This window comes from Gobius niger (assembly GCF_951799975.1).
Source record: "Gobius niger genome assembly, chromosome: 23".
Taxonomy (NCBI): Eukaryota; Metazoa; Chordata; class Actinopteri; order Gobiiformes; family Gobiidae; genus Gobius; species Gobius niger.
Window position 1 is genome coordinate 5,930,363 of NC_136874.1, and position 288,358 is coordinate 6,218,720.

The 288,358-nt window shown below is 41.4% G+C and overlaps 14 protein-coding genes across 24 annotated transcripts in view; 5 read left to right on the forward strand and 9 right to left on the reverse strand.

Annotated features, from left to right (window-relative positions):
• The window catches only part of LOC306982161 (FERM and PDZ domain-containing protein 4-like), an 88,984-nt gene extending 66,883 nt beyond the window's left edge, over positions 1-22,101 (reverse strand). For both annotated transcript variants that reach the window (XM_079581972.1, XM_079581969.1), the window contains exon 1: positions 21,807-22,101. In XM_079581972.1, coding sequence (XP_079438098.1) covers positions 21,807-21,967 — 161 coding nt within the window. In that variant the 5' untranslated portion in view covers positions 21,968-22,101. The remainder of the gene's footprint in view (positions 1-21,806) is intronic.
• A 3,178-nt stretch (positions 22,102-25,279) lies between these two features.
• LOC306982189 (MSL complex subunit 3-like) lies at positions 25,280-36,623 on the reverse strand. Of its 4 annotated transcripts, none has more exons than XM_079582035.1 (15): positions 36,133-36,623; positions 34,541-34,623; positions 34,356-34,451; positions 34,129-34,223; positions 33,908-34,005; positions 33,710-33,838; positions 33,467-33,624; positions 33,144-33,302; positions 32,814-33,052; positions 32,639-32,683; positions 32,087-32,176; positions 31,732-31,841; positions 31,220-31,319; positions 31,053-31,137; positions 25,280-26,130 (listed from the first exon to the last, which is right to left on the reverse strand). In XM_079582035.1, exons 1-15 carry the CDS (start codon positions 36,229-36,231, stop codon positions 26,031-26,033), a joined length of 1,686 nt encoding a protein of 561 aa, XP_079438161.1. In that variant the 5' UTR covers positions 36,232-36,623; the 3' UTR covers positions 25,280-26,030. The 4 variants fall into 4 exon arrangements, with proteins under 4 accessions (XP_079438161.1, XP_079438160.1, XP_079438163.1 ...); XM_079582034.1 differs by having other exon boundaries at positions 25,281-26,130; positions 34,114-34,223; XM_079582037.1 differs by lacking the exon at positions 32,639-32,683 and having other exon boundaries at positions 25,282-26,130; positions 36,133-36,622.
• Positions 36,403-43,673, forward strand: trim25l (tripartite motif containing 25, like). Its single transcript, XM_079582014.1, has 17 exons — positions 36,403-36,497; positions 37,758-37,808; positions 37,952-38,569; positions 39,916-40,011; positions 40,134-40,367; positions 40,430-40,589; positions 40,661-40,690; positions 40,761-40,796; positions 40,883-40,981; positions 41,111-41,158; positions 41,239-41,292; positions 41,383-41,571; positions 41,711-41,794; positions 41,917-41,958; positions 42,042-42,113; positions 42,196-42,261; positions 43,098-43,673. Exons 3-17 carry the CDS (start codon positions 37,958-37,960, stop codon positions 43,667-43,669), a joined length of 2,394 nt encoding a protein of 797 aa, XP_079438140.1. The 5' UTR covers positions 36,403-36,497; positions 37,758-37,808; positions 37,952-37,957; the 3' UTR covers positions 43,670-43,673.
• Positions 43,674-47,019: 3,346 nt separating this feature from the next.
• On the reverse strand, positions 47,020-61,137 carry trak2 (trafficking protein, kinesin binding 2). Of its 4 annotated transcripts, XM_079581990.1 has the most exons (17): positions 60,988-61,136; positions 58,482-58,659; positions 57,687-57,872; positions 54,647-54,694; positions 54,157-54,233; positions 53,325-53,441; positions 52,824-53,045; positions 52,631-52,709; positions 52,413-52,543; positions 52,244-52,318; positions 52,035-52,172; positions 51,873-51,952; positions 51,174-51,317; positions 50,806-51,101; positions 49,304-49,780; positions 49,126-49,225; positions 47,020-48,080 (listed from the first exon to the last, which is right to left on the reverse strand). In XM_079581990.1, the coding sequence occupies exons 2-17, from the start codon at positions 58,534-58,536 to the stop codon at positions 47,333-47,335; spliced, it is 2,973 nt and encodes a 990-aa protein (XP_079438116.1). In that variant the 5' UTR covers positions 58,537-58,659; positions 60,988-61,136; the 3' UTR covers positions 47,020-47,332. The 4 variants fall into 4 exon arrangements, with proteins under 4 accessions (XP_079438116.1, XP_079438113.1, XP_079438114.1 ...); XM_079581987.1 differs by having other exon boundaries at positions 50,806-51,317; positions 60,988-61,137; XM_079581988.1 differs by having other exon boundaries at positions 50,806-51,317; positions 60,983-61,109.
• A 68-nt stretch (positions 61,138-61,205) lies between these two features.
• stradb (STE20 related adaptor beta) lies at positions 61,206-69,968 on the forward strand. 4 transcript variants are annotated; one of them, XM_079582053.1, is made up of 12 exons: positions 61,207-61,352; positions 61,949-62,018; positions 65,607-65,687; positions 66,318-66,420; positions 66,507-66,628; positions 67,055-67,163; positions 67,257-67,380; positions 67,476-67,647; positions 67,724-67,828; positions 68,163-68,419; positions 69,299-69,341; positions 69,420-69,968. In XM_079582053.1, the coding sequence occupies exons 2-12, from the start codon at positions 62,007-62,009 to the stop codon at positions 69,576-69,578; spliced, it is 1,287 nt and encodes a 428-aa protein (XP_079438179.1). In that variant the 5' UTR covers positions 61,207-61,352; positions 61,949-62,006; the 3' UTR covers positions 69,579-69,968. The 4 variants fall into 4 exon arrangements, with proteins under 4 accessions (XP_079438181.1, XP_079438179.1, XP_079438178.1 ...); XM_079582052.1 differs by lacking the exon at positions 61,207-61,352 and adding an exon at positions 61,717-61,775; XM_079582055.1 differs by lacking the exon at positions 65,607-65,687 and having other exon boundaries at positions 61,206-61,352.
• A 1,974-nt stretch (positions 69,969-71,942) lies between these two features.
• On the forward strand, positions 71,943-119,742 carry nbeal1 (neurobeachin-like 1). The gene is made up of 55 exons (XM_079582090.1): positions 71,943-72,131; positions 72,424-72,790; positions 83,174-83,265; positions 84,521-84,682; positions 84,751-84,832; positions 84,908-85,035; positions 85,166-85,248; positions 85,782-85,867; positions 87,623-87,998; positions 88,084-88,190; positions 88,859-88,945; positions 92,601-92,684; positions 92,774-92,872; positions 94,392-94,963; positions 95,830-95,962; positions 96,044-96,163; positions 96,244-96,553; positions 97,263-97,348; positions 97,482-97,571; positions 97,719-97,896; positions 98,871-99,004; positions 99,660-99,819; positions 100,580-100,682; positions 100,777-100,936; positions 101,704-101,862; positions 101,974-102,133; positions 102,981-103,069; positions 103,553-104,146; positions 104,237-104,412; positions 104,480-104,768; positions 104,838-105,146; positions 106,523-106,672; positions 106,749-106,906; positions 106,984-107,108; positions 107,325-107,451; positions 107,715-107,863; positions 108,597-108,730; positions 108,825-108,926; positions 109,016-109,111; positions 109,190-109,314; positions 110,856-110,996; positions 111,079-111,209; positions 111,290-111,399; positions 111,476-111,593; positions 112,421-112,518; positions 112,605-112,721; positions 113,353-113,442; positions 113,527-113,636; positions 113,847-114,019; positions 115,101-115,195; positions 115,319-115,435; positions 115,520-115,681; positions 115,754-115,902; positions 117,166-117,301; positions 119,077-119,742. Exons 2-55 carry the CDS (start codon positions 72,740-72,742, stop codon positions 119,158-119,160), a joined length of 8,256 nt encoding a protein of 2,751 aa, XP_079438216.1. The 5' UTR covers positions 71,943-72,131; positions 72,424-72,739; the 3' UTR covers positions 119,161-119,742.
• Positions 119,743-128,270: 8,528 nt separating this feature from the next.
• Positions 128,271-135,915, forward strand: LOC306982149 (adrenodoxin-like). Its single transcript, XM_079581955.1, has 4 exons — positions 128,271-128,734; positions 133,944-134,068; positions 135,373-135,502; positions 135,588-135,915. Exons 1-4 carry the CDS (start codon positions 128,610-128,612, stop codon positions 135,694-135,696), a joined length of 489 nt encoding a protein of 162 aa, XP_079438081.1. The 5' UTR covers positions 128,271-128,609; the 3' UTR covers positions 135,697-135,915.
• A 12,030-nt stretch (positions 135,916-147,945) lies between these two features.
• On the reverse strand, positions 147,946-167,355 carry LOC306982056 (rho GTPase-activating protein 20-like). The gene is made up of 17 exons (XM_079581828.1): positions 167,073-167,355; positions 164,712-164,797; positions 161,169-161,342; positions 160,358-160,507; positions 159,575-159,616; positions 159,397-159,481; positions 159,172-159,249; positions 158,167-158,233; positions 157,509-157,670; positions 155,992-156,161; positions 155,698-155,862; positions 154,338-154,450; positions 153,024-153,216; positions 152,571-152,679; positions 150,504-151,291; positions 149,147-149,291; positions 147,946-148,308 (listed from the first exon to the last, which is right to left on the reverse strand). Exons 1-17 carry the CDS (start codon positions 167,142-167,144, stop codon positions 147,962-147,964), a joined length of 2,946 nt encoding a protein of 981 aa, XP_079437954.1. The 5' UTR covers positions 167,145-167,355; the 3' UTR covers positions 147,946-147,961.
• Positions 167,356-169,468: 2,113 nt separating this feature from the next.
• pspc1 (paraspeckle component 1) lies at positions 169,469-174,199 on the reverse strand. The gene is made up of 10 exons (XM_079581584.1): positions 173,748-174,199; positions 173,295-173,444; positions 172,989-173,140; positions 171,828-171,923; positions 171,542-171,738; positions 171,340-171,424; positions 171,155-171,263; positions 170,986-171,043; positions 169,942-170,066; positions 169,469-169,850 (listed from the first exon to the last, which is right to left on the reverse strand). The coding sequence occupies exons 1-10, from the start codon at positions 174,135-174,137 to the stop codon at positions 169,674-169,676; spliced, it is 1,539 nt and encodes a 512-aa protein (XP_079437710.1). The 5' UTR covers positions 174,138-174,199; the 3' UTR covers positions 169,469-169,673.
• A 1,616-nt stretch (positions 174,200-175,815) lies between these two features.
• LOC306982069 (uncharacterized protein) lies at positions 175,816-180,224 on the reverse strand. Its single transcript, XM_079581849.1, has 3 exons — positions 180,043-180,224; positions 177,685-178,212; positions 175,816-176,479 (listed from the first exon to the last, which is right to left on the reverse strand). Exons 2-3 carry the CDS (start codon positions 178,186-178,188, stop codon positions 176,012-176,014), a joined length of 972 nt encoding a protein of 323 aa, XP_079437975.1. The 5' UTR covers positions 178,189-178,212; positions 180,043-180,224; the 3' UTR covers positions 175,816-176,011.
• A 1,420-nt stretch (positions 180,225-181,644) lies between these two features.
• LOC306982071 (uncharacterized protein) lies at positions 181,645-182,851 on the reverse strand. Its single transcript, XM_079581851.1, has one exon. The coding sequence runs from the start codon at positions 182,817-182,819 to the stop codon at positions 182,022-182,024; it is 798 nt and encodes a 265-aa protein (XP_079437977.1). The 5' UTR covers positions 182,820-182,851; the 3' UTR covers positions 181,645-182,021.
• Positions 182,852-184,741: 1,890 nt separating this feature from the next.
• On the forward strand, positions 184,742-187,017 carry LOC306982036 (uncharacterized protein). Its single transcript, XM_079581798.1, has 2 exons — positions 184,742-184,837; positions 185,948-187,017. The coding sequence occupies exon 2, from the start codon at positions 186,043-186,045 to the stop codon at positions 186,982-186,984; it is 942 nt and encodes a 313-aa protein (XP_079437924.1). The 5' UTR covers positions 184,742-184,837; positions 185,948-186,042; the 3' UTR covers positions 186,985-187,017.
• A 16,557-nt stretch (positions 187,018-203,574) lies between these two features.
• LOC306981975 (uncharacterized protein) lies at positions 203,575-211,972 on the reverse strand (the record flags this gene model as incomplete). The annotated part of the gene is made up of 3 exons (XM_079581716.1): positions 211,738-211,972; positions 208,269-209,534; positions 203,575-204,668 (listed from the first exon to the last, which is right to left on the reverse strand). The coding sequence occupies exons 2-3, from the start codon at positions 209,473-209,475 to the stop codon at positions 203,575-203,577; spliced, it is 2,301 nt and encodes a 766-aa protein (XP_079437842.1). The 5' UTR covers positions 209,476-209,534; positions 211,738-211,972.
• A 1,555-nt stretch (positions 211,973-213,527) lies between these two features.
• mmadhca (metabolism of cobalamin associated Da) lies at positions 213,528-218,974 on the reverse strand. Its single transcript, XM_079581639.1, has 8 exons — positions 218,875-218,974; positions 218,376-218,421; positions 217,142-217,283; positions 216,810-217,030; positions 215,863-215,968; positions 215,500-215,615; positions 215,110-215,196; positions 213,528-213,887 (listed from the first exon to the last, which is right to left on the reverse strand). Exons 2-8 carry the CDS (start codon positions 218,385-218,387, stop codon positions 213,669-213,671), a joined length of 903 nt encoding a protein of 300 aa, XP_079437765.1. The 5' UTR covers positions 218,388-218,421; positions 218,875-218,974; the 3' UTR covers positions 213,528-213,668.
• Between the last annotated feature and the right edge of the window lie 69,384 nt (positions 218,975-288,358).

Sequence of the window (288,358 nt, forward strand, 5' to 3'; positions counted from 1 at the left end):
ATTAAGTGTTACCAAAATATGAGGGTTTAAAGATAAAAACTACTACTTTCTGAAATTCAAACATAATAAATGATTTAATTGATCCACATCTTCTGTGCCTATACAGCTACGTTATAAGAAAACCTATATAAATACATAGATTAACTGGTCTTGATATTCACAGCATACCCTTAAATCCAAACTCTTCTACTTTGCCTTTTTCCTCAGTGCAGCGCTCAGTTTAAATTGACCAAACCTTTGACTTTGCTACGTACTTAACAAGTCGGCATGTTTTTTTCATTCAAGCGCACAGATGGAGCATGCTGCTCTCTCGATCTGCCCCGATGCCACCGGGGCCAAGGATAAACCCTCTTTGACCCTGACCATTCAACAAACTGCATTAATTGGAAACAAAATGGCGGACCGCTATTCTAAAACTTGTGCAAATTAGTCGACTGAGACGGACATAGCTGTATAATTGGGAATTTAATTATATGAAGTGTACACAACAGTTGGTTGATCGCTGAAATAATGGCATGACTTGGCGTTTTCGAGCCAAGAAAGACAACAATCAACACAAGAGGATGTAAATCTACTGTTTGAGTCAATTCCAAGCCTGGATAAATGACCAAATGTGCTCCAACATACAAAAAAAGACTCGAGTATCCAAGGCAATGATATGGCTGTCTCTGCTGTTAATGAAAAATGATAAAAGGAGCCCCATTCTTCTCTGGCCGGTGCACTTTCCCGATGGAACAAAAAGTCTAATAATATTTCTGGTTTGCATCGACTGGCTCTGCTGTCACGGCGGGGCAGGGGAGCAGCAGCGCTAACCCAAATGTGAAATGAGGGAGATGGACTCGAACGCTACAATATTGAAGATTTCATACGGAGTTATTCTGACGGCTCGGGACGGGCCGATCACTGTTTGAGAGCGCGCGAGTGTCTCCTCGGAGCGGGGTCGTAATGCATATTTGATTACCCTGAAAGTTTGGGGAGAAGTTTTAAGAGCAGCCTGTTTTACATTGAAGGAAAGCTTTTACTGATGTATTACACGCACTTGGGGAAAATGTAGGCAGTGCACTTATTATTAGAGTAGTATATCGATAGGAAACAAAAATGCATGGTGATTATGCAAATAACCTAATAAAGAGAGAACTGAATGGATCGAGTATTATGTAATGTTTTAATGGACAAAGTAATTAAAGGAACAGGCCACTGTTTTTGCATACTGAGATGTTCTTACCTGAGCTTAGACGAGTTGATGAGTATCTGTCTGGTTCTTGTGCGTGCGCTCAGTCACGCTAATTTCGTTTGCATTTAGCCTCTCCTCCTCTCCTCTATGGGGGTGGAGTTAGAAGTGACCAAGCTCTTCCACGTTTCCCCTATTCAACCTTTTAACCCTCACCTTAACCAAGCACATTTCTCCAGTTTTTGATCTAAAAGGTTCTTGGCTGGAGACTTTACAGCCTATAGGCCAGTGTAACGCTTCAATTGAAAGCTAAGATCGGCAAAACTCATCTAAGCTTTACCCTTGTTTTTGTAGTCAAGTTTTAGGTGTGTTTTTTTTTTTTATTACGTTTTCATTGCACCTGTGTCTCATTTTCATTGCTTTTTTGCTGCATTTTTGTCACATCATTGTCTTTTTTTGTCGGTTTTAGCTTTCAAACGTGGCTTTACTCTGGCCTAAAGGCTGTAACCCCAGTCGAGAAGCTTTTACATTTGGGTAAAGCTGAACTGGAGAAAATGCACTTGGTTAAGGCGGGGGTTAAATACGTTTACCTGAGGGGTACTATATTGTAAGGCATAATAATACCTTAGGAGCACTTCGACGTCTGCGCAGTAAAGTCATTATTACGCCTTACAGTATAGTACGTGGAAGAGCTTGGTCACTTCTAACTTCACAGCTTGGGAGAGGCTAAATGCTAACAACATCTTTGGTCTTTTTGCATGACTGAGTGCACGCATAAACACCAGACAGGTACGCATCAACTCGTCTAAGCTCAGGTAAGAACATATCTCAGTATGAAAAACGGTGGCCTGCTCCTTTAAGACTTATTTTGGCATCAAGACAAGCTAAATTAGTATAGATTGGCTTTATTTTGTCCATTGTCTCTGTAAGCCGGCAGAGGAAAGAAAAACAAACATTTGACAATAAATTATAGTTGGCTGGAGTTAATAGAATGGCCTCATGCTTCTTGTTGCTATATTTTTAATGCTTAAACACTGCCTGACCAAACAAAAAGTCGCGCCTTTAGCTCGGATTACAGCTGCATCCTCTGCACCAAGATCCTGTACTGATGGTGGGAGAGTGTGACCACAGCGCAAAGCCTTCTACAGCACATCCCAAAGATTCTCAATGGGGGTAAGATCTGGACTCTGGTGAACAACTCTTTCACAATGTAAGACCCAAGAATCCCGGCCTGTTGTCTTGGAATACACCCGTGCCAACAGGGAAGAAGAAATCCAGTGATGGAATAACCTGGATGTTCAGATCGTCAGCTGATCACCCCAGGGCCTAGATCATAACAGTTCAAGCCTGGTGAGGTTTTTGTTGTTTTGTTTTGATCAGGTAGTGTAGATGTACTGTAATATCTATATGTATATCTGTAGACAAAAAGGCAACATATTCATTTATATTCCTTGTTGTGTTTTACATGGCCATTTCAAAAGATAATATCTGTTGCTAACTGCTACATTAGGATTATTTAGAGGAAATCCCAGGCTCTTCCCAATCTACGCAAAGTCTCCCACTCTAAAACAAAGCACGACGCTCTCCTTTGTCCCATTTCATAAGCCGCACACCCATTAATGTTCAGATGCTACAAAGCCCGGCGTGTTTGTGAGCGAACGATAAATAAGAATTCCCACGTTGCGGCGGCGGTCTCCTTCTCCGGTCTCCGTGCAGCGGCGGTTTCATCAGGCAGGGTTTGATGCAAGAAGCTGCTTTGATGACCCTAGTCCTCCCCAAGGCTGAGAGCGGCAGACGCTTCAAAGCACCGTAGTGCGGGTGACTCTTAATTTTGGGTCCACAAATGACGCTTTATCTTTTACTGTATCCAATTTCCCGTCAGGAGGCCACACAAGGCACGAATTGAACTATATTGGTTAAAAACATCAGATCATTTTACTTTGGGTGGCTGGTTTTGCTTGATTTACTACAGGAGTCTATGTTTAAGCTCAACATTATCTATTTTCTTTAACCACATTGGATCAATCTGACGACAAAGTAAGCAATTTTGTATATATATTTTTAAATATGCATGCGTGACCCATAATCTCGAGAGTTTGACTTCTTGACCTCTAACTTTTTGCGCCCAGAGGCCAGCGCAGCCCTGAAATATTTAATCGCCTGAAAGTGATGAAACCATTAAAAAAGCTTCCTCTCTGAAAACGACGCTGAAAAATGTACAAGGTATGTTTTAGGGAGCGCATGCCGTGATCAGCGATGTCATCAGCAAAGCAGCTGCCCGGTGACTTGGCAGTTTTTAAACAAGATTCCCTTCAAGCCTGTCTCAGATATTTAAGATTATAAGTAAGTGAGACACTGTGGGCCGACCTGACCAGCAGGTTTTTGGAGGTCGGGGAAACCGTAGCACCCGAAGGTCGCCTCAGTCTCCTCTGAAACAGTTCAGCACATCCTGGGTTTGTCCCTGTTTCAGAGCGTGGTGTCCTGCACTGGTCAGCTCCACCTCCTCCTTCCTCTTCCTCCTGCGCAGCTCGATCTGCCCACAACAGTCTTTCACCATCTTCTAGCAGTTAATCTGGTTTAGTCTCCAGTAAACGGCCAGTTGCCAGAACAAGAGAAGGCATGTGTGGCTGTGAGTCTCGCCAGAACACCTCCTCGTATGTCCCTTTTTTGTTTCCTGTAGCTCCTCTTGTGACGCCTCCACTGTGCTGCAGCTGTGAGGGGCTCTTGGCGCCTCTTCAGCGTCTCAGAAGACAAAATTTGTAGGCCTCAAATGTGTTAAACTGATAAGCTAGCTTTGTTTACTTTTAAAAAGTCTCTTTAGGAACATAATGGACTCTTCGCAGCAAAAAAAATCCACCAAACCCCACAAAAACACGGCAAAGATGTAAAAAGTATCCAGTAAAACAATGTGGAGCACAGAAACAACTAATGTTGTTCACAGAAAAAGGCAAAAATGCATCTGTACCAAGAGAGAGGGAGGTTGCTGCCTGTTGTTATGATCTATTAATTCAAAACATCAGCTTAAAAATGCAGTTTTAATCTTTACTCTCCTCAAATAAAGTGACAGTGAAGTTAGACTTAATAAGAGTTGCCAGACTGCCCCGAAACTTTATCTCTCCTTCAATAAATTCCCAAGTCTTAGATAAGGCAATAATTAAGCCAGGGGTCCCCATTAGGCCCTTTCGCAGTAAATCAAGCATTAGCCGATTGAAGGTTGACGATACTGTGTCTTCTCTGTCCCTGTCCCGTGTCTCCCTGTTGAACAGCTGCCGGACAGGGGGGACATTGAGACCTTACTTTTATCTCTCGCCGTCTGATTTTTGTCTCGGAAAAACCTCCACTGCACGTTACAGTGGGGACAGGAGGCGGCAGTCCTTGTCCCGTAGAGATAAGAGGAGGGGAGAGGGCCTAATGAATAACAATACAGCCCCAAGGTTACCCCATTCCAACAATAGAGCGCATTGGTATTCCAGGAGTCTAGGCCTTTCCAATATGGCCGACAAATACTAGACTTTATCATCGTTGTGCGTCTGTATCAAGTTATTACCTGTCTAAATTTAATAAGCAGCGGATAACATCGTAGTCGAGGCTGCAAAGGGGATTCAGCAGCAAGTCCCAACAGTGGGCAGCTCGAGGGAGAGGCAATCCAAGTCTATTTTAGTCAATTGATGGATGGGTTCACACTTTACTCAATTCTGTGTTGTGTTGTGTCTACAGGAAGGACGTTATTACTGGTGATTCAGTTTAATCCAGGCCGTAAATGGTTGAATTCTAAGCAGTCACACCTGCAGCACAGTGGAGGCGTCACAAGGGGCACTAGAGGGAACAAAAAAGGAGGTATCCAGGCAAGACTCGCAGCTAAGCCACACAAGCATGGTGGTGGTGGTGGGAAGGACTGCAGTCTTGGGAGTCCATTTTTTCACCATGTAACATCATGAAGGAGGTCGAGCTGTGAGATCTGATTGTCTGGAATGTGGAGCTTGTCAGTTTCCTCTGAGTGCTCTGGTTTCCTCTACCTACACAAAATGCTCAGCAGGTTGGCCCACAGTCGCAGCAGCTCAGGACTAACCCAATTCAGGATCTACGCGATCGTGTTGTACACTTGTATAATGACATTAAAGGTCCTATATCATGCAAAATCGACTTTTCCCCATGTTGTAATGCTATTTCCTTCAAAAACATCCCCAGAGTGATTTTTGGCTTCATTCACACAGTTCTAAGCAATCTTCCTGAATCTTGCAGCCCCTGCAGAGAAAACGAACGCACCCCCTGAGCGTCTGAACAGATGTCATGTTTGCACCGAAAGTTGTGAAGAAGGAGCTCTTTCAAACCTACTCTGTACCTGTTCTTTTTTTCTTACCTAATGATAATGTCACTGAGAAAAGCATGTTTGGCTGCGAGAGATACAGGGCTTTATTCAACCTTCCTAGAGAAGAGGCCACTCGCCAGAAGTTGGAATTTCTTTCCAGGATTCAGCAACTATCAGCCAAAATGGTGTCTCCAACGCGTGTCCCACAAAAAAAACATTGCAGTAACAGTAACTTCACTCATTGCTGTGATATTAATATTTGTTTTACTGCTATTGTTGCATGGGCGGATTAGCTTGGAGAGAGGGGGTGGAGGTAACAGAATCGAAGTGTCGTGTCTAGCGGGTTTGCAAAATACCCCCAGAACATTTCTCACAAAAAATATAACTCCATAGTGGTAGAGGTACAATATATCATACAAATGCCTTTGGTTTACTTTGGGATGGCCAATTAGCATGATACAGATCCTTATGAAGGATATAATATGAAGTGGAAGCGAGTTGGAACAACAATCAGCGGACTTCCAAACTTCATGTGGCCTTCAGATTAGCTGAAGAACAGTGTGTAGAGAGCTTCATGGAAGGGGTTATCATGGCTGTGCAGCTGCATCCAAGCCATACATTACCAAGAGCATGTAGAGCATGACGACACTGGACTCTAGAGCAATGGAGACCTCAAACACAAATATTACAGTGTGTGGTATTAGCTTGTAGCTGGTTCCAAACTGAAATAAAGGTGCAGTGAAAGATGAAAACATGTTTGGAGTCTCCTAGCCTATAGCTTTCGATCTGGGGAAGAGTTCCTCAATGGTGTTTTATTCCATAATCTTATACTACAATAATTCAACAATTAATATTTTAGTCTTCTGACCAAGCCTAGATGAAGATCTGGAGATGGGTCCCTACAGGCGCTGCTCTGCGGTCACTCACTGCTCCTGACAGGCAGCGCTATAGCATTGAAGGATGGGTCAGATGCACAGGACAGATTTCCCTGTGGGGACGATAAAGTATGCGATCTCTCCTGAAGCAGAAAATGCAGAAAATTACTTGAAAATGCAACTTCCCGTGATGCTTTGCCCCAGTACTAGCCGTTCTCGGTCATGGATCAAGCCGGACGCCACTCTTCCCATGCGCACACGGCGATTGGTCCAAAACAATGAGATCATAGAAATTCATTCCCTTTTAATCCAAGCACAATCTCGGTCTCTCTCTGTTCCTTATGACACAGGCCTAATCTGATTGGACGGGCGGGACTCGGGTGCGGGAGGGGGCAGTGAGAAAAAGCAGAATTAAACTAGATTTAGAAGGGCTGAATGAGAGGAAAGAGTGCGACAGGCGCGAACAGGCAAACAGACCATGGACATTTGAAACAGTTATAGAGAGGGCCATCTTTCTGTCAAGCATTTTATGTTTTAAAATCAAGATTCAGTTCACAGAGCACATCGTAAACACGTCCAGGAGCATTAACATTTGAGAGAAGGATTTTACGTGTTTATCAGATCCAATCAAACAAACGTGGATGAATTGATCAAATGCTATTAGCTATTCCCACAGTGTTTGACATTTAATTAGAAGTTCAGAGTTCTTTTTTCAATCCATATCTGTCTACGGAAAGTCAATGCAACCATGAGTGTGTTATGCATAAGCAACAAGTATATAAAGAGGATAAATTCATTTGCTGCAATCAAAACTGCCATTTTAATGGTCGCAATTAGCAAAACGCGGCACATATAGATAATACTTTTAAAAGTAAACAAACAGCTAGCTTATGAGCTAAACACATTTGAGGCCTACACATTTCTTCTTCTGAAACACTGAAGAGGCACCAAGAGCCCCCCGCACCTGCAGCACAGTGAAGGCGTCACAAGAGGAACTACAGGAAACAAAAAAGGGGTAAACGAGGAGGTATCCGGGCAAGACACGCAGTGAAGCCACAAAAGCATGGTGGTGGGAAGGACCGCAGTAGCTTCATTGGGAGTCCATTTTCACAAGAGGGGCGACAGAAAACAAAAAAGAGAAAAAGGAGAAGATGGTGAAAGACTGTTGCGCAGGAGGAAGAGGAAGGAGGAGGTGGTGGAGCTGATCAGTGCAGGACACCACGCTCTGAAACAGGGACAAACCCAAGAGGCAGTGCACCGTTCCAGAGGATCTGAGGAGACTGAAGGCAGTACTACAGTTTCCTGAGCTCTAAAAACATGCTGGTCAGGTTTGCCCACAGTGGCTCAGGACTGAACGCTTGTATAATGATAAAATAAAGCACTTACTTATTCTTGGCATTTTCTCTGTGAGCTTCATAAGGTCGTTCCTGAAATGGTTTAACAGTCTGTGAAGTGAAAACCATTTCTGGGACCACATTGTGAAACCAATTGAGAAAATGTCAAAAGTGCAAAGCAGTAATCAAAGCGGCTATTTTGAAGAATCTATTTCACCTTTTTTTTAATTTAAAACATAATTCCATATGTGTTCATTCATATTTACGCCTTCAGTGAGAATAGAATGTAAATAGTCTTGTAATAAAAGAAAAAACAATACAAAAAGGCGTTTCTGGCGATACTGTATGATGAATCTTATCTTATATAGGTCACGGCGTGTTGTCCAGGGATTATGAGGACCTGACACTATATCACCTTCACAAACAAATGAAATGCATGGGATTTTTTGTGCCTTCTCACAGAACTTCTGCTTTTAAAAAATAAATTCCAAAACCTATTCACCATTGCAATGCTCATCATTATAAGTTAACTTCCTATAACTAACTGTGCAGAATGGTGTGGAAAGCACTGAGGACTAATAATGTGCAATCTCCAAAGGGCTCCAGGGGCTGAAGTTGCTGGGCGCTGGTCCCAAACAATGAAAGTGAGAAGAGGAAATGTTTTGGGCAAAAGTAGAGGCAATAAATAACAAGACAGGCTGCACTGTACTTTGGGTCCGCAGTGCACTGAAAAACAATTCATCTTTTTTTATACAGTTTGGGAGTGTTGTTGTTATTGGTGGGAGCACATGGACTTCAATGATAATGTTCTATTCCAGCAGCCAGTGCACATCAGCATTGATATGTCGAATATGAGAACTGCTCAAGCTACCGTTTTTAGATAACCATACGCTAACGAATAAATGGCGCTGTGATAAACGGCGCAGAAAAGGTTGAGTAGATGGGCTTTGAAAAGGTGGAATCCAGGTAATACAGATCCAAGCACTTCAGCAGCAGAAGAAGAACAGACCATAGAAAACATGGTTACTCAAAGCTGCAGGTACCTTCAAATATGGTTAAAATGCTCAAGAAAACAGTTAATTTAGCATTATGTTTACCTTAATAAATCCTTTTCGTAGTCCCTCTGGGGGTAATACAAGTGTTAATGGGATGATTGGGGGGTCGGAGGCCCCAATACACACTAATAGAATCACAAAGAGGAGGAGGAGGACGGGCTGAGCTAACTGTTAACAGTGCTAACAGTATTTACAGCCAAGTTTGAGTGAAAAAAATATCTCCATTGTGTAATTGGATGTACAATATCCCTCTCTCCCTTTGTCTTTTCTGTCAGTGTAGTATTTACTCTCACGATTAGTGACAAAAAAAGGTAACATGCTACGACACCTGCAGTGGCGCTTATAGCCTCTAGGGGCATGAGTTACTTAGTTCTGCTTTAAGACAGCAATACAGATACAATAAAGATGGTCAAAAGACTATAAAAGACTATAAAATGTAAGACACATTTTTCTTAGGCTGTACAATAAAAAAAAAAAAGAAAGATCTGAGGGAATGAATCGGGGGTGGAAGTCAATACGTTTCTTGTTTTCCCACTCGAGCGTCAAGTAATTTTCTTTTTTTTTCTTTTTTACCACACCTGTTTCTGTTTTGTGCCATGAATGAACATAAGTTGAAGCTCGAAATATATACATAAATACAGGGTTTATACAGGCAGAAGCAAGTCAAAGTGAACGCTTTTTAATGCCCAAATACTACATTTAAATTCTACAAACACAGAAAGAATCGGCGCCTATGTCGCCTAAGATTTGCAAACATTTCCTCAAACAGAGGAAAGCGAAAGGGCAACTTTTGAGCAAAAAAATGTGGTAAATTTGAGCCAAAACTACAACTGAATATGTTTTAGACCAACATTTTTGTATCGAGACAAAACACAATTGAGCCAGCCTATTCCATTCATATATAAAACTATAATACCACAAACATTTCAAGCAATTATCCAACTCCTAAACAGTCAAACTCTACAGTCAATAAAAGCTTATGCGCCATGAGATTACTACAGCGATGGATATTAAGACGTGATCCTCTATGAAAATGTACTTAACTGGAAAAGCCACCGGCGCGCGCTGCTAGCATTTAGTCATTAGCGGCTTTAGCACATTAGCTCGTGGGACATTTATGAAAGTCTATTTGCGAAACAGACTAAGGATTTAGACCACAAATCCCCACTTAGCGCAACACGTTGGACTAATACAGTAACTTAGATGGCGGGCGAGTGGGATTAAAGCGCTTTCCCATTGATAAAAACGTAGAGTATGTTATGACTGCAGATAAGTGGGTGTAGTCGATGCTTTTCAGGGTTTCAGATGCGAGTTTGGCATTGGTGTTTTAGCCAAGCGAAGCTAATGAGAAGGTCCGGCGGAAAAGAAATAGCATTCAGGCTGTTACACAGAGATAGAAAGCAATCTGGTGGAGTCATTTTGACCAACCTACACCAAAGTGAAGTTTAAAGGCTCGAACTGGATACACTTATTATTAAACAGGTTTTAAAAATATGGCTGACTGTATTTAGATGGATAACAACAGTTGCAAGTAATCATTCTAATTTTGTTTCAGTAATGCAGCAATTTTAATGAAGAGATGTTGGGCAGAAAAGTTAATTTTATTTGAATTTTTAACAGGAAGTGACATAGATAGAGCCAAAGTTCCATAGCAGTTTCACTCATTCATTTCCCAATGTGACATCACATTCTGAGCCGGAGGGCAGATGAAAATGTTATGGCGATAACTATGGTAACTGTCGAAATTCAGATTTCTACTCTGACTTTATTGCTCATTTCTCTGCAATTGACTCTGTGCATAACTTCAAATCATAACGCCGCCAAAAGAAGTGACTTCCTGTTTCGATCCAGCACGCCAAAATAAAAGCACACAGCTCGTCTCATTGATTAGTTCAGCAGGTACTTGCAACACTACAAAAATTAAATACACATATTTTAAGTGCTTTGTCTGTTAATAGCTAGGCAGAAAGAAAGTTTAACTAATGAACAAGACAGTGCCTTTATTTTGGTGTGCTGGATTGAAACAGGAAGTCACTTCTTATGATTTGAAGTTATGCACAGAGTCAATTCTTGGGCCAATTCACATGAAATAGGATTCTACAAGATGAACGCAACCTATTGACAGGACATGGTTGGCACGGAAACAGTTTAAAATCGTTTGCTTCTATCTATGTCACTTCCTGTCAGTTTCCAATAAGGAAGGGAAACTATAAACATTGAAAAAAATGGTCAAACTTAAGAAAGCTGGGATTGTTTGTGTGCAAAATCTTAAATATAATTATGTTAACTATGTTTAAGCAAAAATTGTGTCTCATGTGTCGAATTCACTTTAATTCTACTAGAACACAAAAGTGGTTTAACCTGTTATCTGCCATGTTAGGGTTAGGTTAAAGGTTTGAGTTGGGGTTAGCGATTAAGCACATCCAAATCTCAAAGCGTATTGACAGCCAACAGCCTATATGCCAATGTGATACCTCATTTGAAAGCCAAGACCTTCTAGTTTCTAAAACTATGTGTAAAATCTGTGTGAGTGAAACACAACTTACATCACATTTGCCGTTCCTAACCCTAATCACAACCCTAACCCCTGACCTCGGATAGAAACTTGCATCTTACAGCAATGGACCCAAATAATTCTGATGTCTTGCAAGTCAATAAAAAAAATACCTTAATTGCAACAAAAGGGGACTTGGATATTTGCTCTTTTTTGTTCATCTTTTGGCATTTCCCAAAAAGCAATCTCAAGATGAAATTAGAAAGCGAGAAAAAGAGAGTGAAAGAGAGAGAGAAGAAAAAGCGCTCACAATCCCAATTAAAAGTAACAGCAAAAGTACTCTGAAGTTTGCCATACTCCACAATTGAAAAGCATCTATATTCATAAACTACCAAGTCTCTCAGTGCAAAACAAAGCGAGCAATACTAGAGAAACATCAAATCTCATCATCCCTGTGGATCGGCTGATTCAACCATGCAAATATTTGGACTTGGATCATTATTTGGCCAAAGCAGAAACAGCAGGTGCGGAGATTTGAACTAAAAATCACTAAAGAGAGTCCGGCTCGATTTTTCATTTCTGTTTCGGACCACGAGCTTCCCAGACACTGACCTCTTCATCTTGCGGCTTTTAAATCCTCCAACAGTGATGCAGCGATCTGGCACTCGGTCAACCCCTTTGGCCTGACCTGAAAGGCAGCAGGGGCGCTATAATGTAAAAATCTGTTTGAAGAAAATACTCGCTCTGTCTCGGAGTAATGAGCGAGATAGAACAGCTGATGTACAGTATGTTGTTGTGGATTTGAAGAGGAGCAGTGGAGCAAGATTCAGTCGCAATGTGAATCACATCAGTAGTATTTTTGCACCGAGGAGTGACATGAGACAGTGCTTTACATGGCAATAAAGCTAACTGACCTGAATAACAGTGAATTGCAAATGCTGCCATCCATCCATGTACTTCTGCTTTACATGGCTTTAGTTCATGGAGGCAGAAGTCTGAGCAAAGATGCCCAGACTTCCATATCCACACACAACTACACAAGCTTTTACAAGGGGATCCACTCACAAGCTGGTGTTTTGATCATAATATAGAAACTGCAGTTACACGGAAGACCTGAGGTGGCAACAGTGAGTATCTAGTCCCTTTAATGTTACCCCCACAGCCAGTAAAGGAAAAAAAAAGTATTTTCTAACCATTTGGGAGACAAACCTGATCTAAATCAGTCTAAAACTGGTCGAAACAAGTATAAACCAGTCTAAAAGTTGTCAAAAGAAGCATAAACCCGTCTAAACTTGATCTAAACCAGTCTAAACTTGATCTAAACCAGTCTAAACTTGATCTAACCCATTAAAACTTGATCTAAACCAGTCCAAACTTGATCTAAACCAGTCTAAACTTGATCTAAACCATTCAAACTTGATCAAAACTTGATCTAAACCAATTTAAACCTGATCTAAACCAGTATAAGTTAATCAAAACCAGTCCAAATTTGATCTAAACCAGTCTAAACTTTTAAACCAGTGTAAACGTGATCTAAACCAGTCCAAACCTGATCTAAACCAGTCTAAACTTGATCTAAACCTGTCTAAACTTGATCTAAACCAGTCCAAACCAGCATAATCCAGTTCAAACCAATCCAAGCCAGGTCGAAACCAATCCAAACCAGCATAAACCAGTACAAACTAGTCCAACCCTTATCTAAACTGGATATTTTGAGTAATACACACTTGGTAGGCCGAATTAGAAACAACACATGACTCAATAAAGTGTGCTCTACCAAACGGTTGATGATGGGAGAGTTCGATCACTGTGCAAAGCCTTCACCAGCACATCCCAAAGATTCTTAATGGGACTAAGATCTGGACTCTGTGGCAGCCGATCCAGGTGTTAAAATGATAATGTAGGCCCGATGAATCCTGGCATTGTCATCTTGGAATATGCCCGTTCTGCCAGAGAGGAAGAAATCCATTGATGGAATAACCTGGTAGTTCGGGATGTTCTGGTTCAGATTATCTCATTCTTTGTGCACTTCGTGTTGCTGAACCTAGACCCGACCAACTGCCAACCCCAGATCTTAACAGGTGTTCACTTTTTTGGTAAGATCTTCTGCAAAGAGGAAAGTATTTTTAGCAGCAGAGGAGAGAGCATCTACTCATACACTGGGCCTTCTTGCTGTGTGGCAGGAGTGCTTACGGTTCAGTGTTACTGATAGGGCTTTTCCACCAGGTGTTGGTTCTGGGCTGGTTCAGAGCTGGTTCTGGTGCTGGGTTGGTTCCATACCGACTTGGTTTTCCACCAAAATGAGAGCTGTGCCTATTGTCATAGCAACGCTTTGGGAAATCAACATCAAAAATGGATAGTAACATCTTACTACAGCCACTTCTGGTTATAAAATACAGAAAAATAAGTTTATGTTTCAGTCACAGCAGCCGTTAACATTTTGATTTCTTCTTTCTAACTCTTGTTTTATCTTAAGAGCATAAAGCAAAACAACAGTTTCCTCCACAGAGACTGTTTTGGCTTACTAATGGCAACTAATATTGATTGTTTGTTGGAGGAGAGAGCCACGCCCCCAGCCCCTGACATCACTGGTGCTCGTTTCTTGGTCCAGCTTTTAATTGGTTCCCAACCGGCACCAGATTTTGGAACAAAGAGCCAGCGTTTTTTCAGTGGAAAACGAAAGAACCGGTTCTGAAACTGGAACTGGCCCAGAACCAGCACCGGCACCAGCTTGGTGGAAAAGGGCTATGACTGACCTCACCCTGCGACATACCCCATGACCGCACCCAGACCTATATACTACTATCAAAACATAAGCATTTGCTATAAGTCCAACGGAAACAGCTAAAGCTCGCCAAGTGCATATTTAACGACTTGAACAACCCGCCATTTTGAAAGTCAATTGGCGTAAGCCTGGTCATGTACATGTACAGGAGCCCGCGTCACGGATTAGAAGCCCATATGATAATTATCCAGAGTATACAAACCATCTGTCTCAGCGGCTTATATTAAAACAATTACGAGGCTCAAATCCCCCTTTCTATATCGCCGTGTTTAGCGTGGCGGGGATACATTGTATGGACACACGTTTTCTAGCCGGCTTGTTGTTAAAATCTCCTCAATCCATGATGTAATCTCCAAGTGTGCAGTAATTACGAGGGTTTTTCCGATGCTTAGAGCCACCACCTCCTCTGCGGCGTCTTACATAATCGAAAGCTCACGTGCAGCCGCCTCAGATCAACAATATGGCCGGGCTAAAGTCGCAAGAAATCAGATGGAGGCTGAAGTCAAGCTAAAAATCAATAGAAGGAAAAATTGAACTAAACTGGAGGGAATCATGGCGAAAACTAACCATTGTTAAGTTACTATGGGTCTTTGTTCTAGGCTCCATTGTGCGATACATCATGGCTTTTTGCAATATACATCAATATTACATCACCTAATATTGCGAGAATGTTATGTGAGAATGTATATGTATGCTTCATAAGAACATACACAACTTGGAATAAGTCATTAATCACATTGGAAGGTCATTTTGCTAGAGTTAAGAAGAATATTGTCTGGCAAGTCAAACAGACTGAGCCTAATGATGTATAAATGAACCTTTTTGTGAATATTTATCAGCTTGAACAGCCACAAATAAGAATACCTGCTGTTAACTTTTGTTTTGTTGATTTTAAATATGCCCTGGGCTTTTGTAGAAGTGTGGGGGAGCGTGTCAAAGAATAATTTGTGTCACCTTCTGGGACAGACAAAGAGATAGATGAAGTTTATCCATCTCTGTCTCTTGAGGAAAAACTTTCTCACATTCGCAGGTAATGCATGAACAGAGTTTAAAGTGAATTCAATCAGCGTTCATGGGAAGAGAGCAGGAAGAGTTTCCGAGACTTACTAGAGTGAAGTCAGCATCCTTAGCTCATCCTCGTCTTCACATGGCTCCATTGTGAGAGACAGGAAACTACCTCCACAAAAAAAAAGCTAAAAAACAAACACCTGTCCGTCAAACTACAGAAAATCCACTTCCTCCCCAAATCTCTTAAAAAATATACAATTCTCTCTCCTTTTGTGTTGGTTTCTGCCTTTTTTCATTGGTCGCGTGGTGCCGAATGTGTTCCGGCTTATGGCGAGACTGGAGTGGCACCGCTGCACAGGGATTTAGCCGGGGCATCTGGTTTAGTGAGGATCAAATTCATTCACACACACGTTAGGTTTCGGCGCATGCACGGAAGACATTGTCATAAGAATAATACCCCAGTAAAGCTGACTTGCTGCATCCTTCCTCAATTGAAAGAATCCAATGTTGAGGTAATTTATTTTGTCCGCTGCCGTCTGATGGATGAGCAGACGCGGTGTATTTTTATGTAAATAGATGCATTGCTTGCTTTATTGTTTTTGTTAGGCTTTCTGAGTCAGCAAGGACAACTGCACTGTTCTGTTACGGCGTCCTTTTTGTGATTACACTTCGGCTAATCCTATTCTCTGTGCCATGCGCCCAGAGACACCCGCGACCTCTGCAGCACCGGCGTGGACAATCAGAGCGTTAACATGCCTCATTATTTTATCAGGAGGATTTCATTTATTCATGCGTTTTCATCATGGTCTTTCTAATGTTCACGAGGGCAACGGGGCCGGGAAATATTATTTACAGTAGAGTTAGCTGCTTCTACTAGAACCTATAATGTTGAATTACAAAAGGATGTACCAACAAAGCAGGGAAGCTCTCTGGGCCCACGGTCAGAAGTGCACCTCCTTTCTGAAGCCGCAAACCATACCTTCGATGGCAGTGAGGTTACATTTTTGCCAATGGGGAGATGGTTTGAGGTGTACCATTTTTGAGAGGAAATGAAAACCTTCACTGACTCATCATCGATTCTGTATATTCAACAGTAGCCTCCCTTTAGATTAAAGAATATTGGTGCCAGAACAAAGTAAACTCCCCCTCACTAGATTGATAAAAATCAGTCTTCAGCTAAAAGATTGTTAAAACACGGTTTCTACAGATGGCAGCAAATGCCTCAATACTATATTTTCAATGCCACAAACAATAGTAGCACACCGGTTAGCTCCTCTGCTTCACAGCTAGAAGGTCCCGGGTTTGATACCCACCAGGACAGGGCCTTTCTGTGTAGAGCTTGCATGTTCTCCCCGTGTCTGCGTAGGTTTCCTCCGGGTACTCCAGTTTCCCCTACCACTAAAAACATGTGCAATAGGTGAATCCTCCAGCCAAGTGATACTGACCATCAGCCTGGCTCTGCCGTCGACCACTGCTCCTTACGGGTTGTGGCATCGAAGGATGGGTTAAATGAGGACAGAGGACAAATTTCCCTATGGGGACAATAAAGTATATAAAGAAACATCACACAGAGGAATGAGGGGAAATTTTGATCTTCAGCTGAAATAGTTTTAGACCCTAGTTTTTGTGTTTTGTATAAAAAGTAGTTGAGCAATGTCAATGAAGGAAAACTTATATTACTAAGAAATTCCGATCTAATGCCAGTTTGTATTGAATAGATAGTGGGTCGTTGGTGTCGCGGTCTTCGGCCCTGGCCACTGAGGAACCCCGCATACAGGGACAGGACAACAAGAACTGAAGCTACAACAAGGACTGGACGTTCTGCGATCTTGGCAGAACGTCATTGTTTCATTGTTTTAATGTTTGTACAGTCCTGCCTATTGTTCTGTTTCATTACTTTAAAAGGTAAAGGTAACCCTCAACACAAAACAAGAACTTTTGTAATATTTTGATTTTTTGCTGTATTATTCGAGGCCTGTTTGTATTGCCCTAGTCTTGTGTTTTTATGTCGGTGAGCCAAAGATGAATTTCTAGCACATTAGACAATAAAATCTATTCTAACCCAGGACAGATGTTGGCTTGAGAACTTTGGTCTATGATGGAAAACCAAGTACGACTGAGAGCTTCCACAAACCTTCTTGCTCTTTGCCAACATCGAGAAATCCAATCTCAACAACACTTATTAACAAGAGGCGACTATATGCACGAATTGTATTGTCCACACACACCACACGAGTTTCAGATATTGCTGTGCCTTCATATCTATTCCACAATGTCACACATCCAGGAGCATCATCAATACTGGAACTATTGAGGGATGTGTGATTGTGCGCTATGAAAGGTAATTTTACTGAAAAAGACATATTTTAGCTGAAACCCGATGATCGACTATAATATTTCTGTAAGATCAAGCACCAGCGATCGACTAGACTGCGGTAACTTTCCAGCATCATGCAGAATGGCCCGTCAAACTGTGCTGTATTTATGATTGCAAGGTCTAATGCACTCCACAGTAAATCTCTTTTGGTGGCTATTGCGCTTTTGATGGCTATATCTGCCGGCTACGTTGTCAAATTCTGGGCAAAGCACCAAAAAGTAGGCTGCTGAAGGCTTTATTTGTGGCACGAGGACGTTCATCATTGTTGTTTCAGAATCATAAGGAGGGAGCTCACTTCACCGTCATTAAACAGATACAGCAGGGCGCCGTTTGTCAAACTGTAATACACGGGTTTAGTTTTCCTTTTTGGTAATACTTTAGATTACAGCCCGTGAGCCCATAGTTTTGTATTTTCAATGAACTTAAACATTGAAAAATGTTGAGTAACAGCATTTTCAGATAAATTTAGACTTAATGCCAGTTTGAATCCAATTTAATGCTTGATGACATGAATCTCTTACCTGAACCAAGCACATTTGCTCATTCAGCTTTACCCAAATCTAAAAGCTTCTCGACTGGAGAACAACAGGGTAATGCCTTGTTTAAAAGACTTACAAAAGTGATTGGAACCTTGTTGTCACTTTTTTGTCATGTTTTTGTCACTTTTTGAGGGGATTTTAGTTGCTATTTTGATGCTTTTTTTGTTTCTTTTCTAGCAATTAGATTTGGGTCAAGCCAAACTGGAGAAAATGTGCCTGCTCCAGGTGGGGGTTAAGCTGTTAAAGGCCTTGATTTTGGCCCAATTTAATGACTATTAAAGCAGAACTAAGTAACTCATGCCCCTAGTGGCCTTAAGAGCCACTGCAGGTGTCACAGCATGCTACGTTTTTTTACTCATTAATTATCCGTGAGAGTAAACACTACTCTGACAGAAAAGACAAAGGGAGAGAGGGATATTGTCCATCCAATTACACAATGGAGATCTTTTTTTTACTCAATCTTAGCTGTAAATACTGTTTAAGTGGCGCTAGCCCGCATTTAGCTTTGCCCGTTAGCCTGTTAGCTTCTATTTCGTGATTCCATTAGTGTGTATTGGTGACTCCAACCTGGAGGCAGGGAAGTTGCAATTGTGGTTATCTGGCCAGAGACACCAGGGGGAGATGAAAGACCCCCCAATCATCCCATTAACTCTTGAATTACCCCCAGAGGAACTATGGAAAGGATTCGTTTAATGCTTTAATGTTATGGTATGCACACCTTTATGACACCTTGTAGCCCTTTGTTACTCATACACCTACATGTTGTATCACTCTTTGAACACAGTTATGAAACCGTGCACTCAAATGTGTAATCACCTGTACTTACATGTGTAATAACTTTCCTGTTACCTGTACCTGCACATGGAACTTGCGGGCTGTAATCTAAAGTTTACCCAGATGACTCTCTTTGTTGCGGAGTTACAAATTAATTTCTAAACTCCGTCGCAAAACGTCGAGGGTTTTGTTTAGAATTAAAACGATGTCAAGTCCGTACCCTCCGGAGCGATGCCGCACACGGTTCATCCATTTTTGGGTGAACGCCGCCAAATTTTCCCGCCTCCACTGAGAAGCCACCTGCTTCCCGCATTTTAGCCAAGTCCCTATGTATAGCTCTGTCTACAGGCGGGGTAAACACAAGCAGCAAGGAACTATTTAATGCCAAATTGAAGCACTAGACTGTTAAGAGAAGAGGGAAAACTGCTTATTAACTATGAAAATATGATAATGAATAATACTGAAATAAGATTAATTCATAACAAGGTGAGGCAGTAGCGAGTGGAGGTTAATATAAGGTAGAATAGGTGAACACGAAGAATGCAGGATTACAGTCTAGAGGCAATAAGCTCTAAAATGCCCAGTGAATTCCAAAACAACAGCAGTAATAGTCTTATGGGGGTAGTCCTTGTTAAATGACTGGGGGCATGCTCCTGTCCATCTGGCTTTGTGGACTTTATGTAACAATCTGTTTACCAGGAAAATACAAACGGCAAGTAAAGTCCAAAATATGGGCCAGTTACCAAGCCATCGAGCCGTTCCCTTGAGGTATTTGTGATTTGTGAAGAGCTGAGGACAGACTGGTGGGGAGATCGCAGATTATTCTGCGATATATTGAAACTTGAAGAATGTTTAAAAAGAATACGAGATCACAACAGAAAGATCTATATTTGCTCATCTTTGGCTTGTTGTTATACTCTGCTCTTTGAACCTTTGAACCAACGTCGGCTCTGAAGTAGAATACGATATACTGCATACAAACAAGAATGATAAAGATATATATCTATAAACACTGTATGCCCAATATCTCCCACAATTATTAAAAAATATCAAGCTGTGACAGGCAAATTTCTATTTAAAATGATTGTGAGCTACAAAAATAGGTCACAAACTCTAACATTTATTTGATCGGGCCGCCCTTAGCTTTGAATACTAGAATAGATTCAATTCAGTGTTATTTTTCACCAAGATCTTGTACTGATGATGTCCCACAAATGTAAAACCAGGGAAAACTGAGTAAAAAAAGCCTCATCTTAAACCTAATTGTTGACTTTTTCCAAGGGCGAAGGGCTAATCTAACCTGCCATAAGCTCTTTAAGGCTTGAGAAAAGACAGTAACATTGCATTGCAAAGTGATTTCCCATTTACCGAATACCAAAATGCCTATCCTTCCTGTAAGAGCGACTAAAAAAAGACCACCATTATAAAGCATTTCAAACGGGGCTGAACAGAAGGCAGAAATTAAGTTACAACATTTAGAGGAATGAGACTGTCTCCACCCAACTGTGAAAAAGCCTTCTCCTTCGCCTGTATCTGCCACTTACGGTGGAAATATGAATTAAAAATGTATGCTTTCTGCTTGTTTCAAAGGCACTGGACCATAGAGTAGTATAATTCATCATTCCGCTTTTACAGATTCGGATATGCGCGGGTGTGGCCATGTTAGAGTGGTTCTCAAACTTCTTTAACTTTATGCCAATGCGTAACTAAACTGGTGATAACAACAGCTATAGAGGTGTTTCTCAGGTTATTTAATCCATCAAACTAAATCTTATCTCGATCCAAACTGTTTTCAGAAAATGGGCCGAGATTCCCGTCTTCACCAGCAGTGGACACATGTCAAAATAATAGACTTTCGCAGACATTAGCTCACAGTTTTTGGCAGGCTCAATGAAAATATATCGATTATCTGAAGAGAGTCATTACTTGAATTCTTCTTCTATAGGACATGACGGACAGGAAAAACCACAATTGATTTAAGCTTTCCAAAAAAGTGACAAATAAATACCAAACTGGACTCATATTGAGCATCCAGAGTTTTAGATTGTATTTAAAGCCACACTGTGTAACATTTTCCCCCAAAAAATACAAGCTTCAGGACTTTGTTTCTTCGAAAAACTAACCCCTCCGAATGTTTTGATTAGCGGAGTTAAATTTAAGTTTTGTTTAAAGCAGTACTAAGTAACTTGTTTACCTTAATAAATAATTTTCATAGTCCTTCTGTGTATGGGATGATTGGGGGGTCTTTCATCTCCCCCGGTGCCTTTGCTTTCCCTGCACCGACCCAGAGGCACAATACACACTAATGGAATCACAAAGAAGAAGCTAACAGGCTAACGGGCAAAACGAACAGCGGGCTAGCATCACTTAAACAGTATTTATAGCCAAGTTTGAGTGAAATAAATTACCTCCATTCTGTCATTGGATGTACAATATCCCTCTGTCCCTTTGTCTTTTCTGTCAGCGTAGTATTTACTCTCACGGACAATTAATGAGTACAAAAACGTAACTTGCTACGACAACTGCTGTGGTTACTTAGTTCTGCTTTAAGTTTTGTCCTTCCTCAGTATTGTAAACTCTGTATCAATTTAATGAACTTGCAGGCTATAGTTTGCTTGCATTTTTGTGACAGTGACCCTGAAAAGCGACACTGAAAACGGCTTTATAAAAGTACAATTCAACTTATTTGCTCCACTTTTCATTGTTTGTATACAAGAAAACAGACCTAGAGGATACTGTCATGATAAATGAGCCACAAAGACTATTGACACTGAAAATCACAACAAAGGTTAAGAGTAGTTTTGAGAAGCTTCTTGCATTAGAGGCGAGTACTGATGACGGACTGATGACAGATTGAGAACTTTGTCTATATATTAGCTACATATGCATTCAAGGTTTGTTAAACGAAGAGGAAAAAGCGAATACTCTTAAACAAAAAAAGGACTTTTGCATTTTCATTCAAGTAAAACCATACATTTCACAACATAGTACAACATTTGCTGAAATATTCACACACGTTTCTGCTTGTCGTTCTCACCCACTCCCTGAAAACCCCTCACCGAACTTACTGTCAGCGTAAACTTACTCATCAGGGCCGAGGAAAGACGTCTCCTTCCAAATCCTTTCCATTTTGTCCTCGCAGGCACCCATACCCCCCTTTTCCAGCGGCTGGTACAGGCATGGGGTAGTCAGCGGCGTCACAGCTTGGTCCGAATTCAAGGAGGTGACTTCGGAGCTCGGGAACATAGAAGACGTCCAGGAGGAATTGGAGGAACCGGAGGGGCTGGTGTCCAACTTCACATCTCGCAGCCCCTGGAAGTCCTGACCGTAGGATAGGTTCGACAGCCTGGGGTAAAAACAGGAGAAAAGAGACGCATGGCGGGCTAACACCGACAGGGATTTGGTGGAGGTTGACAAATCTGGAGAGGAGTAGGACAGAGAAGTCTTGATGGAGCCGAAATTGAACATCGGAAAAGATAGCCTGGACGCGCTTCCTGAGGAGAAAGAGGGGAACGCTTGAACGGGCAAAGTCTTTTTCTGTCTTAATAGCAAGTAAGTCAAGATATGGACTCCCCGACCAATCAAATTTAAGAGGTTGCGAGAAGCCCACGAGCCCGACCAATCAAATTTGAGGACGGTGTAAGTGCGCTCAAATAGACCGGGTAAAAGCTTTCATAAGGAAGATATGGAGGTGATAGCCCACATCGAATTATCGCCCACTTTTTCTGGCCACAATTGGATCACGCGGAAACAGGTAATCGATGCCAAGATGCATGAGGCTTTTGCGGTTATGTGAGACTGAGAAAGATCGTGTGAAGTATCGGGTTGCAAGTGATAACAGTGATAAGGGGTTCATTACGCAAATAGCGTTAGGGCTAACAGCTAAAACCACTCAGCGGCTGAAGATGCAAGCGATAGACGATGTTTCAAATGCTTGCTCCTTTTTTCTTCAGATTCCTTTCATGTCAAAACTTGCTACACATATTGTAACTGCGGAGGGAGAGGGTGTGTTAGCCCGGGCAGCCGCCTGACTTGCTCCATGTTTTCTGCTCAGAGGAGACGGTCTGGTACTTCCTCCACTGAATAATTTCAAGGTGGGACTAACAGAGACAGAGTAAAACAATCAGAGAAATTTTACACGTGACCTGTTCCTTTCTTTTCTGTTCAAGGGCGGCAATTAAAGTGACAGTCTGTAAGATTGTGAAGTGAGGAGAGAGTGAGAGTAAATAATTCCCCCCCCCCCCCGATTTGACCAAAAAGCCACAATAGTTTGCAAAATGAGGAGAGCGAGAACAAACTTTCAAAAGAATCTGATCAAGCTCCTCCACCTCCCTCCTGATTGGCTGGCATTTAAACTTACAGACTATCACTTCAACAGCAATTTTGCAAATCAAAATCTCTGGCGTTCATTCATTATGGGCTCATAACAGGCCCCCAGATAGGACCATTATGAGCCCGTCTCATAACAGGCTGTCGGGCTTTCCCTGCACTGGGCCTATAGGTTGAAACACTTTGCACTTGCCGTGAAGGAGGGCCTAATTTAAGGACGCGGGACGCCTGGGGCAACTGTCCATCTGCTGCTTCACTGTCGACCGTTCATTTGGACATTACATTTCACTGTTGGACACATGAGTCATTGCTGAGGATTTCCAAACAGTTCCTTTTTTAGTCAAATTAGCAATATCTGGAAAACTGCTGCTGTCTGACCTGCTATGTCACAGATGTGGTTTTTTGGGGCATTTCAACCTGGTCTTACAGCTCAGGAGAATCAGAAGTTCCTCATCCACCTCCCGCCGTCAGGAAGAGCAGCATTGATTTGAAGGTGTTCACCTGGGATCTGAGGCTTCCCCCGGACGCCGGGCATTTCCTGAGTGAAGAGGAGGAGGAGCGCAGCGCAGACTCGAGGTTAAACCCAACTCAATTAGACGCAGCCTAATAGCTATACAGTCTCTTAGCCGCTCGACCATTTGTGGCTTTAGCAGAGCCGACTCTAGACACTGTAAGAGAGAAATGTCAGCAACATATTCATTTATGTACATTCTTCTGTAATCGTTTTTCTAATCTGCATAGTGTATACCTTTTTTAAATCTTTGCTCCTCGGTGAATTTACCAAATAGGACACTTTCAGATTCTCTATTTAACACCAAGTGGAATTAATACACAATGAAATTGGGAAGGTAATACAGTAGGTCAAGTTCACAATATTCTAGAGGCCATGATTTCAGATGGAGGACCGGGATGTATGCAAGCATGAGGGATTCTCCATTTTTGATATAAAATTTAAACCAATTTTGTGTCTTAAAGAAACAGGCCATCGTCTTTCCATACTGAGACATGTTCTTACCTGACTTTAGACGAGTTGAAAAAGACCAAAGATGCATTTAGTCTCTCCTTCTCTCCTCTATGGGGCCAAACAGGGGTTAAGCTTGAAGCGACCAAGCTCTTCCACATTTTCACTATTTAAATACAGTTACGTGAGTAGTTACATGATCCAAGTACAGTCACACAAAATTAAACATGTCGATTTTCTAAGCGGATAAAAAGGGGAACTATATTGTAAGGCGTAATAACACCTTAGGAGCACTTTGACGTCAGTAATAACTTCACTCCAAGAGAATTCTCTGCACAGAAAATCTTTTGTGTAACTACTCACGTAACTGTATTTAAATAGGGAAAATGTAGAAGAGCTTGGTCACTTCTAACTTCACCTCCGTTTGGCCCCATAGAGGAGAGGAGAGGCTAAAACGGTGGCCAGTTCCTTTAAAGTCCTTTCAACTTGCATCAATCGCACCTGTGTGATTGGATGAGAATGTCACCACTATCGAACTAACACACATTTATTGCAGACACAGGCATAAGAAAACTTTGCTCCAGCGTTTGTTTAATGTGGATAGACCCAGTTATGGCAGATAAATTCATCATAAACTGGGGAGAGCCTTCAGCTACCAAGCTCAGGTTTTATGGAATCAACTGCCAGCTCCTAAATTTAAGACGAGGCTCAAAACATACCTCTTCGAATAAGCTTCAGGTGTGATAGCTCTAACCTACAGCCTCAACTGATACAACATTCTTTTATCTGTAGTCTGTTCATCACTATTCACATGGCGTCCCTCTGTCCCACCCCCCGCTGGGAGAGGCCTCGGTCTCAGATGACCGGACTGAAGTATTTCAGTCTTCAGTCTGCGGAGAAATCCCTACTCAACTGGGACTGGAAAACAAGATCTGAAGCTCCAACAAGGTTCGTCCATGGTCTTGGCCCCGTCTGCAAAGGGACTCTCATCGGCCCTGGGTACATCTAATTTATAGTCTGTCCACCCCTCCCTTAGGTTTCTCTTTTCTCCCACTGGGTTTGTGAGTTTTTACTTGCCGTGTAGGAGAGTCTATACAAAAAATAGATTGTCCTGCACCTCAATAATCAACTCTTCAATCTGTTATAAAGAACACAACCAATACAGTTATAGAAAATACTGCAATGTTAGAAAAAAATAACTTTTATTGACAAAAATACTGAACAAAATCTTCACACAACAAAAAGAGCATGTTTCTAATAGATAATGTCTATTCTCTGTTCAAGTAGATCGATGAGGTATTTACAACTTTACACAAGAAGCAAACGGATTTCTTTCATAAATGACCAATATGCAGTATTAGTTATTACACCTTATGTCAAACGAGGCCTGAATGAGGTTAAACATTTCAAATCAGAAAGATTTACTTACTGGGTTGTACGGAAAAATGTGGCTTTCAGAAGAGACGGAAGGCAAACTACAAACAAACTAGAATATTAAACTACGAGCTTAAACTAATCTGACAGCCGAGATAAGGCAAGTGTCTAGCAAAAGGAAGGTTAAGGAACTGGTAAAGCATGAAACGAAACTTGTAGTACAGATAAACAATGGCAGTTCGCAAGTGTTCAAGAATAAGCAACATACGAGTTCCCATTTGGCCTTAATGTCGAGCTAGCTCTTCTAGCTTTTGAGGTCCAAGCGGAGACTTAAACATCGTCGTCCTTCAGATTGTTTTTGTAGAATAAGAGGCAGTCGTAAAGAAGAATCTTCAGCAAGAGGGCAACAAGCGGAAAGCAAAAAAAATCCAACTTTCAGAAGCCTTTTGGTGTCTTGAGTTGTTTTTGGAAAGCAGTACATAGCTTTAACCGCACTAGGGTTTTCTACAAGCAGGCAACAAGCGGAAAGCCAAGGTTTGAAGCGCAAAAAAATCCAACTTTCGGCAGCCTTTTGTGGACTCCTGTCAAGCGCTAAAGTCAGGCGAGGTGAAGGGGTAGGTGGCATCTTAAATGAGGACAAATGCTTCAGTAAATTGGCCGCGGCTGCTTCATGCTGTAGTGGGCCTCCGATGCAGACACATACGCGGACTCAGGGAAAAAGTCTTCGTGGAACTCGGCCAAAAACCTACGGGAGAAGGACGGGGCGGGGAAGTGGAGACAGGTGGGAAGATTGGAGACATTTAGTTTGATAAGTAAAAAGCTCCTTGAAACGTCTAGTACGGGCATTTTTAAATAAAGATTTGTAAAAGAGGACGGACTTTAATTTGTGTTTATATTGTCAGTAGTTGATAGAAAACATCAATCAAGCTTTTGTCGCGTGGTATTTTTGCAGTGGGTTTTGAAAATGTATGAATGAAACAAAAAAGGTTTGTTCCTGAGATGCAAACGACCTTGTAAGACACTTAAAAGTCTGAGGTTTGTCTACGCTTTTTTACTAGAGGTCGACCGACAGGGCATAGGGATGATTTATTCAGGACATTCCTGTTTAGTAGGTACTTCGGAGGGGGCTGGTTTGAAAGACAAAAATCAGCAGATTCCAAAACAAAAAAAAACAGTAAGTCTCCATTTCTTATGCTACGATTATTCTTTATGTAAGCGAAGGTTTGTTTACCTGCTTTACTAGTTTTGATCCCTTCATGTGATCTCCCTCAGAGATCACATGAAGAGATCGAAACTAGTAAAACCTTCAGTCTTACTTAAAGAACAATCGTTAAAAGGAACAGTCCACTGTTTCCTCCATACTGAGATATGTTCTTACCTAAGCTTAAACAAGTTGATGCGTACCTGTCTTTTGTTCGTGCCCGTGAAAGAGTGTGGTAGCTTCCAACTTCACCCCCGTTTGGAGCTTTAGGAATATGCTGGGAGAGGCCAAATGCTAACATCATCTTTGATCGTTTTGCGTGACTGAGGGCACAAAGACCAGACAGTTTCAACTCGTCCAAGCTGAGGTAAGATCATATCTCAGTATGTAAAAATGGTGGCCTGTTCCTTTAATAGTTTATACTAAGAACACAGTATGAACCTTTTGCAAAATCTATCTCTTATGGTTCTTAAATTATGAGCATATCTAAAACATAAAATACGATTTGAGGTGCACAAACTATTGACCAATTTTCATCGTGAAGTTTCTCAACTCCCTTGAGGCCAAAGAAGGTACGACCACTGACTGAGCTCTTCACAATGCAAAAAAAAACACTTTATGTTCTGAAGAGGTAACACGGAAAATTAGCATATTGTTCAAAAGTGCACTTCAACTTAAAATGTGACACTAATATATTGGGAGTTTTACAAGCTGAGCCATAACAATCAAAATGATAACAAATAAAGGCAATACATATCTATCTCTATCATGTATCAGTTTCACAGTTCACCTGTACATCAACTAACCTCTATTTTTTACACCTGTACTAGAAACTAAGTTGCTCCCAAAAGAATTCACACACAGTAATATTTCATAGCCTTTAGCTCTGAAAACGGCACGCATTCGCTGCATTGTTTCCAATAAGCTTCTGCAATGTCACATGATTTATTTCCACCCGGCGTTGAATTCCTTTGAATTGAAAATGCACGGATGATGGGAGATTGTGACCACTGCACAAAGCCTTCTCAAGCAACTCTCAAAGATTCTCATTGGGGTTACGTTCTGGAACCTTGAAAATGATGTCTCATGCTTCAGAGGCAGTATTTCACAACCCGATGGAATAACCTTCGTATAAACCTGAATAACTGCAGCGCTGCCAGATCCAAGGCAGTGTTCAGAATCTTTACAGCAAAGGATTCATAGGGTTTATCAAGATAACTCTGTCCATTAACCTCCCCTTTCCCACCACTTACATCGTCCAACATAACATACGGCAAAATGCAACTACAAGACCAATCTCAAGAGTCACTTTCCTCGACATCCCCTTTGCTTCATCCCACTGTAATCCCAGCAGCCTTTGCCCTCCACCGGACGTATAGATGGTGTACATAAGGGATCTAACTTTCCTATAGCGTTACCAATCAGTTCGTCCGCCGTATTCATGTGGCAAAGTGAAAAATCCACCCCCGCTGCCCCTGCCCGCCCTCCACGCCGCCTATCCCGCTCTGTCCTATCTAATCAGTAGTGAGGAAAAACTAATCCGGGATCTTCTTAGTATCCGCTACTGGGCCAAATCCGCTAAATCTTGCCATCTCATCTTAGCTCCACCGGCCCTCCTAATCTCAATGCAAACAAATTATCCTCATCAGAGCAGAAGTGAAGGCGGCGACAATGCAGAGCGAGCTCATTGTTGACATACAAAACGTAAGGATGACTGGAACGTGAGAGTTTCATCACATTTTGGTTTCTTTTACTAGTTTGCTGAACAATTATGGGCAAAACTCTCCAACACATTCCTAAAGTCACAATTATTCAAAGACAGGATTCCAGGGAGCAACTACAAGCTCAGATTTATTTTTAGATGCACTGCACACAAAGATATTCTTCCACAAATGTCAGATTTTACCATATACAGGGCAAAACTAATTATATTCCATTATAATAAAAGAAGGGAAAGACGAGAGAAATTGTCTCTAAAGTCTCTAAATTACTGGCCTTGTAGGTTTTATATTGGATACTTAGTTTGCACAGGATTATGTTTCCTAAATAAATGACTCTATGTATAACTTTAAACTTCAAACAAGAAGTTACTTCCTGTTTCGATCCAGCCCGCCAAAATAAAAGCACACAGCTTGTCTCATTGATTAGTTCAGCAGGTACAACATTACAAGAATATAATTAAATACATGCATTTGAAGCGTTTTGTCTGTTTGGCAGAAAGAAAGTTGAACTAATGAATAAGATGGTGCATGCTGGATCAAAACAGGAAGTGACTTCTTGAAATTAAACAATCTTTGAGAGCTTTTCTTTCTAATTTGACCATACAGTGAATTGACTCTGTGCGTAACTTAAAATCATAACAACGCCGCCCAAGAAGTGACTTCCTGTTTCGATCCAGCACGTCAAAATAAAAGCACACAGCTTGTCTCATTGATTAGTTCAGCAGGAACTTGCAACATTACAAGTATAGAATTAAATTTTATGTCTGTTAATAGTTATGCAGGAAGAAAGTTGAACTAATGAATAAGATGGTGCTTTTGTTTTGGCGTGCTGGATCGAAACAGGTAGTCACTTCTTGGGTGGAGTTGTTATGATTTGAAGTTATGCAGAGTCAATTGCAGCCATTAAAATCTCAAAATTTACTTTATGTAATTTCTGATGTTTTACCAATTCATTATTATTATTTCAAGCAATGGCAGGTTTAATAACGGAATATGTCAGTCTTCTCTCACTGCAAATGCTACTTGTCGTTAAAACAGAACCTCAGTTTGGATTTACCAGACAAAAAAAGACAGAGGAAGTACACAAGCACACAAAAAAAACACCCGAGTCCGAAACCCCAGGATGCTTTGCACTTCCCTCACATCAATCAGTTTGGTGCAATCTGCCGCTGATTTCAAAATAGAAGTGCGAAGTCTTTCCCGGCGGACCCTACCGTTTTAGTCATCGCCCGGAATATAGTTTTTTAGGAAGAATCTCCAGTTCCACAAAGGGACATGAGAGCGAGTCCAGAATGAGGAGGAAATGGGATTAAACAAGCAGCTTTCTATAGGAGCCGCCATTACGCTGTATGGGAAGACTCTGATTTACTGTTGGGTGACACTGGGTTACATAAAAGGATGTCCTACACAGCAGAGTTTGGCGAAGTGCTAGCGGTGCAGAAATGTAACGGTTACCATACATACAAATGAGAAGGAGGAGTACGGGAAAGTTCGAGTAACAGCAGGTTCGATACGTTTTATCTGAAGTACTTAAAGACAGACTGCGGAACAAGAACATCAAGACACTAGACACTGTTTCTGAGGAGGGTTATCAAACAGTATATTGGTTATGAAAGTCAGGTCTAAGGAGCAAACTACTGCTTATACTTTATTCTTTATATATTTTTTTCTAGTTTCTGGGTGAAATGTCCTCTGTAAGGCACTTATTGTATCAAGCATTTTCAGATCCCGATTGTTTATGTTTCCCCGTGTGCCTGAGCTTGTCCTGCTCCACAGCGCTACCGAGTGGCCCGTCCCGGCGTGGCAGAAGTTTGATTAGAGGCTGCAGGACCTAAATCCCTGAGGTTTGGGGCCGGCTGAACCGAAGATCGCTGCGGAGGATTTAAAAGATTAGACGTGCGCTTGTGTAATGCTCGCTCATCACTGCGCGCAGACACATGCTCCTCTCTTTCTCTCCGCTCGGAAAAACCAGAGCCGCGCTGACTTCTGCTGCTTTGGCTTTTCGTTATGATATTCTGTGGGGCAGTTTGTGTCGATCTTTATTTACAGGAGACTAAAGGCTTCATTTTTTTTAAAATAAAAACATCTAGTAAAAAGACCTTTAATCCCAGTTTGCAGATGAACAAACACAGAAAACTATTCCTTACTCATCATCAATTGTTGTATGCATTTTGCCCAGTTTAGTTTGATTTTTGATCTTTGAAAGCTGAAATGCCCATTGCTTCATCTACTTAGCTTAGCCTCTTTACCTCCGCTTTAACCAAGTGCATTTTCTCCAGTTCAGCTTTACCCAAATCTAAAAGCTTCTCGACTGGAGCGACTCCACTTTGAAAGCTAAGACCTACAAAATGGAACTAAACTGATCTTTTTCCTCATTGTTGCAGATCACTTTTTTTTTCTATTTATTCACGTTTTGTCACTTTTTGTCAATTTTTTGTCACTGTTTTGCCTAATTTTTGTCACTTTTTTGTCACATTTTTGTCACTTTTTTGTTGCATTTTTGTCACTTTTTGTTGCATTTTTGTCACTTTTTTGCCAATTTTTTGTCACTTTTTTTCCACATTTTTGTCACTTTTTCGCCACATTCTTGTCCATTTTTTGTCGCTATATAGATGTTTGCTTTTCAAGAACTTTTAAATTTGGGTAAAGCCCAACTGGACACAATGTGCTCTGCTGGTGGGGGTTAAGAGGTTAAATACTTACCTTCAAAATCTGTCTATTTGACAAATTCTAAAAAGTGTTTACCTGAGAAATTGCTCCAAATGCTTGATCAGCGCCCTCAGGTTCCTCTCTGGGATCTGCATCTTTCCGAGGATGTCAGGAAGTTTGACTGAAAAAACAAAACAGTAAAACAGTGCAATAACCTTTAGAAACTGCGTAAAAAAAGATCAAAATGGCGTCGTAAAACTGACCAAAAAGCCTGAGGAGGTGCTGTGATCCATAGAGGTACGACGGCGGAGGCGGCTGGTCATTCATAGGGTAATTATCGGGAGTTAACTTCCAGCTCAAAACCTGGCAGCAGGGCAGAGAGTCGGCCATAAAAGTTAGCAAAGCGTTGTTTTTTATTGTGTACCCTGGAGAGTGTCAAATCAAATTGATAATAACAGTAACAGCAAGACATGATGGTATAAATACAAAAATCCCCAAACTTCACCAACAAACTACTGTGAAAACATCTTGCTTGGCCTGTACTAAGCAAAATCATCCTTTTTGAGCTTTTAACCAGATCCTCATGAAAAACATAACTACAGCACTTTGTTTAATGCATGCATATTCACCCCGTCCCGTGATTTACTGACCACCTTCTTACATTAGGGACCAATTTCGTATAGACTTTATCTTTCATTAGACCTGTGTCCTTGGGTGAAATACTGTACATTTCCCCCCCGGGCTAATTGGACTCCGGCGGTAACGGTTTGCTCACCTCATTGAGCTCGTTGTTCCGCCGGCTCTCCAGTCCATAGAAGGGCCCACTGCGCTCCTTGTTCGGCGTCAAGGGCAGAGGGGAGGACGAGCCGCTGTGGACCGGAGTCTCTGGAGGAAGAAGGGGTAGGGTCATTAATTTAGAGGAGTTTTGGCGACAAGAAAATGCAGGAGAAATGTGCAGTTTCTGCCTCAACAAGACAAGAAGAGCAACAGCACCATCTTCTGGTGAAAAGAGATTACTACAACACTGTGCTCTGGTCTCTGTTCAATATATTTCAATACAGCTGCTAAAACCACTCCATTGTATTACATAAAATGCAGCATTATGGCAAATCTGATGCATTTTGACTCACTCCTTTCAAGGTTGAGGAAAAACTTTGGCTGCGCCGGGCTGTCCACAATCCTGCGCTTCGTCTGAGGAGATGCTGTTGCGCTGCCACCACCTTCACATAAGATAAAAAACATATATAAAAAATGTGGAAAAACAATATCAACAGACTTTGCCAGTGATTTTGCTGTATTTAGGAGCACTTAACATGTGAAATAGATATTCATGTTTTGTAAAAGTGAGAATTTGTTTGTGCTTCACGATTAGGATTTATACTGGGAGATTTTAGTAAGAGAGTTAAAGTGTATATGACAGGTTTGAATGCTTTTGATGACTTATTTAGATGGATAACATCAGCTGTAAGTTCATCCGCTGCATAATTATCAGTTTATTTCAGTGAAGCAGCAATTTTTATGAGAAATGTTGAGCAGAAAAGTAATTTTTCTTTTCTTTTTTTAATTTTTAAGCTGCTGACAGGAAGTGACATAGAAGGTAACATTCCATATCAGTTTGACTCATTTCCAATAGACTTAACGTGGTCGGCATGGCAACAGTTATTATTATTACAATTATTTACCTTCTTCTATGTCACTTCCTGTCGGTGTCCAATGAGGAAGTGAACCTATAAACATGACAAAAACGGCCAAACTAAAGAACACTGGGTACATTCTTAAGCAAAATCTTGTTAACTGTGTTTTAGCAAAGATTGTGCCTAAAGTGTCATTATGCACTTTAACGTCAGAAAGTATTACCCCCGCTGCTGCCCTCTGCAGGCCGGTCTCCACCAGATGTGTTGCGGGTGGAGCGTCTCAGGGACTGGTTCTGAAAGTTGATGCAGTCCATGTCAGGATGCCTCCTGCGCTTGGGCGTGGGGTTCGTCACAGTGGTGGGCGTCGTCGTGGAGACGTCGCTGAGCGCCGGCTGGCTGTCGGTGGACTGAGGGGTGGCAGGGTTGTGCACCGGAGGACTGGGGCTCCTCTCTCTCTGAACACTGAAGAAGCATAAAATGGGGACGACATTAGTAAATTACACAATATTTGAGAGCTTTTGTTATTTTTATGAGAGAAAACAGGATGGCCTACCTGCTGGAGGAAGGAGAGTTTTCATTGATGGCCAGGAATAGCCGAGAGGAGGTGACTTTTTTGAACTGCGCTTGTTCACATGGATACAAGAGGATCATGGGTAACGTGAAGTCGAACGTGATCCTCAGGCCGTCCACCATCTCCTTACACAGGTCCTCACTGGAAACAAACAGTAAGTTACTAGTTAGCAAGCAAGGGGCAAAACAGCTATGGTATTCAGTGGCGGTTTGTCAACCTAAGGACTAAACCCACCCCAAAATAGAGCTGAATCAAGGTTAAGCTAGTCTAAAACCAGTATAAGCTGTAAACCAGGAGCCCCTTACCTCTTTTCAGGAGAGACAGGCTGCGGGACATTGTTCTGGTTCGTTGTCTGCTGCCGTCTGTATCTCTCATTGGCCATAAAGGCTTTGTTGATGGCAAAGTGTTTGACGTACGACTCCAAAATATGCACAACGTTTGTCTGACACGGCACCATCACCAGCTAAACACACAAGTCGAAGGTTTTAGTTAAAAACCAAATCGAAATGAAAGGTCCATCATGAATCATTTACTTTCTAATGTCATACCTTCTTTCTCTTGTTGATGTAAAAACAGTCATCCTCCAGCTTCTTCTTGAGGATGTCAGGGATGCTGATGTCGACATGTATAGCCTTCTCCTCGCACTCCCTCTTTACGTTAATGTCAGGTTCAACCCTCTGAAACAGGATGCATAGTTTACAAAATATGAAGAAAAAAAGCTTTCATAGTTAAGAAAAATGTCACACCATTTTGTTTATATCCTCAGAGAAAGCACTATCTTCACTGTTTGAGGAGTCAGGATCAGAGTCGTCTGCGTCTGTGCTGTCGGAGGAGGAAATCAAACCTACGAAGTTGCAAAAAGTGATTGAAATATTTCCACATGTTTACAACCATTTACAACTTGACAAAGGTGAAATATGACGTGTTATGTTCAATGCGAAATTTCACATACATATTGGTTTCTTACACGCATCATCGCTGTCCTCCTCTTTGGGCAGAGTCTTCAGAGACAGTTTAGAATCGGATTGACGACGGCGCCTCTTTGCCCATGCCTTTTTCTTCCTACAACACGAGGCACACACATTTATAGACATACATAGAGATAAGAACGTTGTGTGACAATTCACAAAACTACACATCATTACTCATACTACTCATCATTTTTTATTTTAGTTTAGTACAAAATCCCCTTACATGCGCCCTAAAGCTTTACGTGCCAATTTACGCTGCAATTTCCTGTTTTCTTCTGTGTCACTTAGGACATGATCCTCTGCAGCCCAGCGATCCCAACTACGACAAAAAAAAAAACAGAAAGTGGCAATTTTACACACGGGACATCCCAAAAACGTATTTTTGTTCAACACAATATTTTCACTTACCTCCTGTTCCAACCATTGAAATGAATCAGGTACTTGGGGACTCTCCTTCCATGGTCATCTGAGCCAATTAACGCATCCAGAACCTGCAAGAAATGACAATTAGATTGTTCATGGACAATTATTAAGTGCTAATTGTTTCCAAAGCATTCGGTCTGGCCTTTTTGTGCCAACACTAAACCAACTATAACCCCTTAAAATCCCTCTCAGGGCAAGAGTACACTTGCACCTAAACAATCAATTGCTGAACAACTAATCATAATAGGATGCAAGACAGTGGAGTTAAACTTAGTAACTTATGCATAGTTATTAGGTTTAAAAAGCTCTTTTTGTAGACAATTTAAGCCTATAGAGTTCGGGAATGTGATGTTATATCAATCAGCAATTATAAACTAATGGAGATTTTAAAAGTTAAAATAGTTATTGTTCACATTAAAACACTTGGACACCACAGTGTGTTAGATGTATTTACCAGCAGTAACTCAGCAGCTAACGGATGTTGTTCCACGGCTATTTTCTCCAGTTTTTATACTGTTTTCAGCTAATGTTCGTCAATGTAAATGTATGCTAACAGCTGCAAAGATGGCGGATCTTCATGCAAACTGTGGAATTTACCGATAAATCTTGGAAAAAATGTCTTTTGTCAACATTACAATTTGATTGACTGAGATGTTGAAAAGATATAGCTATAATAAACTATAACTAGTATCATACAATAAATTAGCAAAAGTAAAAAAATAAAAATAAAAAACGCATTTGAAATCAAGCTAAAAAGTCTTCACAAAATGAATGGGACCAACTTGGTGACAATAAAAGTTAATGTTAACTTGTTGTAAAGATGAGAAAGAAAAACTTTGTACTGTGGGACATTTAACAACCAAATATTAACTGGGAATATAATATATAGATATAAAAAATCCAATCAAACACTTACAGACGCCATAAAAACACTGCCTGTCAGTTGATGCTAACGCTAGCAAACCACAAGCTAACCGGCTAGCAATAGGTAAACAGACCCGAAGCACCACTTAGCAAGGCATGGCCACAAAATACTCAGACAGCTGTAACCCTTTGTTCGTCTTTTATTTGTTTGTTCAGTTTGCACCTTTAAAAAAACACATAGCACATCGTAAATAAGTGTGTATGAAGTCAACTAGCTTCTTGCTACAAGCTAGCTGCCCCACAGCTTCCACACTGTTGGAGGAGAACATGTCTAACTAGCTCATAAATACCATTAGATTCTTTCTTTGCGGCTTAAAATCCTTTTATAAGAAGCACTTTACTTGTGGATTGTATTGAGAAATAGTTAATTGTATGCAAATTGGTGTTTTAGCATTAATGAAGTTGCATCATTATAGGCTAAATAACAAGAAATAAAATGCATTGAATCATGCATGTCGCAAATAAAGTGTTATCTAACAAACCCGGAAACAGATAAGGAGAGCAATTTTCGTTTGCAAGCCTTTTACAACTGAATGAATTGGCTGCAGCAGCATCTACGCACCATATTCAAGAAAGCCAACTAAAATGTATTAAAATCACCCATTAAAATGTCAAAAATATAAAAGCAGCGCTAGTTATGAGGCAGTCTCTACCTTTGCGTCATACAGCACTTTGGCTTTAGTGGGATCGGGCTCGAAACACAGCACTCGTTCTCCTTTGTGGAAGAGATATTTTATTCCCCGCGAATTCATTTGTTCATGGCGACTTCAATGGAGAGAAAGAGGCAACGAGCAAGCACTTCAGGAGGACCCTAACAAAAATCCTTAACCCCTTATCCGCCGGGAAGGTCCCTCTTCTTCCAGGGATGGCGCTGTTGTTTTAGGATAGGACGTCCGTGGGCTGGAGCTTGACTTCACCGCTTTCACCACCACCACGCACTGCATCCGAAAAGCCAACCGCGCAATGATGTTTAACCACTCGTGCGCCCGATAAACTCCAGATAACTTTCAAATGCAAGGTAAAAAGACGACAAAATGAGAAAATTGTGTGCTGCAATGTGACAAGAAATCGAGATTAGGTCCAAAAGGAAACAAGAGAGACGCCTAACAACTCGTGCGCAACGCGTGGTGCCTACTACAAGCTATGTGCGTAAACAGCGCACTAGGAAGCTGCTGGGGTTGCCAGATAAGACGCAAAGTTGTACGCTTGCTTGAAAATAAGAGACAATAATTCAATGATAATGTCTCGTACATGATTAATGCTATCGCCACATACCACAGGAAATATTTAATGTAGGATATGCATGCAAAGTTATGGACTTTAATATGAGCACAATGCAGAAAGGAGTGAATTGGAATTTATTTATTTATTTGGTCATGTCATTACACAATACTTTTTTCTTCCACACATGAACAAAAAGGGACAGATGGAAGATACATCTATAAATAAGTAAGTGAGTAAGTAAGTAAGTGCTTTGCTTTTGTCAACGAAATAGTGTTCAGGTGTTTATCCTGAGCCACGCTGCCATTGTGGTCCGACCTGACCAGGAGGTCCGGGAAACCGTAGCACCCGGAGGAAACCTTCAGTGATCCTCTGAAACGGTGCAGCGCCTCTTGGGTTTGTCCCTGTTTCAGAGCGTGGTGTCCTGCTTCCTCCTGTGCAGCTCCCTCCGCTCCACATCAGTCTTTCATCATCTTCTGGGAACAGCTTAGCAGTTAATTTGTTTTATTCTCCAGTGAACGTCCATTAGCCAGAACAATAGAAGGCATGTGTGGCTTAAGTTGAGTTAAGTTAAGTTATGTTAAGTTTAGTTAAGTTACTCTTTATTAATCTCTGTAGAGGAAGCTGTAGCAAGAGAGAGTGAGGTTGCTTCTGCCAGCCTTCCCCAGGGCAGCTGTGGCTATGCATCGTATGACCACTGAGTATGAAGTGAATCTAAATTGTCCCATGTGAAACACTTTGCATGGACGGCTTCTTCTGTGACGATTATCGCTGCTTTAGAAGAGCCTGCTTTACTAGTATTCATTGTTTATTAAAGACTAAATGAAGTGTATGGATATAACCAGCTTCATGCCTAGTTTAAAAAAGCCATAAGTTAAAAAAAAAAACTCACTCACTCACTCACTCACTCACTCACTCACTCACTCACTCACTCACTCACTCACTCACTCAATCAAAAACTTGCTTTATCCTTAGGTGTAATAAAACAATGTTGCCAATAGACCTTGACCTACAACTCTGACTAAATCTCTGCCCATCCTTCTGCTTCCTTCCCCAGTGGTGAAGCATTCTTCTCACCCACACAAGTTCTCCCGGCTCAACTCGCCTGGTAAGTTTGATCACGCCCACTTTTCCACGCACCTTCTTTTATTTTCTAGCCTTGGCTCGAGACGACACTTTCATCCTGACATTACACCTGTTTCTACCACTTGAGGGAATACTTTTTGTTCTTGCTTAATTACTATTTTACAGCCCAAGATGAGTTCCAAGTTGTGGACAGAGGAGCAGTTCAATTGCCCCATTTGCCTGGACCTCCCCAACGACCCTGTGACTATCCCATGTGGGCACAGCTACTGCATGGCCTGTATTAAGGACTACTGGAGCAAGGACGACCCGAAAGGCGTCTACAGCTGCCCCCAGTGTCGCCAAGCCTTTTCCCCAAAGCCTTCCCTGTCCAGGAACACCATGCTGGCTGAGGCTGTGGAGCAATTACGCAAAGGCGCCCTCGAGTCGGACGTGCGCAAATCCATGAGGAGCTCGATGGCGAAATCCAAGTCAAAACTGCATTCTTCAGCTGTGCCGTGCGATATGTGCAAAGGACAGGAGAGGGCGGCGGTCAAGAGCTGCCTGACCTGCATGAGCTCGTATTGTGAGGCCCACCTGAAGCCCCACCAGACGAAAAAGGCCCTGAAGCAGCACGAGCTCTCCCATCCCATCGGGAACTTGGCCGAGAAGATCTGCACCGCTCACAAGTACCTCGAGGAGTTTTACTGCCGCCAGTGTAAGATGTTCGTGTGCTGGTTGTGCACGAGCAATCAGCACAAGGGCCACGAGTGTGTGTCCACCAAAGCAGAGCGCATGGAGAAGCAGGTGAGAAGGAACTGAGCGGTTTATGTGTGTTCAATAAAGGCCAGACGAGAAGCAAGAGGAACATCACGTTAGAGCAACATTTTAACATCAAATGCCCTTCTTTACTGGTGCATCCTTCATTTTTTACCCGGGCTTGGCAATGACTTGTGACTTCTAAATAGGGCTGAAACAACTAATCGATTATTGGAATAGTTGTCAACTCTTTTAGTAATTGAGTAATCATTTTCTAGTAAACACAGACTTAAATAGAGCAAAAATGACATGAACACTTTTTATTTTTGATGGAAACCTATTTTTGTTTTGCAAGTTAGGGTCTGTAGTGTTTTGTACAATTCATAAATATCTGTCCGTGTCTCGTCCAATCAGAAATCAGCATTGGCACGAGGAGCCTCCAAAAACACTCACTTTAAGTTTACTCCATCAACAGTCCTACTTCTAAACAGTGATGGAAGAAGCACTCAATATTCTTTCTGAAGTAAAAGTGCAGGACCAAAAATGTACTTAAAAAGGTATCTTAAAAAGTATCTGATAACATTTTTTACTTAAGTAGTAAAGGTATAAAAGTATGCATTGTGAAATGTAATTTATAAGTAAAAAGTAAAAGTCTTTAAGAGTTTAATGTGCATCATAAAATCATTTGAATCAAACCAGTTTGAAACAAGTAAAGGATCAGGTCAAAAACAGGAACTAAACCAGGACTAAACCAGATCTAAACAGGAGTAAACCACTAAAGCAAGTCTAAACTGGGATTAAACCAGTTCATCGTAGAGAGGTCACTTTGAAAATAAAATACTTAAAAATGTACTGGAGTAGAAAGTACAGATACAGGCTCTAAAATGTAGTGAAGTAATAGCAAAAAAGTCATCATAGCATTTACTTAAAGTAAAAGTACCTATAACTTGTACTTTTTACTTGTACTTGTACTTGTTTCTTTGTTACTTTCCACCACTGTGTCTAAAACACTGTTATTTACTTTGTTGGCTCCTATTAATATACTAATAATAACTTTTAGTGACTATCTGCTGGGTTTTTAAGTTCATACTAACAGTTAAGTTAATATATCTACAATGTTTAAACTCAAAACGAGAGCGTCCACCAATGGGAGATCTAAAAATAAATGTCCACACACTATTTATATACATTTGCAAAATGACAACTGTCCTTGTTGAGTCACGGGTGTCTGCTGAGTTAGTCTCAAACGGAAAACATTCCAGACTTCATTCCTGCCCATTCATCAAAGCGCCGCCCTCTAACCGCGTGGTGTCTTTCAGGCTGACTTCTGTACGGCTTTGTGTTATAATGTTTTGGTCATTAATGATATTGATTCATTGTTTTGTTTTTTTCAGAAATTGTTTGGGGATGTCCAGGCAGAAAACTCACAGCGGCTCAAAGAACGGGAGCAGGAGCTGAAGGACATGAAGAAGATGATGGAGGGAGTCAAGGTTTGTTACTGTGTGGTGAAATATAATGAATCCCCGCCTGAACCGAGCACATTTTCTCTTAGATTTGGGTAAAGCCGTTTCAGAGGTTAAACATACTTATAATCACTGCTTCCTTTCTCCAGCGGTCCATAGACGTAGCGCACGGCGACACGGAGCAGGTCCTCTCAGAACTGCAGAAGTCCATGGAGCGTCTTCAGGAGCTTCTGGAGGACATGATGGACCAGGCGCACCGGGACAAGATGGGACAGGCGGAGGAGGTGGTGGGCAGTCTGGAGGCTGAGATAAAGGAGCTGCGCCAACGGGACACTGAGATGAAGGACCTGTCCCGCTGCGAGGACCACATACACTATTTACAGGTGGGAATCTGCATGATCACAGTACTGCCTTATTCTTCTTCTTCTTCTCTTGTTTGTTGCAGACGTACGAGTCCATGTGCAGCCCCCTGGAGTCCGGAGACCTCCCCTCTGTGCAAGTGAACCATGAGGCGTCCTTTGAGCCGATACGAGACGCCGTGTTCGATCTAAGGGAGAAAGTGGAAGATCTCTGTAACCAGGAGCTGGGAAAGATCAGTAAACAAGGTCTGAAACGGTTTGATTTTTCATTTTGTGTGATGTCATTTTATTTAAACTCCATCCATGTTGTTTTGCAGTTAATGACACCACTTTGTTCACACTGGGAGGTAAGTTTTATGAATACTTTGAAGATTCTCTGCTGAGCTTCGTTGTAACAGTGATCTTTCTCCCCCTTAGGAAATCGGGGCGGGACTAAAGGGGCCATTTTGAAATGTGAGTTTATCAAATATCGTACCTGTTCGGATGAAATGTTTCTATAAAGTTGAATGCTGATGATTTTTTGTTTATATTTTGGGCAGTGTTTTCTGGTCTGGGGTCTCGCAATGCAAATAATCGCTCCCCAGCACCCACCCCTAGTCTGTCATCTGGAGGAAGAAGTGGAGACAGACGTGGAATAGGTATAGACATTATTTTGGGTATAGGGTACATGAGAACCCACATGTGGTTTCTGCATATTAACAATGGCGTCATAAACATAGAATACATTCAAAAACGTACTCTGGCCTAATATAAATTTGTGTTTTTAGGTTTGGTCAACAAGGGTCCGGATGTGAGGAGTAGAGACACCCCACGTGGTTAGGCAACATAGTAATGGAACATGGAACTGCTTAATGTATTTTAAGTCTCTAAATCTGAACTTTTTATTCCCTTGAAGCCAATAGTTCGCCCAGACCGAGAGAAAGACCGAGGGCGCAGGAGCGAGAGTCAGGTAGTTTTGCTGTTCCTGTGTTATTTTATTAGGGTTAATGCATTGGCTACTCTACCCCACTCTAAGAACCTCTCATCTGTCTGATTTTAGTCCGTGAGACCAATTCCAGACTCAGTGCAAGCCCAAAGTCCAGTCCGACGCCAAGCCGGAGGGAGTCTCGATCTCTGTGGAGCAGGTCCAGTTCCCAGAGTCTGGCAGCCCCCTCGAATTCCACTCCTCCATCACTGCCTGTACAGACCAACCCACAACCCGCGACTGCTGCCCACACGTCAGGTGGAAGTAAGTGGGAAGTATGGGGGATTATGGAGGGACAGTGGCTCTGGTGCTTTATGTCCCTTATCTTCCTTCCCCTAAGTATGAATAAATGCTGTGGCCATTTTGGTGTTTATCAAAGCATTTCTTTTGTTTTTACTTCAAGGTTTCAGTAGAATGGCATCCATTAGCAGCATCTTCAGATCCCGACGAGGAACCAATCCAGCAACTCCAGTTTCAACTAACTCATGTAAGACTTTGTAAATAATGGATGTAATTTTTTTCCTGCATTTCCCTGCTAACCATTTCTTATTGATATTGTTAATGATGATGCATTACGACGAGCTAAGTCTTTGTGTTTTGTGCTGGCAGTTGGTGGTGGAATGACCACGGTGCCAGAATCACCAATAGAAGGTGTGTTTTTGACTCACACAGCACTTATTTTAAACATTGCCAAGCAGTTTGTTTGTAACGTTTGCACATTTGACTTATTTTAGTGAATCCAGGACTATTCTTGGACGACTCGCCCACAACAGAAACTATGAACTATGGTCTAGCTTTCCCTGGATGTAAGTACGAATGGGTGCATGGGAAATATCATGAGAACACAAATTAAGTGACCAAATGTTTTTTTTTTTTTTCGTTACATAGTGAGAGAAATCAGTATTGACAGTATCCAGGCCCCAGAGCCGAGATCCAGAGAGGAGTTCCTCCAATGTAAGTCTTGACACTGGGGGGAAAAGATGAAGTCTCTCCTTGATCAAACCACAAACAGCAACAAAAATTCTGAAACGTTGCTGCCACCTAGTGTTCATAAATTATATTTCTTCTCAGTTTGGGAGTAGTAGTGAGTAAATGATACCTGATGTACTAGTAAATAGTAATGGATGGGAATTTGTTTTGTCATCCCACAGTATATTGTAAACCCGGACACTTTGCATAAATTTGACCAGCATTTGTAACAATTTCATGAGCTTGTTACCCTGCAAACGTGACAACAATATCGACCCTGTGAAGAATTGGGACGCTAGAGAGTGTAATAAGACAAAATGAAAAAAAAAAACAGCAAAAAAACATGACAAAAAAAGCTATGAAATGTGACAAAAATGCCCTAAAAAAACCAACAGCAAAGTGACAAAAAAGCGATGTCAAAAAAGTGTTGGAAAACACAAGGAAAAAGATCCATTTAGATAAGTTTTGTAGGTCTTAGCTTTCAAATGAGGCATTACTCTGGCCTATAGGCTGTGACCTTATGGATTTGGGTAAAGCTGAACTGGAGAAAATGGTTAAAAAATTCAGTTATACTGAATGTAAATACACAGCAAAGCACAGTCCTGTTTCCAAAAGGAATAGATCAGCCAATATGCCTGACGTAATTAAAAATATCGTTCCCTGTATTGTACCTATGCCACAAAATATCGCGATATATCATAAAATCGATAAGGCCTATTGTCACAGCCCTACATATTGGTAGCCACGAGCCCAAATTCTTACCATCTCCAACTGTAATGTGAGAAACTTTGTCAACATATGATTTCCTCTTGATTTCTCAGACGCTGTGCCTTTAACTCTGGACCCCAACACCGCCCACAAGCGCCTGATCCTCTCTGAAAGCAACACCAAAGCCTCCCTCCAGGCCTCCGTCCAGCCGTACCCCGACTCCCCCCAGCGCTTCGACGGTTGGACCCAGGTCCTGTGCCCGAGCGCCCTGTTCTCCCCGCGCAGCTACTGGGAGGTGGAGTGGAGAGGCCGGGGCTCCTCTGTCGGGGTGTCCTACGGTTCCATCTCCAGGAAGGGGGCGGACGCCCGGTCGGGACTCGGCTACAACGCCCAGTCTTGGACCCTGGAGCTCTCGGACACGTGTTGCTCGGCCATGCACGATAACGAGAAGAAGGACATCCCAGTGACGTACTCGCCGAGGGTCGGGATCTTCGTGGACATGTCGGGAGGGATGCTGTCGTTTTACAGCGTGGCCGAGAACTTGACTCTTTTGCACAGTTTCAGGGCGAATTTTACCCAGCCCCTCTATCCCGCGTTTGGGGTGGGGAGCGGAGTGGGCGTGGGGCTAGATTTTGCTTTGGGACAGTTTAGTTCAAGCACTGATAGCATTAAAATATGTAACTGATCGAACAAAAATCAAATATTTATAGAGTAATTATTCCTGTTAAACCTTGAGTGGACCTTAAATGAAATTATAAATGATTGATTTAATTTATTTACACGACTGCCAAATCATTCCAAATCTATTTCCTTGCTTTTGTAAACACATAGCCTAATGGTAAATTTGTGGCTGCAAACTATATGTCCAAATGTTTTCAGAGGCTTTTGTTTGCTTTTACTTTATATTATGTTGTTGTCAATTTTTGCATTGCTTGCTTGTCTTTTCGAAATAATAAAAATAAAAGAAGTTGTTCTGTCTTCGCAATTTATAGAGGCACTAAATGAAACTATTTTAAATGATTAGTTTGTATGAATTTATCTAGTATTGCATAAGCACAAGAAAAATACCATAGTTTGCAGTAGGCGCTGTCCAGGGAAAGGTGCTGAAACGGAGTCACTAGGCAGAAACTTGGTCCCACACTATTCAATAAACATGCGACTCACCTCCACCCCTTCCCCACCTCTTCTATAATCCACGGCTTCTCCCTGCTACATCCTTCACCGGTCTCCCATTCCACCACCACAGTGTCCAGGAAGACATGCCTAATTAACTAACCCATCCATACTAACTATAATCCATGTCTACTGCCCAGTCTATCTAGGTTGAAATACCTTTAGACTTTTTAGTTTCCATTTTGTTTCCATTGGCTTTGTTGTAGTTGGATCCCGTTGAGCTGCCATCCATCCATTTTCTTCCGCTTTATCCAGGGCCGCAGAGGCAGCAGTGTCAGCAGAGACGTCCAGACTTCCCCACACACACCTCCTCCAGCTGTTCTGACCCCGAGGCGACACCAGGCCAGCTCGGAGACATAGGCCCATCAGCGTGTCCTGGGTCTTCCACGAGGCCTCCTCCCAATAGAACATGCCTGGAACACCTCCCGAGGGACCTCAGCTCGCTCCTTTTGACGTGAAGGAGCAGCGACTCTCAAAGGGTGCGCCCAGCCACCCTGCGAAGGAAGCGCTTTTCGGCCGCTTGTATTCGCGATCTTGTCCTTTCGGTCATTACCCAAATCTCATGACCATAGGTGAGGGTGGGAACGTAGATCGATCGGTAAATCGAGAGCTTTGCCCCCCGACTCCGCTCCCTCTTCACCACGACAGATCGATACAGCGACCGCATCACTGCTGACACACTGATCCGTCTGTCGATCTCACGCTCCATCCGTCCCTCAGTCGTGAACAAGACCCCGAGATACTTGAACTCCTCCACTTGAGGCAAGGTCTCCCCACCGACCTGTAGAGGCGAAACCACCTTTTTCCGGGGGAGAACCATGGCCTCGGATATTTATATATTTATATAGACATAGGTTTTCTTCTTCCAGCTTCAACCCACTTAATATGTATCAAATAATAATGTTAATAAATAGACTACAGTAATAAAGACTAAGACTACATTTACTCTTTGACTTTTGACTAAACAAAAGATACATAAACATTTTTTTTTTCTCAAAGCTTTATTTATAAAAAGAGGCAACTGATTATGAGCCATGGGCAGCTTACAGAGGAGGATGACATTGAAAAGACCTTTGCTAGCACTACATCTAACACCTCGACAGTTTGTATGTTACACGTTAGTCCTATGATGTAAAACCAAGGCTTTAATCGTTGCTAAAAACAGTGTGGAAAAACAAAAATGCATAATAAACACAGGTGTGCGCTTGTAAAAAAAAAAGAAAAATTAAATATCACGACCAAATGTTAGCCAATATAGTTGCAACACAAGTTAAATAATGTTAGATTTAGTTATACTTCAGTTGACTTAAAATAGAGACAAATACAAATATTAAAAGTGCGTTAAGGGTTACATGTGTTAGGAGTAGCAGCAGGGGGTAGGGATTGGCAAAATTTATTGGAAATTCAATTTGGAATCACATTTAATTCGCTCTAATGCCAAATTGAGTTTTTTTTTGACACAACTTCAGCCAAGATCTAACAAAGTATGGCATAGAAACACAAACAAACTTCAGTAAAAACACAAAATGAAGTGGCTTTCCCTCAAAATATATCTTATGCCTGAGATATCAATGACTCAAAATCCCGTCAAACGAATGTACAACAATGGCTTGAATCAAATCAAACAGTGCTAGCTTACACGTAAGGCCCCAGACCAGTCGACACACCACGCAAGAAAAAACCTGAATCGTAGCAATTTGGTTTCGGCGACAGGTGCATGCTGGGAGTTGCAGTTTCAAAATCATGCGGGCGGACACATGTGCAACATTTAAAATCATTAATACTGGCGTGTACGAAGCAGGGTTGTCTGAAATGTACTAGAATGCACGGTCGCTTTGATAAAAGTGGCGCAAAAAAAAGATTTCCTTCAAGAGTCGAGTCGGCGTAAGGCGAGTTCGGGCCTAAAACTAAAGCTTTAACCTCCTAACATGGAACAAGCCCTTTTGCAACAACCAGGTAAATATCACCTACTGTTTCCTTCAGAACAAAACAAACCTCTCTCCTACTAGGACTGTCACGATAAATACTATGTCGACTTCAATAAATAACAGTTAAACGATATATTTTTGGGCTCCATATTTATCATCTACATTTATCACCATTTCCCACCATTTTTTTTGCAAATTGAGTTACATTATATTTATATATTATATAGCAGCTTGTGTGGTATTTTAGGATATGATTATACACTTTTAGGAAAAGAGAGTGGACAGCATCTAGTTGGTAGGGCTGGGTACTGTAAAAAAATGTAGATACCGGTACTTTAACGATACTTTGTTTTCGATACTGATACTTTTTTCGATACCTATACTAATTTATTTGTCCTATAGAACCAACAAACAGATCAATAATGTTCATTTATTCTTTTTCCTTCCATTTAATTTCTTTTGGATGTGTATCATTTGTTTGAAGTGAAACAACCAACAAACTTCCTTTGCTAGAAAAGTTTTTTTTAATTTATTTTAACCAGTTGTGTCACGTTTCCCTTCCAAATTACCCATATTTAAAAAAAAAAAAAAAATCCAAATTTTTGCCATATTTTCCCCCCAATTTTCCACTTGTTTTTGTGAATTTTTCCATATAATTTTTTTTTAACTTTTTCTATTTTTTTTTTTCTTTTTCAACATTTTTTTTAAACTTTTTTTTCCTTAGATTTCTTCACTTTTTTTTCTTCTTCACTTTTTTGCTTATTTCTTTTACATTTTGCTGACCAACAGCATCAAAACAGGAATATAAAGATTTTATTTTTCGGCTCCTGCTTTCGATATTTGTATTTTTTCAATACCAGTAGTACTTAAACTTTTTCTTTCAATATCAGACTGGTATTGTTTACCGGTACCCAGCCCTAATCGTTAGAGTCAACATTGCGATACTTTCCTGAACTTCAAATTTGTTATCGTGACAGACCTGCTCTCTTCAACTTCCTCAAACCTTCATCATCATCATCATCTCCCTCTCTCAGCTTTGACTACATTACCAAACCATATCTAACAAACATGTCAATTTAAAAACTACCTACAAAGGGCGAGCTAAGGCCATAAAATTAGCAAATATCTACATATGGACATCGCGGTTTCACCACTTAAAAAACATGTAATTCAATTGTGCTTTGAAATCAGGTCGTAAAAACGGGGACTGGATCAGCTTTAATTTCTCCTATGGCAGGGTGAAGATTTTAGGATTTGGTATTCGGGGCGCGGGAGGCCAGGTGCCGCCTTTTCTCCTTCAAGTTGCCCCACGGCGGCGGCGGGATGGCGAGGGTGGTCGGGTGCGCGGGCGGATGGTGGTGGTGGCTCGTCGGCGGCTTTCCCGGCTTCGCCCCGATGAGCGCGGGCAGGCTCTGGTTGCGCCTCAGCCCGTCCAGTAAGCTCCCTCCTCCCGCGGACACAAAAGTCGAGTCTGGCCTCGGCGCCGACGACTCGCTCTGCAGCACTCTCGAGAACCCGAGTCGTCTCAGGCGCTCGACGATCCCCCCTCGGTCCGGTTTGGGCGGGGCGGGTAACTGAGCGGGGGCGTCTTGGGAGGGGCTGGGGAGGTTGGGATGCGGCGCACGCCCCAAATTCAAACCATACACGTCTTGGAGGAACAACTCAGCCGGACGAGAGGCTAAGAAGTGATCCGCCGATCGCTCGGTTGGTAAGGGAGAGGGCGCCGGCGATTGGGACGGGGAGTTCGGAGGCGTGACTGGGAACAAGCGGAGCAGCGGGGGGCGGGTTTTGGGTTTAGGGGATGCTGGGGGGGTTTCCGTGGAGACTTGGGCAGAAATACCCCGCTCCAGGACGAGTTTAGCCAAGCTGCCGGTAGGGGCGGCGACGGGGCGGCGAGGGGGGAAGCAGTCGCCCAAACTGAGGCGACAGGGGGTCACTGGAGTGCTGGGGCCGGTCCGCATCGAGCTGGGGGTGTGGACCAGAGACGACTGGGAACTGGAAGACGAAAGATGAGAAGGATTAGAAAGATATTAGAAGGAGCAGATACAGCTTTCAAAATGCTTTAGTTAAACAAAAAAGTATCCTGGAACTAAAACAGGTTGTACTCACTGCAGATAAAGATACAGATAAAGATACACTTTAATGAAAAACTGTGAGTAAAATGTCTAAATGGATTTGATGGCGATACCTTTGTAATTAGCTGATTATTGCTGTGTTTGTGTTGCAATGGAAAAGCTCTTTAGCCCAGTCTGACAGGACAAGACACAATGACGTCATAGGGCAACTTCGACCAATCAGATGATATCATTCTGTGAGCTTTTTCTCCTTTAAACTCTAACCCCCCGTCTATTTACTCCAGTTTGGCTTTACCCAAATCTACAAGCATCTTCACTTCTTGACCGGAGAGCAACAGTGTAAACAAAAAACTGATCCCAACTTTTTTGTCTGATTGCAGTCATGTTTTTGTCATGTTTACATTAATCTACCCTTTGTTCCTTTTTATTCATGTATGGATGAAAAAAAAATTGTGTAACAGCATGACATGAAATTAACAAATAAACAAATAAATAAATAAAAGTGCTTTGTTCATGCTTTCCTTTTTTTTTTGTCATGTTTTTGTTGCTTTTTTTCATAGAATTTTCCCCATGTTTTCGTCTCTTTTTTTAATGTCTTTTTGTCGTGTTTTCGCCACGTTTTTGTCACTTTTTTTAATTTTTCATTGCTTTTTTGATACACTTCAATAACGTTTTTTTTATTGTGTTTCGTCCTATTTTTCTGCCTTTTTTTTTAAGCTTTTAGATTTGGGTAAAGCCAAACTGGAGATAATGTGTTTGGTTCAGGTGGGAGTTAAGAGGTTAAAGGATAAGAGCACTGGAAACCATTGTGAAGATAGCGCAGTGTAGGCAGTGATTTCTTTCCTTTTAAACCACTCAAATGGTTCTTACAAATTCTTACAAATCAAAACAAAATCTAAAACTCCACAAGAGCAAACGCAGGTCTAAGCCAGGTCTGAATACGGCGTTATTTGAATCCGTCTTACCTCGCAGTGACTTGTGTGACGTCACTCGGGTGCAGGATGCGACAGGTGGTGAAGGTGTAGGTGGAGAAAGTGGAGCTCTGACACTTTCCAGGGTTTTGCACTGAGGAGAAAAGACATTTATCAAAACTTTTACTATATAAATAAGCAAAAACTTTATGAATGAACAATGATAGCTTACCAGAGGACGTTGTGACTGTTGTTACCGTCGTTATCGTCGTCTTGTCGTTCGATTGGCTGACTGCTCCTGTCGAACTTCCTGGAATGCTTTGAGCCGATTGGTTCTCTGCTTGGACGTGCGACGCCGTGGTCGTCGTTATAGCTTTTGGTGTTGGCGGCAGGTTTGCAGACAGCGGCGAGACAGGAACAGGCGACACGTGCAGCTTCCTCTCTCTCCTCTCATCGGGCGTGGACGTGCATCTGACTTTAAACGTTATCCCTTCATCGTCCTCCTCTTCCTCTTTGCCCTGCTCGGTGGCTCCTTTCTCCAAAGCGCTCGAGCTTCTCTCCGCGCCGTCCTCCTCCATGTCGGAGAGCTGGTGCACCGTGTCCTGGGCCAGAGGGCGGAAACCCTTGGTGACCACGCCGGGATGGGGATCCAAGATGGACGCCAGGTGGGGCTGTGCGAGCTGCTGCCAGTGGTGGAGCGTCAGTGAGCCTGAGAAACAACAAGGAAGCATTTGAGATTCCTACAAACAGACATGTTACTGTTACAATTAAAGGCATGAGCTAGAAGTCCGCTTGAAACATTTCTATTACTTATGACCATGTTTCCAGCAAGTATTTTTTACATTTGTTTCATTGTAATAAAGAACAGACACAGGATAAGGGTAACTTGGCCAACTCGGATGTGCTTCAAACTTGGCCTGATTTGTTTGAGTGTGCCAAGTTTCAATTTGGAATCTTTTGTAGGTTTGTGAAATGATTAAAAAGGTCAAAAATCATTTCATTTTGGCAAGCTTTAAGTCCTCAATGTGCTGCTCAAAATGAATGAAATTTTCAGGGTGCATGCAGTGGAAGGGAAAAGGGGGTAAACACATTTCTGCCTAAATTATAAATGTGGACATAAAATGTGGTCTGATCATTATTAAAAATCACAAGAATGAGTAAACAGTGTCTGCTTAAACTAATACCACCCAAACATTTACATGTTATCATATCTTTATTGTCCTGTGAAGGACGGCGAGAAATACAGCCCAGATTCAATGCTGATTGACCCTCCTTTGGCAGCAATAACTTGAACCAGTCGTTTCCTGTAGTTTCAGATTCGTGGTGCACAATGATCAGGATGAATCTTGGACTATTCCTCATTCACTTATTCACTTACTATGCTATGGCCTGCAAATTGAATTGAATTGAAAATATAAAATGTATTCCAAAATGCAGATTTATGCAATAGAAATAACAATAGAAACAAAAAGATTGATATAGAAAACTACTTCTTTAGTAAATGTAGTAATATCTGAATTGGTTTGGTAAATTTGGGGCTCTTTTTGGGGGTTTTGAGTCATTCTTTTTGTCTGTTTTGTGTCATAGTAGTGCCGTATTTTGACACAACAAGCGACAGTGGAAAGAGTGGCCAAATGTTGAAGAAGTGCAATTCCTTTAAAAAGTCCCATCTCAGGGTAAGTATAACAAATCAATAAAGAAATATAGAGGAGGAACAGCAGCGACAGGCCGTACCTTCCATGGGCTTGACAATCTGCAGTTTCTCAGGGAGGAAGGTCTTGAACACGCTGGACCCGAAGGAGAGCTCAGAGAGGTTTGAGTACGACGACATGACGCTGCCCATCGGTGAACCGCAGCCGCTCGCCTCTCCGTCGCCCTCTGCTGTCAGCGCCTGGAGCTTCTTATCCCGCTCGGCCTGAAAGAACTGCCTCTCGCACAGGAAGTTCTGCCTCCTCAAGGACAGCCTGTGCAGCGCTTTGGTCAGATCGTTCCCACCGGGACAACCAGGCTGCCCGATCTTCACCTCATCTCTACAAAAAAGGGTATTAAAATCTTGGTTGCTTGTTTTTTTTTTCTTTTCCCAATGGCATGAGAGCACGTACCCCTGATTGGAGGGGAAAGGCTGCGACGTCATCACCAGAGAGCTGCATCCGGACCCGGGGATGGGAGGAACGGCTGAAGGGGCTCGGTTTGATGCTGCTGCGTTTAAGGAGCGAACGGTCTGGAAAACTCGCTTCTGGGAAACTCTGGAAACATCAGAGACACATTTATTCCCGATGCAAGGAAGATGCCCGGCATGCGTGTCTTATTATTCAAATTGATTTAGTCGGAGGTCTACATGAACTCTCTGTGTGTGGACGGTTTCACGTGATGGGAATGTTTTAATGTCTGATTTTGTGACTGCCCTGGAAGGTCCAAGACAGATTTCTCCATGTGGATTATAAATGATAATCTAAAAAAATCTTACAAATACATTCCTGATCATTTTTATTTGACTTTTAACCTCTTAACCCCCACCTGAACCGAGGGGCAATACACACTAATGGAATCACAAAGAAGAAGCTAAAAGCTAACGGGTAAACCTAACTGCGGGCTAGCGCCACTTAAACAGTATTTACAGCCAAGTTTGAGTGAAAAAAAATATCCCCCTTGTGTAATTGGATGTAGAATATCCCTCTCTCCCTTTGTCTTTTCTGTCAGCGTAGTATTTACTCTCACGGACAATTAATAAGTAAAAAAACGCAACAGGCTACGACCCCAGGGGGCATGAATTACTTAGTTCTGCTTTAAATCTTTTTTACCTTTGGTCCTCGAAAGCAGTTTCTTCATCTATACTGAGCTCTCTTCTCATGGTGCCTTCGATTTCTGCTGCCAACGAGTCCTAAAGACATACATGAATATTTGAAGATAAAGTCACAGAAAACTATCTCCGACTGTGTTAAATGTTGCCTCCTCTCTCTCACCATGGGGTACAGGCCGTAGGACATGTGCCGTCTCATCCCACAGAACGGTGTGTTTTTGTTCCGGAGCTCTTTGATTTCCTCCAGCGACTCGTGAAGCATCTCCGCACACTCCGCATTCCTCTCTGTCACTTCATTGAGCTGCAGGGAAGACGAACAAGTCACGGACTGCTTTGGATAAGGGATGTACAAGCAGTTTGAGTTAGCCTCACCTCCGCAGTCAGCTGTCTTTGGGCGTCTTTGGAGGCCTGAAGGTGGATCCTCAGCTCCTCCTTCTCTAAAGCAAGCTTGGGAGAAAAGCAATTGGGAAATTGTAATAGTACAAAGTGTACTGGAGTGTATTGGAAGGAGGTGATAATGAACGCTTCAGTGTCTCCTCACCTCTTTGACTCGGTGTTGCAGCTCTACGATTTGAGACAGGAGTTGGGCGATTTCTTCTTGGTGTCTTACAAGCTCTTCGTTCTTTTTGGACAGTTCCTCTGTCAGAGTCACCATCTGTGTGTTGGACTCTCCTAAAAGACAATTACAAAATCCAATAAAATACACCCTTACAGGATATATATATAAATGTGTAGTAAAGGAGTCGAGTTGTAACTTACGGAGCTCTTTCACGCAGTCGATGACCAGCTGTTGTTCCTTCTCCTCGTAGCTTACGGTATCCCTCTTCAGCTGACATGCCTGAGGAAAAGATCCGACATTTTGTTCTATTATTTTAGTCATATCATGATCAAATCTCAACTTTATCATGAATCAGGAGCCGACCAAGTCTAAAACCAGGGCTTGTGCCTTTACCTCAGATCTCAAAGCCAGGTTCTCCTCCTCCAGATCCTGGAGTTTGTTCTGCAGATGTTCCAGTTGGCTGAGAGCCGCCGTCGCCGTGGAGATCGCCCCCAGAGGCTGGTTCTGCCGTAGCGGAGTGGAGACGCTGGAGTCGGTCTCGCTCTCCTCGGACGCGTTCGCCACCATACGCAACAACTCGTCCTTCTTCCCCAGCTCATGTTGCAGCTGGTGGACCTGGGTGGATAGACAACAGTCAGTAAAATATGAAGTTATTGTCATACTTTTTCATTGACAGAAAGAATAGGTGTATATTTTGGACAGAATAGATGTACAAAGGGGAAAAGTATTTGGCCAAAATCCAATAGAAAGTCTATGGGGAACTGACCAAATACTTCTTTTCCCCACTGTATATTCTCGCAATGCCTCCCAGCAAAATGTTTAAAAGAAATCATCTGGATTTGTTCTTAGGGTAGAAGATAATTAATATCCCATCCCAGAAAATGTGGTTGTTACCTGGTCCAGAGCTTGTGCGAGCTGCTCCTCTACGGCCTCATTGCGTTCTTGCAGAAGATGGTTCCTCTGTAGAAGAGACTGACCGATCCGAGCCGCCAACTCCAAATCTCTGTCCCTCTGCACAAACAATATTAAACAAAGTTTTTATTTTATCTGTAACATTTATAATATTCTGTTACACGAAGAAAAGTCATAATTCTAGATTTACAAAACTTCTAACGTATAAATCCTCGATAGGATTGTGTACTGCCCCCTTGTGGAAATTGTAATTTGTGTTTTGGGTTTCTCGTATTTTGTCCACTTAGTGCTACCGTAGTTCAGTCCTGCTCCTTGGCCCTACAAAAATTTAGTCATTTTAGCATGTTTCCAATTTGCAATTTGTAAGAATATATTAGGCGCTAATACCGTTAGTATCCCTATGGCTTTTTCCATGTAAATTAGCATTGTGCTAATCGCTCGCTAATGCAATCGTTTTCTTGAGGGTTTAGTTCATTCTAGGCTACTTATTTTACATTTGCATTGTATATTTGCCCAAAAACGATTTTTATATGCATTCTTTGTGCTTCTGTATGTTACAGTTTAACACTAAAACAGCAAGACGCTTCCTGGTCCTTTATTGGAGACTGTTCGCTATCTGTAAAGCTAGTTCACACACTAGTAAAGGCAGAATATATTTATAAGAGCTTTCAGTTTGGGACAGTCATGTAAACTAATCATCCATCCGTCATTTCTACCTTGTTTTGCTTGCAATATAGGAACTTGACATAGATAACACAGGAAGTTGACATTTTGACTCTAACAACTAAAAGAACTAAAGCGTGAAGTCACAAACCTCTGCCAGAAGGTGAGTGACCACTTCGATGTCATTGTAGGTTTTGGTCATCTGCTCCACTCGGTCAGCGCTGAGGACTGAACACAAAGGAAACAAATGAGTCACTATTTGAACACAGGGAGACACGCCTTCATGCAAAGGTACATACTGTGTCATGCAAAAATGAATGCAAAAACTTTAACACAAAGAAAAAAAACACACACTTTTACAAATACCGAGACCACCAGCAAACGTTTCATCAACTTCGAGAAGAAACTGTTCACATTATGGCTGATTTGTGTTTGCTTTAGCTTTGCTGGTGGTCTGGACAAAACTCTCTGACTCTGCTACAAAACAATGTTATTTTTCCTAAACCAGGTCACTGCAAAGCTCTTAATATGAAGGCTATTAATATCTACAGGCACAACACACGGAGAGAAACCCACTTTGACTAAACATAGATCTACTAAAGTGAAAGGGGTAAAGCGGTAGGAGAGAAGAGGAGGGATACCTTTAGTCAGGCCTGGGGAGCAAGAGTTGGGCTCCAAAGCGAGATAAGCTGGAGAAAAGAAAAAGGAAAGGAGTTGAGAAATTTTGAAAAATGCGAGAGAAGGAAAGAAATAGATTTACACAACGGTTTGCCCGTATATCCAAAAGAGAGGCATTTGAAAGGATACCATCACAGAGGAAATGTTCTCCCATTTCACCTGTATAGCGAAACATGCTTCTTGTTAAACCAAGTCAGACACAGACAGCTTGGTATAATCATCATTGAAAGGAAAATAATTTTAGGAAAACCAGAAGCACTAGAATAGAATCTCTGGGGCTTTAAAAGGAACAGGCCACCGTTTTTCCATACTGAGATATGTTCTTACCTGAGCTTAGACAAGTTTATACGCAACTGTCTGGTTCTTGTGTGTGCCCTCAGTCACAACTAAGATGTTGTTGGCATTTGGCTTCTCCCAGTATATTCCTATAGCTCCACACGGGGTGAAGTTAGAAGCGACCAAGCTCTTCCACGGGCACAAAGACCAGACAGGTACGTATCAACTCGTCTCAGCTCAGGTAAGAACATACCTCAGCATGGAAAAACTGTGGCCTTTTCCTTTAAATATCCTTTATATTTCTTTTTAAATGTACAATTTTCCAAAAAAAAATAATGTATTGGGGCCAGTACCACACAATACCTCTGCAATTATAGTTAATACAATATGGTACTATGGTCAAAACAATCATGCATGTTCACTTCCGATTGTGCAAGTTAATAACATTTAGCCATAATTAAAAAAAGACAACGACGTATGGCAACAGATTTTTGACCTTGACCTTTATACTGTAATTGTGTGGCTTTCATTACATGTGCAGTGACAGACTTCAGCACTGCGGGGTTCCTGCAGCTCTTGTAAATAGCAGAGGGTCATTTGGGGAGGTACTGGAGGCGCCTAAACAGTGTCAGACAGCTGCTGCATGTGCACTGTCTAGAAACGAGAGGCCCTGTTTGCCCTGTGAATATAACCGGGGCATTTCTCTCCAACAACAAACCCTATATTTATATCCTCAGTACATTTATCTGCACCTGGCAATACATAATGACTACAAACAAATGATTAAATGACTTATCATACAGTTTCTCTAGTACAGTATGAAGCTAGGCCCGACATGTAATGGTATCTTATGTTTCCTTGTGTGCTATCAAAGGCTATTTTTACTCTCATGTGCGGCGACGAGGAAGTGGAGCAAACGCATCATGATCCGGCAATCTGACGCCTGGCTACAGTCGACCCCGGCGCACGTGCAAGTTCAAGAAGAAATAGAGGGCAAAGACGCAGCGAGCGCTATTTTTACAGTCCCTCTTAATACAGCAGCGCAACAAGATTGGCAAGGGTGTTTATTCCTCCTCCACTTTTATGCTCAGGAATCAGAGTATTTCATTTGAAAGCTTTGCTGCAGAAGAAAGCTTACACTGTGCTTGGGTAATGTCATTTTTTACTCATTGCAATTCAACTACTACCAGGGCAGATGCTGACAAATCCAGCGATAATGTCTCAAAGCAGACACTTGCAGAGCCAGGAGTGCAAAGTCTGTGCAAGTCTTCTTCATCACATCAGGAGAAAAAACATACTGTATGCCTTTTTTTTTGCTGATAAATATGCGTGTAAGTTTAAAAAAATAATCAAATCCAGGGAGAAAATCTTGCCAAAACTAAAATAAAACCGAGCACATTTTCTCCAGTTTGGCTTTACTGAAATCTAAAAGCCTCATGAAAAAAATGTCAAAATAGCGACAAAAATGAGATGAAAATGAGGGTGAAAATGCAACAAAAGAGTGAAAAAAAAGCGATGAAAAAGTGAAAAAAATGTAAATGCAGAGACCAACAGAAAAGTGACAAAAATGTGACAGAAAAGAGAAAAAAGTGACTCAAAAATGTGACAGAAAAGAGAAAAAAGTGACTCAAAAGTGACTCAAGTGTGACTCAAATGCGTGACGAAAAAGTGACAAAAATGTGTGACAGAAAAGAGACAAAAATGCTGCAAAAAAGCAACAAAAAAGTGAAAAACGCAAAAAAAGTGACAAAAAATAATGAAAATGTGGCAAAAATGTGACGAAAGATGTGTTTTGTAGGACTTTCAGATGAGGCGCAACACTGGCCTATAACCTGTGACCTTATGAATTTGGGTACAGCTGAACTAGTGAAAATGCACTCAGTTAAGACGCTTGTTAAGAGGTTAACTATTCAAAGTCCATAAACATTTCCATGCTCGACAAGCCAAACTTCTTATCTCTATGCTTTTCAATGAGTGGCCGACAGAGGACACACTGCATACCTCTGAATGTAAACAATCACATGCACCCATTTCCTGCACAGTTTGCCCCCTCCTCTTTCGTCCAGCTCTCTCACGTTCTTATTGACCCCGCAGCCTTGCTATATCCACATTTGCAAAAATAGACTTTCTGTCACATCATCCACAAGCACAAACTCGATCACTGCGGACTCACCTTCCACAACAAAACGATCGCAAACATCCTCATTCTGGACGTTGAATCTTGGCATTTCTCCTTTGAGTCTGCCTGTCCTGTGACTTCCTCAGCCCAAGTCCAAGTCCACTCAAGCCCCTCTCTCTCTCCCTCCGCTCCTTCTCGCAAACTAGGGCGGGTAAACAGGGGATACGCGCGCACACGACATGGCAACGCAGCCGGTTGCCAGATAATATCCAGAGTAAATCCCAGTCATTTTGAGGGTAAGGATAAATGAATTTGTCACGTGTCGAGTGCATCAAAAGAAACGCCATCTGTCGTCTCTGGGAGCTTTTAACATGAGAGTGACAGGGATATGGGAAATGAATAGAGCTGGATAATGCTGCAGGATTATTAAGAAGTTTGTGCTCCAAAAAATGACAAGCTTTTGTGAAATCTGTCAGAGCAATGAGAAAGCCATATTCACAGTCCTAACAGGAAAAAGCCTTTGAATTTTAAATCACCGCCACTTTCATCTTCTACTCTTCTTGATTAGTCCATTTCTTGGCGTTTCTTAGTACTTAAACTGCACTTACTCATATAGCGAAAGGTCTCCTCTGCCAGCATGGGGGAGATGGCGCTGTGGGGGGCCGGGCCCTCGTCGGGGGAGCAGCTCGGAGACACCACCCAGTCCTGGCTGTCGGAGAGGTAAACGGACCCGCCAGAACCAGAACCCAGCGACCCGGAGCCGAAGTGTTTGCTGCTGCTGCCCAGGCCCTCATCTGCGGGAGAACAGAGCCAAGTTAAAAATAAACTAAAAAAAAAGTGTTTTAGTGTTAGTGCCCACAATAAACCAGGATAATAAAAAGCAACCATGTTATGCCAATGGTGATAAATGGACTATAGACTGGACTGTTACATCACCGATAAATGAAACATGGTCCGATTATAAAGGGCGTGTAATAAAGCAGTGCCATTAAATTGACAAATAAACAGATTCTATTGTGTTGCAGGGATGTTTCATGTATGTTTGTGTGTATTCAACAGCAGCATACTGTAGTCATGTCTCCGAAGTCATTTCCCTTCCACGTGAGCACACATGTGGTTCACTGGGACACATGGGGCTAAGTATAGCACTCGACCCGGGCATCGGGCTTAATGCACTTCAGGGCAGGCCGACATTGTACATACACTGGACTATTTAGAGCTACAGTAACGTGAACACAATGAAGAACAATACCAGCGGGGGAAACAGCTGAACAAAGGAATGCAGTGGGGACGCAGCAGTTTTGGGGGAATATGTAACTCGAACAAAGCAAGATTCAGTTCACACAGATTTGATGCATTATAGCCAATGGAGACGCAGGTAGATGCTGTTCTTTTCAACCCACCTGTCTCTGTGCTCGACTCCTTCTTCTCCACCGCTCGATGTTTGGCCTCGAACATCTCCAGTCCAGTGGGATAGCGCCCCCTACCCACCGCTTACAATCACTGCTGGACTGGAGAATGGGATACTGCTGGCATATCACATGGCGTTGATCTTACGGGTTACTCGGCGCCCTCACATCTCTGCAGACACATTAAAAAAACATTGTGTAATATAGATAAGATTAATATACTCTGAATGGCAATATCAGAGAAGCGTTTTGCCAAAGGTCAGAACAAAGCAAGATTGTAATAAAAAGCATTAACCTTTGGGAAACTCAAGCTAGTGCTTCGTCTTTTTGCACAAAGCATTTTCCATTTTCTCTCATGGGACGACTACTGTAATATTTAAGGGGGTGGGCAAGGGGGAAAGAAGAGATAGCCCCCTCCTACATCCTGTCTGCAGTCAAAAATCCCTCAAGGAAACTCTTTACGGTCTAAAAGGGAAGGACACTGCTGGATAATCTTGCAGGAATGTGGACAGTGGGCACTTAAAACCCAGATTGATTTATATCAGATCAAAAGAAGAAGAGCATTGTTAACAAATGTCTGAATTGTCTGCATCTTGCTCTATCTGCTTCAATGCCCTCTCCAACATGTGTGGGGACATTTGGAATGGAAATGAGCATGTCTTACTCTGTTAAAGTCCTTGGGCAGAAACATCCCACTGATGCTTGCGTAACAAGCTGAAACGGTTGGCTACATAGAGGATTATAGGCAGTGATGCACGCCATGTCCAAGCGCCATCACAATCCAGGCATAGCTGCAGTTTAATGCAGACTGAGAGACTATTAGGAAAGCTATATTGACGGGCTCTTACGGGAGCACAATGGACTTCTCCATTGGGGCTGGCTGGGAGCAAAACAACACACTTTATTTTGCATCAGTGAGACATTCAAGGTCTGCAGTGATCAGTATCCAGGTGCTTTTAGACCTGGCACTCGCACAACCAGTAAAGCTTCCTACAACAAGTAATGGTAAAATGATAAAAGTAATTGGTTTTGGGACTTGTGGGAACCAAGCATAGATTAATTGATTTTAAAATTGGTTTGGGTGAAAGATTCATTGTACTTTTTAGGTTACAGTCAATAACGGCCTTTCTATTGGGACTTCCTGGAAACATTCACACATTTTCATCTGTTTTTCATAGTTAAAGTGCCACAGATAATCATGGTATGTGAATCACTGTGAGTCAGACGTCACGGCTCTGAGTCTGGACTGACCCCTCACTGTTTAAAGTAGGGCTGAACGATACTGAAGTAAACAGCTGTGTAATATCGCGATAACAATACTACTGCAATATTTCACTAAACCAGTTCAACAACACGTGTTCCATTTTAATTAAACACAAATCTTAAGTAACTCGTTTTTAAGCGTGACAAAAGACTTAAATAAAAAACACTACATCAGGACCAAGACATGACTAAAATTCAGATAAAGGTTTTAGTGATGTTGCGATATATTGTGACTTCTTTCAAATACTGCATCACCCAATCTCATGCTACGATATTTTTTGCGATATATTGTGCAGCCCTAATTTCGAGTAGGGCTGAACGATATATTGTTATCGTGTTGATATCGAGATATGAATATTCAAGATATTAATATCGAACAAGCAAATAGAGTTCGAGATATGAACATTCAAAGCATTATAATCGAAAAAGCATGATACGAACGATTTATACATTTTCATCAACAAAATCCACAGTTACCATGGAGATCCGCCATCTTTGCAGCTGTTAGCATACATTTCCATTGACTAACATTAGTTAAAAACAGTATAAAGTGGAGAAAATTCTGTGGAACAACTCCGTTAGCTGCTGAGTTACTGCTGGTAAATACATCTAACACACTGTGGTGTCCAAGTGTTTTAATGTGAACAATAACGCCAGTATTTTAACTTTTAAAATCACCATTAGTTTACAATTGCTGCTAATCCCATAATGCTTAGCGATATGACGTCACACTCCCTCAACACTGTGTGTGTATGCACTTAATCCATACACACACACAACAATTGCCATCAAACAGGCACACAATCACAAACGTCGTAACAGCTCACATGATGTAATAAACTGTAATCCAAAGTCATGATAATTTATGTAAAGTTATTTTGAAATGTTTGTGGTTATTTCGCATCCACAGCTTTGTGTCTGGTAGTAAAATCCACAATGTTATTTACTCGAAGAGAAACATCACAGGAGCGTGTTTTTGTGTTGGTCAGCTGACTCACGGCTTCAGACTAAATACCCATCGAGGCTATATCTTCACACAGATCACAAGATAATCTTAAAATGAGATCTGGAGAAGAACTGATCTTATATCACATATTTTTCAGAGTGATAGGCGAGGATGACAGCTTGACGCATCGTTAGCATCACGCGCTAACACCAACCTAGCTTATACAACGGCCACTTCCTGTCACCGCCGCGACGGAAAGTACGCGTATAACATGGTCTGAATTTACCTTACCTTCTGCGCTGCTTGTTCCCCAGAGTGGGCAGCTTCAGGGGCACATGGGGGCGATGATCTGACCGTGTCCAATATCCTCAAACAATGGGGCAGGGAGGGCTCGTAGCGCCATCCGCGACACGATCAATACGCGCCAGCAGCAGCAGCAGCAGCGGACCAGACAGGATTACGCTTATAGTGCGCGACGGGTGTCAAATTAAAAGTCCTCCCAAGAAGAAACTGTGCTATGCGGTCAAGTTCGGGGTTTAAAACTCGGCATTACAGTCTTTTTATGTTTTTACACACTTAACAGGGCGATGGAAGCTTCACCTGTCAAACGCGGATGAAAACACTTGGAGACTATTTGACTTTTTGATCTCCAAAAGGTAAGGGCAGCTTCGTGTTTGTTTTTCCCCCCACGCGCCAGATGTTTTTCAGAACAAGATTGGGAGATTTGGGGGGGGGAGATTAAGGTTATAGATTAGTTACTACGTGGTTGTGCGTGTTTAAAAGTGCCACGGTTTACTTATTATTACGCGCAGAGGACAGGAATGCGCCTTTCCCCACGCGTCGTGATGAAGAAATTACATCTGGATTGACTTTGACTCTTGGGACAGAAAGTGCTTGTAACACGTTTTCTCTGCAAATGGACAAAGCCTCTTTTACATAACCACTGGCTGCTGCTTTTTTTGTGGGACACACAGTAACAACAGAGCAGAGCAATTCCCTTTCTGTGAGTGTGTGTGTGTATTTTTTGTTTTTTTTTAAGATCTCCACGTACGCGCTTGCATGCCAGCTGATGCGCCCAGGTATGAGAGGTGGATGAATGGCTTGATGTAGAGTAGAATCACTGTAGTTGCTGGTTGAATTCCGGTTTACTGGGGGGGCATCTATTCAAAGCTATCATATTTCACTGTGTTCTTTCTTTCTTTGTCTGTGCCGCCGGATCCATCGCGCCTCTCCTCTCCTTGGTCTCCCGCAGACTCTCCTCCTCGGATGAATGCCAGCGCTTGGAGTGTTATCGTCGCCAAAAGGACTCCATGTCTTTCTTGGTAAGGAATAACAACGTGCCACGCCGCGTGTTTGTTTTCTGTTTTTGGAAATGCCTCGCGACCTTGTGGAATCAGCCAGTCGTTTCATTCATGCTTCTTGTTGTTTTGATGCAGAAGTCCGTGCACGTTGCAGCTTAAAGGGCTCAAATGCAGATTTATGAAATATCACTTGTGTTTCCCCTTTGCTTTAAATGCAGTTTGCGTTTTGTTACGTTGTGATGATTAACATATATATTCCGATCTTTAGTTTGCCACCTTTTATGTCCTGGAAGTTTTTAGGTAATTATTCAGGCATGGCATCTTTAGTTGGTTGTTTTGAATGAATGAATATTTATTAGGGCCATAAACAAAACTTAAAAACACAAACTTACATGAACTCAAAATACAAGCTGCCATGATTGATGGTTGTGATCTCAATATCAAATGTGCAGCTCAATACATTTACATCCTAGGACAAACTATATTGTTTTACCGTTCCAAGTTGTCAGGGATGCAGTGTGAATACTACCTACCAATCATCCTCTGGTTCCCAACGTTTTTTGTCTTTCGTACCCCTTGGGCCTTTCAGTGGTCAACCGTGTACCTCAAGGGTGTTGCAGTTTATTTAGAAAGTCATTATTTAAAAGTGGTATTTATAAGAAAAAGGACAATGTTGTCAAAATAAACCTAAAATTCTCCCAAAGCAACACATTTTACTGAAAAATATAGCTTTTCCTATAAAAAATGATGTTAAATTGTCCCTTTTTTTCAATCTGAAATAGTTCCAAGTACCCCCTGCTAGGTCCTCGAGTACCCCCAGGGGGGCCCCGTACCCCTGGTTGGGAAGCACTGACCAAGGGAATATGCATTATTTGTATCGATACTTATTATACTTTTATTGCATGTTATCACTTTGGGCAGACCAAAACATCACCCAAAGGTAGTTTAAGATATTTTGATGGCTTCTTTTTCACCCTTGTTTGTTGTAATAAAACTGCATTAAGAATTTCCCCTCCCTTTTGACCATACATATGATATTGTTCCGCACAAGACAGAGCCAGGAGCGGCTGTCACTTGTGATCAGCCGGGTGGTTTCTTTTGCCGTCAGGTCTAGATCGTCCTGTCGTTGTGGAGAGCAGACTTAATTCATTTGTCTTCTTTCATTTACTTGTTAGGCGACAGAAGCCTAGCCCAGCTTAAGCCTTTTGTTAGATAACCATTCTCTCTCGCGTTCATTCATTAGGAGCAAGTTTGCTGGAATTGGCCGAGACAATAAATGTAAAACTTCTTGTGGACGGGGACAAAGGCTAACCACTATGCCACTGTATACCCTACTGTAGCAAGTGCGGTGCAGATTAAATGCTACACATGGAGTGGATTGTATAGGCTAGTGTCAGAAGGTATAGACTCGGCTCTAGAAGGGAGAGGCAGGAGACTGAAATTTAGTTGGCTTTTCTTTGGTACCATATATTTGCAATGAAAATGAAAATGACATACAGTTGCAGTGCACAATATTCATAATTGTTCTCACATTCATATATCACTTTTATACCTCCTTTTAGACACTCAAGCACTTTATATTAAAGGGGTATTTCAGGATTTTTGTCATAGGACCTCAGTGTTGTTGATTTCTGGAGATTTTTTTGTTTATTTCATGCAGTCCTTATATTTGAAGAGTTTAGTGGTGCTAGGCTAGTGCTAGGCTAGTGCATGTCTATGGTAACTAGTAGCCTACATTAAAAACAGTCTGACCTTAGCACAGTGCACCTCAGGCAAATCACTTATAACACCAGACTACCCATATAAATGTCTGTGTTGATGGAATAATTTTTGAAATATAACTTACATTTGTGTAGCATCAGCTTCCTGGTTGTAAGCTACGCAGCGGCGGAGTGATCTGCTAGGTTACCGGATCTACTGTAGTTTGTTTACCTGCGACCGGCATTACTACACGTGGAATTCACAAAGGAGCTTTCTACAAATCAGATATGGCAACGTTTGGAGGACGACCCCATGATTTAGAAGAGGTTTTTAATGCAGGCTACTAGTTACCATAGACATGCACTAGCCTAGCACTAGCCTAGCACCCCTCTCCAACACTCTGGATAACTAGGAAATGAGGCCCTATGTAAAAAATCCTGAAATATCCCTTTAAGGAACCGTTCACACACTTATGCGCACAAGTGTACACTCACACTGGATTGAAACAAGGCAGGTTAAGTGTCTTGCTCAAGGACACAACGACACTAGTGGGAGCTGGGATTGAACCAACAGCCTTCGAATCAGTGGGCGAATGTTCTCCAGCTGTTTTGACAATACTAATAGCTGATAATGAATGTGTGAAGGTGATTTGTCCGTCATGTAAGTCACGTTGACACCACACTTGTACCGCTCTCTGTGGATCTCTCTTAATGGAAGTCTATTTATGTATGCAGCTCATTTGAGACACGCTCATCAGTCCACACTCTCATCTTCACAATCTCCACACCCTTTCGATAAAACAACCCCTTTGAGTGCTTGCTTGTTGCCTCCCCTTCATCCATGCTTCCTGCTTCACACCTAGGGATGTCAGGATGATTTTGCAATTCATTCTAGCTGCCCCAATATAACCATAAAAAATAGGGCTGAACAATATTAGTTAACTTGCGATATACGATGCGACTGTGCAATATTGCGATCATGATATTATTGCGATATGTTCCATTCTAATTAAATACAAATCGTAAGTAGTAATTTTTTTTCTTAGCAAATTGTGTTAAAACAAGACTTAAAAATCACTACATCAAGACCAGGGCTGAACGATATGGACAAAATTTCATATCTCGATATTTATGCCAGATATCTCGATATTGATAAGATAACAATATATCTTTCAGCCCTAATCAGGACCAAAACAAGGGTAAAATGTAACTAAATTAGGAAATGTTCAACTAAAACTGAACTTTCACACATTTATTAGTTCAATGCATTGATTATTTTTGGATGAGTTCTCAAAAAAATGTGTCGATCTCAGTCAGATGAAGACTAGTGATGTTGCGATGTATTGTGGCTTCTTGCGATGCGGTTATTGCATCACCGAATATCACGATATGATATTTTTTGCGATATATTGTGCAGCCCTAATAAAAAAATATTTTGAATTTTGAAAAAAAACCATTGGATTAAATGTACAGTTACATTCAATAATAATGCAGTTTTTATTTGACAATCACTTCTACGTCATACTGAAAGAGTAAAATGGTAATAGTTTGATTCAAAGAAGCTGATAAGATGTGGGTATTCGTGGGTTTGTCCTTTTATAGACACCATTTTGATCACTATTTAGTTTTCAACTGTTTATTGCTATGCCAACAGCACTAATTTTTCATCATTTGTGACCGACATAATAGGAACAAATATATATGGGATAAAAGTGATAAAACTAAACAATGTGAGTTGTTTAGATTTATCACTTGACCGTCATAAATCTGCATGCCAGTATTTTTAATTTGTTTCTGCAATATGACATCCCTACCCATAGACTTCCCCCTCCCCAGACACCGCACCCACTTCACTCCCTGTTGGGCATGTCTCACCCACCTGTGCTCCTCCCTCCCCCTTCCACTGCAGGACTGTTCCTGCATCTCCCACGCTCAAGTCCAACCCATGGACATAGAGGAGCCCTATGAAGACTCCAGCCACCAATTCCTGGTCAGTAACGTGTTGATGATGCCTGACGCCTGTTATTATCAACAATTGTACACAAACCGCCCCCTCTCATGTCTCTACAGCTTGTTTAACCAATAACATAGCCGCCGGGAAAGGGGTATGGCGTTGGTTAAATGCTCCCTTTGCATGAGTCTACTTCAGTACAGTTACCTCGACTTGCAGCTGGCGCCGTGTGATTACCAAAGTTGAGTTCAGGCTAATCAAGCTAAAAGGGTTTGCGTTCTTCAGGCCAAAGTCTAAATGCTAACCAACATTTCCAATAGAAAAGGTACAACTATGTTATACAATAAGACTTTTTGGATCTCAGAATGGAGAAATTCTCTTGATACAGCAGCTTTTAAGAACACACAGTGGGAGTGCCAATAGTAGGAAATGTACAATGAGACAAGAACAAGGTAAAGGTAACTCTTACCGTCTCAATGATAGATTCAAATACCACTTTATAGTTCCAATAAAGTAGCTTCCTATGTCACTCAAAAAGCAAAAGCGACTTCTTTTACCCCTTGCTCTCCTTTCAAACCAAGGTGTCTCCTTTGGTAGCATTAACTATTACCCCAGTAGACTAATCCTCAACACTTTTGGAAGAGTTATGTTTGGAAATATGTTGCACAGAGCTCGGACGGATCTGAATTCACGCTCCAGGGGCCAGCAGGGGGCGATGACGTCACGGGGTTGTCTCCCGAACCGGCTCACTACCAAATCCTATCTGAGCTCGGTGAGACCTTTTTTGTGTGTGTGTGTGTGTGTGTGTGTTTGGGCTTCACTTCATTCTCATCTGAATATTAATTGAATATTTTGCAGGGAGGGGCTTTAACAACTTGAGCCTGGTGCACATGGGGCGACACATCCCCACGGGACAGTCGGTGGCACTGAAACAGACAAACCTAGACGAATGCACTGAGGAGGAGCTGCTGCAACTCATGGTACTGTTCGCTCATCATATTTCAAAGCTTACTCACCGAACTAGTGATGCTATTGACAAATCGAGTTGAATTAATTAAGCTAAAGCTAGGATTTGGCAGGTTAAAGGGACTATACAGGGTTTAAAATGTTAAAATTATGTGTTTTCAGTATCCTAATGTGTAGAATGAGCCCAATTCACCACAGCTGCCTCTAAAGTCCTGCACTGTCACTCAAAAAGTTGTTACTTCGGGTCTGAATTGCCGTCATGCACGAGCTTTATATAGAAGGTGCAGTTACATGTATGACCTGAGGTGGCAGTAGTGAGTATGAAATGGCCAACTTGCATCTAGCCCCTTTTATTATTATTAAATACAAACATGTATTTAATAAGGGTACATTACAACTAATAGCTGTAGCGCTGTATTTATATTTTCCTTCTCCGTCAGAATGAAGTCTTACTGTCCCGACTCTTCCGCCACCCGAACCTGCTCACCTCTCGCCTCGTCTTCAGCTCGTCCTGTCAACTTTGGGTCCTCACTCCACTCATGTCCTATGGTAGACCGCATTCCCTCCCTCACATCGAAATCAATAGCGCCTTTTCAGACGCATTAGTGAATTAAAATCCCTATCCATTTTTCCACTCCGTAGGCTCTGCAGACACTTTACTGCGAACCTATTTCCCTGATGGTATGAGTGAGTCACTAATAGCCTATCTGCTGGTTGGGGTACTTAAGGCATTGGAGTACCTCCACCGGATGGGCTATGTTCACAGGTCAGAGCAAATACTGTGACAACAAGAATATGGGGATAGTTTGTGCTGCTGTATTTGTAATTTGTAATGTGAAAGCCCTTCTCTGTTTATTCCAGGGGGGTAAAGGCCAGTCACATCCTGCTGTCCGGGGAGGGCCATGTTTACCTCTCCGGGTTGCACAGCGCCTACAGTATGATGAGGGAAGGCAAGAGGCAGAGGGCTGTGTTCGATATGCCCCACCACAGCCCCTCCCTGCTGCCCTGGCTCAGCCCGGAGCTGCTTAGACAGGCATGATATACGACCACAAATCAACGCTACTGTCAAGATTTTATAGTTGTTAATGAAATATCTTTTTCTCTTTTAGGACCTGCATGGCTATGGAGTGAAGTCGGACATCTACAGTTTGGGGATTGTGGCTTGTGAACTGGTCAGTGGACGGGTGCCTTTTCAAGACATGCCGCCAACTCAGGTATTCCAACTTCCTCTTCTTACTTAAAGGGGCATTATGCAAGTTTTATGCAGGCAAAAAGTAGATCTTTGTGCGTATTGGATCTTGATCTTCCTAACAAATGGTACTGGAGCTTCCTAGAAAGCACAGTAATGGAAAATAAAGGCGTCATGCTGACCATTCATGCAGCTGCTGGGTCACTACAAGGTCAAATACGCACATGAATCAACTTTTTTCACATAAAAAGTTGCATAATGCCCCTTTAAGTGTTTCTGATTGGTCGAGTACATGTTTAGACTCAATGCGCTAACATTTTGTCCAGTAAAGCATATTCCTTTCCCATTGTTTTGCTCAGATGCTGCTTCAGAAGCTGCGCGGCTCTCACTGCTGTCTGCTGGACGTCGCCCCCTTCCCCCTGGGCGAGCTGGGGGGGCTGAAGGTGTCCCGCTCTGGGGTGGACTCGGGGATCGGGGAGAGCGTGGCCACGGGCTCCATGACCCACAGTGCCACAGCGCCGCCTACAGAGAGACCGCAGAGCCCCGGGCCGAAGAACCACTCCGCCACTCTCCACAACCTGGTCCAGCAGTGTCTCCAGCAGCAGCCTGAGCACAGGTTAAGACGTCACTGCTACCGCACTATTTCAGCTGTCATACGTCAATGGCCCCCTTTCCAAATTGTGGGGGTGTTTTTAAAATAAACTCTGATTTCAATTGAGATATTCAGGAACTCAATGATTATTCAAGGTATCTGTCATCTTTTAGATGCAATTTGGAAGAGTTTGGACCATTCAAAGGATGCACTTTAGTTTTGATTTGTCCATTCCTAATTATTCATCATTTTACACATATACCGTATTTTCTGGACTATAAGTCACTCTGGAGTTTAAGTTGCACCAGCCAAAGAAATGCATAATGAAGAAGGTACAGCTTTGTTCAAGCACCCACTTACAAACTCCTTTCTCTGGCCCGTGATTAGTTTTTTTGTTTTTTCATTACAGTAAGAGTCACCTCTGCTTTTTGCCAGTCCCTCAAAAGTTTCTCCCTCACTCAAAACCTTCTTTCGGTTGCTCGATTACCGTTTTCCGCTGCATATTTTACAACTTGCAGCTTGTAATCTGCAGAATTTTCTTTTTGGGGGCGCCCTCTAGTGGCTGTCAGTGTGAAAATAACAAGCATGTGAAATTATGTGTTTTGATATATAAGTTGCACCTGAGTATAAGTGGCACCTCCATCCAAACTGTGAAAAAAAAGTGCGACTTATAGTCCAGAAAATATGGTAAATACATACATGGAAATGTTTGGGATTTGTATAAGGTTCTTTTGTCACATTGTTTTCATGCATTTGGGCATATTTTACTCAATCAAAATCCACCAAAGTGAAACTAAATAGGAAAATTGCCAAAAATAAAACCTTCACAACAATAATATTCTTAGTTTTTGGAGCGTCTGTCCCTAATTATTACTCAAAGCACACTTGTTTTCTCTTCCATAGACCCTCTGCAACCTCTCTCCTGACCCACCCCTTCTTTAAGCAGGTGGGCTATTTGTCATCCTCAATTTATTCCAATTATCTCTCCTAGCAGATTTGAATTGTTATTATTCTCCTCCCACAGGTGAAAAGGCACACAAGGGACACATTCCTCAGCCTTGTGTACCCCGCTGTCCCCCTCACGAGCCCGGACGACCCGCCCGTATCCAGCCCTCCGGCCCCATCCTGCAATTCCCCAACCACCCCATCTGAAACCACTGATGCCATATGGGATTTCTCCTAAAAAAAAGAAAAAACCTTACCAAAATCATCTCGGACAAGGCAAACGAGAGACAATCGAAGCAAGCAATGAATACGAGGCCTAACTCTACTGTGCTGTTGAAACACTACAAACCAACTCTGAGCCTTTTCGTTTTTTTATTATAGTTTTATATTCTTTTATATGTTGCTGACAAGGGAGGTTTTGACTGTGAAGTATCCTGTATGTAATCCTGTACTTCCTCAAGTGAAAAAGGCAGTGACACGTGAAGAAAATGTCAACACTAAAATATGATTGCACCCCTTTACAAACAGCGTCTAGAAAGTAGTCAGTAAATAATAAGATTCGTGCTATCACTATTCTTTTTAATAGCGGTTTGTCTGGTTTGGCTACTTTCTGGACTTCACCTCATTAAGCTGCAATAGAAATGAACTAGTTTCTGTCGTCTTTTGACCATTTTAGGATCACCGTTTAGCTGTGAAACATAGCCATGCGTTGTGGTAGCCTGCTTTTCATAGGCCTATATGAAATGTGGTGTTTTTCTTTGCAATATCTGTAGACTGTGAAAAGCGATATTGTATTGTAGATGCGTATATATAGTCTTATCTATACAATTATTTTAATAATCTATGTTCTGTACAGAATCAAATCTAAACAGAGTACGAAATCAGACCTCAATACCTAAGAGGTTGCTTCACAATGGCTGAACGTAAAAAAAAAAAAGGCCAAATCTTTCCCTGTAAATATTTGATTATATCTTCCACCATACATTTATGAAGTATGGTTTATGCGTAGAGCCTTTTATCAAATGGTACAACTGGAGCACAGAGCAATAGCAACTTCATTATGTGTTTATGAATGAGGTACTGCTCTCTACTTGTAACCTGTGAATTACCAAAAGATGAGATCGAACGTGCTTTGTCCACTTCATCACTAATGCCTTTTTTTGTTTTTGAATTTGATGATATCTGTGTAACTGTGACTAGCGTACTGACGAGACTTGCAGTACATTTCAGATATGGTAGCTGTACGAGCCTTATAAGATGTATGCATATTATCAATGATAGCATATACAAAGTAAATATATTTGTTTTTTATATGCCGTCCAGCTGCATTTTGTTCTGTATGGAGGACGTTCTTATTTACCGCAGTCGTGAGACTTCTTTTTTTTTAGCTCGACAATGCCTGAAAACCCCAAATAAGCATCCCTTTATTAAAGAACAAAGATATTTAGAATTTTGAAAAGAGATTTTAACGTGTAAATTGACAATGAAATGCATTTTACAGCTGTGTTTTTGTATTACTTTATTACTACAACAGAGGTCGCTAAAACTCCATTAAAAGTTTTCCTTTGGCCCGTCCCTTGGTAACCGCGTAGCTCCACATCGACACCGGACGGTCGCGAGCAAAACGGTTAGAAATTTTCGCACAACAAATAAATTATTCCCAGTGTTAGATTCTGCTCTGATTGCTTAATGGACTACCATATGTCAGATAGTTTCATACAAAGACTACTTTCGGTATTGCGTTATGTCAATGCTACTTGTGAGTTTCCGCTCTGCCCTTCAAAGTAAAAGCATATTTCCTCCAGTTTGGCTTTACCCAAATCTAAAAGCTTCTTGAAAAAACAATGTCAAAATAGCAACAAAGACGTGACGAAAAAAAGCGATGAAAAAGTGACGAAAATGTGTGACAAGTGACGAAAACATACAAAAAACGCACAAAAAAGTGATGATAATGTGACGAAAACGTGACAAAAAAACGATGAAAAAGTGACAAAAATACGTGACCTAAATACAGCAAAGAAGTAATGAAAATGTTCAGAAAAAGTGACAAATAAATGATGAAAATGTTCCGGAAAAGTTACAAAAACTAATGAAACGCAACAAAAAAGTAATGAAAATGTGTCGAAAACATGACAAAAATGCGTGACGTAAACGCAACAAAAAGAGACGAAAACATGACAAAAAAGTGAAAAAAATCAATGAAAAGGTGAAAAAAATGCGTGACCAAAACACAACAAAAAAGTGATGAAAATGTTCCGAAAAAGTGACAAATAAATGATGATGAAAAAGTAATGAAAAATGACAAAAATGTGACGAAAACATGACAAAAGGTGATGAAAATGTGGGAAAAATGTGACGACAATGCGGGGTAGGTCTTAGCTTTCAAATGCGACGTTACACTGGCCTATAAGCTATGAGCTTTTAGATTTGGGTAACGCTGAACTGGAAATGCACTCGGTTAAGGGTATTTCGATGAATGTCTATTTTATTTTGAAATAAAATAAACCGGAAGTCGCTCCCTGCACGTGTACCATTAGCTTGATTGCAACAACTCTGCAAACAACGGCTCTTGACAGTTTCTCATCGCTGCTCTCAGGTGAGGAAATGCCTCTATAACCACCGAACAGACACTTTTATTGGCATTATAAGCCGCCCTTTTGGAGATTTTACGAGACTTTGACGCTTGTACGGACCGGTGTTGACGAGGTGGATGTGTCACATGAGGAGGCGCTGGAAAGGATTGGCTCAAATAGGAGCTTTTTGACAGCTAGCCCGAAGCTAACACGGGCAGGTAGGCTGAACTATTGCTGTATTGATACCCGAGGCGATCCCCAAAGGCGCTGTGCAGCTGTTTGTGAGTCACGGATGTTGTCTTTTACCGATTTGATGAACGCATGTCGCATACCACAGAATATGTATGATTAATGCGGTGTAATCTGACGTACCGCTCCTTAAAGCTCAAAGTACACCGGGAGGACAGTAGATTTCTGTGTATTTGTGGTACTGTGCCTCTACTTTATATTGGAATCATAATGAAAACAGAGTCTTGAAGGTGTAACTATGTTTGTTATTGTATTCAACAGAGCCAACGCAGCAAGGGGCAGCAACTATCCGTCCAAGAAGAGGAGCAGAAGAGGCCCAGCTGTTGGGGGATTTTCTTTTTTTCCCCCACTGTGCCATGGAGCAAAGCTGAGGAAAAACTTGCTGCTTTTGCTTTCTCCCCCAAGACATCTGCCCGTGAAAAGGGGGACACGTTGTCAAGAAAGTTGGACAACATGGTGTTATTCCCTCGCCCCGACCCTGTACAGATGGCTCACGACTGAGAAAGCATGAAGTAATTGCAGAGGGATTGTATTGCCTTTCTGGGTTGGAGGAGGAGGGTGCCACTTTGCTGGTGCCATGGCATCCAAGGAGAGACTGTACGAAGTGTGGATGCTTTACTCCACAAAGGTAAGCTCATACACCCAGGGCTGCAACTAAGGATTGTTTTGTAATCGATTAATCTATCGACTGTTTTTCCGATTAATCGATTGGCTGTGAATGGTGTAGGATTTTTTTTAATTTTTTCATCACATAACGCTAGAGTGGCGACACTTGAGGAGATTTTGATGGAGTAAACTTAAAGTAAATGTTTGTTGGAGGCTCTTAGTGCTAATTCTGCTTCTGATTGGATGAGACACAGACGGATATTCATGAAATTTACAATGTACAAAACACTACAGACCCTAACTATTAAAAACAAAGTAGATTTTCATTAAAAATACTACATTTACGTTTAATTTTTGCTCTATTTGTGTCTGTGTGAACCAGAAAACGATTAATTGATTACTAAAATAGTTGTCGACTACTTCAATTATCGATTAGTCGTCGATTAATCGATTAGTTGTTTCAGCCGTGCATACAACCCACAGGAACCACCATGAAATATTATTACAAATGTCTTGACTAGAGGTTGGAACCTCTGGGTACCTCACGATTCAATACGATGCGCGATACATGGCTTACGATAACGATTATCTCACGATACGCGCGATAATCAATATATTGCACATAAATAACTTGCGATACATCACGATTACAAAAAAAACATGCTACTTTTACTGTGAAAATAGTGCTGCCTCATTGATATGCATGACAGTGCTCCTTAATATGCATGACGTCATCAAAAGTATCCATATCGGATTTAAAAGTATTGCATCGTCCCGCAAAATATCGCGATATATTGTAAAATTGATATATTGTCACGCTCTGAGTCTTGACAGCATGTTCTCCCATAATACGGTATAATAAGCACAGTTGCTGACTATAATGGACCAAATCATAACATAGATATACAAGGTTCTGGCTGGTGTTTCAGTCCCTCCTAAACCGCCATTATAACAGAGACTAATTAATTTGCTTGTAGGAAGTGGTGGATTGATTGTTCGGCAACACATTAGCTTTTGAAGGTGCATTACCAATTCACAAGGGAGCGCTTGGTTGTGCCACCCATATCTCGTAAAAATCTAAAAAGGTCAATATCTCATTTCCTGTCTGCGAAGAGTTACAGAAATAAAAAGGTCTGTCAACATGGCTAATATGGAGTTGTGTTTCCACACTCTTCACACCAACCCTGTTTGTTTAGCTCATTTTCAGACAGCATTCTGAGATAATAGTCAATACTAATTAGTCAGTTGTGCTGTAAACATCAGTATGAGTGCCCAAGGTTGTAGTATGCATTCTAGCCTCCTTTGTTTTTCCTATAGGCATCAATGAACGACACTTGAGTACAGACGGCTCCCTTGAGTCAGCTTTTGGCTCGGTTTAATGTACTTGGCGATAGAGTGTGGCACATTACAAACATGCCGGGCTGAGCTGCTTTTCACGTGACGCTGCGGGGCTGGAGCTCCCTACAGTAATCCTACATTTACACACACAAACACACACACACACACACTACACTACACAACCTCCTCTGCAGCACTGAGCCCATGAAAGCAAATCTGTTCGACATGCGTTTAAGATGTGGCTCGGAATAATCCCTCTGTTAGGAACAAAAGTGCATGAACAGCAAGCCTGCCCGCAAACTAGAACTGGTTCAGTGTATTGCATGTTGCAGACGTGAATAGTATCTAATGCATCTTTTAGTATCTTGTGGTGTGGGCGCATAGTGCTGTCAGCCCACACACAGTTGTGAAAATGCCATGCTGTGTCCTTTAAAGCTATACTTTCAGAAGACCACACCACCACATCTAAACAGGCTTTTTAAACCATATTTCTAAAAGAGTTATCATTTATTAGAAGCCTTTTTCGTCAGTCAGCATCAATCAAGGATTAGCATATTATCACCATCTATTTCCTCTACCGTGCAATACAAACTTTCTGGAAAAGATCAGCTCATTTCATCCAGTGAGCCGATCCCTCTCCCTCCATCGGGGCTGCCGGGCACTGAGAGAGTAAAGGCTTTAAATATGCTGCTGTGGTCATCTCTCCCCCAGCAGCTGAAATGCTCGGTATAGCTTCAGCAGGGAGTCTCCGGGCCATGTGTGCCGTGCTTCCTGAGTGTTTGTGTGAGGGAGAGAGAGTCGCCAGGATATGTTGTCAGTCAGGAGAAGCAGCAGACGGTAGCTAAGGTCACGTGGTGTTAAAGTTGAGGAGGAATGTGGTTGTGTTTTGGTGTTGGATGGCGGAGCGTGGAGACCCTCTGTGGTCCTCTAGTCGGAAAGACGGAAATTTCTTGTTCTGAGTGATTTTGCTTCATTATTTCTGTAGCATTTGATTGTGAAGGTTTCTTGCTTTCAAAAGATCCTTCATGTTTATAGTTCTTGAAATCCTTGGTGGTCACATGACAGGGTTTCCGTGGGGCATTAAATGTCATCAAATGAATTGTGCCATAATCAAGGCCTTAAATGTCAGTAAAAAGCATTATGTCGGATCCAAACTGGCATCAAACCTACATTTCTATTATGCCATTGCTCAACGCTTTTTACTGTATAATTTCATAGTATATATCATATTTATGGTCTAGAAAAGAACTAAATCCATTTGAGGTCCGCAGAATATTTTAATAGCAGAGATGATCAATGAATCAATAATTTTGCCATTTTATTTCAATGTTATTCAAATTGTTTAGATAATTGTTATTTCAGCCTTAGAAATTAAGTATATTGAGAGTATAAAAAGGGTCTGGGGTCCGGATCTGGACCCAGGTCTGGTAGTTGGAGACAACTGGTCAAGAAAATATTCAGCTGCAGTTTTGGCTGAAATTGACCACATTATTTTCTCCCGTTTTGTCCAATTCTCTTTCCTCTGTTCTCTTTCTTCTTTCCTCTTAACCAAGCGCATTTTCTCCAGTTCAGCTTTACCCAAATCTAAACGCTTCTTGACTGGAGCTTACAGCCTACAGGCCAGTGCAACACCTCATTTAAAAGCTAAGACCGTGTTGTTTTTCACATTCTGTTTCATCACATTTTTTCCACTTTTTTTGCCGAGTCTCGCTTCAGCTGGGGGTTTAAAAGTTACGATTTTTTATTTTCTCCATTGATAGAATTAAAACAGTATGGGCATTAAAAAGCATTACATTCGACCTGCTTCTGCCTGTGTAAACCCTGCATGAGTCATCAGCAGTAGAAGGTGGCTGTTTGTTTTGATTGAGTGCAAAACATGCAGGTCTGACCTCTCTGTCCTTTATAAACCTGCTCTTCCTCCTCTGATAGCTCCATGTTAGCGTAGCATTAGCTTTGTTTTTACTTACCACCCCCACACTGATTACTTATCTACAATTTAAATTTGACAGTGCCGGGGATAGATTTCCTAGAGTGCTGATAACCTTTTGTAGTTAAAGCTTATCATTATCCCAGTTACTTTACATTTAAGAAGTGGACTATGGAAATGTTATTGTGTGTAGGGCCTTTAAATTGTTTCGGAAAGTTTGGACAGCTCATGAACAGATAAAGCATCATCTTACACACAGTGGATTGTTTCCCAGTGCGGCTTCAAGTTATACATAACATCGAGCTCCACCATTCTCTCTGTTTTCCAAAAACATATTAGGTTGTTGTGCCATTGCTGGAGGGCGACTCCAGTTGCGTAGACGGAGGTGGAGAGGTCACAGACGACAAACAAGAGCCTTACGTAACCATCTCCCTCCTGTCAGCTGCCTTCAGTCTGCGCTGCCCCTTCCCTTATGCTCCAAAGAGAAACCACTGCAGGCTGCTCTCAGTCAATATGGATAATATGGCTGAAATGATAAGGCGTCTCTACTAGAGGTCGACCAGGGGATTTCTATTGGCCGATACTGATATGCTTGCCCGATATTTTTGGTCGATTTTGTTTTTTTCGATAACGGTACTTTAAGGAGACTTGTTTTTCGATACCAATACCTGAACGATACTTTTTTCGAAACCTATACTACTTTATTTGTCATATAGAACCAAAAAACAGATTAATACTGTTAATTTATTCCATTACCTTCCATTTACCGTCACCTCTTTTGCATTTGTATCATTTGTTTGAGGTGAAACAATAACAGGGGCAGAAAAAGCACCTCTCAAGTTTTGTTTTTCTTTTTCAAAATTTTAACCAGTTTTGTCGTGTTTTCCCCCAATTTTTTTTCTCCAGATTTCCCCCCCAAATTTCCCCCTTTTTCTCCCAATTTTTTTCTCCATGTTTTTTTTTCTAACTTTTTCCCCGTTTTCCCCTTAAAATTTTCTATTAAAAAATAATGTACCCCAATTTTTTATTTTTATTTTTTCAAAATTTCCCTCCTTAGTTCTTTAAATGTGGATGACCAACAGCATCAAAACTTGAATATAAAGATTTTATTTATTTTTCGGAACGTACTTTTAATTTTTCAGTACCAATAGTACTTAAACCTTTTATTCCAATACCAGACTGGTTATTGTTTAACCGTACCCAGCCCTAATAAAGACTCTATGTTATCATTGTTGACTGCGGTTTAGTGAAACTTGTATTTAACAAACTGTATAACAAACTTGTCGCTAACCAATATATAGCCGATATTGTTATACCCAAACATTGGCCCTATATATCCGTTGACCTCTAGTTTCTACAATGATTACCAAAAACATAGGATATTATACAGATTTACACATTTTTGCTCAGTTTAAAGTCTCTAAGCCCTTTTACATTGATCCCTTAATGAAGTCTTGGGTCGGATCAGCAGCCCCACCCTTCTCCCCCAGACAGGGCGCGGTTACTGGGGTGCCCCTGGATGACCAGTTTGGGTGGAAGTGGTCTAGAATTAGCCCCGCCGCAATGTTTAAAAACGTCCCCCTCATGTTGCCATAAGGGCCAAGTCTGCTGCCACTACATTGCGACCGCACTACGTCGTCCATGAAGTCCACATTGAGAGTGACGTGTTCTTCAGCAGCCAAAGGGGAGGGAGTAAAGAACACGAGAACGGAGCACGACTAACACAGCACAGCATCAATGACATCAGTGTTTTTGCGGAGATATTCATAGCACGAGGAGGAGGCATGCTTGGGATGAAGTAAGCAGGAAGAAAAAGCTTGCCTCAGGGCGCTTACTGTGCATACCAGTACATGAACTACAGTAGAAAGTGATTAGCCACTGAGGAGGAAAGTTTAGGCCTTTACTGTCACTTCGAACATCATAGTCTTGACTTTTACTGAGGCAATTCATATTTTTGGCTGCTGGAGACTGGATTGGGCAATGTGGGGTAATGGTGTTTTGCTTGAGGACAGAATATGCTGAAGCTTGGCTCGGATCACTGCAGTAGTTTATGCAAATTGCCTTTATTATGTTCACTGCTATAAAAGAAACCACAGACTTTAAGCCGGCTGAGTTGAGAAGGGTTGGGCGGCATAAGACTCCATAAAGACTTTGGTTATTTACACAGACGTTTGCTTTAAAGAAAAGAACTATGGGTTCATTTTACTGGCTATATTAATATATTGAAATGTCCTTTCTTCACTGTCTAATGTCCTCTCTCCATGTCCTGTGTTTGTGGTCTCAGTGAATGATTTTTGCCCACACACGCTGACATCGACTCCCATTCATTACTTAAGAAATCCAATATGGCCGCCGGTCTTGTCACTGTTAATTCTGTCAAGGGAAGCGAATCGACTCGCGTGGCTTTTGACCTCGTTCCTATAAAAGACGCCTTTTTCACTCACGTTGGAGAATGTGGCCTCCTGAGAAATGATTGATTGAAATGCAGTTTGGTCCAGAACATTGGGTTAATGGCATAATAGTGGTGGAAGAAATGTAGAGTTTTGAAGAAGAAGAAATGTAGAGTTTTAATCTTTGCCGCACCAGGAGAATATAGTTAAATCTTCACTTATATTTATCCGGGTCAAAGACTTCCACATAGTTTCCGATGCCTGAACGACACTTTTTTTGATACTTGTGCTTAAATATTTGTCATATAGAACCATAAAACAGATTCATAATGTGCATTTATTCCTTTTCCTTCCATTTAATTTCTTTTGCATTTGTATCATTTGTTTGAGGTGAAACAACCAAGAAAGTTTTTCTTATTTTTCCCCCATTTTGAATCATCAAGTTTTATCCCCCAAATGTTCTATATTTTTTTCCAGAATTTTTTTCCTAAAAAATTCTAAATTGTTTTCAAAAAAATTGAAAAAATTGGGTGAAAAAATGGAAACATTTTGGGTGAAAACATTCAAAAAGAAATTCCAAAAAATTTGCCCAGAAGTGTTTCCCACATTTACCCAAATATTTCCCAAATTTCCCCAGACTTTTCCACTTTTTCCCCCCCAAATTTTTTCACATCTTTCCCCCACTTTTTTCCTTTTCCCCCCCAAATTTACCCAATTCTTCCCCCACAATTTTCCCAAAATTTTCCAGTTTTTCCACATTTTTCCCCCCTTTTTTGTCCTTTTTTTTCCTTTTCAATTTTGATGAACAGCCGCATCAAAACTTGGATATAAAGATTCTATATTTCTTTTCAGTTCTTGCTTTCGATAATGTTATGTTGTTATCAATCGTGGTGGCAGCTTTTATTGTTATTTACTTTACCCTGACAGTATTGCTCCATGAAAGTTGAGTCACTTGAGGCACTTTTTCTCTTTTGTGTTTTTGTCCCTGGATATTCATACTTCTACATTATTCCGGAGTTGTCACTTACTTGAGTACACATTCTGTCTCCTGTCCCGTGTCTGCTGTACAGGCTGGGCGGTTGATTTGAGGTTACGTGGGTAAACAGGGCAGAGCTGGGTGTGTCCTATCCCTCAATGGGCATCTCTGTGCTCCCGGGCCGCCGCCACTGCCGCTGCTCTAAATGAGGACATTCTTCTTTCAAACACAGTCACCGCTGTTGGGCACATGCGCCGAGGGAGAAACTGCTGGCTCACTTGAAGCGCAATTAGACAAAACATGCGCCTTATCTCCCTGTAGACGACGGCATTCTGCAATTACTAACTGAACAGATCTGGCCTCAAAAAGCTACACTGAATGATATAGTGACACAGATTATTGCTTGAAATTTACAGAGTCTGGTAGAACGTTTGATTTAATTGACTTGTGTTAGGACTGTTTTACTTCTTCCCTTGTTTTATGATTTGCACTTTAGCCAAAAGTTTTTCAAGTGAATAAAATTGGTCTGGTATGGTATTTAGATGGTTTATGAGGTGGTATTTGGTGTTATGAGTTCTAAACCACTGACCTCACACCTCCTTAGTGACTATTTTTGGTCATTTCCACACACTTTACCTTATGGCCTCCCTGCTGCACATCAGTCAGGTAAAGAAGCATGTAGTCCTCACTCAGCCAATCAGAAGAGATCACTACTGTGGCATTTGGCCAATCAGCAGAGACCGGTCGCTCAACTTCCTGTTTTCTCTGAAGTCTGAAAAAGAGTTTGGCTAAATTCATGATTCATTTCTTTACATAACTTTAAAACTAACCATAGTAAGTTGATGAAACTCACACATTTTATTGGTGAGTAATTGTGTTAAGTGATGATATATGTGTTGGTTTTGGAGGACGTAGTGAAATTACAGCGGGAAAAAGGCAGGCATCATATTTGATCATACTTCACTTAAACCTAAAGTTAATGGTTGCACCTATTATTCACACTTTACTGTATTTTCTTGACAAAAGAACCAATAAACCCTAGGACTGCCAAAGGTTATTTTTAGTTAATTTTTTTGGCAAACAATATTAGAGATGACTGACTCCGCCCACTGCACGCAAAGCTCAATCACATTACAAAAACTCTCGCCTATGACAGGTGACAGGTGTGATCATTGAAACACCAATATCACAAAACACAACGTCTCCTGAGTACCAGAAATTATACAATTTTATAGGGCACTCACTGAATTTCAAAGTATTTCAATGAATGCCCTATAAAATTAAAGGCACATTGTGTAACATTTCGGAGTTTACAGTTGCCAGCAAAACAAAACGTAATGACGAAATAGACACAGAAAAGCCCTTTTTGTGCAGTTGTTAATCAAAGAATGGATTTGGACGAGGAGGACCTAACCTGTATAAATCTCATATTTGGCTGCCTTTAGTCAGTTGCTGGAGACATCCCACATGCTTGTATTATGTTCTATTTATCGGGTGAAATATTACATGGTGTGGCTTTCAGTAAATTGTACATCTTTTGTCCACTAACTTACCAGGTGGAGTCTTTTCTTACTTGCACCTCTCCATCAATGTTTTCCATGACGGTATACACGTTTTCATTGGAAAGTTTCCTCGGATGCTCGGAACAAATGGGTCATGTCCCCTCCAATGCCCACACAGTCTATTTCAAACTGCCTCTTTCGCGCAGCTTGGGTTACACATTCTCCCACCACAATATTATTCACACGTGGCCATGGCTGTCTCTCTGTCTTCCTCCCCCCCCTCTCTCCCTATCCCCCCCCCCCCCCTCTCTCTATCCCTCTCCTCTCCGGCCGTCACCAAAACAGTTTTGCAGAATCACTTCTCTGATGACCTCACTGGGAAATGCTGCGAGCTTGCTTCCTGGACACGCACGCAAGTCGCCTGTCTCCCTGAAAAAAAAAAAAAAAAAGACACCCACCCTGCCTGCTGCAAGATTTCACTCCAGTGTGAAACCTTAAAAGTCCCTTATAATCTTTATTTTTAGCTCAAGGCTGTGCTAAAACCGTCACTAAGCTAAGGGTGCCCCATTTCATGATTGGTTTGGGCAACATCTTGGCACTGCTGTTGTATTTGTTGCTTGATCTGCAAAGTTTGGCAGAAAAATTTAAGTTAGTGTTTTTTTTTTAGTAGTAGGTCTTTTTAATCTACAGTATATACATTTTGAGATATGCAAGTCAACAAATTTACTATAAAGCTATACTGTGTACAGGTCTGGCATGATAATGGAATTAGAAGTTTGATATATTGAAAAACTATCCAACTATAAACATGAGGGTACTTAGGGTAAAAAATACAGTATTACATGAGAAAAATGTGACAAAAATGCCAAAAAATATACAGACGTTGAATATTGAGCCCAAAAATGTCATGTTTATCTGTCATTTAGTGAATGATAAGTAGATAAAGTAATAATCATGACGGACTGAAACATTTCACCCAGTAAAAAGAATAAAAGGCAAGCTCTTTGTGCCTCTTCAGTGTTTCAGAAGAAGAAATCTGTAGGTCTCAAATGTCTTTAGGTCATAAGCTGCTGTTTGTTTACTTTTAGAAAGTAAAGTAAAGAAAACGGGACCATTTAAAGTAAACAAACAGCTGCTTATGAGCTAAACACTTTTGAGACACATTTCTTCTTCTGAAACTTTTAAGAGGCACCGAGAGCCCCTTACACCTGCAGCACAGTGGAGGCGTCACAAGAGGCACTACTGGAAACAAGGAAGGGACAAAGGAGAAGGTATCCGGGCAAGCCACACATGCCTTCTGCCTATTGTTCCGGCTAATGGATATTCAATGGAGAATAAGACAGATTAACTGCTAAGCTCTTCCCAGAGGATGGGGAAAGACTGTGGTGGAGCGGAGGGAGCTGAAGAGGAAGGAGGAGGTGGAGCTGACCAGTGTGGGACATCAGGCTCTGAAACGGGGGCAAACGCAGGAGGTGATGCACCGTTTCAGGGGAGCTCTGAAGGCAGCCAGCCAGGTTTACTCCGGGTGCTACGTTTTCCCTGACCTCCAAAACACGCGGGTCAACACCTGAGCACTATTTCGTTGTGTGCTTGTACAATGACAAATAAAGAACTTAATTTCATAACGGGCTCACCTCCTCAGACCTGACTCATGACTTTGGTGGGAGCGGGACGTCACCAGCTCGTCTCATAATAACTGCTTGATTCGCAATGCTTTAAACATTCATCACCTAACCAATGCAGAATCCCACACGAGAAACCTCCATCTACCCCTGCTCAGTCTCCCTTAGTCCTCGTCAGGGCATTGATCCAGGAATGTAGAAAATGCCGATCGCTCAGTCAGCTGCCCCCACGACGTCCCACTAAAATGAAGCCTAACCGGTTTCCCTACCAGATTGCATTGTTTGAGATCACCTAACACGGACTGGCCCACTCCCTTCTGTGGCATTTTGTTCCACATGGCCGACTAAAGTCAACATTATCTTGGCTACAAATGAGTCTACCATGAACACAATACGCCATAATTGCTCATTTGTTTTTGAATAGAAAAGGCAGCAATTAAGCGAGCTATTTGTTGTAATTGCCAAGCATTTGCAGACGGACATATTTACGGCTCGCGGCAATTGTGTCGATACACAAAGGAGTCTAAAAGGAGGCGAAATACTTGAGAAATCTTTTCCACAGCGAGCGGTTTATGCTTTGAATGCGCAACATATTTGAGTCTGGCTTACGGCTAACCAAACAAATCCATTTTTACTTCTGTCTCTTGCAGAGGGATCCGGACTACTTGAAGTTATGGCTGGAGATTTTCATCAGCTCCTATGAGAGATGCCTCAATGTGGATTTCGAAAAGCCCCCAACCAGGTAAACAAGAACCACGGTTTGATATGATCCGAATCTGTGTGTGTTGACTCGAACCATCAACTTTTTCACAATTGGCTGAATGTCTTCATGCTCACAACCCCCTTTCACTCTCTCTAAAATGTCTTTTTGTACCCTGCCAAAGGTGTGAGGATTTGGTTATTCCTAATCCTAACATCCCTTTCTTTCAGCCCTGTTAATCTGTTGTTGCTTTGGCTGTATCACGGCATATTCACATTTCAGCAATACTGAACCAAACACATTAAACCCCAGCCCATTATGAAGTGTTTATATGAAAAACGGTTCCCTAATCAATCATAAAGTTGCCGTCATTATACGGTAGCTTCTGTTTTTCCCCTTTTCTAATGACTTTAAGATTCTTTTTCTCTCTCTTTCCTTTCCCTCTCGTGGCTCCCTATGGATCTCTCTTTCCCTCCTCCTGCAGCCGTCACATCTGCCTCTCCACCTCATCACTACACTTACACACACTTGGCTGCAATCTCTCTGATGAGCCGAGCACTCGAGAGATGCTATTTTTTCCCGTAATGCCAGCTTGTTTTTTTGCCATAGCCAGCGTTGTGCTTGAACAACTCCTATTTCAAACTCCCATGTTTCCATAAAGGGATCATTATTTGGTGTTCTCCCTGTTATCAAAGCACATTGTTGGTGCACGCTGTAGTTGAACAGGGTGTGCTGTGTAAAGTATTTCAATATTTGTTTCTGTTTTGCATTAATGGTAGTGGCTAATCGCACAAAACTAGTATCATTGTATTCCTCCAATGATGTTATCAAAGAAACTGACAGCAAAAGCCTCTACTTTGACTTTGATCACAGCATGGCAACGAGTAAACAAGCAGCAACTTCCCTCTCTCTTGGTTTAGCTACGTTTTTTTTCTTTTTTCCGCAAATCCTGTGGATTCTGGATGCTTTTGTACGTCTTTGCCGTGTTTTAGTGGAGGTTCAGTGGATTTTTTTAATGCGGAGAGTCCATAATGGTCACGAATTCAGCAGCTTTTTACAAGTAAACAAACAGCTAGCTTGTGAGCTAGACATTTGAGTCCTACACATTCCTTCTTCTGAAACACTGAAGAGGCAGCAAGAGCCCCCACACCTGCACACTTTATAAATGAAACAGACAACTATTACTGCCTTTCCTTTCACTTCTGCCTCAGTTTTTAGCCATATTTTATCGTTGTTGCCTTGTCATGCTTTATATATGCCAACTCTTTTTTTGGATTTGTTTATTTTTGCCCCCCAGACCCGAGGAGCTGCCCCCGGTGCTGACCCTGCTGCCCGACAACATCCTGCAGGTTTTGCGTCACCAGTTGCTGCAGTGCGTCCAAAAGGCTTCGGACGGACTGGAGCCGGAGCAGCAAAACCTGGCTCTGCTCCTGCTCAAGTTCCTCATCGTCATCTGCAGGTCGGCAACGAGTGCAAACAAATACCGACAAATGGGACAAAATGGAGAATTGTATTGTTTTTTTTCAGGAACTTGTCCAATGTGGAGGAAATTGGGACCTGCTCTTACATCAATCACATTATCAACATGACCACGCTATACATTCAGCAGGTTGGTCTGTCAGATAATGGATTAAGTAACTGTGACTTTATGTGTAAGACTAAAATGGAGTTCTTTTGGCTGTAGTTGAAAAGCAAGACCAAAGAGAAGGAGATGGCGGACCAGAGTCAGGCGGAAGAGTTCGTCCGTCACGCTCTAGCTTTCTGTGAGAGCTTATACGACCCTTACCACAACTGGAGACATAGGACCAGCGGGTAACGATACTCAATACATGGATATTTTGCATCAGTACCTATTGAAATATTTGGGAATATACTGTGCAGCCTCTGTATGAAACAGTCGGTGATGCATATTAATGAATGCTTTGTGTTGTTGTGTTATCAGGGAACAGTTGGGGACCGTGGAGAGGAGCAGGCAGAAGTACAAGGCCGCACCGCTCACTGTGGAGTTTGTTCCTTTCTTTTATCGTAAGCTCGACTCAAGTCTATTTCTGACATTGCGGTGTTCGTCTAAATTCATCTTCTGTCTCTATCCTTCACGAGAGGTGGTGCAGATTAATGAAAATTTGATTTAGCTGGACTGTGGGTTTGTTTGTTGTTTTGGTTTGTGAATTAAATACATCACAAGGGCCTTATTATGTTGCCGTACTTGTGGTATGATCGGCATGGAGTTAAGCGACATCGTGGAGCCTCTACGTTGCTTCTGTCCCATCGAAGCTGTTGACAGATCAGTTAATAGATAGCCAAAACTGCCATGACCTCCAGTTGAGAGCCGCATACCTTTCCCCCCCCCCCCTATGTCCAAGTTATCTACTCCAAAACATCCAAACAAAGTGGTACTATTTACATTTGGAGCTCCTGCCGAGGTGTGGCTGCTGTGCGATGGCGAAGTACAGGATGTTTGTTGGGAGCTTTAGTTTCATTTTGCGGTTCTGCTTTATTTGCGTAGATAGCACGCCCGCGCCTACACATCTCTTGTCTGTGTTTGCTTCCCGTTACAGAGTGCTTCCAGGAGAGCGAGCATCTAAAGGAGAGTTTGAAATGCTGTTTGCTGCACCTGTTCGGGGCCATAGTGGCAGGTGACCAGGTAAGGCCGTTAGGGGAAAGTAGAAAGTCCAATTATGCAACTAAAAGCCATCAAAATTCAGGAACATGAGTGTCTAGCTGCGCCTTCTCTCTCCCACAAACCGGTTTTATTTATGCATTAGATAAACAGAGATGTCGGTGCACAACATTTGATCATGGTTAAATATTTGATCACAGATTTTGTGCAAAAAAAGCCTAGGCTTGACTCACAATATAGTGACCTCAGGGATTTTAAGATTTCCATGCACATCAAAATGCAATAAAAAAAAAAGATACAATTAAAATACCAGTGGATCAGTAAAGGACGGGCAAAGAATGTAAACTGAAAAAGCCTTGCAAAGTTGACCTAACCTATTGTAAACAAGGACCACAAAAGGACCAACAACACCAGCCACGGGCAAAACTAGAAGAAGCACCCAATCAACAAACACTAAAACAAATTTAGACAAAGCCAATTCAGAATCAAAACTTATCTATTACATCATATTTACAACTTTATTAAAGTGGGATTGGGTTGTTAAGATCCCAGATGAGCCCCTAATTATTACGACCCAGCTCTGCTAAGGTGGAGGGAAGTAAAGGCAAGGCAAGGCAAGTTTATTTGTAGAGCACAATTCATACACAAGGCAATTCAAAGTGCTTCACAGTTGCATAAATATAAGAAAACAAATACAATCAATAAAAACATCAACATAGAATTAATCAATTACAGTAAGAGGCAAGAGTGTAGATAAAATACATGTAAACCAAGATGTAAAAGGTTAAATAAAATTGTAATTATATAAAACTATTGTAACAGATGATTTCAAACAAAGTGGTGTTAAAAGGTTAACAAAAAGATGTATGGTATGCAAAAGTGCAAACAAACCAAATAAACTAAGGTTGCAAACTAAACCAAACAAAAGTAAACCACATTAGTAGTAGAGCGGTTAGTGCTCGTGCTTCACAGCTAGAATGTCATGGGTTCCATTCCCACCTAGATGAGGCCATTCTGTGTGGAGATGCATGTTCTCCCCGTGTCTGCGTAGGTTTTCTTCCGGGTACTCCAGTTTCCCACTACTATAAACATGTACAATAGTCCAGGATGAATGAGAGAGCCCAAGGGGGGACGACGGATGGAAATTAGCCCATAGCAATCCGGTGTGGCGTGTTTACATGCATGAGGCCCATGTATGTTCATTAATATGCACTGTTCCGACTAAATAAGCCAAGAAATAAATGCGAGCGAACATTCCAAAAAGAGACCAGGATGAATGGCACACTGGCCACAAGGGGCCTGTGTCCTTAAATCGGTGCGGCCATTAAAGGTGGAGACACACCTTGAGACACATTCAATCACTGAGCTGCCGCACCAATCACGAGGCAGAAGGCAGCAGACCACCGGGACCAATCCTACTGCAGGGCTTAAGGCAATCCACCAATTGAAGACGAGGATCCATATACAGAAAACAAGTTGAAGGGACACATAAAACTAATATACAAAAAGGGAAGGGAGAAGGCCTGGGGTTATAGAGCCATTGTTGGACTACTTTCAATAAATAATGTAAAAGTCGGCACCTTCCCTTTGATCTAAAATCAAAATGATGGGGATAAGAGAGAATAAGAGATGCTGCTTTGTTTGCACATGAAAGGAAGAATCTTCGACGAACATTCTTGGATGCAGAAGGGTGTGATGTCTTACAAGCTTTTTTTCGTATAACATCACCAAAATAAACACGGCTGATTCTCCTTTGTTTATCTCTTGTTTTCTCCGTAGAGGAATGCTCTGCTTGCCATCTCCCCCGCCACCATGGAGGTCTTGATGCGGGTGCTGGGGGACTGCTCCCTGGGTAGCTGCCCCACGGATGAAGGGGAGGACTGGGACAGCGTGGCCCCGGACAGGAAAGCCCTGTTAACTTTAGGCTGCCTCCGCGAGGTCGTACAGCGCCTCCTCGCCTCCAGTTCGGACCAGCGGCAAGTGGAGATCGCCTCGGTCCTGGAGAATTACTTCAAGCTGCTCAATTCGGACCCGGCGGCGGTCGTGGCTTCAAAACAGCAACAGCAGCAGCAGCAGAAACAAGGGAAGGGTAAAGTGCCAACGCTAGGGAGGCACTGGGAGAGTAGATTTGTGGCGCTGCAAGTCAACATGTTAGGTATGCACTTCATTGAAATATTATTACTGGTATTTTGTTCAATTTAAGTCATTTGTTTTCCCATCTTATTTCTGTTTTCCCATAGACACTATCAGGGACATGTTCCTGTGCTCGGACAGGCCAGTCTTACAAGCCATCTTCCTCAACAGCAACTGCTTTGAGCATCTGACGCGGCTCCTGCAAAACAGCAAGGTAAAGAAATCCTCCTGCTTGTCTTTAGAATTGTTGAATCGTGGGAGGAATCGGATCATTTATTCAGATTTCTCATCAAATATGCAAATCAGTGGTGTGTCTCAGCAGGTACAGATTAGCTGAGACTGAAATGGGATTTAGTCTGCACAACTATAATAGAAATGCACAGTTAACAACCATATATTTGTAGCTTGTAGTAGGAGGAATGGTGTTAAAGTTAAGAAAACTTTTAAACATGGATACAAAGTTCAGTGTATTTTGTTTTGTGGTTAATTACAGTCACTACAACTCCTTAGGTGGGCCTTCCTATGTTATTTTTGTTCGAGATGTAGGACTATTAATGCATGGGGGTGATCTAGCTAGAGGGATTCCTGTATTGTTTAGTGAGAAAACTCCTCTTCCCACACTTTGCATGTCAGCCTCCCACAGCAAGGCCTGCCCACCGGTTTGCCTCTTCACAGCGACCCTCATCTCCAGGGTCTTGGCTTTTTCTAACCTCCCTCACCTCTCCTTCCCCCTCCCACAACTCGGTAAAAGTCATCTCCCCTCTCCCCTCCCCTGCGCTGCCCCCTCTGCCCTCCTCTAATCTTCCTAATCTCTCCATATAACCTCTCTCACACCACTTGCTTTGTTGACATGTCGCCTGTGCTATGTTGTATCTGTGTCAGCTGGTTAACTCAAGGAGCGCCACGGCTGACAAGGACCAAAAAGATATAACCAACACCTTGTTACTGTCAGGAGAGAGGGACACGCAGGTACCCAAGAGAAAAGCCCCTAACGCATATAATCCATTCATTCATTTATTTGTTAAGATCATCCACCTGCTTATCAACACCTGCTGCTGCCACGCCCCGAAATCTTCCCGTTTAAAACCACTCCACGGCAAGCCAGACGAGATGTTTTTCCTGCTCTCAAATTACACTTTCGTTTTATTACACTCGGCAAACAATGCAACTCAATTAGTGGGTTAGGACTTTTCAGTTCTTAAAGGGACTATACAGAGTTAAAATTATGTAACTTTCCTCCCCCTACATGTTCTAGCCATGTCCTAATGTGTAGAATGAGCTTAAAACTATTCACTATAACTGCCTCTAAAATCCCAGTCCTTATATTTGAAGAGTTTAGTGGTGCTTGGCTAGTGCTAGGCTTGTGCATGTCTATGGTACCTAGTAGCCTGCATTAAAAACAGTCTGACCCAAGCACAGTGCACTCTATTTTTTTAAATATAGCTGACCTTGCATCACATAAATTACGCTTTTTGAGAGACTATTTTCTAGCAGATCACTCCGCCGCTGTGAAGCTTAAAACCACGAAGCTGATGCTGCTCAAACATACGTTCTTTCAAATGCAAAATTGCTACTAGTTACCATAGACATGCACTAGCCTAGCACTAGCCTAGCACCACTAAATTCTTCAAATATAAGCTGCATGAATAAAAAAAATATATATCTCCAGAAATCAACAACACTCTGGATAATTAAGAAATGAGGCCCTATGTCAAAAATCCTGAAATATCGCTTTAATATAGAGACTGCAGTTACGCATAAGACCTGAGGTGGCAATAGTGAGTATAAAATGACTTGCATCTAGTCCCTTTAAGCAGTCATTAAAAGAATATTTCAACTAATAATTATTTTTCTATAGTAGATACAAGTAGAAAGTTGTATAATGTGAAAAAAAGGATTATCTTCAGAACATGTTTGAATAGGTCTAAACTACAGGGTTCGCTGCAGGTTTTATACATAATACAACTCCATGTCCATCTTTATTGATGCATTATACAGTCTGTGCATCATGTTTACTTATTTATTTAATCATCGCTGCAGAACCGAGAAAGTCCGATGCCTAAAACACAGAGTCCAGGCTGTTGCATCTGTCGCTGTATAAGGTTACCCAGGCCTAAACTGAAAAGGTACAGGTGCCCGTCTCAAACAGGCCTGTCCACCTGTGTTCACCATGACTACATCAATGGAGGGATTATACCGCGATATAAAAGGTGGCTCAGTACTAGATACAAAGGGGGGGAATGAAAGCTTGTACAGCAAAGGGACAAGCAACCTTTTCAATGTTGTATAATTGGGACAGACAGGGTTGGCCTATTGAGTAAAGCCGGAGAGCAAATAGTTTTACAATAGAGGAGTAAGGTGGGTTTGTCTGATTTATCCTCATAACCCCCACCTGAGCAGTCATCAAATTTCAACCCCGTTCGAGTCTTGCTGTGGAGTGAGTTTATTCTTTCATAAATTACCCTCTTTATTTATAATTTCTTTGTCCTCTGTCGTCCCTCCCTGTCCTCCGTTTCGCCTTGTGCTTGTCTGCGGGACAGTGGGCTCCATCTGAATGCCGTCACAGTGGCCTGGTGTGTGTCATGACCGAGCTAAACCCGTATCTGCCTTTTGATTTCGGCATCCAAATATCGATCTTAAAGTTGAACGTTGTTTCTCAAGTCCCTCTCCAGCGTGTCCAGTTAAAACATTTCGACTTTCTTAATAAACCGATCCTTTTTGGTTAACGTGGGACTCAGCTGGATGGAGATGGCTTGTGTTTTTAAGGGCTGCATGCTTTGGATTGTGTGTTGAATGTTGGTTTGGTTTTTGGGATTGTTTTATGTGTTTTATTTGATGTTTCAAAATCTTTCTTCTCCAGTTTTAAGTGTGTTTTAATATAGGACTGTGTAGAACCTGGAGTAGAAAGAAAACACTAGTTGTAACAGGAGGTAGCAATGATTTTACTTACAATAGTCGTGTTTCCATTAAATATAATTTGTGCTACTTTATGTATTTCTCATTTTGTAAATAACAAATGGACTAGGCATACAAAGATGTAGGAAAACCAGAACAAAACATACAGTATCTATGACTATTGTTACTGTATCTCATTAAAGATGCATTATACAACTTTTCAGTGACCCAGTGGCCTTTATTTTCCATCACAGTGGCTTCTATGCTGCTCCAGGATCAATTGTTTTTAGAGTTTCTGGTTGGTTTTCACTGCTGACGGACCCACTCACACGAAAAACCTACAAAACAATTGATGTGAGTATTAGAAGCCACTGTGATCGATACAGACAGCGTCATAGAAGGGGGCGTGGCTTCGCCGAGGGGGAAAACAGAATCTTTTTAGCCATTTTCTGGTGGAATATGAACTTATTTATCACATAAATAAAGTCAAAGTAGTAAATCGGGTCCATATGGATATTTTTCCACAGCAGATTGTTCGGTAGAAGCGGAAAAACAGTAGTCGTAGCTCGTGCTGGCTAGCGTTAGCATTAGCACGAGGCTAGCATTTCGTTGTTTATGTATTTATGGGCTGTTGAACCACTTTACTCCTCTCCATGACTGTGTTTTTATTTAGTAGAAAAATATATTCATCATTCAGCATTTATTAAAGTTGAATAATTAGAGAAAGTTTAGATTTTCTCCAAATTGTTTTCAAACATGACCATATATGGGCGATTCCAGAGATGCCGTCTGTATCTCTCGAAAGTAAAGCCGCCATGATAACCATACAGCCACTGGGTCAGAAAAAGGTCAATTACACACAAATACCAAGTTTTTTAGTTAGTTTGTTTTTTCGCATTAATAAGTTGCATAATGCACCTTTAAAGTGACACATTAGACACACCTTTTGCTAAAACATATTTAACACAATTATATTTAGGATTTTGCTAAAGATTGTACCTAGCTTTCTTTAGTTTGGCCATTTATAGTTTCACTTCCTTATTGGACACCGACAGGAAGTGATGTAGTTGAAGGCAAACAATTTTAAACTGTTGCCGTGCCGACCATGTTAAGTCCATGGGGAGTCAAACTGCTGTGGAGCTTTACCTTCATCTATGTCACTTCCTGTCAGCAGCTTTTCTGCCCAACTTTTCCTTATTAAAATTGCTGTTTCACTGAAAGAAAATGATAATTATGCTATCTAAGAGAAAATCATTGGTTCTCAAACTTTTCACACCACCAAAGGAAAATTCGTGTGAAAAATATGGATGAATTTGATAAAACCCTGATTAAACAACACATTGGTTTCAAATATCAAAACTAAGACGAGACAAGAACTTCAGAGGAACAAAATGTGCCTAGTCTAAGTCTGTAAATGCTTTATTAAGATGTTCATGCTGTACAAAAGTAGTACAAAAATCCCTTTAATCATTCTTCAATTTGCAATAGCCTCAGAATCCTATATTTATGGAAACACGACGACTTTGTTTCACTAATTGAATCAAAAGTGAACTGTCTGTGTGCTGCACGTTGTATTCCATGGTCTACATTTTGAGACCTAATTGCAGCATGCACATTGCTTTACCGTGGAGATTTGCCGTTGTGTTCCTTGTCCTCTACCCATAATCCATTGCAGCTATAAACACATGGAAGCGGTTGTGTAATTGACTAACTACAGTCCATTTTCCAGGTGTTTCAGGGACGGCTGGACTCTCTCGCTATTGCAACCATTAAAGCCCTAACCACAGTAATGCATAAATCACCGGCGGCAAAGGTAAAGTTAAGACGCCATGGTAACTAAGGAGCTAATAGGAGCTCCTTGTGTGGTGACACTGGGCTAATATCAAGCACATGCGTTTGCAGGAGGTGTTCAAAGAGAGGATCGGCTATAATCACCTGTACGAGGTCCTGATGTCCCTGGGGCAGCCTTCACGGCACCTTCTCAAGGAGCTGATGAACATGGTAAAGTGTTTTTCAGTTTGTAATGTTATATATACAATGAAGATGTCTTGGCTGATATAAGATTCTGCTATAACTGGCTTCATGACTTTATGTGAAAACATGTAATATTGGTAACATGTAATATTGGTCTTTCTAATTCTGGATATCTGGTTCTGCACTGTGGTTAATACTGTTACTTGATATGGCCAGCAGATATGACCTAATTCCTTTGAAAGAGTTATTGAGTCTTAGATATTACTGAATTTCCATGTGGCATTAAAGGAGCTATACCTAATTTTACTTCTAGAAATGAAATGAAATAGACTTTGTCCTCCTCTAGTATCGTGTAAACTCAAAGGTTTGTGGGGAAAACAGCATGCATCAAATTCTAATACATTTTTATCAATTTGAGGAACTTTCAGGCTATTTTTCTAGCATTTTTGTGAAATGCGCCTATAAACTAAGAATTTGGATGCTACAAATATATTAGCAAAGTAACAAATGTGTTTTGACCACAACTAACATTCTTACTTAGTGGCTTCCTCTTTCATTGTTTGCAATTAAAAAAATCAAGTATAGGGCCTTTAAGAAGCATTAAAAGTAATTAGATGAATTGTGCCAAAATAGAGTAAAGCCTCATTTGAAAGCAAAGACCTACAAAACTGAGCTTCTTCCTTGTTTTTGAGGTCAAGTTTTAGTAGTTTGTGGGGTTTTTGACACATTTTTGTCACCTTTTCTCTACGTTTTTGTCACGTTTTGTCCACATTTTGCTTTTTTTAGTGTAATGTGACTGTGATGAAGCCATGAAAGTGTGACCAATACGTAACAAAATTTTTACATGAGGAAAACACAACAACATGACTAAAGCTTGACCGCTAAACAAGGAAGAAGCTCTTAAATGAGTTTTGTAAGCCTTACCTTTCATTAGGTGTTACCCTGACCTATAGATTGTAAGCTCTCAGGTCAAGAAGCTATCTTCAAACTGGCATTAAATCGCAACTTGGAAATATACAATATATTTCCTCAAATGTTTCCCTTTGTGTCCAATTTTCCTCTGGATAGCAAAATGTCCCCTCATTCCTCTGTTTGATGGAATATTTACAAATCTTAAGAAAGTAAATGTGCACAATAAAGCACTGAATTCAATTGGACTGCCAGTAATGTTGATTGTTTTATTTTATGAATCTGTACAGCACTTTGGGGCAGTGGCTGCTGTTTGTAAATGTGCTCTATAAATAAATTTGACCTTTGACCAGTATTACAATGAGTCTTAATCTGAAGAAAGCTATTGTCAAATCCTTGTTATTGTTAGGTGACGCAATAGCCATATAGCAAGAGGCCGCAATATTCACCTTCTATTTGATTTGAGATCTAAAAATGCCCACACAGCCGAAAACCAAGTCGAATATTCCATTTTTTTTCTCATATTGTGCAGCCTTTCTTCTATAGATACACATTGACAATAAATATAGTGAAATGTTATAATTCAGTTCACGTCCCTGTAGAAGGACTTCTTTCTTAAACTCGTGTCTCTGTCCAGGCGGTGGAGGGCGAGCACACCTCCGTGGGCCTCCTGGGCATCAGTAACGTGGAGCCCTTGCTGCTGCTGGTCCAGCTGCTTCCGGAGCTCGACTCGTGCGACCTCCAGCTCTTCACCGCCGACTGGGTCCGCCGCCTCAGCTGCCTCAACCGGCAAACCCGCGCCACCTGCGTCAACGCCGCCATGGTGAGGCGGGCGTTAAGCGCTCTGGATCGGCACCAGAGGCTGCACCGAGCCTGCGCGGAGAGCCTGCTCGCGCTCGTGGGGTCTTTGGGATCACAGTCGCTGAGTACAAACGAACTGCTGGAGTTTCTGCGGCTGCTGCGACCGCCGGACGCAACGCAGGCGCACCCCTACGTCGGGCCGGCGCTGAGGGCGCTCCTGACGATGGTGCGGAAGCAAGGTTTGGAGAGCGCCATGCAGTATTTCGACCTGACTCACGGCATGGCGGGGATTTCAGTTCCCACGGTGCAGAGGTGGCCCGGGTCGGCGTTCAGCTTTCTGGCCTGGCTTTCTCTAGACCAGGACCAACTGGGACCAACCAGTAAGGACAAGAGGAAGCAGCTCTACAGGTAAACTTACCACAGTGTCTTTTAGCCCACAGGACTTATGCTGGTCGCAGTAAACCAATGAGGTTTTTTTTTTTGCATGGATACAATACTTTTACTGACACATTCACCATTTCTAAAGACTCTCAAATCTCAAACCGAGCATGTTTTCTCCAGTTTGGCTTCACCCAAATCTAAAAGCTTCTTGAATAAAGTGTCAAAATGAGACAAAGACAAGGATGAAAACGCAGCAACAGAACAATCATTATAAGAGGGACAAAAAAAAGGACAGAAATGCAACAAAAAAAAGCCACAAAAAAGTGACAGATGCATTTTTAGAAAAAAGCAATAAAGACGTGACAAAGTATTGAAAAAGCAGCAAAAATGTGATAAAAACCTGAGACAAAAAAAGGGCCAATAACGTAAAAAAAAAGAACGAAAGAGAACAAAACAAGAGGAAAATCTTTCAAATGAGGCCTTACAGTGTAGTGCTGAAAGATGTATCGTTATTGTATTGATATCAAGATATGAACATTCAAAACATTAAAATCGACAAAAGCAAGATATAAATGATATAGGTTATCATCAATAAAACTGCACTCTTTATTATGATGATTTTATTTTTCTGAAAAATGCTTGGTTTTCATAGTTATATCATTTCGATATTGAGATATCTGGCATGAATATTGAATTTTTTGGCATTAAAAGTCATATTTACCAGTAATAACTTTTAATACCTCACAGAACGTTGTAGATTTTTCTTTGTCCTCCACAAAAATCTATAATTCGAGTGCCAGTGATATGCAAAAGATCTACTGTTGAAGAAAAACTGGATAAACCCACCTCCTCCTCCACTCACACCGTCTTAAATAATTGACTGTGTGCTTCAGTTTCTTCTCCCCTGGCGGCACTGGTTTCGAGGCTTTCATCTCCGCGGCGGGGGTCCTGGTGGTGGCTGTGTGCACCAAGAAGGAGTATGTGACCGTGATGCTGCCCGACTACTGCTTCTGCGATTCCCTATGGGTCAGGGTTCTTTGATATTCTTGAAATCCAAAACAATCTCCATGTGTTTTCCTAACTGTCTGTGTTTTCCTTTGACTACAGCACAGCATAGGTGTGGTGCACGTTCCAGGGAAGAGGCCTTTTGGACAGAGTCAGGTCTACATTTATGTGGATGGACAACAAAAGCTGTCGGCGCCGCTCAAGTATCCCACCATGACTGAGGTGACCGTTGATTTTGTATGGAAATGATGGCTAGTTTAATTGGAATACAAACTAAAGCTATTTTCTGATTTTGTTCACAGCCTTTCACCTCCTGTTGCATCGGCTCGGCGGGACACCGGACCACCACGCCCCCTCCGTCCCAGATCCCCGACCCGCCTTTCTCCTCCGCCGCCACCCCCACCACGCGCTCCTCTCTGGGGGGCATCCTGTCCGCTCACACCTGGGGGGGCTTTTTGGGAGGCAAACCCGAATCCGTGACCAAACTCATCTCCGCGGGCACCCAGGACAGCGAGTGGGGCAGTCCTACCTCTCTACAGGGCCAGCTGGGCAGCGTGATGGTGTTCCACGAACCGCTGCAGCCAAATCACGTAAAAGCCATCTGCAGTGTGGGTGAGTGTACGGATAACTCAAGTAATAGGTGTCCTATTCGGTTTAAAAAAATATCTTTACAGCTGCATTGTGCAACTTTTTATGTGAAAAAAAAATAATAATATTTGAGTGTATTTGGCCTGGTAGTGGTCCATCACAGTGGTCTATAGGACGCTCCAGGATCAATTGTTTGGAAGGTTTTCACTGCTGACGGACCCTCTCACCCGGAAACCTACAAAACAATTGATCCTGGAGCGTTGTAGAGACCTTGATTGAAAGTAAAGGTGCCATGCTGACCATTCATACAGCCAATGGTCAAATACAAGGTCAAATACGCACAAATATGAACTTTTTTTTCAAATATAAAGGTCCACAATGCACCTTTAAAAAATCTTTATATTAACATCTTTACTTCCGCCTAAACCGAGACATTTTTCTCCAGTTTGGCATTACCCCAAACCCAAAGAGTCTTGAAAAAAAGAGTCAAAATGGCGACAAAAATGAGAAGAAAGTGATTAAAGTGCAACAAAAAGTGACAAAAACTCAACAATCTATTAGCAAAAATTAGATTAAAAAGAACGTGAGAAAAGTGACGGCAATAATGCAAGGAAAAAGATCAGTTTATATCTGTTTTGTGGGTCTAAGCTTTCAAATGAGGCGTTACACGGGCCTATAGGCTGTAAGCTCCAGTAAGAGGTTAATGAAATACTTGGTGTTTTCTTCCATGTAGGTCCAAACTGCATATCTCCACTCAAAGCCCAGGAATCTGAACTTGGGGACCTCTCAACGAAACTGCTGCTATACTATTCACCAAAGGTACTTTCACCATACCAATATTGAGCAACTTCTATTCAAAATGAAGCGCACTCATTATGTCCTATTGTGCTTCGCTGCGGGAGTTCTTTTTATAAATGAAACCACGTCTACATTTCTCTGTCGTTCTCTCCAGGCGTGTAAGAGCCCCATCTGTCTCGATCTGTCGCCCAACGTGCTGCACGGCCGCCTGACCGGGAACAAAGTGGTCAACTGGGACATTAAGGTATTGTTATTCATTACACACTGCAGAACACATTCACAGTCAAAAAATTCTTGCAAAATTTCATGATTAGAATTATCGATTATAAGTCTTATGTTGCATTATAAAGTCCCGCCTCCTCCATGTAAACCCTTGTGTTATTTTCCTCAGGATGTGATTAACTGTGTGGGAGGGCTGCTGGTGCTATTCCCCATCTTGGAGCAGCTCTCTCTGGTGACTCCGGATCCACAGACCTCAGATCCGGGCTCCGGGTCGGACTTTATCACCCCTGACGTCACCACACCGGCTGAAGGAGACTGGGTCATCCTGCCTTCCAATCGCGCCTCAGGTATACACATAGTACAATTACACAAGACGAGTACCGTATTTTCTGGACTATAAGTTGCACTTTTTTTCATAGTTTAGCTGGGGGTGCGACTTGTATATCCAAATATACTATTTCATGCTTGTTATTTCACACTGACATTAGCGAGAGGGCACTCTAGGCTTGTTTACCTGTATCTGCTACTCCTGTATGGTTGACTGTACAATGACAAATAAAGCTCTTCCTTACTTCCTGCACCACTGAAACTAAAGAAGGACTGGCAAAAAGCGGCGGTTACTCTTTCTGCAATGAAGAAAACAAAAAAAGCTAATCGCGAGCTCAAAGCTCGAGCACAGCAAGAGGAATGAGTTCGCAAATGAGAGCTTCAACAACCTGATGCTGGGAGAGGCTTATCAACGGGGCTGATATGCCTCCGTGTCCAAGGAGTTGCCAATAGGAGTGTGACAATATATCGATTTTCTGATGTATCGCAATATTTTGCGGGAAGATACGATACCGATATTCTGATATTGATACTTTTGATTACGTCATGCATATTAATGAGGTAGAATTCAGTAGTGCTGCCAATTGACGGTTTGGACCAAAAGCTCACACTAATATATTACTTTAATGATAGTTTTTATAATTATAAATAAGATTAATTTGGGGTTTATTTATTACTTTTGAAATAGGACTTATTGTTTATTTAAATGTAAATTATGAATAATATATAGTATTTTAAAATAAAGGTTAAAAGTAGCATGTTTTTTTTTGTATCGTGATGTATTGTAGGTCATTTTTCCGCAATATGACAAGATATGTGAGATAATCGTTCTCATAAGCCATGTATCGCGTATCGTGAGGTACCCAGAAGTTCCCACCCCTTGTTTCCAAGGCTGGTGCGACTTATAGTCCAGAAAATACTAAACTTCTTTAAAGTGCGGCAAAGGAGGACCTCGACCTTGATTTGTCTTTCTTTTACACCTTTTGTTTCACAGAGGCCAGACTGGAGAAGAACTTGGTAGCCACGTTTTTGCTGGTACTGAAACATTTTCTGCAAAGACATCCAATCAACCAAGAGACGCTGCTGCACACACACGGAGTCAGCACTCTGGGAGCCCTTCTACAAAAGGTATCCACAATCACACATGATCAAGTCTATATAGCAAGGAGATATCCCTACATTTCTGCCAAATTCCTGCTGTAATTTTTGGACTAAGCTGGTTTTGGTGGCTTCAAATCGAAAAGCATCTTCTTCGTACTGATCTTATCTCGATCATGCAAGTGTTTATTTGTTAATTCGATGTTGTTTGAAACAGCATTTTGAAGCCTCTGTAGAAACCGCATGGGAAATGACTACACCCTCTAAAAACACCAAACAAACAGCTGTGGTGTTTTCTTTTCTAAACTCGACCGCAACCCATTTCGGACTCTGCTTTGATAAGATCTGTTTAGTCTCGCGTCTCATCTTGCACTAATACATTTGCAGCACTACCACATTTGTGAAGGATGAGTTTAAAATTGGAAGAATCATGCTGCAATGGAGGATTTGGTCTCAAGCTCTAGACTGGCTATTTCTCATTCTTTGTGACATTTATGTGCTGTGCAATCAAAACAAAATAAGTTCAGATTAATGATCCCTCTCAAAAATCCCTCTGAAAAAGTCCATCTCATTTTACATTGAATCAAGACTGTTTTAGCCAGAACTGTCTTTACTTTACACTATATATTCCCAGTGCTTATTTTTTTTAATTTAAATTCACATGTACATTATGTCATATTTCCAGCTGCCTGTAGGTCACGTGGATGTGAGCGTTTTAGTGGCCATGCAGCTCCTGATCGAGCAGGTGACGTGTGAGAAGAACCAGGCTTTGCTCCAGCAGCTGCACACTCATCTGCTCTTCAACTTCAACATCTGGAACAAAGGAGACTTCCCCTTAAGAATAGGTGGGATGCAATTCTAATGCATCTTGTTACGATTAGTGGTGCCCATACGTGTTTGCTGAGATGAATTTGAAGTCTTTTCCAGGTTATGACTTGTGAGTTTCTGTGACTTGTGAGGGCCAGTGATTTGGGATTCAACTTAAAGCCACATTTCACCCGATAAATAAAATAGAATACAAATGTTATTTTTTATTACAGATATTTTCTTTATTGAAAAATCCCTAAAAATAACACAACATGTGTTTGCTGTGAGCAGTTCACCTCTCATTAGACCTGACTGTAGCTTTACTGGTGACGTCTCCATGGAGATGTTGAGTTAAGGCAGCCAAATATGAGATTTGAATAGGTTAAGTCCTCATCCAAACCCATTCTTTGATTACACATTACAAAAAATAGTGTTTTCAGTGTCGAACTGGTCAGTAGACGCATGTGTTGTATTGGCAACTGTACAATCCAAAATGCTAGGCTAGAGAATTTGGACTTGGCACTACCAACGCTTTCATAAACATGGTTTTAAATAATTTATAGAAGGGTCTATTGAGTGGACATTGCTCGGAAAATAGTCAAAAAAAAACATTTGTTGACTTGTGATTTGGACTCTTAGTTGGTCTCGGTTTTAGGCAATAGTGACTCGAAATGTGACTTGAAAATGAGATTCTGAATCGCAGTGGGACTTTCCAAAGAAATGCAAATACATTTTTTTAAACAGTTGTAAATAAACCTACTTTTCTGAATTTCTTTTTTCTCTCTTTCCTTTTCAAAGGTCATATCCAGTACATGTCCACTGTCATCAAGGACAACAGAAAACAATTCAGGAAGAGATATGGCGTTCAGTTCCTCCTTGATGCGGCTCGTCTTTATTATGGGTAACGTGTTCTCTTTCCGCTTTCATGCCTCATTCAAACCCACACATTACGCTGCTTTGCTCATAAACGTTCGCCTCTTTTGCCCTTTGTGTAGGAGGAACAGCAACAAAGACGGAGATCTGACTGAAGATGACATCCGCACGATCCGAGCCTCTCTCTTCGGGCTTATTAAGTACTACATCGGAAAAGGCATGTCACAGGAGGAGATGCACAGCATGCTGGGATACATCGCTGCCATTGGAGATGAAGAGCAGGTGATGAGAGCACATTCATTTTTAATTTGTTTTTGTATATGGTGCATTTAAAGCAACCACAGCTGAACAGTGCATCCATGACAGCAAAAGTACGGCAGAAAAGAGAAAAAAGGCACCTTAAAATGCTTAATCTAACCTATGCATTCATGTTATTTGGCTATCCTCAGCTATTATAGTATAATAATATCTGTAAAATAGTGTCTAGTGATGGAAAGTGACCTGAACTGTTGTGTTGACAGCCTCTTCCTCATTCTCTCACACCTCCGCCTCCATCATTGTCTTGTTTTTCTCTTTGTCACTTTGAATATCCTCTTACACCGCAGGTCTTTATTCAGGCTGACATCACCTGATATGAGCATATGGTCCATTTAATCTCATGAGGCTTCTCCACAGCTAAGCACCCGCCCACTCCAGTACTACAGGCTTGTTACTGTCTAAGTGTGCCATGCCGGGAAATTAGATCATTACTGTTAAGACTAGATCAATTTAATCAGTTTTAATCACAGAAAGAGTGAGAACCACACCAAAGGTTTCTCCCTGGTTTCAAAATCGGAGGGTTGGACATTCCATCCTGTTCTTTCCCTTCTTAGTTTAAGATCTTTGGGTTCCTTATCTGGCGGCGCTTTGTTTTTAATTTACTGTAACGACACAATCAACCTTTTTCTATTTATTCTGCAAAATCCTTTCAACCTATCGTAGAAGTCTCTCAGTTTTCTTGACATTAAGATCGCTGATTTGTTAATCTCCCTTTCTATATGTTGTTTCAGTTGTGTGGGCTGCTGGAGTTGTTGCTGAGCCTCCTCCAGAACAGTTCGTCCCGGGACCAGCTCTTCCTGCTGCTGTTTGAGGCCAGTGCGGCCGATTCGTGCTACGCTCTCCTCCTCAACAACAAGCACTCGGATCGACTTCGGGAGCTGGTTTTTAAGGCAAGTTTTGCAGAGAAATAAGTGAAGATTTGAGTGGGTTATCTTACGGTCGTCATAATGTTTTGCCTGATGTATGCTTGACAATAAGTACATGTTTTTCTCCCTCCACAGTTGTTTGAGCGGATGCTGCGCTGTGACCGCGTCTATGAGAAGAACAAGCAGCGTCTGAGGCTGAGGGAGGCGGGGTACTCCGGCCTGTCTCTGCTTTTCTCCGACCTGCACATCACCCCCAGCCTGATCCGCTGCCTCCTCAACCAAATCCTGCACACAGGTTTGACCATTTCATTGACCTGTCTGACTTTCATGACTGTTCCAGTTGCAATAATACATCTTTTAGCGCTAAGAGTAGAATGGATTATCTGCCCTATCCATTTTTTCTTTAGTGTACAATGGTCTTTATCTTTGAGGGGTTCTCTTGGAGAAAACCAATATCTGTACCCAGTTTCTCTAAGTGGGAGAGAATATTGCCTCACTTCAAATGCCCATTAAGGATGACTGTTGCTTATTAAATGTTTTATATTTGTGTATTGAGCATGTGATCATTGGTTTCTCGACTTGTTACTGACACAAATTGCTTTCAGATTCTCTCAATTTCTTAATCTTACTAGGTGTGTTTAATAAAGCGAGTTTGCATACATTGTTTTATTGTAAAAGGTACTGAAGTGACTCATGTCTTACTTCTGTCTAGCTTTTTTATTTCATTCTAAGTGCACCTGGCATCCAGCAAAGTCGTCTCTTTGAATCCGTCTGGCAGAGCACCAGACAATGCAGCGCTATTGTGATTGCGCTGCATACATTGACTTGAATGGTTTCTATTTCTGAATGAGGTATCACTTGATGCAGCTCGAACGGCGTGAATCAAACAGAAGCCAGTTGTGGTTTTTGATGCAGTTTTTGACATTATCGATTTACTGCCTTGAGCCAAAGCCTGAGAAGTGAACTTCCATATGCATTACACACTGCAGCTGAAGTGTCTTTGGATATATTGATCCAGGCCGGACGTTTGCCCAGGCACTCCCCCGTCTGTCATTATGGAGAAGCACTGTACAATCACATTATGGGCACACCCTCGATACAGTATACATCTTTAGGAGGTCAATTATGATGTTTCTCTCCAGATCAAACTGTGAACTACAAAGACCTGATGGCTTTGGTCCAGCTCACTCACCGGGCCGGTCCCAGTGTGCGCCTCATCGTCTGCAAACGGGTAAGAGCCTCGTGCACAATTCAATGTGGGACAGAAGAGGTTGATTTATCTGCTTTTCCATTTTAATCCAAGGGGGTATAAAGCAATAAACTACTTTTTAGAGCTTCTTTCCTTATTATATAATCAAAAACATACTTTGAATGGCCTGTTTGAGTCATTCATGTGTGTTTGAGGGTTCTACAGCAACTATTCAAGGTGCCAGGACGCTTGCACATACTGTACATTGTTCCTCCAATACCCCAGTGATCCTGCCGTGGCCCTATGTAACCTGGAAACTCTCTCCTTACTTTTCAGCATCAGACAAGTCCTAATCTTTAACACTTTTTGGAAACACACCCCTATAACTAGTGAGATGGTTCTGACTTTAAACATGCATCAAAGTCGGATAATGAATATATTGGTAGAAAGATGCTAAAGGAATGAGATTTGAAGCCTCAGAGCATCTTTTGTTGATGTAGAATTAAAATGATTTGTCTCTTTTAGGTGCACCAGCTGCTCCAATCCCACCAGGACGCTGCGTTTCTGATCGCCAGGCAGCAGTGTTGGCAGGACACTCTCATGCGCCTGTACCTGAAAGGAGACGGATCCCTGTCGTTCAAAAACGCCGACACCGTTAGCACTTGCAGCCTGGACTTGACCCGAAACGGCAGCGCGAGCACCAACCGCTTGGAGCTGCCTCTTGAACGGCGCACGCGGGTCGGGAGTAACGGCAGACTGGACGACGACCGGATCAGCATAGGCGACACGCGATCCGTCGATAGTTTAGAAAACGGGGACGTCATCTCCCTACTGGACACGCCTTCCTCATCCGCGTCCACCGAGCCGCAAATCCACACCAAGCCGTGGACGGTGGGGAAGTCGGGGGGGCTGACGCTGGACCTTTCCCACATTCAGGCTTACGAGACGGGGGAGAGCGGCACGCAGACGCCCGGGAGCATGCCCAGTACGCCTTCGCCCATCGAGACGTCCAAGCCTTTTCCTGGGAGCTCTATGGAACAAGCAAGTTCCTCCACAACTGAAGACAGCTTTCTCTTCAGTGACAATATTTCCCTAGGAGAGTCATTCAACAATTCAGAGGTAAGATAAAAGAATAACTGGGTTTTGTGTTTGCTGTCTAATCGTTGTTTTAAATCGCTTCCTTTGTCTCTCGGTTTTCGTTGTTTGTAGCGAGCAGAGGAGGAACTGTGCAGCATGCTCTTGGAGATCGTCTTGTGCGTGATGTGGAGAGGAGTGGAGGGCTCGGACGATGCTGCGTGGCTGGAGCGAGGACAGGTCTTCTCCGCTCTCACCAAACTGGGAACGGCCAACGAGCTGCTGCAGCCGGTCGACCAAATCAAACTCGGGTATTCGCTTTTCCTTCGATCCATGTTTTTAGAAAAGTATGTGTGACGCTGACCCTTTCCCTCGTAGGCTAATGGAGCGGATGTTGGAGTGGGCAGTGGGCGACAACCGCGAGGCGTCCGCCGCCACCCTCCCGCAGCACACGGAGAATGCGGTCCGGCTGCTCCACATGGTCCAGGACTTCCTTCAGGCCGAGGGGCTCATTAACCCGGCTCTTTGGACTGAGAAAGTCCTGGATGAGACGGTCACGCTCATGGACTCTCTCATGGTCTGGTACTCAGCCGGGACGCAGTGGTTTCAGCTCTCTCAAGTCGGGCTGAGGCTGCTGCTGGGATTCATGGCGCAAGAAGACACTGATGTGAGATTTAGACACTTGTTTTTCCTCATATGTTGTTTATTATGTAATTACTGACCTTTGCCTCCTTAGGTGTGCGCAATGGCCACCGCCAAACTCAACGGCATCCTCCAAACCAAGGAGGTCTCCAGTCAGGACGAGGCATGTTACCTTCTGGGCAAAGTGGAGGGCATTTTGAGACGGGCCATCCAGGAGCACACCGAAGAGACCTACTCCTTCCTGGTTCCTCTGCTGAGAACTCTTCTGTCTAAGGTGCACCGCCTGCTTTACATGGAGCTGCACCTGCCCCAGCTCCCGGACACCAACGGCAGCCCCTCGTTCTTCGAGGACTTCAGGCTCTACTGCAACTCCCCGGAATGGCGCGTCTACCTCGATAAATATGTGAGTTTTTAGGAAGAAGCTACATGACAGTAGTGCAAGGAAAGGGCCATTAGTGATGACAGTTACTTTGGGGAAACTATCTTCAGTGAAGGTTCTTGAGTCATCTTCTGTACTGGGTAGTTGAAGTGTGGAACGTTTCGCCTCTCATCCAAAAGGCTTCATCAGCGACACTTAAGTTTAAGCTCAGCCCGCAGACTAGATATAGACCTCTATTAACGGCTACTCTCACCTACGGGTAAACATCTTTGTAGTTATAAATTTTTGTAGTTATAAGTCCTAACGACCTACCTCGCAAACAGTGGTGAAATAAAAAGTACAAATTATAGGTTCTTTTACTTTACTTAAGTACATTTTATGATGAATACTTTTTACTTTTACTTCACTACATTTTAGAGCCTGTATCTGTACTTTCTATTCCAATACATTTTTAAATTGGGTTAAAAGTATTTTATTTTCAAAGTGACCTCTATGATGAACTGGTTTATTCCCAGTTTAGACTTGGTTTAGTGGTTTACTCCTTTAGACCTTTCTTAAGATCAGGTTTCGATCCTATTTTTGACATGAGTTAGTGTTTACTCATTTAGACCTGGTTTGATTGAAATGATTTTAAAGATCCTGCACATTGAAACTCTTAAATACTTTTACTTTTTACTTATAAAGTACATATTGCAATGCATACTTTTACACTTTTACTTAAGTAAAAATGTTATCAGATACTTTTAAGCAAGACTTAAGTAAGAATATTGAGTACTTCTTCCACCACTGCGCAGTCTGAACGGTCTTACTCTCAGCTGATCACTGTTAATTACCTGCCTATTGATCTGTCCTGGGCTGAGTTTCAGCCTCATTAGCATTAGCACGACAGAACTCTCCAGGGCTGGGGCGCAGGAGAGGTTACTGTACAGGATTTTGTTTCTTCACAAAAACTGCTTCTTTGACTCCTCTTTCAAACCAACATTTTTCTTTAGTCACAACCTAAACCTCTCAGTCTAGTTCCCCCAAACACTCCTTTGAGGACAGTGTGACTATAAAAGGACAAAACTAGCCTAATATGATGACTAAGGACACAAAAATGACAGATGAAGGTTATGAAACATACTTGTGGAGGGAGAAACTATAGGGTTAGCAGATTTTATACATAATAAGACTCCTTAGACACAAGATACTGTATGTTGTAGCAAAGGATGCAGTGAAAGTGTAGTTTGCCAATTGCAACTATTAAAATGGTAAATTCCGATTAATTGTTCTGCCCTTTTCTAAAAAAGAACTTAACCAAGATTCAAACTAGGTCTAAACCAGGACTTAATCATTGTCTGAATCCATGACTAAACCTGGGTTAAGCAAAGTTGGACTGACTTCTTTTGATTTGTCCACAGATAATCCCCTACATGAAGCAGTACGAAATAGAGACGTTTAGTCAAGGCCACGAAACCATGGCTCTCTACTGGAAGGAGTGCTACGAGACTTTTATGGTCAGTCTGCACAAAAGAGAGAGGGAGAGGGGCGAAAGCAAGATCCGATTCCAGGTAAGATACTCAAAATGTACCCTGAAGTGATTATCAAAGGAAACGGCGAGGTATCAGCTTGCTATTCCCGCATTAGGAGCAGTTTGTAGAGCCGTTTTCGCGCCGCAGTCGCCAAGAAAACCTCCGCTACAACTGTATGTTAAAGCTACAGCACAGCCAGAACAGCGCCACCATCAGGCAGTGGAAGGCAGCGCGGCGAGGCCTGGTCTGTGAGAGGGGACCGTGGGCACACAGGTATTTCTGAGTCCCCAAACACTTAAAATACATTGAAATCATGGTGAATCACATGGCCTTTGTTTTTGTTTTTGCAGGGAGCAGGATGAGATGCAATGGAGGGTGTCCAGTGCAGAAAACTTCTCTCGGATGAGGTTAAAGTTGATTAGGAACTACAATTTTGATCCACACAAAGAGGCCAGCGCTCTTCGAGACAATCTGGGTAAGGATTTCCAGATTCTAACAAATAATCTCTTTCAAAATGTGAGTATTTTCTCAGATATAATGAGCAAGTGAACAACAAAACTTCTTAACATAGAGCTCAACGTGTTTTGTCAGTGATTGCCAACCACGCTAATGCATCCCCTCACGCTTGTCACATAATGTTTCATACCTTTTCCAACTCCGCACCGTGCCCTGTCTCTCGTGTTGTGTTCAGGTGTCCATCAACAGCGCGTACATCACGAATCCATCCTCCTGGAGGCAGTGAAGCAAGTCAAAGTTAGCGATTTGGAAGATGATATTTTGGAGCTGCCCGAAGAGGATCCAGCGGCCGCCAACAACCAGTCAGTCAAAAATACAACAGTTTCTTAGACGACTGATGTGGAAATATGAATTTAATGAAGGCAAATGAGCTCAGACTTGTGCCCTTTCCTCTTCATTATGAAGCTATGTATGTGGTATACGCCTCCTGCTGGAGATGAGTGGAGCTGCATGTTACAAACTCCTACAAAGCGAAGATGTTGATAAACTCAATCTATAAAAGCTTGTGTCTTAAAAGAAATGTACCTTTTTCATAATTATTAAAGATAATGTATTTTTCCTACAGAGCTGAATTGGACGAGGCGAGTCAGAAGGAGAAGTTGGTGCTTTGGGAAGACTGTGAACTGGTCACTTTTGTCGATGTTGTTCCTGGTCGACTGGAGCTCACCACGCAACACATCTACTTCTATGACAGCAGTCAGGAAAAGGAAGAAGGTCAGGGGACTTTTTGTAAATATGATCGACATTTTCAACCTCTTAACTCCAGAGTGCATTTTCTCCAGATCAGCGGCACTCAAATCTTTTTCCTTGTGGTTTTGTCACTTTTTTGACATTTCTTATCATTGCTTTTTTGTCACTATGTTGTTACTTTTTCTGTTGCTCTTTTGTGGTGTTTTTTTGTGTGCACATTTTCTAATTTTTTCGTAGCTTTTTTCCATCACATTTTTGCCACTTTTCATCACTTTTTTTCACATTTTCTTTTTCACTTTTTTTTTGCCACTTTTTTGCCACAGTTTTTGTTTCTTTTTCAGCACATTTTTCTCACATTTGTGTCACTTTTTCGCCACATTTTTGTTTCTTTTTCGTCCCATTTTTGTCACTTTTTTTGTCACATTTTTGTCTTTTTTCGTCACATTTTCGTCACTTTTTCGCCATATTTTTGTTTCTTTTTCAGCACATTTTTGTCACATTTTTGTCACTTTGTCGCCACATTTTTGTCTTTTTTTCGTCCCATTTTTGTCTTTTTTTCGTCACATTTTTGTATTATTTTTTTTGTCACGTTTTTTTTTTTTCACTTTTCCAATAAAATTTTTTCACTTTTTCGGCACTTTTTTCAAGACGCTTTTTAAATTCGGGTAAAGCCAAACTGGAGAAGATGTGCTCGGTTAAAAGAGGTTTAAAAGTCATTTGAGCTTTACTTATGCTGTGACCTTGTGTTGTTTTGAAGGAGTGGGCCATGACTTCAAATGGCCGTTGTCTCAAATCCGGGAAGTGCATTTGCGCAGATACAACCTGCGTCGTTCTGCTTTGGAAATCTTCCTGATCGACCAGACAAACTACTTCCTCAACTTCAAAAAAGAGGTGAAAATACAGTCATTTGCCCGAGTCACTCCAGTAAATAGAATCATATACTGTTATTCGAGTAACTGTGACTGAATCTGCCTTTTGTTGACAGACGAGAAACAAGGTCTACAGCCGAATGTTGCTGCTAAGATCCCTCAGTCTCTACGGGACGAGATCTCCACAAGAGCTCCTCAAGGCGTCTGGGCTAACGCAGGTACAATGGCAATACAGCTGGAGCTTTGAGAGCGGTTGTATTTCTATTGTTTATTTGTTAAAGAGCAAAGTTTGTTTTCCTTATACTAGAAATGGGTGAACCGTGAAATCTCCAACTTCGACTACCTGATGCAGCTCAACACCATCGCAGGCAGGACATACAACGACCTCGCCCAGTACCCCGTCGTAAGTGCTTTATCTCGCCAGCACTTTTATTTTGAAAGTTTTAAATATTCAGCAGGATTCTGTCGATGTTTCTTGCAGTTTCCTTGGATTCTTGCCGACTACACGTCAGAGGAGCTGGATCTCTCTGACCCTCGAACTTTTAGGGATCTTTCGAAGCCAATCGCTGTTGTCAATGAGCGCAATGCAAAAGCCGTGAAGGAAAAGTAAGTGTTTTATGGATTTTATATGTGAGATATAATAGAAATAATCATTATTAAAACAATCATAGTTTTACAGCAACATATAACATCAATATTCTTTAATTTCTTATATGAAAGATGAGTTTGACAGTGTGACAAAAAGTGAACCTTTTGACCCCTGCCTTAACTAAATGCATTTTCTCCAGCTCAGCTTTACTCAAATCTAAATGCTTACAACCTATTGGCCAGTGTAGTGCCTCATTTGAAAGCTAAGACCTACAAAACTCATCACTCGTCACTTTTTTGACATTTTGTCGCCACTTTTCTATTTCTCTTTTGTGGTGTTTTTGTTGCTTCCTCATTTCCTCATTTTTTTGGTTATTCTTTGGTTGCTTCTTTGTTGCGTTTTCATCCTCGTTGTTGCTTTTTTGACATGCTTTGGTCACATTTTTTGTAGCTTGATTAGTTACATTACATAAAAAATCAATGCGACCAAAACCCAACCAAAAAGCACTCAAAACGTGACAAAAACAGGGCCAAAAAGTGACAAAAAAAAGCAAATTAAACCTGACAAATGTGGCAAAAAGTGACAAAAAAAGTTATTAAAATGTGATAAAAACTACTTACACTGAAGCTTAGATGAGTTTTGTAGGTCTTAGCTTTCAAATGAGGTGTTGCAGTGGCTATAGGCTGTAACTTGAGAAACTCTCCACTTGACAAGCTTTAAGATTTAATGCGAAACAGATGAGGTCAATGGTCTGAGGAAACTTGTGAACGATGACCGGGGCTCTTCAAGGACAGGGCAGAACATGAAGGACAAAGGAGAACTATAGAGACTTGCTTGTGGGACAGAAAAGTTTGTGAGAAGGCACAGAGGAGCGCCTTACAAATTCTCCTTAGCCTTTGAAAGCTTTCTGCTCGGAGGATAGTGTTTCTGTCTGTTCCTTTTCTAAAAACAGACATTTGTGTGAGGCCATCCTTGTCCAAAGGAATTAAATTCTTGCTGACTGTATTCCAGGCTGAGTTTGATGTTTGTGTCATTCAGGTACTTCCAGTAGTTGATCCTTAGATCCTGTTAAAATGAACAGGAGGTCATCGATGTATCTCACATAGAATTTAACGCAAGATCTGAATGGAGTCCCAATGAAAGCCGAGTGTAGTTGGGGGCGTAGGAAGCTCCCCTTTACTTGTTTGTAGAGATGATCCTGGAACAAGAAAATATTATTGAGGGTCCAAAGTCTGTGGGCGGTGTCATGGGGTCGTCTCTTCTTTTGAAAGAAATGTGTTCGGGCCTCCAGACCTTCTTGGTGAATGATATTAGTGTAGAGGACACAGCTGTCCCACAAGCAAGTCTCTATAGTTCTGCTTTTTCATTCAAGCTTTAGAATTTATTTAAAGCTGGAGACAATGTGCTCGGTTCAGGTGAGGTTAAAGCCATTCCAATCGCCTTGTTTCGTAAAGTAATTCATCTTGCCAGTCGTAGAGTGGCTGGTTGGGTGGTTTCCTTTGAAGACGTTACTTTGTTCCAACCCTACCCTGCTTTAAAATGTTAATTCATTGTCTAGGTATGAAAGTTTCGAAGACCCGACGGGCACCATCGACCGTTTCCATTACGGGACGCACTACTCGAACGCTGCCGGAGTCATGCACTACTTAATCCGAGTGGAGCCCTTCACTTCCCTGCACATACAGCTCCAGAGCGGACGGTGAGAGGACCATCAAACTAAAATGGAAAAACCTTTGCTGTGATGATATTGTGATTCGGTAATATTTGTTTTCTTGCTGTAGGTTCGACTGCGCAGACCGACAGTTTCACTCCATCCCGGGAACGTGGCAAACTCTTATGGACAACCCCAACGACGTCAAGGAGCTCATCCCGGAGTTTTTCTACTTCTCTGAGTTCCTCGAAAACAAAAACGGTAAGAAAAATGTTCATTGTCCTTTTTTTTGTCACCCGGTAATCCTCATTTCTTGTCCTCTTTGTGATGAATATCGCTAGGTTTTGATCTGGGTCGGCTGCAAATCTCCAAAGAGAGGGTGAACGATGTGATTTTGCCGAAATGGGCCAAGTCTCCGGAGGATTTTATCTACAAGCATCGCAAAGCCCTGGTGAGACGTCGACCTTCTCTTTCTCAGCATTCGTTTGCGCTTCAGACATTAACACAGTGTCGTTATGGTTTTGCAGGAGTCTGAGTATGTGTCGGCCCATCTTCACGAATGGATCGATTTGATCTTTGGATACAAGCAGAGGGGCCCAGCGGCTGTGGAAGCGCTCAACGTCTTCTACTACTGCACCTATGAGGGTAATTCATGTTATAGCATTTCATAAGGGGACATTTGAACTTCACACAACACACAGACCTACAAAACTCACCACATCCTTTTTGTCGCCATTTTTTATGCTTTTTTGTTGCTTTTCCATCACTCTTTATTCATGCTTTCTGTCTCTTTTTTTTTCATCGTTTTTTCATCGTCTTTTTTGTGTTTTCATTGCCTTGTTTCTGTGCTTTTTTGGAAGCTTTTCTGTTGTGTTTTTGTCACTTTTTTGTGGCTTTTTCATCGCTCTTTAGTCATGCTTTTTGCCACTTTTTTATTGTGTTATTGTTGCTTTTCTGAGCTGAAACAACCAGGTAGCTTCCTTTAAAGGGGCTAGATGCAAGTCGGCCATTTTATACTCACTACTGCCACCTCACGTCATAAGTGTAACTGCACCCTCTATATTAAGCTTGTGCAAAATACATAATTTTAACATTTTTAAACTCCCTGTAGTCCCTTTAATGCTGTCTCTGGACTAACATGCATCAAAACTTGGTCTCTAAAGATATATTATATTTTGAGTACTTGCTACTTACTACTTTTATATTTTTGATACCAGTCGTACCTAAACTTTTTTTCGATGCCACACTGGTATCCATCCCTATCAGTGGGTTGCGAGCCTTTTCTTTTGAAAAAAGTATTGCAGGACTACCTGAGAAAATAACTTTTTATTATGATTTCAGCTTTCGATACTTATTACCTTATTTTCCGGAGTAAAAATCGATGCGGAGTACAAGTCGCAACTACCTGCTCCGTTGTCAAGCCTCTCCCGGCAGCACATACATTATAAAGACTAACTTGTTTACGTTTGTAGGAGCCGTGGATCTTGACGCCATCACAGACGAGAAAGAGCGAAAGGCTGTGGAAGGAATGATCAGCAACTTTGGACAGACGCCGTGCCAATTACTCAAAGTAAGCTGCCAATCGTTAAACTCAGAATGACTAACTCGTGATTGCAACACTGGGTTTGACCTTTTCCGAAATGGTTGTTTTTTTAGGAGCCCCATCCTGTGCGTCTCTCTCAGGAGGAAGTAGAGAAGAGGAAAGCCCAGCTGGACTCGAGTCCCGTCAACATGTTCGAACAGATCTGTGACCTCAAGTCTTTCTTTGTTGAGGTTAGAGACTTTTAATACAATTATTTAACCTCTTAACCTCCACCTGAACAGAGCAGATACACTCCAGTTTGGCTTTACCCAAATCTCAAAGTTCTTGGAAAAACAAGCGTCTAAATAGCAACAAAAACGGGATATAAATGATGAAAAAGCAACAAAAATGCGACAAAAAAGTGACAAAAATGCAACAAAAAATTTACGAATAATGTGACGAAAAAGTGACAAAAATGCAACAAAAAATTTACAAAAATGTGATGAAAAAGTGACAAAAATGCAATAAAAAATTAAGCAAAAAAGTGACAAAAATTAAGCAAAAAAGTGACAAAAATTAAGGAAAAAAGTGACAAAAATTATGCAAAAAATGTACAAAAATGCATAAAATAATGGACAAAAAAGTGATAAAAATGCGATGGAAAAAGAGCCTTTTAAAAAGCGCAACAACGTGGAAAAAGATCAGTTTTGATCAGTTTTGTAGGTCTTTGTAGCTTTCAAATGAGGTGTTACACTGGCCTATAGACTCCAGTCAAGAAGCTTTTAGGTTTGGGTGAAGCTGAACTGGAGAGAATGTGCTCAGAGGTTAAGTAGTAATTTTCCCAGCTTGTTTTTTTATGTGTTGTTTAATCATTCGTTTCAGGGCATCAGTGATAACGTTCCCCTCATAAAAGTCGTGGTGCCTAAAAACCAGTCCCACTCTTTCATCACACAAGGCAGTCCAGACACAATGGTAAGCCAATAGAACCAATACTTACACTTAGTTTGTCTCTGTTATAAAGCGACAGAAACATGTTATGTCACTGTGTTATTTCAGGTCGCTGTGAGTCAGAATTGTATGTTTGGGACACACGGCTGGCTTCCCTACAACAAGAACATCTCCAACTACTTCACTTTTATCAAGGATCCCACAGTGTCCAACTCAAAGTAAGGCGCTTACAGCTAATAGGTCTCCAAAACTGATTATAAGGTTTTTTCTGGTGTTGTTGCCGTGTTTTTGTTACATTTTTTAAATGAAAGAAAGTCAAATGTCTAGACAGATGACGTGTTTGGCTATATTGCTATTATAATTTTTGTGCATCTCTTCCCATAAATCACTCCGCGGTTTATGAATCTTCTAATTCCTCTCCTAAACAGGACGCAGCGTTTCCTGTCCGGCCCGTTCGCCCCCGGAGTGGAGGTGTCGGCCGCGCTCTTCGTCGTCTCGCATGACGGTAAACTGCTGTTCAGCGGAGGCCACTGGGACAACAGCGTCCGGGTCACGTCACTCGTCAAGGCCAAAACTGTGGGGCAGCACATCCGCCACATGGGTGAGGAGTCTGGACAGCCTAATAAATGTGTTATTATAGGATCACTTCATAATAACACAGATTGAAATGGCATTGTATATGGGCAAACTGTCTTTAAACTGGGTTAAGGTTAATCATATCATCATGAACTAAAGTAGGATGACAGGTGTTTGTCACCATGTTATTATACTTTCAGGTACCAGGATATTACACATCTCACATTTTATAGAGAAGTGTTTGTGTCAATCTTTCACCTATTGGTCTCTGCTGTGCATTTTGACTCATAAACTACTTATCAGACACTTTGGCCCACCATATGAGTTATATAGGGTAGTTATATGGGTACAGTCAGTGTTGGGGAGAAAACTTTAAATAATATAATAATTCGTAACTCTTGTAAACTTTGTGTCATTTCATTGAAAAGAAGCTTTGTAGCATTGTAGAAGCTATTGAAGAGTAGTATCCATAAATCTTAGTATGGATTTCAAAATGAAGGCTCAGACTTAAAAAATAAAGGTTGCAGTAAGTTGCTGGTATAATAATTAACAATTGGTGCCAATTTAGTCCCAATCCAGTAATAATTCTAGAAGCTATTAAAGAGTAATATCCATACATTTTCATATATTGATATACATTTCAAAATAAATGTCCTGACCTGAAAAATAAAGGATGTAGAAAGTTGCTAATATGACAATTGATAACTGGTGCCAATTTAGTGTCGCTACATTAATCGATACAGTGCTATTGAAGAGCAATATCCATAAATTGTTATATTTCAGTATGGATTTCAACATTAAGGTCCAGATCTGCCACTACAGTAAAAACTGTAGAAGGTATTGAAGATTATCCATAAATTGTCATATTTCTGCATACATTTCAAAATAAAAGTCCAGACCTCAAAAGTAAAGGGTGTAGAAAGAGACTCCTCATCCTGGAGAAAGGTGCAGTTGCAGCTCAGGGAGGGGGGCAGGGACGGCCGTGATTTCTGTACCTGCTGTCGACACTTACATTTTTTTTATACCAGTAGTACCTAAACTTTTTACCTGTACCCAAATTGTTTCAGATCTGATTTTGACATGTCTTTGCGCTCTTCCTTCCCCAGACATCGTCACGTGCCTCTCGACAGACCACTGTGGAATCCATCTCATCTCAGGATCTCGAGACACTACCTGCATGGTGTGGCAGGTGCTGCAGCAGGTACAAACCCGTCGTTCCAGTTTTTCTTTTTATCAAACATACTCACCATTCACTTCCTGCAGAGTATTAAACTAAACTGTGTTAACTTCAAATACCTTCAGCTTGTTTGTTTTTCCTTCTCAGGGAGGCGCTCCTGTGGGTCTCAATCCCAAACCAGTGCAGGTGTTGTACGGTCACACCGACGAAGTGGTCAGTGTCAACATCAGCACAGAGCTCGATATGGCCGTGTCAGGATCACGGGTAAACCTCGACAAAAGTGTTCATATATGAATGGAAATGTTAAGATAAAAGATAGAGAATCTCAAGACTGTGCTGTTTTTCCAGGATGGGACTGTAATAATCCACACAGTCCGTAGGGGGCAGTACATGAGGTGCCTGCGCCCGCCCTGTGACAGCTCTCTGCCCATGTCCATCCTCCACCTCGCCGTGTCCTGGGACGGCCACCTGCTGGTCCACAGCTGCGTCGAGGGAAAAGCGTCCCTCAAGGTGCAGTTGAACATCTTAGGTCCTTTCTGTTTGGAATCGCTGACAGTAACTCGCTGATGCTTTTGTCTTTAGGATAAGAACGCCCTGCATCTGTACTCTGTGAACGGGAAGCACCTGTGCACTGAGCCACTGAAGGAGCAGGTGACCGACATGTGCGTGTCCGGGGAGTTTGTGGTGATCGGCAGCGAGCAGGGACTCCTCTCCATCAGGGACTTGTACAGGTAACACAGCTCACTGATTAAAGTCGTATTTTACACTCAATTTACACTCAATTAGCTGTTTAGTAAGAAGTCAGCTGTTCTCACATGTATTTAAAGTGCATACGACAGATTTTAATGCTTTTGATAGATATTACAAGTAAATAATTATCATTTTAAATCAGGGAAGTAGCAATTTTTAATGTTGGGTAGAAAAGTTATTTTTATTTGGACTTTTAAGCTGTTGACAGGAAGTGACATAGATAGAGGTAAAGTTCCAGAGCAGTTTGAGTCATTTCCCATTGACATAGACGTAATCGCACATATATGGTCATGTTTGAAAACAATTAAAGGGGAAAACCATTTCGAGAAAAATCTAAACTTTCCCTTATTATTCAAAAACGACTTTAACAAATGCTGAATTATGAATATAGTTTTCTACTAAATAAAGATGCAAAGACATGGGGAAGAGCAAAGTGGTTCATCAGCCCATAACTACATAAAAAACGGAGAATGCTAACATGATGCTTCTACTGAACAATCTACTGTGAATAAACATCCACATGGAGCCGATTTAGATTTTACTTTATGTGTGTGTGATAAATAAGTTTGTATTTCACCAGAAAATGGCTAAAAATGGCCCAAGGTTTCTATGTTCCCCCTTGGCGAAGCCACTCGCCCCATCTATGACATGATACCATCTGTATCTATAACATGGTTGGCACGGCAACAGTTTAAAATTGTTGTCAGTGTCTGATAAGGAAGTGAAACTATAAACATCACAAAAATGGTCAAACTGAAGAAAACTGTACAATCTTAAATATGATAGTGTTTATTATGTTTTAGCAAAAAATGTGTCTAATGTGTCATATGCAACTTTAAAATGTAGATGTGTTATCTGCATCATCAGTTCTTGCCAAGTTTCAATAATAGCAGAGTCTTGATGCCTAAATACTTTTAGAAAACCTTGAGTAATATAGTTATATGTCTGAAACAAGTCAAGCAGGCAATGTTTGGTCTTTTCGTTTCAGTTTAACAAGTTATTTTGTTTTGTTTACCAGGATGTAACCACCAGAGGGAGCTACAATCCTAACTGTTTACCTTATTAGATTTAAAAGACATAATCAAGGACTTACTGATGGCTTTAAATCATAGATCATTTGTATGATTTCATTCCTAGGGGGTGAGAATGATTGGTTGTCATTTTAAACAGTTAAAGGTCTCTGTTTTGACTATGAGGTAAAATGTCCACGTTATTTCGTCCCATAACACCTGTCGCCCCTTCAGCCTGTCTCTCTGTCTGGAACCCATGGCCATGCGAGTCCCGGTTCGCTGCGTCTCCGTGACCAAGGAGCAGAGCCACATCCTGGTGGGTCTTCAGGACGGGAAGCTGATCATCGTCGGCGTGGGGCGTCCCGCGGAGGTAAAGAGCTCCCTAAGGAACTACATCGCCCAAAGCCTGGAGGGGTCTCCGCTCATGTCCTCTCCTCTGCTGGCCCCGCTGCGAGCCCGGTCCCCCACTCGGCTCATCCACCAACGGGACCAGCTGGTCTTCAGTCCGACTTCAGTCCGTCATAATCCGTGATTTCCAGAAGAACCTACCACCCATTTAAATTTTAAATTTTGGCCTCAACAAACAGTGCAGTGCAATAGTTTTTGTGAGGTAGGAAGGAACATTACTTTACCGGGAGAAGCTCTGAGTAAAGCCGCTGCTCCTTTTTTGGGGTTTGGGGTCTGGTTTTGGGCATTATATCTTTACCTTTGCTCTTTTACCTACAACTATTGCACTGTACTGTATCTCAAATTCCTCCTGTCCTACTCAGGGATGGTTGTCATTTTTTATTTTTACCTAAACACGAAAAACATCTGCCGATTCCATCCGTATCTTAAGCTAAAAACACCACTACTACAAACTCCAGCTGTGATTACAAATGAATTATACCTCATTTTGTTTCTTAAAACACTGGTAACTGTGCCATATTTATTACCAATGATGTGCTGTGAACTCCAAAATCATGCTGTTTGATCTGATTTGTCCCGTGAAGGACCGAAGACTGAAACGCAAATGTAAGCCATAACACTAGTGTAGCTGTATCTCTCAATGCAAAGTCTATATACTGTATGTGCCAAGTATATAGTTAGAATAGTGTGGTAATCGTGAGGAAAAACTGTGTATAAAGCCTATAATCTATATTTGCACCTCATTCCACAAAAATAAACCAGTGCATTTTTATTTGGGATCACTATTTTGAATGACATTTACCCAATTTCTTTTGTTTAGCCCTTTGTTTACAGCAGTGATTCTCAAACAGTGATGTCTTGTTGATCATTTGGTTGACTTGGATAAGTTACCGTATTTTCCGGACTATAAGTCGCACCAGAAAAAAAATGCATAATGATGAAAAAGACATATATAAGTTGCCATTGACAAGCCTATTTCGGCAGCACGTTGTTCATAGATACATAGATGATACTTTATTGATCTCACAGATGGAGAAATTACATTTGATGAGAGAGCATCCGGCAGCAGCACCCATTCAGTGCGCACCACTCTTTTTATATACCTTATTGTCCAGTGTGGAAATTTGTTCTCTGCACATGCTCCCATTTGCGAACTCAGCCCTCTAGCTTTTAGCCTGCAGTTAGCTTTTTAATGTTTTCTTCATTGCAGTTGGAGTAACCTCCGCTTTTCTTACTCACTCCAGACTTTCTTTCTGCTGCTCTTTCAGCTGCATATTTCACTACTTGCAGCTTGTAATCTGCAGAATATGATTTTCTTTCCGTGTACAGTCTTAGCAGATACTGGTACACAAGCCTAGAGCGCCCTCTAGTGGCTGTCAGTGTGAAAATAACAAACATTTTGATATACAAGTCTCACCTGAGTATAAGTCGTACCCCAGGCCAAACTATGAAAAAAAAGTGCGACTTATAGTCCGGAAAAAATTAGGTTTAGTGAAGGAAATGTCTGAGAACCACTGCCTGCATGTTTATATTTGTTTTTAATTTCCCCTCAAATCCACTCCCAAAAAACTGGCCTGTCCTTTTAAACCTCGCAATCAATCAAATTCCTTTTTTTTTTTTTTTTACCAATCTCACTCATAAATCATTTCCCTTTTTTCCCCCCTCCCCCTTTCATTTATCCTTTCTCCCTCTCCCCTCCCTCGAAATCCACTCCTCCTCCTTCCTCCTCTTTCCCAGATGCGCTCGGGACAGATCACCAGAAAGCTTTGGGGATCCAGCAAGAGATTGACCCAAGAGACTCTTTACAACACCCCAAAATGACCGGACCCGACCCCATCCTGGTGCCCCCGAATCCCGCCTCTTCCCGACCGCATTCCAGCCTCTTCCAGGAACTCCTCCTTCTCCTCCTACCTTCATCCTTGTCAGTCATGCAGCATTCACTTTTCAGTATTTCCATGCATAGACAGTAGAATACAGTGGACACAGTCTGTTTTTGTCGACTCCAAAAATGGCTGGCCATTTCAAAATATTTTAGGGAATAGTACTTACCTGTTCTGATACTTTGGCTTATTTTGAAGCCTTTGCCAGATGCCCCGATTGACCCAAGTTGTTTTCATAGTGCTATGTCATTATTTACACTCTTGGCCAAACTATTCAAAGGTCAAGGGGCCGAACCTGACAATCGTTGCCAAAGTAAAGCTCCACTTTGTAGAAAAAAGCAGGTATTGTGCCCATAAATGACCTTTTTGGGCACCTCCTTTTGGAGAAGATAAGGAATTGACAGTATTTTCAACAACAGGTATTTGAAACCGGACGTGTGTATCATCTTGGGACCTATTGGAATATCCAGTATTGAAAAAGTGGATGAAGATTTATTTGTTTTCTTCTCATCATGGGACAATTGACTCTGTGTGTAACTTCAAATCATGACAACGCCGCCTAAGATGTGACTTCCTGTTTCTATCCGGCACGCCAAAATAAAAGCACCATCTTATTCATTAGTTCGACAGTTCATTAGTTCAACTTTCTTTATGCCTATTACAAAATACTTAAAATTTGTGTGTTTCATTATATTCTTGTAATGTTGCAAGTACCTGCTGAGCTAATCAATGAGACGAGCTGTGTGCTTTTATTTTGGCGTGCTGGATCGAAACAGGAAGTCGCTTCTTGGGAAGGGTTGTTATTGATTTGAGTCAATCCAGAGCTACTTTGTTTTGTACTTTTCCTAGAAATCCCAATATAAAGTGTCCACTGTTTTCTACTCTCTATGTGAAGCCCAGTTTTGTTTTCTCTGTGGTTCTTTTTCCCCACAAAACCTCTACTTTTGATTGCTCTTTACGGCGCTGGCGCTTTACCTGCAGTCCAAAGTAGCCTCTGAACCACTTCACGCCACTTTGTAAACGCCACTACAACTTTATTGTGTTTCAATCGTTTCATAATTAACAATTTCCACCAGCTTGTTATGATTCTGAATCGCTCGCTTGTGTGCCGCCTATACGGTTGTGTGAATGTTTATTCCCCCTCACGCTTTATCTTAAAGTATAGTTTCAAGTGGCCTTTTTTTGTCTCATTCAGATTATGCCTTATGCAGTAACCCAGCTCATCGCCTCCATCTGCAAGACCAAACTCTATGACGATGTTTTTATACGTTAATATTGTGAATGTGTGTTTCTTTTCCCCTGTTTTCTCGCATGTATCTTGACACTTGGAAGGTCCACTTTGAGAATGCAGTCCTTTTGAGATTTGTTTTTTTTTACTCTTAACACTACATTGTATTTAGTTATCAAATCAGTCCAATTCACAAGCTTACTTTCCGAATTATTTATGTTACTTGAAGACTTTTTTATTTATAACTAAGTAGCAGTTTTTAATGCTGTTTGCAAAATAATTGTGTTCGAGCTGACTGTTTAGAGACCCGTAAAATGAAGACAAAAGCTTAAGGGCTGTCCAAGCTTAGCAATACAAGTCTTTCTTCCTTGTCCCTAAAGGCCATTTAACACATACTAGTCTTCCCTTATCTTCAGACGGGACAGTGAACTCCCTTAAAGTGATGGTCTGTAAGTTTGCAAAGTGAACAATGAAATCCCTCCCCTCTTTAACCACAAAGCCCTTCTTAGTTTGCAAAGTGAAGAGAGCAGGAACAGAAATGGACAAAGTAAAGGATCAAGCTCCTCCCCCTCCCTCCTGATTGGACCTGACAGGCTGGTTCACAGGAAAAGCTCGTCTCATTGGTCAACGCGGGAGGATACTAGAATCTGATTAGTTGCTGAGATAGATACAGACGGCATCTCTGGAATCGGCCATATATGGTCATGTTTGAAAACAGTTAAGGGGGAAAACAATGTAAACTTTGTCTAATTATTCAAAAATTACTTTAACAAATGCTGAATTATGAATATAGTTTTCTACTAAATAAAGATACAAAGACATGGAGAGGAGCAAAGTGGTTCAACAGCCCATAAATACATAAATAACTGAGAATGCTAACTTGATGCTTCATGTTAGCATTGGGCTAATACTAACGGTTAGCTAGCGCTTTTCACTTCTACTGAACAATCTGCAGAGAGAAAATATCCATATGGGCCCGATTTACTCTGTTTACTCTGTACTGTGGTACGCCCCCTTCTATGACAAGATGCCGCCTGTATCTATCCGAGGAAGAGGAACTTTACAACAAATAAATCATGTATATATATTTTTTATTACTTGCTTTACATCAAAATCCAAGTCCAGGTGGTCAATTTCTCGATTTCCAGACTATCACTTTAAACGTCAACAACTCAGATAGTTACTGCAAGTTTTCCAGTACATTGCTATCCATTTTTATTCAAAATGCATATGCAGATGAAAATAGATGCGTTACTTAACCTGTGTGAACACGAAATGACCCATTTTTGTCAAAATGGAGAGCAAATGTGGCCCAGAAAGTGAAATCTCCTTTCATTTTTTCCATAGACTTTTTGAAGATTTGATTTATTAGAGTAGGGGTGACGGAGGCAAGTCAGATGATACTTGAAACTACTTGGAAATGTGGCAAAATGTTTAGTTTTATTATATTTCAGACAAATATTCGTATTAAAGTTGTGTGTTTTGTGGTCTTAAATTGCCATATAGCTGATATGGCTTCCGTCTATCTCTTTAACTCTTGTGGTCTTTTTGGGAAAAGTCTATGGGGAAAATGAATGTGAATTTACTTCCCTGCCCCTCTGAGGGTGTTTAAAGTGCAACTTCTTAAGCTACTGCTATGGCTTGTAGCTTCCTGTGCTTAAAAAAATGTGACAAATCATGGCAAGTTACCTTATAACAGTGATATTTCAGAATGCAAAACTGTCAATTTGAGAGTGTATTTTTTATGTATGTTTGTGACCACTTCCTCAATTGCAAATAGTGCCTTTGTCTCAACTTGGTGTTCATTTCTAAACAATAGCATCCAAAAAGAAATAACCAACTCTAGCATTACGATGAAAGCAACCAAAATGGCATTCCTCAATCCAAAAACCAAGAAAGTAAGATCTCTATACAAAAATCAACTATTTTGTGTCTTTTTCTCTGTGATTGTGTGTATATGTGTGATTATTTATGAAAGCCCTATATATATATAATGTACAGCATGATTCTCGTTATTTTTGTTCTGGTGTATTTCAAATGTACTTTTTTGCACTTTCCAAGGTACTAAATAATTGTAACTAATTCTGTTTTAAAAGCCCCCTAATCTGTAAAAAGGAAAAAAACAGCTTTGTATACAAGAGTAGTAAATGATCATTAAAAGTATTGTCTGAAATTTAAAATGTTTTCGTTTGTGAATGAAATGAGGCAAATGTTTCATGAAAGGTTTTATTGTTTGTTGCAGAGTTTAGGCAACAACAGGATAGGAGCAAATGGACGCCCTCTTGAGGTCGCAGTCGGCAGCGCTCCACCAAGTTGCTTCTAAAGGAGAGAGGGTAGGGACAGAGCAGAAACATTAAAATACACATTTACACATGTTCATTAAGGGGAAAGTCTGTCCCAGGTGGTTTTTGAGCTTAGTTCTGCTTTAAATTGCGGTCCCTAAGTAACTCATGCCCCTAGAGGCCATAAGCGCCACTGCAGGAGTCGTAGCATGTTGTGTTTTTTTACTCATTAATTGTCCGTGGAAGTAAATCCTACGCCGGCAGAAAAGATAAAGAAAAAAACAAACAAACAGAGGGATATTGTCCATCCAATGACGCAATGGGGATAATTTATTTCACTCAAACTTGGCTGTAAATACTGTTTAAGTGGCGCTAGCCCGCAGTTAGCTTTGCCCGTTAGCCTGTGGTGCGTACCTATGTTCCCTGGGTGTTGGTACATCAACCAATCACGAGTCATGAGAGTGAAACGTCATACATATATTAACCAGCTTGACCCTGCCCTAGTCACTAACTAACCTTTAGGATAGCGGGCTGGTGTCTAATCTTAAATTCCCCCACTTCTATTGACTGGGGAACATAGGGCTGACCCAGTTAGCCTGTTGGCTTCTTCTTCAGGGGTGGTTTTCTGGCCAGAGACACCAGAGGAAGATGAAAGACCCCCCAATCATTCCATTAACACTACCTCCAGAAGGACTACGAAAAGGATTTATTAAGGTAAACAAGTTACAGTTCTGCTTTAAGCTCGGTCACTTGTTTCAAGAGCTTGTGTTGTTCCAGTGCAGTCTGGTCTAATAACAACCTTCATTTATCTTGAATCCTGGTTTAGTCCCAGATTAGACTCGTTTGGTCCCAGTGTAAGTCCTAGTTTAGTGCTAAGACTCCTCATGGATTTGTTAATAAGTCTTAATAATTCCCCTTGGATTTTGAACCATTTATCATCCTGCCAGGTCAACCTACCAAGTTACATAATACTGCAGAACATTAGACAGATAGGAGAAATCCAGGACAAGCTATTTATTATGTATCATGATACGTTTGTCATCTCAAGGCTATCAGTTGACGTCAGAGGGACACTTGTACTTCTACTGTATTAATCCCAGTCTAATCAAAGTAGCAAATTTTATTAGCTGCTATAATCAAACCTTTATCTGAACTATGAACTAAAACCCTTTGATGCTCCAGTGCTTGTTCACACAGCATCAGAGTCAGTGAAATATTAAGATTAACGTAGTTCAAGCAACAGCAAATCCGTCCATACACTTAGAATAAACCTAGTCAAGAGTAAATGTGCTTGTGCTGCTTACCCATTCTGAACATCTCCACACAGACGGGTTTGTCGGTGTGGATATTGGGCTGCCCGGGCATCCAGTCACTGTACCTCCACTCTGACCCGTCCAGCCACGATGCCTGCTGGTTCTGTAAACAGTATGACAAGGGATTGAAACAATATCCCAGTAAATGTGTGTTTTTAATGGCCAGAGCTGCACAATATGCTGTCAAATTATTGTTTTTTGTTAAAAGTCAGTGTATTGCCCTGATTAAAGTGGTCATTCTGGTCATCCTGGGTGATGTGGAACATGTCCCACATACTGTATAAATGATGGTTCAAAGAGCAGTGTTGTGCCAAGGTAGAACAACACTATCTGTCTTGTTGATAACGTATCTCATGGCTCTACCCTTGGCCTTTGAGAGCAATGGGAGCCAAACCAAGCACTTTCCATCCTTGTAACTTAAGGCAACAGACGCCTGATTTACAGTTATATCCGTGGTTCTCTAAAGTACCACCTAAAGTCTGGCTACACGAGGATAGGTACAGACATAAACCTAAACTCTTACTCTTTCACTGAGGTAAACTGGATATTATTCCTTGTATAAATTCACTTCAGCTTTGTAAAATAGATCTTTATTTCAGCGTTTTAAAACTTGCCTTGACTGTGCCTCCCAGCCAGGTCATCACTGGGTCTCGCTGTCCTCCGTTTGTCACCATAGAAACCAGTCTGGACTGCAGGTCCTCGTTTGTTACGGAGGCCAACTCTGCGCTCGGATTATGGGATTTGCAAGAGTCCTACAGGTTTAAATACAGACAAATGCACACATTTAGACTCTTTTAATGCAGAAGTTCATGAAAATAGTTAATAAAGATTCCCAAACCTGAGCTTCCAAGAATGGCATGGGCATTGGGTTGAATACATAGCAGCGTCCATAGATGATTTCCCCATCGCATCTAGCTGTGTTGGGTTCTTGTCTAGATCTAAATCTAGCTTCGATGTGATTTAATGGTTGGGTATCCTGTCTGTCACCATCTCGGACTGGCATAAAAGGTCCCGCGCCTGGCCTAAAGCTTTCCACGAGGTTATTGGATGGCTCAGCAGGGAGAGCTTTGAAAGACAGGGCCACGTCTTTGTGGTTAAGGGGATTTGTCGGCTCTGTACCCTGCCTGAACCCATCTGGAAGTGTGTTAACTTGTTTGGCATTCAAAGAAAGGGCTACTTCTCTGTGGTGTTTAGGATTCGTTGGCTCGGTTCCCTGCCTGAACCCGTTTGGGATGCGTAGAGATGGTTCAGTTCCCTGACGGAAACCATCGGGTAAAGGCATAAACCGTTCAGTGCCTTGTTGAAATCCTTTTGGAATGCCTAGAGAAGGCTCGGTGCCTTGTCTAAACCCGTCCGGGATTGGCATAAAGCGCTCAGTACCCTGCCTAAATCCATCGGGGATATGATGGGACGGCTCAGTACCTTGTCTAAACCCATCAGGGATATGATAGGACGGCTCAGTACCCTGTCTAAACCCTTCTGGAATTGTGTAGACTACTTTGGCCTTCAAAGAAAGAGCGACTTCTCTGTGGTCATTAGGGTTTGTTGGTTCTGTACCCTGTCTGAACCCATTTGGGACGCGCAGAGATGGTTCGGTTCCCTGACGAAAACCATCGGGTAAAGGCATAAAGCGCTCAGTACCCTGCCTAAATCCATCGGGGATACGATAGGACGGCTCGGTTCCTTGTCTAAACCCATCTGGAATTGTGTTCCCTTGTCTTCTGTTCAAAGGGTTGGTTGGTTCTGTACCCTGTCGGAACCCATTAGGGATTCGTAGAGAGGGTTCGGTGCCTTGCCTGAACCCGTCCGGGATGGGCATGAAACGCTCGGTGCCCTGTCTAAAACCTTCAGCGAGACCTAGCGATGGCTCCGTCCCTTGTCTAAACCCATCTGGGAGTGTTGCGTGCTCCTCAACCCGAACCCAACCTCCGCCATTTTTCTGAACAGGGACTTCTTCTGCTGCTGTAGAAGAGACGATTTAAGAACTAAAGTCCAAGAAAAAAAAACGTCAGCAGTTTTCAAGTTACTTACTGTCATCTATGAGCCAATGTCTTCTTTCCATTTCTCCGTGTCCATTACCCATTGGAGGCGAGATCAAACCTTTAGATAGAAACATTTACATATTACTCATATTTTCTGTATTTGTATGGCAGAAGTCTTGCTCGTACCTGTCCTCCTTTCCATTTCGCTCATGTAGTCCTGCACCAGACCAGTGTTGAGGTCCACAATGGTGCGTCTCGAGGGCTCAGTGCCTTGTCGGAATCCTTCGGGGAGTGTAACATCTTGAACCCCCAAAGGAAGATCATGGTGTGTCTTTGCCAGGCGTCTGGAGATGGGACGAGCCTGGAGGCCTGTGGAAGGAACATGGAAGGACGTGGTTCAGAACTAACTATGCTTGACTCAAAAAGGAACTATTAACTCCATGCACAAACAAGACTTAGCTTGCAAATAAGTAAAATAGGACTTACCTGTCAGGGCCAATGTTAGCAGCACGATCTTAAACATCCTAAAGTTTCAAAATAAACCAATATGTAATCAGTATAAATGCTATGTCAATGTCAAATGCTTGTAGCTTACCTGAGACTGCAGTTGTAACTTCACACTGAGCAACTTCTCTAAAAGGACACCAGCAATAAGTACTCTATCGCGACCATAAAACCCCTAGTAAATAATATACTAATACGCAATGAGTGTTATATAAATGCTGCAATTGTTTACAGTCAGTGTTCTTTGACCCACATTTATTTGTTTTTCTGATAACACCTAGAATACCAAGTTGGCATAGAAGCACGATAAATATTGTGCTGTAAACCTGTGTTGTGTTTAAGTCCACAGAAATGTCTTGCAAGAGAATTGTCCTAATTCTATCATAATGGTCCTACACCTGCAATTGTATGGAGAATATTAAATCAAAAGACATTAATGAAATGTTATTGGTTCAGTTTTGCTTCTATACTTGATTAATGTAAATGTTATTTGCCCTCATAAATGACTTTGTCCCTGCAATTTTTTATTTACTGTATCTCTCTCACTGTGCATTAAATAAAAAGTTTCTAAAAGAAAAAAAGACAAAAAAAAGGAAGGAATGAAGGAATTAGGAATTTAATTTACACTTACACAACAATATAATATATATATATATAATATTGTAATTAATATAGTGATAATGATTGTGACAACAGGCTGGTGGTGGTGATGGTTGTAATAGTAGTAGGTTTCATTGAAGTATGTACTTTTACATGTGTCTTGCTTTTGCTCTTTATTTTTCATTTTAGAGTTTTTCTAAATAAATATAAACAATATAACATGACTAATATACGAAAACATACACACAGATATAAAAGAAACGAACAAACAAAAAATGTAAAATAAATAAATAAAACATTTAAAGAACAGGAGGAAAGAGTTTAGTTTGTCTTGTATACCATTGTTTACAGTTGCCGTTTTCAAGCAATATACACGATATAAATAATATATATATAAAGAAAAAAAAAAGATTGCACAAATTGTTGTAGTTCAGGTCAGCTCTGCGCCAGATTAAATGTTTTTTTAAACACAACCACTGCAAGTGACCTTTTATGCAACGCTTAAGGTAGCTTCCATTTTCACCTCTGTACTTCCTGTGCTGTTTGTGTGTTAGTTACTGTATATGGCTATTCCGCCCGTGGTGTTCGTCCCACTCACACAAATCAAACGCTGGTGACTTTCTGCGCGGTGATTGGTTAATGTAGACTCACTCACATGTGTACGAGTCATGCGCCACTGAGCACCCCTATGTAAAGAGATAGGAGCTGGGACAGCATGCCTCTTCCATGTATATAAGTACAGTTACTGTTACTTTCTGCGGAAACAGACGGAGTCGGCAAAAATAAATAAATATTAGAATTCATATATCCTTTTATTATTCCTTGCGCCTAAAAAATAGAGGACACATTGGTTACATTTGCAAGCATCAACACATTTTTTCCTTATTATCTATCATTTTGTCAATCAGGGCAGATATAAAATTTAGTATTTTTTTTTTTACTTTTTATTTGTATTATCATTATTTTCATTCTTGAATGTGCTTGAAATAAATTAACAAAAGTACGAATAAAAAAAATACATTTTAAAATAATTCAATAGCTAAATGAACAAAATGCCTCCTCGTGTTTGTAAAAAATATAAAAACAAAAACACAGTTCTTTTACTTTGAAGGCGCTAACCGGAAGTGCCCGTCTCCAGCAGCGTGATCGGTCCAAATCCGGAAGTGTCCCTTGCTGTAGTTCGCTCTGCTCTTCTCCTCTGCGGACCATCGTGCACCAGGGACACCGCCGTCCCTTCAAACCCGCTTTTTGTTTATTTTTCTTTGCCCCCTCGGTCGAGTCGTAGTATTTCCGCTTTCCCGGACAAGTTTGCACAAGTTGTAGGTTACGCAATGAACGTGACAGTGACAGAGTGACTTTCCACGGCTTTGAAAACACCACCACCTCCAGCAGCAGCGGCGGCGGCTAGCTTTAGTTTGTAGCCTAGCTCCGTCTTCAGTGTGCCTCTCTGTCCTAAAACTTTTAAAACATTTGTATAAATTATGGCTTTAGTTGCAGCTTTTAGAAGATTGGGGCAGTACACACGGAGATCTGCTGCTGTCCTGTCCTCTCCTGCAGTTCGGCATAGTAACCTGAGGAGATTTACTACAAGTACACAGCCCTTGAGGTGAGTGGCACTGTACCTTTACACAATTACACAAATTACATGCGCTTCGGGCTTTCTTGCATTCTAGGAAATCTTGTGTATGCAATTAGGTACATTCATGTTGGTTCTAGATTATTGATCACGTGATAAAACCTCTACATTTATGCCTCTATGTCCTGAAATGCTGCTCATTTTTTGTTAAATATGAAAAATAATGGACCTATTTTTATTGGACAACATGAGCTGAATCTTGTAATACCTCAGAATAAACAACACATAAGTTACTGTACTGTAATGTTTAGCAGCATCCACCTACCTCCATATAAACATTATACTAGTCAAAAGAAAAGCAACAAAACATGGGTTAATTAACGTAGAATAACATGTTGCAACGATTACCATTGCAGTAATGATTGTGTCAGGTTTACTGTCAATATTTGGCTTTTATCTCTTGTGTTTTGACTTGAGAGAACATTACAAATAAGTGATAAGATTAGACCATTTTCCCAGGAGAAGTTGTGTTCATGGGCGACACGTGTGATAAGGGTTTTTTTTACTTTAGAGTTAACTCCCAAGGATGTGATCATGGCCACACAAGCAGAGAGTTAGTGGTGTCAGGCGGCTTTTAAATTGAGTAAGAGGGATGTCAGGCTCGATATATTAAGGACAGGAAAGTATCGTGATAAACGATAATTTTGACTCTAACGATACTAGATACTGTCAACTCTCAGACCTACAAACTACGGTAAAACTTTGTTCTTAAGTACATCTTAATCATATCAATGACAACAATCAAGCACACAAGCTGCTCAATACCCTTCAGTCAGAAATAAAAGTTTTACAAAGAAGAAATTGGGGTTAATGCTAACAAATGTATAGATGATAAATATTGAGGCCACACATATGTCGTTCAACTGTTATTTATTGAACGATAAGTCGCTATAGTAACTAGGAACCTTTTGACTGACTGACTGCGGTAAAATACTGCTGCAGAAATAGCAAAAATGCCAAACATTGTGAAAAATGTCATAATAATCCCCATTTAGTTGCATAATAGGCTATATGCACAGTTTCCCCACGTGACGTCTTCCTGGACAGTCAGCCAGACGCAGCACTTCCTGTCGCTGGTCGTTTACGTTCACAATTAGCAGGTTCTCACACAAAAATAGCGATAGCTCAGGATCTGGTTAAGGACAACGAGTTACTGATGGACAGTCACAGCAACGTATTACAAACATCATGTTCGCTGTGAATCCAGCACCAAAAGAAAACGCCAGCGTTCGTAAGGTAGGAGCTTTTATCTTAGAGCTAAAGGCTAGTGTTGAAAAATGATAATATAACATGTAAACAAGTAAATATTATTTAAACTACTAACAGGACGATTCTTTTTTGCGCAGGCTCGTTCTAAACTTTGCGCTAGTTTTATTTTTTATTTTGTTAGCCGCGTTAGCTTCAAGACAAAAACATCCACCGTTATGAACACGGAGGTTTCCTCCAGTGAAGTTGTTGCGTCTCACGTAATATTTTTTAACCTGCTCCAGCCACATCCGAACTTTTACTCGCCGTCCTTTACCAAATCTTAAGCTATTGCTTCATTTCTGTGGGACCTGCTAATTTTTAATGGGAAGAGATGACAGACAGGAAGGACAGCCTCTGGCTGACTGTCCAGGCGGAAATCACGTGGGGTCACTGTGCATATAGCCCATAGTGGTTTTATTGTGAGAATCCCCATTAAGTTGTATAATTCTGCTTTTATTGTGAAAACCCCTATTTAGTTGTATTATAGTGCTTTTATTGTGAAAATCCCCATTAAGTTGTATAATAGTGCTTTTATTGTGAGAATCCCCATTAAGTTGTAAAATTCTGCTTTTATTGTGAAAATCCCTATTTAGTTGCATAATAGTGCTTTTATTGTGAAAATCCCCATTAAGTTGTATAATAGTGCTTTTATTGTGAGAATCCCCATTAAGTTGTATAATAGTGCTTTTATTGTGAAAATCCCCATTAAGTTGTATAATAGTGCTTTTATTGTGAAAATCCCCATTAAGTTGTATTATAGTGCTTTTATTGTGAGAATCCCCATTAAGTTGTAAAATTCTGCTTTTATTGTGAAAATCCCTATTTAGTTGTATTATAGTGCTTTTATTGTGAAAACCCCCACGTAGTTGTATAATTCTGCTTTTATTGTGAAAATCCCTATTTAGTCTTATTTTAGTGCTTTTATTGTGAAAATCCCTATTAAATTGTATAATTCTGCTTTTATTGTGAAAATCCCCATTTAGTTGGATTATTGTGCTTTTATTGTGAAAATCCCTATTTAACTGTCTCCGTGGGGTCAATTTTTTCTAGTTCGGCTTTACCCAAATCTAAAACCTTCTTCATGCCTATAGGCCAATGTAACGCTTAATTTGAAAGCTAAGACCTGCATGCCTGACCCCAACTTCTTCGTCACGTTTTTGCAGTGTTTTTTTTATCACATTTGAAGCTTTTTATTTTTTGTGACCTTTTAGTTTTTCATTACACACATAACTTGTCACGCTGTCACTCCATGTTGTCACATCCCGGGTTGAAGGTTTGGCGGGTCCATGCCCTCTCCCTGAGGTCGCTGAGTTTTTGTGGATTTACGTCAGCTGCGTGTGTGTGGTTAGCCTTTAGCCTGTTAGCGCTGGCTCCTGGCTGTCATTCACAGGTTCATGTTGTGTTTTCAAGGTTCAAAAGGACTCTCGGATCCCGGCTGTGTGGGCTCATTGATAAATAGTAGTGAGCCAAGTTTACAGGTCAAGAGTTTACTCGTGGGTAGAGACATTTTCAATACAGAATCAGAATAGATGGATCTCAGTGAAGACTTGAACCATAAACCTGACTGAAACCCACAGCCTTTAGCCCTGTCTGAGGACTGGACTCCCATCAGCCTTGGGCACATCTTCACCCTGCCTGTCCATGGATCTGTACTTGTGGTTCTACTCAAGGTTTCCCTTTTTTTCCTCCCACTGGGCTTCGTGAGTTTGTCCTTGCTCAGGAGGGTCTAAGGACGGGACAGTTATTCACCTGCAGCCTCAAAGTCGACTGATATCTGTCTCATCGTATCTGTTTTAGGGCTGGGCCATATGGACCAAAAGTCATATCCCGATATATTTAGTTTGAATATCGATATACGATATATATCCTGATATTTTTTGAGAGCTATGTGACAGCTATGACATGTTAAGTCAAAGCTTTTATTGAAAACTCACTTTAAAATGTAAACAAAAACTAGAAATAGCAAAATAAAGTGCTCAATTTAAGATAAACTTTTTAAAAATCAGCTTGAGATTACCTGATTCCTTTTGGTAACTTAATAGCTTATCTGAATTTGAGATATCCCGATTCCCTCCAATGTCCACTCCTTAAAGGCGAGTGGTAAGGGGTCAACACAACTTTATATGTAAACTTGATATTAATGCATATTTTGCCTTCTTCTTTTTACCTAGGGGCTGTTTAAAGGGTCAGCATGGCGCCTAGGGATGGGACGATAAATAAATTTGGGGTCACGATTATCTTGGCCAAAATAATTAACAATATTATTTGCCTCTGGCTTAAAAAAAATCCCTGAAACTGCAGACATTATGGGTATTGGCAATTATTAAATATTCCTCTTCATTGTCTGCTGTAAATGTCATATTGAGTGAGACATAAAGTATTTAAAGGGACGTTGTGTAACATTTTGGACTATACTGTTGTCATCAATACAAAACATGCAGTTAATGAGCGGCTCGACACAGAAAATGCTGTTTCTGTCTTAACAATGGAGACAAGAAACTACTTTATATTCTCTTAGCGGCAAGTAAAAAGGCCATCACCAGAAGATGGCTCAAGCCTGGAAAACCAACAAACGAGGATTGGATCAACATTATTCACGACATCTACATCATGGAAAAAATTTCATCTCAGTTGAAACTGCAAATGGACTCATTTTACAGGATTTGGTCAAAATGGACAGAATATGTCAAGCCGATAAGATCTGATTTCATGTAAAGTTGATATATAAATACTGCTGATTGCTATTGTTGACAATGCTATGTAACCAAAATGGTACCCCACCTCTCTGTTGTTCATTTGTGCGAGTTCCACATGTAAAAATGGAAGAGCAAAATCACATTACTACTTTTTTTTGGAAAGAAAATATGTAAAATTTTATTATTTGTCTCTTCAATAAAAAATAAATGTGAAAAAAAAAAGAAAAAGAAAAAAAAAGAAAATGCTGTTATTGCAGTGGGTAATTAAGGAAAGGATTTGGATGAGGAACTAAACTACTGAAATCTTAAATACTGCTGACTTCAATCACATCTCCATGGAGACGCACCCACTCCCAGTAAAGTTACCGGCACTGGCTGTCTGATGGATGTAGCGAATAACGATATTATTGTTTTTCGTCTCATCCCTAATGGCGCCTTTACTTCCCATCAGGGTGGCCTCTGTATGACGCTCCAGGACTGATTGTTTTTAGGTTTTCTGGTTGGGTTCCTGGGTGGAATGTGTGCGTAACCTTGGAGATGCTTCCACCAGCAGAGGAAACCGACCAGGAACCCCAAAAAAAACACAATTGATCCTGGAGCGTCATAGAAGCCACCGTGATGGAAAGCAAAGGTGCTCAAATATGCAGTTCTATCAAGTTTTTTTCCGCACAAAAAGTTCCATAATGGACCTTTAACATCGCGATATATAACAATATGACAGCTTGAAGGCAAATTCTGCAGTAGAATTCTCAGCTGCCCCCACTTCTATGTGAGCTTATTCTAAAAGCATGTTATGCCATCATGTGAACGCTGCCTATTCTTTTACATTGAGGCTGGTGCCCTCCAGAGACTCGGCTCAAAGGCCTATAAGAAGATGAAGAATGTTGATCCACTGGTTTAATCCGGACAGAAACACTTACTCAAATTTAGTGGATGTTATGAGCTCTCTCTGCTTCATCCAATACTACAGGCCACCACTCTCAAACTGTGAGATGGATCCTCAACTTTCATGCAACTCGTCCGGTTGTGTTTTTACTGGAGGATCATCAAATATGGAAGACTGTAGCTTCAGAAGATAATCATAACAAATAAAGAGCTGGAGAAGATTTAATCTGCGGGCAAAAAATGTCAACAAGCGCTCGTGTCCTGAATGCATGGGATTCCATTTGTTTGGCTGCACACAGTTCATTATTTGGTCTCACTCGTAAGTAATGGATTGTGATTTTTGTCTGCAGGTCGGATAACAAAGTCACGGTGCACTTTGTGAACAGAGACGGGGAGAAGATCACAGTGAAGGGCTCTCCCGGGGACTCTCTGCTGGACATGGTCATCAACGAGGACCTGGACTTCGATGGGTTCGGTCAGTAATAACCAGAGAAAGATAAAAATGTGCAAGGATCTGTATCTGTAAGTAAAGTATAGGCATTTATATGATATACTGTACCTCTACCGCTATGGAGCACTCATTTTTGTGATAAATATAAGGATTTTCTGGAGGTATTTATCAAACCTGGAAGACACAATGCTCCGCCCCCTCTCTCCGCTCATACAACTTTACCATAGTAGAAAATACACAGCAAAAAGTGAAGTTAGGAGTTTGCAACAGAGCTTCATAAGTGGCTAACACACACAAGCTAACAAGCGTTTTTATTGACTCACCGTTCTGGTCCATCGCAGTTCACATTTTGCCTGGCCTGCCAAACTACATGCTTAGATAGGCTGGGAGGAGCTGTCCAGACGGTTCTTCTTTTGAACAGAAAGGTGGAGGCAAGTTTATATTATGGGACTCACTTTGGTTATAAGAGTTAATCCACTTTGGTTCTGGCCAAGGTTCACCAAACATCCATCAGAGACAGTCACAGAAAAACACTATTTTGGCTGATAGTCGCTAAATCCGGGAAAGAAATTCCAATTTTCTGGCGAGTGGCCTCTTCTTTAGGAAGGTTGGATGAAGTCATTCCTCGTAGCCAAATGTGCTTTTCTCTGACATTATCGTTAGCTAAGAAAAAAGACCCGGTGTCCAGAGTAGGTTAGAAAGAGCTCCTTCTTCATAGCTCCCAGTGTAAACATGACATCTGTTCAGACGCTCAGGGGATGCGTTTGTTTGGTCCATTTTTTTCCCCCTTTATTTCTTTCTTACAACAGAAATAATACATTTCACAAATTAAAATCAGGCCATAAGCATAGAATTAAGACAGTACATTACAGACGTCGAGCACTTCCGTTACGCTCTTGACAACACAACTGAGCAAGTCAGTCGTTTAGAGCAGGATTCAGGAGGATTGCTGAGAACTGCCTGAATGAAGCCAAAAACCTCTCTGGGGTTGTTTTTGATAAGGAATTAGCATAACAACATGGCTAAAAGCTCCAAAAAGTCGATTTTGCATGATATAGCTCCTTTAAAGGGACTATACGGAGTTTAAACATGTTAAAATTAAGTATTTTCCTCCCCCTACATGTTCCAGCAATGTCCTAGTATGTAGAATGAGCTCAGACCTGTTCAGACCAGGTGTTAATTCGCGTCTGAAGTGCCGTCATGCATGAGCTCAATATTGAAGCTGCAGTTACACGTATGACCTGAGGTGGCAGGAGTGAGTATAAAATCACAAACTTGCATCTAGCCCCTTTAATATTTGTTGTTTTTTGTATGGTCCATGTCTTCAGGAGCGTGTGAAGGGACGCTGGCCTGCTCCACGTGTCACTTAATCTTCGACGAGGACGTGTACAAACAGCTCGGGCCGATCACAGACGAGGAGATGGACATGCTCGACCTGGCGTACGGCCTGACAGACACGTGAGCGACACCTCTGCTCCTCCTGCTAATACTTCTCTTCTTTCTTTCTTTCTTGCCTATTCATCGACATATTTTACTCTCGCAGGTCTCGACTGGGTTGCCAGATCTGCCTGACCAAGTCTCTGGAAGGGATGGTGGCGCGTGTGCCCGAGAGCGTAGCAGATATTCGACAGAGTAAAGACGGCTCTTCCTAGTAGTAGTCGTCACACGTTCATTGACACAAGGGGGCGCCACTGTTCAGTAAGTCCAAAGCCGGGGATTTGTTCATCTGCTGCTCAGCTATTTCCTGGCGTTTGGTACAATATTTTTCATACACCAAATAACCTTTTAAGTACAAAATAAACTTGGCAACATGTTTGTAAATGTCCGTCTTGTTCATCTGAGGTTTTGAATGAGGGTCAAAAGAAGCGACAAACAGGTGAAACTCGGAAAATTAGAATATCATACAAAGTTCTCTTCTGTTGTATGGCTCAGCTTGTAAAAACCCCAAATTAAAAATCTAATAAAATTATAATATCATCAAAATTATAACAAATAAAGGCTTGGCATATCTTGTCTTTGCAAATATTGTAATATTGGAATGACGCCTTGCCGTGAGTCTTTTTGTTTGACTTTAGGAATAACTAGGAGGCACCTGCTGGAGGAGCGAAGGGGCCACGAAGGTTCATAAGGTAAAAGCAGTTCTGAAAGATAAGAAGGACCAAGACCATTAAGACATTTCAAAAACATTAAAAGAACTTTAAAGTTGATCCTGAAACACACGGGGAGCCAATGCAGCGATTCTAAAACTGGTGTAATGTGGTCCCGCCTCCTGGTCTTCGTCAGGACACGAGCTGCTGAATTTTGTAGAAGTTGTAGACCTGATATACTCTTTGGGAAGACCAGAAAGCAGGGCATTAAAAAAAAAATCTTAATGTGTGGAATAAACGTCAGTTCAGAGTCAAAAATCACGCCCAGGTTCTTCACCTGTGAGGAAGGATTAAAAGACAGTGACTGTAGTTTGGGTAAAAGTTTCTCTTTTAGGGCCGATGATTAACATTTCACCACCCAAGAAGTGACTTCCTGTTTCGATCCAGCACGCCAAAAATAAAAGCACACACGCTCATCTCATGGATTAGTTCAGCAGGTACTTACAACATTACAAGAATATTATTGAATACACACATTTAAAGTGTTTTGTCTGTTAATAGTTTGGCATAAAGAAAGCTGAACTAATGAATAAGATGGTGCTTTTATTTTGACGTGCTGGAGCGAAACAGGAAGTCACGCCTTGGTCAGCGTTGTTAAAGTGAAATAATCCAACACAAATGCCCAACCACATTTTAACTACTCCAAACGACTCAAATCTGGATTATTTTGTTCAAATTGAGACATTTATACTTATCTAGTCAATTTCTTGTTGCTGTGAATGAGTCTATATAATATATTAGTTTCACATTTTAAGTTTATTTTCCGAGTTTCACCTGTAACACTTTCCCTATATCAGACTTTACTCCAGTTGCCTTTCTATGATTGTAATCAAATGTAATCAGCATTGTATGGATTTACTACTAGACCCAGTATCTCTGTTTATGTAAACCTATTAGGATTTTATTTATTCTGTTATCAAAATGAATATATTCTTAGAAATGTTCACCCTGGATGAAACCGAAGTTAGTTTTTGGTTCACTTTGGAATACACACTGCACAAATTAAGATTTCCGTCACATTGTGGAGCAAATGTAGGTTATCTGTTATTAATAAATCCCAGTAGAAAATTCAAATTGCAAGATTATCCAAATGCGTACGTCCTTTTAATCATGTTTAAAAAGGAAGCAGCGACGTGTCTGTACCGCCTGGACAAAAGGACTTGATTTTAAGCAGTTTCTCGGCGCCTTAACACTTGTGGCTCACGGAATATTTTATTATTGTCACTATTGTAGGTTTAACATTATTTCTGTTGCGTCCGTTAAATCACAAAGTCCACTATGTAACCTTTGATTTAACCCGGTGATTGTACATAGAGCACTGTATAACTGTGTATAGTCTTTAAATAAAAACGGAATTACTTTCTAACGGCCTTGTCATTTTTGTGTACTTTTTCTGAATTAATTGAGTCAACTTTACAGCATCGAGTGCAAGGAGGCATCTGCTCATTCGATTTTATTCTCATTAATCACACTAATGCCATTCATTTCTAGATGGATGTAGGTCAGTGATTAGACCTGTTGGTTATATTTGTACCGTCTATGGCCCAAAGGCTGTGAGTTCGATACCCGCTCATTCCCAGGTGGCAGCTCTAAACCATAGCTTAGTTTGAGTCTTTCTAAATTTCTGTTTCTCACACAGATGTGAAAGCAACAGCAGACCGACACAGTGAGGACTTGAACCCCTGACCTGAGGGCAGGAGGAGGAAACTTCTTAAAGCCCTGTGCTATAACCACATGAACATCAGCACACTCTCTGACACGGCTATAAGTTTATTTTACTTTACTTAACAGATGCACAGTTTAAACTATAATGTGGTTTGAGTCTGAACAAACGTCACAGACAGAAGTGGATCAACAGCTCTGGCACAGGCAGGATTCGAACCCTGCCCGTCATTGCAGCAGAAGCTTTTTTAACCCCTGGACCATCAGAACACACTGAGAGTCCAGCAGATGATCAGGTTGAAGAAGCTTCGGCTCCTCAAGCACTCAGTCAGACCTGAGTCACCAGTGAAGGTTCAGATTAAATCTACAGACGTGGATGGTTGTCCTCGTGTGATGAAGGCCATGGAGGGACCTGTTGGACCTGCAGGAGCTGAGGGACCTGGAGGAGCTCAGGGACCTGGAGGAGCTCAGGGACCTGCGGGAGCTCAGGGACCTGGAGGAGCTCAGGGACCTGGGTCCCCTGTGATCTACATGAATGACCAAATTGAGTGTGATATTGCTCCTGCTGAACTGGCGCCCCCTGCCGCTCGCTACTGCTCGTTGCGAGTGAATGTGACGTAAAAGGACTTTAAATGACACACATAATGACACAGCTCAACTGAGGCGTTGCTTGTATAGTAGATTATTTGTCATGACAGACTCTGAATTAAGTAGTTCAAACTTTTAACTTGTGGCAACACGCACTTAAAACACAAGGAAATATAAGAATCAAAATTAACATTGATATCTTTAATACTTTGCCTAAAGGAAATAGTCACTCTATTGGCCTTTAATGCCTGAGCAAAGTAGTAGTAGTAATGATGAAGAGATGAAAATTGTTTTCGTGTGTTTTATAACTGAATCCGTGCGAGCCTGAATGTATCTGGGAAATGGCGACATCTTGAGGTAATAGTGAGTTTTGAGCGCCCGTCAAACATTAGATTAACTTTAGCTCCATCTGGTGCCAGTGCAGTAGAATACAGGTCTGACTGAAGTGCGGCCTATTTGACTGATCGGAACATACTTGAAGATCTGGACATTTACACTGACTTTTCTTTGTCCTGTGAATTTACTGATAAAATGGAAAAATACTGCAAATTCTGTGGAATAAAAGAAAAAGATGATCAAACAATAAGTCACATATGTTCTCACACATTTCTTCAGTTATCATTTAATTTGATTGCATTATCTTTATCAGATCAATTTGTTTCCAAAATGTGTGAAAAACACATGAAACCTGTTTGATGTTTCTATAGCGTTTATTTAAAAAGTCAAATCACTTTTCCCCCTGTAATTAACCGCTGATGAACTTCACCTGCGCTCATAGAGAAGACCCCGCCCCTTCCCTGTAGACCGATTCCTATTGGCTGAGCTGCGTGTCTGTCAGCCACACACACCTGCTTTTATTGCGAAAATGAGGGAAAGAGTTTGGGATCTCGGCGGTGGCGGCAGCACGAGCTCTTCAGCGTCTTCTGGATCTGACTTGGAAGTTTCTCCACAAGGTGAGTTCAGTTTTCTTCAAGAAAACATTTAAGTTTAAATGACTTGAGATGTTTTGAATAAAGTTAACAATGAACCCCTTGTGCAGGTGGAGGAGCTGAGCCGTCATCTGTCCGGAGACTCGCACCGACTTCAGGTAGTTCCTGCGACCGCTTTGTGTTTGGGATGTCTGGGGTCGGCCATTGTAGATGCTGCCAAATTAAATCATTGTTTTGATTGAAAAGATTAGTACTATTTTTGCTCTGGTGACAGTGGTCTAACTAGTCATGATTAAATCCGGTTTAAATATAATTCCATGCGGCCTTTGATTGGTCTGAACGCACCTGAGCGCAATCGGCTAATTGAAAATAGGGCGGAGTCTTGTTTGTTTGGCTTCAGGCAAGTCTGTGTAACGTGATTTTTAATTTTTGTAAATGTAGGCTATATCTTTTTCAATTTAAACCTGGGCCTTAGTTATGTTGTGGCTCCTCAGGCCATTGTTTTATTGGATAATTATCATAAGCATTATTTTTCACAAAGTTCACATTGAACACAATTTACACCAAACATAATTACAATAATTATTAATTATAATCAAAATACTCACTATAATGACTCATACAAAATGTAATAATCAATCAATTGTTTTGTATAGCCCAATATCACAGCAGTCAAGTTAATTATAGATGTATTATATTCCTCATATTTGCAGTAACAATAATTTTAAATAGGATTATATTTTACCATCTGCTCCATCATAGAAACAAAAAATTTTCAATCCTTCAAATATAGTTTGTCAAAATGTTAAACTTAGAAACTAAAATGCTGTAGTTTCTGTATAAGGATTCAGTGATATTTTGCTGCTTTGTTGTGGAATTGGAATCTCTAAGAACTAAATGTAAGAAATTAGTGGATCTTAATAAAAATGCATTATTTCTAGATCATGTTGTGGTTTAGACAAAAAAGCAAATTCCTTTGTAATTTACTACATTCACCATTAGATTCTACGGGAGCTCAAAATCCATGAACTAAATCTGTAGAAATGCAAAATCAAGTGACCAAGTATGAGGGCAAAAAAATGCAACCTGAAAACTCTAACAATGGGCCCCTTTTTAATGTCGGAGTTTTAAATATGTATCAATTCATATCAGTGTTTAAACCTGACAAATGCTTTAGAACATCTTTTTTAGACACAGGCTTAAATAGCTTGATGTTTTTGCCTCAGTGTAGCCTTTGAATTGTATCTTTTTGCAAAAATCAGAACTTGGGGCTCAAGTCCTTGGGAAATCTTTATTGCGTTTACAACTCTTGCTTGTTCTCTCCCAGGTCTGCGGCTGTTCAGAACTTTTGAAAATCCACATCAGCGAGAGCACGGCGGCCATGCTCCTCCAGAAGACTGTCCTCAGCCTCCAGCATGACCTGTAAGTATGCAGCTTTGTAGTAGGAGCCCCATCTTCTGGATATTTACACCTTCTGTAAAAAGAGGTGGGGGTGTAGGTCGGTGTCCTGAAAGGAAATACCCTTCCTTACTTCACAAAGTAGGAAAGGTGTGTCCAGTCAGGGCACCCACCTACACCCCCACCTCTCCTTACTTTCTACAGAAGGTGTAGATCAGGCATGGGCTTAAAGGATTAGGCCAGTTTTTACATACTGAGATATGTTTGCTTAGACGAGTTTATTTGTACCCGTCTGGTTTTCCCCCGTGCTGTCAATCACGTAAACACAGCGCAGACGGCGTTAGCATTTAGCCTCTCCTCTATAGCTCCAAACTAGGCCCAGATAGAAGCTTCCCAGCTCTTCCACGTTTTCCCTATTTAAATATGGTTACGTGATTTGCTACATTACAAAGTATAATTACACAAAATGAAACAATGTGGATTTTCTAAGGCGTAATGATACTTAACTGTGCAGATGCCAAACTACCCCTGGTATTACGCCTTACAATATAGTTCCCCCTTTCATCCGCATTGTTTAATTTTGTGTAATTATACTTTGTAGTGTAACAATTACAACCATATTTAAATGGGGAAAATGTGGAAGAGCTTGGAAGCTTCTATCTTGACCTAGTTTGGAGCTATAGTGTAAAGGCTAAATGCTAACGCTATCTGTGTTGTGTTTACGTGACGACAGGTACAAATAAACTTGTCAAAGCTAAGAACATCTCACTATGTAAAAACTGTGGCCTATTCCTTTAAATTGCTCGATGTTATGAAACAAAAACTTTTAATCTTTTATTGCATTTATTGGTCACACACATTTACAACTCTTGTTTGTTCTCTCCCAGGTCTGTGGCGTCCACGACATCAGCGAGAGCGCGGCCAACAGGATCTGCGGATGGTAAGTATGCAGTTAGGTCCTACCTCCCCTATCCTACCTTTTACACCTTGTGTAAAAAGTAGGAGAGGTGGGAGTGTAGGTCGGCGCCCTGACTGGATATACCATTCCTTACCTACTTCCCCAAAAAAGTAGGTAAGGAATGGTATATCCAGTCAGGGCGCCGACCTACACTCCCACCTCTCCTACTTTTTACACAAGGTGTAAGGGGGAGGTAGGATAGGGGGAGGTAGGATAGGGGGAGGTAGGATAGGGGGAGGTAGGATAGGGGGAGGTAGGATAGGGGGAGGTAGGATAGGGGGAGGTAGGATAGGGGGAGGTAGGATAGGGGGAGGTAGGATAGGGGGAGGTAGGATAGGGGGAGGTAGGATAGGGGGAGGTAGGATAGGGGGAGGTAGGATAGGGGGAGGTAGGATAGGGGGAGGTAGGATAGGGGGAGGTAGGATAGGGGGAGGTAGGATAGGGGGAGGTAGGATAGGGGGAGGTAGGATAGGGGGAGGTAGGATAGGGGGAGGTAGGATAGGGGGAGGTAGCAGAGGTGGAGGGCGGCAACACCTGCCAGGGGTCATCCCTCCTATCCCCACCTCCCAGGTAGGGAGGGTAGGGATGCAACCCGACTAGCAGGGACTACCTGCTAGTCGGGTTGCATCCCTACCTTGGAGCTCATTCATACTTCATAAGACGCGAGAACTTCTTGCGTCTTATGAAGTATGAATGAGCTTTATACTGTAAACTCTTGATTTTACTGATTAACTTTGAAAAAACAAGGCTGTTTCCTCAAAGTTAAATCAGTAAAATCAAGAGTTTACAGTATAAAGCTCATTCATACTTCATAAGACGCAAGAAGTTCTTGCGTCTTATGAAGTATGAATGAGCCTTAAAGGAATAGGCCACCGTTTTTATAAACAGATGTTCTTACCTTGGATGAGTTGATGTGTAGCTGTGGTCTTTACTCGTGCCCTGAGTCACTGAGACGGCGTTAGCATATAGCCTCTTTTCATCTATGGATCTAAAGAGGTGGAAACAAAGCTCTTCCATGTTTTCCTCCATTTTAAATATGTTACATGAGCATTTACAGGATCAAAGTATAGTCACTCAAAATTAAACGTGTATTTTCTAAGCAGATAAAAGGGGAACTATACCGCTATTTTGCAATATAGTTCCCTTTTATCTGCTTAAAAAAGACAAGTTTTATTTTGTGCGACTATACTTTGATCCTGTAAATGCTCATGTAACATATTTAAAATGGAGGAAAACATGGAAGAGCTTTGTTTCCACCTCCATTTAGATCCATAGATGAAAAGAGGCTACATGCTAACGCCGTCTACGTGACTCAGGGCGCGCGTAAAGACCACAGCTACACGTCAACTCGTCCAGGGTAAGAACATCTCAGTATTTAAAAACTGGCCTATTCCTTTAAGCCCATCTACGTCATACTTACCAATGTGGATGAGACGACTGAACTTCACTCCATCTGAAATGAGAGAAGAGGTGTCAAAAAATTGTCGGCATGACTAAATGTGATAATGAGAGTGTACAATAAACTTGAATAAACAGTTCAACATTGCATTAACTTCTCCTGTGGTTTGTTAATTGAAATGGTTTACATTTTTACAACATGTTAGAATAGTTTAGAAAGAAGTTTACCTACTCAAAAAAAAAGGCGACAACTTAATGGAAACACCTTAAGTTGATTCCAATAATTTTAGTTTTTGGCATAGTATTTAGTTAATAATCTATTTAAATTAAAGGGCAAAACAAAGCCTGTAATCTTGGCATGAAATTTGAGATTAAGAGGCCAATGTAACTGGGGAAAGCTTTTTTATATTAGACATGTTTTTAGTTTTACATACTCAGATTGCCATTTTTGTAGCAGTTAATTAACGGTCAAATAAAGTTTTTAAAATAGCACATCCAGATTAGCTAAAGAACCCTTGTCTGCGCTGTCTAGCGACGACAAAGATCTTTGTACCGAGGGCATAAATTAACATCTATCGAAATTATACCATCTGACTTAATGGCTAGTGCACATATCAAATCAAACAAAAAAGCTTCAGACGGCTGTGGATGGAAACCTACCTGGGGTGTAGCTTCTGCGGACTGGGATGTGGTTCTTCTGTGCAACGTCTCCAGACCCAAGCAGCTCCAGCGCCAACTTCAGCTGCACCTGCACAAGACACAGGGTTAGAAAATACACTGGGATAAACAATTAGAAAGACATAATGGATCAAACGTGATAATGGAACTATTAGGCAAGAGCTAAACTTGATCCTCATTGCCAAATCGAGAGTTCCTAGTTTTAGACAGCTTTAATCAGATGGTGATCAGCCGCACGTACTATTAAGATTAGGCACCAGCGCACGAGCTTTAAGGTTAGTGGCTTGGTCAGGGTGAAGCTGATTGGTTGATGTAGGCGTCAATCAGCGCCGCACCTGCGTCAATTAGCGCCGCACCTGCGCCAATCAGAGCCGCACCTGCGCCAATCAGAGCCGCACCTGCGCCAATCAGAGCCGCACCTGCGCCAATCAGCCGCAATACACAAACATTTGAATTTGTTGATTAAGAAATTTGGGTTCAAACGGCACATGAAATTAAACTAAAATGAACAAAACTTGTGTAAAGACTTTACTGATCATTGAAGTTTGGTTAATAGTGACATTTGCCTCTGGTTTTAGTGTTCACTTAAGATAATTAAATGCATATCTGCTGATCTTAAATTAAAACCAACCTTAAATCGGTCCGTTACTGGCAAGTATTAATTTGGACATTTTAATTTGGTCTTAGTCTTAATGAAAATTTCGGTTTTAATTAACGTTTTGTGAAATTCTTCAAACATTTCAGTCAACGAAAATGACAATTTAGTAGGCTAAGCCAAGCTTCACATTTATATAAACTTATGTTAACATTAAATTAGGTTGCACTGCCACATGGACCTGATTTCTTCCACATCATGAACAAAGTGGTCGCCTTGATGTCACGGGGCTCTTTCAAACTGCGTCATTGGAAATTATGATTTGCTTTAGTCAATAATAACTGGATATTTCCCTAATAGTTCCAATCTAATTGAGATGTAATACTTTTAAATGAGTTTAAGTCTAAAATGAGTTGCAGAACAGCGTAAACTCACCAATGTAGATACTTCTTCAGAGTCAAGAGCCAGAAGTGTTGCTGCCGCTGCTGCTCCCAAACTCTTTCCTTGATTTCTCCATTATAACAGCTGCTGACAGACAGAAGCTCCTCCTACAGGGCGGGGCTTTCACTGCAGGAGCGCAGGTGGAGCTCATTACCTGCTGATTGCACAATAGTACCTCCCCCAAAATGTGTCAACTTCACAAATAAAACCTTACATCCAATTATAATGAATACATAAGGATAAAGTATATATATTGCAGAAATTCGGTTTATTACCAAAATGGTGGGAAAAACAAACTACTGTGTGATCAAACATAATATATATTTACAGTTACTGAAAATGTAATGTAATGTGTTTGGTTACTTGTGTGTCGTCTGTAAACCAGAGCTTGTGTTTCCTACATAACCCAGTCTGTAACCTGAAGCCAGTGAACTGATCCTGCTTTATAGTGCAGAAAGTGTTTATTAAATCAGCAACCAGGTCCCTCAGACAGTTCAGACACTGGATCTTAAAATGAAGTACTTTTATTACTAAGTGTCATCACTAAACTACAATATCACTGCAGCTCTCAGAACCATCACAGGCTCAAGTCAAACTGACACAGGTGGGACCTCAGGGAACAAGTCGTTTCTTAAGCCCTGCAATTTAACCACTCAACCACATCAGTCCACAGCTTTCTTCTGTCATGTGTTTATTTTACTTATCTTCATAGATGCACAGTTCATTTTGTTCAGATTAAACACATTTAACTGGAGCTGTTTGGAGACAGCAGGAGCTCAGAGACTGGAGCAGTTGTTTGTAGTGAACCGTCCGTGATCCAACGTCCGTGATTTTAAACTATAGTCTAATCTCTGCTTCTCAGATAATATTAATATGAGATAGTATATCAGCTGTTTACATGTCTCTTCAATAATCAGATTTACTCCAGAAATCATATTATGATCAGATTTTTGGTGTCCGTGTAAACTTATTAAAGTCTGATTTATGTTTCAGCATTTAACAAGCTAAAGTACTCAATATAGTAGGAGTATAAGTACTAGTAACAGTAGAGAAAAACAGGGTAAATTATGAAAATGTACCATCCCAAACCAGCGATCTGAACATTTGAGCACAGGATTTATTTTGCTCATCAAAACAGAACTTCTCTCGAAAAAACAGGATTTATTTTGCACATTAAAACGTGAAAACAGAAACGTACTTTTTTTTCAAATCAATGCAATGCGGGACAGGAAGTGCAGCACAGATCTTACCGTCCAGGAAGAGATCGTGCAAATAGCCCATGGTGAAATCGCCCTGACCTAATCTACAATTCATAAAATCCTCTATAATGCTAAGCTCTTCTACTTCTAACCTTTTATATCCATATCAAGTTATTAATTTTATCTCAAAATGGTGCAAATTGTCTTAAAATCTGTTACTGTATTGACACAAGCAGAATACAGCAGGAAGCATTACACAGTTTTATTGACATTGAAGAACAAGCCGTACTAGATGCAAAAATGTCCCAAAGTTAAATATTAGGTGAAGCTACCGTTGTACAAATGTACCTTCAGGTAATCCTTATTTATTCTTTAAACAGCTATAATTATTGTTCGATATAGCAGTTTTGTAATAAAACACAATGTAGCGCGCCTTGTTATTATTGTACATAGGTTTTGGCTTGTTAGTGAGTGAAGGCAACAGCGGGTAAAATGGCGTTGGCAAATTTGGCCTATCGAACAGCAGTACGTTATTCACATCATGGCCTAAAACTGTTGTTATACACACAGTTTGTTTAAGGACCACTGCTCTACTCTAAATTTACATAATAGCTCAGGAAAAGAATGAAAGGAAATCAAAAATAGCCATAGGGCACCGCCTGCATTTCAGAGTTAAGATTTTCCACTCCACATGCATTTACAGCAGGGGTCTCCAACCTTTTCACTCAGTCAGCTGCTTTTATGGAACAAAATATGGCATAGATGTCACAAAACAATATTTTTTTGGAACTGCATAGGCCTTAATGAGCTTTTGAAGCGAGGCAATATTCTCTCCCACAGATATTGGTTTCCTACAGGAGACCAGTGTTGGGCAAGTTACTTAAAAATCCCAATATATTCTATATTCGTGATTACTATTAAGTTTGTATAACATATTACTGTTTCAAAAATGTAGCTGAGTTACACTACTTTGAGTTACTTTTGGCAAAATGTAAACTGAAAATAGTAAAAATGCCACAGAGCAAAAGGGAGGGAGGAGATTTCTTTTTCCTTCACTTTCCCCCATTCTCTTGTGTTTTGTAAATTCAGATCTAATGTTATTTGAGGAGAGTTTGGCCTTTTTTCATTCATACATTAAAATTTACTTGAGTTACTTGAATTATAATGACTTATATATTCCCGTATTTTGTCTCACTAAAATGTTATATTCCTTAGTTACTGAAAAAAGTCATTTATTTTTATAACTAGTCACTTTTGTAATACGTTAATCCCAACACTGCAGGAGACCCACCTCAAAGATTAAAACCATTGTAGACTAGCAGATTTACCTTTATAATTTAGCGGCAAAAGCACAGGAGCGGTGATTATAATGAAAAAGACAGTACCACTTGTTATGAATAAAGTATTCCAGTCAGTTAAAAAAAAGACAAATGTAAATACCTGACTTATGTGTAGTTCAGAGGATAAAAATAATGTTTACTGTTTATATTTGACTATGTTTGAATGTAAAATATTGTCTTATTGTCTAAAACGTTTGCTGGAGAAGCATTAAAGAAGCCAAAAAAGATGAAATTATGATAAAAATAAAACAGTTTTAACAGACTCAAGTAGTGTTTTGACACATTTTCTGTACATAAATATGAAAGAAGTGTTTCCTGGGAAAGGCTCGAGACCCACCAGCTGAGAACTGAAGACTTCTGCCATTTGTTATTTGTCAAAACAAGATGTACCAGTGAAGCTCATTCATACGTGTGAAGCATATGGTTATAAAAAGCTACATTGTGCCAGAATATATCTTTCTGCTCTTCCTCCCCTATGCCGTATTGTCCAGTTCTGTTTTTAATGCTGTCTGCTTTGAAAAGGAGAAAGCATGAATTAAAATAGTCCAGTTTAATCTAAAGCTAGAGTTGGCGCCTGCAGTGCTTTACACATATGACTCTTCAGCTAACAGCAGTTGTTCAATGTCCGGTTCAGATTGTGGATTACTGCACCTCTTAATCCACTCTCTCTGATTCTCCACCAGGGCCAGCGCCACCTGCTGGCTGCTCTGGGGATTGCTGCGCGGGTGAGAAGTGAAGTAGTCCTTCACGGTTTTCGTGGCGTACGGGGAAAGGCAGAACCTGGGCTCCGCGGGGGCGTCTCTGCCGTCCACCTCGGACACTTTGAGTCCCGGGTCGCTGGGGAGTCGAGAGCGGCGCAGGCTGCACACCCGGTCCACGAGGACTCGGCTCGGCTCTGACCCGCGCCTCTGGGACAGCCTGGGGTTAAACGCTGCAGGAGTGGAAAGCACTTTGTTACTCTGGGATGCACATTCTGCTCCATTCTGAATAATTGGTCACTTTACCGAACGATTAGGAATTCATTGTTAAACACTGGCTGTATCTCAGTGAACTATACGTTTTATATAAACACGAGCTTTTTCCTCAGAAATAATAAATATAAATAAACCATAATCAAATCATTATACAGACATATTTTTATAAACAGTTTCTTAATGTTGTGTTTCCCTTAATATTAGATCATAGACGATACTTCATCTTCCTTCTTCTATACAGCTAAGCAGTATTTCTTTTTAATTAGGGGTAAAACTAGAGAACTGATTGGATTTAAACCAGGACCAATGGGCGAGGGACACACTTCTCTTTGGTCCTCATGGCTAGGATGTGAGATTCCTGCAATACTACCCCCTGGTGGACTGGGGCGACTCCAAAAGACACTTTTTAAAACGGATTCAATGGAGTTTTTACAGCTCCCAAACACAGCTTAAATACCTGCCTCCAAAGAGTTTATTTGGCCCATGTTACAACACTGAGCTGGGTATCATTATTTTTTAACAATGCTGTTTTTTGTGCTGTAGAATTAAAAGGTTTAAGCCTTTGATTGACCCCAGAGCACTATGGCTTGTTGTTGCTCAGCCCGTCTCACGAGGGCGCAGTCCCTCCTTTTTTGGAAGATGCTCTATAGAGACTGAGCCTGCCATCATTGATTCTCTCGAATCTCTGTTATTAACATTAATGGGTGAGTGAGGATAATACGTCTGTAGGACTGAAGCATTTCTAAACCAAGTTCAGAAAATCCCAAACCAGGCCTGGACTTTAACGTTGCTCACCTTGTTCCTCTGTGGACTTATTCCTCTTGAACAGGGACAGTGAGGGTCCGCTCTGTCTGTAGAACAGCGATGGAGAGGGCAGTTTGATTTCGCTCGTCCTGCCCGGGTCCTCTACGTCCTTAGATCCTCTTCGGCCTGGTTTGGTCTGGACCTGAAGGAAGATAATTGTGTGAGAGAGCTTTCAAGGAGCCTGATAATTGTAATAAAGAGTTTTGTGTGTGATGTATTAGGATGTGTGGAGTGAGTGTTTGCATAAAAGTCAATTCAGGACTGATCTATTGAGCCTGGCCCCTTCACCTGCTTCTTTCTTTCTGTCTGTCTGTTCTTTTTTTTCTTGCTGGTGCAACTTTTAATGTTACCACTAGGTGTCACCAAAACACCGACACATGGGTTTACAAAGAAACGTCGCTTTTATGAATACCTTTGCTTTATTATTATTTTCTAGGACAAGTTAAAGTCATCAAGGAAGGAATACAAAACTAAAACCACAATCTCTTTATTTTTTATTTGTAACAGCAGTTTGTATAGACCCTGATGATGCCAGTTTAAAGAGGCAGAAGGGTGGATGTTTATTAAGGCCCGAACGATATAGATATTTGGGGTTTGACACCGATATGAAGGGAGGTGGCATGACCGATAGCCGACATTCAATTAATATTATTTTTCCCAAATAGCCCGTAGTTCACATTTAATATTACAGCTAAGGTTTCAATCCTAGAAATATATTTAACACAGGTCGACCAATGTGAGTTTTTCTAAGGCCGATGCTATTATGCTGATGTTTCAGGTCAATATCTTTGGCAATATATATATATAAATATAAATACATTCAAGACAAACATGTTGATAAGTACTTCAGAAGGAGCTTATTTCAGATGGTAAATTGTCTCCACTTATATAGGTCTTTTCTGCCTTCATTAGGCCTAAAGCGCTTTACAGGAAAAGAACCAGTCACCCATTCACTCTCATTCATACACTAATGTACGCAGACACTGGAGGCAAGGTGAATGAAGTGTCTTGCCCAAGGACACGATGACAAGGGACATCTTCAGGATCTTCCTGGGATTCGAACCCCAACCTTTCAATCACGGGACGGCCTGCTCTACCACCTGTGCTACTGTTTCCCCAAAACAAAAAAGCTGCAAGTCTCCATCTCTTATGATTCCAAAATGATACGCAAAAGTCTACAATATATCTGTCCAATACAAAAAACAGTAGGTCTCTATCACTTTTTGTTCTGGAGATATTTGCCGATATCTGCAGATAAAAGGCCGATATTCTAAAACCCACCCAAATACCCAAATATCGGCCCTTATGTTTATCAAATTGTGTATATAAAAATATCAAAAACACTTACCCCCGTCTTCTCCTCTTTCTTCGACTGATCCTGCTGACTCAGCGTGAGCCTCCAGTCCTTCTTCAACCAGGAGTTGGGGTGAAGGTTGCCAGAGCTTTTCGACGCCCCCAAGTGGAGCTGCTCTTTCGGTGGTGAACTCTTGCCGTACGTTCCTTCCTCCGGCTCGGGCGTTGAGATCACGGTCACTGGAACGTCATCGCTCAGCAGTGTTTGCCCGTGTTTCCCGTTTCGTTCATCGTTGCTCAAAGAGTCTAGCGAATCCTGCGATGAAAAATTTGGCGCTGGTGAGTTGGGGGTGGACGAAAGACTGGACGAACTCGCTTCCAGGGCTAAATATTTCATGCCAAACCCTTCATCCCGCCTCCTGGACACATCCCTCGAGTCTGTCTGCTCGTCATTGGAACTGTAAGGCTGCAGCTTCCTTATATAAGTCACAGCAGGCTCAGATCTCCTTCTCGGCCTATGCCTCACGTCCAGAGGCGGCGAACCCAAAGACGAGGGAGAGCGGCCATCTTGGAAGTCCTGTTTGGAGCTGAAGATCACACGGTCGCCCCCCAGTCTCTCGATCTGGTAGTGTCTGGTTGTCTGGGGGGCGTTTTGGTGGTGGGGTTCCTGGTCGTTCTCCTGGTCGCTGAACGTGAGGATGGAGTCGAGGCTGCCCTGGAGAGGCTGGTGGTGGTGGAGGTCCAGTTTGCGGTGGCAGAAACTCGGGGATCCACCGCTGCTGTTGTCCAGCTCGTTCTCAAGACTGTCGTAGGAGGAGTCGGTGAGAGGGTACTGCCATGATTCTGCAGGAAAAACAGACAATAGAGGAGTTATCAGTCGATTTCCAATGAACAAATGATAAAGGCCCGACATTTCCCCTAGAAATGGAATGACATGTTTTGTCTTTCAGTATGTCGTTAAAGCAGACATTTGTGGAAGACCTTTGTGCACCGTGCATCTCATTATTAGGACTTTTATTTGATTGTAGCAAGTAAAGGCTCTTTATCAAATCAAATCAATCAAATCAAAACAACTTTATTCATCTGTTCGCTGCTCTCTTGTAAAAAAAAAACAATAAATGGAGACACATACAACCACATATGATACACGTCATGAACTGTAGCTGCATCAGGACACAAAAGGACCAGTAATTTACTTTAACCTCTTTTGTCATTTTTTTGTTACGTTTTCATCTTCGTTTACATCTCGTTTTCATTACTATTCTCAAGAAACTTTAAGAAAAAGCCAAACTGGAGAAAATGCAGGATTTAAGAGGTTAATGAAGTAGGAAGCACTTTCCTTGACACAGTACTAGTCTGATAAGAGGATGGAAACAACAGCGTACTACAAGAAAATAACTCGGAAACAGGGAACAAACCTAATTTATTCACTATAATAATCTACACAAGTCAAAATTAATGTTTTTAATGCCATAATTAAAAAGCCATTTTTAAGCCACAAACAGACAAACTGTTCATATTTCATGTCTAAATATTTGTAACCATTCCATCAGACAGAGGAATGAGGGGAAATTGTGTTATATCCAAATTGGACACAAAGGGCACATTTTGAGGGGGAAATGTTGTATAATTTCAGCCAAAACTGCAGCTGTGTTTTAGACCAGAATTTTAGCATTTTTGAGGAACGTATTAGGGAAAAATAATCCATCTGAAGTCATTATTTTCTAAGAAGTTTAGATTTATTGCCAGTTTGACTCCAATTGAATGCTTTTTAATGATATATATATATATAAATATGAGAGCTAGTGTGTGTGTGTGTGTGAGTGTGTGTGTGTGGTGTGTGTGCGTTAAGGTTTTGTTTATTATTATTTAGTTTTTATTGTATTATTATTACTTTTATCATTTTGTTTGATTTGATTGCATCTACTCTGCTATTTTCTGTTCTATTTTTCTTGGACATTTTGAGGACCCCCATTGAAAACGAGGTGATTCATCTCTTGGGGCTGATCCTCTAATAAAATGTTCATAAATAAATAAAATATCCTTAGGCCTTAATTTTGGCCCAGTTGATTTAATGACTTCTATTGCCCTGTATGTTTGTCGGCAAGTGTTGGACCTTTACCCGTCTCCTCTGCGTCCTGTCTCTGGGGCGGCCCTCCGTACATGGAGCAGGGGTCGTCTCCGAAAATCACCTGACAGTGTTCGATCATGAACTTCACCAACTCGCAGATCTGAAAAACACACATTCACCAATCGAACACACTGTTTTCTTTGGGAGGCCTCATTGTTTTCTTAATAAATCTGATTGGACAAGTTTTAAGTTGTCACAATAGACGGATTATCCAGAATTACAAAGATCTACTTAAAATAACGTCTGAACTTTGTCCTGAACTTTGTAATCCTCTTAGCATTTGGAAGTAAAACCATTTCTGAGGGTTTCAGTAGTAAAACGTCCAGTATGCGATAAGATTTGAAGTCTTTCATTCATATTCTGAGATAAGAAACTAAACCGCTAGAATTATGTCACAAAAAAGTTAAGAAAAACAAGCTTAAGCATCAGAAAATGATTTACTACCTTCCTGGTGCCCTCCCCCTCCACCTCGCGGTTGTGGGCTGCTCCCGGGGGCCACAGCAGACTCGGGGCGATGCAGATGGACAGGTTAAAGCTCGTCATCTGGTTCTCGCTGGAGTTACTCTGGATCCCGAACAGAACGGCCAGCAGGTGGCGCAGCAGCATCGTGTTGTCCTTCGGGAGGCGGAAGATGACCCTTCAAGAACAAGTGCAGTTTATCACATTTATAACCTGTCATTAGGGCTTTAAGCAGCTTTAACCAGTGGGAAAATATATATATGTATATACTGTATGTAATTGCTAATAATTCAACAGCTTTGTTTTTGTTATGATGAAATTACTGATGATGAAAGTACTTTTAAAGCTCTGCGAATCTGTCTATGCACAGTATACTGTATATGTATGTCATTATTTCATGCATATTGTACAGCCCCCTCCTGGAAACGCCACCTTAACGTGGTGAAGGGGTTTGAGCACCCGAATGATCCTGGGAGCTCTGTTGTCGGGGCTTTGTGCCCCTGGTAGGGTCTCCCAGGGCAAACAGGTCCTAGGTGACGGGTCAGACAAAGAGCGGTTCAGAAGCCCCTTATGAGAGACCGACAGGCCCGTTTAGTCATGAGGCCGTCCTTTTCTGGACCCACCACCTGCAGGAGGAGCCATAAGGGGCTGGTGCAATATGATTTGGGCAACTCCAACAGCTGCCCCCACGACCCGGCAACGGACAAGTGGAAGAAGATGGATGGATAGATGGCTATTGTACAACATTGGTGGCCAATATAATTACAAAGTGACCGACTAAACTAAGATTATTCAGTATTTGACCTTTTTAACCCCCGCCTGAACCAAGCACATTTTCCCCAGTTCAGTGTTACCCAAATCTAAAAGGCCAGAGAGACGCTTCATTTGAAAGCTAAGACTACAAAATTAACTACTTTTTCTTTTCATTGCTTTTTTATTACTTTTTGTAACTTTTTCATCATATTTTCATCACTTTTTTGTCACGTCTCTGTTACTTCTTTGTTGCTCTTTTTTCTTCATGTTTTCATCGCTCTTTTGTTTCATTTTCATTCTCGTTTTCATCTCATTTTTTCTCGCCATATTGACACTTTTCTCAAGAAGCTTTAAGATTTGGGTAAAGCCAAACTGGAGAAAATGTGCTCTGTTCATGTGGGGGTTAAAAGGTTAAAGTCTTGACATAAATCCTATTACCCTCGGCTAACTGCCCCATTACCCCCAGGGGTCTCCGTAAAGCTTATTGGGAAACACTGAAATGTACAGCTCATTACAGGAAACACTGTGTCTTATGCACAAACTCACCTCTGCACGTCATGAACCTGCTCCTCCTCCTCGTCATCTTCCTCCAAAGCATCGAGCCACTCTTCATACAGTTCACAGCAGAGCAGGCTGTTCGGGATACTGCGCAAAAACTCCTGTGACGACACAAGAACGAAGAAATATGATGGTGGGATTGTGGTGAGATTTTACCAACACCTAAACATGTTTCAATTGCTGCATAAAGTCCTAATCATCCACTGTTTTTCTTTGCCCCAGTGTCGCCCCATCACTGTAATGTTATATCATAATAATCTGTGACACACTTTTGCGTTCGTGCATTAAGCGCTGGTGATCCGCGCAGGTAACGAGATTAAACTATGGATTATTACACACAGGCCATTGAACAGCTTGTCCTGTGCCAACAAGGGCTGAGTAAGAAAACAAACCATTAAATAGTGCTTACAGATGTGGAACCGGCCTGTAAACATGGAGCTGATCGTTAAAATATAGGGCATGATCTGTCGCTGTTAAGTTTGATGAACCGTAGTCAAGTTTGATCGCAGAATATCCGATCATAGGAACTACAAAAAGGGAAGATTTCTTGGTAAAAAGTGTCAATAAATGTCTAATAACGTATGCTCACTACTGCCACCTCAGGTCTTATGTGTAACTGCAGCTTCACTTCGGACCGAATTAACACCTTTTTGAGTAACAGGATTTTAGAGGCAGTTGTGGTGAACAGGTCTGAGCTCATTCTACACATTAAGACATGGCTGGAACATGTAAGGGAAGGACAATACTTAGTTTTAACATTTTTAAACTCTGTATTGTCCCTTTAAGAAAATCCAGGGAAGCAAAGATAGTAGCAATGACAATGCAGTGGGAGGAAAAAGTGAGTACACTGTTTCTTACATTTCTGCCTAAATTGGTCATAAAATGTGATCTGATCTTTAATAAAATCACAAGAATGAGTAAACAGTGTCTGCCTAAACTAATACCACCCAAACATTTACATTTTATCATTTTGTACTGGCCACAACATGCAAACATTCACAGGACAGCGTGGTATAAGTGAGTACACCCCCTGGATCTCACTGAACTGCAACGGTTTGGTCCAAGATTCATCCTGATCATTATGCTCGTCTAATTTGCAACTACAGGAAACGTCTTGAATCTAAATATTCTATGGACTGATGAAACTAAAGTTGAATAGTTTGGGCAGAGGACACAATAGAACACATTTTATGACAAACTCAGGCAGAAATGTAAGAAATTCCAATTCACTTTTTCCTCCCACTTTATACTACAAAAAGAGTAAGAAAAACTGGTTGCATAGGACAGGAAATTAGCAATAATAGCTTTAACATGAACAATTTTACAGATTAAAGAGTCTGTACACCACCTTAAAAACTCCAGCGATGATAAAAACGTGATCTCGCGTGAGTGGGAGCTGAAACTCTCCGGAATCTAAAGTTTCCCGCAGCTCACGCACGGCCCTGGCTCCGGCCGGACGCCGGAATATGCCCCGGGTCCAGGAGCCCTCGTGGTACAGGAACGTCAGCATGTCCTGGAAAACAGAAGGAGCTTAAACCAGGAAAGTAGTCATAATGTTTTGCCCGTGGACACAACAATAGTATCTAAACTGAATGGAGCAGGAACCCTTGAACTGCACATACTAGTATTACAAGAGCCTCACCATGACGGGTTTTGGCGGCGCGTTCTCGCTGCACACTGAGCTCAGGGGTTGTCCGAACAGGCAGCCTCTGGGGCCGCTGAGCGAGGAGTCGGTGAGCTGAGCGGAGGAGCCTCTCCAGAACGCCCAGGCGATCAGCGAACGCCGCCTTTTCAACGACTTCTGGGAGAAATCTACTGGAAAGGAAAACAAACACGTGTTCATAAACCTTTTATAGCCGTCATAGATGTTCCTCAGGTTGTCAGGTTTATGTTTAGTGGAACAAACAGGTACATATTCGGGCAGGGCGATATGGTCTAAAATCTCTATCCCGATATAAAAAAGAAATATCCCGATAACTATATATTTGACGATATAATTATCAGAAGACAAATTACTTCAACATTCCAGCCTTAAGCCTGTTTGGAAGATTAATGCAAAGATATTTCATTCTTTCTTTTTAGTGCCATATTAATTTCCTTTCAAATATGATCTACTCAGACGATTTACATCCTTCGTCTCATTTTACTTTTCACTTGCCCCTGTGTCAGACAGTCAGTATTTATGCTTCTTTGATGGAGCTTAATAACATCATGTCCACAGCGGTATAAAAAATTACAACGATATCAGAAAATAACGATATGCAATACGATGTGACCCACCCCTAGCACATATTTTAATCAATATTTTTGTATTATTTATTAAAGATAACGTAGATATAAATAATTATACCCACACAAACTGAACTAGAAATTATGTGATTTGTTATGTGCAGAGGCTGGTAGTACTCAGTTACATTTACTCGTTATATCATTCAGTCCTTTTTTCGTCTACTTGAGTAATATTGTAGTGAAGTATCTTTTTTCTTACTTGTGTCTTACAAGTGTTACCACCATGATTAAATTTTAAAGTTACAAAAGTTTCATATGGACCTTTGTGTTTTGTGCCCCTTTTTCAAAGAGATACTTTTAATGAACTAGAAATGATGAGAGATGTTTTGCACAGAGGTGGGTTACATTTACTCAGGTGTCCACTTTAGATGAAGGTTCTTGAGTCATCTCCTCCTCCTCCTCTCGAAGCCTTTTGGATGAAGCAAAACGTCCTACACTTCAACTACAGAAGATGACTCAAGAACCTTCATCTGAAGTACAAGAGGCTACTTGAGTAACTTTTTGAAGAAACTGTACTTTACTCTCACTTAAGGAAAACGTTTTTTTTTTACTTGTGCCACTCGGAGCAAATTTTAAAGTTACAAAAGCTTCATGTCGACCTAAAACATACATAGTTTGTATTTCATGCCATTTTTCTTCAAAAATATACTTTTTATGGCATTTTCTTTGGATACATTAGGATTTTACATCATTTCATGCTTTGTTTCTCACAATTTATGTCACAACTGAAACATAAATCAGACGTTTACACTCAAATTACTCACAGTGACATTTTCTCGTGATGTTTGGGATTAGCTAACTAGCAGCACATCTATTACCAGCGTGATAGTAACAGATAAAATGTGTAAAACTACCAACCCATTCTCCCACCTGTGGCCTCGTGCTGCTGTATGACTTCCGTGGGTCGCGGTTTGAGGATGAACTGGCACTGTTTATAGACATGGAGCAGCCTCTCCTCGGCCCCCCCGGTACCGCCGCTGTCCCGAGACAGTCTGATGTGGCTCATCTGGATGCTGAAGGGAAACTCGTGACCTGAAATAAAAACAAAATTAAGACTTTCACCCCAATTAGGCCATCTAGCGGTCTAATCTGAACAACCCACATGAAAGAACTTCATGTTCTCTGGTTTTCTCTTCCCGGTTGGCCAAATAATATTAAAAAAAGTGACAGTATTTTCAATGTCTGGGTATCCACATTGATTCTGGACTTTTTTCTTTTAGTTTAGTCCAGATTGAATCTCTGTTAAGACCTGGTTTAGTCCGTGCTTAGACTTCAGACTTGTGGCTTTAACAGCAACACAATAATAGTCAGCAAACTTTGGCTTCTTTGCTGCTTGGCCTGGATCACACAGAAATAAACCGAAGCCACAGTGTGTCTAAAAAAAAAGAAAAGAAAAAGCCTCATGTCGGTGCTAGACCACGATGAACTAAATGGGGCCTTTGTCTGTCGGACGGAAGTACAAGAAGTCATTTCAGATATTGGTTTATATCAAAACAACACTCTGGGATTAATGAAAGATGACACTGACCGATGAGAGGGTAGGGGGTGTTGTCGCGTTTGGAGATCACCCACAGCTGGTAATCTTTCACACTGCCCTGAAAACAAGAGAGGACAATATTCAGAATATCCTGCATTTATTGGATTGTAAATGGGTGACCTACTTGAAGAACGCCTGTAGGAGATTACAGAGAAAAAGGGTCATGGAAATGCGCTTATCATTTCATTTCTTTAGGTTTGCGATTCGCCACATTTTCACAGCACAAAGTCATGTCGTATAGTCGTGTTTTGGAGTGAGAGTAGGGTGAACTGTGGCTGGTTTTACACAATTTGAATTCATTCGTTTGAGAGGATATGCACCATCTCGTTTTCAAGACGTTTTTTTTTATGATAGGAGGTTATAGAGCGGATTCAGGCAGGTAGATTGGTCCAGTCAAAGGGTGATTTGTGATAGGTGGCGTTCACAACTTAGAATGTGATGATGTCACAATGTCAGGTGGAGGGCGGGGCCAATACAACTCTATGGTAGAAATACAGTTTTTGTAAGAAATCTCCAAAAAGAAGAAGTATCAGTATCAGTATGTGACAGTGATTTGATTCACAAACCCGCCATATTATTTTTATGCCTGAAAATCCTTCCTATTGGCCAACATCACAAAGAAGACAATGAACTTTAGGGCAGTTTGTGTTTCATGTGGATTCTCCCTGTATTGACTGAGATATTAACCAAAAACTATTACAAAAAAAAACAGCAATTTGCCAGTTACCACAGTTACCATAGTTACCACCATGGAATTTTCAGTTGCTCCATCTTCATTTAAACCCATTAAATGATGTTTATTAAATTAAATGTTCCTATTTCACCACCAAATTCTTTAAATTCAGTTATTATTTGTCAGGAAAATACGGTATTTACATTATGATAGATATATTAAAATGGTATTTGGGTCGGGGTGTATTTTTGCAGAAGGAACCACATCGTAACATGGTAAAAAGCTCTAAAAAGGACATTTTGCATAATAGAAGTCACACTTACAATGATGCCGAACTGCTGCAGGGCCAGTCGGATCACCTCATTGGCTGAATCAGAGTTACTGACAGGAAGCGTTTTAATCTGGATAGTGGGGGGGGGGGAAAACAGTTATGTTCACAGTAAACTACTTTTCGAAGCACTTGTTTGCTTGCCCATTACATTTCTTTCAACTTATTTCTCTCAAAGTCTTGTGAAATATGTTTAAAAATGAAGTAAACATGCTCTTACAACAGCAAAGGTATTTATTCCTTTCCCGTAAACTCTTAAGGGGATCGTTTTGGGCTCCTCGTTTTCTTTGTCTTCTTTGATGCGGCTGAGGAAAAGAAAAAGGAAATGTTCTCAATGTTTCAACCAGTCTATCGAGTAACAACAATATGTTTTATAATAATAATAATATTTTACATACATTTTGAGAAGGGAGAGCCATTTTTCTTTCTGTTCAGCAGAGCTGTGGGAATAGAGGGTGGGGGATGTTTAAATGTCGGCTTGTTTTGGATGGATGGATGGATGGATGGATGGATGGATGGATGGATGGATGGTGGTTGGATGGATGGATGGTTGGATGGTTGGATGGTTGGATGGATGGATGGTTGGTTGGATGGATGGATGGATGGATGGATGGATGGATGGATGGATGGATGGATGGTTGGATGGATGGATGGATGGTGGTTGGATGGATGGATGGATGGATGGATGGATAGATGGATGGATGGATGGATGGATGGATGGATGGATGGATGGTTGGTTGGATGGATGGATAGATGGATGGATGGATGGATGGTGGTTGGATGGATGGATGGATGGATGGATGGATGGATGGATGGATGGATGGTTGGATGGTTGGATGGATGGTGGTTGGATGGATGGTGGTTGGATGGATGGATGGATGGTGGTTGGATGGATGGTGGTTGGATGGATGGGTGGATGGATGGATGGATGGATGGATGGATGGATGGATGGATGTATGTATGTATGGGTGGATGGTTGGATGGATGGTTGGGTGGATGTATGGTTAGATAGATAGATAGATAGATAGATGATAGATAGATAGATAGATAGATAGATAGATAGATAGATAGATAGATAGATAGATAGATAGATAGATAGATAGATAGATAGATAGATAGATAGATAGATAGATAGATAGATTTAACAGGATGGCTTTAACAGGAGCGTCATCGTCTCTCACCCAAACACAGCCACGCAGTTGCAGGTGGGCCATCCCAAAACGAAGCTCCGCTCTGGGCTGGTGGTCCCCTCACACACCTCCTCCACACACCCCGCGGTCCACAGCTCGCACACGGAGACCAGGGCTTTCTGCTTGAACTGGTTAGCCGACCTGGCAACATCCAACAGAAACAGGATGGTTATGTCGATACCCATTTATTTTTCATTGATTAGCCAAAGCCCGAGCTGTAATTGTACTGTGTTTTGCAGTACATGTTGTGCCTTGTGCTTGTTGCCAATATGACCCCATGGTGGAGTATTAACCCAATTGTCTGCTGCCAGGAAAAATACCACATTGCTGCTCTGTGATACAACATTGTCAAACCAAGAAAAACATCAACAATCAAATTAAGCTCCTGGACCTCAAAATTCATTATTTTGTCAAAGAAGGAAAATACATAGACCAGTGGTTCTTCGACTTTTCACACCAAGTATCACCTCGTCACATATTTGATCTTCCAAATAGCCTGGATCAAGATCAAATCAGGACTAAATCGGGTCCACAAAGAGTCTAAAATAGATCTCGATTGGATTAAATCGTCTCTGATAATTTAAACCATGAAACCAGGGGGGAAAAGATTATCTAACTCAAAAGCATTATTGAAATTTTCTCTAATTCAAGTGAAAAAAGTCTGAGATTGCAGATGACCCAAGTATCAAAGTTTGAGAACAGGTGGTCTCATGCGGCTTCTTGTAAAAAGTTATTGATATGGCTGTGATATTCCTTAAAAAAAACAAGCCCCATTGTCGCCTTGATTTTCTTCAATACTTACTTGGCTTTCGCGATAACCAGCACATCGCTGAAGAGGAAGAGGTGGCGGTCTTGAGTCTGGAGGCCTGTTTTGAGCTGAGCTTGTCCGTGAAGGAGAAACGACCTGTCAAATCCACTCAGAAAAGACTGGACGAATGGACTGGTCTCAGGACAAATGGACACCACGAAGCTCTCCCTGGAAAACAAGCACATGAGGATAATTAAGAGCTGTATTCACTTGTATGAGAGTCGACGGTCTAATTAGGACATGACATTTATATTAATGGCCGGATAAAAGTGACAAAGCACTGAAAGTCCATTAACGGTAAAATTATCATGACTGCCTCTGAAATGACTTTGTAAAGTTTGTTTTGGATCCTCCCTGACAACCCAAATAGACTTACAAATGCAAATTGCAACTTAATTAAATACTCATCACAGTACAATCTATATCTGTTCAAACATTGACATTTCTATCTAATTTATTTGCCAGTGCATTCTATTAATAACTAAAAAATTCAACCATTAAATGAAGTAAGAAAGCTTTTGAATATATTGTCATATCATGTGTATGTAATAATAGCAGCATAGGGATTACTTGGGCTCGATTTCTGATCCGGCCATATGTTTATCTGTCTGTTTGCCGCCGGCTAAAAGCTAAAATCCCTCAAATATCTTCCCATGTGACTGTGATAATGCATTTTGATAATAGCATGTGATCTCAGGATTAAATAGATTGGCAAGGTCTGCCTTATGTCACCACGACCCGAGTTGAACTTCATAATTTGCATTTCATAGAATATGTTTCTCTTAAAATTAACTTTTGCTTGATGTCCCAAAACCTTGATGTGTTCTCAGTACAGCTTTGGTTAAACCTGTCAGGAGCTGTAGAAGCCATCTTTTTTCCTCTCAACAAGATGGAAAATCTTCCCTATTCGCCACTATTGGGGAGTAATTTGTTTACTTTAATAAATCCTAGTCCCTGTGGGGGTAATACAAGTGTTAATGGGATGATTGGGGGGTCTTTCATCTCCCCCTGGTGTCTCTGACCAGAAAACCACAATTGCAACTTTCCCTACTCTGGGTAGGAGCACCAATACACACTAATGGAATCACGAAGAAGAAGCTAACAGGCTAACGGACAAGGCTAACTGCGGAAAAGCGCCACTTAAACAGTATTTACAGCCAAATTTGAGTGACAAAAATGATCTCCATTGTGTAATTGGATGTACAATATCCCTCTCTCCCTTTATCTTTTCTGTCAGCGTAGTATTTACTCTCACGGACAATTAATGAGTTAAAAACGCAACATGCTACGACACCTGCAGAGGCGCTTATGGCCTCTAGGGGCATGAGTAGTTCTGTTTTAATCCACCCTGCAGAATATTCCAGATTGGCTCCAAATGATTGGTTTTTACTCTGGGAAAGCTCTTTCAGCAGCGTGTTAGTCTATCAATATAAAGTATTTGGAAGAAAGACCTTGAACCTCCCAGGAGTCCAGTAATAAATTTGCGCATATTTTTGAGACGAAAATGTTTTTTTTAATTAAAATTTTATGTATTTAATTCAAAAGCTTCAAACGCTTTTCACAACAAACCTGCCAATACAGTCTGAATGAAAAGGAGCAAAAGAGAAGAGAAATCTTATGACATCTGCCCCTTTGTTAGGTTTTTACTTTTATCCTAATTGGATGTCGATTTAGGCGACTAAATCTAAATTTATATTAAATTCTATTCACAGACTGCTGGACCACCTGGATTTTAGCCAAGTGTCATTATCTTAGTTGTTGGTCAGGTCTAGTTTCAGCAACACAATGACTGAGATCAACTAACGACATGACCAGGTTATTCCATCAATGGGTTTCTTTTCCCCTGATGGCACGGGGATATTCCAAGATGACAACGCCAGGATTCATCATTTTCACTGGTGGATCTGCCTCCACAGAGTCCAGATCTTAACCCCATTGAGAATCTTTGGGATGTGCTGGAGAAGGCTTTTGCACTAGACCTTTTTATTTCACTCGTACTGAGATTAGTGCTTGTATTTTACTGTATCTTTTTTCGATGTAACTGACACTATAGCGTAGACATCTGATAGATTTCTGCTCGGAAGCCACTGAGTAACTTTCTGAGGAGCTAAGTCAGTGCAAAGGTCCCGGTTAAGCCTGATGCCTTTAATCAGCAGCTACTGTTTACCTCCGTGGTGGGACCTTTTTAATGGGGTGAGACTTTCTCCCCTGTCCCGGCCCATATGCTCAGGGGAGGTATTAATAGACGCCTTAAGCGCTGATAAGTCTAGAGACAGCGGGATTATCGGTTCAACGCCACGTTCGGGGTGAGCGCTGGGGCAGGCCAGGGTTAGAGACAGTACAAGTAGTAGTAGTAGTAGTTAGGTGAGGCGGCACGGTGGCACTGTGGTTAGCGTTCTCGTCTCACAGCGAGAAGTTCCCAGATTCGACTCCCAAGGCGTGCAGAGTTTGCTATGGGATAATACAGAGGACAAACTAAATACGGCCCTCAGATCAATGTTTGGTGGCCACTGTTTTTCCATTCTGTGATATGTTCTTACCTGAGCTTACCTTGCATTCAGCCTCTCCTCCTCTCCTCGTAATAGTAATGGCCCCACAGAGGAGAGGAGGAGAGGCTAAATGCTAACAACATCTTTGGTGTTTTTGCTTGACTGAGGGCACTCGTAAAGACCAGACAGGTACGCATCAACTCGGCTAAGCTCAGGTAAGAACATATCTCAGTGTGGAAAAACAGTGGCCTGTTCCTTTAAATGAACCTGGTTAAATGTGTCATTGCATTAATCACCATCTGTGGCAACAATACTCCAAATGTAAAATACAACTGTCTAACTGTATGACATGACTATGACTTACAGTTCTTAATTGGCACGTAGCCCTCAAATGGTTTTAGATCAAGATTTATAAATGGTCTAAATAGGGCTCAACGATATTGAAGTAACTTGTGATACTATGTGATACAGCTGTGCAATATCGAGATAACAATATAATTGCGATATCTCACCCCGACTATTTCAACACGATATATTCTATTCTAATGAACCTCTGAACTCCCACCTGGACAGAGCACATTTCCTCCAGTTTTGGCTTTTCTCAAATCTAAAAGCTTATTGGAAAAAAGTGTTAACATAGCAACAAAAAGGATAAAAAAGTCACAAAAACTGACAAGAAAGTGACAAAAGAGGAACAGAAAGGCATAAAAAAGTGACACAAATGTGGTTGAAAAAGTGACGAAATAATGCACCTAAAAGCAAAGTCAAAAAAGTGACGACGATGCGAGGAAAAAGATCCTTCTAGATCAGTTTTATAGGTCTTAGCTTTTTGTTCAGGGCCTGTAGATGGTGACTTTTTAGATGTGGGTAAAGCTGATATGAGAAAATGCACTCAGTGAAGGCGGGGGTTAAGAGGTTAAACACAAATTGTAAATAACTTGTGTCAAAACAAGCAGTAGTAGAAGTATTAGCAGTCGTTGTGTAGGATGATGTGGTAAAGCAGTGATAGAAATAGACACAAACACACACAGATGTTGCGTTATTGTACCTGGACAGAGTCTTGGACCTGGTGAGGGCTTTGGTGATGACCAGAGATGGAGCCGAGCCACGACGGTAACTCTGGGACTTCATTCTCTGAAACACAAGATGAGACAAAAGTTGTTTTCAAAGTGAATCGAGGGAATTACTCAATCTTCACTAGAACTTCCTTTGGGCACTTCGGTTTGAGAGAAGACTGGAATATGAGCCGCTGAGCTAAAACAATAAATAGCAGCAATTTCATTAATGTGAACTATCCTCTCCAAATAAACAAGTTAGACACCAGAAAGACAACTCCAAAGCAGCTCTTATGGATACTACATCTACAGTCGGACTAATAGAAGAAGGAAGTTGCCGTTTTGGTGAGAAACCTCCAGATTGATGAGAACATTTGGATACGGCGGATGCCCCCTGACATTCCTCCGGTTCATTTGTGATTCAATCTCGCCGTGTCTCATTTTGGAGGTCGCTGCGAGTCAGGCTAATGTAATAAATGCACTGGACATACAGACTTACGCAACCGCAACCATAAAGCAAACATGACGCACGGGGGCTATAGGAACATGAAGGAAGCGGGTAAACAGAGACGGGGCCTGCGTTGCCATGACAGCATTAAAATCTCAGTTTTGACGCGATGGGGACCTGCACAAACAATCTGCCATGTTTTTTGGTTTGGTCATGCTGTCCTGGTTTACCTATGCAGCTTACAAATTTTGTTTTAATCTAGGTGTAACAGGATTAGCGCGTGTGTGAGTCCTGACAAATGAGCGTTACGTAACAACAGCCGCTGCATTGTCCGAAAGATTAACCCACATTTTACATTTTGGTGTTTATTGTGCACATGCAATCAGTATTTCAAAGGCCTGTGAAATTGAAAATGCAATTTGAACAGTCGCAATTAGGAAATGAAAAGGACAATTGTGCATTATTATGTCTTGTGCATGGAAATTAATAAACAAATCTCGAATCTCCTTTAAATCCAAACCCATTTTCCTCTTTCTTAAAGCAGAACTGTCCTGTCCTGTCGCAGCAGTTCACCTTGAAATTGCCGTATCAATCAGTTCGAGCGGGTAATACTTTAACCACTGACTCCCTCCATTGTGTGAACTAAAAAGGAAAAAAAGAAAAAACCCAAATCCTCCTTTTGACCTAAAAACGCTTGAAAGGGAACGTTTATCCCGCTTTATGCGCGTCGTCTACATATTTTTGACGTTTCACAATGTAATATTATTGATTCTACCAGGGTCACAGTTGGGTGAGACATTCCTGAGGCTTGAGCGCCACAATGTTAGCTTTCAGGGCTAAAAATAAACACAAAAAATGCTTAGATTCTCACGTAATTAGGATGTTAATTTGAGTGGATTTGCGAGATTTTGGAACATGGGTTATTTTTATTTATTTAATGTAGCTCAAAATCCTATCCTCGTATAAGCAGCAGAATTATTGTCTTTTCTGTATTTCCCCCAATTTTTTATGGTGCACTATGACTGTGACTATTTCATACTTTATCGCTCCTGTAGAGAAATGCATCCTTTTACATTTGAGCATTTGACTTTGCCTTGAGTAGCCTTCATATACTTTTACCTATAAGTTATGGTATAGTGAGATGGAGGATTTCTCATTCAACTGACTGTACGACCCTATTTTATCTCTCTGTAATTTACATTTTGTTGGAACTGAACAAATATATGATTTGGCAAGATTACGTTGCTATGGAAATGAAGTGCAAATGGGTTTCACTTCATTTTTACACTACCTTAATACTAAATTTAGTGCAATGTAATATGCTCTGCAACAATCTGTAATAACTTGTACCTATGGGTTACATACACAATGGAATAACTTGCATTAGTACTTTGTAGGTGCATAATGTAATAGGACACAAAACCCTTATGTCTTATTATATGATGCACCTACAAACTACATATACATATTACTCCATTGTGTATCTAACCCATAGGTACAAGTTATTACACATTGTTACAGAGCTCATTACATTGTATTAAATTTAGTGAGGTACAATGTTTCAAGGGTAGTGTAAAATAAAGGGATACCTTCAAAAGACATAACCTGTAGTGGGTCGCTTAATAGAATAGTAGTAGTAGGTTATTCTCTAGTAGCCTGTAGTTGGTGTGTAGTAGGAGGAGGAGGAAGAGTAGTCTAAATACAGTCTTCTGCCTTTAATTTGCCATGACCAAGAAATATAGACTATGTGGAATTGATTAAAAAAATAATTAAATTCTTGCCCTTAAATGCGTCTCAAATTGTTCACATTAAATGTTTTGTTTTTAGTGGAGTATCATCGGTGTCTATGTCAGTACAAACACAGAAACCTTTCGGTAAATAAAATGTGTGCATATAAAAGTCTCACCCTCTTATTGTCCTGCTGGGCGCCTGCTCGGTTGAGGATGTCCGCCTGTTGTTGAGGAGACATGCTGCTCATCCAGTCAGCGCGTGTCCGTCCACAGGTGATGCTCCTCCGGGACAAAGTTCGTCTGTAAACTCAGCGAACGCGCCACCATCTCAACACAAGCCTTGAGTTCGCGTTAGAGACACTTATCTGAAAGAGTCATTCAAGTTTCTCTCTCGGTGAGGAGTTGTTGTGCAGTTCTCGCCGGCAGTGACTTTGCTCTGCTGTGGTGTCGATCCGATAAGCGCCGCGCTGTTTGTGCGTCTTTACGCACAGCACGTAGGCGGCGCCATCGCGCAGCAAAATGTGCCTTTGATCTGAAACAGAGTTCATTACAAATACACTATTAAGAATTACATACGCACTAATAATTAAATAGAGAGCAATACTAGATGATTGACAGGTGGGAAAAAAGTAGGTTTCAGATTTGGCGAAGTAACATTAACCACTAAACCCCCACCCGAACTGAGCACATTGTCTACAGTTTGGCTTTACCCAAATCTAAAAGCTTCTTGGAAAAAACAGTGACAAAATGGCGACAAAAACGAGAATGAAAATACAACAAAAAGTGGGGAAAAAAGCAAAACAGAGTCACAAAAATGCAACAAAAAACATGTCGGTAAAGCAACAATTACGCAATAAAAAGAGACAAAAACATGACTAAAAAAATGACAAAAACGTGATGAAACCACGACAAAAAGTGACAAAAACACAGTTGAAAAAATTATAATACAAAAAACAGACAACACGACAAAAATGAGATCAGTTTTAGGTCTTTTAGGCTTTCAAATGACTTTCTGGGGGATCTGCAGACATAGAGCCGGCGTATTTATTGCCACAAACAGCACAAACAGGCCTCTTACAAAAACCATCAAGACACTTGAATGTATTCATTGTAGAGGCCACATTAGCCTGCGGGAATCAAGTGTAAAATGTGGCCTGAATATCAGCATGACTTGTATCTTTGGCTTCAACAGCCATAACCTCCTGTTACTTCACCTTACCTGCATTAGCGGGGAGTAACTAATGCACTGATCTATTACCTTCTCATGTGGTAAAATCCTCAGTTTCAGTGCCATTTTCCTTTGCACCACAAACATATTTAGATCTGAAGCCTGATTAAATATTATTGGGTTAATGGGTTGTTGCTGGAGGCTCTGTGTCTAAAGACTGGGATACAGATTTGTTGCAAATAGGCCAATAGGTTAACACTGAAACTTTATATACTTGTGCTTTGTAACTATTCATTAAAAGTATAACAGTTAAGGTCAGTCCTGGAACCAACCAAATATCCCAAACTTCAGTCAGCACCTTCTTATTCTTTTGATATATCTTTACACAACGAAATGAAGGAAAACGTGACAAACTTTTCACTAAAAAAATAAACAGGATAGACTAAAGACAGTGTCATGTCATATTACAGGAAAGACAAAACACACACACAAAAAAAGTATTTGTTATGTAAGAAAGAAAAACTTCTAACATGGGCAGAAACTTGTGCCCCAAACCGCACTCTTTAAGTGTGTCATAAACTGGGCTAAAGAAGAAGGAGGCCAGAGAATCATGGAGAAAATTCAATCCCCAAATCGGACACGATCATCAGCCTGTTTTTAAAATCGGGACCATTTCAATAATTACTTTCCGAGTTGGTGCTGAATTGCCTTGGGCTTCGACCTCGAAAAAAGAAAAAAAAAGCTGGCAATGATAATATTTGAGTAAGAAAATGGTCAAACAGTATCAGTCAAAAGTGTGGACACACCTTTGCATTCAGGTGTTACAGAAACGTGTGTCATGGAATCTTCAATGGACTAAATAACTTCAATCTTTACTTCTAAGACTCTGATAACATTCAAATTAAATAATCAAAGTAATCGTGATCAAAAGTAGGACCTAAACCACAAAACTAACTGAAAAGATATGACCAAAGTGTATTTTAATGTGAGTAAAATGAATGAAAGGAACTTTGTTTACAATACATTTCTTTAATCTCTAAAACATCTCTATTTTTTCTTTAATGTTTCCTGATTTTAAAGCAGCAGAGTCAAGCAGGGCTGAAGCTGCCATTGAAATGGACTTAATACAGATAAAGACATGACATCAGGTAGAATCTGCATAAAAAAATGAATACCTTACATAATTTCTCAGTGTATTTCATTATTTCTTTCCAGATTCTTTCTTAAAAAACAGTTAACAAATGAATAACCTCCTTTATTTGGGAAGGGAAGAGACCTAGGATCTGATTAGAATATCTGAAGCAACACATAAAAGGTGGACTAGGGCTTAAACTTTAGACATTATTACTGTTTCTCACTGTTTCCACCTACCGAGTGCTGGGAATCTGAAGTTACGGCCGCCATTAAGCGATTCTTGTCCAATAAGTGGAAGATTGTGCTATTAGGCAAAAGTGAAGAAAAGAACTTAGGCTTCACAGTAACAAATGTTCATGTGACGAGACCAGGATGCCAACACTGAACACACCAAATGTATAAATAAGTAATAAAAGCAAAACCATATAAAAATAGAAACCGTTTCTGTCAATGTCCGTGATTTGTGGCGATAAATCTAAAATCGCCGCCTCTTGCTGTTCGGCCCGTCGAACACCCCACCAACGGGGCTGTTGTACCCTGGAGACTGTCCCAACTGAGCACCCATAGGCGAATGCTGCTGCTGCTGCTGCTGCTGCTGTTTCGAGGGGTCCAAGTCGGGTCGGATCCCAAGTTGTCCGGGATGGGGATACCTCTGGAATGACAAGAGGAGCCAAATATTACACACCGACTTCGGATTTCCCCTCAATTCTTACTTAGATTTGCGTCACCATACTCTTACTTACCATTGCTCCATTGTCAGACCCCATTCCAGGACTCATACTGGAAGCTCCTTCGGGGCCCATCGCAGCCGGTCTCATCCCCATCATCTGAGGGTGGCTCCCCGCTGGGCCAACTGGGCTAAAGCCTTCTGCACAGAGAACACCCAAAAAAACAGTTTAATATACACCTTTAAGGAAATACAGAAGGTAATGTATAAAGGGATATTTCAGGATTTTTGACATAGGGCCTCAGTTCCTAGTTATCCAGAGTGTTGCAGTCCTTATATTTGAAGAGTTTAGTGGTGCTAGGCTAGTGCTAGGCTAGTGCATGTCTATGGTAACTAGTAGCCTGCATTAAAAACCTCTTCACAATCATGGGGTAGCCCTCCAAATGTATCCATATCTGATTTGTAGAAAGCTCCTTTGTGAACTACACGTGTAGTAAAGCCAGCCGCAGGTAAACAAACTACAGTAGATCCGGTAAGCTAGCAGATCACTCCGCCGCTGGCTAGCTTACAACCAGGAAGCTGATTAAATATAAGTTATTTTAAATGCAAAATGGTTATATTTGCAAAAAAATATTCAGTCAACACAGACATTTACTGTATATGGGTAGTCTGGTGTTATAAGTGATTTGCCTTTGATTACTGTGCTTGGGTCAAACTGTTTTTAATGCAGGCTACTAGTTACCATAGACATGCACTAGCCTAGCACTAGCCTAGCATCACTAAACTCTTCAAATATAAAGACAGCATGAACTATATATTAATAAAAAAAATCTCCAGAACTGACACTGGGAATAACTTGGAAATGAGGCACTATATAAAAAATCCTGAAATATTCCTTTAAAGCCAGTGGGAGATATTGCCGGTAAATTGCTGCCACCTACTGGTAATACTTAACAATTACATAAGATTATTGGCTTGGTTTTTCAGCTTTTGTCATCTTGTTGCTAAAAACTGATGCAAAATTATCGGCCTTTCTGCTATTTAGTTCCCAAAGCCTGACCTTGTGACTGCCACCATCTAAAAAATGATGCAAAAATATATTATTGATCACAATCCGTACCTCCCATATTGACAGCTCCACGTTGGCTCATGTCGCCCGCTCTCATCTCCTGCTCTCTCTGCAAAACAAAACTTAAGATGTTTGTCTGATTTTCATAGCACAAAAACAAATACAGCAGCTTCATACAGTAAATGTACCATGTTAGTTACAGCCTTAGTGTGTTACTCACTCCCTCCATGTTGTAGTTGGGTTTGAAGCCCTCCGCTGGTTGCCGCTGCTCCTCTTGCTGACGGTGCCTCATCATCTCCTCCTCCCGGCGCCTCCTCTCCTCCTCATGTCTGCAAGCAGTTAACGTCTTAGTTCATCTTATTTACCTTGAAATGTACCTCTTTTTTCCTAGAGAAATTCACACACCTCATCTCCATCTGCTTTCTTTTCTGTAGCTCCTGGTTACGAAGCTCTTCTAACCGTCTCAGCTCCTCCTGGCGTCTCATGAGATCTTCACATCACACACAAAAGGAATCACAGACTGAATGGTTATTGAAATCACATTTAATACTTTGATGACACTGGATGGATGGATGGATGGATGGATGGACCTGGTTCTCAGACATACCTTGCCTCATCATCATCATGTGGTGCTCATGCTTCGCCGCCTCCAGCTCGGCCTCCAGTTTCTCCTTTGCCTCGCGGATGCTCTTGTCGACCTGCTCCCTCTGCTGCTTCTCCATCTCCTCCAGCGCTCTCCACCGCGTCGCGTACTCGAACTCGAAGGTCCCGGGCTGCGCGAAGCGAGGGTGCTGCTCCCGCTCTCTGGAAACACAAGCAAAAAATATAGTCAAACAATGCATGTTATCACTCGTGTTTAAATACATTCTGTATACAAGATGTGTAAGCCTTACTTGTAGTATCTTGGCGTCTTCGGCAGTACCTTCTCAAAAAGCCCATCTTCTTCGTCAAACTGCTCTGATGGCTCTACGATGACTGGACACGGTGTGCTGGAATAAAAAACAACAACATTTTAACTACGATGTAATAGTGTTTATCCAATTGAATTATATTGTTATGTTACTATGATTTTGTTGGGAGGTTTAGAAGAAATAGAAATAGTATCTTTTCCTTAGTGAGCCCTCTGTGCCGATGTTTGGGGATTTCACATTATCGGTTATCGGCTGATCTGGCGCCGAAAAAGCTGATATTTCTGGGACCAAAAGTTAAAGATACTTCCCGATTTTTTTTTTGCATTGGAAAGAGCAAAGTCAGAGCTTAAAACGAGTCCTCCCTCAACTCCCAAGGCCTCAGAGGAGGTGAGAAACATCGCGATGAAAATTGGCTAGCTTCAAGTTTGTTAAACACAAGTTTCACTAAACCTTCGGTAATATGGACAAGCTGTATGTCATTTTGAAGTGCAGAACCTGGAGAATTCAATCGCTGAGTTTGTTTTAACCTCGACTAGAGAGTTCGGGAATGTGACGTCATATCGCTAAGCATTATGGGATTAGCAGCAATTATAAACTAACGGAGATTTTGAAAGTTAAAATACTCAGCAGCTTACGGAGTTGTTCCACGGCTATTTTCTCCACTTTTCATGCTGTTTTTAGCTAATGTTAGGCAATAGAAATGTATGTTAACAGCTGCAAAGATGGCAGATCCCCATGGTAACTGTGGAATTTCCCGAACTCTATTGTATTTTTGATCACCATGCAAAATGCCGTGGCGAGCAACAGTATGCGAATGCTAACGACAACTAATCAAAGCTGGGACAGAAACTATGACTGGATCACCTAAAGTAATTAAATAAAATCGGCCACAGCTGGAGCGGCCAAGTATTTTTTTTTGCAGGATTATTATAGAAAAGACATTTGGAAAAATCGGCCAAAAATATCAACCAAGCACATCGGCCAATTAACATCCCAAAACATCGGCCTTAGAAAAAACAATATCGGTCAGCCTCTAGTCATTATTGTCAATGGTGTTTCAATAATTGCGTAGGTTTTATGACATAATGCAGCAAAGGATCTTATTGATAAGTGTAGTTCACTTTCTTAACAAGAATACATTACTTGGTGAGCAGCAGGGCTCCCTCCGTGCATCTCTCCAAAGCCTTACGAGCTCCTGCTTTGTTTGCAAACTCCACTATTCCTTTCCCAATCGGTCTTCCTCGGTCGTCTGTGGTCACAACTGCCCTCTCCACCGGCCCAAACTGAGAAAACGCCTACGGATAGAAAAATACATTGAGCTTGTAACTTAAAATATACTCACATATCGCACCCTTGCATATAAACGGCAGACATTTGTTGGATCTTGGGGCCAATATTTTCCAAAATTAAACCACCAAGTTAACAATACGTGTAAGGAAATATTCTTACCTGTTCTAAAAGCTCATTGGTTACAAAAGGAAGCAGGTTGCGGACTTTGAGGGTTGCTCCATGTGAAGCTACACGAACTCTAATAGTACGGTTATTCACAAGAGTCCCATCCAGTTCAGCTTTGGCAATTTCCGCCAGTATTCGAGACTCCTGAAAATGAAAAAACAACAATTAATACACATCATTTCATAAACATAGGATAATTTGTTTTTTACTTTTGAGACATGAACAATACAAGACACCTATAAGCCAAAATAAACAGAACAATCTGAAAAGGCTATGTGTGAATCTTTATTTTTTGGAGAAATGGAACTCAAATTATGGGTCACATTCTGTATGAAAGGTCAAGGTAGTCAAGGCAACTGTTTTTGTTGGAGTTTTAATCTGTTTTGTGCAGCCTCTTCAGCTTTGTGACTTGACTCACTCATTACATGAATTAAAAAAGTAACTCACTAATCGCAGCAATCCAAATCCTCTCTCTGCATTCAGGAACACCTCTTCTGCTTTCCCATATTTCGCAAAAAGCTGGATAAACTCCTCTTCGGTGACATCTGGGTGCAAGTTGGCCACGTAAAGCCTCGACCTCTGCGTAAAACTCTTCTCCCCGGGTTTTCTAAAACGGCTTAAATCTATGGTCAGCTCTTGAGTTATTTTCTCGGCAGTGGCTTCTTCAGGGGGAGCCTCGGGTTCCTCCGTGGCCGGTGGAGGCGTCTGCCGAGGCGGGTCGTCTTTGTTAGCCGCTTCAGGCTGCTCTGGAGCCGGGGAGGAATCGGCCTTCTCTGAGCCTGGCGGAGGCGAAACGCTGGAGGGGAAGATCCCTGTGGGCGTGCTCCGATTAGACATGTTTGCTTTAACTCAAACAAAAGAGACGAATATAAAAGAAATCGCGTTGTATTTTAGGAAAGAGCGGCACACGGCCATGCAACAACAACATCAGGTTGAAAAAACGGCAAGAAGATGCGCGCGCAGCCTTTTCGTCTTCTTCGTGGGATTCAAAATACAGTATTTGCGCACATCGCCATCTACAGACATGGAGGTCATAAAATATTTGTTGTCTAGAACCAGAAAACAGAACAATAATGTGTGGAAGATCTGCACATCTACATTATCGGGTTCATCTGCAATGACAGGAAATGTGTGAAACTTAGAGAATATTTTTTAGGGAATCAATCTCCAAAGGCTGCTGGGTTCAAGTGTTTTAACCTCTTAACTCCCACCTGAACCGAGCACACGTTTGGCTTTACCCCAATCCAAAAGCTTCTGGAAAAAAAGGTGTGAAAATAGTGACAAAACTGAGACGAAAACCATTATGAAAATGTGACAAAAAAGTGAGAAAAGTTTGACAAAAAAGTGACGATCAATTGTGAAAATGACAAAGAAGTGACAAAAAAATGACAAAAACGTGACAAAAAAATTACAAAAATGTGACAAAAATTAGATTAAAATTTGACCAAAAAATGACAAAAATTAGACAAAAAAGTGAGAAAAGTTTGATGAAAAATGGATGAAAAAGTGGCAAAAATGTCACAAAAATGACAAAAGAAATGACAAAAAAATGACAAAAACGTGACAAAAAAATTAACAAAAATGTGACAAAAAATGACCAAAAAAATGAGTTACAAAAATGAGTTGAATACCCAACAAAAAAATGATGGAAAAAAAATCTCATGACGTGAAGAAAAAGATCCTCTCGGTTCAGGCGGGAGTTAAAAGGTTAATGTGAACAATAACTCCAGTATTTTACCTTTTAAAATGACCATCAGTTTACAATTGCTGCTAATCCCATAATGCTTAGCGATATGACGTCACATTCTCGAACACACACCACTTTTTTCGTGACTCTGCACTTTGGGCTAGTGTGACCAATTCAATGTGTAGAACAAATCAATTTATAGAGACTAGATGCACGTTGGTCATTTTTATACTCACTACTGCCACCTCAGGTCTTACACGAACCTGCAGTTTCTATATTAAGCTTGTGCATGACGGCACTTTGACCCAAATTAACAGCTTTTTGAGTGACAGTGCAGGATTGTAGAGGCAGTTGTGGTAAACAGGTCTGAGCTCATTCTACATATTAGGACATTGCTGGAACATGTAGGGGAAAATACTTTATTTATTAATTATTAAAAAAACAAACCACAAGACAACGTTCAACGCATATCATAGTACAATTTATTCAAACTGTTAATTACACGCAACCGTTACCTTTTCAACTGTACAATCCAAACACTTTAGGTGGACTTTTTAGTTTTCAATTATTTCCAGGCGTCTGTAGAGCAAGACCCTTGGGTGAGATAACCTTTTATGTTGGCAATAAGCGTTTTTTTGCCTCTTCATATTGACGTCTTTCTTTACGTTGAATTTGATGCACTTTTAAGTAGGATTTACATGCAAAAGTCTTCCTTCTCTTTATGCAGTTGTACTGTCTTTCCCAGAGTGAAGTCTATCTGCTAGTAGACTTTCAATGCAAAAATCACAGCTCTGGTTCTTGTTTTTAAATCTTGATCAAGTCCACTGTGCACATTTTGAACATATTCAGAAGAATTAGGATTTGTGAGAAGACGAAAATAAATGTCAACACTATTACACAAGAATAAATGCACTTCAGAGCAGGTTTGTAGAGGTTGGGAGTACAAGGTTAGCAAGTTTTAAGTAACCATATAGAGACAGGATATTGTGTCATTTACAAAGATAACTTCCAACCTAAATCATTTCTATGGAGCTTCAACTTTGACAAATACAATTGGCTTGTGATTAATAGGTTTGTGTACTTGCTCGTGCATTCTTAGCCTCCCTGTGTCTGTGAATGCCTTGCCGCACGTGTCACATTTGAACACTTTCTTGTCAATATGCATGAACATAACGTGCTGCTTGAGAGTGCCGTGCTGCGCGAACGACCTCCCGCACAGTTCGCAGGTGTGGGGCTTTTCTCCCGTGTGAGTCTTGAGGTGCTTGCTGAGGCAGCCCATGGAAACAAACGTCTTGTCGCAGCTTTTACAGGCAAACGGTTTCTCTCCGCTGTGCCGCCGCTGGTGCGTCAGGAGCTGCGACTGAACTCTGAAGCTCTTGTTGCAAATGTCACAGCTGTAGTTGTTGTCGCCCATGTGCATGCTGCGCTGGTGGGCTCTGAGCGAGGACGTGGAGGAGAAGCTCTTCCCACACTCATCACAGTGAGACCTGGCCTGAAAACAGATGGAGAAGTGAAATAAGTGAGCTATAGCCTGATTCAAGCTACATTTTATCACCCTTTTCAGGGTTCACATAGGGATTATCTTTAGAGGGATGTTTCAGGATTTTTGACACAGGGCCTCATTTCCCAGTTATCCATTCATGCAGTGTTTATATTTGAAGAGTTTAGTGGTGCTAGGCTAATGCGAGGCTAGTGCATGTCTATGGTAAGTAGCCTGCATTAAAAACCTCTTAAAAATCATGGGGTCGTCCTCCAAATGTTGCCATATCTGATTTGTAGAAAGCTCCTTTGTGAATTCCATGTGTAGTTATGCCGGCCGCAGGTAAACAAACTACTGTAGATCCGGTAAGCTAGCAGATCACTCCGCCGCTGCGTAGCTACAACCAGGAAGCTGATGCTGCTGAAATATAAGTTCTTATAAATGCAAAACACAGACATTTATATGGGTAGTCTGGTGTTATAAGTGATTTGCCTCAGGTGCACTGTGCTTGGGTCAGACTGTTTTTTTAATGCAGGCTACTAGTTACCATAGACATGCACTAGCCTAGCACTAGCCTAGCACCAATAAACTCTTTAAATATAAGGACTGAATTAATTTAACCTCTTAACCCCCACCTGAACAAGCCCCTTTATCTCCAGTTTCCCAAATCTAAAAACTTCTTGAACAAAGTGTCAAAACAGCGACGAAAACAAAGATGAAAATACAACAAAAAAAGACACAAAAAAGTGACAAGAACATGATTAAACAGCGATGAAAAAGCAAAAAAAGAGCTACAAACGGACAAAGAAGAAACAAAAGCAACAAAAACGTGCTAGAAAAGCAACAATAACACATTACCCCAAAAAAAGCAACAAAAACACGTAAAAAGTGACAAAAATACAATCAAAAAGGAAGGGGGAAAAAGAGATGAAGAAAGCAAAAAAAAAGAGAGACAAAAACACGACAAAATGGTCACGATCAGTTTTGTGGGTCTTGGCTTTCAAATGAGGCATTCTCCAGCCGAGAAGCTTTTAGATTTGGTTACAGGAGAAAATGTGCTTGGTTAAGGCGGTGGTTAAGGGGTTAAAATAAATATATAAATCTCCAGAAATCAACAACACTCTGGATAACTAGGAAATGAGGCCCCATGTCAAAAATCCTGAAATATCCCTTTAACGTAGTGGTACAAACATGAATTGGAACAGAAATGGTCTCACCTCTGGGTGGGTCAGATGGTGCGTTTTGAGATCAGCAAAGGTTTTGAACTTCTCTTCACAGACGCGACAGCTGAACGGCGTCTCCTCGGTGTGGGTGAGCTGATGCTTCTGCAGCTTGTTCAATCGATCAAACACTCGCCCACAAACGTAACAAGTGCATTCCTTTTCCTTCTCGTGTTTTTCCATATGGCGGCTGAGCCTACAGGGCAACGCGAAGGACATGCCGCAGATTTTACACACGTGGTCATTCTCTCCCGTGTGGCCTCGGAGATGTATCTTTAGCGCGTACGGCGAGGAAAAGCTCTTCTCGCAGAAATCACAGACGTACGGCTTTTCTCCCGTGTGAATCCTGCAGTGGATCTCGAGTGCAGGCGCCCGGGCAAAGCTTTTCCCACAGTGCTCACAGCTGAAGGGCTTCTTGTCCTTGTGCAGGGCCTGGCGCTGGTGACTTACTAAGCCCGCTTTAGAGGAGAAGGTCTTCTCACACTGGTCACAGGGGAACATTGTCCAGGAGAGTCTTCTTTAGTTCTAAAAACAGATGTAAATAAAGATGAGGATTTGATGCGTGATGCTGATCGACCTTAACCTTTTCACCCATTTGTCACTGTGGCCAGAGTCGGGTAGTACTCACTTATATTTACTCAAGTACTTGAGTAACTTTTTGGAGGAATTAGTTTTTTCACACGGTACTTTTTACTTCTACTTGAGTAGAAATGTAGTAATTAAGCCAATGAAACTGAAAGGGCTGGGACGATCCACTTTTGTCATGATCCGATACAAATCATGATACCCAGGGGCCGATCAGATACGTATTGCGATACAGTAAGTAATGAAAACAAGTGAAAAAGTCATGTGTCCAAAGTTTATAAACCAAAAGCCATTTGACATTTACTGAAGTGTAATTAGTAGTTATAAGGTACTAGCGCTAACTCACATATAAACTCTCCTGTGTAAACTATATTTTGTCTTTACATTACATTATTGATCGATGTGTGACTTGTGTGAATTAATTTTGTAACTAATTGAAACAGAAACATAATCATTTTGTCCTCATCTTGCAGATGGTAAAACTGCTGCATACTCTAAGTTGCTATTAAGTTGCAATAGGGTTTGGCTTTAGATAATTTCACTTCAGCCAAAACCCTTTACAGTCATTGTTTCAGTGTTTTCATGTTTTGTAGTCAATCGTGTCTGTGTGAAGATACTGACTGAAATAAACTTAACTAAACTAAACTAAAAAAAATAAAAAAAAGTGTTTAGATTGAAAAGTGCATTAACACAAAATGTAACAAAGTGCTGTGTCTCTGTTACTAGTGTATGATAAAAAATGCCTCCAAACACAAGTATTGAAAGTACTGCGATACTTGATAAACAGTGTCGATACTTGGTATATGCGATCCAAGTCCGAGCCGATATTTTGTCCCAGCCCTAGAAACTAATCACCATATGATGTGGCTAAAAGTGTGACAAAGTAGGTTTAGCTTCCCTGCAGAAAGTATGATTGAAAATGTAGTTTGCTATGAGATAAATGTAATTTTCTATAGGATAAAGTTATTTCCTGAAAGGACGCAAGCACATGTATTGTATGCGTGTATATATGTGTGTGTGTGTGTGTGTGTGTGTGTGTGTGTGTGTGTGTCAATGCTGCTTACAGTTCATTATGTAGCTTTATCTTTGTTGCTTAGTAATTAGTCCTACTCCTTTTTGGGTAGAGAGCTCAGTAATATGTAATCTTACTAAAGGTAAATGAATGCCATCTTGAGTGCATATACTCTGCTGTTGTTCTTTGTTGCTGTTTTGTTCCTTTTGTATTATTGTGAAGTGAGAATGTATGTTTGTGGGTGGGCGCTCATAAGCTTCTTGGTTCAGCCCCCTGTTTATATTTACATATTACAAAATATAATGGTATAAAAGAAATGGCTTTGGGTGTTTAAGGTGTGGAGACAATCATTATATGCTGGTCTCTAATAAGTGAACTACAACCCTATATAAGAAACTATTATCCAGCTGTATAAGGGCAGAACTTTAGGCTTTAGGTCAAAGTCTATGGAGAATAACTGTGGACTTAATATTCAAGCAAGAAATCTACAAATCAACCAGTATTTGCTCGTACTATCAATAACATCCTGTATCAGTATAACCATGTCCCCTTTGTCGCTGCAGTCAAACACTGGGCCGTAAATGCAAAACAAAAGAACAAGCAAAATGATCATGTTGACGCACACGACTGTTTTCGAGCTGCAAACATTATGAAACAAAGATAAATCCATCACAAACGCACATGATCGCCTTGAATAAAACATATCGGACAGTCGGTGTAGGCCCATGTCTTTTCTTTAGCTAGCATTATAGCATTACCTGCAACAGCTGGGAGCGTCCACGTTAAACACGCTTTGTTTGGATCAACGTCGACCTGGGACACGGAGAAGTGGCCTTTTGTTATGTGCACGTGCGCTTTTATCATAGAATTCATAAAAACTGTACTTTTTTAGAGCTACAGACGACCGTAGCAGCCCTGTCTATCTGCTTCCTGTAGTGCTCAGTGCTGCCACCTAGGGATGAAGAGTGGTTTCTATTGCATTTTTAAAAAAAAAGATTAACCTTTCTTCTTCTTCTTCTTCTTCTTCTCCTCCTCCTTCTCCTCCTCCTCCTCCTCCTCCTTCTTCTCCTCCTCCTCCTCCTTCTTCTTCTTCTCCTCCTCCTCCTTCTCCTCCTCCTTCTTCTCCTCCTCCTTCTCCTCCTCCTTCTCCTTCTTTCCTCCTCCTTCTCCTCCTCCTCCTCCTTCTCCTCCTCCTCCTTCTTCTCCTCCTCCTCCTTCTTCTCCTCCTCCTCCTCCTCCTCCTTCTTCTCCTCCTCCTCCTTCTCCTCCTCCTCCTCCTTCTCCTCCTCCTCCTCCTCCTCCTCCTCCTCCTCCTTCTTCTTCTTGATACACAAGAATTTAAATATGATCCACAGCCTCTCAGCATCACACAGTGGGGATATTAGTTGAAAAATGAGGAGGGAATAACACAGGAAGTCAAGTTGCATTTAGAGATCTTGAGGCAAATGCACAGTGGAGTGACTGGTGTACACATTTTAATTGATTTGACATTGATCGCATGCGCTGAAATGGCAAGGGACAAGGGCCAGTCACTAGATTAAAGGCACACCGTGTAACATTTTGGACTATGCTGTTGCCCTCAGTACAAAACATGCTCTTAAAGAAAATGCTATTACTGCAGTGGGTAATGAAAGAATGGATTTAAACCTATTTAAATCTGAAATTCTACGGACGACCGAGCTGGAGACGCACCCACTCCCGGTAAAGTTACTGTCATGTTTTAGGAGAGCTGAGCCACTCACAGCAAAGGCTCACGTTTGTTTGTACATTTATGAGGTATTTTCCCATGATGGAAATATCTGTCATAAAATAAATGCTTGTATTTCAATTTTATAGAGTAAACTTCTATGTAGTGTTGCTTTAATATAGTGTGGTATATGGGCAGTTCCCAGCCATTTTGTTTCATTTTTTTTAATGTAAAAAAATATATATACATATGGTAAAATTGCAATGCTCAATGGTCAATAACTGTCTTTAAAGCCTGGAGTAACTCACTATGATTGTTGCAGAATACATGTATTTTTACCACCTCAGAGTATGTTGTAATTGTATAGCAAAAAAAACCAGACCTAGTTGCATAATCTTCATCTAAATGTTTATTGAGCGACTGAAGATAGAAGAAGAGTCTTAATTATGCAATTTATTTTGGGGGTAGTCCCGCCTGCTTCACTTAAGTACCACTTAAAGCTGTATATGGGCACGAAACATGCATATAATCAATTTGCTTCAACTACTCAGATGAAAAGGAGGGATGGTGAGAGCTTGAAATGAGTTTGTTCAAAGATAATAAGCAAAAGAAGAAATGTTTTAATTATTTTACAGTCAAACCATGTCACTTTCTCAAAAAATAAAGAGGGATCACGGCGATAAACTGCTGATTTACAGGCAAATAAAATCACAACATTGGGGAAATGTATTGCTAAACAAACGAGTTCATTACATTTCACATGGCAGATGCAAAAAGACAAGAAAATATATTGGTGTGTGGAGTTGCAGACACTTCTTAGAAACCTGGGTTAAGATAGGCATGTGGAAAAGGATGAACATCACAATTTTCTTTGGCTGAGCTCAAAATTACAATATGCACTCACTTAAAATCCTGTCACTCACTCAGAGCTTGTAAGACAGAGCAGCAGAAGCAGTGAGTGGAGAGAAGTGTCCTCATTTAAGCTGCATTAGACATAAACACTGCACCATCATATGATAATCTCTGTGGCAAATCCTCACGGAGCTCAGATCACGGTTCTGTTTTTATCCTAACATCACACATCTCTATCTTAGGCTCTTCTTTAACTTTTGTTTCTGGAGTTTCTGAAGGCTTGCTTTCAGGTTTCATTTCTGTTTCAGTCTCTAGAGGCTTGATTTCAGCTTTACAGTTTCTTACATGATATTTCCAGCTGTCGGGTGAGAAATAGACTTTCCCACACGCGTCACACGGGATCACGATCTCCTTCTTGCAACGCGCTTGGTGAACCTTCAGTTTGGACATAGCCTTGAAGCTCTTGTCGCACTCGTCACACTTGAAGGGTCTTTCATCTGTGTGGACCAGCTGGTGGACGTTGACGTCGTTCCTGGTTCTGAACTTTTTCTCACAGACGCGGCAGCTGAAGGCTTTCTCCTCGGAGTGGGCGAGCTTGTGCGTTTTCAGCATGCACAACCGAGCGAACGCCCTCCCGCAGGTGTCACAGGTGAAGCGCTTTTCCCCCGTGTGAATCCGCATGTGGCAGTTGAGGCTACCGGACACGACAAATGACATCCCGCAGACTTTACACGTGTGGGGCTTGTCTCCCGTGTGGGCTCGGAGGTGAATCGTGAGCTTGGACGACGTGGAGAATTTCTTCTTGCACAAATCGCAGTCGTACGGCTTCTCCCCGGTGTGCACTCTGTAATGCGTCTTCAGCTGAGACTCCCAGACGTAACACCGTCCACACTGGTCACACCTGTGGGGCTTCTCTCCGCTGTGGTGCTGCCGCTTGTGAGTTATTAAGGCGCCTCTAGCGGTGTAGCTTTTCTCACAGCGGTCACAGGGAAACATTGTACGGGCAATTCTTCTTTCTTGTTTTTCCTAAAAAAGTGAAAATTAGTTAAAATGAGATGAGTAACATTCTACCATAGACACAGACGCCATCTCGCCATAGAAGGGGGCGTGGCTTCGCCGAGGGGAAAACAGAATCTTTAATGAGGGGGTATTCTGCTTTTTTCAATCACATAGCACCAGTCTATATCACACTATAATGATGACCAAACCTTCTGTTGGTCTGTAAATGCAGTAAATTAGAATAACTGCCTTGTATAAAATTGCTCTCTCAAAATGGCTGTAGTGAATGTCTTGAAATAGGCCTCTGTCTCTTTAAGAACCTCTGAGCCTTTCCGACACGCCCCCTCCACACGCTGTCTGTGGCATCAGTGGGGAGGGGGTTCTGCTGAGGAGCAGTGGTTGGTTACTCGGCTGGTGACGAAAGGTCGGAGGCGTCTCCAGGAGGTGGGGGCATTCCTAGGAGGACTCAGGCAAACCTATCCCTAAAATGGCCGCCATCAGAGTTTTTACAGATTACTCAAAAATACGTGAATGTGCCAAGGTAACACTTCAGGCATGTTTTTAATGAGGGAATGACATAATAACAGGATGGAAAGCTTGAAAAAGTCGATTTTTGCATAATACCCCCCTTTAAAGAAACACAATTTTTCACTCTTTTTAGCCATTTTCTGGTGGAATATGAACTTTTTTTTACCACACATAAATAAAGTTAAGGCCCAAATGGATATTTTCTCATAGCAGATTGTTCAGTAGGAGTGAAAAAACTGCGCTTTGCTCTTCTCCATGTCTTTGTACCTTTATTTAGCAGATACTATATTCATATTTCAGCGTTTGTTAAAATAGTTTTTGAATAATTAGAGAAAGTTTAGAGTTTTCTCCAAATTGTTTCCCCCTTAACTGTGACCATATATGGGCGATTCACAGTTACCATGGAGATCCGCCATCTTTGCAGCTGTTAGCCTACATTTCCATTGACTAACATTAGCTAAAAACAGTATAAAAAGTGGAGAAATAGCCGTGGAACAACTCGATTAGCTGCTGAGTTACTGCTGGTAAAAACATCTAACTCACTGCGGTGTCCAAGTGTTTTAATGTGAACAAGAACTCCAGTATTTTAACTTTTTAAATCTCCATTAGTTTACAATTGCTGCTAATCCCATAATTCTTAGCGAGTCATCACATTCCCGAACTCTATAACTAGTGGTAAATACAACAAGCCATGTAGTAGCCTATGTAAAAATAATAGTTAAGAGAACAATACAGCCAGTTGAAGTACAATAAACAAAACAAACAAACACACAAAAATAGATGAACATCCATAAATCAGTCTATCATCATCTCAATGTGTGAAACTAATCCATGATCTCAGGTTATATTGCGCAAAATGACGACAACACACTTGAAAGAACTGAACAGAGCCACCAAAGCACAAAAACCTAGAAGAAAAATACATCGTAGGATCTTTTTAACCAGCATTACCTGTAACTGTAAACACGAGCTCACTGTGTTCAAAGTAAACCAACAGCTTGTAGACGGAGAGGTAGTTATTTGTAAGATTAAAGTTTACTTTCTGCGGCTATCCTAACAACCGTGCTGCTAGCCTTGTTTACTTCCGGTTTCTGAACGTGCGCTGTACTGCCCCCTAGCGACGGAGGAGGGTTTCTGTTGTAGCTTATTCATACACGGATAATAAACGCATATGGAAACGGAGAAAAAAGAGAAAAATCCACCTCTTAGCTTGACACAATTGCCATGTTCATCGAAACAGAATACAAAACATAATTATTTAGGAAAAGTTAAACAAACCAGCAGGTGGCAGTACCTTTATGAATGCAACGGAGCGAAGACACCGAATGAGGAGAGCAGCTTTACTAACGAGCTCATCTAATCAAATAAGCTACAAATAAGATAATACATGAACAAAAACCTCTTCCCCGTCCGTCTTCGTGCCTGACAGCCTCCCCTTGGCGATCATAATTTGGGTGAAACATCTCCAGCACATCGTCCAATAGCAGGTAATGCTAGCTGAGATTATATGGAGATGGTTAGTTCAAGTGGCTCCCATATTTTTCATCTGGAAGTCAAAGTGGTTCCTAATGCTGTGTAATTACTATGCTGTTATGCCACAAGAGCAAAAATATACTATTAAGACTGTGATAGAGAAACAAATGCTCAGCTACACACAGATAAAGTGTTCTGTTTTTGCATAGGGTTCTCAAAATATAGCTACTGGAGGAGAACCTTAATGTTTCAGGTTGTCATGGCAACATCTTCCAGGAGAGGTGCCGGTGATGCTGATGATGTCTCTCAGCAAAGTTACAGATCTGATTTAGAAAACAAAACACTAGAAATGCCATATTGATGCTAGTGATTTATTATATTTATAGGGTGAAATGTTTCAAACTGAGTCTTTAAAGGTGCACTATGAAACTTTTAATGTGAAGAAAAAGTTCATATTAGTGCGTATTTGACCTTTCAGTGACCCCTGTATGGATGTTAGCTCAGTGCCTTTACTTTCCATCCCGGTGGCCTCTGTGATGCTTGAGGATCAATGTTATTTCAGGTTTTTTGTAAGCGTAGCCATGGATACGGTTCAATCAGCAGTGAATTCCTACCAGAAATCCTAAAAACAACTGATCATGGAGCGTCGGGATGGTAAGTAAAGGCGCTATGCTAACCAGCCAAGCAGCCGCTGGGTCACTGAAAGGTGAAATATGCACAATTTTTATTTTTTACATAAAAAGTTGCACCTTTAAAGAAAAAGGCCACTGTTTTTCCATACTGAGATATGTTCTTACCTGAGTTTAGACGAGTTGATACGTACCTGTCTGGTCTTTGTGCATGTGGAAGACCGTGGCAGCTTCTAACTTCACCCCCGTTTGGAGCTATAGGAATACATTGGGAAAGGCCAAATGCTAACAACATCTTTGGTCGTTTTGTGTGACTGAGGGCACGCACAAAGACCAGACAGGTACGCATCAACTCATCTAAGCTCAGGCAAGAACATATCTCTGTATGTAAAAATGGTGGCCTGTTCCTTTAAGTTTATGAATTAACCAACAGTGTTTTTTCAGATTTCTTCCATGTCATTTTAACTCAGTTTTCCTCTTTTCTATTGGAAACAGGAACACCTGCTCTTCTAGGGCTTGGTTGCAGTGGTCAAGGGTAACCCAGACTGCCCTCGCCCCAGACACTTCAAGGATCCTCTTCCCGTTGGGACATGTCAGAGACTCGTCCCCAAGAAGACGTTGAAGAAGAATCTAAAACAGAAGCCCGAGCCACCACATCTAACCTCACCCAAAATGTCAACACCACATCAAACGGCAATGCAATGTTCCCCTGTGACCAGTGTGGGAAGAACTACTCCTCGGCCGGCTCCTTGAGACATCACCAGCGCCTGCACAGTGGACAAAAGCCCCACAGCTGTGACTTTTGCGGGAAAACATTTGTGGGAGGAGGCGATCTCAAACGGCATCTGAGGGTCCACACGGGAGAGAAGCCGTTCAAATGCGAACTGTGCGAGAAGACTTTCATCTCATCCAACACCCTGACCATTCACATGCGACACCACACGGGAGAGAAGCCCTACAGCTGTGAGCAGTGCGGCAAGGCCTTCATCCAGTCATGTGAGCTCAAAAACCACATGCGAACGCACACGGGGGAAAAACCGTTCAGGTGCAAAGAGTGTGGGAAGACTTTTACGCACAGAGTCAGTTTGAAAACACATGAGGCCGTGCACACTGGAGAGAAACGTTACACATGTGAAGACTGCGGAAGGGAGTTCGCTGCGGTGGCAAATTTAGTGAAACACAGACGCACACACACAGGAGAAAAGCCGTACAGCTGTGATGTTTGTGGGAAGAAGTTCAGACAGCCCGGTCAGGTCAAAACGCACCAGCTGACCCACACGGAGGAAAAGCCGTTCCACTGTGATCACTGTGATAAGGGCTTCAAGAGCGCGACGGCGTTAAAAATCCACCAGGGTCGATATAAGAAGGAGGTCGCCATAGCCTGTGACCTGTGTGGGAAACTGAGTTATTCAGCAGATAGTGTGTATTATCATAAAAAGCGATATCATCCAGAAATCATGGCTGGAGGCGCACGTGTCAAAGCAGATGGACTCAAAGTAACCGGGCCAGACGTTAAACAGGAACCGACCTGAGGATTTGTCAGTGATTTGACGTAAAGAACACTTGAAGTTACAGCAGGACCAGGCTCAAATGGAAGAGAGGGAGCGTTATCATGCATTTTGTTCATATTGGTCAAATACAAAGCACTGTTTGCGCCTCATGTTAGAACCTGACACATTCATGAGTAACTGCTGAAGAATAAAAACGTATGAAGTGACATTTTGTGATTTATTTTTTTCACATCTTGACGTTCTTAACACATTTAAGTAACTGTGAAATGTGGCTCTGGTTCTCAACACCCGATGAAAACAAAAAATCTGATCATAGTTATTATGTAAAGAAGTAAAGATGGTGTCCTATTGTTTTCGACAGGTTGTGTTGAGGCACTGGTTTAAAGATGGATTTAATGCAGAGGACACAATGGGAACAATTAAGTTTACCTCTTAACCAAGCACATTTTATACAGTGTTACCCAAATCTAAACGGCTACAGCCCCCAATATAACACCTCATTTGAAAGCTAAGACCTACTGACCTTTTTCATTGCTTTTTTGTTTGTTTTTGTCACATTTTTTATAACTTTTCTGTTGTTTTTTTGTTGCATTTTCGTGGCTTTTTTTGTCATACATTTTTGTCACGTTTTTGTCGCATTTTTTTCATTCTCATTTTTTGTCGCTATTTTCACACTTTTTTCAAGGAGCTTTTAGATTTGGGTAAAACCAAACTAGAGAAAAATGTGCTCAGTTCAGGTGGGGGTTAAGAAGTTAAAAACGTAAGTAAAGTAATGCTTAAGAGACATCCGGGTACACATAAGTAAACATTAACTGCAACTTCCAATTAGCAGGAAGGCCATAGACACAGAGAACCAGCATGAAATGTGAAAGATATTGACCCTTTAATTGGTTGTAAACATTCCGAACTTAGCTGGAGGCGGGAAGCTCGATTCCTATATATTTCCATTGTAGCTGTTGCCATAGTAACAATAAACAAATGACTAACTGTTGTTGGAAATATCAGATAAACCTTATTTTATCGAGTAAACTACTTTCCAAAACCAGCACGTTCACATTCAAAGAGCATTACATACGATCCAATAAATATTCCTAAACACAAAAAGAGGGTGTAGATATTCTTTACTGGTTAAGACACGTTATCCATTGATAGTGTTTAGCTGTAGCACAGTCCTTGCCATGTTTATGAGGTCATCTGTATTAGTATTGATCACTGACAGTTTTCAAAAGAATCCTTTGACATTCTCGGAGAGGTTTTAAAAATACCTTTCCTGTCTGTAGAAAAAAAAACAAAGAAAAATACTTCAATGTCCAACTTATAGGCCTTGAATGAGGCTGTTAAAACATAATGAAACCAGTAGAAACAGATCAACAGCATAAATAACAAATAAATAATAAGATTTCATAATGCTTTACCCTTAATATCAGACCGTGCCTGTATTGCTTTGCTGTTTAAATCATGATTTCAGAGTTCTTTCTCATTAAGGGTCAGTCCCTAAACAAAGACATTTTCAGTATCTGTGCTACATCACGCGTTCCTTAGCACCGTCAAACATAAAGGTAGAGCTTACTTGAACAAATGAGTAGTTAGTAATCATATATTAAAGCTGGGACGACAGAGGAGCTTTCTTGGTTTCCTCAAGACCCACCTGCATCTTGGGAGGAAAAAATAAACAGAAATTGCACGACCCTTCCGAACCAATCCTATATTAGCTTATTTTTCGGTAGAATAATACTAGTACCTCTTCACTGTACTCTTATTTCTCATACAGACATTTTCATACAGTCAACTTTGAGAGTCCTTTTGAGTCACACTCACTCTTTTTTTCTCTTTAACCGTGTTTCCATTGTGCACATCTTCATGCCACTTCATACCACAACTCACACTTATAGGTTCAAGAATTCACAGCTCTTCAGTCCGCTCGAGTCTACAAACATGTTCCCACAGTGGTCGCAGCTGTAAGGCGTGAATACGAAGGTGAATTTTAAGGCTCACAGCTCACACTCGTGGTTTGTGTGAAGTCTTCCCGCACTGGTCACAGCTGAGCGGCCTCTCCCCCGTGTGTGGGTTTGATGGTGGATAATGAGGCCGGTTGATGTGCTAGAAACTTTCTTCGCATTGTTCACACGTGTATGGCTTTTCTTCTGTGTGGACTCTTTAAATTACTCGACTGTGAAAACGTCCTCACACAACGATCGCAGTTTTCCCTCAAATGTGTAGAAGAAATTGAAATTCTTCTCACACAGTTCACAAGCCGTACTCCCGAGTGAACTCTCGTGTGCTGTTTGAGATTACCTGCTTGTGCAAATGTCTTCCCACACTCATCGCAGCTGTAGGCATTCTCTTCACTGTGCAGGAGCTTGTGTCTTTGTAGGTGGTTGGAACTGGAGTAGTTGTTCCCACACTCTTTACAGGTACATTGTTTTGATGTTCTTCGGAGACAAATCTTCCTTTACCTAAAAAAAAAAGTTAAGTTATTTGATAAGCTTCAGGCAACACTCAAGTTTACATATATTTCTGTATTTGTTGTAGTGTTTTCGGTACTCACATTCTGTCTTCCTCAGTCTTCACTTTAAATACTGCAACATCCTCTTCCTCAGCCTTCACTTCATCTATTGCAATATCCTCTTCCTCGATCTTCACTTCCGTCCAATGCCACTGGTCCTCTTCGTCTTGCCTTTCCGGCTCACACTTGATGGTTTTTTCACTCGGAGTTTGTGGCATGGACTTGTACTCGGGATGGTCGCGCCGCATGTGACGGGACATGGAAGATCGGACGCCGTACATTTTCCCACACACGGCACAAGCGACGCCTTTCTTCCAACATTTCACGTGGTGACACTTTAATAAAGATCGAGTCTGGAAGTCTTTGTCGCAGTGAGCACAACTGTAGGTTCTTTTGTGATTCTGCAGATGAATCTTCAGACTTAACTTCCACTTGAACGTCTTTCCACAAATACTACAGCTTAACGGTTTCTCCTCTTTGTGACAGTTCATGTGAGACTTTAGGCTTCCCAGCCAAGGAAAGGCATTTCCACAGATCTGGCACGTGTATGCTCTTATTCCAGTATGCACGACTTTGTGAGCTCTTAGACCCGCGCTGTGAGCAAAAGTCCTGGCACAATCTTTGCATTTGAAGGGTTTTTCTCCAGTGTGAGAGCGCATGTGGGACTTCAGAGCAGTCGAATGCTTAAACGTCTTCTCACAATGGTCACAGTTAAAGGGCTTCTCTTCAAAGTGGAGGCGAAGGTGCTTCGTGAGGCCAAGTGAGGACTTAAAGCTCTTGTCACACAGCTCACACTCATATGGTTTTTCACCAGTGTGACTTCGTACATGCACCAAGAGCTCGCGCTCTTCTCCAAAGGTCTTCCCACATTGTTCACAGCTGAAGAGTCCTTCACCGCTGTGCCGCTGCTTGTGAATCTTTAAGGAACGTGCGATCGCGTAGCTCTTTCCACACTGCTCACAAGGAAACATGGTCTTGCCAAGAGGTGAGGAGGTTGTGGAGAGTTCAGTTCACTGAAAAACAGAGGAATGAGTGAGTGTCAGAACGTTTAAACTGTAATCATAAACAAAAGCTTGTTCACACAGCTCATCATCATGAGACCTGAGGTAAATACAGGAGGAGATAAACAGATTAAAGTGAACTAAACAATAAAGCTATGTTGGTCAAGTGAAAATATGTAGCCCTTTCACTGTAAAAATGTAGAATTTCAATTTTCCAGAGCTAAATCAGGCCATTGTTATATGTGAGCCCCCATTACATATAATGTATTGTAATGTAAAGAGCTAAGGCAGTGTTTTTAAACTGGAACTGCGATTGAATATTCACAATAAGCTGTCAAAACCCAGACTTCATTCACTGTGCTCTAACCCTGCAGGAGAGCCACAATTACACAGATCCCACACACTTGAAAAATAAGTGGGTTATATAAATCATGCAGCTCACACAGGATGTGTGATGCAGAAATAATTGCATCCATTGCTATTTTCCAACTGCAAACAAAATGCATTTTAACTCTACTGCAAAAATTCTTGCAGACCAAATAAATAAAGTATTTATCATCAGCCCTTGTGCTCCCACTGCTCCACTATTCTCAGAGTAATGTCGACTAGCTTACCGGCTGCTTCACGCTCTTCAGTCGATTCCAAAGCTATGATGCAATTATTGTGACTAATGGACTAAAGTTGAGGAAGTGTAAACGTTTATCTTGTTATTTATAAAAGATTTCGCCCGTGTTTCTTACAATAGAAACACCAGGGCATGAAGTGGCCCGTTAGCCTAACGGTGCTAATGCTGTTTTTCTTTTACGGCGGTCGCTGCAGTACTTTCAGCGCTTTGTCGCCCCCTTTTGGATTTAAGGTGCCACTACAAATGTGAAGCCAAAATACAAGGATTTTCTTGTTTTTCAATATTATATCTGTGGTTTTCACCCCTTTAACACAACCTGGTTTTTTTTATTTGATTCTTCAACATAAGATTTTGCTCCATAGAACCACGAAAATAAATAACAAATCCACAACCTATAATAGAGATAATACTTTATTGATCTCACACTATTCATCTCACTTTATTGCCCCAAGTGGAAGAGTTCAAGCACCTCGGGATCACGAGTGAGAGACGAGATGGTTCCAGGCATGTCCTAGTGGGACAAGGCCTTGTGGAAGACCCAGGACACGCTGGTGGGATTATGTCTCCGAGCTGGCCTGGTGTCGCCTCGGGGTCCCCCCAGAACTTGCCTGGCTCTGCCATACTCTTCCCTGTCCATTCCATGCAGGGAATTAGTCTGGTCACGGAGCAATTGGAGCAGTTTGAACGGGCGGGCCTAACGCGCGCAGATTGTCAGTGAAATAAACCAATTAGCGATTAGCGGACGTGACGACAGCTGTGCCCAATTAAACAAATATGAAGTGAATATAAACTCACGCGGAGAACGCGAGGCAAAATCCTTGACTACTTCATCCAATGATTTGTTTTGGCTGATGTTAACGTTAATTGAACTAAAAACATAGAGGTGCAGCGAGTGACGTCACCTTCTCATTTCTCTGTGACGGTCGTGATTGGTTCGGCTCGGCCTTAGCCGCCAATCAACAACTTGTCTACCGTGCGTGGCCAGACCCACCTTCTTTCGTGCAGAAAGAAGGTGGGTCTGGTTTATCAGGCTACCCCAGAACAGCTGGAGGAGGTGTGTGTGGATCTGGAAGTCTGGGCGTCTCTGCTGAGACTGCTGCCCCCGCGACCCGGCCCTGGATAAAGCGGAAGAAAATGGATGGATGGATTTATTATGCCATTTGAATCACTCAGTCACATCCTAATAGAAAAAAAGAGACATTTAAAGTTGCCTTTTCTCTATTGTAACATCATCTTCCTCAGCCTTTACTTTTTGGATTGCGACATCTTCTTCCTCAGGTTTAACATTATCTATCGCTGTATCAAATTCCTCAGTCTTCAATACGATGCTTCTCTTCTTCTCCATCTCGCAGCTCTGCTTCACATTTGGTTTGTTTCTCACTTGTATTTTGCATCACCTCCTGCTGCGGTTTGTTCTCAGGCCGTTGTCTGGCTTCAAACGGTATCACATATGTACAAAACACATAACGGTTCTGGTAATGCGTCAAACTAGATTCAGTCTTCCTGCTTCCGTCACAAGGATCATAGCTGTACGTTCCATTTTCCTCTGGATGATTCTGCATATGTCTCTGAAAAGTCCCCTTCGATCTGAACGACTTTTCACAGTAATCGCAGGTAAAGGTTTTCTCTTTGTGGCTTTCCATGTGAATTTTCAAACTGGTTCGCCGAGAAAACGCTTTATCACAACTGTCACACATATAAGGTTTTATTTCGGGATCAGTGTGCACGACTTTATGTGACTTTAAACCCGCTAAATGTGCAAAACGCCTCTCACACTGTTTACATTTGTACGGTTTCTCTCCCGTGTGAAGGCGAGTGTGGGACTTCAGTGCCGCTGAATGAACGAACGTCTTCTCACACTGGTCGCAGGCGTAGGGCCTCTCCCCGAAGTGGTTGCGAAGATGAAGTTTGAGGCCGAGCGATGACTTCAAACTCTTGTCACACAGCTCGCAGTCGTACGTTTTTTCTTCAACAATCGTCTTCCCGCACTGGTCGCCGGTGTGGAGCTGCATATGAGTCTTCAGGGAACTCGCCTTCAAGAAACTCTTTCCACACTGATCACAAGGAAACATCGTCCTGTAAGAGGTGACTGGGTTGAAGTTGTTGTCCTGTGGTTTTGGAATCTGAAGAATGAAGACATAGATGAAGCAATAAATGGTTGTTAAAGTGTCATTTTTAGGTGTTAAAGGTGCATTATGAAACTTGAGGTGAAAAAAAAGTTGATATTTGTGCATATTTGTTGTTGTGGTTGTATGAGTGGATGAAATGGGGCCTTTACTTTTGATCACAGTGTCTCTACAACGGTCCAGGATCAGTTGTTTTGTAGGTTTTCTGGTGAGAGGGTCCGTCAGCAGTGAAAACCTTCCAAACAATTAATCCTGGAGCGTCCTATGATTGAAAGTAAAGGCGCCATGCTGACCACTCATACAGCCGCTGGTCACTACAAGGTCAAATACGCACAAATATCAACTTTTTTCCCACATAAAAAGTTGCATGATGCCGCTTTAATGTGACGAAGGAGAGCTCATGTGTGAGGCTTTGTGCAGACAAACATGTCAGAGGATTGAGCTCCTGTTTATAAAGGGTTTGAGGCAGATCTATTTAGAGAATGGCAAATTATCCCCCAGTGTTTAAGAGTTTTGAGTCGTTAAAGGAATTGTGCCAAATTTAAGGCTCCAAATGTCAGTGAAAGCATTAACGTCATTTTAAGTAAGCCTTAAATCTAAATATCTTTATCTTTTATGCCATAATATATATGTATTTTTTTTTATGTACAAGTGATCGTCATATAATTAGTATATCAAGCTGATCCATAATAATCAAAATGATAACAAATAAAGGCTATAAATATTTCACTTTGAAGAAGGAGGAGAAGGAGGAGAAGGAGAAGGAGGAAGAGAAGGAGGAGAAGGAGAAGGAAGAGAAAGAGGAGAAGGAGAAGAAGGAGGCGGAGGAGAAGGAGGAAGAGAAGGAGGAGAAGGAGAAGGAAGAGAAAGAGGAGAAGGAGAAGAAGGAGGCGGAGGAGAAGGAGGAAGAGAAGGAGGAGAAGGAGAAGGAAGAGAAAGAGGAGAAGGAGAAGAAGGAGGCGGAGGAGAAGGAGGAAGAGAAGGAGGAGAAGAAGGAGGCGGAGGAGAAGGAGGAAGAGAAGGAGGAGAAGAAGGAGAAGGAGGAGAAGGAGGAAGAGAAGGAGGAGAAGAAGGAGGCGGAGGAGAAGGAGGAAGAGAAGGAGGAGAAGAAGGAGAAGGAGGAGAAGAAGGAGAAGGAGGAGAAGGAGGAAGAGAAGGAGGAGAAGAAGGAGGAGAAGGAGGAGAAGGAGGAAGAGAAGGAGGAGAAGAAGGAGGAGAAGGAGGAAGAGAAGGAGGAGAAGGAGGAGAAGGAGGAGAAGGAGGAGAAGGAGGAAGAGAAGGAGGAAGAGAAAGAGGAGGAGGCGGAGGAGAAGGAGGAGGAGGAGAAGGAGGAAGAGAAGGAGGAGAAGAAGGAGGAGAAGGAGGAGAAGGAGGAAGAGAAGGAGAAGAAGGAGGAGAAGGAGGAAGAGAAGGAGGAGAAGAAGAATAAGAAGGAGGAGAGGTAGAAGATGGAGGAGATGGAGGAGGAGAAGAAGAAATATAGATGCTATTTTGTGACCTATTTCTATGTGTATGTGTGATTTTTGGGCCAAAATCGCAAAGGAAACGCTTCAAGGCTGATCTTCATGTAATGTCAATTTCTCATGTTGTCTCGTGACCCTAATCCGAGCCACTGTCACCCCATAACAAATAACCTGACAGCCACACATTAGAAAGGTTTTAGAAGTGCACGTGCGGCGCATTACCTGCATCTCCGCGGCTTGTGTTGATTTCAAAGCTTTGGATCCTCGCAGACTTTTGCTGCTCGTCTGTATTTCAATTTCAAAAAGGTTCCGCTCATGTTTTCACCAGAAAAAAACGAATCTATGAAGTACATGAATGCTATCCTCACTTCTTCTTCTTCTTTAGTGGTTGGTAGTGTTTTATCACATTACCGCCCCCTTCTGGATTCACAAGATAATGGATTGGATTTGATTAACAAACCCCTTATTTGAAAAGCCTTAAGAAAATTACAGTTTAATCAGATCGGCAGTTTCGACCAAAATCCAAAACAAAGTTACGTATTTCCGTTTTATAGCAAATATTATGATAAATTTGCTACTTTTTTCTAGCAAATCTGCAAGTTTCCTCAAAAATTAGCTCATTCTTTTCTCATAGATTTGCATGTTTTTTCCCACCGTCACTAGATGGCCCTAAACGTCCACAAATTACTTTAAAACTATATATTAAAACAGTCGCCTTGTGTATACAACCAGATCAACAAAACATAAAACATCTTGCTGTTTACTGTATTATGAAAATATGCTTTTGAGAATGTTAATCTAAACTCAGTAAATCAATGAATGACACAAAAATAGCTTAACTTCTTCCATTATGTGAGATGTGAGTCTTGAAAGCTGTTCTGAAACCTCAGTTTAGTTTAACCTCTTACCCCCGGCCTTAACCAAGTGCGTTTTCTCCAGTTCATCTTCACCCAAATCTAAAAGGTGAGAGCCTAGAGGCCAGTGTAATGCCTCATTTGAAAGCTAAGACCTCAAAACTGATCTTTTCCCCGCGTCTTCCATTGTTTTTTTTTCCATATTTGAGCTGTTCCTGTGAAAACACCGACATATTTCCACAAAGCACAATCATATGCTTTATTTAATGCTACATTTCAGTCAGACATATCCCTGCAGTGTTATACAACCTCATAAAACCTATCTCGTTTTATTTACTGGAGCGACGTCTTGCTCAGTCTTTATCTCACCCATTGTAGTGTCATCTTGCTCAGTCTTAATTTGATCTATTGTAGCGACATCTTGCACAGTCCACACTTTATCTATTGCTATATAATCTTCCTCAGTCTTCACAGCAGCGACGTGTTTCTTCTCTTCTCCATCCACAGATTGTAAAGGATCTATTTTATCAGGGACTCTAGGCTTGTGTTTCAGCATATGTTTCCTCAGACTGTGCCGAAATTTGAATGTCAGTTTACAAACGGCGCAGGACAGTGGTTTCTCGTCTTTGTGGGCTCTCAGGTGGAGCTTAAGGCTGCTCAGCCAAGGGTATGACTTATCGCAGAGCTCACACGTGTATGCTCGTACTCCAGTGTGCACAACCCGATGCGCTTTCATCCCAGCGAGAAAGGCAAAACCCCGCCCACATTCTTTACACGTGTACGGCTTTTCTCCCGTGTGAACGCGCTTGTGGCCCTTGAGCGCAGATGAATGTATAAATCCTTTCCCACACTGGTCGCAGACGTAGGGTCTCTCGTTGAGGTGGTTGCGAAGGTGACCCGTCAGTCCGAGCGAGGACCTAAAAGTCTTGTCGCACAGCTCGCACTCGTATGGCTTTTCTCCGGTGTGAGTGGTCATGTGTTGCTTGAGGATAGACCGGTGCACGAAGGCCTTCCCGCACTGGTCACACGTGAAGAGCCCTTCTCCGGTGTGCAGCCGCTGGTGAGCCTTTAAGTTGCGTGCGGTGGAGTAGCTCTTTTTACATTCGGCACAAGGAAACATTGTGCTGATGTGAAACGTGAAGAGGTAGAAGTGTCTGCGGCGCTGCCTTGATACCTGAAGAATAAAGAAATGAACAATCAACCATCATGATCACGAAGCTCATTGGTTTCTGACGAGCGGAAAAACATCATAGGAGGAAAACACGTAACTGGAGTCAAGAAATTCTACCCATGGATCAGTGTTAATTTTCGACTAAAATATTTAGTTGTAATTTTAGTCAAAGTGTTATTTTTGACGACTAAAATTGGACTAAAACTAAATTTAAAGTTTCTCATGAGACTAAAACTATGACTAAAATGTCCAGATATTTTAGTCGACTAAAATAAGACTAAATAAAAATAAAAGGAGAGACTAAAATGATCCAAACTTCTATTGTCCGTCTGAAAGAGCCTCAGATCATTTATAATCACTGCCAAAGGATCAGCTCTGAGCTTTATCATGTGGAGCAGCTCCATGAAGCAGAGGAACAACATTAAATATGATTATAATGAATATTATAAGTGCAAAGTTGACTAAATTCGTGTTAAATTTAGTCAACTAAATTTACTTTCAATTTTAGTCAACTAAAACTAGACTAAAATTTAAGATGTTTTTTTGACTAAAACTAGACTAAAATCGAATTACATTTTCGTCAAATGACTAAGACTAAAACTAAATTAAAATATGTTGTCATTAACATTGGTCTGGATGTCTTATACAGGAGAAGTTTATTTACCATTGTTTGTTTGTTTGTTTGTTTGGGCTTTGACAGAGATAGTACGACTTTACAGCTTGACCCAGTGTGATAAATAGCGATTTAATGTTATCCTCTAACAGTAACAATAAGTTTACACACCCTGTTGGATTTTTTTTGACAATTTCTCAAAGAATATGAATGGAAACACAATCACTTTTTTACTGTGATGCCAAAATGACCCTGCTGAAAAGTTTACACACCCCAGTTCCTAATACAGTGTGTTGTCCCCTTTTAGCATCAATGACCGTTTGGAATCTTTTGTGGCAGTTGTGGAAGCGGCTCATTCTTCTTGCCATTAGCCAATATCACATTACCGCCCCCTTCTGGCCTTAACCAAGTGCGTTTTTACCCCAAATTCAAAACTCATCCAAGCTGATCTTTTCCTCGTGTCTTCCATTGCTTTATTCGAGTCACGTTTTTGTCCAGAAGATTTTATATTTGGGCAGGTGCTGGTTTTTAGTAGATGATTCTAAACTCACTGAGGTAAGTTGACTTGAGCTGGTCAGGTGGCTCCACTTTGTCACCCTGGCCTTGTTTTTTTTACTTAGGTACAGTGCACTTTTCATCATAGGCCTTGTTGAAAAGCTTACCATACCTGCTGTGAAATATGGAGGTGTTTCACTGATACCAATGGCTCCAGCAGAATAAAGTGAAGTAAAGTTAGTGCCATCTCAGTCTCCCGACCTCAATATTGACCCACTGTGGGGAGATCTCAAACCTGCAGTTCATGCTAAACAGGAACTCACAGGAACTGGAAGAACGAGAATGGGCCGCTTTACCATTAGATCAAATACAGAACCTTCTCCACAGCAACCACAAACAAATCCAAACTGTCATTGATGTTAAAGGGGGAAATACACTGTATAGAGTTTGGGAATGTGACGTCACATCGCTTAGCATTATGGGATTAGCAGCAATTGTAAACTAATGGAGATTTTAAAAGTTAAAATACTGGAGTTATTGTTCACATTAAACACTTGGACACCACAGTGTATTGGATGTATTTACCAGCAGTAACTCAGCAGATTTTTTTCTCCACTTTTCTCTGTTTTTAGCTAATGTTAGTCAATAGAAATGTTTGCTAACAGCTGCAAAGATGGCGGATCTCCATGGTAACTGTGGAATTTCCCGAGCTCTATTAGGGACTGGGGTGTGTAAACTTTCAACAGGGTCATTTTGGTATTTTATCATGTTATGGTTATGACCATGAGTGAAAAAACTGTGTTTTCATTCATATTCTTGAGTAAACCTATTGCCACAACTGTAAATAAACATGGGTAGAGACACATTTATGTTTTCTGGCAGAGGATTGGAGTTTCCTGCGTGCACGTGCAGGAGCATTAAAACTTACGCTTGTTGGGGTCAACAAACTGATAAACACGTGATTGCAATTAAACTACCAGCCCTAATTACACAAATGTAATGAGCTGCAATTATTACGGCTTTCCCCACAGTGACGTCATCAAAGAAAGTTCCTATTTTAATATGTGTGTTTTTGCACTAATACCAGCTGTTCTTATCTCTTCACTTGTCTTTACATTGTTGGTGTAAAGTTGTGTGTTGCTAAAGTTAGCATTAGCTACCTGATGCAGCGCGTGCTTCAAGGCGATGCTTCGATTATTGTGGCCAGTGGATTCACGTTGTCAACGCGTAAACCTACGTTTTGTTATTTATGAAAAGGGTTCTTACTTATTTATGCGATTCAAACAAATCAAAACACGAGGACATGAAGTGTTAGCTGTGATGCTAAGTTCTTCTTCTGTAGTAGCGTCACATGGTTGGATCACGTTACTGCCCCCTGGAGGTGGGGAGTAGTGTCGTGTTTGTACTCGCCTCGAAGGTTACTCCCTTTTGGCAGCAGGTCACCTTTATTTATTTATTTATTTATTTGTATTAATTTATTTTATTTATTTACGTATTTTTATTTAATTTTATTTATTTATTTTTATTTATTTATTTACATTGTTGTTTATTTTGTTTGTTTTCTCTCTTTTCCCTTCTTCTCTTCTCCCCACTATGCAACCTGTAGTAACAGCTTGAAAAGTGAGGAGAATTTTTTTTTAGACGCATTTACAATTAAAACAGTGATAATAAGCAAAGCAAGGCAAAAAAAAAATTAAAGGGAAAAAAATAAATAAAAAATTAATAATGAAACGGTGCTGGTGGACAGCAATGCTACAGAAAAATGATTTTTTTTTCCTTCTTCTTCTTAATTAAAGGCACACTGTGTAACATTTTGGACTATGCTGTTGCCATCAGTGCAAGGCATGCTCCTATTGACCAGCTCAACACAGAAAATGCTCTTACTGCAGTGAATAATCAAAGAATGGATTTGGATGAGGACCTAACCTACTTACATCTCAAATTCTACTGACTTAAGTGAACATCTCCATGGAGACGAGCTGGAGACACACCCACTCCCAGTAAAGTTACAGTCATGTCTTAGGAGAGCTGAACCGCTCACAGCAAAAGCACATGTTTGTACATTTATGAGGAATTTTTCCAATAATTAAATAATATATCATAAAATAAATGCTAGTATTCCAATTTTATTTATAAGTGAAAACCCTACGCGGTGTGGCTTTAAGAAATATGCATATATAATAAATTAGCAGGCCCTCATTCCACACATTATTGCACACATGTATATTCAGACTTTTGCCCAGTTGGCCTGTTCTTGTCCCCCAACACATGTTCATTCAGACACTCAGACATACCATTGCCCTGCTGCTTATTTTGTTGCTGTTGTTCTTGCATCATCGTGTTTTCCTCAGAAATCTCCATAATGGTCCATTATCCAGCATATATTCATCCAGCCACTGCACAAAATCTGAAAAGGATGTCCCTCTTCTCGACTACAGGCTTTACAACATTGTCATCGATGTGCTTAATCCTGTGGCTCCTCCTTGATCTTAACTTGGAGGACATCTTCTTCCTCCAGCTCGGATTCTTCTTTTAGCTCAACTTTCACCACACTCTCAAATCCATCCCGACTATCGGCTCCATCTTGAACCTCTGTATCTTCTGACGACCCCTCTCTAAAACCTGACCCATCGTGCTTCACTACATGTTCTTCTCCATGTTCTGGCTCACATACTGTTTGTTTTTCTCTTGTACCAGGGGAGGATGATCCACTTTCCCGGGGCTTGCACTCAGGATGGTGCTGCCGCATGTGATTGGCCAAAGACAGCTGCATCTTGTATATTTTCCCACAAACCTCACAGTTGAACGGTTTCTCTTCACTGTGGACCAGCTTGTGCACGGCCAGACTGTAGGAGCGAGCGAAGGCCTTTCCACAAACACCGCAGGGGAAGGGTTTGGCTTTAGTGTGAATGCGTTCGTGTCGCCTCAGAATGCTCAGCTGTGCAAATTTCTGCCCACAGTCGTCACATGTGAAGGGCTTTTCCCCCGTGTGAGTGCGCGTGTGTCTCGTACGGTCTATGGCGCGAGCGAAACCTTTCCCGCAGAAGGTGCAGCTGTACGGCTTCTCCCCGGTGTGAACGCGCACGTGAGCTTTGAGATCCGTGGACAACGCAAACGCCTTCCCGCAAAAGTCACACCCGAACGGCCTGTCTCCGAGGTGGTAGCGAAGGTGAATGTTCAGTTTAGACGAGGAGCTAAACCTCTTCTCACAGTGGTCACAGTCAAAGGGTTTCTCTCCGGTGTGGCAGCGGATGTGGAGTTTCAGTTTGGACGGTGAAATAAAACTCTTGTCGCAGAGCTCACAGCTGTAGGGTTTTTCTCCACTGTGAGTTCTCAAATGCACATCGAAATTGTGCCGTGTTAGAAATTTCTTCCCACACTGGTCACAGCTGAAGAGCCTGTCGCCGCTGTGCAGCCGCTGGTGAGCCTTTAAGGTCCTCGCGTGTGAGAAGCTCTTTCCACACTGGTCACAAGGAAACATCGTCCGGCCGTAAGAGGAGGTCAAATAGCTGCGTTACCTGAAGAGTAGAATGATTGGTGAGATAATGTAACAATAGATCTGTGTCAAATGTCAAAACATCAGGGTTATATCAAGACAGGGCGACTTCAAACTGGTGCCAATATAATCCCAATCCCTGTGCGATTGATAGGTGTCATAGGACTTGGCATCAATATGGCAGCCAACAGACACTAGTCACATGTCTGCATATGGCTGATTGTATCAAGGCAAATCTAAATAGGGTTAAAGGTTAAACTGTGGAATGAACTGCCTCTCCACATCAGAGCTGCACAGACACTTGACCAGTTTAAATCGTTGCTTAAGACACACTTTTATGCAAAAGCTTTTAACACTGTCTAGCACATACCTGGCCAAAATCTGAGCTGTTAGTGCTTTGCTGTTTTGTATATTGTGTTTTGTTTATTATTATATGTATGTATTTTTTTCTGTACTGTAGACCTTTTGTGAAGCACTTTGGTCAACAACAGTTGTTTTAAATGTGCTATATAAATAAATTTGATTTGATTTTAAAGGTTAACCTCAAGGAGATTTTCCATGATACTTTTAGCATCTATTTGTATATTTCATTTATTTTATCAGGAAAAACATAAAGAACTTAATTACAATATCTCTCCTGACTTTAAATTTAGTACAACAAAATCTAGCTACATTATAAAGCATAATTATCCATCCTTTGAAGTTGTCCTGCTTATTGGATTAGTGACTTTAAAACCTTTAAAGACTATAATAAGTAATAACAATCTCACCCTCTGGCCGAAAATGTAGGTATAATCCCATCAGTTTGAAGCAAAAAGTCACTGAAAATAACTTTATCTGTGCTCATTTTTCTCGCATTATTAAAGTTGTCTTTCAGCAAGTATTACCTGCACTTTGTTTTTGTTTAGTATATCCAAATACTGCTGTTTATAGAGGCGACATAACGCATAAGTATAAGTAATGCACGTATAATCCTAAACGGATACGAACCTGATCGTGCTGAAAAACGGAGTAAAAACAAACTCAGTCCTGCATTGATCTCCCATGCTGGACCCATTGACAGTCAATGGCTGGACCGTTAGCTTCAGTGCTAGTTTCGATTCTGTTAGTTTTAGAGGTTTGTAGTTTCTTCAGTGTCAGAGCACATTACCGCCCTCTGCTGGAGCTGTACGATTTCTGCAAAGATTATGGAAAATGTGTGAAGCAGGATTGCATTTTGTGAAAGATTGACCATTTATTATTGATTAATAATTCAAGAGGTTTACAAAAGCTTGTAGATGCTGTTTATAACATCCAGCTGCTCTGTGAACACACACATTAGGAACTCACAAACTCACAAGCCATTCCTTTCAAAAGGGTTCAAAGATAAACCCTTGTCATTATAATACATTGTGATGTAACTACAACTTTAAAACAAGATTACAAGACACTCTTTCACACACGTGTAGAACCAGGCCTTGTCCATCAGCAGGGGGGATTTTTTTTCGATTTAGTCGGGGGTAGAGGGAGTTCCATAGTTTACATCTGTTTAAGTAGAAGCTGGACTGTCCAGTGGAGACTATTCAGACATTATCCTGACGTTGCTCGACCAGGATTGGAGTTAAAGAACGAGCCAGATTCAAAGTTTGATTTTAACTAATGCAACATTGTTTATCTTCTCCATCTTGTATTCCTATTCAAGTGCTTAAAGGAACAGGCCACCATTTTTATCGACTGAGATATGTTCTTACCAGAGCTTAGACGAGTTGATGCGTACCTGTCTGGTCAAGCAAAGATGTTGTTCGCGTTTGGCCTCTCCCAATGTATTCCTATGGCTCCAAGCGGGGGTGAAGTTAGATGCGACCGCGCTCTTCCACAGGCACAGACCAGACAGGTACGGATCAACTCGTCTAAGCTCAGGTAAGGGCTGGGCGCCAATATTGGGACATTTCAGATTAAGTTAACAAAAAGAAACAGGTAATCTCAAGCTGATGTTTAAAAAAGTTAATCTTAAACTCATTTTGTTTTCTCTTTAAATATAAATGCTGCCCTCAGAAAAAGATTGACCTATTTTATTTTATAGGCTATTTTTATCCAAGATATTTTTTCATTTAAATGTGCACATCACCAAGCTTTGTTATACAGTGTTTATGCTTTTCGGGATATACATCATATATCAATATTCCACCTAAATATATCGGGATATGACTTTTGGTCCATATGGCCCAGCCCTCGCTCAGGTAAGAACATATCACAGAATGGAAACATGGCGGCCTGTACCTTTAATCCTGTGGCTCTTCTTTGATCTTAATTTGCAGGAAATCCTCCTCCTCTGACTCAGACTCTTCTTTCATCTCAATTTTGACCACAGTCTCAAATCCATCCTCTTCATCGTGAACCTCGGACTTGAGTCTCACACTTGGCAAATTCCCATCTCTAAAATCGGATCCATCGAGCTTCACTACAAATCCAGATCTGTCTTGGTTTTGGGTGGAATCCAGACACTCCTTTCCTTCTGTCTCACATACTGTTTGTTTCTCACTTGTACTTGAAGAGGATGAACTGTTCTGCACTGACTCCTTGTACTCGGGATGATGTCGCTGCATGTGAGACACCAGAGACGTTTGCACCGTGTACACTTTCCCACAGACCTCACACGGCATGATGGTGTTTCTGCGATGTGTGTTTTCCTCGTGTCTCCACAAATACGCCGCCGAGGGGAAACCCTTGTCACACTGGTCACACACGTACGGCTTCTCCCCCGTGTGAATACGAACGTGTGTGTCTAAATTATCCTTACGCTTAAACGTTTTCCCACAGGTTCCACAGCTGAACGGCTTCTCCTCGCTGTGGACGTGCCGGTGCAGGGCCAGACCGGAGGAGGTGGAGAACGCCTTGTCGCACACTTTACAGAGGTAGGGCTTGGCTTTGGTGTGAATACGCTCATGTGTCCTCAGAACGCTCATCTGTGCAAACCCCTGCCCACACTCCTCACACTTGAACGGCTTCTCCCCCGTGTGGGTGCGAGTGTGTCTCCTCCGGGCGCTGGCACAAGCGAAACCCCGGCCGCAGAAGGTGCACGTGTACGGCTTCTCCCCCGTGTGGACGCGCACGTGAGCTTTGAGGTCCTTGGAGAACGTGAACATCTTCCCGCAAAAGGCACAACTGAACGGCTTCTCCCCCGTGTGGACCCGGAGGTGGTTTCTTAAGTCGCATTGTTGAATGAAGCGTTTGGGGCAGAACCCACAGCTGTGCGGTTTGTCTCCGCTGTGGCTGAATTTGTGCCTCGTCAAGTGTCCCGCGCGGGAATAACTGGCCTCACACTGGTCGCAGGAGAAAACTCTGTCAGTCGTCGTTCTGTCGGGGTCTTTGTTTCCTTTGAGGGAAAAAAGAGACACGAATGTTTAAAAGAATCCAGGACCATCGTGATGTGTGGTAGAGAGTCAGTAACAGCCTGACAGTGATATAGATTTAAAACAGTCACATTTATATAATATACAATCCAAATACTTCTACTTAATATTATATTTAATCATAAGAGAATATTGGATGCAAAAAAAAAGGAGACAAATGGCCCTGAAGAAGCTCGAACACAACCAAAACACGTCAGCTTGTCCACTCAATAACCAGGTATCAGAGTGCCTTGGATTTTTCTCCTTTTTTGTTTTGATCCTGAAGAGCCCCTGACCTTCTTTACAGACAGTTCTACCTTCTGAAGTGATCACTTTGTTCTTCTCAAGAAAACTGTATGTACTCTGTGCATAACTTCAAATCATAACAACACCGCCCAAGAAGTGACTTCCTGTTTCAATCCAGCACGCCAAAATAAAAGCACCGTCTTTTTCATTAGTTCAACTTTCTTTCTGCCTAACTATTAACAGACAAAACACTTTAAATGTGTGTATTTCATCATATTCTTGTAATGTTGTAAGTACCTGCTGAACTAATCAATGAGACGAGCTGTGTGCTTTTATTTTGGCGTGCTGGATCGAAACAGGAAGTCACTTCTTTGAAGTTATGCACAGAGTCAATTGTGTTACATTAATGTTCTCATATGTGTGACCTTGACAGACTGGGAGAGCACAAAAAATGTCACACCAAGTGACATAATAAGGACAAAACCCAGTGTAATATGACTAACTAATGCCTAAACTGGTGGTTAACTATGTATAAACTTAACATCCTACTTGAATGCATTACTAAAGCATAAATCATGTGTTACACAAATTAACAAAAAGTAATAATATTGCTGGGTTGCAGGTTCTAGAATGTGATGATGTCACAGGACCCAGTGGGGGCAGGAGACAGTTTTTTTTCCTATTAACAGCATTACAATCTAAAAAGAAAATGTATGAATTACAAAACTGATCATTAATATCAGTCACTGGGTCCATGATCTCTCTGTACAAGAAAAAATGTCCTCAAGAACGAAATAATTTTACCTCTATATAACATTATAGGCCTTTAGAACCCAGCAATCCTGTATCATCCATCAATACATTGTGGGACTAAGAAAGAAGAAAAAACTAGCAGCTAACGCTAAAAATACCTTCCATTCTCTCTTCTTCTTTCATCCTCTTCTTATCTTTCAGCGACAGACTCTGAAGTCCGTCACTTCGGCGATTCTCCCGTTTTTATTTCACGAATACAGTGAGCTGAATAAACAGGTTATTTGGACAGGCTGATGGTAAACACATCAGTGGGATGTTTGTGTTCTTCTTCGTGTGTTTCCAGGCGCTCACTGCTGCCCCCTCCTGGATCCACACTGCCCCCACACAAACTTCTTCTTCAAGTGAATTCCAGCAAAGAGGAGAGCAAGAAAAACAGAAAGAATGAACAAAGGGAACTATGGTGTGACTTTAAACATAAAACAACAACAAAGCACAATCACATGAATTTAAATATAGATCTGTTTTTAATTAACAAGCCATTTTAGACACGATATGAGGGCAAAATGTACCAGAGTCCAAAGATTTCAAAGCACTTTCGAGATAGAAGCTAAAGTGATGAGATGTAAGAACCGCAGACAGTGAATACTTTGAGTTTGAGATCTACATTTACTCTAAGCAGGTTACAGTATTTAAGATGTTTTAGGTATATCACAACAGCTATGCTAATATACAGTCAAACAAAAATACATAAATAAATTAACTTTTGAAAGCTTGGAGGAAAAACTTGGTAAAGATTGAAGAGAATAATTTACTTTTTAAAGCAGTATCATTTGTCAACCACCATAAACATGAAGTGAAGTGCAAGTTCCTGTTGGTTTTCATAGTGTAACTGGAGTTTAATGTCAATGTTGAGGAAATGGGACAGTACAGTAGAGCCTTGACCTTTAAAGTTATATTTGTTGCTTAAATGGTGTATTTAAAGCCACACTGCATAAGATCTTCCCCAATAAACAACATTCAAATACAAGCGTTTATCATTCTAACTCCATCATAACTTTAATATCTGGATATTTTGGAGCCGAGAATGGATCGAAGAGCTTCCCTTACTTTCGTATCCGCCGCCATTGCCAAACTACAACCAGTGGTGCAAATGCTTGACGTCACCGACAAGCCCCGCCTCCCCCGCTCGCTGAATGGTTGAAATTCAACCGATGTAACGCGGCCACTGAGATCAGGCCCAGACATCCATGTAGGGAAATTATAATTGACCGGAGTTTACATATGGCTGAGGCCAGGCTAGTGTCGAGCTGGTCATTGGGAGCATCAGTACAGCCCAAAATGATACGCAGTGTGCCTTTAAACCAGGGATAGGCAAGTTTTCTTAACGAGGGCCAATTTTTTTCATTGTAAAAAGACCGAGGGCCGAAGCCGCCAATTTTAGACCAAAGTAAAGCACTACACTGGAAAAATGACCATCTTAAATAAAATAAATGACTTAAAATTGCTTGAATAAAGGTTCTTTATGTTGAATTTAAGTCTGTTTGGACTCATCTAAGATAAAGATACAAATGCTGATGCCAATGGAACAAGCATGAAATCCACTTTGAAATCAGACATATGAACTTTTAATATAATTTGAATTAAAGCAGTACTAAGTAACTCTTCCCCCTAGAGGCCATAAGCGCAACTGCAGGTGTAGTAGCAAGTTACGATTTTTTAACTTATTAATTGTCTTGGAGAGTAAATACTACACTGACAGGAAAGGCGAAGAGAGAGAGGGTTACAGTGCATCCAATTATACAACGTAAATATTTTTTTTCACTCAAACTTGGCTGTAAATACTGTTTAAAGTGACGCTAGCCCGCAGTTAGCTTTGCCCGTTAGCATGTTAGCTTCTTCTTCGTGATTCCATTAGTGTGTATTGCTTTCTCCGGACCGGTGGCAGTCAAGTTGCAAACATGGTTTTCTGTCCAGAGACACCTGGGGGAGATGAAAGACCCTCCAATCATCCCATAAACACTTGTATTACCCCCACAGGGACTACGGGGAGGATTTATTAAGGTAAACACGTTACTTAGTACTGCTTTAAGAGAATAATGACTTGTTCCATTGGCGATAAGATGTTTTATCAGATCTAAGACCAGACCAAATCTACTCAAACTTTAGATTGAATCTCTTCATTAAAGCAGGTTTCTGTCATTTCTTCCTTAAAATTATTATTATTTTTCCAGTGCACTTTCTACAAATGCCAGAGTTGTACATAATGTGGTGCATTGACAGTATTTCTCCCATTTAACCTTAAAAATGTTAAAGTACTTTCTGATTTGTGTCATAATGTTTCTCAAAATCATCTTGAGGGCCAGAGGTTCTGTGCTCGAGGGCCGGATTTGGGCCAGATTCAATTCTGTTTTGTTTAGACAGTAGAAAGTTCTAATGTCCCTCTCAATCTCCATCACAAATGTCCAAAAAGGTCCGTTAAATTGCTGACTTCATCCATGACCCGCCTTCTTAACTTTACAGCCTTTTACCACATTGTAATTCGAAACTGTAATGTACTGTAAGTATTGTACTACATAGTGCTCAATCCTGCGGCTCCTCCTTGATCTTGATTTGCGGGAAATCCTCCTCATCCGACTCCTCTTTCACCTCGCGCTTCACCACAGTCTCAAACCCATCCTGACTTCCCTCCTCGTCTTGATCCTCACACTTGGGTCTCACGCTCGTCACACACCCCCCCTCGTCGTCCTCATCCTCCGTATCTCCCGACGACCCCTCGCCGAAATCTGACCCCTCGTGCTTCACTGCCGTCTCGAATCTCTCTTGGTTTTGACTTGATTCGGCCTCTTGGTTGAAGGCGTTTCCCTCGCCCGACACGCCTTCATCCACCGGCTCCTCCTCCTCTTCACTCTTCACCCGCGGCTCGGACTGTTGCTCGGATTGCTGCTCACACTGCTCCTCGTCGTCTCGTTTCTCCTCCTGCCTCGCCGTCGATTTCAGCCTGGAAAAGTTCCTGATGGGGTTGGGATTGCTGGGCTTGCACTCCGGGTGGTACCTCCGCATGTGGTAGGCGTAGGTCCCCCTCGTGTGGCTGATTTTGCCGCACAGCTCGCAGGGAATCACCGTCTCCTTGTTGTGCGTCGTCTTGTGCGCCGCCAGCAGATACGACGTCCTGAACGTTTTCTTACACTGGTCGCAGTTGTACGGCCGCTCGCCTGTGTGCAGTCGGATGTGCTCCTTATAATGCGTGCTCCTGATGAACGTCTTCCCGCAGAACTCGCAGCTGTAGGGTTTCTCGCCGGTGTGAAGGCGCTTGTGCATGTCCAGCGTGTAGGAATGGGCGAACATCTGCCCACACACGTCACAAGAGTACGGCTTCTCCCCAGTGTGGATCCTCTCGTGTATCTTAAGCTTCTCCTCACGCATAAACGTCTTCCCACACTCGTTGCATTTAAACGGCTTCTCTCCAGAGTGGATGATCATGTGTCTTCTGAGATCGTGGTTCTGCACAAAGGCTTTCTCGCACACCTCGCAGCTGAACGGCCGGTCCCCCGTGTGGATGCGCAGGTGCAGCTTCAGTTTCCGGGCGGTGGCGAACACCTTGTGGCACAGGTCGCACCCGAATGGCTTCTCGCCCGTGTGGACCCGCAGGTGTTTGGTCAGGTCGTGGTTCCAGTAGAAGGCTTTGCCGCAGAACTCGCAGCTGAACGGCTTGTCCCCCGTGTGCAGGCGCTGGTGGTTCTTGAGGTTGGTCGGGGTGGAGTAGCTCTTGCCACACTGGTCGCACGGAAACATGGTTGCAGAGGACGGCGCGAGAAGTGAGAGGAGGAATCCAGGTCAGCTTTGTTTCTGATCTAAGGGACAAAGACACAAATAATTAGATGAAGTATAATAATAAGCAAACAGAGTAACACAATGTCATATTGTAAGCTGTGAGATGATAGTCTCGCCAACCAGACTCCGCTTCTTTACAGAAGAGGGTCTGGCAACACTCCATTGCGCTTTCAAAGGAAGTGACGCAGCGATATGGAGCCTACCGACCAATCAGAGCAGCTCCCTGAACGTCACGTTGTTGCGCCTTTGTTTTGTAGTTTTTCAACACAAGCAACCACTTCACGTAATGCTCCGGTTTGCTTGTATTCTTAAGTTTTTCTGACATAAACGACAGAAGTCATTTACTGAACTCCGTGTGGCAGGAGCACCATTGTTAATGTCCGAATGATACAACTTTCTTGTCGCTGTTTCTGTCGTCACATCCGCTATGTTCTCATTGGCTGCTCTGCACTTCGGTTGTCCCACATTAGTCCCGCCTCAAGCAGTAGCTTTTCTACGACAGGGTCGCCAGACTAGTCTCCTGTTTATTAATTAATAAACATCGGAGATTAGTCTGGATGCCAGGCTAGTGAGATGAAGAGTCCAGGTCAAATACTTCTCTCTGTGATTATCATTCGTTTCTTTTCCTCTTTCAAATTCTCACTCTCAGATGTTAAAGGGATATTTCAGGATTTCTGACATAGGGCCTCATTTCCTAGTTATCCAGAGTGTTGTTGATTTCTGGAGATCTATTTTTTTAATTCATAGAGTCCTTTAAGAGTTTAGTGGTGCTAGTTTAGTGCTAGGCTAATGCATGTCTATGGTAAATAGTAAGGTGGGGCGACAGTGGCACAGATGGTAGTGCGGGTCGTCTCATGATCGGAAGGTCGGGGGTTTGAATCCCACCTCCTGAAAGTGCACATTGTCGTTGTGTCCTTGGGCAAGACACTTCACCCACATTGCCCCCAGTGTCTGAGTACATTGGTGTATGAATGAGAGTATGAATGGGTGACTGAATCCTTGCTGTAAAGCGCTTTGAGTGCCAAATGTAGGTGGAAAAGCGCTATGTAAGTTGAGACCATTTACCATTTACCATAGTAAATGGTATATATAAACCTCTTAGAAATCACCGGATCGTCCTCCAAACGTTGCCATATCTGATTTGTAGAAAGCTCCTTTGTGAATTCCACGTGTAGTAATGCCGGCCGCAGGTAAACTACTTCCTACAACCAGGAAGCTGATGCTGCTCAAATATAAGTTCTTTTAAATGCAAAATGGTTACATTTCAAATATTATTCAGTCAACACAGACATGTATATGGGTAGTCTGGTTTTATAAAGGATTTGCCTCAGGTGCACTGTGCTTGGGTCAGACTGTTTTCTAATGCAGGCTACTAGTTACCATAGACATGCACTAGCCTAGCACTAGCCTAGCATCACTAAACTCTTCAAATATAACGACTGCATAAATTAAAGAAAAATATCTATCTCCAGAAATCAACAACACTTTACTTTAACCCCCACTTTAACCGAGCACATATGAAAGCCAAGACCTACAAAAGTAATCCCAACTTTTTTGTCACATTGTTGTTGTTTTGTTGTGTTTTCTGGTCACATTTTTGTTGTTACTTTTGTTGCATTTACATCAGTTTTTCATTGATTTTTTTTCACTTTTTTGTGGGGATTTTTCATCACTCTATAGTCATGTTTTTGTCCCTTTTTTTCTTGTGATGCTTTTTCCAGATTCGGGCAAAGCCGAACTGGGGAAAATGTGCTCGGTTAAGGTGGGGGGTAAGAGGTTAAATCACTTTCTGGTTTGTTTATCTCATTGTCAACTTTATTTAGCACATTCACAACAATGCTGCAGGGATAAACAACACAGACACAATTATAATTTATATAATTCTGTATGAAACAGTAAACTTTTCTATGGGACAATAAGTCAATGAAGATGTGTCTTGATTTCACAATGACTGCTTTGTTCCTCTCATAATCTAACAACACGTCTCAACCTGACTAACAATAACTCTGGGTAATGAATCTAACAGTCTCATGATGCTTCCCTGTTCATAACCAGAGCTATGATTAAATAACAGGACTGTGTGTTTGCTCCTCATCAGTCTGACCAATGGATCAATAAAAACATAATCACAGTCACTTTAAGCATGTCTAAAGGTGGAAGAAGCCATAGTTGAACATTACATTGTGCAAAGGCATTTCAGTCAAAAGGCATTTTATCTTTTACCTTCTGCACTGCTGGGTTGGAGCAAGCGGCTAATGCTAAACAAAGAGGCAGGTTTAGTTTCTGCAGCGACAGAAATATCCTCCACGTGTCGTAATGTCCACTTGTCTACGTGCATTGCGCGTGCATATCCACACTCCCGCACGCGCGCGTTATGTTCATGGTATGGGAACGAAATGCGACGGATTTTCTACTGCAAGATGCGACAAAAATGGATTTGACTAGCTGCCAAAGCGCTACACCGGAAGCAGCAATCATTACTTCCGGTAGGAGTGTCACATGTAGAGAATTATAAATTACAAATATATAAATAAATAAATACATTTTTTGTTGAAACATAGTTGACACGATTATATTTAAGATTTTGCTGAAGATTGTGTCCAGCTTTGTGATGTTTATAATTTCACTTCCTTATTGGACACAGACAGGAAGTGACATAGGAGAAGATAAACAATTTTAAACTGTTGCCGTGCCAACCATGTTATGTCAATGGGAAATGAGTGAGTCAAACTGTTATGGAATGTTACCTTCGTCTATGTCACTTCCTGCCAGCAGCTTAAAGGGACTAGATGCAAGTTTGTCCTTTTTATACTCACTACTGCCACCTCAGGTCATACATGTAACTGCAGCTTCTATATTCTATATTAAGCAACAGCAATTCGGACCTAAATTAATAACTATTTGAGAGACAGTGCAGTTGTAGTGAACAGGTCTGAGCTCATTCTACACATTAGGACATGGCTGGAACATGTAGGGTTAGGAAAATACAGAATTTCAACATTTTTAATATCCATATAGTCCCTTTAAAAATTCAAATAAAAATCACTTTCCTGCCCAACATTTCTTCATTGAAATTGCCGCTTCACTGCAACAAAATGATAATTCTGAAACTGTTATCCATCTAAATAAGTCCTATTTTCAAAAGCATTAAAACCTGTCATATGCACTTTAAAGGGACTATAATGAGTTTAAAGATAGTTTAAAGGTAAAAACTATTTTCCTCCTCCTACATGTTCCAGCCATGTCCTAATGTGTAGAATGAGCCCAGACCTGTGCACCACAACTGCCTCTAAAACCCTGCACTGTCACTCAAAAAGTTGTCATGCATGAGCTTAATATAGAGACTGCAGTTACGTGTAAGACCTGAGGTGGCAGTAGTGAGTATTAAACTACCAACTTGTCTCTTTAAAGGAGCATTATGCAACTTTTTATATGGAAAAAAAAGTCCAAAATCAATCATTCGGAAGGTTTTCTCTGCCCAACAGGTAACAATAATCAAAAACATGCCTTTTTACAGGAAGCCAGTTTAATTTTTTGACAGTAACAGTAAGTGCTTCAACAAAACCATCATGTACAGTTAACTGCGTCGCCCTTGAAATACTGTAAAAGGAACATTGTTGTGTGAACCTGAAAACCTTTTCTTTTCTTTTGGCTTCTTACAAAAGGGTCACCGGCTGCAGTCAAGGTAGTGTGTCCATGTCGTAGAGGTAAAAAAAAAACTGGCACCCTTGGGTCGAAAGCTGCTGCTGATGGCGATATCTGGACAACACAAGCATTTCACATTCTCAATATAAGGTCGCAATAAAGTCCCTTGAGCAAAACCAACACGTGTCTGACGACTGTTCACTGCAGTAGGATCATTTCAAGCAAACAAGAGAACGTCATAGAACTTGAATTTACAATATTAATCCATTTGAGTAGTTTATAGTTACTTTCAAAGCCAAGAATGGTCCCATATTGAGTAAAGTTTTATTCTTATCTATGCTCACCGGTAGCCCATGAAAAACACTACTCAAACTGAGATAAATATGTGTATTCCAAGTGTAATTCATAGCTTTTCTCTTGTGCAGCACACGTAGCTTAAACTAAACATAAATAAAGGCCTTGTTTGGCTTGAGATCCGTGTTTATATATTAAAAAAAAGAAAGCTCTCTTCATTCCTCCTCGTCCAGTAGATTTGTGAGTCCTTGTAGCCGGGCGATGGCAGAACTGTGGGTGGGTGCGTTGGTGAAAACAGTCCCTACAAACATGGGCGTTCCTCTGAGGATGTGCCGGATCACGGTGCAGGAGGCCGACACCTCGATGTGAAAGCCTAAGTTCCCCAGTTCTTCCTCGGTGCTCAGCGCGTTTTGACTCGACGCCGACGCGAAAAACTGGAAAAGGAGGAGAAGCGTTTATAGTTAGATTAGATACGACCTGTACCAGATTTGTTTGAGAAGTTGAATTGATTTTTGTTTTGTCCCTCAGGATGTTGTAAAAGTAGAGATTTGTGACAGTATTGCTCCCTGAACGTTGTGAAAAGTCTTTAGAAATGTGCTTATAAACTCATCCATGCAGGGCTGTGGGAAATTATTTTGGTTAGGGGCGCTGAGGGACAAGATTTCCCCCCAAAACGCCTTTTCTTTGCTTATTTCTCATTTAATAATATTGCTTGCAATTAGGGCTCGCAGATATGGCCAAAAAATAAAATCTCTATTTTTTTTTTACTCAGTTTGGACCCATCACCTGATCTTCCATATGAAGAAAACTGCTCCTTAATATTTCTTATGCCATGGTCTGGGTGAATACTCGATTCTGATTGGCTGGAAGGTGTCCTCTGTACACCTAGCCCGGCAACAGTTAAATCACGTTCTATATCACTCCACTGCAGCTGTTTCCATAGTAACGATAAACAACTGAGCTGGAACTACTTTCAGGTAAAACTGATTAAGAAGTGATATAACTCCTGCCAAGGACTTAAAAAAATAAGCAAACAGGCCCCAATGAATAGTTTGATTGGTGGGACCAGGGCATAAGCGGGATAATGCACGATGAGGCGTCCATTATCAGAATAACTGGAAGTAACCGTCTGACACGAACGCCTCCGCGTCGTCCAGTTATTTCTGATAATGGACACCTCGCCGTGCATTATCCCTCACATAATGTAGCTACAATTAGACCCATTAAGAAAACAAAACCCTTTATTTAAAAACATCTGTTTTAGATAATCCTCATCTGCTCTCAGAAGTAAAACCTCTTCATAAGCCATGGAGTTTTCAAGTGTTTTAGTTTTATCGTCTTCATGCCTCTGCTGTGATTGACAACCGTCTCCATGGAGACTGAAGGGAAAGGGGCGGGGTTAAATGGTCGGCTCAGAGCAGAGTGAGAGAAAGGCACAGGAGCAGAGAGGAAGTGGGAAAGAAAACTCCACCATGTCCTCTTAAAACACAACACGTGGCCTTTGTGAAGCAGCAGATCCCACGGCCTCGCATCCATGTGAGGAATATGGACTGAACAAATATTGGATTTTATTTTTTTTACACACAAGATCAGTCGACTTTTTCTGGGGTATGACATGAATGTTCTGCTTTTGAAAGAACCATGATATTGACTCACAGCTTCTCCCGTCGCTGGGTCGATGAAGTCCGCCCAGTAACCCGCTGTCCACAGGGCGAAGCACATCTCTTTTGCACCGTTTACAAACTGCAAGAACATCACACATCGTTAAAGCGAATAAAAACACATTTCCGTCTGCAGAAGCCGTGACACTTGAATGAATTTACATTTACTCTCATTAACCACAGCTGTTCTGCAATGTTTCTGCACCTATGTGTTGATAAAGCTCATTCAGTCGAGGCAGTTGTGAAGCCATAGCCGAAATAAACCTCATATTTGTAAAACTCCAACTAAAAATCCTCAAAGTACGAGTTTACACAACATCGAACAATCAAAGACGGGAAAAAGTCCTTGTAAAACTCTGTCGTCGCAGGGGTTCACGGGACTCACTCTGTCAAACAGCTGGCCGTCGTCCTGCAGCGCATCGTCACGGTGACCGCCCTTCTGTGTGACAGTTACCACGGTGATGGCGGAGGGGGGCGCGGATGGGAACATCAATTCAAGGTCTAAAAAAAAAACCCAGAGTTTGATTAAAGCAGAAAGTAAAGGTGAACTTTGGCAACGCGCAGAGTTCAGACAAACAACTTTAATGTAGGATTGACATGAACAAGAACTCATTCAATAATCATTACGTTTTAAAGTCTTGAACTCGATTGTATAACGCTATAACCGTATATGTAAGTAGATAAAAAGTAAAGCATTAGAGAATTTTTAATACACAATCGAGGAGTTCTAGAAACAAACAACACTGACCTTTTCTTAGGAGCTCTGGACAGGAGTTTATCGTGCAGTCTGTTTCTGTCTGATTGAAGTAATGGTCTGCTTTCTGGACTCTTGTGGAAAGGGGACCAAGTTTCCCCTAAAAAAACAGGAACAAATTTACCAAATGATATTGAAAAGTTAAGTCACATAAAATAAAATGCCGTCTGCAGAGGACTAAACACTCTTCATGAGGTCTTATTATCAGGGATGGGCGAGTGAAGCCTTGAAAACACTTTCCTGCAAAAAAGTGTCTCAGCTTCGAAGTCTCTGAGCTGTTTCATTCTGTTCGAACACTGACCTCTTGTGGACAAGCTTTATTAATGTGACTTCTCATAAACACGACTGAAGCACAAACACAATCATGTGGAAGAGAAGTTTCAAACTGACGTGTGGCAGTTTTATTATTACAGCCTGATATTGATGTTTGGTCAAATCAATCATAGGCCGATAAACCAGTCATTTTCTTTGTTTCACGGAGCTCCAGTGGGCGGGGCCTCAGTGGGCGGGGCTCCTTATGTTTCCCTCGCCTGATCAGCTCCTCAGCTGCTTTTGTATCTGTTCAAAAGCAGGACTATGTAAAGAATAAGAAAATACAAACTGTATTCTGGCCCACAGCCACTTCTTTCTCCACATGACCGCAGTTAAATGGGATATGGGCACAGTGATTTATCTCTGACTAATGATTTACATCACTATATGGACGAGGAAACATCCGTTGTTTACGCCTCGCTACCAAAGACAGCTCAGTAAGATCACTCTGGGCCGATGACCCGCTTTAAGACATGATACACAACTCACAGAATGATGCACTTTTCCAGACAGTCATGTGACCAGATGTTACTGAAAGAGGCTCCGGATACAGAGCGATACAAGCTCCGAGTTATTTGGCCATGACTCCTTATTATGAATAAAATTAGTTTGTGTCTCCTCAGACTTACGTGAAATTCATTGACGAACTGTGCGAGTACAAAGTGGTGCCTCTCCGAGCTGCTGGGAGCCGCGAGGACGTCGGGGACTGTTTTGTGGACGGGAGTTTTCATTAGGCTCGGGCTCAGTCCCTCCAGGTGACAATCAAAGCCCACGTTCCCCGGTAACTGAAAACGCTGGTCCTGAGGTCCGAATGGTCCCATGCTCTCGTCGGGCCACACTGTTCTTTGGCCTTAAGAAACAAAACAGAAAGTTACAAAATACAATCAAAGTAGACCAGTTACTTTGTAGTCCTGTATGTAAACGCTGAGACAAAGTAATTTAGTGAGTAAAGTCATTTTACCTGAGTCAGCAGGTGAAGCAGCAATGTAAGGCTCGTCTGAACTAGCAGCTGAAAAAGTCCTAGTTTTTGTGGCCCTGAGAGCAGCAAGTGTTTGACATCCTGCCCTTTTAGAGACGACCAACCTCCTTCCACCACAGAGCACCTGAAACAAAGGAGATAACGCTCACTTAATAGGTTGACCAGTGGCCGACCAAGATAGTTTCATCATTTCATATATAATAAACAATTAGAACATATTGTCCACTGATCTTTCCATGTTGTAGTATATAATGTGTGCAGGCCTCTCCCATTAATGAATTGCACTATGTCTCTCAAATTACTTTTAATACATGGATCCTCTTTGTCACGATGTTTTGATGACATCCTGATCCTTAAAATCTTTCGTTATGCAATAATACCAGGAGCACTTCGGTGTCCGCACAGTAAAGTAAAGATATTAGAGCCCCTTTTTATCCACTTAGAAAATCCACATTGTTTCATTTTGTGTGACTATACTTAGATCGTGTAACTACTCACGTAACCATATTTAAAATTGGGAAAACATGGCAGAGCTCGGTAGCTTCTATCTTCACCTGGTTTGGAGCTATAGTGGAGGAGAGGCTAAATGCTAACACCGTCTGTGCTGTGTTTGCGTGACTGAGGACACACGTGAAGACCAGACAGGTACAAATGAACTCGTCTAAGCTCAGGTAAGAACATATCTCAGTATGTAAAAACTGCGGCCTGCTCCTTTAAAGGGACTATACTTAATTTTGAATCTTTACAGTCAAAATGTGCCGAAAGGGTATTTTTACCATCACGACTGTCCTTCGAAGTCACTATGTGAAAAAGAAAGAACTCCTTTTCATCACATTTAAGGTTAACCATACATATCATAATGTGGTGCAAACTTCAGGTTGATTTTTTCAGAAATTACTATTTTACTTGACATACTTTTATGGAGAAAAAATAATTTTACCCTACAAAAAGAAACAAATATCAGGTACAGCTCCTTGAAGGACCCAAATACAAAACATAATTAAGAATTTGGTGGTTCAGGTACAGATTAATACTGAAAGATTTCATAAAACACAAAGCTAAAGTTTATTGAAACATACTAATGATTTATTCCTGACAAAAAATACATAAATATATCACATCCCTCAATATTTCTTATGAGGATCAGACACCATTAATTATAACCCATGTGTTACGACCACGTTATGAAGCTTGTATAATGGCTGCTTTCTCTTACCGTAGTGGACATTGTGGTTGGCCTTCCTCAACCTTTAGTGTTGAACCTGTGAGCACAAAAACACACCAGGTTCTTATTAGGCAATAACGAGACAAGAAGCAGCAAAACAAACATTTTATGGTGAATTCGCTCATCGCGCGAGTTTGACACTTTATCGTGACATGATGCAACATTTCTACATGTGCTGGTCACTAATCCGGTTAAAACATTTGGAAACCACAGAAGGAAAAATAAGGCTTAAACGATTAAATATTGGGTGATGTTTGTGCCGGAGCAGATGTTACAAAAGTTAGCGGTTTGCTAAGGAGGTCAGCTGATATTGTTTTGACACTTGCACTTCTGGGATACTAACAGAGAAACTGACAAACAGAGACAAAATTAAACGTTTCTAAAGCAACAAAACGCTGGTAACAATAAAAAGCTTTCCATATATGTTAAAATATGACAAATCAGAACAGTTTAATCATGTTTTTTTGTAAAAAGTACGCATTGTTCCTACCTCTCGAGGTCGAAGCCTGTTACGTGCGCATTAGCCTTCCGTCTCGGTACGTACGTGAAGCGACGAGGGACACACCGGGCGAATGTTTCGACTCTTTTTTATAACTGACTGTTTCGTAACGAACTTACACAAATAACATTAATAATAATAAAGTTACAGCGACAAAAGATGACTTCACATATGTAACGAAACTGCGTCTCTTTTTCCACCTTTCTCCAACATTTTTATATTTATATAGTCCATTCGTTGCATTTCTACAGATTCGCCAAAAGAGGGCAGCAAAACCATATGCTTTACTTTGAGGTAAGACCGTACACACAAATCTATGTTTATTTTTCATTTTTTCATTTAGGTTATTCAATTGATGAAGCAAACACAACAGAAGGAATGAAAACAAAACTGTGTGCAATTTTATATAGCCTTAATTAATAATAATAAAAAAAGTGTAAAGAAGAATCAAATTCGAAGCCAGTTTAGCATGAATTATTACTATGGCTTTTAAAACAAATCCTATATGAAATAACGGATTGTAGACCAAATGCTTTAAGTGAATATCACAGGTTTAATGCTTTTGAAAACATGACTTATGTTGAAGGATAACATCAGTTGCATAATTATCATTTTATTTAAGTGAAGCAGCAATTTTAATGAAGAAATGTTGGGCAGAAAAGTTATTTTATTTGAATATTCAAGCTGCTGACAGGAAGTGACATAGATAAAGGTAAAGTTCCATAGTAGTTTGACTCATTTCCCATTGACATAACATGGTTGCTCACAGAGCCACCTTATCCAACGGGCGAGCAGGGGCTGGAGCCCCGGGATCTACCATAGTCAAAGGCCTATCAGAATAAGAAACGTATGTGCATATTGGGCCAAAATAGGACCAGAACGCTGCCAAAAAAAGGATGCTGATGTGTCTGCTTCAGAACGCCAGTTCAAAAACCAGAATATTTCATGCACAAACTCATAAATGGGGAGAATGTTTATAGAGAGTGGCTCTGCTGCTCCTCACTAAGCGGAAATGCCTTTTGCTTTGCCTGCAAACTTTTATGGGGGCAAAACAGAGATCAGTCAACTATTTCCACTGTAGTATTCTCTGACTGCACAAGAATAAGGGAACACTAAGATTTTGATACACATTGCAAGATGTCATTGAACATTTATTTTGGTGCAATAGGGTTAGGGTTTTTGTGGGATTTTGGGTTAGGGTTATAGGTTAGAGTTAGGTTTGGGGTTAGGGTCTACAATCCTATTTAAGCCTCTGGGCCTATGGGTATATCAAGGTGGGCCAACAGTTTAAAATTGTTTGCCTTCATCTATGTCACAGATGTCACTTTGTGTAAAAGCCACATTGCATAGAATATCACCCAATAAATACAATGAAAATACAAGCATTTATTTAATGAGAAATATCTTCGTCATTAAAAATACCTCATCCATACAAACAAACATGAGCCTTTGCTGTTTTGTCTCTTTACAGGGAGTTGGTTCGTCTCCAGCACGTCGCCATAGAGATGTGACTAAAGTCAGCAGAATCTGAGCTTTAAATACTTGTTCACAAGAATCCTGATATCTCCACAAACGCAGACTTTTCTACAACCGTATAGAGTTCTGAAATGTGACGTCATATTGCTAAGCATTATGGGATTTACAGCAATTGTAAACTAATGGAGATTTTAAAAGTTCAAATACTGGAGTTACTGTTCACATTAAAACACTTGGACACCACAGTGAGTTAAATATATTTACCAGCAGCAACTCAGCAGCTAATGGAGTTGCTCCACAGCTTTTTTCTCCACTTTTTATGCTGTTTTTAGCTAATGTTAGTCTATAGAAATGTTCGCTAACAGCTGCAAGATGGCGGATCTCCATGGTAACTGTGGAATTTCCCGAACTCTGTACAAAACTATCTCTGTCCACACCATAGATTGTTTGCAGAACTGATGATGCAACGTTCCATCTCCACGGGCTCATTTTTTGGTCAAACTAATAACGTTGCCATGGATACGCTCAGCTTGGAGAAATGAATAAACCACACCTCTCCACACACCTGTCCACACCTCTCAGTTTGTACAGCATTTACAAAAATACAATCACAACAATCACTTTTATTTACTTAAAAAAAAAGAAGAATCCAGAAATAAGATCAACTCTGCCCCAGTGTCAGAGGTTTACAAAGACAAGGGCATCCGACTAAGTGCGTTCCGTTGACCGCAGACATCGCTGACCCAGACCGGGCTGATTGACGCTTTCTCTGAGCGGACAGGAAGTGCAGCGGGATTGGGGCCGGCCATGTTTCAGACACCGCGGACACTTTACTGCAGAAAATGTGTGTGTTTTTTAGACTCAGGTGATGATTTGTGACCTGACGCGGTCCTATAGCTGTCAACAAAGCAGCGACCACTCAAGACAAGCGTCCCCTGGGACAAAGCAGCACCGGCGAGCAGCAGACAGCAACTGATTTCTTCAGCTCACAGCTCTCCCTGTTGTCTTGTTATTGAAGGAAGAGGTGGATGGTGATAGAAATGAAATAAGTGGTGTGACAGGATTCATTTCTTACAGTGACATCTAAGGCTGTAACAGATGCACAGAAACGACAGAGAGAAATAATGTATGAAGTGTCTAAAGACAGAATGAATGTGGATGTTAGAAATCCTTTTGTAAATGTTAAGGCGAGACACTACAGGCAAAAACAAAACATTTTCAGTTTTCACATTTTGGGCCAAATTGGTCTCTGAACATATAAGCTTTCACCTGGAAACCAAAAATATGAATAATCTTCACAATAACATGTTTAAATATTGCGCTGATTCAATGTTTTCCGATAGACTTACAGTATATGGGACAATGCAATTTCAAGGGCCTTTTTCTCAAAACACATTTTTCTATCATTGTGGCGACACTATCTCCACAACACTAGCAACTAAAGACTTCAAATTTTCCCAAAAAAAAAGATTTTTTCAGAGGGATTTTTTATTATCTAATTCCTAGCCTGATTTAATAAGTTTTGAATGTAAAAAAATAAGGCTAAAATTCAATTTTTACTAATTTTTCCACTCAAATTATTATTATTATTATTTTAAAACTAAACCAGATATCTGATATCTGAAAAAGTCTTGGTAACTCATTTATCCATAAAACATATTAAAAAAAAACCATACATTTGAATGCAGCTCAATCATTCAGATTTCGAAAAAATGGGAAATTTGGGGCATTTTTGGGCATAAAACACCTCGTTTTTATATGAAAACATAAAATGACAGAACACTTGCAATGTATTTTCTTCTCACATTCATGTCAGTAATCTATACAGCAAAGGTTTCAAATTGATATCTGTACATTTAAATCTTTTCCCTATTCACCTGCAGTGTCTCGCCTTGACCTCGAATAACAGTTATAATCACACTCTATCACTGTGTGTAAACCTAAAAACTGGCACAAGGCCTTCTAAAACATAAGCTACATCTTCTTTCACTAGTACGTCCTTAATACTTTTCACCTCTCTTGCCTCTACTGCAGATCTTTGTTCACAGTATTGAAAAACATCCACTTGTTTTTGCTGCTTTCTGTCGCACTTTGCTTCAGGAACCTTGAAAACCACACAAAGTGAGACAATTGGCTGGCTTTTATTGCAGTAAACAGTGTTCTCTGCGGCAGCTAATCATCTTTCTTTTGCAGCTTTATCCACTAAAAGCAGACACTACCAGCTACTATAGGCCAGTCCGCTTTTATGATGATGTATTAAAAACAACCGTGAAAAACTATATTGCTATTGCTGATGCCGAGGTTGGTTCTGTTCCTCCACGCTGTTACACAAGTCAAGCTCTCTCGGTTCTTCTTGTCATGATGCACAGGGGCAGTTGGAGACCAGATGGAGACTTTCTGTCCACCCACCCGTGACACGACACTATGGACACTACTCACGGCTATGCAAGGGCCAAAAACTCTCATACAAATCATGTACAAGAAATTTGTGATATTTTAGCGTGGCATGTACCAGGTCTCAAACTATAAATGGCCATATCTCAATTCATTTAATTAATTATATGAAATCCACAGCAATGATGAATGTTTGACGGAGTCTGGACACTGGTGGTGGGAGAGGGTGAGACTTGAGGAGGGGCGGAGGAGGGGCGCAGCACAGCAGGGAAACGGCAGAGCGATGGACAAGGAAGCTTAAGAAGGGGATCCTGGGCGATGAATGGCTGAAGCAGGAATGTTCAGCTGTGGTGATTGGCTGTCCTGAAGGTACGGCTTGAGAGGGGGCTGTGATTGGATGATTAGTTGGCGATGAATGAGTGCTGCAGGTAGGTCTTCCAGGATGAAATTGCGCAGAAGCTTCATTATAAATAACCGGACCACATGAGCTCTTTGGTTTAAAGGGGGGGTATTATGCAAAATCGACTTTTTCAAGCTTTACATCACGTACACACGTTATTATGTCACTCCCTCATTAAAAACATGCCTGAAGTGTTGCCTTGGCACATTCACGTATTTTTGAGTAATCTGTAAAAACTCTGATGGCGGCCATTTTAGGGATAGCTTTGCCTGAGTCCTCCTAGGAACGCCCCCACCTCCTGGAGACGCCTCCGAGCTTTCGTCACCAGCCGAGTAACCAACCACTGCTCCTCAGCAGAACCCCCTCCCCACTGATGCCACAGACAGCTTATTCTAATTTACTGCATTTACAGACCAACAGAAGGTTTCGTCATCATTGTAGTGTGCTATAGACTGGTGCTATATGTGATTGAAAAAAGCATAATACCCCCTCTTTAAAACACACTTTCCTAACGCAGACTATAGCGCGACATTTTGTGCTTTGTAGGAGCGCACTTTGAGATCTTGCAGCTCCTAGACTTAGCGCATCTACGTGGGAAGTACGTGGGTAGGAGAAATACCCATGGTTATACATAACTGGTGTTATGTATAACAGCCTTTTTCCTCAAACCAGACTCCGCGGCCGGCAAGGGGCGAGGCAGAGGGTTGGGGGGGGGGCTGAGCGAGCGCCGACCCGCTCCACTGCGGGACCGGCTGTAGGAAACATCTCTTTCTCTTGAGACACAAACATTGTTTATCTCACAATGGGGTTAATAAAGTTTTTAGTTTGACTTGTGAGAGCCTCTAATGCTGAAGGAAGAACACAAGGCAGCACGATGTAAATATGGAAATGAATGTGCCATCAGTGCTGCTTGTAATAAACCCTCTTCTCTTTTTATAAGCAACGTCCTCTCTCTACAGCAGCTCCACTCAGAGGAAAACCATCGAGTTGATTTGCACAGTCCTTGATCTGGCCCATTGTTTTGTTGCAGTGGCAGGATACAAAAGCAGTGGAAAATGCCACAATCCATCATTAATTGTAAGAAACACCTCCAATTTAAATGTTTTGGAGAAGAAATAGCATCTGTACAAAATCACAATCATGTTCATTGTTGAGGAATTTTGTATTCAAAATGAGGTTAAGAAGAAAAATGGCTCCGGACAAAAGATCAAAAGGTCATGGCTGATCACTCCAGGCTCCACTCTTTGGTGTTCAGTAAATTGTGTATAGGACTTCATGAGCTGTAAAGAGAAGCACAAATCAGCTGCTTTATTAGATTACAGTCCTAATTTGTTCCTTATACGAGTCCAACTTAAACTTAAATTGAGTATCACTGTCATAATATCTTAATTTGTCTTGAATTACTGCGTCTATTTTATCATTTCTCCAAACCCGGCCCTTTTCTCATTAGTGACTTGAAACCGCGGGCGTCGGGGAAGTAATAACACGCTCTGACATCGCCCTGAGCTTTCTGGAGCCAATTTTAATAAATACGTTTTGAGTGGGAGCGCGTGGAAGACAGCATTAGGCCTCTGTAAACACGCGTTATGTAGTTTCGGCGAAGAAAAATGATCCGGCGAAGGGATGTTTATTTTTCCCAACAACGCTGTCAAAACAAAACATTAAGCTGTATTAAGTCGAGGCTTGTTTTAAATGAAGCTCGTTGAAAAAGTATGCGCGTGATTGTCCTGCAGAACCCATCATTATTATTTTGTTTGTTGACATGACCCAAAACAGGAAGAACTTTTATCGGAGTTTCAACAAACATGCTGCAAACTGTTGATAATCGTTATTTCAAGACATTTTCATGGAAGCAGACAACAAAAAGTTTGTGTAGCATCTTAAAGGGATATTTTAGGATTTTTGACATAGGGCCTCATTTCCTAGTTATCCAGAGTGTTGTTGATTTCTGAAGATATTTTTATTTTTTTATTCATGCAGTCCTTATATTTGAAGAGTTTAGTGATGCTAGGCTAGTGCTAGGCTAAGCTCCTTTGTGAATTCCACGTGTATTAAGGCCGCAGGTAAACAAACTACTGTAGATCCGGTAGAACCGAGCAGATCACTCCGCTGCTGCGTAGCTACAACCAGGAAGCTGCTCAAATATAAGTTATTTTAAATGAAAAATAGTTATATTTCAAAAAATATCCAGTCAACACAGACATTTATTTGGGTAGTCTTGTGTTATAAGCGATTTTCCTCAGGTGCACTGTGCTTGGGTCAATGCAGGCTACTAGTTACCATAGACATGCACTAGCCTAGCATCACTAAACTCTTCAAATATAAGGACTGCATGAATTTAAAAAAAACATATCTCCAGAAATCAACAACACTCTGGATAACTAGGAAATGAGGCCTTATGTCAAAAATCCTGAAATATCCCTTTAAGTAGGACTGGGCCCGTTAAAGGTAACAAAAGATCAATTGGGAGAAAAAAGTGGAAGAAAAGTGAACAAAAATTGGAAAAAATGGGGTACAAATTGGAGGGAAATGTGGTTATCATGTGTTGTCATTCGTAATCTGTTTATGGTTCTACTACACGAATTATAGTATAAGTATCGGAAAAAGTATTGTTCAGGTATTGGTACCATAAACCAAGTATCATTAAAGTACAGATATCGGGAATAAAATGTAACAGTGCCCAGACATAATGGTACTGGAATGAAAATTGCATGATGATATGGATGACATGGGATCAACACATTCAACCCTGTTTCTGACCATAGAGTCCTATCCATGTAATTACAACTATGATACATTGTTAAGCATCAGCACCCTGTTATATTCCACCCTTACCCTACCATTGTTTTACTTTATCGACATACCTAACCCCGTACTCCAAAGAAACATTACTATGTGCCCATTGTTGTCTCAGTCCATCCCAGACACAATAGACATTAAAATGCTCATATTTCGCTTTGGACGGCCGCGCTCGGCGTACTCTCATAATATAGTCCTTAGTGGGACTGTACGCTCGGTGTGCTGCTGCTGCTGCTGAGGGTGCTGTCATACAACTGCTGCACTGTGCAATTAGGCTTATACCACTGTTAGCCTGGGGCAGTGGCCGATAATGAGGTGTCTATGCATTCTAGACGACAGGGAGAGAGAGTGAGAGAGTGAGTATGAGCAAAAGGGCAAGGAGTAGAGGTAAAATACTGCTAAAGCAGGTTTCGATGGTAATGATATCCTTATAACGTGATTACTGTCTGTGTCTCAGTATTTTGGAAAGGCTCTGTACACCGTAAAGACTAAAACATCACTAAATGCAGAGCCACATAAGTAGTATCAAAATCAACAATGTGCAGCCGTTCACCAAGTGCAGGGTGAGACACATTTGCTTTGCTTTAGGCCAGTTTTCTTTCCCAGGGGCCGAACTTCTCAATCAAGGCCCACTTTGGAGGGGAACTTATTTACAGTATTTACAGAATTGTTACAGTATGTTAACAATCTTATCTTATCTTGGGCCACAGATTATATAGAGCAGTGGCTCCCACCCTTTTTATTTTTATTTATTTATTTCACTTAGGACAGTGCACATTAAAGCAGGACTCAGTAACTTGTATTACCTCTGGGGGGAATACAAGTGTTAATGGGATGATTGGGGAGGTCATCATCGTAGAAGAAGCTAACAGGCTAACAGCCAAAGCTAACTGCGGGCTAGCACCACTTAAACAGTATTTACAGCCAAGTTTGAGTGAAAAAAATTATCTCCATTGTGTAATTGGATGTACATTATCCCTCTCTCCCTTTGTCTTTTCTGTCAGCGTAGTATTTACTCTGACGGACAATTAATGCGTAAAAAAACGCAACATGCTACAACACCTGCAGTGGCGCTTATGACCTCTAGGGGCATGAGTCACTTAGTTCTGCTTTAATCAACACGTCAGCACGAAGCTTCAATGTCTGATTTAGTCCTGCTTGTTGCACACTACAGTCTCCTCTGGTCCAAGCTGTGGTATTTACTCGAGTGTTAATTATTCTTTTATTTAAAAGATCCATTAATGGTGGTTCGCCTTCTTTTTTCCGTCTGAAACATTTGACATTGCCGACCCCTGGCCTATAGTGGGTGAGACTTATGCTTTTCATTATCTTTGACCCTGTGCTGTCCTTTCAAAACAAATGTTTCAGGTCGAAAAAATCCCCCAAAATGTAAGATAAATAAATAACAGCGATATTTATTTGTACAGCATAAACAACATTTACAAAGTGCAGTGCGGATACAAACACGGGGTTTTCGAGGAGACCAGTGAACAACTTTTGGACTCTGTTTGAAACTTGACATTTAACCGGCTAAAGTGAGAGCTTTGAGATCACACAAACCAGACAGAAAATAATCACAACATCATATTTTCTCCTGGAGAGGGAAGAAGGATGGCATTTCCAGACATTTTAAACCTGTCCCTGCCCGGGTGGATTAATGCAGTGAGAGAGTGTGTTATCAACAAAAGGCGCCAGAAGGAAAAGAGGAGCAAATATATATATATAGAAATGTTTCAAATAAGACATCCACCTTGTGAGATGCTTAAGCTTTGACGGAGAGACATGAGGGCAGTGGGGATTATACTGAAGGATGAGTCGAGCCTTGGTGAAAAGTAGCATTTGTATGTTGTGTAAATGCTGTTCCTTGACTGGAGCTCACAGCCTATAGGCCAGAGTAACGCCTCATTTGAAAGCCAAAAGACAAAACTGATCTCACGTTGCTGCTGTGTTGGCGTCACTTTTTTGTCGTACTTTTCATCAATTTCATCGTGCTTTTTTGTCTTGTTTTTGTCGCCTTTTGGATGCCTTTCTGTCGCTCTTTTGATCCTCATTTCCATCTTGTTTTTGTTGCTCTATTGGCGCTTTTTCATCACGTTTTCATCGTATTTTGTAGCTCTTTTGTTGATCCATGAGTCAAAGCAGTGGTTTAGCAGCAGAAGAAACAAACTAAAACTGCATAGATAACTTTATTTATATCATAGCTTGTTGCCTAATGTCATTAAAGTGTATAATCCTTGTCTTTTTATGCATCTGATCACGATTGTTGCCACAAAGAACGGAGAACGGACTGGCTTTTATTGGTCACATTCACTTGCACGCGGCTTCTCAAAACACTGGAGAAACTAGCATACATTTACATTTAGTTTTTGTTGCATTCTTGTCACGTTCGTACCAATTCATATTTCAGTCTTCTCTCAAAAATACTGCTCTAAGGAGAGTTATGTATTTTTAACAAACTGTACGGCCAGATGCGATAAAAGCGACACTATTCCCACATTGTCAAGCATGAATTTCGACTCTACTTTATGTCAACACGATCATCTCTGCCTTGAAGGAAAACATTTTTACACCTTCAGCTCAACGAGTCACTGTGTATTAGGATAAAACGGTCTCGATACAGTAGAAGCAGCCCCTGCCTTCAGTCCCTTGTTTAAACAGTACAGTTTGTGCTACATTTACGGGAATAGAGCGACAAGGGCGTGATGTTAATGCGTTTGGAGGCTTGGGATTAACTGTTACAGTCGAGGCCCAAAGGTAGCACTCAAGTCAGAAACATTTTATGTATTTTTTGAAAACAAGGAAATCTGGATCGCAAACTGGACAAAGGGCAGTGAACATTTTGCCCAATGTTATTTTATGTTAGTTTCAAAACACAATGAAGAAAGAAATTGTGTATAGGTAGTTGCCTAATGCCATTAATCTGTATAATCCTTGTTGTTTTATGCATCTCATCACGATTTTTGCCATAAAGAACTGAAAATAGAGCTTTAATTAGTCCTTGCTCATCATTGGTCACATTCACTTGCACGCGGCTTCTCAAAACACTGGAGAAACGCTCGTTCTTCACAGCTAGAAGGTCCCGGGTTTGATTCCCACCTGGACGGGGTCTTTCTGTGTGGAGTTTGCATGTTCTCCCTGTGTCTGTGTAGGTTTCCTCCGGGTACTCCTGTTCCCCCTACCACTAAACACATGTACAATAGGCCAGGATGGATGAGAGTGCGTGTGAGAGTGTGAGTGTGGGATAACGGATGCAAATTAGCCCATGGCTACAATCCGGCGTGGCATGAGTCCCAAGTTAAGTCAACATGTACTGTCCCAACCAAATAAACAATAATTAAAAAAAAAATGCTCCTCAATGCTACTGTTGTGAGTCCATTAGATCACTGTTACTGTACAATCCAAGTGGAATGAAAAGCCGTTTATCCGTTTTATTTATACATCAGTACATTTTCCACCATAAGAGCTAAAAAGTTCAAAACAAGGAGTCAATACGAAGCAGTTACAACCATAAAACAAACAACAAGGAGCTAAAAACCATGCTGCATCCCTTACTGTAGCCACAAAAACTCAATTATTGCATAACATTTTTCCACCACACGCTGCTCCAGCCAAACTTTTGTAGGGTATGAGGGTTTATTAATCAATTAATTTGTATATTAATTAATTAATAGGTTGTAGATTAGCCTTAAAATTTAACGGGGCACCAGTTCTAAAAGCGAACAAAATAAAGTAAGAATAGGAGGCTAAACTACAGATTTATCTGAAGGAAATGAGGTCTTGGACGTACACATGGACCCTTATTCTGGAATAATAAACATAGACATTACCAAAGCAAACTGTGGTTTATGGAGGTTTAATGATCAAAATCAATTAACAAACGGCATTAAATATTAAAGTGCAAACAGAATAACCTAGAAGGCTAACAGGATGAATAATCAGATAAAATGTTCTAAAATTGTATCTGAGAGTCAGTAAGGTGGTTAGAGGTTATGTGAGTCTTATTGAGCTAGGTCTATGAGCTTACGACCGTGAGAGAAAGGCTTTCCACTCCAACTGTGGTCCGGCGTTCCAACGTCCGACGGCCTGTGGTGGTGGTTTCTCTCGGATGGCTATCTCAGCTGATGCAGGCGCGGCCCTGTCTGCAGCTCCTCTGGCCTTGGGCGCCAAGCAAGACTCAAAATCGCTGAAAGCTCAGCGATCAAAAATGTTGTTGTCTTGTAGGAAAAATGCAAATGTTCTTAAAAGAAGTAACAGATAGTTACAAATCACGTCAAACGACGGGCTCAAACTTAAAGTTCTTGTGGTCCATCTGAGACAAAGGAGAGGTCAGAGTTCAGCGGGGGATGTCATCCTGCCGTCTCTCCTTCTCCAACCCTCTCAGAAGCGCGTTTTTTAAAGAAGAGCAAGGGTAAGGGGAGTTTCTGGCTATTTCTCCTTCCTTTATACCAAGGGGGCGGCCCCTTTTTCTCCGTGGATTCGACCAATCGATTCAGTCCGTAACTCGATATATGACGATCCCAAGTGGGAATGTCTTTGGGAGAGAATTCAAGAAATACATTTCTATTGCGATAAACACATTAACAACTTCACAACTTTCCAAACAACATTTCGACAGTATGTTTGTACATTGCGTCTTTGTTGACCTGGGGAAGAATTCATCATTAGAACAGATTGGTTGAGTTCATTCTCACTGTCCATGAATTAAAGAATTGGATTATTACTCAAATCAGAAGTTTGAGATTCAGTCTTTAGTCCAATTCGAAGGTCAATAGGGAGTTTTTCATCTCTGGTTGTGAAGGTTAAAGGATAGATCGTCACAGTCTTAATTTTGTCCTGAACTGTATTCGATCTTATCAGCCATTCACAAGACAGGAAGTGACGACATCCCAAAAGTCATAAAATGGCCTAGGAGTTTTGGAGTGGGGGTTGAGCTGCTCTCTGGAATGCGTTAACAATGGCGAAAGGCAATAGGCGAACCTTCACACGCTACACTTTGATCTTGTATTTAGACTCTCTTGCTCTATATTTCCGAAGTTTCTTGCGTGCAATAACATCCACTTTCTTAACACTTCCACCTTTGCCAATCGTATACATTTCCTCTACAGTAACGCAGCAACAGGAGCCATTTCAAAGACAGACTCCCGACTGCACAAAGACGCCGTTCATCTTGATGTGTTCATGTCAGCTGTCTCTTCACGTTGCTCGTCTCTCGTGTGACGGCACCCTCGGGTCAGAAACACCACTATATAGTGCCACTATACACACTACAGCCTATACGGAGCGCATGGGGAGGTGAAGGCGAGGGAGGGCCATGCATTATTCTGTGCAAAGAGTGCTCTAATAGTTTTTTTTCTTTGGAGTTCGCTCGGCTGCGCTTTAAAGTGACTGGGTTAAAGCAACAAGCTGCACGGAGAGTGTGGGTGGGAAGGAACAGACTTTTTCTAGTGAATTTACAGTAGAAAGTGTAATGTAGTCTCTGCTACACCAGTGTTAATTATGACAACATATTTTAGTCTAGTTTTAGTTAGGATTTCATCAGATAACTTCTCTCCAAGTCTAGTTTTAGTCAAGTACATTGAGTCGAAGATAAATTTAGTCAACTTGACATTTATGATATTATCATTTCTAATAAAGGTTGTCTGCTTCGTGTTTGTTCACCCACACAGAGCTGCTCCTTTGGCAGTGGATTGAAATGATATGAGGCTCATTCAAACTGTCATTTTGATGATTTTAGCCTCTTCTTTTCATTTTTATTAAGTCATGTTTTAGTCGACGACGTTTTAGCTGCAGATTTACTCTCATAAACAACTTTAAATTTGTCTAATTTTAGTCACCAGTCGCCGGTGTTGTGGTCCGGATAATCTGTAGTGTAAGTAATGCAGCTCGGTGGCACAGTGGTTAGTGTTTATGCATCACAGCAGGAAGGTAATTGGTTGGATCCCTGGAGCTTGCATGTTGTTCTCCCCGTGCCTGTGGAGATGAGTGTACAGGAAAAGGCACAATAAGCAAAGAAACAAACATCTACACGGAGTCAAGCTGATGGAAGATGCAAGTTCGGTCAGGCATTTCCCACTATTTCACATTCTCATTATTGTTATGTATAAATGTGGCGTATAATTACAAAAATTAAGACTACGATTGTTGGAACACCTGTTACAAACTCACTTAACCATGAATTAGGAACTCTTTAAATCTCTTGGCAAATGGAGCAGCAGATCACAGCATCATGTGATATGTGTGGCATGTATGATCTGTGACATGAGGCGTTTTATATCTTCAGTTTAGGAGGAAAAACAGGTCAACATTAAAAGTATGGAGCTAACATGTAATGATTGAGTACTGAGGTGTATTCCCTTGATATTTGGAAAGTAACTAACTTTTATTCCCTCCCTCTGTACCCTCAACAATGGGCTCCTGTAAATTACATAAAGCAAAACAATTGAACATTGAAATTAAGCTTCTGCGCAAATTCAACCTGGAAGACCTCCCAACTGCATTCATTCATCACCTCATCACGGCAGCTCCCTCCAACCATCCAATCACAGACCCTGCTCCAGCCACTCATCGCTCAGGATCCCCAATTTAAGCTCCCTCAGCTGTTTCCCAGCCATGCTACGACCCTCCTCCACCTCTTTTCTCTTGCCTGGCCTCTCCTCGGCTCTGCTCGTCATCGACTGTCCTACCAGGTCTCCTCTTCTACCACCACCAGGGTCCAGGCTCCGGGGAAGATTCAGGCTATCATTCGGGGTCTGAGCCACAATAATGATTCATGTCTCATACTCATTCTGTCTCTGTGAGTCTTTTCAGGTTGAATTATGTTTCAGAGTAAAATGGCAATGTTTTCTATTGCATTACACTGTGAAATCAGTGTTGTAAACCATAATCTATTTGATAAAGTTGGATGTTATGTGGTCAATTATTGGATAGGCGACTGGTCTGTCTCCTCCATGTTCTTGTTCTTTATCTGCAAAGATGAGCTGCATTCTTTACAATCAACCAATTAAGCTCAATGGAAAAAAATCCCAACATTATCCGTCTCGATGTCCCCCTGACCCTGATACCCTTTCGCTAACCCAGGTAGAGCTAAAACAATTAAATCTGCTCCGGGACAAACGACCTTGTCAATTAAGCTCAAAGTGAGTTAACTGTTGCGGACAGCTGGAGCGGTGCCAATGTCTTACTCACTCTTTAGGCACATTTAACATGTAACACTGTGGGATACTGAACCAGGGGCGGAAAAACAGGCTCTGATTAGCCGCTTTCAAAGGTCAAAGTGGAAAGAACATGACTTTTCTTTATGTGTCTCATAAAGGAAATGGCAAAAGTATGATCATATGAAACAAGAGCAGCTTTGTGCGATTTCGTTTCCCCTCACCTTTGCTCCTTGCATCATTAAATAAACCCTCCGCGACATCTCCGAGTGTGTCCCTCCACTCTCTCCGTCCACAAACCTGCCACACTTCACCGACTTTCGCTGTTTTTTCCAACCCACCGTTCTGCCCCGGAGCCAGTTTACAACCGCCTGCCCACTCGAGCGTGCCCGTGCCGCCGCGCACCTCCGCCGCCCACGGCCCTAAGCGCGTTAAAGCACACAGCAGCGTACAGTAAATTGCCAGACAAGGTGAGTATCTTGCTTCTATCATCGTCCGGACAGGGGAGGGCAGTGATCCGGTGAGCTTTGACCCAATTTGTGTGAGGGTTTTCTGGGCCGATTCTCGTGGAAATGCCCCCGGAAATGTTAGCGGGTGACAGGTGGCGAGATGGGAGATAATGGTCGGATAAAAGCGAGCGGTGCAATGGAGGAAGTCTTAAGGTGAGATGGATATAGTGTAAATGGGTTCAGTGTGAGCAAGAGGGCTATAATAATACTGGCAGTATTTCAAATCATAGTGAATTCACATTAAAAGGTTATGAAAATACAGTATGCAAACTATAGCCTAAGTCAGGATGCCCACGACCTCATTAATTTGTCAACTCAAAGAAAATGCCACATTACATCATTTTTATAGTGTCAATTCAACATAAATTCTTTTATAACTCAATTTTTAACATGAATCTTTGTTGACGTCAACGACCTTTGCTATAAAAGTTGGAAAACAAGGAATGTTGATGCTATAACGCTCTGTGATTGATTAACACTAAGGCACCCCAACAGTGTATCCTTAACTTTGTGAAATACCAAGACACCACAACAGTGTTTCCTTAACTTTGTGAAAGGAGTGAAACAGCGCCCCCAATTTAACGCCGGTGGCCAAAAAGTGTACTGCAACCACATTTACCATTGAGAATGAATGGGCCTAAGTCATAATGTTTACCTTATATACAAGCTTTAAACAACAAAAAAGATAGAAAGATGGATGGACACACACACTGCCTGACTAAAAATAAAATGGCGGCTCTTGGAATTAACTGCAACTACAGGAAATGTCTGACTAAAGTTATCGCTGCCAAAGGAGAGTCAATCTAAGGGTGTACTCACTTATTCCTCCCTGTCCTGTGAATGTTTACATGTTATTGCCAATAAAGATATGATAAAACGTAAGTGTTTGGGTGGTATTAGTTTAAGCAGACACTGTTTACTCATTCTTGAGATCAGACCGAGATCAGACCACATTGTATGGCCAATTTAGGTTAGGTTAGGTTGCTTTATTTGTACCCGTAGATAAATGTGTCTTGCACTTCTCAGAAAATGTAGAAATTCCAAACGGCATACTCACTTTTTCCTCCCACATTCAAATTGCGACTTTGATTCAATGGCGGATAAGTGTGCAGCCATAATAAGATGGATGGATGGATGGATGGATGGATGGATGGATGGATATTTTCACCTTGTATTACGGGCTCTACAGTAATCCCATGTTGCTACTCTATTAGTGTAATGTAGTGGCCATTATACAGCAGAGCGTCTCATGAATATAGATAGGAGTAAACAGTATATATTGTGCCATTGATCGAGGAGTCACTTCAAAGGTCACTGTCCTCTCGGCGAGTGAGTTTGACTGAGCAGCAGAATGTTTGCATTGATGAGCAGAGGACATGGGCAGGGGGATGATGGCTACGACACGCAGAACAAAATAGCAAAGCTGTGTAAAATCTGTACTCTAACCCAAATGTGATTGTGAAATGACAACTGCAATATCAAACAATTACCGGATTGTAGCGTCATTTGGTTCAATCGTTCCCAGCAGACATTGGCTTCAAGGGACAGGTTTCAAAATGAAGTGCTTGGTGTTTCTGTGTTTGCTGCTGTTTCATTTTCAGAGGTTGATCAAGTGGAAGCTGCAACGACAGGATGAATTAAGAAGCAGCTTAAAACTGAGCAGCTGGAGATGGTGAAGAGGCCAAGCAGCGGAAGGTCTTCTACAACCTTGTGCAAGATTACAGCCCAATAAAAAGCAACTTTATCGCTACCTCACTCTCACTGGGTTTAATATATATATATATATATATATATTGCGAGTTCAAAGGAATCTACGTCTTAACTGGGGCTGTGGGTCTACAGTTCAAAGATGCATGTTACCTCCTTTGTTTGCTTACAGGATTTCTCCTTTTTACGCTGTACAGCAAGCCTCCATTTCACCTGAACCGAGCACAGTTTGGCTTTACCCAAATCTAAAAGCTTCTTGAAAAAACTAGCGACATAATAGCATCAAAAATGAGACGAAAACGAGGAAAATGTGACAAAAAAATTACAAAAAATTAACTAAAAATTAACTAAATGGGGAAAAAATGTAAAAAAAAAAATAACAAAAAAAATGACAAAAATGAAACAAAAAAATTACAAAAATGTAGCAAAAAATTGACAAAAAATCAACAAAAAAAAGACCAAAAAAATTGACAGAACATAACAAAAAAGTAACAAAAAATTGACAAAAAATTAACAAAAAAGTGACACAAATTTGACAAAGATTTGACAAAATATTGACAAAAATGTAACAAAAAAGATCAGTGTAAAGGTCTTAACTTTCAAACGAGGCATTACACTGGCCTATAGGCTGCAAGCTTTTAGATTTGGGTAGAGGTGAACTGGAGAAAATGCTCTCGGTTAAGGTTAACTTGGTAAGAGGTTAATCTGTCGCAGTTTTACCGATAGTTGTGAGAAACACGCAGCTAAGTTTGCCGCATCTTCATTTCTGGTGTAACGTTAACAATGATCATCTATCACTGTCTCCTGCTTAACCTGAAATCCTTGCGGGCCGTGTCTGCTCTGCTTACCTCTCCCACTGGATTAGGCCCATTGATTTGCCGCAGTGCACCGCGGGGTTAAAAATTGGCTGTCTGACCGATCAATGTCCACCTCAGCTGCCAATCAATGCACCTGCTTTAATCTCGCCATACTATCAACAAGGCTGGACCCTATATGTTCAGTCAAAAAATCTAAATATAAAACTGGAGCAAGTATCGATCAAGAGGGTCAGTGATTGCGAGGAAATGGATGAGATTGAGCATTTAAATTCAAATGACTTTGCCCGAAATCATGTTTTTTGTGAATATTTTACTGCTTTCAGGCGTGGTTTGGCCTGGTAAGTCATTTAGTCTTATATTTTAGAAGTGGTTCAGTTCATTTTTCTGTGTTTAGCCCTTGTTAAGTCCCGGTTTAACCCTGATTTATAGCCGTGAACGACAAGATCCTTGGCCATATATCTTTACTATTGGGAGATAGAGCCAACTTAATTACGTGGCTCTCGAGAGGTCCAGACAATAAAGAGAGAACGGTGACCTGAAGTGGGATAGCAAGGTCAAAAGAGGCTTGTTTGTTACTGTGAGGCCGTCTCCACACGTCCCGAGAGAGAGGGAGGGGATTGATGAGGTCCTTTATCATGTGCGCTGACTGTGATAAGGTAAAGGGGGCCATCGTTCACACAAAAGGCCAGTGCTCACTGTATTTGATGAATAGAACGGTTAGGGCAGGAAAATCTGACATCCGAGTATATTTTTTACATGCAAAATTGTATAAAATGGAGATTTTTCATGCTAGTAAATAAGCCTTAAGTTAAGTTAAAGCTCTGGCCCATTTTTATTGAATCGTATCGAATAGTGTCACATTGTATCGGATGTGTGATGTATCGTGACCTGTGTATCGAGGTATGTATCGTATCGCCGGGTTCTCTAAGATATACAGCCCAAGCCTTAACCCCTCAACCCCCACCTTAACCAAGCATATATTCACCAGTTTTACCCAAATCTAAAAGCTTCTCGACTGGGGTTTACAGCCTATCGGCCAATGCAACGCCTCATTTGAAAGCTAAGACCTGCAAAACATCTAAGCTTCTTCCTTGTTTATTTTTTGCTACTTTGTTTGGTCACATTTTTATCAAATATTTTCAGATTTTTGTCACGTTTTCATTGCTTTCTTGGCATATTTTTGCCACGTTTTTGTCACTTTTCTGACACGTTTTCATTGCTTTTTTGTTGCATTTTTTTTCCAAATTTTTTCACATCTTTGTTATTTTGTGTGTGTGTGTAATGCAACTGATCAATCCACAAAAATGTGACATGTCAGTAAAAGCAACAAAAATGTGATGAAAACACAAGCAAAAAGGACAAAACCATGACAATCACAAGGAGAAAGAAGCTTAATTACTTTTGTTGGTCTTAGCTTTCAAATGAGGCGTTACACTGGCCTATAGTCTGTAAGCTCTCCAGTTGAGAAGCTTTTTAGATATTGGGGAAAATTTTAGAAAATGTGCTTAGTGAAGGTGGGGTTTAAGGGTTTAAAAATGTGCAGAAGTTCTGCTTTTGTTTTCCTAATTTAGTCCCGTTTTGGCCCAGTTTTGTTCGTGTTTCAGTCTCATCTTGATAAAAACTGAGCCAAAAACACATTTTGTTTCAATTGAATGATTTTTCCCACATTGTTAAGCTCTTATAAATGCATCAGGGTCTGCTCTCTTGCTTTGTTGTAGCTATAGCAACTAAAATAAGCTTTGCGTTGACAGGCTGATTATAACCCCATCTTCCTGATTTGAAAACGCTCCAGTCCGGACACACAAAATAAAGGCGAAAAAGGACCTTTGGCTTGAACCTACAGTGAAGCAATGACATACGCCACCCCCCACTGTCCCTTTACACTCGATACGTTCTGACAGCACATTAGAAAACCCTAGAGCTAACACAGTGTGATCGACTTCGGGCTGCAGACTGCAATAGACCTACCACACTACGCCCCATTATATGTGCAAATACTGTTAAAACACATAAAACATCTGGACCAATAGCTTTCCTCTTCTCGACGTGTGAATAAATCAACAGGAAGTCATTACTAACTCATTTGTTTGTGACACAGAGGAGATACTGCACAGATGCTGAGTTTTAAGGGGCTGATTAAAGCTGCCAGGTGATTGGTTGAAAAATAATGACCTTAAGTGAATGACAAGTTAATTGCACTTTCGTCCTAAACATGGCGACTTCAATGACACCGGTAACTGTCTTAACAAAGAGATTCACGCCGTGGGTTAGTATCGGATTTGCTGCCCGAATACAACGCATTGAAACAGAAAATACGCAAAAAATTACTTAATTTGCATCTCATGTACTGGAAAAACTCATGCTCCTATTGGCCATAAGCGCCACTGCAGGTGTCGTAGCAAGTTGCAGTTTTTTACTCACTAATTGTCCGTGAGAGTAAATACTACCCTGACAGAAAAGACAAAGGGAGAGAAGGATATTGTACATCCAATCACACAATGCAATCTTTTTTCACTCAAACCTGGCTGTAAATACTGCTAAAGTGGTTCTAGCCCACAGTTAGCTTTGCCCATTAGCCTGTTAGCTTCTTCTTTGTGATTCCATTAGTGTGTATTGGTGGCTCCGACCTGGTGGCAGGGAAGTTGAAATTGTGGTTTTCCTGCAAGAGACACCAGGGGGAGATGAAAGACCCTCCAATCATCCCATAAACCCCAGAGGGACTACGGAAAGGATTCATTAAGATAAAAAAAGTTACTTAGTTCTTAGACCTGAAGTCGTATTTCGCTTCATTCACGCAGTAATCCCACGACAAAGCTGTTCAATTTAGCTGTTTCTTCTTCTACAGTGTCAGCGCCTTGTTCTGTACTTCCAGGATACGATTGCGTCATTGTCTTAATGTCCATAATCCAACATTATCGATTCTGAGCCGTTCATTGCTCGAAGTATGTTCATCACGCACTGCTGGAGCTGCTAACCACACAGTACGTCCAACCTGGAAGTCATTTTTAAGACAATTATTCTTAAAGCTGCCAGCAGGGGGAGCCCCAGTCAAGATTTTCACCACCTCTTTCGCCTGCATTTCATCATTACCATTTAATTCTTACAGAGACATATTTTCCCAACTTGCATCTAGCCACTTTAACATATATGGGGCAGTTATATGTTAAAGTGGCACTTAGCATAAGGGTTGTCTTCATCGTGCTCCTTTTCAATCATGTATTAAAAAAAGCATGTATAGTTGTTGAAATGTGAAAACATGTAACTAACATGACTGAAATAAATAAATAAATAAATAAATAAATATATATAAAAATGAAAATGATGGAAATACTGGGTGAATCACCTTCAAGGCATTTTGTTTACTTACAAGTGTGACAACTTTCCCTTCCTCTCAATAAATTTCCCCTCTAATAACCAAACACAACGATGCAACCTCCGTTCCACCCTCAAAAGTAAATCAAAAATATCGCTCAAAAACTCTCTACAAAGCGACAAAGTGGGGAAAAAGCTATCAACATGAACAGCCACACGTGCTCCACTAAAGAAAGCATGGGCATCAGCATCTCTGTGCCAAAAGCCCAATAACACACATTTTCTCCTCTGCACCGAAACGCAGGCCCCGTGAAGTGGTCCCGTTCTTCTATCAGCGACGTCTTTGTTTCGCCGGTTTTTCAAGGATTTGCTGAGCAGCCAGAGAAGATGAAAGTGGGATTTCAGTCATGTGTTTAGACCTGACTTTGGCTGCGAACAATAGCTTTGCCAATGTTAGAGTTTGCATATTGTCATTGATAAATCAGCCGAAACTGCAAAGTCAAGTCATGAGGTTCAATATTATACAGTATATGTTTTAAATAATAATAGTTTAGGGCAGCCAAATTTGTTTTCCTAGGGTGGATACATCAGTTTTAGTTTCAAATCAGATAAAGGGGCAATTACTTTACCTTATATACAAACCTTATTCAAATTCTTAAATAAATTATGCCAAAATCCAGGCCTTAAATGTCATGAAAAAAACATCTATTGTGGGAAAGAGCTGGTTTTATGCTTCCAGGCTCATATAAAGGTGTGGGACCCGGGTTGACCTCTTACCCCCCCGCCTGAACCAAGCGCATTTTCTCCAGTTCAGCTTCACCCAAATTGAAAAGCCTTAATGCCTCTTTTTGGTCACGTTGTTTTTACTTTTTTGTTGTACTTTGGTTGCTTTTTGTTGCTTTTCCGGCACATTTATGTTGCTCTTTTGTCGCTCTTTCATCCTCGTTTTCGGTGCTATTCTGATGCTGATTGATTTTAAGCTTTTAGATGTGGGTGATGCCAAAGTGGAGAAAATGTGCTCACTTTGGGTGGGGTTAAGAGGTTAAAACTCTGCTAAACGCACTCACTCCACTGATCTGTGGCCCACTGAGGTGTGGACGGACAGCCCTGGTCTAAAACACACTCACTTGCAGTTTGATTAAATGAAGCCTTGGCGTTAATACAACCTGGTAGACTAACTTCAGCATCACCGACCTCCAGCCAATGCTCGCTTCCTAAAAGGCCACACCTCCACCTCAGCCATCAGAGTAAGAGCCGCACCTCCATAGCAGCCAATTAGCGCCCTCTGTCCTGCCTTTAAACCCCAGCAATCATGGTCTGTTCGCTTCCCAGCTGTGCTGCAACCCACCTCCGCCCCATCTCCACCTCTTCTGCCCATGGCTCGCCCTGCTGCATTCTTCATGGGTCTCCTATACCAGTGGTTCCCAACCTTTTTTGTCCCATGTACCCCTTGAGGCATTAATTTATACTCCGAGTACCCCCTACCTCAAAGATCCTGCCAAAATCTTAACAAATTAAGCAACTAAACATGGATTATTCAGTATTTAGTAGAGTGTAATATTCAAAATACAGCAAAAATACTCTCAAAGTCAAGCCTTTTACTCAAAATCATAATTAAAACTAACTTTTCTTTAAAGGTAATATTGAAACTATCTCTTTCCCCTCCTTTTTAAATCTGAGGAAAGTCCAAGTACCCCCTGCCAAGTGCTCAAGTACCCCAAGGGGTCCCCGTACCCCTGGTTGGGAAACACTGTCCTATACCATCACCAGTGTCCAGGCTCTGGGGAAGACACCCCTAACTCCAAGGTGTTCATCCATACTGACTTTCATACATCGATGTCTACCACCGGGATCTGATCGCCAAAATTAATCAATAAATCTTCCTAATCGCTGCTTTTGTCTGTTTGAGTCTATCCAGGTTGAAATATTAGCAAATCTTAATAAATGAAATATGCACTGATTTTTGTTTGGCATTAAAACATAGTATTTGGGCGTTAAAGCATTCGATTTGACTTGCTTCTGCCTGTATAATCCCTGTAATGAAAAAAAAAGAACATTTCCTAATGCATTTTAATTAATAAATCAAGGCGAGTATCTGAATGTACTTTAAATTGGCTCCAAACTCATAATTACCGACTGACGCCTCACGTTGTCACTTTGTTGATAGCACTATTCATTCCCAACACGTAATGAGTTTTTCCACGTCAAAACAAATTACGTCCAGCTTTATTATTTCGCCCCAGACTGGTCGCAAACACACCCAGTTCCCCGTGACTCAATAGGCTCTGACAGCGGCGGCGATAGTGAACTCCTGACTTAATGAGGGAGAGATGATTTGGTCCATATTTGAAATGTCAGAGTGTTAAATACAGATTACATTTTTGTGACTGTGAAGCCCGTACTGGAGAGAAGAGGAGACGCCCTCAGGCCAGTACTGACAGAGCTGAAATACGGGCTGTGATTGATTGGACAGTACAAAACAAAACATCCTGCTTATGTGTGTATTCATCACCTGCTACTAAAAGCAGTTACACTTCCTGACCAAAAATAAGTGTCCACCTGGATTTGAAGTGTTATGACTCTCCCATCATCAATACAAGAGCTTGGTGTTACATTAAAGCAACAACAAGGTTTATAGAAACAATGCCACATGCAGCTGCAATCAAAGCTAAAGGCGCTCCAGCCAAATATTAGATTAGTAACCTGTGTGACTTTACTTTTTATCTGGTTTATTCACCAGTAATGAGAGACTGGGAAGAGTTAAGAAGGCTGTAAGTGTCTCAAGAGGCCAGTAAAGAATGTCCTTTTAGGGAGGATTCAACAGAGTGACACGGGGGGGAAAAAGGGACTATACAGAGTTTAAACATGTTAAAATTACGTATTTTCCTCCCGCTACATGTTCCACAAATGTCCTAATGTGTAGAATGAGCTCAGACCTGTTCACCACAACTGCCTCTAAAATCCTGCACTGTCACTTAGAAAGGTGTTACTTCGGGTCCGAATTGCCGTCATGCACGAGCTTAATATAGAAGGTGCAGTTACACGTATGACCTGAGGTGGCAGTAGTGAGCATAAAATGGCCAACTTGCAAAGAACAACTAATCTTCACAACACATAGAGTAATATGTTTAATCATCACACTGATTCAGTGTTTCACAATAGATGGATAGATAACACTTGTACATATCGTAACACATTGTACCCAACTGAAGTTAGTACAATGTGATGTGCTGTATAAGAATGTGTAGTAACGTGTACCTATGCAGTACATACACAATGGAATAATGTGTATTAGTTCTATGGAGGTGTTAGAGAATTAACAATGGTGTTTGAGAGGATGGATGAAGAATAGGCAGCAGTCTGGATGTTTATTTACCATAAGTACGGGATCCGGGGACATGAACTCGAGACATTGCGCTAGTCCTACCATTCAAGTCTGTCTATGCTTCCACAGAAAAGGGATAAATACTCTCTCAGAGCGTCGTACTGATACACAAGCAACATTCAGTGGTTGAGAGTGGCACCTGAGCACCACAGTCAAGGCTATGACAGGGATAGTACGACTTTACAGCTTGACCCAGTGTGATAAAAAGCGATTCAATGTTTTCCTCTAACAGTAATGTGCTAACACTGGGTAATAACTTGTACCTAAGCAGTACATACACAATGGAATAATGTGTATTAGTACTTCGGTGGTACATAATGTTACAAGACATAAGACCCTTAAGGTTAGGGTTAGAGTTTGGGTCTTACTACTACATACTCATTATTCCATTATGTGTGTAACACATAGGTACAAGTTATTACTCACTGTTACATAGCACGTTACATTGTACTTAATGTTACAGGTACAATGTGTAAAATACAGTGTTACTGAGCTGTTTTGTCACATTGGTGCGACAGTATCTCCACGTAAGTCGCACCTATGGACGCAGCATTTTTCAGCCTTGAACTTAACAATATTTTGAAGGTTTTTTAATAACCATGAGCGTATGTTCCGCTTGATCTCTAGACTTGGAAATTTGTTAAATATCAAAGCGAAACGGATAAGCTTCAATGCTCTGTTGCTAACGTGAAATACTACTTTTTATTCACCTCTATTTCATTCTTCTTAATGTATTCTCTGCATCCTGCCCACAAATCCGGTAGTGACACCCTCCTTTGTAGCTTCTTGTTCCATTTAGACGCTTCCTCCTTCCATCCCTACAACCTCCTAGCTCCTACATCCTTTCCTTGTTCCCTTAACCATTCAATTAAAGTCAATGGGCTTATCACGGCTTCCCCAGACCGCAGCTCTCTCTCTCTAATATCATTTTCATCCGGCTTCCTGGGGGGGGACTGTATTGCCCTTCTGAACATTTCATCAGAGACAATTCCCTCAAAGACCGGAAAACACAGCCAAAATCTCGAGCCGCGTTTCATTACATCAGTGCAGAAATCGATTCTGAACAGCATACGGCGATTTTCTTATCCACTGGCTTGGAAAGACGGGGATATAGGGAAACAAAAATTGGCACAGTGTTAGGGAGAAAGTGGCAGACTGTGGCACATGCATGAGGAAATGGTTCACAGAAATGATAGTTGTCAGCAGCAGCAGCAGCAATGGTTTAGAGGTATTGTGGCGAAAGATTGATTTAATTGATTGGAAAACTCAGAAAAGGCTTTAATGACTGTATTTAAGATTGATGGATTGGATGTGTGGAGACGACGCTGCTTAAATCAGGGTTCAATACACAAGGAATGGGAAATTGCCAAAATGAAATGGTTCACATTACAATTCCACAAATAGCAGCTTTTTTCCTTCTCATATTAAATAAATTGTACATAGGTTGCTTTATTGTTTTGCCCCGGGTCAGGGAACATAGGTAACTCTGAACACAATCAGTTTTCTCCTTAACGTTAGGGTTATTGGGATCAGTGGCTTGATATCAGGCCCGTCTGTGGAGAAGGGTTAGGATTTGGAGGTACACAGGGAACAGAAAGTCCAAATCCTGCTGTTCCCCTGTCCTTAGAAAATGGGGCACATCGGTAAACACCCAAGTGCCCCCTAAACCTGTCAAGAACAGACGGCGTCTGCTGTACACATGCAAGGACCCATCCTCCATGATGTGGAATACCTACAACCCATGACTTAATGGTTTGAACATGCGCAAATCAATAGAATCGCTCTGTTAAAAAAAAAAATCCTTAAAGGCCTTTGATAAAAATCCAACATCCTGATGTAATATTTAACAAAAAAACATAATCATATAATTTTAAAGATATGTAATTTGCATGTTTTGTTTGTTAAAGGAACAGGCCACCGTATTTCCATACTGAGATATGTTCTTACCTGAGATGATGTTGTTAGCGTTTAGCCTCTCCTCTATGGGGCCAAACAGGGAGGAAGTTGGAAGCGTCCAAGTTCTTCCACGTTTTCCCTATTCAAATACAGTTACCTCAGTAGTTAAACAATCCAAGTATAGTCACACAAAATTAGACATGTCTATTTTCTAAGTGGATAAAAAGGGGAACTATTTGGTAAGGCGTAATAACACTTTAGGAGCACTTCGGCGTCCGCGCAGGTACGTATCAACTCGTCTAAGCTCAGGTAAGAACATAGATACAGACGGCATCTCTGGAATTCCCCCTATATGGTCAAGTTTTAAAACATTTAAGGGGGAAAACAATTTTGAAAAAATGTAAACTTTCTCTAATTACTCAAAAACTACTTTAACAAATGCTGAATTATGAATATAGTTTTCTACTAAACAAAGATACAAAGACATGGAGAGGAGCAAAGTGGTTCAACAGCCTATAAATTAATAAATAACGGAGAATGCTAACATGATGCTACATTTTAGCATCGGGCTAATTATAACGGTTAGCTAGCGCTGGCTAGAACTGCCGTTTTTTCACTTCTACAGAACAATCTACTGTAAGAAAATATCCACATGGACCCGATTTAAACCTGACTTTATTTGTATGTGATAAATAAGTTCATATTTCACCAGAAAATGCCAAAAAAGAGAAAAATTGTGTTTCCCAAAAGATTCTATTTTCCCCCTCGGCGAAGCCACGTCCCCTTCTATGACGAGATGCCGTCTGTATCTATATCTCAGTATGGAAAAACTGTGGCCTTAACCAAGCACATTTTCTCCGATGTAACTCTAAAAGTTTACAGCCTGGTAAGGGCCAGTGTAACGCCTCATTTGAAAGAGCTAAGTCCTGCAAAACTCATCTAAGATATTTACCTTGTGTTGTCGTCACTTTTCGTTGTATTTTTTTATCCTATTTTATCATGTTTTTGTTGCTTTTTTCCGCTTTTTCAGCACTGTTTAAGTCGTGTTTTTGTCTTTTTTTGTGAGCAATTTCATCCTTGTTTTCGTCGCTATTTTGATGCTTTTTTCAATAAGCTTTTAGATTTGGGTAAAGCTAAACTGGAGCAATAATACCGTATAGAATCCCTAACTGTCCTACACCTTTCCATTCATCTATGGGCTTTGTGTACTGTCCCGTTTAATCTAATCTGCTATTTCCCAACCCCATATATCCGCTCCCAAATGGTCACTGCTCCACTGTTACTTACTATTCATGAAATTCCTCTCCACATGTGCTGTTTGAGACGGGACAGGATGTGACAGGAGGGGTCCCGGGAGGTGAGATGGTCCGCAGCGACGCTCAGTCCAGTCCAATCAGCTGCCTCGTCCTGTCAACAACTCCCCCGACACCCTCCGCCTTGTCCCCCCCCTCCCCTATACACACATGTACAAATACACCCCCATCCCCTGGAAACACCTGCTCTGTCCCAACACCACCTGCCCACAGCTGGCAACAACTGACAACACCTCAGCAATGATTTTATATGTTGGGAGAAATGCAGGCGGACATTTTGATTTTGTTTTCAAGTTCAAATTTTTGTGCTTTAAACTTGTGTTACAGATTCTGGCAGTGTTGCATTTATTTGTCCCTGAATGAAAGCAGATTGCGTTTTAGGACTTTCGTTCACGGGGAATTGTTTTTGGCTTTGCTTCGTGCTGATGCGGAGCCGCTGCGAAATGAAGCAAGTTCGTCAAGTAATCCCTTGTAAAAATGCAACAAAACACAATTAAGTCTCGGAGCAAACCCCGTTAAGCAATCCACGGCTCGGGTTTTTGAGAACGTTCTGCTCAGATTACTTTGGGATGTGTGATCTGAACTCAATTTTCCGACTAAGGAAGCGAAAAACTTAAAAAGCCAAAAGCACAAAGGATCCAATATCGTGTTTCAGCACGTCATGTTTCATAATATTTGCTCACACTCTCTGCAAACAGTCGGATTCTCACTTCGCTTTATAGTATCATCAAATATTGGGTTGGTTTAGTTGAACGTAATTTTCTTTCTAAATCCCCTGGACACGTCACTATAGAACAATATAACCTGGTCTGTTGAGTAAATAACAGACTTAGTTGACAGACTTAGTCATGCCACCCCTTTTCTATGACTTTAAGTATTTTCATTAAAAGAGCCAGTTTTCAGAGGAAGGAATGTTCACCCCCTTGTTGTTGTTTTATCCCCCATGTAAAGTGTCTTTAAGTGTCCAAAAAAGCGCTATACAAGTTTGATGTATTATAATTATTACATTCACACAAAAGGCTAATCACCTTTTCCACTCTTGTGGCACAGCGCTGTATTATTAGCAACTGGAAGGCAAAGGGATCTTCCTCTTTTAGCCAATGGATAAAATAAGGTACATCTGACAAATTGAATGAAAGTTGGCCTGCCTTTGTGCAATATGTAACAGACCTTCCAATAGAAATGAAGCCAAGGCGTTAATTCAACCTGGGAGACTAATTTCAGCATCACCGACCTCCAGCCAATGCTTGCTTCCAAGAGGGCCACACCTCCACCTCAGCCATCAGAGTAAGAACCGCACCTCTGTAGCGGCCAATCATCGCCCTCGGTCCCGCGTTTAAGCCCCAGCAATCATGGTCCTTTCACTTCCCAGCTGTGCTGCGACCCACCTCCACCCCGTCTCCACCTCCTCCGTCCATGGCTTCTACTGCTGCTCCTGTGCCACCACCAGTATCCAGGCTCTGGGGAAGACATCCCTAACTACAAGCTGTTCATCAATACTGACTTTCATACATCGATGTCTAACTCCGGGGTCTGATCGGCAAAACTAATATACATGTAAATAAATCGTCCTAATCTTAAGCTTTTGTCTGTTTAAGTCTAACCAGGTTGAATTTCTATCTTGATTCAACATCATGTGTTCCCTCTATGATACAGTACAATCTGGAAACAATAATTGAAACCATCAATGTGCGCATGTGTGTGAGTGTATGGGTGTGGATGTTGTTTTTTTATTTATTTTTTTATTATTATTGTCTTTTTGAATGTGTTTTTTATGCTGTTTCTGTAAATTATGTAAGTAACTACTGGGAGCAGAGGTGGAAGTGGGATGGGCGGGGGGTTCTGATGGGGTTTCCCACCCTTATTCTAGTGAAGACACTGCTACTGTTTATGAAACATGGTGGAAATATTCCTCAATAAAAGAAATTTATATAAAAAACAGTTTTCCTCTCTCCCTCCAAGAAAAATACCCTGACTAACAGTAATCCCTTTGCGTTTGCAGAAGGCGTTTTTGCACATGCTGCCCGTGGAGACCTAGAACTGTCAAATCCATGACGCGATTTTCGTGGAGGACGTGTCTTTTTCTCGTTCTGAGGCTGCAGACTGGAGCGTTTTTCCCACCAAAGATAGATTTACTTGTCAGATTGAGTAAACATGACGGCCCCTCGTCCTTCAAACGCAAACAACGGGCAGGGGACGTAAAGCTCGGCCTTTGGTGACATGAGACAATGTCATCGGAAGGACCAGCAAATGGATGCTTTCAAAACATATGAAGCAAAATGAAAAACATATATTACTTGTTTCTGACAAATACTGTACTTTAAATGGAAATATATTCAGAAAAAACTGCATTGGTTGACAGTGCACACTTCAGAGCATTTACATTTGAGAAATAGAGTAATAAAGCCAAGGCATAAATTCATCCTGGAAGACTAATTAGCATTTGGCCCCTCCCATTATATTCCTATAGCTCCAAACGGGAGAGAAGTTGGAAGCTACCACGCTCTTCCAAGGGCAGAAAGACCAGACAGGTACACATACAGGGCGACAGTGGCGCAGATGGTAAAGCGGGTCGTCTCATGATCGAAAGGTCGGGGGTTCGAATCCCATGTCCTGAATGTGCACACTGTCGCTGTGTCCTTGGGCAAGACACTTCACCCACATTGCCCCCAGTGTCTGTGTACATTGGTGTATGAATGAGAGTATGAATGGGTGACTGGATCCTTGCTGTAAAGCGCTTTGAGTGCTTAATGTAGGTGGAAAAGCGCTATATAAGTTGAGACCATTTACCATTTTACATTAACTTGTCTAAGCGCCCTCAGTCACACAAAACGACCCAAAATGTTAACATTTGGCCTCTCCCTGTATATTCCTATGGCTCCAAACATGGTGGTTAGAAGCTACCACGCTGAAAGACCAGGTAGGTATGTATCAACTTGTCTAAGCTCAGATAACATATCTCAGTATGGGAAAACGGTGGACCCACCTCCACCCCGGCATCTCGGCTCTCCCTGCTACATCCTTCACCGGTTTCCCATACCAACACCAGTGTCCAGGCTCCAAGGAGGAAGACAACGCTAACCTGCTCATCCATACATACTGGATATACTCTAACAAAATTAAAATTAAACACACTTTAGAATATTTCATGCATCCCATTTTGCAAAGTATGATACATGTAAAATGCTACTGTAATTTTTAATATTTTTTGTCCAACCAAACAAAACGTTGGGGCCACTGGTGAGCCATATTTACTATTTCCTGTGCATGACCCAATTGTTTCAAAAAGCTAATAAAACAAAAAACCTCTTACTATAAACATTAGCACGCAGGAGCTCACAGTTTAGGAATGGAGTCTCCTAATGTCCAAACAAACCATAAATGAGCCCACCGACTCACATGCGAGACGAAAACAGACTGTTTTGCCGTGTCAAATCCCGGACAAAATACAGTTGTCTAGAATAAACAGGCGTGTTGCTGACCATCGCAGAAAGTCCGATGATGTATTAAGCCATTTCTCCTAAGATCAACATTGCATTGTGCATTGAGGCAAAACAGGCGACTTCCAGAGCGTTGGTCCTCGGCCCAGATGTTAAATTTACAGCAAAAGTAATGTTTTTCTATTGATGCGCGTCGAGCGGGTTGAGAAATCCTATCCTTATGTTCCTCCATGTGGGATTTGTCAAGTTATTGTGACGCTTTCCCGGGTATTGATCCAAGCGCTCTCAGGAACTTCTGGCCCGGAGCCTAGAAATGGCCTGGCACCTTTTCAAAATAAAATGGGTGAAACGTCAGGCAGAAGTGATGAGATTATTCTGGCCGTGTGGAAAAAAAGAGGGACCGGCACAAAAAGAGCAGTGCGTCGGTACAATGGAGGGCAGCAGGGTTTCTCTACACAAGATTTTCTATTATGGAGATGCAGCCGAGCAGAGAGGGCTTAGTCAGTGACCTATAGTGGGAACCTTATCATGTTCTTTGCCTTATGCTGGAGAGGTACAGTCATCTATTCATACACTGTTACTGTAACACTGAAAACCATGTAGTTTGTGAACAAAAGATTAACCAAGGAAATACTCTCTTTTGCACTATATGCGATGGATTCTGATGAAAAGCTTTGCTAGAATAACTAAGTAACATGTTTACCTTAACAAATCCTTTTCGTAGTCCCTCTGGGGGTAATACAAGTGTTAATGGGAGGATTGGGGGTCTTTTATCTCTCCCTGGTGTCTCTGGCCAGAAAACCACAATGGCAACTTTCCTGCCTCCGGGTCGGAGTCAGCAATACACACTAATGGAATCGCGAAGAAGAAGCTAACAGGCAAAGCTAACTGCGGGCGAGCGCCACTTAAACAGTATTTACAGCCAAGTTTGAGTGAAAAAATGTTCTCTACTGATGTACAAGATCCCTCTCTCCTTTTGTTTTTTCTGTCAGCCTAGTGTTTACTCTCACTGACAAATAATGAGAAGAAAAAAAAAAGCAACATGTGACGACACCTGCAGTGGAGCTTATGACCTCTAGGGGGAAGAGTACTTAGTTCTGCCAGAATCCCTGCCAGCACAATCCCTCAGCACATTTTCTCCAGTTTGGTATTAACCAAATGTAGAAGCTTCTTGAATAAAGTGTCAAAATAGCGACCAAAATGAGATGTAAATGAGGATGCAAAAGCATGACAAAAAAGTGACGACAACACGGCAACAGAGCTCGGAAACAGGAGGGAAAATCTTGGATGAGTTTTGCAAAGTCTGAGGTTTCAAATGAGGCGTAGGCTGTAAGACGTGTTTAGACTTAGGTAAAGACAAACTGGAGAAAATGGGCTCCGTTAAAGTGGGGGTTTAGAGGTTAAACTATTTTTTGAGTATGAGCGATACAACAATTTTGAGGGGAGAAAAAAGCCAATGATGTGGGAAAAAAGGGAGTGATCACCACAAAATCCAACCAAAGATCCTTGTCAGCTGAATTGTTTTTACATGGAACTCTATAGAAAAACATCTACGGAAAAAGGGGATTTTGGGCTGTAGGCACTTTTCAAAACAGAAAGAGGTCCCGGTGATCTACTTTTTTCCTTACTAATCGTACTCCCCTTTCTCTACCTGTTGGAGTCTATAAGTGGTACAAGATCAAGTTTATCTCCAAGGTCAAGAAATATGGAAAAAACAGAAAAAATAAACAGGAATAATCTTGAGATATTCATTTGTTGTCTCTTTAGTTACCTACCCCATGCATATTTTATATATATTTTATGTATCATCCAGTAAACACGTCCTACAAGTCGTGCTCCAGCCCATATTTCGATGACTATTTCCCGGCACGTGCCACAACTTGTTCCTCTCCCCGTCTAAACAATTGTTTCTAAGCACCTCACTCTCACTGTTAGTTGTTGGACCAGACTGGGGGGGGTGGAGGGGTGGGGGAGGAGGGACACGTTTCGACGCCTGCAGGTGCTTTCGTGACACATTTACCCGTCCATAATAAAGCACGGTCTTAACATGCTTGAAATCGATGTCCACTCCATAGTCTCTGGTGTTTGTTGATAAAGCTGTGTTAAATGCTGCGGGGAAGGGGGCGGGGCTATTGTTACTGACATGGCTAAAGGGACTTCACGGTAAATATATCACCAGGAAGCAGTGGAAGAAGTATTCAAGCTAAAGTAGGTGACTGAAGCTGTGGCTCTTTTCATGTTTTTGATGAAAAAAGCAAACATCTAGTAGCGAATAAAGGTGCAGATGCTGGCTCTACAATACAGCGCAGGCATATGTTGTAAAACTATACTTGTAAAACGTGTAAAACTTGCACTTAAAGCAACAAAGCGCTCAGTTGTGTAAGAGCGATTGAAAAGACTTCAGAGGATGTTGTGAAGTGACTCGCAGCCAGTTCTGGGCAGGTGTCGAGTGGGAGGGAAAGCGCCAAAGATCTGCAGTAATGTTTGCTTTCGCGCCTCCAGTGCTTTAGCATCTGGACGTCTGGAAGAAAACAGTGTGATATATATAAGGGGAGAGGATATATAGTTTATGTTATTGTATGTTGGTGAAATGTATTGTTGGCAATGGGTTCAAGAGGATTTCTAGATTGTTTAAGAATCAAAACGTATTGAAATTGTAGTATTGTTTTACGCAGTGTTGGGCAAGTTAAAACTGTATTATCGTATCTATGAGCAGCTACAGCTTTAAAAATGTACATATTACTGTTTCAAAAATCTCGCTTTCTCCCATTCTCTCGTGTTTTGTTTTGACGACATTAACCTCTCAACATTTTCTCCAGTTCAACTTTACCCAAATCTAAAAGCTTCTCGACTGGAGAGGTTACATATAATAGGCCAGTGTAAAGGCAGACGGCCTTGGCGAAATATAAACTTATTTATCACATACAAATAAAGTCAAGTCTAAATCGGGTCCATATAGATGTTTATTCACAGCAGATTGTTCAGTAGAAGCGAAAAAATGGCAGTCGTGGCTAACGTTAGCATTAGCATTCTCCATTATTTATGTATTTATGGTATTTATGGCTGTTGAACCACTTTGCTCCTCTCCATGTCTTTGTATCTTTATTTAGTAGAAAACTATATTCATAATTCAGCGTTTGTTAAAGGGGCTAGATGCAAGTTGGCCATTTTAAACTCACTACTGCCACCTCAGGTCATACGTGTAACTGCACCTTCGATGTTAAGCTCATGCATGACGTCATTTCAGACCCGAAGTAACAACTTTTTGAGTGACAGTGCAGGATTTTAGAGGCAGTTGTGGTGAATATGTCCGGGCTCATACACATTAGGACATGGCTGGAACACGTAGGGGGAGGAAAAAACATCATTTTAACATTTTTAAATAGACTCTGTATAGTCCCTTTAAAGTAGTTTTTGAATAATTAGACAAAGTTTAAATTTTTCTCCAAATTGTTTTCCCCATGAACTGTTTTCAAACATAACCATATATGGGCGATTCTGCCATCTGTATCAATGGTCGCCGCGTTGATGAGCTTTTAGATTCGGGTAAAGCCAAACTGGAGAAAATGAGGATAGGAGGTTTACTACGCGCCTCAAGTTGTGCTTCATTTCATCTGGGCGGAGTTTGACTTTTTTCCCTCTGTACGTCGATACAAACCTTTGAAAAGCACTGGAGTCACTTGAATAATGATGACTAATATATTCCCTTATGATGTTTAAGCAATATGTTACTGACAAAAGTAATACAGTTTTGTACCTCGTTGCTATTGTTTTATTTCATTTAGTTTCCTCATATGACAACCTGGATTCGACACTGACAATACCAGGCAGTGATAATAACAAAACACTCTCCAAATTGCACAGTGAAATTACGGCGATAACACAAGCATCATTTTCCCTTTCTATTCCCAAATTGCCTGTTATGGACAACAAGGCAAGCGCATGTGGAGAAAGCGATTACGACGGCTTTGAGAGCTGAAATATTTGTCGTAAAACTCTTTGTTGGTGGTCTCAGTTCAAGCCAACTTCTCGGTCAGCGCTGTAAAACCATAAAGGGATTTACAAACACCCCACGCCAAGAGTTGATTTAGCTCGAATTCTGGACAGAGAGCGAAATGAGTTCTTGTATTACACTGCTCCTCTCCCGCTCTGCCAACATGACCGGGTACTTTCCCCAGTCGAAACCCAACTCGCGAGGCTCTTTCTGGGAACAAAAATCCATAACACGGCTCCAGGGTTTGCCAAGAGGTCTTTGGCAAAGCACAATGTTGGCCTATCATTACTAAGACAACAGGCAAAACACCATCATTTAGGAATTTAGGATGAAAACAAAACCAAAGTCTCTTGTTTACGGGTAAATTTGACTAATAAATGCGCTGGATCTGATCCCATGACCTGGAAACCAATATGAGAAACTAAATGATTCATAAAGGTGGGACTTTACGTAGAGATGAGTTCGAGCTTGCAAACAATTACAGGACTGACTGATGACACGTTTTACAAGAGAATTATCTCTTAGATCAACTCAAGACTTTTCCAACTGATTGATTTGACTTATTTATCCACCTTATCCAACTGATGTTTTACCTCTTACCACCCGCCCAGTGCATTTTCTCCAGTTTGGCTTTACCCAAATCTAAAAGTGTCTCGACTGGAGCCTACAGCCATGAAAGTGAAGTCAATATTTTTCCTTGTGCTGTTATATTCTTCACCCTTTTTTGTCTCGTTCTTTTAACCTTTTCGTTGTGTTTTTGTTGCTTTATCATCACTTTCTTGTCACTTTTGTTGTTCCGATTTTATAACGTTTTTGTTGTGGCGTATGACTCCAAACTTATCAAAACGCCACGGTAGGCTAAGGCAAGGGGGTTGGAACACTGATGACGCGCAGTCAGAACAATTGCACAGCTTACGAGGGTTTATTCGGGATCAAAGCAGTAAAACAGGCACTTACTTTGATGATGTTGAATTGAAATGCCAAACCTCAATAAGACAGTGCAAATCTTTCTTTACGTGAAAATACAATACGGTCAACAGAAAGTTTCTCCCCAAGCTCACCCCACCGCCATGATGCAGGCCCAGCACAAACACACAGCCCAGGTGAGCGCGCGCACTATATAAACCACTCCCACGGTGCCACCAATCACCGTGGTGCAGAAGCACGTGACAAAGCGCGTGCACGTACTCACTCACGCGCCATTCATTCATTGGGGAAACCACCAAAACCTCTGTATGGCTCCTACATTCCGGCCCCTAATTATTGTATGGTAATAATTACCCACCACCATTAACAGGAGTAGGAGACAGAACCATAACCAAGGGCAAAAAGTGAAACATAACTGAGTCCTTTAGAGTCTATGTGTAGAAGTCATAGTCATAGTCCATAGTTCAACAATGTCCAAGTTCATTCATGTAATCCATATCGAAAAGTTCAGAGTAATAATCCACACGATCTTCACTGCTCATCCGCTTCCTGCAGAAGGCAGACTTTGGTAATCGGACGGTCCAAAGTGCTCGATTTCGTTTTAATCCTCACTGTACGCACTAGTCCATTTTTGTCCGAAACAGTATCCAAAACTCTTGCTGTAATCCATGAATTGCGCGGTGACATTTCATCCACGAGCATGACGACATCTCCAGGCACGAAGTTCCTTTGAGCACGATTCCATTTTTGGCGCTCTTGCAATCCTGGAAGATATTCCTTCAACCAACGCTTCCAAAACAGGTTAGACATGTACTGCACTTGCTTCCAGCGACGACGAGCATAAACAATCAGCCTTCTCGAATAATCCAGGTGGCTGTGATGGTTGCGATTTCATGGAGGTCCCACCATCAAAGACCACACGCAGTTTTTTCTTTGTAGGGTGATACACACCGTGATGGGGTATATACCACACTCTTCCATCACATTGAGTCAACTGCTCAGGTGGAACTCTCTCTGCGTAGCCTTTCTCCAGCATCTCTGCCATGAACTTGACGTAATCAGAGCGAAAGGTCGGATCTTTAGACAAGCGCCTTTTGAGACTGAACGCTCGTTGAACTGCAACTGTCTTATTGTTTGGCAATTTGAGGTATCTTTGTTTTACTGGCAATCCAATGCTATAGTGTCCATTGATCAGCTTTACTGAATGCGAGACTGACTCCATGAAGCGTTCATCTTCTTTTGATAATCCATGTTGTTCATCTTGTTGAGTTTCCGGGAAATCAACTTTCAGCTGCTTCTCCCACAGCTCATCCAATCTTGCTACTGAGATACGATTGACTGTGACGTCAGGCTGCTCATACTGCTTGTCCACTTGGCAATCTCCTCTGAGCGGACCATTCACCGTCCAACCCAGGATGGTCTTGATGGCATAAGGTCCCCCGTCCACTGCACGTACCACCTCCCAGGGCTCCAGCGCCTGAGGTACGTTAGTGCCAATAAGGAGATCCACATCTGCTTCGACCTCTGGTATTTTTATGTGCCTCAGATGCGGCCAACGTTGGAGGTCCTTTCTTTGTGGAATATTTCCTCGGTGGACAGGCATGCTCCTTTGCGTGAAGATCTCCGGCAAGTCGCAAAAGTTGTTAGATTCCAGACCAGCCACTTCCAAATCTGTCAACATGTAGCTGTCCACAACTTTCTCTTGCCCCATCGTTCTGAGGAGGATCCCGAGCTTCCTTCCTGTGAGGTTGAGTCGATTCATCAGACGTTCGGTGCAAAATGAGGCCGTGCTCCCTGGATCCAAGAACGCGTAAGTGATCATAGTCTCTTGTCCCTTTTTGGACTTCACCTTCACGGGCAGTATTGACAGCGTACAGTCTTGCTTGCCGGCCCCAGTTAATCCACTGGACTGAACAGACACCACGGCACCTTCTCTGGCACTTTCTGAACCACCATTAGCCTGTGTAGAACTTATTTGCCTTGTTTTGGAGTGGATATGCAACAACGTAGGATGCTTCAGGTTGCATACTCTGCACGTGAGACGCCTTTTGCAATCTCTGCTTCTGTGCCCAATGCACAAACAACCGAAACACATTTTGTTTTCCTTCAAAAAGACATTTTTTCATCTTGAGTCTTTTTATCCAACAGAAGGCAAACATCCAAAGAATGTCCAGCTCCACAGAACAGGCACGACCTTTCAGGTAAGTTCTTTTCTCTTTTGTTTACAGGCTCCATTTTCTTCTCAGCAGGTGCTACATTGGTGGCAAAACTACTGCCTCGAGGTTTTGTACTTGTCCGGAAAGATCCAGGTTTTGACTCTTTTCTTCCAGTTCCAGGTGAGTCTTGTATGTCTCCAAAGATAGGGTCACTTGCAATCTTAACTTGCCTCTCGATAAACTCCACAATGTCGTAGAATGTTGCTCTGCGATTAAACCTTTCTTGCAGATCGCAGGCCACACATCTCCACCGATCACGCAGCTTGTAAGGAAGCTTTTTTACGATAGTTTGCATGTTGGTGGGCACGTTCAGGTCACCCGCAGAGTCTCCCATACAGTTGCAGCACTCACGCAGCAGTAGACTGTAGGCCTGCAAAGCCTTAAGGTCTTCTCCCTTTATCAAAGGCCACAACAGTACCTTGTCCATATAGGCGGAAGCTACTTTGAATGGATCTCCAAAATGCTCTTGTAGCAGAGCCTTCGCCTTAATGTACCCATGAGCAGCTGGCAGGTGTTGACAGCTTCGGACTAAATCCTGAGACTGGCCTCTAGTATACTGCTCGAGGTAGTACAAACAGTCTTTGTGGCTGTGAGTTCGGTCTTCAATGTTGTGTTCAAAAGCTCTTATGAAGGCTCGATACCGAAGAGGATCACCGTCAAATACTTGCAGGTCTCGTTTGGGTAACAGGTAAAGCGACTGTTGTTCAACTAGTAGAGATGTAATGTCATTCTGCTTCTCCAGCACTGTAATCAAACGCTGATCGGAAGTGTGCTTGGTTGTAGGTGAGATTTGGTCAAGCTGGATTGGAGGAACGGATTGATGGAGTGCAACTGATGTAAATGCTGGCAGGCCGGCCCCAGTCTGAGTAGAACGAAACTCAGTTTGGTAACTTGCTTTGGGCTTAACTGACACATTGCCTGCAGGTATCATGTTCTTCGTGACCTTTGTTTGCGATGGCTGTGTGCTGTATGCAGGCACAAATGTAGGAGCATCCACGTTTAAGTGTGTATTTTTACTCTTTTGTAAATAAGAGTTCATCCCATCAGATTTAGCTGACACACGAGAACCTTCAGAAGCCTTTAGCACATTCACTTTAGCCAAAGAAGCCGCGAGTTCCATGTCCAAGTCCATCGCCTCCATGTTTCTCCGTAGCTGTTCTTGCTGTTCCTCCATTTTCCTCCGTAGCTGGTCTTGCTGTTCCTCCATTTTCCTTCTTAATTGCTCCTGTTGCTCTTGCATAGCATGTTTTTCTTTCAACAGTTTTTGACGTGCCATAAGAGCAGCGGTTGCTGCTTCTGCTCTTATTCGGGCTGAAGAGGTACTTGAAACAGACTTGCTCACGACAGTACTGCGCTTGCTTGTTTTTCCATTAGATGCATTAGAAATACTGTCGATTGGTCCGATATCCACTGCAGTACTTTTCAGATCCATTACAGCCTTCAAAATACTTGTTGTATCGTCATTGGAAACAGGATCTGCATGTGGGAGGCATTCTTGGTCGACAGCGCCCTCTGGTGGAATCTGTTGTGCATCAGTGACTGTAGGCAGTTCCAAGAGCCATTTATTTGCCTCTTCCACACAAGTAGATTTATGCTCTTCAACGTGGTCAAACCATGCGTTCTGCTTTTCTTGTTCATCAGACGGCACCATAGGAATGACCACATCATGCAGTTGGCTTGCTTCATTAAACAGACTGGACATATTTTCAATACATGAGCGGACTTGTTCAGCATTCTCAGCACTTTTCATCAGCTCTGTTATTTCTTTCATTGCAATTTTTATCTGTTTTACTTTTGCTTTTCTTTCATTTTGAAGCTTTTCCAGTTTCTGTTCAAAAGCTTTAAACGTAAGCTTTCGTTGTCTCTTAAAAGTTTCATTTTCATTTGACTCGTCTTGATCTGACATATTTCTTTCACAAAAAATCCAGAAATCACAAAAATCTGCAGTACACACAGAACACAGCGCTTTATTTCCTTTTCCTTATTTTTCTTCTTATTTATTTTTGCTTTATCAAGGTACAATGAGTTATTCTTCACCCCAACCATTCACGAGGTCTAAGCTCCACCCTCGCTTACTTTGCGTAGCGGTGGATGCTAAAGTCCCAATAACAAACAGCACTTCACCTTTTGTAAAAGCACCGCAGCGTCCAAAGGGGGAATAGCACATTGACAAACAATCCAAAATGTTTACGAAAACATAGCGCGGCTTGTAGCCGAAGCGACTGTGGCAAACAGCGTGTGCAGCGTAGCAGCAGATTTGTGAATGAATGGGCACTGCATATAATCCATGCGCGTTCACGTCTATCGTTCACAACTTTGATAGCGAGAGTTGTTCGACACTACGTTGATACTGCGCTTCAACAATTGAGTTTTCTGTTGACAAAATGTTGTGGCGTATGACTCCAAACTTATCAAAACGCCACGGTAGGCTAAGGCAAGGGGGTTGGAACACTGATGACGCGCAGTCAGAACAATTGCACAGCTTACGAGGGTTTATTCGGGATCAAAGCAGTAAAACAGGCACTTACTTTGATGATGTTGAATTGAAATGCCAAACCTCAATAAGACAGTGCAAATCTTTCTTTACGTGAAAATACAATACGGTCAACAGAAAGTTTCTCCCCAAGCTCACCCCACCGCCATGATGCAGGCCCAGCACAAACACACAGCCCAGGTGAGCGCGCGCACTATATAAACCACTCCCACGGTGCCACCAATCACCGTGGTGCAGAAGCACGTGACAAAGCGCGTGCACGTACTCACTCACGCGCCATTCATTCATTGGGGAAACCACCAAAACCTCTGTATGGCTCCTACAGTTTTCATCGCTTTTTTTTGTTGTGCTTTAACCCTTGTTTGCTTCTCGTTTTTGTCTCATTTTGTTGCTTCTTTTTTGGCCATGTTTTTGTTGGATTTTTGTGATTTTTGGTTGTGTTTTTGGCTTTTTTTGTTACTTTTTTATCATTTTTTGTTGCCTTTTTGTGGCGATTTTTTTTACTTTTTTTGTCATGTTTTACTAACTGTTCTGGCACTTTTTCCTCAATTTTTTGTGTGTTTTTGTTGCTTTTTTGATTAATTTTTGTCACATTTTCATTGCTTTTTTGATGAATTTTTGCCACATTTTCGTTGCTTTTTTGATGAATTTTTGTCACATTTTCGTTGCTTTTTTGATTAATTTTTGCCACATTTTTATCCCGTTTTTATTGCTTTTTTGTGGGATTCTTGTCGCTTTTTTGTGTGTTTTGAACCTTGTTTACTTCTTGTTTTTGTGACATTTTATTCCTTCTTTTTTGGCCATGTTTTTGTGATTTTTGGTTGCGTGTTCAACGATTTTTTGATTTTTTTTCTTCACTTTTTCATTGCGATTTCTTTTGGCCAGTTTTATTGCACTTTTTCCTCGCTTTCTTGTGTGTTTTTTGACCCTTGTTAATATCTTGTTTTTATCGCGATTTTTTTCCCAGGAAGCTTTTAGAATTGGGTAAAGCCAAACTGGAGAAAATGTGCTCAGTTCAGGGGGGCGTGAAGAGGTTAATTACTGGCAGGAGACTGGAGCGATTCTTGAAATGAATTCTTAGTTACTTTCGATGTCCTATCACTTTTAAAATCACCGCCTTCCTCCGTCCTCCCCTTCGCACACTGAGTATTCATTACACTTAAAAACAGCAGGGAGGAGATAATGGCTACTGTGTCAAACTGGAGCTGGTTCAAAGGGTCTTCAGCTGACGGGAACCAAAGAGGCGGGGGGAAGGATTTACACGTTACGCAATGGCTGTCAACACTCTCACTGTACATGTGGGGAACCAAAGGGAGATGGCAGGTTGATGAGGAGGATTATTAATAAACCAGAGTATATCGTTGGCTATAGGGAAAACACTGACTTGTTGGTTTGTGTCAATCATGTGGCAGTGTTTGTGTGAGTGGACGACAACAACAAGCACTTTTATACTAATTAACCCCTGCCTTATCTGAACACATTTTCTACAGTTTTACCCAAATCTAAAAGCTTCTTGACTGGAGCTCACAGCCTGTGTAAGTATAACGCCTCATTTGAAAGCCAAGACCGACCAAACTCATCTAAGCTTCTTTCTCCTTGTGTCACGTTTTAGTTGTTTTTTTTGTCACGTTTTCATTGCTTTTTTTAATGGATTTTTGTCACTTTTCAAATTTTTTGATGGATTTTTGTCACGTTTTCGTCACATTTTTGTTGCTTTTTTGATGCATTTTTACCACTTTTTTGTCTTTTTTTGATTGACTTTTGTCACATTTTCATTGGTTTTTTGTCACTTTTTTCCCCTTTTTTGTTGCATTTTTGTTCCTTTTTTGTGGCATTTTTGTCACGTTATTGTCACGTTTATTTCACATTTTCCTGCTTTTTTTCCCCTCACACTTTGGCCACATTTATTTATTTATTTTGTGTGTGTGTTTGGCCACAAAAACGTGACCAAAAACATGATGAAAACGCAACCAAAAAGGACGAAAACACGACATTCATAACGAGGAAGCTTTGACCAGTTTTGTAGATCTTAGATTTCAAATGAGGCTGTAAGCTTCATTCAAGAATCTTTTAGATTTGAGTAAAGCCGAACTAGAGAAATGCACTGGTTTAATGCAGGTGTTAATATTTAAAAGCATTCCTGTATTGGTGATAACTGACAGTAGGTGGACTTTGAAGGCTTTTATATGATTGAAATGATGGCCTCTATATACGGCTCTCCCTTATGCACACAACATGAATGAAAAATGAACGCTGACCTTGATCAATGTTACAAGACTCACCTGTTTGGAGAGAGAGGAGAGGAGAGATGGGGAGGCGGGGGAGATAAGGCTCTAAGCTGTAGGAAATCCTCCCCATGTCGTCTTTCCTCCACTCGGCGTGGTTCAAAGGAAGACGAGGGAGAGGGAAAGAGGAAGAGGTGATGGGATAGTGAGGGGTCGTCCCAAAACATCCGTGAGGCTTCCTGTTCCGAGGCATCTGTGCGGAGATGGGAGATTTAAAACAAGATAGACATCAGACCATGAGGAAATTCAATTCATTAAACCGCAATGAGGCCAATTATACAGGAAAGACTGTTTTTGTCTGATGGTTACGCTGGTGATTTAACCTCTTAACTCCCACCAGAACCGAGCTTATTTTGTCTTTGCCTCACCCGGATCCAAAAGCTTCTTGAAAAAGCGTAAAAAGGGCGACAGAAAAGTGACAAAAGTGCAACCAAAAAAAGTGTTTAAAATACAATAAAGAAAGTGAAAAAACATGACTAAAAAGTGATCAAAAAAAGTGTCAAAAATATGACAAAAAAGTGACAAAAATATGACAAAAAAGTGTCAAAAAAGTGACAAAAAAGTGACAAAAATATGACAAAAAAGTGACAAAAATATAACAAAAAAGTGGGAAAAATATGACAAAAAAAAAGAGTCAAAAATATAACAAAAAAGTGGCCAAAAAATGACCAAGAAATGACCAAAAAATGACAAACAAGAGTCAAAAATATAACAAAAAAGTGGCCAAAAATCCATCCATCCATCCATCCATTTTCTTCCGCTTTATCCGGGGCCGGGTCGCGGGGGCAGCAGTCTCAGCAGAGATGCCCAAACTTCCCGATCCACACACACCTCCTCCAGCTGTTCTGGGGGGACCCCGAGGCGACACCAGGCCAGCTCGGAGACATAGTCCCACCACCGTGTCCTGGGCCTTCCACGAGGCCTTGTCCCACTAGGACATGCCTGGAACACCTCCCGCGGGAGGCGACCAGGAGGCATCTGAAACAGATGCCCGAGCCACCTCAGCTGGCTCCTTTCGACGTGAAGGAGCAGCGACTCTACTCCAAGCTCCTCCCGGGTAACTGAGCTCCTCACCCGATCTCGGAGGGTGCGCCCAGCCACCCTGCGAAGGAAACTCATTTCGGCCGCTTGTATTCGCGATCTTGTCCTTTCGGTCATGACCCAAATCTCATGACCATAGGTGAGGGTGGGAACGTAGATCGATCGGTAAATCGAGAGCTTTGCCCTCCGACTCAGCTCCCTCTTCACCACGACAGACCGATACAGCGACCGCATCACTGCTGACGCCGCACCGATCCGTCTATCGATCTCACGCTCCATCCGTCCCCCACTCGTGAACAAGACCCCGAGATACTTGAACTCCTCCACTTGAGGCAAGGACTCCCCACCGACCTGAAGAGGGGAAACCACCTTTTTCCGGTGGAGAACCATGGCCTCGGATTTGGAGGTGCTGATCCTCATCCCGGCCGCTACACACTCGGCTGCAAACCGCCCCAGTGCGTGCTGAAGGTCCTGGTTCGTTGAAGCCATCAGAACAACATCGTCCGCAAACAGCAGAGATGAGACTCTGAGGCTCCCAAACCGGACACCCTCCGGCCCCTGGCTGCGCCTAGAAATTCTGTCCATAAAAGTAATGAACAGAACCGGTGACAAAGGGCAGCCCTGGCGGAGACCAACACGCACCGGGAACAGGTCTGACTTACTGCCGGCAATGCGAACCAAGCTCCTGCTGCGGTCATACAGGGAACGGACAGCCCTTAGCAGAGGGCCCCGGACCCCATACTCCCGGAGCACCCCCCACAGGGCACCACGAGGGACGCGGTCGAACGCTTTCTCCAGATCCACAAAACACATGTGGACTGGTTGGGCGAACTCCCACGAACCCTCGAGTACCCGATGAAGGGTATAGAGTTGGTCCAGTGTGCCACGACCAGGACGAAAACCGCATTGTTCCTCCTGGATCCGAGGTTCAACCATCGGCCGGATCCTCCTCTCCAGCACCCCGGAATAGACCTTACCGGGGAGGCTAAGGAGGGTGATTCCTCTGTAATTGGAACACACCCTCCGATCCCCCTTTTTAAAGAGAGGGACCACCACCCCGGTCTGCCAATCCAGGGGCACTGTCCCCGACCGCCACGCGATGTTGCAGAGACGTGTCAGCCAAGACAGTCCTACAACATCCAGAGACTTAAGGTACTCAGGGCGAATCTCATCCACCCCCGGAGCCTTGCCACCAAGGAGCTTTCTCACCACCTTGGTGACTTCAGCCCCGGTGATGGGCGAGCCCACCTCCGAGTCCCCAGCCTCTGCTTCCTCATTGGAAGACGTGACGACGGGATTGAGGAGGTCCTCGAAGTACTCCTTCCACCGCCCGACGACATCCCCAGTCGAGGTCAGCAGCCCCCCACCCGCACTGTAAACAGTGTTGGTGAAGCACTGCTTCCCCCTCCTGAGGCGCCGGATGGTTTGCCAGAATCTCTTCGAGGCCGACCGATAGTCTTCCTCCATGGCCTCCCCGAACTCCTCCCAGACCCGAGTTTTAGCCTCCGCGACCGCACGAGCCGCAGCACGCTTGGCCTGCCGGTACCTCTCAGCTGCCTCAGGAGTCCCACAAGCCAACAAGGCCAGGTAGGACTCCTTCTTCAGCTTGACGGCATCCCTTACTTCCGGGCGCCACCACCGGGTTCGGGGATTGCCGCCGCGACAGGCACCAGAGACCTTACGGCCACAACTACGAGCAGCCGCATCGACAATGGAGGAGGAGAACAGAGTCCACTCTGACTCCATGTCCCCCGCCTCCCCCGGAATCTGGGAGAAGCTCTTCCGGAGGTGGGAGTTGAAGACCCCACTGACAGAGGGATCCACCAGACGTTCCCAGCAGACCCTCACAACACGCTTGGGCCTGCCAGGTCTGACCGGCTTCCTCCCCTGCCAGCGGATCCAGCTCACCACCAGGTGGTGATCAGTTGACAGCTCAGCCCCTCTCTTCACCCGAGTGTCCGAGACACGCGGCCGGAGGTCAGACGACACAACTACAAAGTCGATCATCGACCTCCTGCCTAGGGTGTCCTGGTGCCACGTGCACTTATGGACACCCTTGTGCTCGAACATGGTGTTCGTTATGGACAAACTGTGACTAGCACAGAAGTCCAATAACAGAACACCACTCGGGTTCAGATCGGGGAGGCCGTTCTTCCCAATCACCCCCTCCCAGGTCTCACTGTCGTTACCCACATGGGCGTTGAAGTCCCCCAGCAGAACAATGGAGTCCCCAGTCGGAGCACTATCTAGTACCCCTCCCAGGGACTCTAAGAAGGCCGGGTACTCTGCACCGATGTTGGGCCCGTAGGCCGAAACAACGGTGAGAGACCTGTCCCCGACCCGAAGGCGTAGGGACGCGACCCTCTCGTCCACCGGGGTGAACTCCAACACGTGGCGGCTGAGCTGGGGGGATATGAGCAAACCCACCCCAGCCCGCCGCCTCTCCCCGCGGGCAACTCCAGAAAAATGGAGAGTCCAGCCTCTCTCCAGGAGTTGGGATCCGGAACCCAAGCTGTGCGTGGAGGTGAGCCCGACTATATCTAGTCGGTATCTCTCAACCTCCCGCACAAGCTCAGGCTCCTTCCCCCCCAGCGAGGTGACGTTCCATGTCCCGAACGCCAGAAGCTGTGCATGCGGACCAGGTCGTCGAGGCACCTGCCTCTGACTGCCACCCAGTCCTCTCCGCACCCGACCCCTACGGATCCCTCTGCGGGTGGTGGGTCCACAGGAGGGCGGGCCCACGTCGTCCCTTCGGGCTGGGCCCGGCCGGGCCCCGTGGGCAGAGACCCGGCCACCAGACGCTCGCGTTCGGGCCCCAACCCCAGGTCTGGCTCCAGGGTGGGGCCCCGGCTGCGCCATGCCGGGCGACGTCACGGTCCTTGAATGTCGTACGTCCATTGGGGTCTTCTGAACTGCTCTTCGTCTGACCCGTCACCTCGGACCTGTTTGCCATGGGAGACCCTACCAGGGGCATAAAGCCCCGGACAACATAGCTCCTCGGATCATTCGGGCACTCAAACAACCCCACCACGTTAAGGTAGCAGTTCATGGGGTTGTGGCCAAAAAATGACAAAAAAATGACAAAAAAGAATCAAAAATATAACAAAAATGACTAAAAAAAGTGACAAAAATAGGACAAAAAGAGTCAAAAATATAACTACTAAGTGGCAAAAATAGGACCAAAAAGTGTCAGAAATATAACAAAAAGTCACAAAAAATAAAAATCAAAAAGTCATAAACAACATATACAACAACTATGAAAACAACACAAAAGAGACGAAAATACGACATAAATGCTTAAAAAATGTCACAAAAAAGTGTTTTGTAGGTCTTAGCTTTCAAATGAAGGCGTTACTCTGGCCTAGGCTTTTAGATTTGGGTAAAACTGAACTGGAGAAAATGTGCTTGGTTAAGGCGGGGGGAAGAGGTTTTAAAAAGTGATTCAAAAATATACAAATTTGCAACATTGATTTCTCAAAAGTATTCAAACGCAGGCAGTTTTTGAATTATGATCACCAAGTAAAAAAGATTGTGTAGCTCTTTAATTGTGGGATTTTTATAGTTTCTTTGTTTCTTTGTGTCTCGATGAGATTGACCAATAAACCTAGTGTCTGTGCATGACTGATTCTTGGCTCGGGCTTTTACAAACCCCAGTAGTCCAGTATAGTCGACTGGATCCGCATGAATTATTTAAGAGACATCATTACACATGAAACCTTTGTCTGACAGCGACTAATACAGACACTGGCAACAGAGAGGATTTGAACTTAGTGAGTAAAATGTTGCGTGTCATTTTCCATTTCTAAAAGCCGTTCGTTACTCTCCTCAGGACTACCTTTCCTGTTCCGACTTGATTTTGTTTTTCTTCGTCATCTCCGCACCTGCACTTCTTTCCAATTAGGCATTTCTCCAAAACGTGATTAAAGAAAGTATTCTACAGAGACGTGAGGCGCGCTCCACTCCCACGAGTTCCAGAGAGAAAGAAGAAACAACACCCAGAAAAAAAGAAAATCCCTCAAAGCCTGTTTCGTTTCTTTGTCAGCGCTTTGGCACAGAAGTTTTCAATGACAGAAGCAAACCTCAATAGAGCAGTCCCACCGTGAAACTCCAGGCAGCCGGAGCTACTCATGTTGAAAATTCTTTTATTTTTCTACTTTCTTCATTCATAAAACACGGAAATGTGCCACAATGTGCAGGAGACAAACCCCGAGTACATCTGCTTGTATTTCATTTGATAGAATATACACTCCTGTTCTACTAACTAAGGAAACTAAGAGGTATTGCAAGTGAACTATAACTGTCACTACTAGAACTACTAATTGCCCATATATGGTCATGTTATAAAATAGATAAGGGGAAAACAATTTGGAGAAAAATCTAAACTTTCTCTAATTATTCATAAACTACTTTAACAAATGCTGAATTATGAATATAGTTTTCTACTAAATAAAGATACAAAGACATGGAGAGCAAAGTGGTTCAACAGCCCATAAATACATAAAAACATAAATAACTGAGAACTTGTCAGCGCTAATGCTAACGCTAACGCTAGTGACGACTACAGTTTTTTCAAAAAATATGACAAAAAAGTGTAAAAAATCTGACTAAAAACTGTCCAAAATCTGACTAAAAAGTGACAAAAAAGTGACAAAAATATGACTAAAAAGTGTCAAAAATATGACTAAAAAGTGTCAAAAATATGACTAAAAAGTGTCAAAAATATGACTAAAAAGTGACAAACATATGACAAAAAAGTGTTAAAAATATGACTAAAAAGCAAAAAAAAATATGACTAAAAAACACAAGGAAAAAAAGCCCCTTTTATCCACTTAGAAAATCGATATGTTTAATTTTGTGTGACTATACTTTTTTGTGACTCATGTAAGAGTAGAGGCTATGCTGACGTCGTCTGTGCTCTGTTTACGTGCCTGAAGACAGTTATGTACTTCTACTTCTACTGAACAATCTTTTGTGAATAAACATCCATATGGACCCGATATAGACTTTACTTTATTTGTGTGTGATAAATAAGTTCATATTCCACCAGAAAACGGCTAAAAACAGTGAAAAATTTAGTTTCTATGACGTCTGTATCTATGACAAATACTACTATTGCGCTACTGCTACAAGTCATTAAGTAAATCATATACTGGTCTACAAATCTTTACAGACAAAAACAATAACTTCTCTTCAACACAAGAGTTTTACATACTCAACATACTCAAAAAGATGCTGTCAATGAAAATGAACAAAACAGTGGATTCTGCAGCGTTAACCAATTAACACCGTCTTTACAATGTGTCAGCACTGAGCGATTCGCCTCAAACGCAGCACAAACTGTCAACAAAAACCTCAGCGCTTATTAATAAATCATCAAAGGCATGTAACCAGGCAGGCGGCCATCTTGGCTCTGCATTGATCCAGTTTCACCTTGAGCATTGTGTCAAACCTTGCAGTTGGTATATTGATCGGAGAGGTCCATTCTGCAAATAGACGACACCGTGACCGACATATGAGAGACATATGTGCGTGGAGTGGAGAAATTCAAAGATACGAAGGCATTTAATCTGGTTGGGGATATGGGCAAGCAACGCAATAAGTGATTTAGGAGGAATCCTATTTGTGGAGTAGAGGCGAGGGAAGAGGGACTTGTCACTGGTTTAAAATGCAATAAGATTAGGACTGGAGCTTATAACAGCAATTATATAGTACAGCCAACTGGGCATAAGTATATTGCATAAGTACATATTTCATCTCGAAAGACTTGGATACAACCTGAGGCCTTGATTTAACATAACTGAATATAACAAATAAGCCAGCCTTTGTTCTTTCCATGTTGATTCTTGGTCAACCTCTCTACTATATCGATCACTAGTAATTGAACTCAAGGGGGCTGGAACCACTTAAAGTAACAAATGTTTGCAATAAGTGACATTAAAGATTTACACAGCGGAGCCTGGTTTATTGGGTCTAAATGGGGGATGGATATTTGAGTGATAAATATAAGCAAACAGGGCGATAAGGTTTGGAGACATGTCTAATCCATGTACAGCTTATCGGTTGTGTTTGCTTGACTGTGCAGACGTGACTTCATTTAATTACAAATAAGTGCTTAACCTCCACCTGGTGTGGCTTCACACAAATCCAAAAGCTTCTTGGAAAGAAAAAGTGATACAAACGAGACAAAAATAATGAAAACGCAACAAAAACGAGACAAAAATGTGATGCAAATGCAATAAAACAGTGACAAATAAAGCAATGAAAAAGAAGAAACGACAAAAACAAAGTGACCAAGTGTGCAACAAAAGAGCATCAAAAACGTGACAAAAACTGATGATAAAACATGTCAAAAAAGTCACTTGAACAACGCAAGGAAAAAGATCTGTTTAGATCAGTTTTGTAGCTTTCAAATGACTCAAGAACTTCTTGTTCTTGCGCCCTGAGCTGCAGAGCAAAATGAAGTCACTTTTGCCTTGTCGCCATAGAAATGTCATCAGTCACACAACGCTACCAGGGCAAAGCTCTCGATTTACCGATCGGTCTACGTTCCCGCCCTCACCTATGGTCATGAGATTTGGGTCATGACCGAAAGGACAAGATCGCGGATACAAGCGGCCGAAATGAGCTTCCTTCGCAGGGTGGCTGGGCGCACCCTCCGAGATCGGGTGAGGAGCTCAGTTACCCGAGAGGAGCTCGGGGTAGAGTCGCTGCTCCTTTACGTCGAAAGGAGCCAGCTGAGGTGGCTCAGGCATCTGTTCCGCATGCCTCCTGGTCGCCTCCCGCAGGAGATGTTCCAGACATGTCCTATTGGGCCTCGTGGAAGACCCAGGACACGCTGGTGGGACTATGTCTCCGAGCTGGCCTGGTGTCGCCTCGGGGTCAGAACAGCAGGAGGAGGTGTGTGTGGATCGGGAAGTCTGGGCATCTCTGCTGAGACTGCTGCCCCCGCGACCCGGCCCCGGATAAAGCGGAAGAAAATGGATGGATGGATGGATGGATGGAGCTCAGGGTGCAAGAACAAGAAGTTCTTGCGTCTTGTGAAGTATGAATGAACCCTTGGCTGAGAATTTTTTAGATTTTGGTAAAGCCAAACTGGAGAAAATGCACTCGGTTAAGGCGATGGTTAAGAGCAGTAGAAGAAGAAACAACTAAAGTCGACAAGACAATTAAAAGGTGTATGAATGAAGCAAAATCTACTCTAAGTATGTTAATAGTGAGCAGCTCTATAACATCAAAAGCGTCAAGTTTATTATAGAGTTAATTCGTGCTGATAGAGACAACGCTAAACTTTGTTTCACGTGAATCGACTCAGTAATTACAGAGATTAACAGTTTTATCACACATCTACATTTTGATATTCAGACTGCAAATTCCACCATAAGCCTCTTTGCTGCTTTCATCATTTGAATACAACATTTATAGCTACTCAAATGCACTTGGGTAAACCATCAAAGCTCAGCAGACTCAAGGTTGAGAGAGAGACGGCAATATGTTGTAAATAATCCAAGGTTAATTTATGTATGCGCCGTTTACAAGCTGCAAATTATGGGGATTGAAAATTAGCTTTTAGTAAATACAAAGCGTTCCTGACGTGCGCAGAAAAATCCATCCTCAATTTCAAATGAATTTAATATGGGAATCCAGTCCAGATGTTCTCCCCGCGGCGCTTTATAGCCAAAAGCAATTAGCTGTCCCATTGAGGGAGGGGACCGAAATTCAATTATAGCAAATGGCGTAAGACTGTACCTCCGTGTCTGTGTCATTTTGCATATTTTAACCCCCCCCCCAAAAAAAAAGCTCTGGGGGATCCTCCTCTACGCACCATCTGTGGAAATAGCAACGAGACTTGAAGCGGTTTAGGGCGAAATGGACCAACACCTGAGAGATCACAGAGGTCATTGGACAAAGCGCAGATGGGGACGAGCAAAATATGCAAAGTTTGATGAAAATGCCCCCCCAAAAAAAAGAAAAAAAAGGAAAGTCGGGTTAAAATATGGACGACTTTGCAAAAAATTGTCTCCAGCCTCGGGCAATGTATGGTGAAATTAGCTAAACACAAGATTGCGCGTTTAATATTGCATGATTGGAGAAAAATGAATATTAAAATCTGTACATCTCACATGGGGCCAGATGTGCCAGAACGCTTGTCAAACTGTGGGGCAAATAGAGATATTTTAGGCCTAGTATCTCCATTTGCCCCATTTGTCTTTTATCCTTAGCTGTTAAATAGTCTCTTTTTAGCCGTTTTCTGGCGGACTATGAATATATTTATCACTGGAACATAAACTCAAGACAAAATCGGGTCCATATGGCTGTTTTATCACAGCAAGTTGTTCAGTAGAAGCAAAAAACTGCAACATGAAGCTAACGTTAGCAACAAGAAGCTAACGTGAGCAACAGGGCGCTAACGTTAGCTTCCTGGTTAGCATTCACAGTTTTTTTTTCAGTATTTATGGGCTGTCCTTGTCTTTATTCAGCATTTGTTAAAGTAATGGTGGAGAAATGGGAGAAAGTTCAGTTGTTTGTTTGTTTGGGAATGTGATATCATATCGCTAAGCATTATGGGATTAGCAGCAATTGTAAACTAATGGAGATTTTAAAAGTTAAAATACTGGAGTTATTGTTCACATTAAAACACTTGGACACCACAGTGTGTTAGATGTTTTTACCAGCAGTAACTCAGTTGTTCCATGTTATTTTCTCCACTTTTTATACTGTTTTTAGCTAACGTTAGTCTATGGAAATGTATGCTAGCAGCTGCAAAGATGGCGTATTTCTATGGTAACTGTGGAATTTCCCGAACTCTATTAACCCTTTGTTTCTCTCTCTCTTTGTATTCCCCCTCTGGCTGCTTCAAACATGGCCATGGGCAATTCCTAAAATGCCATGTATAGGCCTCGTTTAGTTCCTGGGATGTGTCTGGTTTTGCCCCCTAACTTGGTTCAGGTAAACAAATCCATTGCCCTCACTGAAGTCTACTTTATTTAAATTGCATGTAGTTCTATATAGACATGTCAAAGTCATTATAGTCCGGGGCTCTTATCGCTTCTCCATTTGCAGCAGCGTAAGTGAAATTGCTTTTTTTTGTGTGTGAGTGCGTCGCTTGTGTTGCCTCACACTCACAGCTCTTCCTAAAGAGCTCTTTCTCTCTCTCTAATGGCATGACTATTATGTTAAAAAATGCCTTTCAGCGCTGTTACCTTGGGTCTCCCGCTAAATAAATAGCGCGAGCAGCGTTTATGGCGGTCCAAATGGAGCCTACGCAGGGAGGTAGGTCTTAGCGATGGAAAAAAAGCACCAGCGACAAGAACCTATAACTCAGACTAAATGGGAGAAGAAGCAAGTAAAATAGGTTTATTCTAAGGTTAGTGCGTACTATATTGTCCCCATATAGGTTTATGGTCAGAACAACATGGCAAAGGTGTAGGTTTTGGCCTATTGTGCATGTTTTAGGTTGAAAGGAAAAGCTGGAGCATCACTGAAACCCACCCAAACGCATGGTAGAAAAGTGATTGCAGTGGGTGTTGCACTGGAGATAGAGATAGCAGAAGCAGTACGGAAACATTTGAAGTTGAAATTATTACCGACAAATTTTGCAATTAAAACTTGAAATTAAGTTACAAACGTGACCATTTTTGCTTGCTCAAACTCGGCGGGGCGGCTGTTGGAATCTGTCTAATCACCACAGTGCCGTCAGATTGGCTCCTGCTCCCCCTCTGTCCTTGGTGGGAGGTTGATGATCTGACACAGTTATGGAAATGAGTGCGTCTACAACCTGCTGCTGCTGCTCTGCTCTGGGATATGAGGAGGTCCCTGAACAAAAGACCCCCCTCCACACCACCCAGCTCCTCTTCTCACCGCCCCGCCCCGCTGCCTCCTGCCGGGACACAAAACCATTTAGTCACAGTTTGCAGCCAACAAATGAGAAGCGTAATCAACAAGGTGGTAATTAATAGGGCTAACAATGAGGATGATACTGCACTTTACTGTCGCAGGAACGGCAAATCGCAAAGTAACATGATGAAAACCACTAACAAGATTAGTCCAGTGCTCAGGTCTCTGCACTGGCTTCCTGTCGCTCAGACAGTAGACTTTAAAACAGCTCTTCTTCTGTTTCCAAGTACATCTCTGACATATGAACCATCTCAGAACCTCGGGGAGTCGTCTCCCGCTGGTTCCAGAGTCAGGACTAAACATGTTGAGGTAAAATCTGAAACTCTCTCCCAAAAGATGTGGGACTGGCATCAACTCTGACATTGTTCAAGTCCAGGCTTTTCATTCTATTTTGATGTTTTATTGATTTTATTTGCTTAGCATATTTTCCGGACTAGAAGTTGCACTTTTTTTCCATAGATTGGCTGGGGTGCGACTTATATATCAATATTATATTTCACATGTTTGCTATTTTTCTCACTGACAGCCGCTAGAGGGCGCTCTAGGCTTGTGCACCAGTATCTGCTACTCCTGTACCACTGAAGATTTAAAAAACGGTAATCGAGCAGCAGACGGAAAGTTTGGAGTGAGCGAGAAACTTGTGAGGGACTAGCAAAAAGTGGAGTTCATTCTTACTGCAAATAAGAAAGCAAAAAAAAGCTAATCATGGGCTAAAAGCAAGAGCCCGAGGAGAGAAGTTGAACAACGTAATGCTGGGAGAGGCTTATTAACGGTGCAGTTACGCCTCCATGCCCAGGTACGTAGTTGCCAATGGTGCGACTTATACTCCGGAGTGACTAATATATGCTATTATCTTCTTCACTATGCATTTTTTGGCAGATGCGACTTATATATGTTGTTATCTTCTTCATTCATTCATTCATAACCTGCCATTTGCTTTGTTATATTTGCACTACATGATTTTGCATATTCAGAGTTGAGCTAATTTTACTACATCCTTTCCATTTTATTATTTACACGCCCTTCCAGACTTCTTACTCATTTTATTACTAGTTTATGTTTATAGTGCTTCTCAAATGGACTCCTCGTATGCGTAAAAGCCCTCCCGCCCCCTGAGCGCACCACCAGAATTAGAAACGTAACCTCCTTCATTCACTGTACACAATTGAAACCAAATCTTTCCCATCTCAATCAATGCGGGACATGAATAATTTGCGCGGTGTCTCTTTAACAGCTGCCTGTCTGTCAGCTTCACGGATGGACCTCTTCCTGTCCCCGCAGACATACACGGGCAGCCCTAATTCTGACCACTAAATAAAGCATTAGCGACTGAGTGGGGCTTTGTTACTTATTTATGAGGGAATTAAACAGAAGAGGAAGAACTTCGCAATAACTGAACACGCTCAAGTAAAAGTGACGCTACGACACAGATGTGGTGGTTACTAATGAGGTACATTTGTCGAGGTTTTGAGGATCTGTGCTTTAATTCTGGTGTGTTTTTGCTGAGAACTTATCACTTTTACTCCACCACAAGTGAAAGGTAAATATAATACTGCTGAGTTTTACGCAGCTAAAATCTGGAACAGTGGCACAACCAGTACTGGAGAAAACACCCAGAGCTGCAGATAATAAATAAAGGCAACACTTTACATTACGGGCCGGTAAGTCCTTGGTACTTACAGTGGTACCTTTTGTGGTACTTAAAGGATACTATAGTGAGAATTACAAGGTATGTTCTTCTAAAAACAGTGGTAAGTCAAGTCAGTCTAATGAAAGTTGTACTTCTTGTTTTCCCTAATGCTGTTTTATGTTGTTTTATAGTCACACAATCCTAGAAATTACTTCTGTTTGGAGAAGTACCTCATTTACTACCTATGAATTGCTGCTGTAGTGTCCTTGAATTACCAGTAAGTACCATAGTAAATAGAAGTACAACCTTCATTACTAAGAGTTTCCCCTGTATCTCTTAGAAATGAGAGATTTAGTGGTAACTCTGTGACTCCCTAACCCTAACCCCAATTACTAGTAATTATCACTTTTAGTGCCACAATAATTACCACTGTCATTACTAGTAATTACCACTGTAAGTACCATGGACTTACCGGCCCGTAATGTAAAGTGTGTTACCAATAAAGGTATTCCATTGCTGGGCCCAAACCCAATGTGTACCGCTCCATGTGGTACTGCAGCTGTGGCTCTGGGACCGTGGCACCTGAGCCACTCCAAGCAGGACTCAGGGCCAGACTTTGGACCTTTGTCATGGAGGTGTGAGAACCACTGTACAAGAACAATGGGATATATCCGTCCAGCCTGCACTGGCGATCCGGACCAAGCTGCATGAGCAATACCTGACATCGAGGGCTCCCATCACTTCTTTTCATTGGAATAATATTTGAGTAGTACAAGTAAAAGTATCTATGATGGAATTCCAGGTGTCGTAGCATGTTGAGATTTTTTAACTTATTAATTGTCCGTGAGAGTAAATACTACACTGACAGAAAAGACAAAGGGACAGAGGGATATTGTACATCCAATTACACAATGGAAATGTTTAGTTTTAGTTTTATTTATTTATTTGAGCAGGGACAGTGTACAATATACATTAACCTAAAAGGGAGAGATGCATTGTACCAGGTTCTAGCACTTGTGCTAATTTCCACCTGTAGAAGAGTAAAAAATGAATTGTTTTTTCTCAAACTTGGCTGTAAATACTGTTTAAGTGGCGCTAGCCCGCAGTTAGCTTTGCCCGTTAGCCTGTTAGCTTCTTCTACGTGATTTTATTAGTGTGTATTGGTGGCTCCGGTCCGGTGGCAGTCAAGTTGCAAGTGTGGTTTTCTGGCCAGAGACACCAGGGGGAGATGAAAGACCCGCCAATCATCCCATTAACACTTGTATTACCCCCAGAGGGACTACGAAAAGGATTTATTAAGGTAAACAAGTTACTAAGTTCTGCTTTAAGAGGCTAAGAAAAATATTCTTACAGCTTTAAGTATTGTAAGTGCTAAATGGTGCCTGACCGAAAGGGGTTTAGGCTGAAGTCAGGACTTATAGCGACTAACCCCACTTACAACGGTGACACTATACCAAAGATGGCACATAATACAGTTACTCTAGTACCGATGATGGAAACACATAAGCACAAAACTTCAAGAATCCAAATTATGTATTTTCTAGTGATCTTTATTCAAGTCTTCTATACTTTTCCATGACTTTTAACTTGTATTTTTTTTTAAATGCATGAATAGTAGTGGAGCCTTTAAGCTGAATAGAAAAGCCGTTCCATAAATCAACTCCTTTGACTGATAAACACCTCCTCTTTGTATTAGTATGGGTTTTTATAGCATTATCTGCTCTTCTGAGGTTGTATCTAGATTCTCTTGTTTGAAACATCTCTTGTAAACAGTGAGGAATATGAGTATAGAAGCATGGACTGACAGAATACAAAGATAAATAAAGATATTCTATTACTAATGCTAATAGAGCCGGTGTAATATGTTGTTTGCCGATGTAATGTATTCCTTTATGTCAACAAAGCCAATGTTTGATGAGAAAAGCAAACAACCCTGAATGAACTATCAGCTTTTTCCATGCATAAAGAACAAGCTGTTTCTGGTGCTGCATCCACACGGAAAGTTACATAATGTGTTTGCAGAATACAATAGTTTAGGGTGTTTTAATTTGAAACGTCTCTGCATTTGGCGCAGGTTTTGATTGATATAAATGACTGGGGTTGAGAGTGTAATGAGGCAATGAAGGCCTCTCTTTCGGGAACACGGTCCGACATGTGTTGAGTTTGTCCAGTCTTGGTCGGGGTCCAAAACGGCCAATGTGGAAGCAGCTGGTGAGGAGAGCGAGGGGGGGGGGGGAGGCGGGCAGAGGGCCGGGAGAGGGTCGGGAGAGAAGCACAGAGAGAGGGCGGTATGTATTGCCCGTGGTCCACAGCATATGGCAAAGCGAAGGAGCAGCGAGATGTGAAATGTTTCTGCCGGCGATGATGGACCAGTTTGTGATTTTGTGAAGCGTTTCGTAAATAATACATTGTGGGCTGTGTTCGAAAAACCACTACAGCTACAACCTAATCGATACATGGGGCTGAAGGATCCAGTGTCGCAGTGGTTAGACGGGAAAGGCCCTTACAGTGCACTCACTCACACGTTCAGTAAGTGGGAGTGTCTTGCCCAAGGACAGAGTATAATCCAGATTCAGATTTTTGCCCAATGCTAATTCCTTTGCCTTTTTACTGATTCTGGATTAAAATATATACCTTTAACCTCTGAACCCCTGCCTTATTTACAGCCTATAGGCCAGTGTAGTGTCTCATTTGAAAGCTAAGACCTACAACCTCGAGTTTTTGTCAATTTTTTGCCACATTTTCATAGCTTTTTGTCACTCTTCTGTTGCCCTTTTGTTTTTGTTTTCTTTTTTTGTCATTTTTTGGTGACATTTTTAAATGTTCTTTTATTTATCTCATTTTTGTCTCCATTTTGACACTTTTTTCAAGAAGCTTTTAGATTTGGGTAAAGCTAAACTGGAGAAAAAGTGCTCGGTTCAGGTGGAGGTTAAGAGATTAAAGTGCATATGACAGGTTTTATAGGTCTTATAAGAAGGATAACATCAGTTGCATACTTTTATTTCAGTGACGCTGCAAATAAATGAAGAAATGTTGGGGCAGAAAAGTTATTTTTATTTGAATTTTTAAGATACTGACGACAGGGAGTGACACAGATGAAGATAAAGTTCCAGAGCAGTTTGACTCATAGATACAAATGGCATCATGTCATAGAAGGGGGCGTGGCTAGAATCTTTTGGGAAACACAATTTTCCACTCTTTTTAGCCATTTTCTGGTGGAATATAAACTTATTTGTCACATACAAATAAAGTCAAGTGTAAATTTGGCCCATATGGATATTTTCCCATAACAGATTGTTCAGTAGAAGTGGAAATACAGCAGTCGTACCTAGCGCTAGCTAGCCATTAGCATTAGCTCAATTCTAACATGTAGCATCATAGCATTCTCCGTTATTTATGTATTTATGGGCTGTTGAACCACTTTGCCCCTCCCCATGTCTTTGTATCTATTTAGTAGAAAACTTTGTTCAGAATTTGTTGAAGTAGTTTTTGAATGATTAGAGAAAACTATTTTTGTTATTGAGGAATTTTTTGGTGTTGTACAGAGAGATCATGGACCCAGTCAATGATCATTTTTGTAATTCATACATTTTCCTTTTAGAAACGACTTGTGAAAGTGTAATGCTGTTAAAAGGAAAAACACCCCAGTGGGTAGCATGACATCAGCACATTGTAGAACCTGAAACAACCATAACATGGTCGGCACGGCAACAGTTTAAAATTGCTTGCCTCTGTCACTTCCTGTCAGTGTCCAATAAGGAAGTGAAACTATAAATATCCCAAAAAAATGGTCAAACTAAAGAAAGCTGGGTACAATCTTTAGCAAAATCGTAAATATAATTGTGTTAACTATGTTTTAGCAAAAATTGTCTCTAACGTGTCATATGCACTTTAATTATTTTACTATGTGACTTGTGTTCAATTAAAGGCACTGTACCCATTTTTATTTTTTGGTTTGAAAACAGGGCCTTTTACAGCTAATATAACCCGAAATTTTACAACAAAAAAAGGTAATCAATAAAAAATTCAAATGATATTCACTTCACTGCTTCAAAAATGTTAGAAGTTCTGGCTTACTGCTGGTTGGAAAACAGCGTATATGACAACGACTGCACCACTTAGTCGTAGCTTAATTGCAAACAAACACAACCTTTGTTCCAGACTCTAAAAGTTTGCAAAGCTCTTAATTTCGCTTCATCCTATGCCAAAGAGTTTTGACTGTTCCCCGTCCAATAACGAAACCGCACACAAACCACAAACTGTGACACCGACTGTAATGTTTTTCCTGCTGGCAGCTTTTATTTGTCTGTTACCGCGGCGACCGAATCTCCCCATAAGTAACTGCGTAATGGTTCAAAAGCCGACGACACCTCCTTTCGATGGAAGAGCTCCGACGTGTAATCGCTCCACCCAAATCGAGCTGGAATCTAACTCAGAGCAGGCGGACGGCTTTGCAGACAGAGAAATGTGCTTTAAGTCATGAAACGTTTCTTATAATAACTTATGCTTCATACGCACTTTGGAGTAGTAGAAGGTTTTCATTCCATATGCAGGTTTTTACTTAATCAGGATTACTCAAATTAAGGTCAAATACTCTCTTAACCCTCACCTGAACTTAGCACATTTTCAACAGTTTGGCTTTACCCAAATTGAAAAGCTTCATGAAAGAAGTGTCAAAATAGCGACAAAAATTTTATGAAAGTGAGGATGAAAACGCAAAACAAAAGAGCGACAAAGAGCGGAAAAAAAGCGATGAAAAAGTGAAAAAAATGTGACGAAAACACCACAAAAAATTGACAAAACAGTGACAAAAAAGTGACATAAAAGTAAGAAAAAATGATGAAAAGGTGATGAAAAAGTGAAGAAAAAGTGACTACAAAGTGACTACAAAGTGACAAAAAAGTGATAAAAAAAGTGATGAAAAGGTGATGAAAAAGTGACAAAAAAGTGATGAAAAAGTGATGAAAAAGTGACTATAAAGTGACAAAAAAGTGATAAAAAAAGTGATGAAAAGTGAAGAAAAAGTGACAAAAATGTGACGAAAAAGTGATGAAAAAGTGATGGAAAAAAAAGCATGATGAAACTAAAAGCAACAATGAAGCAATGAAAGAAGTGACGACAGCGCAGCAACAATGCTAGGAAAAAGGTCAGTTTAGATGAGTTTTGTAGGTCTTAGCTTTCAAATGAAGCGTTACTCTGGCCTATAGGCTGTGACCTTATAGATTTGGGTAAAGCTACACTGGAGAAAATGGTTAAAGCGGGGGTTATGAGGTTAATTCATTAAGACATCATTCTTCACAGATATAGCAGCAGTGTCAAGCAGCTGCTGAATCATGAGCGGTAATTATAGTATTTACAGTATTTCTTCAGTAGACGTTTTACACAACATGGCTGACATCCCTGTTCAAGAACATACTCTACTACTATTATAACTAATAAACAGCGGAAAAGCAGCCGAGGTGTAGACTCACAGGCTCTTACGCCGGCTTATGACTGTAATTATGCCACGAGACACGAGTTTATAAGTGCCATAAAGCGCTTAAAACAACACAATTAGGAATAATATGGGCGGGTTTGGGAAATACCAGTCTGCCCTGCCTGTCTGGGTAACGGGAAAGGAATGCACGGGGAAAACGGTTACATGCCACTACGTCAAGCGGAAATGTTGACCGTTTTGACAACAAGATGCGTTGGAAAATGAGGATCAAAAGAGCAACAAAAACGTAAAAGAAGTGATGAAAAGGCGACAAAAACGAGATGTAAATGAGGAAGAAAATGAGGAATAAAAAAGTATTCAGGCTTTCAATAAGATGCAGCCCCATATTTTAATTGAGAGACTATCCTCTATTTTTAAACTGTCTGATTTTTAACTTTTTAACTGACCGCATTCAGAGAGTTCTTGTGATCACATGTCTAGCACTCTTGTTGCAAATGCAGGGTTCCCTCAGGGCTGCGTACTGTCACCATTGCTCTATATCATGTATACAGACAGTTGCAGGTCTGTCCTTGAGAGCAGTTACATTAGACTGTTTTTGATTCCTTTCTATGATTTGATTCATTCTTTTATTGATTATTCTTTTATTTTCTTTATTTGCTGGTTTGATGGCCAGTCTGTGAAAGATAGGAAGTGTCTGAACCACAATGTCAAAGTGTGTAGTGAGATTTCTGGTGTGCGTTTTGAAGACCTTGCCTCACTCTGTAAGAAAAGAGTCCTCCAAAAGACTTGATCGATTTCTGGTCAACCAAATCACGTTTCGCGGTCGTACTTTACTCTGATGCCCTCCGGGAGGCGATATGTCATCCCCTCAAAGTCAGAAAGTTAAATGACAACAGCTAGGAAGGCAGTGTTTATCTTTCCTCTTCTTTTCCTCATTTTTACTGGTCCTCTTGTGTCCTCAGTTCAAGACGTATGTATCTAATGTCGTTGCATGTGTCTCCTTTTTGTTTTTTTTTATGACCAACAGCGAACAGAATTGCCCTTTGGGATGAATAAAGTTGTTTTGATTGACTGATTGAAAACTCGTAGCATAGAAAAAGCTTCAAAGCGATGACAAAAACAACACAAGGGGAATCGTATGGATTTGGTCAATGACTTCATCTTGCCTTCCATCTGAAAATCCGACTCTGAATTCTTGTAAAATGTTGAGAATGCAGTTATTCAAGACATAGAATGCACAATATAAAAGGGCGTCTGTGGATGAAAGTGTGAGTGAGGACACAGACCAAATGCATTCTTGTGGTTTTTGGAAACCCATTGGCGGACTTTTTTCCGTAACAAGAAAAACAGGCTCTTAACGCAATGTTTTTTTCATTCTGAATGTGAACCCATTGAACAAATGATTCACCAAGACTTATTTTACTCAGAAAAGTAGCTTGAAAAATATGAACTAATGTTGTTTTTTCAGCTGGTGGTCCTATTAAAAGCGTGCTTACATTGTCTTTCGTGTTCAGATGCATCGCTCCATTTCTAACAAGCTGAAGAACCAAACCGTCTGCTCTCCTCTCCGAAATCTCCACCCTCTTTTCTCAAAACTAAATCCAGTTTTTTCTCTCTCTCTCTCTTTCTGTACAGCGCCATTGTTTTGGCCTGAGCGCGTTTCTGTGTTACAGCTGTGCATGACTGATTGCTGGAGCGGAGGATTGAGAGGAAACAATGGAGCACCGGTTTGTGGACCTATTGATCCAAACACCAGCTGGTCCAAGAGAAGAGAGAGGAGAGAGGGTGAGGGGGGAGAAGTTACGGGTCCTAAACAGGGATGGGAAGGAAAGTGCTGAAACGTGCAATATCTTCAGAGGCAAAGTAAATTGTCACATATACTATTTTATTTTGCCATTGTGTCTTGCAGTGGCAGTTCTTGGCGTTTCTGTGAAGGTAAGCTTGGTTTCACGGTCTCAAAGTAAATTTACCCAGTTTTCTTTAGTTTGGCCATTTTTGTGATGTTTATAGTTTCACTTCCTTATTGGACACTGACAGGAAGTGACATAGATAGAGGCAAACAATGCTAAACTGTTGCCGTGCCGACCATGTTATGTCAATGGGAAATGTAAGTGCTTTATTTGTCATTGTACAACGAAAAAGCGTTCAGGTGTTAGTCCTGAGGAAACCTGGCCGCCTTCAGTCTCCTCTGATCCTCTGAAACGGTGCAGCGCCTCCTGAGTTTGTCCCTGTTTCAGAGCGTGGTGTCCTGCACTGGTCAGCTCAACCTCCTGCTTCCTCTTCCTCCTGCGCAGCTCCCTCCGCTCCACAACAGTCTTTCATCATTTCCTGGGAAGAGCTTAGTAGTTCATCTGTTTTATTCTCCTGTGAACGTCCATAAGTCAGAACACTAGTAGGGGTAGAAGGCATGTATGGCTTAGCTGTGAGTCTTGCCCGGATACCTCCTCGTTTGTCCCTTTTTTGTTTCCTGTAGCTCCTCTTGTGATGCCTCCACTGTGCTGCAGGTGTGGGGGCTCTTGGTCTCAGAAGAAGAAATGTGTAGGTCTTGAAGAAAGCAGCTTTTTAAAAGCATCCAGTACAACAATGTGGAACACCGAAACCACAAATGCAGTTCGTAGAAAAAGGCAAAAAAAATGCAGCTGTACAGAGAGAGAGAGAGGGAGGTTGCTGCCTGTTTACATGTCGCCATCTGAGTCAAACTGCTATGGAACTTAAAAATTTAAAATAACTTTTCTGCTCAACTTTTCATTAAATGATAATTACTGACAACCATCGAAATCCATCCAAATAAGTAATATTTTCAAAAGCAGTAAAACCTGTCAATGTACTTTAAACACATGCTTCGAAGTCGTCGAAAACCTGTGTGTTTATATAAACTGCTAATAATTTTGAGAAAATGGAGCAGTTCCAGACAAGCCAACTTCAGATCAAAATAGTCTTGCACATCAGCGCAGCCAAACAATACTTTATTGTCTCCTTCTCCTTCTAAGAATAAACTTTGTAAGAAGATCAAGCTTGACATTTTACTTGGGGCTTTAGCGAACAGCTCTTTATGAAGGTTTTTCAAAACGTGGGATGAGTTTAATAGTAGGCACACTAACTTACACTTTCCATGAATAAACATTTGCAAATAAGAAAACTGAGCAAGAAATCCCATGCTGTCTGAAATGGCATCTGGCTAATTTAAAATCTTCCCTCTGATTCCGTCCTCAAACTAAACTTAATGTCATATTGAGCTGCTTGCGAGACCTTGACTCCAAGCGTTCAATATCTACAGTCAATTCCAATATGGGATGGATGATGATCATCTCTGGGCCATCTACGCACTGCACCAGCAATGTACTTATTAAATCAACTGGAAATGGCCCTATCATCTGCCTGCACACACCCTGACCTCCCTGTGCGAGCATACTATTCACTTTTGCAGCGGTCAATGGGGGAAAATGTCTGTATATTAAAACAATCCATCACCGTTGTGGGAGGAGTGTGACGGCGTACAATAGAAAGGAGTGAAAATAGTGGTATGTGGAATTGGCCGTTATAAATCAAAGTCTAAATGTGGGCGCAGAGAGAGACGTTACCAGTCGAGTTCAAACAATACGGCGTCACAATCTTTTAAAGGTGTTTTATTTGACGCTGGTTGATAAAAATTGTACATTTCTTATATGAAAGAATATTGGAGTTATAGTAGTGTTGCACTGGGAAATCAATGTCATATATTATATTATATCTGGCTATATTATACAGACTCTTTTATCATGAGGTTTTTGCAGGAGGGAAATAGCTTTGGCAAATTCAAGCTGAAGTTGTCAACTTTAATTTTGCTTGAAGTATTGGTATAAGAGTATATTTCTACTTGAAAGTTGAAATGCATTTGGTAAATTCAGCAACAACAAAAGGCCACAGCCCCCTTTATGCATACACAAAAGAATCTAAATCAGTGGATGGTAATTTATTTCTATCCTCGCTTAAGATGTGCATGTGCAAAATGAATTAATGTGGGATTGTGAAGCTGCTCTACGCCTCAAATAACACCTTTGCTTCTGTAAAATGCCGGATTACTTTTTAAAGGGATATTTCAGGTTTTTGACATAGGGCATAATTTCCTAGTTATTCAGAGTGTTGTTGATTTCTGGAGATTTTTTTTTATTTTTTATTCATGCAGTCTTTATTTTTGAAGAGTTTAGTGGTGCTAGGCTAGTGCTAGGCTAGTGCATGTCTATGGTAACTAGTAGCCTGCATTAAAAACAGTCTGACCCAAGCACAGTGCACCTGAGGCAAATCACTTATAACACCAGACTACCCATATAAATGTCTGTGTTGACTGAATAATTGTTTAAATACAACCATTTTGCATCTAATAACTTATATTTGAGCAGCATCAGCTTCCTGATTGTAGCTACGCAGCGGCGGAGTGGTCTGCTAGCTTACCGGATCTATAGTAGTTTGTTTACCTGCGGCCGCATTACTACACCTGGAATTCACAAAGGAGCTTTCTACAAATCAGATATGGATTTTGAAGAGGTTTTTAATGCAGGCTACTAGTTACCATAGACATGCACTAGCCTCGTACTAGCCTAGCACCACTAAACCCTTTAAATATAAGGAATGCATGAATAAAACCAAAAAAATATCTCCAGAAATCAACAACACTCTGGATAACTAGGAAATGAGGCCCACAAATCCTGAAATATCCCTTTAATATAATACAGTAAATACTAAAAATGAGATTGTCATTGCAGCTTTGGGTGTGACGACTACAGCATCCCCCTTGTTTGGCAGCTTCAGTTTATGCCTTATATCACTCGACCCGCCACATTCGAAAAAACTGCCCCATCGGGACCCATTTACTGCACTCGAGCTTGCTAACAGACACATTTAGTGCCATGCTGGTCCACCCTTTTGGGCGTGTCCGAGATTCCTCACTTGTTAGACAATGTAGGTCACGCTAAAGACGAGTGCAATCTCGAGCGCAGCTGCCAAATTAGCCCTAAACGCTACAGGTCAGCGCAGAACATCCGTTAACATCATCGGCCGAGTGGTTCAAGGTGTTAGCATATAGCGTGCTAAAAGCTAAGGCTAAATTCTTTATGCTTGATGTCATTGCTCTTACTTAGCAGTGAAATTATGACCTTAATGATTGGTGCACTACATTTCCCAGACAGCCATTGAGCACCTGCCAAGCATTCCATGTAGAAATAAGCCCAATTGCATAACAAAGGATAATTTAAGGCTTTCTTAACAGAGCTGTTGCCACATTTAGGGTGGAGTGCGTGCGACTTAAAAGCAAATACATAAAACAATGATATATTTCAACAAGATAATTGCGGTGCGATTACGCGACCTGACCTAGTTCTTTCCGGAGTAGTTAAATCTAATAGAATTGAACACATCTGTGCACAAAACGGCCATTGTTACTTTTGTAGGTCAGTGGGTTACAGTCTTAACATGGAAATGAAAGGTGGTAGATTGGGTTTTAGTGTCACGAGTCGTGCAACAGGACAGTGAAGCAAATTGTGGGCACGAAACGATATCAGGGTTAAAAAGAGGTACAGATTCAAACATTATTTATGAGTCAGATTAATGTGTATGTATGGAAAAGACACTTGAAGAGTCAGAGCTGCTCTTGGAAAGATCTCATAAGTCTTGCATTGAAGGTCAAGCTACCCTTTAGCTAATGGCATGCTAACAATCTGTGAATGTACGAGCAAACCTGATCAGAGCAGGTGATGATTTAAAGGTGCACTACTGTAAATAACTTTTTATGTTAAAAAATAAAAGTAGTAGTAGTAGTAGTAGTAGTGTGTATTTGACCTTTTACTGGCCTAGTGGCTGTATGGGAGTTTAGCTAAGCACCTCCCCAGTCTCTTTAAGGGTTTCTGGTAGATTTTCGGTATGAAATGCGTGCGTTGCCGTGGAGACACAGCCTCGTGACTTCACTGACCTAGTAGTGGCTGTATGGGAGTTTAGCTAATAAGCGCCTCTCCATCCCATTTTCTGGTTGGTTTTCGGAGTGAAATGTATGCGTAACCATGGAGACTGTTCAATCAGCAGTGAAAACCTACCAAAAATCCTAAAAACAATTGATCGGTGGTGTTTTAGGGCCACCGGGAAGGTAAGTAAAGGCGCAATGCTAACCACAAACACGCAGGAAAAGAGTGACAAAAAAGCAACAACAAAAAACCTACTAAAACACGGCAAAAACACTTAAAAAATGTGACAACGAAGTGACAAAAACGCAACAAGAACCAGCTCGGAAAAGCAACAATAACACAATAAGAAAAACAAAAAAAGCACCAAAAAAAGCCACCAAAAAAAGCACCAAGAAACTACAAAAAGAAGATAAAACGCTTCAAAAATGTGACAACAAAGCGCCGACAACGAAACAAAAAAGTTACAGTTTTGTAGTTCTTAGCTTTCAAATGAGGCGCTACACTGGCCTAGAAGCTGTGAGCTCCAGTCGAGGAGCTTTTAGATTCATGTAAAGACAAACTGGCGAAAAGGCACTCGGTTAAAGGAACAAAATGCGAGTTGGTCATTTTTATACTCACTACTGCCACCTCAGGTCTTACGAGTAACTGCAGCTTCTATTTTGAGCTCATGCACCCTTTTGAGTGACAGTGCAGGATTTTAGAGGCAGTTCTGGTGAATAGGAGCTCATTCTACACATTAGGACATTGCTGGAACATGTAGGGGGAGGAAAATACTTCATTTTATAGTATAGTCCCTTTAAGGCGGGGGTTAAGAGGTCAAGGGCTTTATAAATGCAACACTTTCAGACGTGATCTATAAAACAGGAAATGCAAAACAGTAAAAGAAGACATGAGAGTGTGATCAGGATTACTCAGACCTGATGCAACGCCCTATTATCATATCAAAATCATCCACGTATTTGCCTTAGTTGCACAAATGAAGACATTCCAGGACCTAAGCGCTATTTTCCAGTCTCGTTTCTTTCTAAGCTTTTCTATGACTTCATTTGCTTACGTACTTAAAAGCAGTCACAACCCCGTGTAATCCGTCTCCCTGTAGTTTCACATTCTTTATCCAAAATAAACACTCATCTAAATACCTCCAATCTCTCACCCCCAACATCACTCCTCACTCTTGTCCCGCAGCTGCCGACAAACCAGATACTCCACGCATGAGCTGGGATCGTGGCATGATGTATAGGCGTGTGCTAAAGGGAGGCAAAACAGGCTACATGCTTGGAGGGCTGTGAGGGATTTTCCATGGACGGTTAACTGAGCGTACTCCAATGTTTATGTGCACAAGATAGGGAGATTTTGTGGAGCTGAGATGCAGAGAAAATGATGGCTTTGTAATGGGAGATGAATCTTTACAGAGAATCTTTGTGGGATGATCAAATAAAACAGTGACTTTTTTGGGCAAAAGGGGGTTTTCTCCACAGCTGCACAAATTCGGTAACAAAACAGAAGGATCTTGCACTTTTCACAAATGAGATCTCTTCAAGCACAAGATCACACTTGGTTAGGAATGTTACATCACTGGTTTGCAAAGTGAGAAGCTATAAATGGAAGAGAATGTGTGTCTAAATGTATTATGTCAACTGTCTGCTTACGGCTTCAGGGACTGAACAACAAAGTTACATAAAGTACAGCAGCGGGTCTGGGGAGCAGGGAGGAGTATATGAAAGCTTTACTTTGTTGTATTTATTTTAACCATGTATATTTTCTCCAGTTTGGCTTTAAACAAATCCAAAAGGTTCTGGACTAGAGCTTTAATGAGGCGTTTGAAAGATAAGACTTACAAAACTGAGCTGAATGGATGTTTTTTCTTGTGTTGTTGCTGTCGTTTTTTTCAAATTTTGGCCATTTTTTTTGTTGCACTTTCATCACTTTCATTTTTGCTGCTTTTCTGTTGAGTTTTTGTCACATTTTTGTAATTTTTTTGTGGAGTTTTTGTCACATTTTTGTTGATTTTTGTCACATTTTTGTTGATTTTTGTCACATTTTTGTTGATTTTTGTCACATTTTTGTTGATTTTTGTCACATTTTTCTTGATTTTTGTCACATTTTTCTTGAATTTTGTTACATTTTTTGTCACATTTTTGTTTTGTTTGTTTAATGGCGTTTTCGTCACCTTTTTTGTCGAAGTTTCATCGGTTCATTTAGACGCATTTTTGTGGCCGCCTCCTCTCATTTTCACACTTTTTATGCAAGAAGCTTTAGATTTGGGTAAAGCCAAACTGGACTAAATGTGCTCAGTTCAGGTGGGGATTAAGAGGATCATACAGTACGTATTCAATGCCTGTATAATGTTTCCAAGCTGTGTTTCAAAGCCTGATATTAATGTGTCTCGCAAACAAAAGATTACAAAGGCCATTACCAGAGCTTTATTAGTAATGGATTTAGCATCAGCCCACTCACTTTCCAAACCTCGAAAAACCCCTCGCGATGTAACCCATCACTGATTCTTCGCGAAAGCCTCGTGGGACGTGCACCCCGCCCCAAAATTTTCCAACCGGGAAAAAATGTCTAGACCAGGCGATCAGGTTTCAGGTTACGTCGTATTCAAAAAGAAGTGCATTGGTTTGATAACAAAAGGCTGACTGTGCGTGGTAAAGAGTTGGTACAAGCACGGCTGTTTAGGGAGATTTGCGTTGGATGTTTGTGAATGCGCTGCTCAAAAGGCTTTTGTTCAGAAAGTCAACATTGAAATAGAAACGGCAGAATAGCTTTGACTGAAAAAGGAAGTGGCTCGTCTTTATATGGGCCACACCTGGACAATTATGACGGTTATGGAAAAGGGAATAAGGAAATGCCTCACTGTTAAACTCCGAACCCCCGCCTTAACCAAGTGCGTTTTATCCAGGCCAAGGTGGACGTGTAAAGCGAAGACCTACAAAACTCATCTAAACGGATCTTTTTCCTCGTGTTGTCACTTTTTTGACATCCATTGATTTTTCCATGTGTTTTCGTTACATTTTTTTCCCC

Bases quoted from the DNA above. Each gene is read 5' to 3' on its own strand.
- LOC306982071 (XM_079581851.1), bottom strand. From the start codon at position 182,819: ATGTTTCCCTGTGACCGCTGTGAGAAAAGCTACACCGCTAGAGGCGCC.
- stradb (XM_079582052.1), top strand. From the start codon at position 61,756: ATGCCAGCTGATGCGCCCAG. The intron at 66,629-67,054 runs GTACTGTTCGCT...CTTCTCCGTCAG, and splicing joins AGGAGCTGCTGCAACTCATG to AATGAAGTCTTACTGTCCCG. The intron at 69,342-69,419 runs GTGGGCTATTTG...CTCCTCCCACAG, and splicing joins CCCACCCCTTCTTTAAGCAG to GTGAAAAGGCACACAAGGGA.
- LOC306982149 (XM_079581955.1), top strand. From the start codon at position 128,610: ATGGCTTTAGTTGCAGCTTTTAGAAGATTGGGGCAGTACACACGGAGA. The intron at 128,735-133,943 runs GTGAGTGGCACT...TTTTGTCTGCAG, and splicing joins ACAAGTACACAGCCCTTGAG to GTCGGATAACAAAGTCACGG. The intron at 135,503-135,587 runs GTGAGCGACACC...TTACTCTCGCAG, and splicing joins GCGTACGGCCTGACAGACAC to GTCTCGACTGGGTTGCCAGA.
- trak2 (XM_079581987.1), bottom strand. From the start codon at position 58,536: ATGTTCGAGGCCAAACATCGAGCGGTGGAGAAGAAGGAGTCGAGCACA. The intron at 54,234-54,646 runs GTATCCCTCCTC...CTTTGTGTTCAG, and splicing joins CTCCCCAGGCCTGACTAAAG to TCCTCAGCGCTGACCGAGTG. The intron at 53,046-53,324 runs GTAACAACCACA...CTATCCACCCAG, and splicing joins TCGCACAAGCTCTGGACCAG to GTCCACCAGCTGCAACATGA.
- LOC306982056 (XM_079581828.1), bottom strand. From the start codon at position 167,144: ATGAGCAGCATGTCTCCTCAACAACAGGCGGACATCCTCAACCGAGCA. The intron at 158,234-159,171 runs GTAAGTGTGACT...TCTTGTTTTCAG, and splicing joins TGCAGCAGTTCGGCATCATT to GGCAGTGTGAAAGATTACCA. The intron at 155,863-155,991 runs GTGAGGCTCTTG...TCTGTTTTCCAG, and splicing joins CGCCGCCAAAACCCGTCATG to GACATGCTGACGTTCCTGTA.
- LOC306982069 (XM_079581849.1), bottom strand. From the start codon at position 178,188: ATGTTCCCCTGTGACCAGTGTGAGAAGACCTTCTCCTCTAAAGCGGGC. The intron at 176,480-177,684 runs GTGAGACCATTT...ATCTGTTTTCAG, and splicing joins ACCATCTGACCCACCCAGAG to GCCAGGTCTCACTGTGATGA.
- LOC306982036 (XM_079581798.1), top strand. From the start codon at position 186,043: ATGTCAGAGACTCGTCCCCAAGAAGACGTTGAAGAAGAATCTAAAACA.
- pspc1 (XM_079581584.1), bottom strand. From the start codon at position 174,137: ATGTCTAATCGGAGCACGCCCACAGGGATCTTCCCCTCCAGCGTTTCG. The intron at 173,445-173,747 runs GTGAGTTACTTT...TTTCATTTTCAG, and splicing joins GATTTGGATTGCTGCGATTA to GAGTCTCGAATACTGGCGGA. The intron at 170,067-170,985 runs GTACGGATTGTG...TTCTCTGTGCAG, and splicing joins TGGAGCTGTCAATATGGGAG to AAGGCTTTAGCCCAGTTGGC.
- trim25l (XM_079582014.1), top strand. From the start codon at position 37,958: ATGAGTTCCAAGTTGTGGACAGAGGAGCAGTTCAATTGCCCCATTTGC. The intron at 41,159-41,238 runs GTTAGGCAACAT...ATTCCCTTGAAG, and splicing joins GAGTAGAGACACCCCACGTG to CCAATAGTTCGCCCAGACCG. The intron at 42,262-43,097 runs GTAAGTCTTGAC...TTGATTTCTCAG, and splicing joins CAGAGAGGAGTTCCTCCAAT to ACGCTGTGCCTTTAACTCTG.
- nbeal1 (XM_079582090.1), top strand. From the start codon at position 72,740: ATGGCATCCAAGGAGAGACTGTACGAAGTGTGGATGCTTTACTCCACA. The intron at 96,164-96,243 runs GTGACCGTTGAT...TTTTGTTCACAG, and splicing joins AGTATCCCACCATGACTGAG to CCTTTCACCTCCTGTTGCAT. The intron at 109,315-110,855 runs GTAAGTGTTTTA...TTCATTGTCTAG, and splicing joins GCAAAAGCCGTGAAGGAAAA to GTATGAAAGTTTCGAAGACC.
- LOC306982189 (XM_079582034.1), bottom strand. From the start codon at position 36,231: ATGAATTCGCGGGGAATAAAATATCTCTTCCACAAAGGAGAACGAGTG. The intron at 31,842-32,086 runs GTGAGTCAAAAT...TTCTTCCTCCAG, and splicing joins TTTCCTCAACCTTGAAAGGA to AGACTCCGGTCCACAGCGGC. The intron at 31,138-31,219 runs GTCAGTTTTACG...TTGTTTTTTCAG, and splicing joins GCACCTCCTCAGGCTTTTTG to TCAAACTTCCTGACATCCTC.
- mmadhca (XM_079581639.1), bottom strand. The intron at 215,616-215,862 runs GTCAGTGTTGTT...TTTTTTTTTTAG, and splicing joins TCCAGAGCTCCTAAGAAAAG to ACCTTGAATTGATGTTCCCA. The intron at 213,888-215,109 runs GTGAGTCAATAT...CTCCTTTTCCAG, and splicing joins ACCCAGCGACGGGAGAAGCT to TTTTTCGCGTCGGCGTCGAG.